Raw genomic sequence first — 280681 nt, forward strand, 5'->3', positions numbered from 1 at the left:
CCCCACTCTCTCCAGTGGTGAAGCAGGACTGTGGGACTGTGAGGAATTCCTTCTCTCGACCCCTAGATCCCAGGGCAGCAGCCTACGTCCAGCACCAACTACCAGGACCTCTGCGACCTCGGAGTCGGAGCTGCTCGGGAGAGGAGAGGAAGACCAGTCTTTTCTGGACACAACTAGAGAAAGCTCAGGACACTGCTTTCTGGGACAAGCTGGGGAGTCCGGGGACCCGCAACGAGCTTCCATCAAGTCTATTCCGATCCTACTTACCCTCCTCACACCCCCTACATTCCCCACCCCAACGTTGTTTTGGTCAGTTTCCCTTACCCTCTCCCCCGTGGGACCCCAAGACTCAACCAGGGTTTAAACCCTCCACCTACCTCCCCTGCCCTGGGTCCCCTCCCAGAGACTGGCCCCGACATCGCGACTTCTGCCTCACTGTCCCGTTCCCGGGAACCAGAGGAGACACACTCCCCGTTCCCTGCAGTCCTCCAGCGCTGAGCTTGCTTGGATTCACATATCTCTTTCCTCTCCCTTCTTATTTAAAAAAAAGAAGAAAGAAAAGAAAGGAAAGAAAACTTTGTCAATTTTCTCGTCTCCCCTATCCAAATTTTCCAAGAGGGTGGGGCTAGGACAGAGAAGGAAAGAGGAATTTTTCAACACAGACACAGTAAAAAAAAAAAAAAAAACTTTTTCAAGAGTTTGCTCTCGTTTTCCCTGAGCGTCCACATTAGCTTGAGCCAACAGTACCAGCACCCGGGAACCTAGACGGGGCTGGCTACGCGCTTGAGGCCCAGCAAGCCCTTGGGGGGGCGCCCAGCGACGGCACTATTTGACGTGGAGAAGACGGCTCATCCTAGCGCAGGAATACGAGACGCACCAATGGAGTTCAAATGTCAGGAAGTTTGAGGGAGGGGTGAGGCGGCTCCCGGGCCGGGAGTATCCCTCCGCCTCCAGCTCCAGCTCTAAACTGAGCGGCTCCTCGGGCGCACCATGGCACATTAATAGTGTGCAGAGCGCACCCGGGAGCCCAGCACCCCAGCTCCGCCCAGGACCCGACTGCGGGTCCTGCCCGGCACAGCCCGGCACAGCCTGGCATCCCCCACTTTCAGCCTTCGGGGGCCAGCTCTGTGGGGCCCCCTGGCCCGCCTCCTCCTTCTCCTCCTCTTTTCCTCCTCTGCTTTCTCGCCGCCTCCTCTTGCTGCTGCTGCCACCGCCGCAGCCGGGGAGCTTTGCTGACAAACAGGTGACAGAAGAGACGGGAGTGTGTGCATGTGTATGTGTGTGTGCATGTGTATTTGTGTGCGCGCGCGCGTGCGTGTGGGTGTGTGAGTGTGTGTACATACACCGGACAGATCCCGCGTCCCGGAACCACGGCCAGAACCCAGAGGAATAAGCCGCTCCTCTCGCCTCTTCTCCGGGGTCTGCGAAACGTTTTAAACGCTTAAAAAAGAAAGAAAAGAAACTGATCCCCATTCTCCAAGGGGAGTCTGGCTCGAGCCGCTGGGGTTCGCGTGTTGTCTCCTGGTCTCGGGGAACAGAGAAGCAGCCTACCAAGCCTCCTGGACCCCCGAGTTCACAGCTTGCCCCGTGTCGGCGCCCCATGGATATAGCAACAGGTCCCGAGTCTCTAGAGAGGTGCTTTCCCCGTGGACAGACCGATTGCACCAAGATGCTGGACGGCATCAAGATGGAAGAACACGCCCTGCGCCCCGGGCCCGCCACCTTGGGGGTGCTCCTGGGTGAGTGCGGAGGGAGGGGACGAGATGAGGGGAGAGGATGGAGAGGGACATCCCACAACCGCATCGATTGTTGGGCCGTTCCTTGACCTATTTCCTCCTAAAATCCGCATGGGTTGAAACTAGGGCTCTGGAACTGAAAGTTGTCCCTAGCTGCAAGGAAGGGGGCGGGCGGTAGGGGCGGCCCCCAAAGTTTCGTGTCATTGACTGGAGACAGAAGCCGAATGAGCCCTACTCTGAGCCGCTCCCGGAGAGGGACCCGACTGATGACACTGGTCCTAGTGTTGGAGTTTATAGGACCACAGAATGTTAGAGATGGAAGGAAACAGGCTCATTTTGTTCAATCTCCTGATTTTATAGTTGGAGAAACCGAGGCCCAGAGAGGGCAACTGACTTGCCCAGGGTCACTCAGCAAGTTAGTGGCAGAACTGGTATTAGAACCTAGGTCTCCTAACTCCTAATTATATTTCTAATGCTTTATGCTACCTATTCATTTCTTCTTTAGTGTGAGATTTTTCCTACTCCCACCCCCACCCCCCAAAAGTATTTCTTCTGAATAACTGGGACTGTGGGATTTTGACCCGTTTGATGTGCAGATACCTCCTCTTCATGTTGACTAGGGGCTGAGCCTGCTGGGCCAAGAGCACAGGGGTCAGGGTAGGGGACATCCCTGAAGAGTTCGCCGTGGCCCTGGTCCCTCAAGCCTGTGCTGGTCGGCTCTGCTCTAGCCGGGAAGCTCCTAGAGCCCCGAGTCTGGCACCCGCTGGCTGCACCGGGAAGGCCGTGTCTGGCCGCACCTCCCCTCCTTCAGTCCTTGCTCATGGAACCTCCTCCCCCCTGCCCCTATTCTTGTCTCCCTTCCTCAGGCTCGGACTGCCCGCATCCCGCCGTCTGCGAGGGCTGCCAGCGGCCCATCTCGGATCGTTTCCTGATGCGAGTGAACGAGTCGTCCTGGCACGAGGAGTGTTTGCAGTGCGCTGCGTGTCAGCAAGCTCTCACCACCAGCTGCTACTTCCGGGATCGGAAACTCTACTGCAAACAGGACTACCAACAGTAAGAGCCTCTCCTTCTCCTCCTTTCTTCTCTCTTTTTTAAATCTTCCTCCTTCTCATCTCCTCCTCTTCTCCCGTTTGCCACCACCAGGGCCGAGAGCACGCAGGGACAGAACACTCTAGGGTCAGTGTCCCCGGAGACCGGAGCTTTGAGCCCCAGCTCAGGGCACAGAGAGAACTGCCCTAAGCCCCCACGGAGGCAGTTCAGGCACACCGACTGTCTTCCAGCATCCTAGCCTAGAGTTCTACCCTCCCCGACACACCCTGCCTGGACTCAGGACTGAATACTAGTGGCCCTACATGCCTTATGGACCCTGCTTGCTCATCAGCAAAGATCCATGAGCGTTTGGTGGTCCCTCATTGCTTCCCTTAGGTGGGGTTTGAGAGCTGTGGGCTCTCGCACCCTAACTCCGCCAGGAACCCAATCGCTTCTCCAAGGTAGTCCCACAGTTCCGGACTCTCTCGTAGAGCTTCCTCTCCCTCCCTTCACAACCTTGAAGTTGTACGGAAAAGTTACCCTGGGCCTTCGTTCTACAGGGAGCTCACCTGCTCTGGCTACTCTAAGTCTCTGAAATTAAGGTTTGGCCCAGGCCAAAACAAGCCCTGCGCCTCTGGAGAGGATGCATAGGCCGTTCTTCATCCTTTGCTGTGCTCCATGGTGGCAACTTGGATCCCCTCTTGGCTATTTTCTCTGGTTCAGAGCCTAGGAATATCGGTGCTGGGCTCACTCGCTTTGCAGAGGCCCAGCTGCCCCATTTTCTTGATTCTCTGACTCTCGGGAGCTGGTTCAGTTTGGTTGGGTTTACTAAAGACCTGGCGCCCTTCGAAGCAGGGAGGCCGCCGGTCGCCCCCGCACCGACCTGGGGTCTTGTTTCCCTCCTCCTCCTTCCCCAACTCAGAGCTGCCCCCGGCCCGGCCCGAGACAAAGGGAAGGGCGGTTCGGCCCCTTTTGTCCCTCGGCTTCAGGGGCCGCTGCCGCTCGCCCGCCCTTTTCCGAGCCAGGCTTGCTCATAGCTGCAGTGGCTAGGCCGGTCTCCATGGGGACAGGCCCGGGGCTCCGGACCAAGGACTGCAGTGCCCAAGCGCTGTCCGTGGGAGGCTACCTCTTGCTCTGGACCCTGGGAGTGGATAGGACCCTAGCCCTGCGTTCCTGAAGTAGGGGACTTGAGCATTTCAGGTAGTCCTTCGGGGACTGCCCACGAAGGGACCCTCAGTCCTTCCTTTAAAAAATTTTCTTCATATGAAATTAAAAATAATCATAGTAACTAAACAGGATCCAGGCCGCCGTAACCGAATCCATGGGGTTTGGGTAAAGGGTGTTGCTGGCTGGCTCTAAGACAGGAATGGCTCCCGTGGCCCCAAAGATGCCGTACCCAAGAGTTCCGAGACCCAAGGTCCCAGAATAGTGAATGCTTCTGCGGGCCATCTTCCTTGCTTCCGAGATCTCTCCCGCGAAACTTGCGTCTTACCCGAGACTCTGACCCCAGCGGCTGAAGGAGTGAGTCAGAGCTCCAGGACAGGCAGCGGCAGGGGCAAGGAGGGGTGGGCTCTGGGAGTGTGCTTACTCCAGTTAGTGGAGTGATGTCTTCTTATTGCACTTTATGCTTGTCCAGCTTGGCTTTTAGCCCAGGTCCTGGCTTAGGCAGCGCTGAGGGGAGAGACCTGGATGAAAGAATCCTTCGCCCAGGGTCCCAGGCACCTCTTTAAATGGGACACCAGCCGGCTCCCAGTTTTTGTGCCTTAGTTTCGACGGGTGAAATTTTTTCTCTCCATCTCCCGGTTACTACATGTTTGCCTCTGTGCCCTAAAAACTGCTTTGGCTTTGGAGTGGTTCCTCAAAATTCAGGCCAGTCTTTCTCATTATTTCTCTTTCAATAACTTTCCCGGGGACCTGCGAGAGAGGAGGAAAGGAGTTATAGAGGAGGGAACATCCGTGTCTTTGGCATCTGCTCGGAACCTTTTGTACCATGCGGGGCCTTTTCTTTTTCCGGGAGAGGGCAGGGAGTTTCTGTCGGTTTATCAACTCGAAGCCACAGACAGCAGAAAAACTGCCTTGAGAGCAGACAGGGGAGGCATCACTCTAGGGGGAGATAATTCGCTTACTCAAAACAGCCTTTTTCAGAAGCAAATTTAAAATGACAGAAATCACCGAATACTTGCTTGCTTCTTTCCAACTGCACTCTTAGGAGGACCTGGCGCAGATAACTGAGGGGCAGGCAGGGAACTTTTTAAGATCCGGGTTTGAACTGTTCACCTAATGATTTGGTTTCTGGGCAGTTCAACTTAGTGAGAGCTGCTTTTATTGAAAGGCAGAGAGAAAGAAGGGGAGGTAGAGGAGAAGGGGAGAGAGGGAGAGAAAAGACTGGAAGAGAAGAGAGAAAGGGGGAGGGGAAAGAAAGAAAAGGGAAAAAGGAAAGGGCAGAAGAGAGGAAGAGCAAGAGAGATAAAGGGAGAAAGAGGGAAAGAAGGGGAAATCGGTGAAAGAAGAGAAGAATGGGAAAGAAAAGAGAAAGCAGAAGGGAATGAGAAAGCACCTGGAAACAAAAATACAAAAATGAATGATTTTCAAATACAAAGTATAGGGAATGGTAGTTTTTTTTTTTAATAGAGTAAATGCTAAGAGCACCTCTAGAACTTTTTATTGCAAATTCATTAAGATAAATTGGAGAAAGGCATGATTAGCATATAGAATACTGCACAGTCTCATGAACCTCAAAGTTTTATTTTGCTTTCTACATTCAAAAATTTCTCTTGAGGCAACCCAGCTGTATATAGGCAAGACTGAATAAGGCAACATTCCCTTACTCCCAAATCCTACCTGGTCAGAACCTCCTTCCATTGTCCTCCAAGCACAGGTGACAAACCTTCCTAGGCCCTCTTTGGCCAGCCAAGATAATGTGCTGGCTCACAATTGTTCTTTATTAATTTGCTTTATTTGTCTGCGGAGGAAGAGCCCGAAAGGCTTGGGTGGGTTGTGTGTGCCTGTTTTTGTCACTAGGCCCCATCCAGGTGCACATATTGAATTTTGTTGAGAGACCAGAAGAATATAAAATATGGAGGGCCATTGTCATTTACCGGAGAGACAGGTTGTAGAGCAGATTTTTGAAATGTAATGTGGCTGTTGTCACTGGAATTGGGCTTACTGTTGAGAAATGCTTGTTGTTTGTTCCTCTCACTGAATTCACAGAACTAGAGTCAGCAAGGAGTTTGCATTTTAGACCTTGTGTGATGATGGTATTCCACCAGGAAATAAAAGCCATTTTAAAAATAACGTTGTCTTGGAACCTCCCTGTAGTATTGTGTGTGTGAGCCCCTGCCCATCTATATTGCATCCTGTGTATGTCTATGTGTGTACATATATAGGTACATTTTAGTTTTTCTGTGTGTGGATCCCTGCTTCTGTTAGTATGGTATGTGGATATGTGCATAATATGCATTTGTGTATGTCTATTCTTATACGAATATTCCTTTGTACAAAAGTGTGAGTCCCTCTGCTCCTTTGTCTGTGGTACAAAGTGTATGGATATGTATGTGTGAATCTGTACCCTTTTGAATGTGGTATTCCGTTTGTACACATAAAGCCCTGGTCCTCTGGCTGTGGTATACACACACACAGTGTACACCCATACCCACAGTCACACACAGAGTGAATCCCTACTCCTCTATCTTGGTAGAGTGTGTGTGTGTGTGTGTGTGTGTGCAAGTGTGTGAATTCCTACCTGCCTATGGATGGGCACAGTGTATGTACCTCTGCCTTTCTCTGTGTCTGTGTCTCCCTGTCTCCCTGTGTTTGTGTGTGTGTGTGTGTGTTAATCCCTGGCCCTGGATTATGATACTGAGGTTTGATGGATTCTCTGTTTACCCAGGGATCTGGGCATCCACAGTCCTCGTGGGTTGTAGAGGTGGATCCTGAACTGAGTGGGGCAGGGCAGAGCAGGGCAGGGCAGCTTCTCTTTGATTTATTAAACAGAGTCAAACTACTTCAGCCACTGGGACAAAGATGGGGTGGAGGCCACCCACCTCCATATTCTCTTTTCACCAAAGGGACTTTTGGAAAGGAATCTAATCTTTGCTCAACCTTTCTGGCTGCTCTCATCATGTATGAGTTACTTTGAGGCAGGCAGGCATATGAGCAGTCAGGAGAAATCATTCCTATCTAAATTGAGGCAATCCAGTTAGTCCTCAAAATATGAAGGTCCACTGGAGCTTCAATGTCTTAGTTAGTCTCTCTCTATGTGCTAGCATTGAGTTGTGTGGCCATGGACCTTGCAAACCAGGCAGGACTAGGGATGGTGCTGCTAAGAGTTACTGACAATCACAACATGCATGTATTCTGTGTGCTTCTTCACTGGTCTGTGGTTTTGGAGTCCTTACAGTTCAATGGTCATTTGGAGGAGAAGTATAATGCCAAAAACAAAATGAGAGAAGAATAGTCTTTGGGCTTGGAGAGGTTGGTATTGCCTTGACTGATCACCAGAGAATAAATGTTATAAGAGACCATGACTGTAGTTTCCTCCTTCCTCCTAAGGCCTGCTCAGGCATATTGTGCCTATGATTTCAAGAGAGCTCATTGATTAGAAAGGACACAAACTCCTTTTTTACCATTGGACCCTTTAGCAGAACAATTTGGGTAGATGGGCTTGAGAGGGGGGGGCATGGTGTAAAATAATCATATATTAAATGTGAGACAAATAGCTGGCTAGTGTGGACTGTACTTGAAATTTCTGATTCCTTGCTAAATTTGTTTTTAGTTCATATTTTTTGTTGCACTAATTGAATTCCCATTTCCAAATTTGCTCCCAGGTCTCTTTTTAGCACATTATAGGTTTGTGTACAACCTGACATTGGTGGTAATTTTGGCCTCCCCCCCCCCCTTTCCAAGTACTATGCTGTTTTAGTGGAGCCTGTAAACTTCATGCCTTCTTAAAGATCTTATTCATTAAATAGCTACATCAGATATTGCTTGTAACCCTTATTTAAAATAGCACAGAGCGTGTTTGCCTTGAGAAAAAATTAGAGGGTCCAAGTCTCTCCCTACTTGTAGAAGCAATTGGAAAGCCGGATGCTAGACCTAGGTGTACCGGCAGATCAACAATGGCCAGCATGGGTGGGGGGGGCGGGGCGGGGAGGGAGAAAAACAAGACAAAAAATCGGTTCTTTTCTGTCTCACTTGGGTGGGAAGGGCAGCCTTTGAGGCAAACTTAAAATGGATCAGGGGGTTAAATGAGGAGGCTGCCTGAGTAGTAATGCAACAGAGAAAGCCAGACCTGACTCAGATCTGAATTGTGAGGCCCAGTGATTTATTTATTCCGTGAGCTCTCTGTCAGAAGGGCCCTCTTGGTGCGGTGGATTAAGATGGAATAGATCCCGGTCAGATCTCAGCATTCCAAGCCATCGGGAGCTAGAAGGCAGTAATTAACTTTGTAATATTGGCCGAGTGTCTGAGCCCTTGCACAGACGAACCTTATTATTGGCTTGAGCACGAAGGAGATGGGAATCTGTATGCATGTGATGTTACAGTACCAAGCTCTTTCTCGAACTTCCAGCCGTTACAATGGAAACGTATCGACATCTGTAAAAAGCGGGTGTGGGACTAGATAATCTCCCAAATCTCTTCCAACTCGAAAAATCCCAGGATCCTAACAATGATGGGGGGTGGGGGTGGAGAGTGGATGTTAGTACTGTGGCTGCTGGGGGTCCCTGGAAGGGATTTGGCACATTATTTAGCGAGGAGAACTATTTAAAAGACAAGAAAAGCCACAATAAAGGAGGACTCGAATTTGTCTCGGTTTCTGGGTTTCCTTTAGAAAAATATCAGCTTAGCCAGATGACACACTGCTGCTGAATGTGTGCCTGAGTTAGAAATCGCTTTGAGTTTTCGTGCCTCGGCAAACTTGTCTGGTGTCGACCTAAATTCATCCCTCCATCCTCCCACCAAGCACTACCAATGGACCAGCTTGTGAAAAGGGGCTTTGCATTAAATTGAGAGGTATATATGGGTGGAAGTGATAGGGTGATGCCACGAGACAAGTTTGTCTGCAAAAAATGAATAAATTGTATTGCAAAGAAAAGCTTTGCTCGAAAACCCTAACACAAAAGCAACGAGGCTGGGTGCGGGTGGGAGAGAGAGCTCTGCTGTTTAGCTAGTCAGAGTGGGTGTACCTGAGCTATAGCCCAAGAAGGAGGGCGCCGAACGCTGCAGCCATCGCCGCCACTGGGGTTCTTAACTTGAAAATTTCAGGACATATACTGATGCCTTAACCTACTATCTCTAACCTGAGGGGTTCACGGGTTCATTCTTGGGGAAAACAAACCCCCAAATTAGTGCGTTCCAGGGAGCTCACCCTGGGAAAAGAGGCAATAGGATAGGGAAAATATATTTTTCATTTGATGAATGTGTGTGCAGACGTATATGAAATTTTTAAAATTTCAGAGATAGATTTCTAAACTCCTTTTGGTTTTCCAAATGAAGTTAGATTGTGGATTTTCAACCTAAAAAAGTTGATTGAAATAGGGAATCTAAAAAGCATTTTTTTTTTGTCACGACATCATGGAATGAAGGAAAAAGATGATTCCTAGAACCTTTATTTGGTAGTGCTGAAAAAAGAAATTTTTTTTTTTACTTCGCTGTCCAGGGGGTGAAAACGTTTTACTTTATTTGATAAATAGTTGCCTCTTCGCTGTTTTCCAGGGCAAGTTTAGTATTTGTATGGATGTGGTGGAACCGGGATCTCTAGGGTTCCTTCCAACTAGTATTCTGGGCATTTGGTTCTGCGATGATTTTGTAATTCCTTGTACTTGTCTTGCTTCGGATCACGATGGTTTCCTTTTTCTTAAATGCTGCTTGGTGGTTATTTGCACGGAAGGGAGGGATGGAGAGGACAGACGACCGGAGGAATAAACGAAATGCCTGGCTAGCGGGTTCGAGGGCAGGGGGACCATGCTAGGGAGCTGGTGTGATTACCTTGCCGCCAACAAAGACAATCCCCAGGGACAGATACCCCCAGATGTTCTACAGCCGCGCATGGGAGGAAAAGAGGTCGAGAACTCAGCAGGTTCTCACGCACGATGGGAGAAATTTTTATTTTGCTAATTATCATTATTAGTACTATTGTCATTTTCCAGAAGGCAGAAGGAAAATGTATTGCTTCTCTTTAGCTGCCGCCTTTCTGTTGTTTAAACACCCATAGCTAAAGCGGAAAGCTATGACTGGTATCTCTGAGGAGCAACGGGGAATCTTTTGTAATAGTCCCTCTAATTTCTATAGGGCTTCCAAGTCCAGAGAGCGCTTTCCTCTCAACATTCCTGGATGAGAGGGAGATCATTTAAAAATCATTACCCACATGTTTCCAAATGTCCGGGAGGTGTACCCAGTCTGTCCTTAAAAGGAATTTTTATCCTGAGTTAACATATATTTGTCCCTGGGTCAAATTATGTCCTTTTCAAGGAAGCGAGCCATTCCCTCCACATCTAAGAATAAGTTCTTTCTTGTACCACTGGTATAAGCTGCCGAAGTCACCCTAACATTTTTATGCCGTTGAAGAAAATTCGGTCGGTGCATCCCAGAAATGCCTAGAAGTAGAGAGGCTGACTTAGCAGTATTTGGGCATTTTCACGCTTGACCCTAACAGGACAGGCTTCCTTCTGTCATTCAGAGGTTTTTCCACCTCTAAGTAAAGCAAGGAGAGGCTCTTTCTCTTGTGTCCGGAGGGGCTAGTCATTCATCAAATGCAAGCCGCTTTTCCATCAGAGACACCAGGAAAGAAAAAGAAAGAAAGGAAGGAAAGGAAAGGGAAAGAAAGAGAGGAAGAAAGGAAGGGAGGGAGGAAGAGGAAGGGAAGAAAGAGGAAGAAACAAAGAGAGGAAGAAAGGAAAAGAATGGAAGAAAGTGTAAGACAGAAGAAAAGAGCGAGTAAGAAAGTGAGAGGAGAAAGTAAGAGAAAGAAAATCAGAGAGAAAAAGAAAGAAGAAATCGGATAGGAAAAAAATCAGAAAAAGTAAGAAACAGAAGGAAAAAGCGAGAAAACGAAATAAAAAGAGAAAGTAAGAGGAAGAAAATCTGAGAAGAGAGAAGAAAATCAAAAGGAGAGAGAGAAAGTAGGGAGGGAAGGAGGACCCCACCTCAGTCAGTCAAAATGAGGGGTGCGTTAATACCCACTCCACACCAAGGGGGCATATTCAGGGAAAACAAATTCCCCCTTTTCTTCAGGGCTTATGGCAAGGAGAATTATGTAATTCTCCTTGCATTGCAGCCTTGTCTGTCGTCTGGAAAGGATTTTTATCCTGAGGAGGTGGCGAATTCCTGGAGGAGTCTTGGGGGAAAGAGTGTAGGTGGGGGTTCCAACAAGCTGTCACAAAATAGAGTATAATCGCTTGTAGTACAGCCCCAAGGTCTTGGGACCTGAGACGTGGGAGGGTGTGCGCTTTTAATGTGTGTGCCTATTGTGTTTTTGTATCTATGTGCACAGAAATGCTTGTGAGCTCTGGGTGTGATAGAAAAGATTGTAACCTATGTTCACATTGTGACTGCATTTACTCTTATTTGTTGTGTAACATAGGAAAAAGTCGTTTTGCCTCTCTTAGCCTCAGTTTCCCTCTCCATAAAATGGAAATAATGATAGCTTGCCTACCTCACAGAATTGTAAGGAAAGCACTTTATAAACTCTAAGGTACTAAAGAAATGTCAGCTATTATTATTTTTACTATTATTATTAGTTTACCCCTGGAGTTCAGATAGAAAAGGTCCTAGGACAAGTCTATCCTACTATTACTCTTTTGCAATATTATATTTAATGTTCTGAGAATTGTTTTCATTATCATTATCATTATATTTATGCATTGAATTAGCTACCTTTTCTCTAAATCCAGCCTTCTAAAAAATGCCGTCATGTCTGCCCTAGTTGGCGGGAGGGATCCCCTCTCCGATGCTGGTCAAGGGCTAAAAGTGAAGTTGTTCAGAAAGGGTTAATTGGGCCCAGTCTATATTACTGTGCATAGTTCCACTCCCTCACCCCCGGCCCCGCAGCCTTTTTGTCCAGGTAAGATGCACCCACCTCTGTCGATGGGGAAGGCAGAAGGCAATGTCGGGCGCTTTGATTTTTTTTAAGGTGAAAAAAAAAAGTGATTCTAGTCGTAGGGTGAATTTTTTCCAGATTGCCTGGCCTCGCGGCCGCGTTGCCTCCCCTCTGTGGCTGCCGTCTTATTGTGGCTCTAGAATGATGAAGGTGATTTGAAGTCACACATTCTCGGGGGCGTTTAGCGGCACATTCCTTTCCATGGAAGTGATTAGTACATGGAAAGCTTTCCTCTCCGCGTCCCCCACCGCACCTCCCCCCAGCCGCTCCTGCTCTGGGCTCCATGGCCTCCAGTTTCTTTTGTAAGGTCAAAACACCTTAGATACTAATTAAAAGTCAGTCTTGTGGACTGGCACCGAGGGCTAGGAATAGAGGGACGCCGACGCTTTCCCCTCCGCAGGGGAAGCCAGCATGACCCGATGTGGGCAGTTAGGTGGGTTGAATCCCACGTTAAAAAAAAAAAAAGCGTGACTTTTATCTTCCATCTGCGTGATGATGAAGATGGTCATAATAATATCTCCGTTTCTAAGCACTTAAAGGTTTACAATGTGTTTTCTTCACTGCTACATCAGAAGAGAGGGAATGTAAGGATTACAACCCTCTTTTAACCGAGGAGGTTTAGGCAGGGAAATTTCCTAGGACTAGAAATAGATGGAGACCTTACAGACTATCCCTTGCAATCCTCCCTCACCTATTATTTAACTGACAAGGAAATGGGAGCCCAGAGAGATCAAGTGATATTGCCCAAGGTAACACAGTAAGTTGCAGAGTCACGATTCAAACCCAGGTTCTTGGACTCCAAATGCAATGTCTGTTTTGGGACACCACAGTGTAGAATCCAATCACAGAATCCGAGGTGGAAGGGCAACTGGTCGGCCTCACAACTATGGAGGAATACTCTTCTGCAATGTCCTGACAAGTGTCCACCCAACCTCTGTTGGGAAACCTCTAATGATGCGGACCTCACTATCCAATGAGACAGTCCCTTCCACTTTGAACAGCTGTGGTCATTAGTATGTTTCCTTTCACAGACCCAGCAGCCTTTGCTTCTCTGGAACTCTCTCCTTCCAGTTGCTCTTATTTCCTCCAAGTCCAAAAAGGACAGTATTTCAAGTTTTGGAAAGGGAATGACCCTGCTCCTCTTAATTTTTTTCTCTTTCCAAGGCTAAACATTCCTAGTTCCTTCAAGTAATCCCTAAATGGCATGGTTTCTAGTCCTTTCTGTAACTGCCTAATGACTTGCTAAGGATCGTAGAGCTAAGAACTGACAGATTCTAGGATCCCAGAGCTAAGAACTGGCAGATTGTAGGATCCCAGAGCTAAGAACTGGCAGATATTAGGATCCCAAAGGGTAAGAACTGGCAGATTCTAGGATCCCAGAGCTAAAAACTGGCAGATATTAGGATCCCAGAGGTAAGAACTGGCAGATATTAGGATCCCAGAGCTAAGACCTGGCAGATTCTGGTCTCAAAAACAAGTCTGCTGACTCTAAGGGCACCACTCATAGGTAAAGATGGCCTTATTGACAACACACTTCGGGGTATGTTATCAATGATGGCCATCAGTGGCCTGACCATGGACATTATCTCTCCCTCTACAACTGATCCCCATTCCCTCATGCCCTGGTGGCTGTCTCTTTTCGCTTTAATTCAGAGTCTAATCCAAGGCTCTCCCATGTTCAAAGCTCTGACTTCCCAAACTAGGCAGAAATTAGTAGAAGTGAAGGAATGCATATCACTGGGGGCTCAATATCATAGTCCTCTCTCAGGAGAGACTGCTGTGTTTGGTGTTGCAGAGAGCACATGGAGAAGTCAGGGCTTGTAGCAAAGCGAGTGCCAGAAGGATGTGAGACTGAGGCCAGGGACATTGCTCAGCTCTTCCTGCCTTGGGCCAGGCAGATTCCTTAACCTGAAAGAAATCCAGAAAACAAGCTCCTTCTGGATCTCTAGATGCTAATTGACTTTCAAGAACCTTCCAGGGTCAACATTCCTGTAACCCCCAACACCTTGAGGTCCAGCTGGTTAGTAAAAGCACACACCCTCTCATTCCTGTTACTAGATATACAGCAATTCAGCATTATGGCCTCCTTAAACGTTAAATTGAATTTTCCTGAGGAAAAAGGTTATCTCTCTCCCCATCTATCTATCTCTCTGTCTATCATTTTTTATCTATCTACCCACATATACATACTTGTATTGTTTCTCTGGTCTTTCCTGGGGGACCATCCATGGAATTTTCCTCTGAAAATCCTCACCGTGTCTCATTCCACCTTCCCATGGTTCTGGGTACCCAGACTAGCTGAAAAGCATTATGGTACTCCTCAGACTGGATTTGAATTTTTGTCCTTGTTCTTCTACTTCCTGGCTCGATGATTTGGAACAAATCTCTGCTCCCACCCCTTTCTGAACTTGTTTCCTCCTCATCTGTAAAATAGGGATAATGAGACTTGTATTTTGCCTGATAGGCAAGTTATAAATTGTAAAGTACTATAGAAATATAAGATAGATAGATGGATAGACAGACAGACAGATAATCATGACCTATCCATGCTCAGAAAAAACATCCAAAAGGCCAACTATGAATTCCTGTGTCCTTGAGTACCAGCATCCTGCCTAACACTCCCACAGGACCTGGGGGACAAGTATTCAGGTAGTAATTTACAATATAAAAATTCTGGCTGTGTAGGATGAGTGGGTTGTGGGGACAAAGAGTAGCATAGGTCTGATGGGGGATCCTTCTAAAAGACCCCCCCCCCCCAGATAGAAATGGTAGAAAGAAAATTGAACTTGGCATAAGGACAGCTGGATTCCATTCTAGTTTCTGCTGCTTACTAGCCGTATGACTTTGAGCAAGGTATTTCCTCTGAAAGAGCATCAGTTTCTTCATCTGTAAAATAGGGATAATAATACACAGTCTTCCTCAGATGGTCATGATGAGGAGAGCACTAATAAATCTATAGAAATGTGAACTGTGGTTTTAATAGGGAAGTCCAGAGGAATCTATAGTTGGAGAGTATCTTTGAGTCAGCTCTTGCCTGAGAGTAACTTTCCAACCACCTTGACTCTTACTTCCGGCCCAAACACTATGTCAAGCTAGGCCAGTCCCCCAGTGGCTCTGAGCATCCTGTTCAGTAAGTGAAAGGGCAAATACAACTTAGCTCTGATTGTGGCTTGGGGTTTGGGGGCTTTGAAAAATTCAACTCCTCATTCGACCTTGGTTGGTCTGAGGGTTAGGAAGATACATTCAATGACAGGAGCCATAACTTTCAATTTGTAGGATGCCACAATGAGACCTTAGCTTTTGGAGGGTGCAGGGGGGAGGAGTCACCAAGCCATTTAAGAGCCAATTGTAAGTTGTCACTCAGGCAGGAACATACAAAAGCACTACAGGACAGTGGGGTTGATCATCAGCCTTCCAAGCCATTCTTAGAGCTGGAAGAAACTTTAGAATAAAGAATTCTGTGTGCTAGAACAAGTGATCGGAAAAGGTTAGAACCTTAAACAGTAAATGTTAGAACTGGAAGGTACCACAGGAAAAACAGAATTAGGGCAAATATATATGCAATGTTAGAGCCATTCCAATTACAAATGTGGAAATAACGTCGACAAGAAGAAAAACCTAAATTACATATATTTTATGGCTATTTTAGCAGGAAAAAAAGTGTTTTAAAAAGTTTATTCAGGAAATAGAGGAAGTTAAGTGGTAGACATTTGCCATCTCATCAGCCAGTTGGTGATCTCCATTCCTGTCATAAATGTCCTGTGTCATTTGATGCCAAAACCAACATGATTTTGTTCCCAAGTGGCTTATATGGTTTTTTTTTTTTTGCAGTAAATGTTTATTTGTTAATAATATCCTTTAAACAGCCTAGTCTTGACCTCAAGTCTCTTGAAGCATCCATCTTTCCCCAGAAAAATCTTTCAAAGTTTGTGTAATTTTTTTAGGAGAAGGTGTAATTGATGGGACAGTGAAGGGCCCTGTGTTTGCTTTAACTACTGCAGCTGCGTGGACTAGCTGTTTATAAGGGCCCACTGTGCTGTGAATAGTGACTTTCTTAGATTTCAAGTCTGGTTGACAGAACTTCCTAAGGGTTCTTTACATTTGCTAGTTCTGATCAGTAAAAATAAATTTTTGTGCTGGCTCTTCCTTTGGTCTTTCCTTTCGAAATATTGTATCAGTTTCTATTGAGCTTCCTGATTTTACAGTAATTCTCTGTTTATTAGCCCTTGGTTATTAACCAGGAAAGGCAGCAGTACTGGATCAACTATTTGATTCCTGCTGGTGATCAAGAGTTTGGATTGAATTTTTTTCCCCCTAAAATTAGAGCCCATAAATTGAAACCATAGAATCACAGAATCATAGACACAGAGGATGTTAGGGCAGGAAAGGATTTTAGAACAAATTCTATCAGAACAAAGAACATAAAATGCCATAGCTTAAAGGGACCATAGAACATAGAATATATTATAGCACACAGAATATTAAACCTGGAAAGAGCCTTAGAACACAAAATGTGAGCTGGAAGGAACCTTAGGATAAAAGATGTAAGAACATAGATTAGAGACTTCTAGAAAACTGAAAAAAAAAACAAAACAAAACTTAGATCATGGAACGTTACATCGTACACAGAATGTTAGAGCCGGAAGAGACCTTTAAAAATAAATTGTTAGCATTAGAAGGGAACTTAAAATACGGAATCTTAGATCATAGAAGATTGAAGGTCAAAGCTGGAAAGTCTCTTAAAACATAGATCATTGAATTTTAAAAGTAGAAGCAATCACCCAGTCCAACCTAAGCCTTTCATTTTAGAGGGAAAGCAACAGAATCAAGGAGAGAGCAAATGATTTGTCTAACATTACAGGGCCAATAATGATGGAATTACTCCAGAACAGACGTTGCTCTGGATTTTTAATGCGCTTCATGCTAATGCTCATATGAGGAATCCCTTAGCCTGCACCAGAACTAAGAAGGACGAACAATTAATTTTCAGAAAGGTGTTTCTGAAAAGAAAGTCAGAGGTCTGGAATTTGGCCTCCTGAAACAACAGTGACATTTGACCATTCCAACAATGAGGGTTTGTGAAGGTACTTGGGAGATGCTGAGAGCAGAGGTGATGAGCCGCTAAGCAGTGCCGCCCCCCTGGTAATCACAGTCCACTGCTCTGCTGACTTTGTGTTCAAGCTTCACTTTGCAGCAGTTTGGCTCCAACATGGGCCAGGCCTTTCCCGCCTTTAAGGGGTTTTGCCTTGAAAATCGATAGGCTGAATTTTGTGCAACAAGACTGCAGCCCTTGCAATGACTGGGAGTGGGTGAGGGGCTGGAGGAGGAGCAGGGGCTCTCACAGGACACGTTGCTGGGGGTTGCAGTTTTTCTTTCCCTACACAGTATTTCAGCTGTGACTCTAGGGTTGTCACATGATTCAGTGATTGCCATAGTTACTCTGGCCAGGGCATAAATGCTCTGGGAGCCAAGAGAGGCTTTGTAGATGTAGGAAGGAGCTCCCCTCCCAACCTTATAAGCTATTTGGGGCTGGGGGGTGGGGGGGAAGATTGCCTGGCCTTTCTGAGAGAAAGAAAACAATTGTTTATGGACACACCGATTCATAGAATTTTAGAGCTAGAAAGGGCTTTAGACTATGGACTGTCAGAATATGGAATAATTTCAGGGGGCGGGGGAGACCTAAGCACATAAAGTGTTAAAGAGTTAGAAGTGACTCGAGAACATAGAATGCTAAAACACGGAATGCAAAATGTCAGACTAGAACACAGAATTTTAGAATCTAGACCATGGAATGCCAGGACTGAAAGGGGCTTTAGAGTTCAACTATTCCAACACCTTCCTTTTGTAGAAAAGGAAGTTAGGCATCATACCCTGCCCAATCCAGAACCAAAATACTTCAGGTCTAAATATCCTTTAAGCAGACTAATTTTTTTCCTTGAAAAGGGATTGACAAACAGATCTAGATATATTATCATTCTGGGTGGTGCTTACTCTTTAATTCATTCACCAACCATTTATTAAGTGCCTAATATATTAAGTGCCTATGTATATATATATATATATATGTATATGTATAAATGCAATGTGTATTGCATTTATGTGTGTACATATACATACGTATACAGAGAAAGAGAGAGAGAAACCCTATGTCATGGAACTTACTGAGAATAGTTAGTTGTCCATTCTGGGAACCTAAGTGATGAAGGCTGCAGGGATGCTGCTCATATATGGGAATGCATATTCTTTGGCCTCATTTTACTTTTCCTGGCTTGTTTTGACATTACCTGAAAGCATTACCTGACATTACTTTTGACTTTGCTGACCTTAATGAAGATGGTGTCCAGTAAGTAGTAAGTTCTACCTTGGTTTCCTTGAAGTTCTAGCTATAGGACAGCAGGTAAGTGAGGAAGCAGGGCCAACACCTGCTGGGTTTGCCTACCAGTTTATGAAAGAGGCACCTGGCAATGGGGGGGTGGAAGTGGAGTGGGAAGTGGTGTGGTCAAGGAAGCCTGGAGGTTAGCACTGGGCTCCCTGGAGAGAAACTGCTTTAGAAAAGCTATAGTAGACAGAAAGGGAGCCAGGACCACTGGTAAGAATCAACCTCTGTCCTTTAAAGTGCCCCTTCAGTGGGGATAGGACCTTTGGGGAGATGTGAAAAGGTTAGAATAACTTCTACTCCCCTGGGGAACTAGTGCTTCCTGTGCTAGGGATCAGAGCAGAGGTCCAGAATCCTGCTGCTAATGGGGCAACCACAAGGCCCCATTTCTTCCCATCCTCCCCCTTCTTCCTTAGCTAAGACCTTCTCCTCTTCCCTTCCTCCCTCCCTGCCTGCTCCTGCCTCTTCTGTCGTTACCACACACTGCCCCCTCTCCACATACACACATACCCTCCTTTCTTCCTCCTTTTCTTTCCTTTCAGTCTGGATTCCCAGCTTAGGTTTAGAGTTTCAATAAACTCAGATGTGATTCAGGTGAATATTGAAGGCTATGTTCTCTTGGCTCCCCTTCCTAACTCCTGTAGCTTTAATGAACATTAGATTCCTCAGGGATTTTTGTTGTTGTGGTTATTGGTCTTTATTTCAGATTTTGAGACCTCAATTCTAATGCAGTCATATGGTCTCTAATTTTTCTTCAATGTGAACTTTTCATTCAGAATTTAATTTTATGAAAGGATTGGATTATCATCACAGGCCTTGTTGGGGTTCCAGTACTGGGCTTGGAATCAAAAGAGCTAGATTCAAATCTTAGCTCTGTTACTAGTTATATAAGCCTGGACAAGATATTTGCGTTCCTTGAAGGGGCTAGACTGAATTACCTCTAATCAGTCAATCAATCAATCAATTAACAAGGATCTACTATGATTCTATGATAACTGAGATTACAAATATAATAAATGAAACAATTCCTATTCATGAGGAACTTATATTCTAACAGGGTAGACAACAAAGACATACATATATCCAGAATAAATACAAAGAAAATTAATATAAATACATACAAAGAGGGTGAGCCTTCCAGTTCTGAAGCCTGTGCCCCTAAGAATTCCAGTTTGGGCACTACTGGGATCTTAGGCAATCACCTTCCCTCTCTGAATCTCAGTATCTTTCTTTGCAGAATGAGAGGGTAGACCCAATCACCTCTCAGGTCCCTTCCCAAGCCTAAATCCTTTTCTCTATCTGTAGCCTATAGACGATTTTCATATTTTGCAAAATGTCCATTTATTTCAGTTCCTTCCCCTGACTCTTGCCTGCTCTGACTTCAGTTTCCCTCTTTAAAAAATCTCTGAAGATTTCTCAATTGTTCATTTTATTCAGTTGTTTCCCCCCCAAAAAAAATATAACCAGTTTTTCCTAATACATTTATTAGGTCATCATAGAAAGGGATACTGTGTTCTCACCGTGAGATTAGCATTTTAATTCAGGATCTAAGCAAACTAATACTAAACCCTAGTCAACATTCAGATGGTTCATATTTCCAGGTCATTTCACAAAGTGGAAAGTGAGCTGAGGTTTGATTATTGGGCAAACAGAAGACGGACTTCAGATGGAATCCTCTGCAGAATCCTGTGGGTAATGAATCTGTGATGCATGGAGAATCTCACAGATTCCTAATGCTGGAAAGGATTGCATAACATAGACTACTAGAGGAGGAAGGGAATCTCAGAACCTTCAAGGTCACAACAAAATGTGAGAGCTGGAAAGGATCTTAGAACCTAAGAGTAGAAGCTGAGAGGGACTTAGAACCAAGAATGTTAATTCTGGAAGGGACCTTAGAAAAGACAATGTCAGAACTAGTCAAATCTTTAGAATGTAGAACTTTCTGAGCTAAAAAGGGCTGTCCAGCCCAGCTTACCCATAGCTTCTTAATCCTCTTTTTGTGCCATAGACCCCATTTGACAGAGTTTTGAAACCTATGAACCCCTTCTCAGAATAGCGGTGTTGTTTTTTAATCATAATGGAAAGAAATGCTTGATTCCAAGTAAAATTTATTGAAAATACATTTTTTTCACTATCCAAGTTTTGCAGATCTTGAATCCAAGTTAGGAACTCTTGATTTAACTCGACCACCTCCATTTATAGAGGTAGAAAGATTGCCTAAGTTCAAAAAAAATAGTAATTGGTAGAACAGGACTCAAATCCAGACCTTCTGACTGTAAGGTCATTTAGCTCCCAGTGTCCCTAGCTTTCTTCACTTTCTCCATTACTGCTTTTGGTTAAACTACTTATTCTCTTCCCACCATGCTCCACTCTTTTTTTGATACATCTAATTTTTTCAGGCTTGGTCATTCATGATTTTAGATTTATTAGCTATGTAGATTTCATTTGGGGGGGAGGAAGATAAGACACTGAACTGCAGTTTTTAAAAATGTATGTCAATTCATTCTAATACTCTTTTTAAAATTAAATTAAATTTATTTTTGTCACATTTTAAGTTCCAAGCTGCCTTCCTCCCTCCCTCCCCACCCTGCACTAGGGAAGGGAACTATTTGAACATATACAAACATACATACATATATATATATATACACACACGTTTATACATATATACATGCATATACACATATACATACACATACACACATATAATACATATATGGACACATATATGCATAAAACCATACTATATACATTTCTATTTATCAGTTTTTTCTCTGGAGGTAGATAGCATCTCTCTTCATAGGTCCTTTGAAGTTTATTTGAATATTTATAATACTCAAGATAGCCCAGTGGTTCACAGTTATTCTTCAAACAATATTGCTGTTATTGTATCCAGCATTCTCTAGGTTCTTTTCCTTTCATTCTTCATTTTTCATGCAGGTATTTCCATGTTTTTTCTAAAACCAACCTGATCATCACTTTTTACGGCACAGTAGTATTCCATCACTAATATTCTTAACAGACTTGTATGTGTGAAGATTCTAACAAAGACAGTTTAGAAGGATTAAAAAAACGCTAAAACCTGTTTCTATCCACTAGTTGGTCCTTAAATGCCTCTTAAACTTCAGCGTTATCCTACAGCAACAGAGTTAAATGGGCAGAAGAAAGGGGGAGGAGAAGAATAGTGTTGGGCAATTAAATGTAACTTTTCATTATCCAAAGGATTTTTGCTGGTTTTATCTTCTAATAAGATTATGTCAGGAACACAAGTACCTAGAAGCATGCTGACTGACAGGCTCCTGTACTTTCATCAGCCACTGTGACACTAAAACCTTGGGGTCTTTTGTCCGATAGAGTGAACTGACGGAAACTTGCCATCCTAATCCCCTCATTCATGTCAAGCATAGAAAAGAAGTCCTGCTTAGATGGTACCTTACAACAGTGTTCCCCTCCACCCCTTGGAGGCTCCGCTACAATGGACATCTTGTGCATCTGGGGCATGGCCAGACCCGGGCCCAGGCACCAGAGCCAGCCATGGGAGACAGTAGGGTGCAGTGGAGGATACTGAGTCTCTTGGAATTGGAACCTTAGAGCTTCAGGCTCAAGAGTGACCTGACTGGCTTTATCTCTGTGGGTTTCAGTTTTCTCATTTATAAAATGAGAATCATGTTTTCACTACCTATCTCATGAGCAAAAAGCACTTTGGAAAGTGCTATAGAAAAGGATTGGGTAGCTTGGTGACACAGTGGATAAAGCACTGGACCTGAAGTTAGAAGGATGTGGCTTCAAACCTGGCCTCAGATACTCACTAGCTGTGTGACCCTAGGCAAGTCACTTGACCTCATCTGCCTTGGTTTCCTCATCTGTAGAATGAGTGGGAGAAGGAAATGGCAAATCATTCCTGTCTCTTTGCCAAGAAAACCCCAAATGAGGTCATGAAGAGTCAGAAATGACTATAAAACAACTGAACAATGAAAATAACAAATAGAAAAGAAAGCTGATCATGCTATTAACTTGTCTCTCTCTCATTTCTTTGATGGAGTTCAGACAGAAGCTAGTCCTGGGACAAATCACTATTCTTCTTTTATATTTAATGTAATGTGGATTGTTACATTGGTGGGTAAATCAACTTTGTTTTGTAATTGGATAATAAAAGTATCTATGTCATTATATTTGTCATTACTAATTGTGTAAAATATGGGCAGCCTGTGCTTCAGCTATACCTTGTCTGAAAAACGGGAATTGAACAATTCTTCTATTATATACCTCACAAGACTCTTAGGACTATGCATACACCTTAAACATTATAGTGATAGCAGTAGTCATCATCACTGTTTATCCTTGGACAAATTACAGAGTATAAAACTGAAAAGGAACCTCAAAGATCATCTGGTCCAATCCTCTCATTTTATAGATGGAGAAACAGAGGCTGAGAGAGGAATGTGACTTGTTCAAGAATCATCGATCTAAAACCAGAAGGAACTTCAGGCTCCATCCTGCCTGGTCATATAACTATTAACTAGCAGATTTGAACCCAGGTCCTTCAACCTCAAATCTTCCCATTATACCACATTGTTGTTGTTGTGGAGTTATTTCAATACTGTCTAATTCATTATGACCCTATGTGAGATTTTCTTGGCAAAGATACTGGAGTGGTTTGACATTTCCTTGTCCAGCTCATTTTACAGATAAGGAAACTGAGGCAAAAAGAGTTAAGTGACTCACTCAGGGTCACATGGATAGAAAGTGTCTGATGTAATATTGAGCTCAAGTCTTTATGACTCCAGGCCCAGCATTTCATCCATTGCAACACCTAGCTGCCCCCTATACCACGTACACTCAGTTAACCAAAGCCATTTCTCTCTGATAGAAAATAGATCTAATACTTCTACTTCCTACCTTATAAGTTTGCTGAAAGAAAAGCATTGCAAACCTCAAAACAATATAGAATTCTGAGTTATTTGTTATTCTTGTTAAGAAAACAAACATTTCTAAGTCAGCTGACACCCTGCAATGCCTACGAGTCTCACCAGGTTCCTCTGATGTATGCGTTCCTGGGTATGAATGAGGCCTGGTCGGGGCAGTGACTCTTCTTTCCAACTGAAAATTTAGAGTAGTGCCTTGAGAAATCCTCTGAAAGCTGTCCCTGACACCTTAGAGTTCAATTGTATTTGTTTAGAAGGGAGAAAGTAGGGTAAACAAAGACAGAGTTCCCCCAATAGCCCAATTCCTTCTCACTTCCTTGTTCTCCTCTCTTCCTCCCCCCCCCCCCCAACAGATCTGATCCTTCCCTTTGATTACCAGAGAACCATTTTCTGGGAGAGCCAGCTCTGGAGGGCTTACACTCCTTAAGTTCCCACATTAAATGGATTTGACAAATGCATTTGGGTGGGTGGGGGAAATGGGAAGATGAAGGAGGATGTGGTCAGGAAAAAACCCCGAAACCCTACCAATCCAGAGTTTGCTTTAATTATTAATCGGGTTGTTCATTCTAGGGATTAAAAAGTGGACTTTCACATAACGGAGTTAAAAGAACTGATCTCCGTAGACTTTGAGGCTAGCATCATGGAAGTCACCATTTCATCCCAGTCGTGGGTCCTCTGCTTTCCTAGCTCCAGTCCCTTTCTGAGTAGCCTGAATTCCTTTGTGCATATCCCTGTGGTAACCCTTTCCAACTAGCGCTTCCCTGGGGCGATTTATTTACTTGTTCAACTGTTTGGAAGTCTGTTAGTCTAAAGATCAGATGCACTGAAACAAATCTTATTACTTGAACCAGCCCTTGCAAATTCTTCTCCCTTTTTTGACTACTCTTTATCTAGAACTGATGCACAGGGAGCAGGTGGGACATAGGGGAAGTTTCACCCCTCTGATGGACCTTGAGCAAGTCTAAATCTTTTTGTTTTTTTTTCCTTAAAGTGTGGGGAGCCACAGGTATTTGCAAAGCTGCTCCTTCTCCCCATCAGCATTTTGTCCGTTTTTTTAAAGTGTGTATAGGCAGGAGACAGAAGTAAGTCACCCTCTCCTTTTAAAAGAAATGGTATTTTTATTAAAGTCCAAACAGATTTCAGTTGGTGTCTGCAACTTAGGAAGCCATTTCTAAATAAAACTCGAAGCCAACAAACTTCCCATTCATAGTTGCTGTGGCTTCAATGGAAAGACTTAAAAGGCAGAGATAGAGTGCTGAGGTTGAGTGTGATTAAAAACAAAAGAGATTCAATAGCATGTTGGAAATTATTTGGAAGATTTTTCTCAATACAATATCCTGTTTGGGCTCTTGACTGCCTACATATCATCATCATCATCATCATCATCATCACCAATAATGATAATAACTATAATGATGATTTGCATTCCTAGTTTCTTGCATTTAAAGGGATTGTAGATGAATCCTTTAATTTCCTTCCCAGTGTTAACTTTTAAATGACTGGCTTCAGGGATGCTAGTTTTTATTTTGAAACACATCATTTGCAGATAGTTGGCCACTGCGGCACAATGCTAATGATGCACTGAAAGGTTTACAACTTATTCTCCTTACAACTATCCCCATTTTATAGATGGAGAAATCTGCCAGGAGAAAGGAAGTAACTTCCTCAGGGTCACGGCAAGTATCACAGTTCCTGTTTTGCTATTGAGGAGATTGAGATTCCCAGAGATAAAGTTGACTGTCCTATGGGTCATTAAACTAACAGGTATTGGAACTGCTCTTTTCATGAAGGTTCCCTGATCAGTACTGAAGAGGACTTCACAAACTTCATTTTATCACACTGCCAGCATTTCCAACCAATGTCCTACTGTATATAGGGTGGTTTAAATTTTTTTTTTATTTTACTGGATTTTTTTTCTGCTGCAGTCCTAACCCTATATGTCTGGAATATTCAATCCAATAGCCCGGTAGTCAATACAGAGGATATTTCATCCCATCAGTTTATTTGCTCATGGTTTTGAAAGAACAAGAGGCTTTGGCTCTTTCAGGCTGGGTTCCTTTAGGGAGACACTCAAGCCTGGCTGTTCCTCCTCCTTAAAACTCCTAGTGTTTGACATTTGAAACTTCTCTGCTCTCTGCTGTCCCCCCTTTCTGATGGAGAGGCAGTAATTCATGGGAAAAGGGGACTGTGAGCAGGATGTCACATAATAAAAACTAACAGGTCTGTTTTATTAGAAACTAGATGATGCAGTGTGTTCTGCATCTATCAAAGGCAACCAGAACCTAGACCCAGGGGACGGACCAAAGGCCTCTACACTGTAGCCCCATCTAGCCAAATTCTCTCTCCCCATCTGCCCTTCTGCAAACAGGAGACTTAGTAAACACAGAACATTACATGGGTGGAGGGAGAAAGAATGAGAGAGACTTTCCCCCCTAGGAACACTTGATACCAACTTTGTTTTTTTGGCAAAGAAAATAACTCTTGTTTGGAGAGGGAGGAGAAGGGGAAAAGAGAGCAAGAGAGAGAGAGACAGAAAGAGAGCAAGAAAAAAACTTTCAGGATTAAATTTCAGTGCCTCTATCCCAACCCCCCACCAAAACTGAAATGATTTGTGAGCAAGGGTCTGTGACCCAGTAAGGCATCAAAAAGAATCTCAGGGAAACATTTAGAGTTCAGAGGGACAGTGGGCAGAGATGGCCTGCGGAAGACAATGCAGATGTTTCAGATCAGGAAGGCCCTGGTGATGACAAGAAAGTGCTGTGGCAGAGATACAGCTACTTAGCTCTCATCTATTTTAATTCCCTTCTTCCCTCTAGGATCCCAGTTGGAACCAGAAGATCCCAGAAGATTTAGAAGTTTAAATCTGAAATGTGCTCCCCCCCCCTTCTTTCCCTCCCACAACCAGTCTGTCTGCCGAATTTAGGGAGGTTGATCACCCTTGTGTAGATGAACCTTGAAGGTTCATCTCTGTAACGCTCATAGGGATCAGCAGTGGGGGTGTAGTGGACACAGCAAGGGCTTTGGATTCATAAAAATAGGAGGCAAGAACTTTTTGTTTCAGTTCTGATACTTTCTCATTGCCTGTTTGACCTTAAGCAAGTCACCTCCTCAGGGTGGGTCCCGGTTTCCTAAAATCGAAAAAAAGAGGATCGGAGTATATGATCTCCAAGGTTCTTTCTAGTTCTGACATTGTATATTCGAAGATTCCTTCCAGCTCGGAACGCTGTGATCAATGGACTGAAAATATAGGAGAGGTGAATTTTTTTATGCGTTTTTGGGAGGTAGAGGGAAAGAGGTGTATGTACTTCGCTTCAGGAATCAGGACAGATAAACTTTGTCCCCACCCTGGCCTAGGGCTTACCACCGCAAGTGGTTTGGAAACCCTGCGTGGTGTGCTGCAACCGCGGGGGCGGGGGTAAAGGGGGAGACAAACTCAGCTGTGGAGAGCAGAAAATTGATTAGGGTCCAGGACGAGATGTTCATTGGGGAGGCGGCCCGAAAGGGCGGGTGCACAAGTTGCAGAGTGGGACACCCATTGAATGTCGGGGTGCCGGGACCTTTAATGGCCCTAAGCAGAATGAGCTGAATGAGCCGCTTGTCCCAAGCGGAGACTGAGTGCGCAGCCTGGACTTGAGTGGGGCAAGGCGGGTGTTGGAGCTGGGTCACTCCTCCAGTTAGTCAAGCCCGGGGGGCTGTGCCCTCCTGGAGACTCGTGGGGGAAGGGGGAGGGCAGGAGGGAGAGAAGGAGAGGGGAGCCGCAAAATCTCAGTCTGGAGTCGCCCTCTCCACAGCCCCTCGCCCCAACCTGGAGCCCAGGGCTGACTGGCCGGGGGATGGGGGTGCCTAGGTTTGCTTCTGCGTGTGAATCTGTGTGTGCACGGGGGAGGCAGAAGGGATGGCGTTTGTATTTACCAGTGAGTACCTATGTATCTCTATGCAGACGCAGCTCTCTGAATGAATGCGTGCCGTGTGTGTGTGTGTGTGTGTGGACACATGAATGTCCTTGTACCCGTGTGCGAAGGTGCGCCTATCCGAGTACACTTATCCCTGTGTGAGAGTTCGTGTGGATATGCGTCTTTGTGTTCTAATTGCCTGCGGAAGGTGCGTGCCTTTGTGTGTACCTGTGAGGGCGTGTGGCCGTGTAATCTTGTGTTCTGGTGTCCCTCTGCATGACCTTGGACGTCGAGGTGAGGTGGCCAGAATATTCCAAGACTGAATCAAGGTGGGTTAGGGCGCAGCTCCGATGTCCCGCAAGAGCGCCGGGCCATTTGGGCACGGAAAAGGCTGCCCCCAGTTTTGCTAGAACCGTCATCATTTTAAAACTGAAATCTAAATAGTTTGACTATTTCTGCCAGCTAACAAAGTGAGTTGATATAGGTTTCTCCTTCAGCGCTCAGTCCCAGAGGCAAACAAGGAATATCTTTCTCCTCCGCCTTCACCTCCTCTCTCTTTTTCTTTTCTCTCCTTCTTCACTTTTTCCTACTTTCATTTTCCCTCTTCTTCCTCTTAGTCTTTCCTTCCTTCTCTTCCTCTTACTTTGGGCAAACTTCCCTCCCTCCCCCATCGTCTTTCTCTTACAGAAGGTAAAGGGGAAACCCTGTGGACAAGAACCAGTACTTATAGCCTCCGAAAGTGAATTCCAAGGCAAGGCAAGGAAACCTTGGAAAGCTCTAGTCCTAGAGACCAGTCTCAAGAGGTTGAGGGTGGGAGGAAAGAAGGAAGGGAGCAGGCAAGAAGGAAATATAGACAACGAGGCATTGCCCCCAAATGGCTGATAATGGGCCCCACCCTGCAGGATGATCATAACTGAAGCAGGCTCCAAGAGCAGCAATCAGGTTTGCTGCCCCTTTCCGTTCCAAAATTACCCATCCCTGCCCTATTTGGAGCCTAGACTCTTGTCTAGGTCTCAGGACCATAGAGAAGGAACAGTATTGATTCTTCCCCACAAGCAATTAGATGAAGACCCCTGGGCTTCCTACCGCCCTCTGCTACTCCCACAACTCCATCAGTCTTTTGGGGGAGAAACCAAGACTCCTAGTTTCTAGGCCTTTCCCTCTATGACCCTGCATGACCAGGGATTAGTCACTCTCCTTGTCTGCTAAGTAGAGAGGAGGGAGAGTTCACTTTTCCTCACATGGAGCCCCAGCCTCCACATCCCCTCCCCAGATGCCAGGTTTTTAGGCTAAATGGGGACAGTCTCCTATACCACCTGCCTCCCTCCCCCCACCCCATCTGCAACCCAAGAGAAAAGGCTTTTGCCTCCTCTCATTCCTTCTCCTTTATCGAGGACCCTGGAACAATGAGGTAACGTGACTTACCCCCTCCCTCAGGAGCTTCCAGTGGGATTCCTGTGAGTGGTTGGGATGTCTCTGTGTATTTTTCTCCTGCCTTTTGGTGACTGTGCATTCCTTATGCCCAGATGGGACTGAAAGGCCTCTGGAGTCTCTTTCAACTCTGAGATTCTGTGCTTCTCTGTCATAAAATCATAAGCTGTCAAAGCAGGAAGGGACCTTTCAATGACAGGAGGATGTTAGAATATAGATCATCAAAGCTGGAAGTATAGAATAATAGAGCTGGAAGAGCTTTGAATACAGGGCGTTAAAATGGAAAGAGCCCTTAGAACACAAAATGTTTAAGCTAGAAGGGAATTGAGAACATAGAACATTATCATTCAGAGGATCCTTAGAAACTGGAATATAAGAACTGGAAATGATAGTGCTTATTATATAGGACACCAAACATCAAAGCCAAAAAGTCTCTTAGAACATAAAGTGTCAGAACTTAGAAGCATAGAATGTTGGTACAAAGAGGTACTTTAGATGTTATCTAATGCATTTCCATTTTACAGATGAGGACATTGAAGGACATAGAAATGAAATGAGTAGTCCAAGATCGTTCATCCATTTAGTGGCAAAGCATAGCTTTAAGCTGAAGTCTCTTGATTTCCAACCTTTTTTTAACACTGTACCACATCGTTCAATATGTTTTTGTGTACATGTGTGTGAGTATATGTGTGCATGGGAGGAGGGGTTGTGATGTTAACAACATCTTTGAACCAAATTCCCCAGGCCACAATAAGCTTTCTTTGGGAAGCTGAGTCCAGGGAACTGTTACCATTATAAAATTATACAAAAAAAATTGGTGGACCTTAAAGCTTAGACATCTACTAGTCCAACTCATTCATTTTACAAATGTGGAAACTGAGGCCCAGGAAGAAATCAAGTTTCCCAGGTAGTCAGTAGCAGATCCAGGAATAGAATGCAAGTTTCCTTCCTCCCATTCTACTATACTTTGATGCTTTCCAAGCCTCTTTTGTAGCTATATACTCAAAGCTCTTCTGGGTCTGTCCTCAATAAGGATACAGGGTCATGTGCTCTGATGAGGTATAGATTTAGAGCAGCAGCAGGGTTCAGTGAAAAGTTGATTAGACTTGCCTCATCCATGCAGCACCACAAACAATGATAGTTCATATTTCTGCAGGGCTTTAAGGTTTGCAAAGGATTTTCTATACAAGGACCCTCTTAGGTAGGTAGGTAGATAGGTAGACCATTTTACAGATGAGTAAGCTGAGGCTCAAAGCGGGGGAGAATGATGTGTTGGCGTCAATAAGCTGGCAAGTGGCAAAGCCAGGATTTCAACAAGATCCTTCCTGATCCCAGGTCCAGTGTACTTTTCACCAGCCCTCCTTGCCCCACTCTGTAATTCTGAAATTTTTTCTGAATACATGAGATAGTCTTGGTTGTTTTGTCAGTTAAGGTCATGGCACCTTCTTTTTCAAATGTTATATGACATTTTGTTGGCACCTCTCTATTATGTTTAAAGCTGGAAGGGACTTAAGAGGTCATCTAATCCATCCTTTTCATATTACAAATGAGAAACTGAGGGTCAGAGATGTCAGATGATTTGCCCAAGGTCACAGAACTAATAAGTAGCAGAGACAGGATTTGAACTTATGTCTTCTTATTTTAAATTATGTGTTCTTTCCACTACGTTTATCATATAACATTGCATATTCTAAATATCTATATTTGTGTTGGAGGATTATTGATTTAGAATTGGAAGGAAGCCCAGAGATTCAACCCCTTCATTTTATGAAGGAGGAAATTTAACTTAGGGTGATTCAATGACTTGTCTGAGGTCCTGCAGCTGGTAAGTAGCAAGGTCAGGATTTAAACCCAAGGCTTCTAAATCTGCTAATCTTACCACTGCACTTACTTCTAAAACTCTAGAGCAGAAGAAGTTTTATAAATATATTCCCTGAATAGAATAAAATTGAACAGAGCATCCCATGACCCATGTACCTCCTTGTGTGCCAAGATATCAAGAGAGACAGGTTTTACTGCTTCCCTGAGCTTAGTTGGGGGAAGTGGTGGGGGTGGGGTAGGGAGCACAGAGGGATGGTCTTTCAGGTCAGAGTCAGGGCAGCTGCTTCCTTTATAGGATCATAGGACTTAGAGCTGGAAGAACCCTTAGGGAACTTCTAATCTAACCTCATTTTACAGATGAGGAAACTGAGTCTCAGGAGAGGACATGACTTACGCAATGGCATACAGGTCAGTACACAGCAGCGTGGATATTTGAATCCAGGTCCTCTGGCTCAAAATCCAGAACTCTGGGTTTTAACCCCACATTTATCAAGAGATCCGAGCTCTCAGGCCCTGCCTGATGACTCCTCTCTAAGACCCTTACCTTAAGACCATCAGCTGGTTGACTGGGTCATATAAGCAGGAGAAACACATCTGCCCTCTATATGTTGGTGACCAAGCCCATATATTTTGTTGGGGTAGGAGTAGGCATTGTTGCCATACTTGCTCTGGAGTCAGTAGACTGACCTTACTTACTGCCTTCAGGACTGGTAACCTCCCTCTGCCTAAGTTTCTGAATCTGTGAAACGAGAGGCTTAGATTTGACAATCTCTAAGGTCTGTTCCAATTTTTTGATCTATGATTCCTATGATCGACCCCTCCTGAAGGATAGTTTTCTGCTGCAACAAATCTGAAAACATCCCCAAAGCTTTAACGAGGCTAAACATGCAGATTATAACCAGAATATGTATCTGGAAGCTGTAGGTCTGTATGTTCATCTCTCTGTTTCTCTGTCTCTCTCTCTTTTTTTCTCTCTCTCCTTCCCTCCTTCCTCCCTTCTTTTCTCTGTCTTTCTCTTCCTCTCTCTTCTCACATTTTTCTCTCTTAGTCTCTCTCTCTTTCCTTTTCTCACTCCCTTCTTCCTTTCTCCCATCTTTTCTCTTTTCCTCTCCTCATGTTTCTCTCTCTCTCTCTCTCTCTCTCTCTCTCTCTCTCTCTCTCTCTCTCTCTCTCTCTCTCTCTCTCTCTCTCTCCTCCTCCTTTGCCCCTTACAGAGATCTAAAGCAAAATTAATTACAATGGCTTGACTGATAGATCCTCTGTCAGAGCCCGCTTCTAATCCTTATTAACATTCTCTAAAGTCATGCGTGAAATATGACTTTTGCATCACACTTTATGGCATATGGTTCTTCTTTCCAGTGTCGTTCACGACCTCCCTCCAACTTGAGCTGCTCCTCGTTCTTCTGCTCTGGGTTTAAAGTTTGCCACTACCTCTAAAGCTAAGGCTGCTTCCAGTACAGTCAGGGATGGGGAGAGTGGTTGGGGGGGAGGGAAGGAGGGAGAGGGCAACATAAATGACACTTCTCCGTTCACAGACACAAATTGCTCCCGCTGATTTCACTTTGAATGGCTTCCCCATCATGTTTTTATTAAAAGGCCCAGCATATTTACTCTTGATAAGTGTCTTCAATTAAGTTTGAGAAGGGTCCCTTTTCTCTAGCGGTATGTAAAGAAAATAGTTGTTATGACCGCAGAATTATGGGCAAAACCTGGTTCTAGTAAAGTCCTTCTTCGGTGAAACCGCTAGAGCACGAAGGGTGCTTTTCCAAGTAAGCTTTCCAACTGCTAGATAAACAAACCCGAAGTCTTTGCTCCTGAACCGTCCCTCCCCCCTTGGTGTCTGGGCCAATTTCCCAACTTGTAGCAACTCCACTCCCCCCAACCCCCCCAACACTCCCCCTTGCTATCCTCACCCCTTTCACTCAGTACAGAGCTTCAACTTCCTGTAACTTCATGTTTAACATAATAACAAATGGTTTCATAGAATGTGAAATCAAGAGCTGGACAATTGGTCAAGTTGAAATTGTGCTGACATATCTGCCTAAATTGCTATGTAACCTTGGGCAAGTGATTTTTCTCTGGCCCTCAGTTTCCTCATCTGTAAAATTATGGGGGTTAGACTAAATCACTTCTAAGGCCCTTTCTAGCTCTAAATAAGATAATCTACAGAAAACACTTCATGCACCTCACACTATTATATGACTGTTAGCTATTATTGTTATTAGTCTAAGAGATGAGAAATCACCCCCCACTCCCAGAAGAAATGGATAAGAAATTGATTAGTCATGATGGTGGGGACTGTTCTCCACTGCCTTTGGTAAACTTGCCTGGCAGTGAAGATTATATGATTTAGAGATGCAAAAAGCCTTAGGGACCATTTTGTCCAGTACCCTCATTTTGTTTGTGACTCTCTATACTTGTGTAATGTTGTGTTTGTGTCTTAACTCACTTTTAGACTGTTATCTTTGTGAAGGTAGGGATCACATCTTACCCAAACTTCATATTTCTCCCAAGTGACCCATAGTGCTTTGCATACAGGAGAAAATTGATTTTCAATTTTTAAAAGTTTTTTTAATTTATTATTTATTTTTTAAATATTATCTTAAATTTTGAATTCCAAATTCTCTCCTTACCTTCAGTCCCTCACCTACTTATTAAGCAAGCAAGCAATATGATATGATGTGAAATCATGCAAAACATATTTCCATATTAGACAAGAGGAAATTAATAAAAGTTTGTTATGTTGTGCTGTAATTACTCATGAAGAAACTGAGGCTAGGAGAGGTTAAGTGGGACAAATATGCTAATAGAAATGTCTCCAAACACGCGTGTTAAATGGTATAATGTCCAGACCTAGCCCTTCCTGGAATGGGAGTTCTACCAAGAATTCTTCAGAAATGATAGATCAGGAGATGAAGATAACCATCATAGAGGCTAACTATTTAGTGCCTTAAGGTTTACAAAACCTTTCCTCACAAAAGTCCCATGAAGTAGGTAGTACAAGGATTAACGTTCTCATTTTACAGTAGAGCAAACAGGAGATCATATAAGCAAGCACAGTGCTCTGAGCCCTGTATAGCTTAATGAAGCTTGCCTAGCAATTGTGTGCTGCGTTTGTCCTTTGTTCTAGAAGAGGACTATGACATCAGGGAGATGATGACATGACTTGCAGTTGACTTTGATTTGAGTGAGGGAGGGCAGTACAAGGTCACCAGCCTCACTTTCTCCTGCAGAGCCATCTGGGTCCAGTAGCCAGATATTTATCAGGACAACTGGAGATGGCCCAGTATACAATGGGAGACCCTGGCCCTTTTAGGCTAAGCGGTTTTCAGGTTCTCACTTTGAGTGAGGGAACGCCCACTCAGTGAATAGGGTACCAATAATGTCAAAGTAAAAGACTCAGATCTTTGGACTCTAAGAGCAGGGCTGTTTCTACAGCAAATTAATCAGTGGAGACAAGATCAGTGCTTGAGTCTAAGAGTAATTCTGGAGTGAGAGAACCTGACCTTAAATCCCACCTCTAACACTTCAATGCATTATAATCTTTGGGACTCAGTTTCCTCACCTGTAAAATGACAGTTGGACTAGGTGAGCTCTGAGAACCCTTCCAACTCTAGAATGATCAATCAATAAACATTTATCAAGTACCTACTATGTCCTAGATACTATGCTAGGAGCTGAGTATAGAAAGAGCTTACAATCCAGTGGGGGAGATTCTCAGAGGTGTTATTCCAATGTCTGCTGCAAAGAAAAGTTGAGACAAACTGATAAATTTTCATAAGGACAAAGAATTGGGGAAAGGCTTCTGCTGAGTCTTGTTTTTTCAGATCCTAAAGAGTCATGCCCACCCCCACCCCCCATCACTCCCTATCCCTGTACCCTTTAGAGTGAAATGGTTTCTGGGAAAGAAGTTTATTGGCCTTCCCCTTTCTCTCCTCCCCCCATATCCTTTATAATATTGGGTCAGGTTGGATTGGGTCAGGTTGACACCAGGCCTCATCTTGGCTTTAGCAGCATCTGGTCAGGGTTGCTTACTCACCTGCTTTGGTCTGGATGGGATGGGAGAACTGGATCAAGCACTAACCCATAGAGAGCCAGGAAACTTCTGGTTCCAGAACACTAGGGGTGTTTTGTGGACTCTGTGGTTTGTAGGCAAACACATTTCTCATATATAAATTATTGTCATATTACAGCTCTCTGAGTTGGTGTCTGATTCCCCTACTAGATTGTGATCTTCATGAGGGCAGGGACTATGCTGAATTCTCTTTCTCCCTCCAGTCAAGCAGGGAGCTCCAAGCCTAGCATAGCCTATTAAAGGTTTAAGAATGAACAAGTGAGTGAGTGATGGAGGGTACTGAAGTATAAGTGAGGCAATCCACCTTGACCAGTAATTTGTTATTCCATCCTGAGCAAGTTGTTTTACAAAGTAAGTCAGTTTCACCTTGTATAAAATGAGAGTAGAGGGATGGCACAGTGGATAGAGTGCTGAATGTGGAGTCAGGAAGTCTCATCTAAGTGTGTTCAAATCTGGCCTCAGGCACTAGCTGTGTGATCCTGGCTAAGTCACTTAACCTTGTGTGCCTCAGTTTCCTCATCTGTAAAATGAGCTGGAGAAGGAAATGGCAAGCCACTCCAGTGTCGTGGCCAAGAAAACCCCAAATGGGGTCATGAAGAGTCAGAAATGATAAAAAAAAAACAAAACAACTTCTGAACAAGAAAAAATGGGTGGTAGGGAGGATAGACTCAATGAACACAAATTGGTATTTTCCAGCCCTGAAATTCTGTTTTAACAGAGACCTAACTCCCTTCTCTAGAGGGAAAAAACTACTTCTTTTGTGGCTTAGAACTGGGGAGGGAATCTTTTTTGCAAGACTTCAGGGTTCTTCATTGTGACACTGGGAAGGCTAGTTGCAAGAATTTAGTCAGAAGAGCTAGGCTTAGGTTCTAGCTGGCCATTTATTATCTGTGTGACTTTGAGTGTCCTTTGTCCTTGTTCAGTTGTATCTGACTCTTTGTTTTCTCTTGGCAAAGATACTGGAGTGGTTTGCCATTTCTCCAGATCATTTTAGAGATGAGGAAACTGAGGCACACATGGTTAAGTGACTTGCCCAGGGTCACACAGCTGATAAGTGTCTGAGGCCAAATTTGAAGTCAGGTCTTCCTGATTTCAGGCCCAGCACTCTATATACTGTGCCACCTAGCTGCCTGCCCTTTTTGCTTGCCTTACCTCACTTTCTTCTGTAAAATGAGGCCATTGTATTGTCTCTCTGGTCCTTTCCATCTCATTTATCCTCTAAGTTCTATACTACCCCTGATATATTCTAGCATCCGGTGTCCTAAAGTGCTTTCCAGGTCTAACATTCTATGTTCCAAGGTTGCTTCCAGCTCTATAATCCTATGATTCTATGCTCATCCTACTCCACTTTTCTCCTCTATTGAAGCCTTTGTTAGAATAGATAGAAGATCCTGGACTCAAGAAGACCTGAGTTCAGATCCCGACTCAGACACTTACTCGCTCTGTGACCTTGGGCAAGTGATTAAATCTTTGTTTGCCTCACTTTCCTCAACTATAAAATGAGGATAATAATAGTCCCTACCTACCAGGGTTGTTGTAAGGATAAAATGAGATAATATTTGTAAAGCACAGTGTCTGGTACATAGTAGGCGCTATATAAATGCTAGTTATTTATTTTGTCATTTTTATCATTATCATCTTTGTGTTGTTTGGGAGTACACTGGAAGAGATGGGAGATGGGGCTCTAAGGCCATATGAGGAGAAGAATCATTTGTCAGGAAGCTGAGGACCGGTCTTGCCCTAGAGCTAGCCACAGACCATACATAGCACACCAAGGGCCCAAACAGTTTGAAATGGGTAACAGTATTTTCTTTATTCAGACCCTTCCCCAACCTCCTGGCCTACCCCAGGGTGACTAGGGGCATGAAGCTGTCTGCTCTTTGAAGAGATCTGGGGGCAGAGGGCTGTCTGAAATGCGTCACTTTGAACTGCAACCAAGGGGGAGGATGGCCTGTGGAGATGGCCACTGTGCCCTGGCCCTCCCCCTCTGAGATCTGGTTCCAGTCAGCAGCCCCCCTGAGCCAGAGTGTGAGTCAGAGCAGGTCGCCTGCCCGACAGGCCCCTGGTGAGATGTCAGGCTGATAAGTGAGGGTACAGACTCACCGGGAGGATCAAGCACTGGGGGCCTGGCCCAAAACTTGCTTTTTCATTCCTGGTAGAAAGTTCAGGCCAACCACTAAAGGGCTTCTTCTTCCCAGAGAAACAGATGCTGCTGCAGTGTAGATCACAGAGGAGGCCTTTGGAAAGGCCACGTAGAGGCTGAGAGGAAACACTTCTCACCAAAGTTCAGAGACTTCTGAAAGAAAAAAAAGAGCAGAGAGAGGAGAAGAAAATCTTACTGAGGTTTCTGAGATGAGGGATGTTTGGGGCATTGACTAAAAGAGCAGCAAATTATGGAGGGGAATTCTAATGATGCCAGGGAGGTTGAAAATCTACACTGTTTCTGCTCTGATAGCAAGGTAAAATGGCAGGTCAACAAATTTCTTGTGGAAGAAAAAGTGCTAGATTTACCCAAGTGATGGGAACTTTTTCCTGTGAGGGAATTACTATTATTATCACCAACATTAATAATAATAATGGTCTCTCCTCGCTTGGTCTCACAATCTAGGCAAACGATCCTTTGGTCAATCAACCAACCACTCTGTGAACTGACAAATACTGATGAACTCCCACTGTGTTTGAGGCCCTGGTTCTTGAGTAGGATCATATAATCTTGTCAGGGCAACAACACACAGCAGAGGCCCATGTGTCTAACAGAGAGAGGAGGTGCTTGTGATCAGCTCAAGGAGGGATGAGATCGCTCTAACAATCCAAAAGAGGGTGGAGACTGTGATAGATGCAGCTATGACAGGCAGAGAGGGGAGGTGACTATTACAGAGATAGAAGAGGTAGCTGGGACAGAAAGGGAGGGGTGATAGGCAAAGAGAATGAGGACATAGTTGGAACAGGCAGAGTCAAGTTACTGTGGCAAATAGAGAGAGGGCGATCATAGGGACAGGCAGAGAGAAGAGGGTAGATAGCTGTAATAGGTAGAAAGAAGGGAGGGGACTGTGACAAGCAGAGAGAGGGTGAAGTGTGACAGACACAGAGGTGAGAGAGGGAGCCAAAACAGGGTGGAGGAGAGATGATTGTGAAAAGCAGAAGAGGTGGTTCCTCTAACAAGCAGAGAAGAAAAGAGATCTGTGACTGGCAACAAGAGGGAGTAGCTGTGGCAGATAGAGGGCTCACAATTCAAGCATGAGTTGAACTAGATGACATCCAGAGGTCCCTTCTACCTCTGAGCATCTGAGAGGATGTGATCTGATGTCTGATTCCCAGCTGGCCTATGGCGGATTTGTGTTTGTCATCCATGCTCCAGAATCTTTCTCTCTCCCCCTGTCTTTCTCTTCCTCTCCTTCTCTCTCCTGCTTCCCCTCTTTCTCTCCTTCCTCTCTCCCTTACCCTTCCTCCTTTCCTTTCTTTCTCCCCCTTTCCTCCTCCTCCTCCTTGTCCTTCTTTTCTTCTTCTTCTCCTTCTCTTCCTCCTCCTCCTCCTTCTTCTCCTTCTCCTGCTTCTTTTCTTTCTCCTCCTCCTCCTCCTTCTCTTTCTTCTGCTTTTTCTCCTTCTCTTCCTCCTCCTTTTACTCTTCCTTCTTTTTCTTCTTCCTCTCCCCTCCCTCATTTTCCCTCCTTTCCTTCCCCCCTTTCTATGAATGCATTTATCCATATTGACTTATCTATCTATATTTATCTATCTGTAGTTACCTATCTGAATTCAGAGGAAGGAGATTCTCTTATAGGCTGGGATGATTAAAGAAGACTTCCAGGAGGAGGAAGCTCTTTACCCATCACTGAAGGATGGGTAGAAAGCAGATACTCAGAAAGGAGGGGAAAGACAGTCCATGCAAGGGAGTGAGATAGGCAAAAGGAGGCAGAGGAACAGTGAGATGACAAATTTTACTCAAGCAGAGTTCAGTAAATAAGATAGACATGAGGAAGGTGGAAGTGTACATTGAGGTTATACTATAGAGGGCTTTGAAGGCCAAACTAGAGGATTCATGTTGTCTCCCCTGACTAATGAGGAGTCAAGACTTGAAGTTATTGGATCAGGGGAATGACAAGATCATACATGTGAAGAACTGGGATCAAAAGGACAGACGCTGACAAAGAAAAATGAGTTAGGAATCTATTACAACAATCCTTGGGAGAGGAAGGCCTGAACCAAGGTGGTACCAGTGGAAGAGCTTAATAAGGGTTTGTTGAATTGAATTGATATTGAATTGAATTGATAAATGAGAGAGACTTTAGGAAGAATCAAAGGACTTCCTGTAACTTTCTAGATGTGAGGTCCAGGAAGAGCAAAGTGTTGAAGAGGCTTGGGTGCCTGGAATCTTTCTTTCTGATACTTTGAGGACAGCTCAAGTGTGCTGAAAGAACCTCAGGCATCCCAGGAGCTCCACACTGTGTCCCAGTGGACTATCTTAGGAGTGGCATTTCTTTTTCCCAGCAGCCTCTGCATTAGGTTGACTCTGCTTAGTTTCTGAGCTACTGAGTTTTAAGTTTATTGATATTTGTTTATTTAAAAGACACCCTTTTGGGCAAATGAAGGATGGAAGGGACCTCAGGTCATCTAGTCCAACTCTCTTATTTTATACCTAAGGAAACTGAGGCCAAGAGAGGTTTAAGTGACTTGTCCAGGGTCATACAGCTAGTAAGGGGATCCAGGTGGCACAATGGATGGAGCACTGGGCCTAGCGTCAGAAAGACTTGAATTCAAATCCCACCTCTAATATGTAGTAGCTATGTGACCCTGGGCAAGTCCCTTAGCATTTGTTTAATTCAGTTACCTTATCGTAAAGTGGGGATCATAGTAGCATCTTCCTCTCTGGGTTGTTGTGGGAATCAAATGAGATCGTATTTGTAAAAAAATGCTCAGCACTATGTGCCTGGCACATAGTAGGTGTTATATAAATACTAGCTAGCTAGCTACTAGTAGTAGTAGTATCTGAGGCAGAATTCAAATACAGGTCTTCCTCATTCCAAATCCAGCTCTCTATCTCTCTTGCTCCTCTGCCCACACATCCCACCATTCTGAGCCACTATAACTTTGTCTGGAGCATAGTCACCTTCTTCCCTTGGGGATCTGCCATACAACCAAGAGCGTGGAATCACAGAATTTGAGTGCTGGAAGGGACCTCAGTGGCCATCTAATCCAATTCATATGTGAAAGACATCTCCTCTATATGATGCCTGAAAAGTGTTAGCTCATATTTCTGTAGGGTTTTAAGATTTATAAGCACTTTTCTCAAAATAACACAGTGAGATATATAGACCATATATATTATATCTATTTTGTAAATACAGAAACTGAGGCTCAGAGAAGTAGAGTGACTAACCCATCATCACCCAAGTATTAAAGTTAGGAGGCAAGATTTGAACCCAAGTCTCTCCTGCCCCCCAAGTCTAGGCTTTTCCTAGTATACCCTTTTGCCTTTGTGTCCGTACTTATAGACGGCCAACCCCAAAGCCATTCAAAAGTTTACCAAGATAGCCCAGTTCTCTTTATGGACACATTCTCTGAGCAGCTGCTCAGGGTGTCTAGAAAGCCTGGATTTGTTCCACTGTCTCTAATAAAATTTCACAACAAACTCAACAAACCCTTACCAAACATCTTCAGTGTACAGTGTTTCATACTGGTTACTGAGAGAGATCAAGTTTAAATCAGAAATGGTCCTGCCCTCATGGAGTGTAAGGCACACAGAAGCCCATAATATACACTGTAACATGGTAAGTATCTAAGAATCATAGGACTTAGAGTTTGAAAGGATCTCAGAAATCATCTAATGACACAGATGTAGAAACTGAGGCCTGGGGAGATTCAGTGACTTTCCTAATGCCTTTCCTAATGCCATAACATGTAGTAAATAGAAGAGCCAGATATTGAATCCACATCTTCTGACTCCAAATTCAATGTCCACTCCACTGTGGAGGTACAAAAGGGACCGCTATAGGAAGTCCAAGAAGGAAAATCATTATAATCAAGGCAGATAAAGCCTTCTTGGAGAAAGTGTCATTGATTGGGCTTTAAATATGAATAGGATTTCAGCAGGCAAAGAAAAAACATTGCAGGAATACAGAACAGTCTGAGCAAAAGCATGGAGACAGGAAACTTCAGGGCAGAGTTTCTTGTTCTGGATGGAACACAAAAAGCAAGGAGGTAGGACAAGAGAGTTATGGTGGTGCCACACTGTGGAGGGCCTTGGGTACCAGGTAGAATCTGAGCTTTACTCAGATGGCAGTAAAGAATCACTAAAAATCTCTGAACAATAAGATGATATGCATCTGTGTATGAGGAAAATTCTAAAAGTATGTGAAGGTTGGAATAGAATATGGAGAGAGAGGCTTTACTTCCCCATGGCAAATACAAAAGTCATTATCATGACCCTATGCTTGACCTCAGCTTTCTCTCTTCCTTTCTAGCCAAGAAATCACAGGAACAGTGGAGAAGGTCACAAGAGTGTAAGGTCATAGGATTTAGAACTGGAAGGGACCTCAGAAGTCATTAAGTTCAACCCCTTTATTTTACAGAGGAGCAATGAATCTGGAACCAGAGATCTGGGTCTTGGTTGAAATCCCATATCTACTTCTTACTGCCTATGTGTCCTTGAACAAGTCCACTTTACTTCTCTGGACTTCAGTTTCCTCATCTGTAAAATGGACTTCTATAGTCTCTTCCAGATCTCAATTTATAATAACATATATAAGATTGTGTGGAGTAAGAAGCAGATATAGCATTCCAACCAAGAGCCTGTAATTCTAGACCAGCTTAGGCCCTCTTTCATTCCAGAACCATGGGACTCCCTCCTCCGTTCCTGGGATATAGGATATATTTGTGTTTGAGAATTATTAGGATGAAGTTGTTAGGTTCAGAAAGGGCAGGGGAGAGGGTGATCATGTACTCTTGAGCCCTCTTTCAGTGATTGGGACCCTAGGTAGAGGCAAGAGTTCAAGTTTTATGACCTTCACTGCTATAGCCCCTCCGTTTCCTTCTGTCTTTCTCATTTCCTTTCTCCCTTTCTTCCTTTCTCTCTAGCATCTTCATTTTCAAATATATCTTTCCCATCTCCCCCTTCTATAGAGTCATCCTTTATGACAAAAAAAAATAGAAAAGAAAGAGAAGAGGAGGAGAAAGCACTTCAGCAAGACAACACATCAAAGGACTCTGACAACATATGCACTATTCCATACCCATAGACCACCCCCCCACCACCACCTTGAAAAGAAGTGTTTTCTTCTTTCTTCTTCAGGAGCAAGCTTGGTCATTTCAATTGCGCACCATTGTTTGTTTGTTTGTTTTTGCTGCTGTTTCCATTTACATTGTTGTAATCATTGTACGTATTGTTTTCCTGGTTCTACTTATTTTATTTTATATCAGTTCATATAAATCTTCCCATGCTTCTCAGAATTCCTAACATTCACCATTTCTTATGGCACAGTAATATTCTATTACATCCATGTTTCACAGTGGGTTAAGCCATTCCCTAACTGATGGGCTTTGATTCAACTTCTAATTCTTTGTAGCCATGGAAAATCCTGCTATAATAATACTAGCTAACATTTATATAGCACTTACTATATGCCAAACACTGCGCTAAGCCCTTTACAGTTATTATCTCATTTGATCCTAACAACAACTCTGAGAGGTACCTACCTATGAATATTCTAGTGTACATGGCTACATGGGACCTTCCCCCCCATCTTTAATATAGCTGGAGTATATGCCTAGCAGTGAAATCTCAAGAGTCAAAGGATATGGACATTTAAGTCACTTTCTTCACATAATCACAGATTTGCCACCAACCTTTCTAAAGAAGCTGATAAAAGAAACTGAATTGTGAGTGATCCCATGGGGACTGTGGGAAAATCAATGCATTAAATATAAATACTGGGTGGCTTTTAATAGCTATAATTAACATTTGTGGTTATTTTAATGGAGCAGGAGCTGGCAGGGTCATCTAATTTGAGGGGGAAATGAAGTTTTTGTTCAACTGCTCTGAGAACGTTGGCTTGCAAGTTGGATTTTTTATTCACTTGCTTAAAGAAAGTTGAGAACTCAAACTCTTTAGGCTTCATCAGGATGCTGGCAGGCATCAGGATTCCCATGACTATATTCTGAATAGAATCTGTGCCATGCTCATGAGGGAAGGAAGGAGGAGGTAAGATATTTCAAAATCACTGAACAATTGTTGGGAGAGACCTTATAGAAAACCCTTGTGCCCCTATGAACTAGCACAATTAGTCAAGGTCTGATCCAGTACTCCTTCTGTGAAGCCTTGGACAGGTCACTTCACTTAATAGGCTTCAGTTTCCTAATTTGTAAAGCAAAGGCCACGGCCTAGATCAGCTCCCTTCTTTATAGAAAAGGAAATGGAGAATCAGAAAAATTGAGTGACTTGCCCATGGTCGGAGAGTAAACAATAGAACTGGAACTAGAATCCTTTTAATTCAAAGTGAGGATTCTGCCATAATGTTACCCTTCTTTCCAGCAGTGGCCTTCTCACAGGAGTCAGTATTTGATCCACCCCATCTGATTAATTATGGTGAAAATCATTCCTGGCTGTTCCTGTCATTCAGTAAGATTTACTGGTAGCTTCTGGTGAACCCCAAGGTCTTGTGTTTGTCAGGTGACAGACAGACCCAGTAAGACCTATTTCTCCTGGGAAGGTAGCCTAGTTTTCCTTCATACCTAGGGGAATGAATAGAATGGGTAGGGAACTTGATGTAAGTTGGAGGTTCTAAGTACTAATCCTGTCTATGCTCCTTACTTCCTGTGTGACCTTGAGTAAGTCATTTGTCATCACTGGGCCTCAGTTTCCCTCCATAAATAACAAGGGATTAAACTAGATGCTCTTTAAGGTTTTTCAGTCCTTTCCAGTTCTAAATCCCAAGTGAGAGGGGAGGGTCCAGGAAAGGTGTCTTGGGAAGAAGTGAAGTGGGTATAATGTTAGAACTTAGTTCCTGAGAGAAGGAGGGATACACTATACTATGACAGCTAAAACAGGACTTATGTAATAAAGACCAGTCCTACTGGATCTGTTGGGCATTGGGAACATCAGGTCCCAGGACTCCACAGACCAAGGGGGTGGCTGGACCTCATGTCTTTGGGTGCTTCTTTGCTGCTTTTGGTGGTGGGTAACCAGGGACTAGCTTGGCTCAACCTCATTATGTGACTAATTCTGCTCACTGGAGTCTAATGCCCCAGGTAACTTTCTTGTCTCAGTACAGATAAAAAGAAAGAGAGACCAACCCTGGCACACAAAGCCACCCCCTTGTCACCTCCAAATTATGTACAGGGAACGTTCTAGGCCCAGCTTGGAAGAAGCCCTCCCAAGTACCCTGAATGGGGCTGCATGGAGATTGGAGGCTGAGAAGTACCAGCAGACTGGGTGTTGCCATGGTGAAGGAGAAGGATGGAGGAGGCTGAGCTCAGCTCTGCTCTGCACACCTGATTCTTCCTCCCCCCTTATCGGATTCTCTTATCTCCTTCTGTCTTCCCGTCCTTTTTCCCCTTATCTCTCTTCTACCTTCAACTCCCTTCATTTCCTTGTCTTCCCTTGCTTTCCTCTCCTCACCTCACCTCTCCTGTCTTCCTCTTTTCTGTCCTATCCTGTCCTGTTCTCACCTCTCCTGGCCTCCTCCATCCTGGTCCTGTGCTCTCCTCTCCAATTCAGTACAATGGAAGGATCTGGCTCTAGAGCCAGAGGACCTTACTCAACCCCTGTCTCTAATATGACTCTGGACAATTCATTTCTTGAAACCTCTCAGTTTCTCCATTTGTAAACCAAGGGGATTGTCCACAAATTGTCCACAGCTACAAATCTATGATTTTTTTCTTTCTTCACCCATTTATGAAGCTCAACTACTTATTATTCTCACAGGCTCCTCCTCTTTTCCCTTGCTTTCTCTTCCCTCATCTTCCCTTCTTTCCTCTTCCTTCTTCCCTTCTCTAATGAATAGATATCCCCATCAGTCACCAGCCCGGATTCATAGTTGCTCTTTCCTGAGTGGTGGTAGGTGAGGTATCTGCAGGTGACATGATCAATCTCTGCTTCATGGAGAGAGAGAAGTCCTCAAGACATTCTGAAGTCCTTCCTTCTTCTGTGATGGACTTTACCTTCCTTCCCCTTTCCTTACTCCTGGTCATCTGGCTGGGCAATGGAGCTGTGAAAATAGAAAACACCAGAGGAAGGGAAGTGGCTATTTATTAAATGCCATCATTCTGAAGCAACCCAGCAGTTCAGTGATGTTCAATATGGGGGATTTGTGAAGTTTTGACTCCGTAATGTCTCACTAGTGAGTTCAATCAATCCACAAACATTTATTAAGTACTTTCTATGTGCCTGGCCCTGAGCTACATACTGGGGATATAAAGAAAAATAAATTTTAAAAAAGTCTCTCCACCTTGAAGGATAATAGTGGAGAAGATAATATGTTCACAAATGGATATATACAAGATAAAATCATCTGTGTTGAGCTAGAAGGGAACTCAGATTCTCCCCACTCCAACCCCTTCATTTTAAAGATGAGAAGGTAACTGATTTGCCCAAGAGTGGATGGGTAGTAAGCATCAGAGGCAGAATTTAAATCTGAGTTCTTTGAAAGAAATACAAGATAACCTTGGAAGGCAAGGAATCAACCTAGAATCAGCCTAGAAAGGCTTCCTGGAGGAGGTGGGATTTGAGTTGAGTCTTAAAAGAAGTCAGAAGTTCTAAGAGTTTGGAGGATGAGGAGCCTCAGGGCAGCTAGGTGGTACAGTGGATAGAGTGCTGGAGTCAGGAAGATTCATCTTTCTGAGTTCAAATCCTGCCTCAAACACTTACTAGTTGTGCAATTCTGGGCAAGTCACTTATCCCTGTTTGCCTCAGTTTCCTCATCTGTAAAATGAGCTGGAGGAAGAAAGGACAAAACTACTCCAGTATCTCTGCCAAGAAAACATGAAGAGTCAGACACAACTGTACAGCAAGGACAAGAGTCTCTGGAACTATTATTGATGGAGCTAGTATACAGAATTTTGTTTAAAGACTTTTGAAAATCTGTGGGTCAGTAAAGATTACTAGTTTGCTTTAAGGCATGAAGATCCAGACTCCAAATTAGTGTGTATCGTATCTGAAGCTCGAGAAAGGAAGAAACTGAAGGTCTCCTCAAAGAAGAAGCAAGATGAGGCCATTCTCCAAATGCTCGAAATTCTGCTTCCTGCGTTCCTTATGCTCCTGCATAAGGCAGGTCAAATCTCTCCCCTGCTCAAAAATCTTAATTTTGAATACTAGTGAAATTCAACTCTCTTGCTTGGCATTCAAGGCCTCCATCATCTGGCCCCACTCATCAAGAGGCACCTTTTCTAGGCTTATCTCAAATTACTGCCACATGCTCCAAGCAAACTGGGCGAAGTTCCACATTTGTGGCATGTGCTTTGTGTTTCCATCCCTTCAAATACCCACCTTCCTCCTGTGCCCCTGCCAAGATGCTGCCCATTTTTTTTAGCCCCAAATGCTCTCTCTTCCAGGAAGTATACCCTGATTTTTCCCCTCCATAATGTACTTTCCCCTTGCACCTCACAGAGCCCTTTTCCTGCCCCTCTCAAGAGCACTTCTCATGTAATCTTGAAAATACTAATGCTAATAATACTAAGAATGGTAGTTATCATTTATGTAGGTCTGGACGAGGGGAGGGCCATTGTCTTAGCCAAACCTTTGTATCTCTCCTTCCTCCCTCCCCCGTCCCTAGCACAGGGCCCTGCACACAGTAGCCACTTAGTAAACATTTGTTGAATTTAATTGAATCTAGTATAAGACTAAGTATTATTAGACCAAGTGTTCTTCATGAGGCAAGAACCAGAAATTATCTCAGTGGTGAATCTCTCTCCTGCACTGCCTCTCATAAGTCTTTGTTGGGGAGAAGAGAATAGGACACAAAGCTTAGGAGGGACCAGCCAAAGAGAGGGCAGGAAGGGCGTCAAGCTGGGTTTCAGAGCTTTGAGTCAACTGCCTCAGGCCTGTGGGCTCTAGGAAAAGCTTCTTTCTCTGACCAGTGACCTGGGGAGGCGTTCCCTAGGATTAGCTCTGCTTTGTCACAGCTGAGGCATCCTCTTTAATACAGTGGGTCAGGCAGGATTAGGGGCCCATCTCCGCCCACCAGTTCCCCCCACCTACTCCCAACCCTGGGGTGGGAACTAAGCACTCAGCTCCTTCCTCTTTACCCCTCCATTCAGGGCCTCAGCTCCAGGTAGAACTCTGAAAGGAGGGTCTGCTCAGGCCTTGGGCTCCCAGGTCACTTAGTACTCAGCTTGATGCTTCCATAAGATTATAGATTTAGAGCTAGAAGTTACCATATAGACCATCCAAACCTCTCATTTTATGGTTGGGGAAACCAAGACAAGGAAACCAAGAGAAGTTGTGACTTACCCAGGGTCACACGGCTACTAGTTGAGGTGAGATATGAGTGCAGGTCTTTCTAATTCTCTAAATCTTAGACTTCATGTCCAGCAATTCACAATCTATCAGGACCTGCTCATGGCACCCAAGGCTGGGATTCAGGGGAAGAGAAGCCAGCTGGCTCTAAATGGGCCCGAGGGTCTAGATTTGCCAAGCAGTGTTGCTCCCTTCTCCATGGATTCCTGCAAGGATCTCAGCTCCTTCTCCAAGCCTCATTGCAGAGAGTGACATTTATCTTGCGTCTTTATCAAATTCGTTCAAGTCTCTATTATGGCAGGTAATAGATGTGTAACCTTGGGTAAGTCACTTGTCTCACTGAGTCACAGTTTCCTCATCGGTAAAATATGAACAAATAATAAAATAACTTTATTAAGCTTGAATTGTTAATAATAGCAAACTATTAAATAAGGATGATAGTGGGGGCAACTAGATGATGCAGTGGATAGAGCAGGAGTGGAGTCAGGAGAACCCAAGTTCAAATCCAACCTCAGACTTACCACCTGTGTGAGTCTGAGCAAGTCACTTAATCCCAACTGCTTACAAAAAAAAAAAAAAGAAAAAAAAAAGAATTAGTATGGTAGTGGTAAAGATAATGTCTTGCTGCCTGCCTCCTTAACGGAGATAAACTTCACACTGGTGCCTGCCCTCCTTTAACACTGACCGAGGCAGTTATCAGAGAGTTGCAGATTAGTAGCTTGGTGTGCAGAACTGGGCTTGGAGTACACAATCTTGGTTCAAGTCTAAACTCTGACAGTGATTCAGTGTGTGACCTTAAACAAGTTACTTCCTTTGTTTCAGCCTCTGTTTCCTCTTCTGTAAAATGAGGGTGATAGTAATCCTAACAGCATACCTCACAGGGGTGTTGTGAGGACAATATCTTTAGCCCCATGGCTAATCATTCAACATATATTTATCAAGTACCTACTATGTGTTTACTAAGGATCCAGTGACAAAGAAGGAGCAAAGGTGTGGTGGAAGATGTTTAACAATTAGTTCATTGGGAGGGAAAAGTGTACCTACAACACACTTTTAAATTTAATCTGCATCATTAACATTTTTCTCTATCAATTTCTTGAATCTAGACAATCAACTAAACCATAAATCAAGCCCTGACTCATAGCATTTGCCAAATTCCAAAGTATACATACTCAAAGGGAAAATTTAACAGACAAGGAAAAATTTGGCAAATAAAGAAACTGAGGTCCAGAGAGATAAAGCAAGGGACGTAAAGCTCCTGGGTCCTGCTTCATGGTTGGTTGGTGCTTAGGCACATTATGCCCCTGGAGGGAGGGCACTAGCAATTGAGGGAAATGGGGAAGAGGTGGGGAAATCAAGAAAGTTTTCATGGAGAAAATGGTGCTTGAACTTTACCTTAAAAGAAGAGAGGGACTTCATGAGGTGGAAGTAAGGAGGGAGTGTACTACAGGCATGTGGGACAGCCACAATAAGGCATGGAATGGGAGACAGGCTATAGTATATAGAGCACAGAGGGAAAGCCAATTGGACTGGATTACAGAGTGCGGATGGTAAGAGATATCTAATGAGACCAGGTTGTGAAGGGCTTTCGAAGTTAAACAGAGGACTTTATATTTTATCCAGGAGGATAAAATAGAAACAGGAATTATTATTACTCAATGAGTATAGTGGCCCTCAGCACCACAACTGAACTGTGTCTTAAAGGATCTAAGACCACTCCTAGAAACAGAAAGATTTAAAGGTGAAAAGGACCTTAAAAACCATTTAGTTCAACCCATTCATTTTACAGAGGAAGATACAGACCCCGTGACATATCCAGGGTCAAAGGCTGCATAAATACAAGGCTGATGAAGAAAGTAAGATAAAAAGAAATAAAATGGCAAATTCTCAGCACAGTCCATCCCACCCAGAGGAGGAAAGGGAGCCTACCTGAACTGCTCGAGCCTGGACCCTCAGGGGAGGTTCTCCATCCTCCTGCAGGCCTGCTCCCCGGCTTACCTGCCCACCTACCATTGCCCGAGGGTGCCCCTCCTTCCCTTCCCTTGGGGAGTCTGTCTTGCCTCTGCTTAACTTTAGCCAAGGGAGATGTCAGGGGAGTTATTGCGGTCGTAAATTTTCCCTCCTGAGCATTTTAATCGGTGTAATACCTGCTTTGCTCCTTTTAATCTCGAGGGCCTATGGTGTCGCAGAGAAAGAGCATCTGGTAAGGGAGGGGAGGCCAACCCGGGCCAGTCTAGGAGAGAGGAAGTTCCAATGTGAGTCAGATTCTGTCTACAGTCGGTATTCAGTGTCGCTGCCTGTTAGTGCAAACAGGAAAGAGGGAAGGGAAAAGCATTTATAGAGCATTTATTGTGTGCTAGGCACTATGCCACACACTTTTTACAAATATTATCTCATTTGATCTTAACAACAACCCTGGATGTAAGTTCTATTAGCATCCCCATTTTACAGTTGAAACTGAGGTAAATAGAGGTTAAGTGACTTGCCCAGGGGTAGCTAGGCAGCAAATGTATGGAGCACTGGTCCTGAAGACCTGAGTTCAAATGTGACCTCAGACATTTACTAGCTGTGTGACCCTGAGCAAGTCACATAACCCTGTTTGCCTCAGTTTCCTCATCTGTAAAATGAGCTGGAGAAGAAAATGGCAAACCCCTCTAGTATTTCTGCCAAGAAAACCCCCCCAACGGGGTCATGAAGAGTCAGATACAACTGAAACTAAGCTACAACATACAAAGACTTTCCAAAGGTCACATTGTTAGTGAGAATCTGAGGTGGGATTTGAACTCCTGACTCCAGGCTCAGTGCTCTGTTTATTTATACATGTATATCAGTACATATATGTCCAAGCACCTATATCAGTGCTTATTAGGATATATTCTGAATCCATATATGCATATGTGGACATTGTATCTCTGTTTGGATGAGTCTGCACAAATATGTCTGGCATGTGTGTATCAAGTTGTGTGCTCTTGTGTCTCTACATGGGTGTGCATGTAGGAATGAATGAATGAAAAAGCACTTATTAATCCCCTACAATGTGGCAGGCATTTTACTAGCTATTGGTGATAGACAGAAGTGAAATGGTGCCTGCTTATGTGGGGTTTGCATTTAAACAGGATGATACAACACATCAAGAGGAATAGTCGCCATGGAAAGGAATCTTGCTGCAGATAGACACAGGGATTGTGAGTGCAGCCAAAGGATGGTCGTGTTGATGTAAATACTATTCTGAGAGTAAAAGCAAGAGGGAGAAGGGAAGCCGGGAGTGGTATTCAAGCAGGAGCAGGGCATATAGTGAGATGGCGAATGTCTCTGTGGGATGGGAAGCATGGGCCAGAGCTGGCAAGATACAGTGGAATGACTATATGGATTTTCCTTCACTCACCAACTGATCAGGAAACTCAGCCCCTCGAGAGAGTTCCAAAGCTGAGGATTTGACGATTTTTCCCTGGGAAAGGGAGGTGGTAGCGATTTCTGGAAGTCTATCCTGGGGGGGGGAGGGTCACTATTCCAAACAGGAAGAAAGAGACAAGGACAGAGCAGATGAGAAGAGGCCTGATAGGCTCTGGTATCCTGGTATATGGCTAGATGGGAAGACACATTTAGCCATGTATATGTATGAATATGTCCTTGTATGCACATATCCATGTGTCAGAATGTGTACACAAGCTTGCATGGGTATCACTGAAGTTACACTTGAGATTTTTTGCAAGTAAAAATCCATTTTCATCTGTTTAAGAGCCCTGGGTCAGAAACTAGGACCCAAGAGTCCTGGATGCTGGTTCTGCCTCTAGCACCGACCAACCATGGAACTGGCCCTAGGTGAGTTACCTACCCTCGCTTTATCTCTCTTAGTTTGCTTATCTGTCAGGTGTGGAAAATTTAGGGTCACTTCCCCTGCCCTCTCCACCTGAGACTATAGGATTTAGGACTAGAAAAGGATCTTCCATATTAGGCAAACCCCTCATTTTACAGCCAAGGAAAGGAGTCAGAGAGCACAAAGGAGGTCATACAGCTAACAGTGATCAGAGCTGGGGCTTGAGCCAGAACCCTCTTACTCCAAACCTGACCCTCACTTTCTCCCACACACACACTTTGTGGCCTCCCTAATAATGGATGAGTAAAGGGCTTTGACAGTTACAAAGTGTCTACAAAGCACCCTTGCTGCCAGGTGTGAGGGAGATGATGAATGGACAAGTTGACTACATCCCCCCAGGGCTTCCATCCTCTCCTCTGTCTTCTAGGGACACTCCATGCTGGGGACAGCAGACTGAGGGAGCCCAGGGCAGAACACCGGGGCTACCTCCTCAGTAAAGAGACTTGAACATCCATTCTCCAGTGGCAACAGGCTATGTTCCCTGCCCCACCCCCCATTCCCTATTCTCCAGTCTACAATGAATTGTCTGGGCATTGAGAAAGGACATGAATGCTCAAGTCTCAGGTCACAGGGCAGTCCAGTCCCCTACAGATACAACGATCACAACAATAATGAACAATTCCTATTTCTATAGCACTCTAAGGTTTACAAGTCTTATTCTCCCATTTTGCATATAAGAAAACAGAATCAGAAACTATGACTTAGCAAGTCAGTTACTAAGAGATGTCCACATTGGAATTCAGTTTGGCTTTGCCTGACGCTATGTCCAAATGCACTACAATACATCTCTTCTCTATTCATAAAATTTAGAGCCAGATGTGACTTCAGAATTCTAGTCCAGCTTCCTCCTATTGCAGAAGAGGGAACAAAACCCATGTGGAGGAAATGGTTTACCTAGGGTCACACAGCTAGTCAGCAATAGCTTAGCTCCCAAAACCTGGTCACCAGCGGCCCTTTAACAGGTCCAAGAAATGTCATGGAAATAGAGCCACACACATGCCCAAATGGGTCAACAGGTTGCTAATAAGAGTGAATGCTTCCCTACCCTGTTTCTCACTACCACTACCACCCTGTGTGTGAAGTGAGGAGTTTGAGGAGAGGATTATGATTTCCGTTTTATAGATAAGGTAAAAAGGGCCTGAGGTGAAATGCCTCGGCAGAGGTTTCTCCACAGTTAAGTGGGCCGAGCTGGGATCCCAGCGGAGGCTGCCAGACAACAAATCCAGGGCGGGCTCTTTCCACAGCCCCACGGGCTGCACCAGGTGTGTGGGGGTGTGAGTGCATGTGTAGGGGGCAGGGCGGGATGGTGAGGCTGCTGTTACACAAACTGTCTACTTGACATACATTCCCTGAAGCCAGCACCGCCTTGGAAACCATCCTCTGGGTTTCAGTTGGGGTTTCCTTTTTGTATTTCTATTATGGGCAGGCAGGGCCTGCTGATGGATGACATGATCTGGTGTTGTCCCCTGAGGTGGATGGCAATTGACTGCTTTCTGGTCCTCCCCCTGGAGCAGGGCTGGGGAATAGGGAGGGGGTTGAGGGATGGCCTGGAGTAGTAGAGGGGGGGATTGGGAGGAGGAGGGACAGGTGGAAATCTCTCCTGTAGCTTTCAGAGACACTTAGGTCATAGGCAGAATTGGACTCAATCAGTCCAGTATTCCATAGGAGTGAGCGTGAGGGTAAGAAGTGGGGGAGATTATGTTGTATCCTCTGGACTGACTTAGGATCCCAACAGAGAACAGACTAGCCCCACTTTTCCCAATGAAATGGAAGTGTCTTCTCTGAATGAATCTCAGCCTTCCTCCTCCTCCCATCCCTTCCCTCCTATTTCCAGATACCTCAGTGCTGCAGCTTTTCCTAGTGTAAGACTGGAAAGATTCCCTGGTTACATTATCATAGTGTTAGAGGTGGCAGAGATCTTATAGATCACATGATCCAATTTCCTTTATTTTACAAATGGGGGAAACTGAAACCCAGAAACAGAAAGTGACTTGCCCAAGGTTTCACAATCAGTAGTAGAGACAGCACCCCAAACCCTGGTCTTCCATTTCCACATCCACTGCCTTTTCTTATATGCCATATACCCCCCATGGACTACTCATATGGGGTGGTCATTGGAAAAGCCATCAGCTTTATGCTGACTGACCTTCCTCTGGGAAATTCTGCTGCCCATGGTCAAAGCCCTTGGGGAGCCAAGAGTGGTAGAAGAGGCTTCTGGGTAGACTAAGGGAGGGGACTTGGCCTGAGAGGCAGCTCTGGACCTAGCAGCACCTACCTCCTTGCCTTGGGACTATAGACATGACTAAAGAGAGATGAGACATACATAAAGAGGTTTCTAGCCCCAAATGCTCCTTTCCTCCATCCTAATGTCAAAAAAAGAAAAGAAGAAGAAGAAGAAGACAGGGCATGTTCCTTTCTCTCTCCATATTTCAACAAAACATAAACCTCCTCTTGGAGTGCCATGGTGATATTCAGATGAGGATGGGGAAAAGAGAGCCAGACATTCAGGACTTTAGGCAGGTGACTTTCTCTCTGGACCTCAGTTTCCCCCGTACTAAAACTGAGGCTGAGGGTAAGTTGGATGATCTCAAAGGTCCTCTCAAACTGATATTCTATGCTTTCTCACCTTGTCATTTTACATACTGTGTTTTGATATTCTTTGGTCTATGTTCTAAGATCTCTTCCTGCTCAAACCTTCTATGCTCTCACATTCTACCCTTACATGATGCTTGAGAGGATGCCTCACTGTAAGGGATTCCCAGAGCAATGCATTAAGGGTATCTCCGGGATGTTGGGGTGCACTAAAATGTTCCGAGGGCACCGTTCAAAGCCAGGCTTTCCCCCGCCCCCATCTTCCTGCAGGAAACGACAAGGTTTGAGCCGATCAGTTCGGTGGAACCAGGCCCCCATAGATCTGGAGGAGTCGGAGTGCTTGAGCGTACATCAGCTCTCCCCAGCTCCAGAGGTCGAGTTCGTTTGTAGGAGGAGGAGACTTCCAGCAGGGTTAGGGTCCTCGGGAATCCCTGCTTAAGCTGGGGCCAGCTCTGCTCCCCGGCCCCGGGGCGCTGCGGTCTAAGGGGCAGCGCCCTCCCTCCCCGCCTCCTCCCCACGGCGCCTCTGGCCTCCTGCACATCCCTGCTCTCCAGCTCACAAAAGGAAAGGGGATGGCGAGGTGGGGGGCTGGGGGGAGGCATGGAAGAGAAAAATCACCGATATTTGTCTTGTCTTTGCTGACAGTAGAGCCTAGTGATTGCCAGGCCAATTTGGCAGTTTTTAATCATTTTATCTCTGTTCTCTCCTCTCCGGGGAGACAGCCAGTGTTTAGCAGTCTGCTCAGAAAGACCTCAGGGCGAGTTTCACCAGCAGTGGCTCTGAGCTGCGATTATTAGCTCTGCTCTTTGGAGAACACTGAGATGTATCCCAGGGGAGCGCTGTGAAAAATTAACACCGGCGGAGAGCGGCAGAGAAGCAGCGGCTCGGCAACTGTAATTACTCCATTGATATCCCTCACACAATAATACTGTCATCAGTCATTTACATAAACTTTCTCTCCATGAAGAGCCGATGAGGTGGCTAATCCTATTGGGTGCTTCCACAGCATGCATTATACATTGTCTTCCTTCTTAATTTCCCACTGCAGCCTGTAGGTACAGAGAGGGAGTGGGGAAGAGGGCTTGGTCCTTGGCCGGCTTGGCAGCGCCAACGCCGCCCCGTCACCCGCCGCCGCTGCTGGAGGCAACAGGGACACCTGGGCCTGAGCAGGCTGCGGGGCGGGCGTCGCGTCGGGCAAGCCCGGGGAGCGCCTGGGGACTTTGGCAAAGGTGGAAGGGGCCCCAGAGCTTCCACCGCAAAGCCTCCTGGAGGCTGGAAGAACATCAGAGGTCTAGAGGCTCTGAGCCTCCTGCTTAGGATGAGGGCCATGCATTAGGTGATCTCTAGGCTCCCAGACCCACGGTGTTCAAGTTCAGGATTCGGTGATTCTACATGTAAGGACTGGGGGCGGTGGAAGGAGCATTTTTGCATATGGGTACATGGGTAAGAAGGGTGCGTATGTGCATATTTGTGTATACAGGTCTGATGTATTAAGAAAGAGGTCTGTACGTAGAATCTCATAGAAACAATATGGTAAGACTATTGATCTGAGAGTGAAGAAGACCTGAGTTCAAATCCCGGCTCTGTGACTTGGTAGCTATGTATAAGTCGAACAAGTTACTTTTCCCTTTCGGAGTCTCAGTTTGCCTATCTGTGAAATGGGAATAGGCAGCTAGGCGGTGCAGTGGATAGAATCAGGAAGACCTGAGTTCACATCCAGCCTCAGATAATTGCTAAGTGAGCAAGTCACTTAACCCCATCTTGCCTTGGTTTCCTCATCTGTAAAATGAGCTAGAGAAGGAAATAGCAAACCATTCCAGAATCTCTGCCAAGAAAACCCCAAATGGGGTCATGAAGAGTCAGACTTCACCAATCGATAAAACAACAAAGTAGGGATAATGCTATCTCCACTACTTGTCCCTTAGTGGAAAATCGAATGATTTAACGTATGTAAAGTTCTCTAGCTGTGTATCCTTGGGCAAGGTACTTTTGTTTCCTGCTCTCCTAAAGGAGAGGGATTAGACTAGATGATTGCTACACTCCCTTCAGAGGTGTGCTGGTAAATATTTAACAACCAGCTCTCTGAAAAAATATACTTTTATGTTTAGTCTTCAGTATTAACATTCTCCCTATCACTTTCTTAAGTCTAGATAATCAACAAAACAATAAATCAAGCCCCGATTTGTAGTATTTGCCAGTCACGACGAAAATTTAGCAATGGTCTCTATTATGTGAGCTGGCTCCAGCATTGCTTTAACCCTAAATCCAAAGAGAGTCTCTAGGTCTCTCTCAGAGTTGGGACATAGACATACAGGATAAGCCAGAGTAAGGTCTGAAAGATCACTGGGTTCAAATGTGGTCTCCCTACAAACACCCCATGTTACAGGGGAGGAAACTGAGACCCAGAGATGAAGTCACTTTCTTGTCCAAAGTCACCTAGTCGTAGAGTTGGGATCCAAACCAAGGTCTGGGCTCCAAATCCAGGGCTCTTTCCTCTGCATTCACTGCCTCTCTGGTTCTGTGAGTTTGGTAACAGGAGTACATGTTAATTTGTGTGCTTGACAAGGGACTAGATAAAGGAACAAATGTGTGGCAGAAGTGGAAGAGCCTCAGATTGAGAGGGCAAGGGAAGGTGGAGAAGAGAGCCTGTTTCTCCTCTTGTTTGGGCACTTTCAAGACAGCAGACATTTTCTGGTGTTAAGTAAACCTCCTTCTGCCAGGAATTCAACCCCAATGAACCACCCCCACCATCCAGTCTGCTCATGCTGACATCTCTTTAACATTTCCACTAAGCCCTAGAGCCTGGGTTGGGGAACCTGCAGCTGGAGTGGGAGGAGATAGGGGAGAGGGCATGGGAAGCAGGTGGAAAACGGATGATTTGGGGGAGCAGGGCTGGGGGAGCTTCTTGTATCAATGAAGCCAAGGCCAGGATGGCTGCCCATGTCTTCTGGTTGGGCAGTGGTGGTGGAGAGGGAAGCAGCATTCTCATACATCTATCCATCTTGGAGGGCAAGGCTTCCTTCCTTTTTGTTTTGTTTTGTTTTTTTCTTAAGATGTAGTGTAAAGAAAAGATGATTGGTCTTGGAGTCAGAGTACCTGGGTTTAAATCCTGCCAGTGCTACTTCTACTCTGTGTGACCTTGGGCAAGTCACTTCCTCTCTTGAATTTACTTTCTATAAAAGGAGGGAAACTAGACTAGGTGATTTTTAAGGGGCCTTCTGGCTCTCCAGTGTTTGAAGTAATGGCACCATCCTTACCCATACATCGAGGCTGCAAAGACACAAAACTCAAACATTTCAGCTTCAGAGGAGTTAAAACTACAGTGGAAATTACCCTTTAATGACCTAATTAAAGACTTCAAAGTCAAATATTCCTGGGGCAAATGCTAATAATATATACAGAACAATAATAATCCTGTTTGAGGAGCTGGATATACATTGATGTTTTCTATGCTTGACAGAACCTGGCTATCCGTCCTTCCCTCCCTTCCTCCTTTCTTTTTCCCCTTCTTTCCCTCTCTTCCTTTTCGCCTCTTTTTACACTCCTTTTTTTGCCTTTCTCCCTTCTTTTCCTGCCTCCTTTCTCACCGTCCTTTTCTTCTTCCCTTGTCACTCCTCCCCTTTCTTCTCTTCTTTTCTCCTTCATTTCCCTCCTTCCCTTAAGCCCTCCTTTCTTCCCTTCCCTTTCTCCTTTCCTTCCTCCTTTTCTCTCTCTCTCCTTTCTTCCTCTCTGCCTTTCTAGCCTTCCTTCCTTCCCTCCTCCTCCTGCTCCTTTTCTCCACCCTTTCCTCTCTCCTCGCCTTCTTTTATTTCCTCCCTGCCTGCCTGCCTTTTTCATCCTTTTCTCCTCCCTCCCTCCCTGCCTGCTTCCCTCCTTCTTTTGCCCTGCCCCTCCCAGCAGCCCTGTCTCCTTCTTGTAGGGCTGGTGTGGTGGCTGACAGAGGCGTGTGTGTGTGTGTGTGCGTGTGTGTGTGTTGGGGGGAAGGTGGGGGCTCGATGAGGTGGCTTTATTACTGTCACCCTCACAATGCTGAGGCTGCAGCTGGAAGGGAGAAGAGGGGAGGGGAGTGGGGGAGGCCCCGGAGAGGGGAGGGGAGGGGAGGGGAGAGGCCCGGGATAGTCAAATTTCCGTTGCTGAATATTTAATGAAGCCTGCCGTGTTTATTTGGTTAGCCTGTCGATTTTTATCGTTCTGTCAATAGCTTCTCATATGCGGGGTGGTGATGATCTTTAGCAGCCTTTCCCCGGGGAGGCCCTGCGTTAAATGCAGTTATGGATTTTATACCTCAACGTGTTTGATATTTCCACTGATCTAATTTGCAGTCTGGTAGTTTATTGTTTGGCATTTTAATGGCGTTCAAATGCTATGGAAAATTTGATTTCTTTTTATAATTCTTCCTAACATTGTTAATGCGGGTGGCTGGGATTTTAGAACCAAATGTATAGAAAGAAAAAAATCCTCTTATTTATTTTTAAATATATACATACATATACTTTGGGAGAGTGACGTGGGAAGAACATTGAATACAGTCAGAAGACCTGAGTTCAAATATTAGCTTTGATTTTTATAGCCACGTGATTGAGGCCCTGTCATGTCTCCACCCTGGGCTTCCATTTCTATCTATCAAATGAAGAAAGTGTTGTAAATAATTTCCAAGGTCCCTCTCATCTCTCATAAGCTGTGTCCTAATATCTCTTCCAGCTCTGACATTCTGTGTCCTAAAGTGCCTTTAAATGCTAATCTTCTCTATTCTGAAGTGCCTTCTAAATGTTCTAACACTGTTTTAAGGTCCCTCCCAGATCTAAATCCTGTGATCTTGTATGTGGGTAAAGACAACACTGTGTAGGAGCTTCCTCATTCCCCCTTAGGCCACATTCCAAGAAGCGTTGGAGAGCTTGGAGTTAATAATGAGTGTACAATGATCCGCAACTCTTAAGTCTCGAGTGGGTCCAAAGCCTTCAGGGATTCAGATGAAAAGGAAAATTGAATTTGCAGAGACCTTTCCTTCCACTCTGGCCAGACAGGCAGTGGTCCTTTGCTGTAGCTGTGAGGTTTCACCCGAATACTTCCCGTGGTCCTAGACAGCACCTTCACCAAAGAGACATCCTACAAGTGAAACTCTCTCAGACTTAAGTTGCACAGGAAGTGACAACCTGCTTTGGTAGACAGAGAGTTTTCTCATTCAGATATTCTCTAGACAGATAAAAGGATAGGTCCAGTCCCTGACCCTGTCCCTAAAAATGACAAGAGGACAGTATTTAGAGTCAGAAGACCAAGGACCTGGGTTTAAATCCAACACCAGTTGATAAACTGTGTGACCTTCCCTGAACCCAGTTTCCTCATCTATAAACCCCAAATAATAATAGTATTTGCACTGACTTGTCTCGTAGAGTTACCTTAAACCTTTCTGGAATGATTAGCTCTTGTTTATAGATAAAGTGGAATGATGACTGGTTTGGAAAGTTCTAATCCTGTCTGTACTGCTTTGCAACAGTGTGGCTTTTAAAAAATTGCTCACCCTCTCTGAACCTCTCTTTCTAAAATCAGTCTGAAGAATGAAGGGGTTAGACTAGATTATCTCCAAGGATCCTTCTGCCAGTAAAATCCTCCTGGTGCACTTACTCTAGAGTCAAAGGAGCTGGATTCAAATCCCTCTTTTGATGTCTTTTTAAAAATTTCTTTTTATGCTTTATTTAGATTTCTTTTTCATCATCCAGCTTTATTTTTAGTAAATAGTATTTTATTTTTTTAATTACATGTAAAGATAGTTTTCAATATTCATTTTTGGGGGCAATGACCCTGGGCAGGTTATTTCACCTTCCTCTTCATCCTCACTTTCCTCATCCCTAAATGAGGAAGTTGACAAGATGATGCCAAAGTCCCTTTGAAATCTGGAGCAATCCTATTGTTAATTACCTCCATTTTCAAAATAGGAGTAATAATACTGTACACAGAGTTTTGTGGTAAAAAACTCTACAAAAGCTGTAAAGCTACATGATGTATTTTATTGTTGTGATTGTTGGAAAGCGAATTCCTCATTTTTGTCCGATTCCTGATCTATTGGAGGCTGACCTGGGGTTAGGATCCACTGGGTGCTAGGCAGGTGCTGAAGCCTTTGGGCCAGTGAGCTTGGGGGCTATTTTACACACCTCCAGCCATTTATTGTGCAGTTAACTCAGGAGTTATGGGGCCTCTGTCATTGCAAAATAAATCCTTTAATTAGTCACCTAGTCAGAAACAATTTAACCTCCTTAGTCTCTCTCATAAACTCTATCAGGTCTGGCTATATGTTGCAGTGTGGGCTAAGTGTGATCTATTTGCATCTAAAAGGATAGGCCTTCTTCCCTCCCCTCCTTCCCTCCATTCCTTCCATCTTTCCTTCCTTCTTCTCTCCCTCCTTTTCTTCCTTCCTTCCACCCTTCCTCCTTCCTTCTCTCCCCTCTCCTTTCCTTCTTTCCTTGCACACAAGAAAGCTTCGATGGTTTTATAGACTTACATCTCTTGTATTTTGTGTTTTAGTTGGACTTGTTTGGGTGAAAGCCAGCAGGCTCCTCCTCCTCCTGTTTCTTCCTCTTCCTCCTTTACCTCTCTACCACTGCCTGCCGGGTTGTCTTTCCTCTCCCTCTTCATTCTCCCTTTCTTCCTCTTCCAGCCCACCCTCTCTGCCTTCCTCCTCCCTCTGCAGCCTCCTGCCTGGGACTGGGTGTGTTCCGAGAGCAGTGCATGGCTAGGAGAGGAGGACACTGGAGTCTCCTGGGCTCCAGCTCCCTTGAGTCTGGGGCTGGGCAGTTTGGAGTTGGTCAGAAGCCTCCTCCTAAGGCTGCCCAGGGGACCAGAGGACTGTCAGGGAATGAATGGGAGGGGGCATCCTGTGAGCAAGAAGAGATTCCCCATCCTTGAAGGGCAAAGAATTTCCTCCCATCTTTCAGCAGAGGAGAGACTGAGCAGAGGGGCCAGCCAGGCTGGGCAGAGCTCCCAGACCCGGGCGGTGATAAATCTTTCCCAACACCAGCAACGGCGCATTCCTTGCGGTTGCCGAGTTCAGCCACCTTCATCGGAGCTGAGGGGAACTCCCTTGTTTCCTCTAGTAAAGTAGGCAAGCTGACAAAAAGGAGACTTCCAGAGGCAGCCCAGCCAGATCCCTCCCTCTCCTCTTTCCCTCTTCCTTCCTCCCTCCTTCCCTCCCGCTTCCCCTTCTTTCCTTCCTCCTCCTCTTTCCTCTCCTCCATACCTCCCCTTTCCCCTCCCACTTCTCTCTCTTTCCTTCCCTCCCTGTCCTTTGGCTAGAGCATAGCCTGGCAGAGAGAAAGGGAGGGAGGGAGGGAGGCAGGGAGGGAGGGAGGGAAGGAGCAGGAGAAACAACCCATCGCTCAGGGCCGGATGGCTCAATCGAGCCTGTCAGCATTCGCCCTGACTTTTTTGAAATTTGTTTTTAGATTAAGATAATCTAAAGATTCTCCAAATCGAATGCCAGGCTATTTAAAGGAGAAATGCATGTGTATTGCATGTGTGTATATTGCACACATGTGTGTATGTATACACATGTATGTGTATGTGCATGCAGTGTAAAGGTAAACTTCAAAGGTCATTGAGCTGAAGGTCACGGGCTATTTATTTAGGTAAGAGGAAGAAGGTAACCCAGCCAAACTCAGAGCCTGAGGTTGGAGAGCACTAGGGGCCTAACCAAACCACCTAGAGCTTGTGTGGCCTGTGAGTAAAAAGCTAGTTTTTTTTTGGAGGGGGGGGGGTTCCAGCTCTAGCTCTGCCACTTACTACCTGGGTGACTGGGCAAGCCTCAGTTTCTAAATCTGTAAAATCAGGGTCCAATCCAATCCAATTAACATTTATTAAGTGCCTACTATGTGCCAGACGCTAGCACTAGGAACACAACAAATGGAGGGATAGACAGTCTCTGACTTCAAGGAGCTTACAGCGTCTTGGAGGAGGACACACACGAGTCAGGAAAGGGGAAGGGGCCAAAGTGGTAACATTTGCATTATCTATTCAATAAGGAAGGTGAAGCATTCAATATAGCTTAAGGTGACACAAAAAAGGAGCAGTTATTTTTGTGACTGAATATCTCAAGCAACGTTGGCTTCTTCCGTGCTTGTGTTTCCTCTACTGCACAGATCTCAGCCCCCCATGTCTTAGTAGACTGCATTCTTGAGTGGCTGCACCCAGAAAAACATTCATCCCTTGGTGGTCAGTGCCGTTGGTGATAGTCTTTGAACTTAGGCTGATTACGTGTGGCATCCAGTCCAAGCTTTTGCAGATTGGTAGAACCTGCCAATTTTCAGTCAGTTGGAAGTCTTCTAGAGCCAGAGATACCAACATCACACTGCCATTATGAGGTATCTGAGGAGGCTGGCAGTGTAGATGGTTGCTGTTGGTGATGTTTTATTTATTCTCATCTTTATATTTAGTGGAGTTCAGATAAAAATGGTCCTCAGACAAGTCCTGCTATTATTCTTTTATGTTTATTGGTGGATAAAGTGATTGATCTTTGGGACAAGTCCAGTAATAAAGAAGGCAATAAGCATCTTCTCTTCCTTCCTTCTTTTTTCTTTCCTTCTTCTCTTCTTCTCCTCCTTCTTCTCCTTCTCCTCCTTCTTCTCCTTCTTATTCTTCATCTTCTCCTTCTTCTCCTTCTCCTTCTTCTTCTTCTTCTTTTTCTTCTTCTTCTTCTTCTTCTTCTTCTTCTTCTTCTTCTTCCTATTACTTCTCCTACTATTACATCATTAGTATTCTGGAGCTCCACTATCAGTTTTCATAGAGCAGGCCTCTGAATAAGTTGCTCCTCTGGGGGAGCTCATCCAAGATCATGGGGAGTGGAACTTCGGTACTGAACATGTTTTAAATGAAATTCCATCACCCCAAGGATCCTAAGAAAGTGTCCTAGGTATTGACCGTTCTATGAAGTCTGTGGCTCTGGCAAGATGAGCTCCAACAAGATGTGGCACTTCCCAAAGGAAGCTTCTCCTCTGTTCAAGTAGTTTGAGAAGACTAGAGGAGCAGCATTTCTCCTGGTATCCCAAGTGTCAGCACCAATCTGACTGTCTTGATTTCAGGCTCCTATAAGATATATGGAGAAGTCAAGCTTCCATATTTAGAAAGATATTGACAAATTCGAACATGTCCAAAAGATAGTCATCAGGATGATGAGGGCACTAGAAACCATGTCAACAAGGATCAGTTGAAAGAACTTGGGGTGAAAAAGAGAAGATTTGGAGAGGACAGGATAGATGTTTTCAAGCATTTGAAGGGCTTCCACATGACAGAAACTTTGGATCTGTTGTACTTGGCCCCAGAGGGAAGAATGAAGGACAGTAGGTGATAGTCACAGAGAGGCAAATAATCAACTCAGTGTAAGGAAAGACTGTTAAGAGTTAGAACTGTCCCAGAGTGGATTAGACTGCTGTGGGAGGTAGTGAGCTTTCTATACCTGGAAGTCTGGGAAGAAGCTGGATGACCCCCTGACAAGGATGTTATAGAGAAGATGCCAGCTTCAGGTCGAGGTTAAACTAAATGACCTCAAGTTTCAACTCTAGGAATTGACCCCTTAAGGAACAACTTTAAATTCAGTACTCACAGAAATAGCTAAGTACAGCCTTGACAGGTCTGAGACGCTGGAGTGTGAAACAGAGAGCATTCTATTTGAAATCAGAACTAGGTATGAATCCCAGCTCTACTTTGGTAACATTGCTAATAATAACATCAGTAACAGCTAGCATTTGTACAATGCTTTAAGGTTTTACAAATATTTTATCCTCACAACAACCCTGGGAGATAGGTACTATTGTTATTCCCCTACAGATAAGGAAACTGAGGCCAGGAGAGGTTAAATGACTTACCCAGGATCACACAGCTAGGAAATGTGTCTCAAACACTTCTTAGTCATGTGACCCTGAGTAAGTCACTTAACCCTGTATGCCTCAGTTTCCTCATCTGTAAAAATGATCTGGAGAAGGAAATGGCAAACCACTCCAGTATCTTTGCCAAGAAAACCCCAAATGAGGTCACAAAGAGTTGGACTTTCTGACTCTAGATTAATTGCTGTAACCACTGTGCCCTCTAGCTGCCTTTACAAGCCACTTTCCTTCTCCTAGCCTCAGTTTCCTCCAATATAAAATGAAGAAAGTTCAGACTAGACAATTTAAGGCTGCTTTTAGCTCTCTATCCTATGATCCAACTGCTACTAGGGTTCAGAAAGAGTTACGTATAGATATATACCCCGGATGGGTCAGGTAGAGTTACCATATTCTGGCTCTTGTACTCAGCTCAAGCATGTGTTCATGGAAAATCCTCCCTACAAGCTGAGTGCCTTGCTGGCCCCTATCTGTAGGTGCTGGCCAGGGAGGGGCTCAGCTTGAGAATCCAGATGTGTTTTCTGGGTCTAGTTCTAGCAGCTCATTCTTACAAAGACCTTGGCTCTTGTCATACAGTGGGACGAAGGCCAGCAGAGAGGCCTCAATACCTCCTCCTAGTTTCTGTCATTGAGTCAATCACCATCCCTGTTCCTTTTGCCTCCATGCATGACTAGTCAAGGAATGGGTAGTGGAGGCCTCCTTATCAGCTGTGGGGAGTACTTAAAGGAGCAGAGAAGGGTAACACTTTATGCAAACTTTCCAAGTCTTAGCTGTGCCCTCCCTACGTATCCCTGCCACCAAAGAGAGATAGCATGGTGTGATAGAAAGTGACCTGAACTTGGATCTGGAATTCCAGCTCTGCTGCTCACTCTAAACTGTGTGACTCTGAGCAACTCACTTAACCGCCTAAGTCTCTCGCATTCCTTCTCTGTTAAAGGAAGGGGGTGGACTAGATCGATGCTCTCAGCACTGGACTAGGAGCCAGGAGACCTGAGATGGGCTCCCAGACCCTGTCACTAATCACTTATGTGATATTTGGCTCCCTCTCTGAGCCTCAGTGTCCTCTCCTGTCAAAATGGAGGGGATGCCCTCATCTTTAAGGCCTCTTCTAGCTTTAACAATCTAGGGGCTAGGAGTGGGGGAGGGTTGACATTCCCAAGCCTTCTCTATAGTCACAAAGGGAGGCTTCCTGTGCTTTGCAGTCTGTCCAGAGAGAAAGGGGAAATTGGACAGAAACCTGGTTAGCTGGAGTTAGGGAAGCCACCAAGTTCTGGAAGGGGTCCACTAATGACATCAAGGTCTGGCCCTGCTGGTGATCTGTTAATGTATGATGGATGGGAGAGCAGGCCCTCGCTGCCACCAGGCTTGCTGTGTGTCAAGATGTTAAGTGGACGCCCCAATCAGCAGCGAAATCAGACCTGGGTAATCTGATGTTCCACTTAGGAAAGAAAACACAATTGTTACCACCTCAGATGAGTCTTGGGGGAGCGGGGGGAGCTGACCCAAGGAGCTCTCTCTGGGAGCCTGATAAAAATCTTCACAGCTCATTATCATCACTAATGCCCAGTTGTGTGTGCAGCTGTGTAACCACAAATAGCACACAACATTTTTTTTCACCTCATGGAGTTTTAATTCTCTCCCCATCCCTCTCTTCCTACTTCACTTTGCTTTCCACTAGCAGGGGTCTACCTGGAATCATAGCTCTAGAGTCACAAGAGAACTCAGAAGCTCTCTAGTCTATGTCCCACCCCTCATTTTAGAGCTGAGGAAATTGAGGCCCAGAGAGGTTTAACGGTTTTTCCTAGCATCACCCAGCTAGAACTCTTAAGAGGCAGGATTTGAACTGCCTCATACTCCCTCCTGCAAAAGGCAGGGGCCCTAGCAGAGCAAGAAGCCACAAGCCTAGAGATGATAATAATTGCTTTTCCTTCTATCATGCTACCAGGAGTACAAAGCATTTCTCTCACAAGTACAAGGATTATAATCCCCATTTTACAGATAAGACAGCTGAGGCTCAGAGAAGAGGACCTTGGCTAGGAATAGATGACAGTTTAGCTCAAGCACTGGTAATGCTTAGTCAGGTCTTTTCTCCAAGATCAATGTTCTTTCCGTGAAGATATATATGTGTTGTGAGGTTTGGGGGTGGGGGAATATCCTGAGGGCAGGGTGACTCTGCTAGAGCTCTGAATAAAGCTATTGTGTCAAGAAGGGGATCGTGGGATCATGTATCTAGAACTTAAAAGAATCTCAGAGGCTATTCTAACCCCCTTATTTTACAGATGAGGAAAGTAAGGCCCAGGTATATTAGATGTCTTGTTCATGGTTCCACGCCCAGTTCCTCTACCTAACTCCTGAAAACTGTTAAGTGTTGGAATCAGATCTGCAGGCCAGGTGTCCTGACTGCTCTTTTCACTATGTCAGTCTCTCTCAAATGTTTCTAGCTCCACTGTGTGATATCACACAGCTGTGAGTCTCAGTTTTTTCACCTGCAAAATGAGAATTAGACTAGATGATCTCTAAGGTCCCTTCCAGGACTGCACTCTTTGAATCTCAGGTGTTAATTAAACATTTATGAAGCACCTACTTAGAACAATGGTATGCAGATAAAAGAAGACATGATCTTTGCCTTCTGATGGTTTATGATGTATTGGGGGAATTTGACCTATGCATATAAATACAGGTGATGCAAGAGGCAAAGGACAGATGGGGCAAAATAAGAAAATGTGGAAAGAGAGAGCTTGCTTCTATCTGGGGGACTCATGGAAGGTTACCTGGAGAAAATGACATGTCTTAGCTTCCCCTCTCCAATTGTCTTGAGTATATCTTATATGTACACATATGCATGTTATCTCCCCCCCCCCATCAGAATGTGAGTTCCTGTTTTGTTTTGCCTCTGTATCCCCAGCAATTAGTGCAGTGACTGGCAGATATTAAGCATGCTTGTTGACTGACTGTTTGAGCAAAGCATTGAAAGAAAAAAGATTTCAGTAGGTGGGTAGGGGGAGGGAGTGCATTCCAGGTATTCGGGATGGCCTACATAAATGCCCTGAGGGAGGAAATGGCGAGTTGAGCGTGAGTAAGAGATTGTGTTCCAGTTTGGCTGGAAGCTATAGTTTACCAAGAGGAAGAGTGCGGAGATAAGACTGGAAAGATGGTTTAATGCCACTTTGGAAGTGAAGGGAGGTGACTTAAATGCTTGGCTAAGATATTTGCATTTTATCCTATAGATAACAGGGAACCACTCAGTGATTTTTGAGCTGGAGAGTGATGTAGTTAGCTGTGCATTAGGAAAATGAACACTGGCGGCTTGGGAGTGTTGGACTGCTGGAGAAACGGGAATGGGACCAGTTAGGAATCCACAGTTCCAAGTCTTCTAATCCTCTTCCCTGACAGATCTTAGAACATTGCTACCTAAATGCCAAGGGGCAGATCAGTAAACTGTCAGGAGAGGGGGGAGGTAGAAACAAGAGCCCAGAACTTCCTGCAGGCTCAGGCCCTTCACCAGTGTCACTAGCTACCTGAGAGGCCTCTTCTGTAAATGAAAAGAGAAAAGGCAAGATGGGCCAAGCGTCTGAATGGAGATCCTGGGTTGGCTGCCTTTTTAATCAAAAAGAATGCCGGAGGGGTAGTATCATGGAAAGAGCATTGGATTTGGTGCCTGAAGACACCAGGCTTGAAGCCTGGTTATTTTTCTTAAGGCCTTTTGTCACTGGACAAGTCATTTCCCTTTGCTGTACCTCAGTTTACTCTTCTATAAAATAAGGATAATAATAATGCCTCCACCACAGAGGTAGTATGAGGAGAAAATGTTATAATGCATATAGAGTGTGTTTTGTGGCCTTTAAGATGCTATATAAATGTGATGTGTTCTTTGCTCCAGCCCAGTATGAATCTAGGATTTAATTCGAATGGGTCCAACCTCCACCCACAAAGATCCTAACCAACCCATTCTCTAGTAGCAGCCAGTTCGAGCGTCTCCATTTTTAGTGAGGCTGGGTCCTTGCTCAAAGACTTTCCCAAATCAAAGGCTCTTGGCAGATCTTACCCCCTGGCACTGCATTTACAGCTATCCAGAGAGATACTTTCTAAGAGGGCAATACCACATGAGAGAGAGTTAATATTAAAATATTAGAACAAATATGTTCCTCGGATGATTGTCAAATTTCTGTGATATGTGTAAGTGTTGACTAAGTTCAGAAAAAGCAAAAACATGTAGTTGTATGATTAAAGTTCAGCTCCCTACAATGCACTTGTGTTTTGGGGGGTGCTCTATTTATTTTTAACTTTATGCATAAATGGAATGGACTGCTTCAGGAGACAGTGAGTTCTCCTTACTGGAAGTCTTCAAACAGAATATGAATAATATATAGGTGGGTACGTAGGAATGGAGATTCCTTCCATATGTTGCCTTTTGTTCATGTAGGAATTGGACTAGATAGCCATTGGGGTCCTGGAATTCAACCCTGGAATTCTGTGATGCAGTGGCATAGTCTTTTAGAGTCTGAGGACCCATCTATAACACCATGAGACATTTGAAGAAGGAGGGTTATTATGGGAATGTCTTCCTTGGGCAGAGGTCCAGTCCCCTGTGGTTAATAGTCTTACTGTCCCAAGAGTTAAGGGGGATCATCAGGGAAAATGATCCAAAAGGGGCTTCTTCCTCAAGATTTTGAAGGAAAGTCTATCAACCAGAGACCAGGGACCACATGGTCCATTGGAAGCTGGGTAAGAAGAGTGAGAGTCAGAGCTGAAAACCATGAAAAGATGCAGATGGGAGCTAATTCTGCCTAGAAACATAATAAGGTGGTTGGGAAGAGCTCATGAGTATCATTCATGTATTTAGAACTGGAAGGAACCCTTGATATAATCTAATCCAACCCTAGAATTTTACAGATAAGCAAACTGAGGCCCTGAGAGAAGTGATTTATTGAAGGTAACAAGGGAACAATAGTTAACATTTCTATTACACCTTAAAGTTTACAAAACCTTTTCCTTACAACAGTACTGTGAGCTAGTAAGGCAAGGATTATTATGCCCATTTTACAGATGAGGAAACTGAGGTTCAGAGAGGAAAAGAGAATTTCCCACGGTCACACAGTGGCAGAGATAGGACTTGAATCCAATTCCTTTGACTCCAAAGTCCAGTGCTTTTTCTATTAAACTTTGATGCCTTAATAATGACAAAGCTTCATGTCCCCATTGTTCCCTTAAAAGGGGGGTCTCTTCTCACGTGGTAAGGGTTATCTTGATTTTTTTTTTTTTTGCTGTTGTTTGTTTGTTTCCGAGGATGAAATGTAGTTCAGTAGCTGTCAAGATGAAAGAGATGAGATGAAGAGAGAAATCCATAAACTGTGGTTTAGAAAAACCTGTTTGTTTGGTAAGCTATTGATCGACTGGAATGTCTCCTTGCAAAGTCATCGTTTACACTAAACAGCTGAGGGTGGATCACAGGATCAATCATGGAAATTGGAGACAGAAAAAGCTGACCCAGAGCCTCCCCCACTTCCCCTGGGGCCAATCGGGCTCATTCCTTGGTATTTTCTAAGGTCCTTTGGCTACGGTCTCAGGGGGCTGCCCCTTCAGCCACCCCTCCGTCAGGATGCCTTCCCCAGTATGTGGCCGTGTTTTGATGAGGGTTTTTGTGTCTTCCTCATCAACCCCTCCTGCAGTGCCCCATCTGCTCTGTGGACTTCCTCTGGGAAAAGTTGGTCAATATGGATCCTCCTTTCCCCAGACTGGTCCTTGTCAGAGAGTGGTCTGTTTCATTCGACTCTTATTCATTGCAATTCTACAACCATTTAAGTGCTGACTATGTGAGGGTTCAGTGGGAGGAATACTGGTTTTAGAATCAGAAAATCCAGAACAAATTCCCGTTCTCCTACCTCATCTGTGTGACAAGGTTTGACAAACTTTGAGCAGGGTTTCTCTGGGTCTCAGTTTCTCCATCTGTATGGAGAGTGAGTGGGGAGATGACATGAGAATATATGACCTCCAAGGTCCCTTCCAGATCCATGGATCCTATGTTCAGGGCCTGCCTAGCCTCAGCCTATGCCCAGAGTTTCTATAGCTCTGATCTCTTGGTCCCTAGTAGGAAGCCAGCATCCCTAAGGACCTGGGGATGAAGGGTGGAGCAGACAGCAAGTAAACAGCAGTCAGAGGTGCCTTAGACTGATTTCCCTCTTCTTGTCATTCATCATCCAGACAGACCTGTGTGATGGGTTCACTTTTCTCCATCTGACAATAACAATTGATAACAGCTCATATTTACGACACTTTATAAACATTCGCCAGCTCTGAGAGTACAAGGGTAACAGCCTTGTCGCTCCCCTTAGACAGGAGAGGAAACTGAGGCCTAGAAAGAGAAAGGGATTTGCCCAGGATCATGTGATTTCTTGGTCATGTGACAGGGTAGGATCTTGAACCCAGGTCTCTTGACTCTAAGGGCTGGGAACTTTCTACTGCAGTACAGTTGCCCTATCTCTGGATGGCTCCTATGCTTACATTCAAATCTGGTTTATATTATTTTTTTCCCAGCAACTTATTTTCATTTTTTCATGTCTGATTTTATTTTGTCTTCTCATGTTTCTAAGCCCTTCTCTTCAAGTCCGTTCTTAATATGTCAGATTATAACGATTAAAAAATATAGCTAAATCCTTCACTTTTTTCAATCAAATGTTTATTAAGCACCTACTATGTGCCAAGCACTATGTTAAGCCTTCTGGAACTACTGAACAAAAGTCGACAAGCTTAAGATTCCCCCAGCACAGTGGAAAGCTCATTGGACTTGGAGTCTGAGGAACTGGGTTCTAGATCTTGGTTCTGCCTCCCACTAGCTCTATGATTTGGGGTGAGTGATATAACAAGGACAACTCCTATCTCTGTAGGTCTTTAAGGCCGGAAAGGAGCTTTCTCCGCAGTAACCTGCCAATACAGATTAATAGCAACTCACATGCAGATTAACATCTGAGAGAGTTGCTCTAAGGCATGGATGGAATGGTTAATGACTTGTACATGGTAGCTAGGACAGGCTTGAACCTAGCTCTTCCTTGAACCCAGCCACTCAGACTGGCCTTCTATCCATTATACCAGATTGCCTCTTGAAGGAATAAAACTGGAGGTAGATAATGGAGCCGTAGATGGAGTACTGGGCCTGAAGTCAGGAAGACTAATCATCCTGAGTTCAAATCTAGCCTTAGATACTTAGTCACTTAACTGTGTTTGCCTCAGTTTCCTCATCTTTAAAATGAGTAAAGAAATGGTAAACTGCTCCTTATTTTTGCCAAGAAAATCCGAAGTGGAGCCACAGAAAGTCAGACACAACTGATCATGCCAGTTAACACAAGTATTATTATATCCATTTAACAGAGATCACTGAGGCAGGTTAAAATGCTCCTGGTTGCATTAACCAGGATTGGCTACTAGACCGTATTACCTTTGGGCCTCAGTTTTCTCATTTATAAAATGAAAGAGAAGGGTTGAGATGACCTTAAAAGTACCTTCCAGCTCTAATATTTCATCCATGCAGCTCATCTTTTAGATGTTGCCTAGAGAACCAACATTATGCAGTAGGGTCATTGACCACCTCTGGGCCAAGGTTCTAACACTATAGGATCCTGGACAAATTTCCTTCCTCTTCCTGCTCCCATCTATTCGCCCCTCTGCAGCAGTGGGATAGAGGAAGTGAAAGTTTTGTTCTCTGCTCTGGTTAGACCACATCTAGAATGTCCATACCAGTTCTGGGCATCACAGGTTTAGGAAGGACATTGACAAATCTGAATATATTCAGGCAGAGGTGACCAGGATGGTGAGAAGACTGGAAACCAGTTCATACAGAGATTAGTAGAAGGCATTGGGGCTATTTAGCCTGGAAAGCAGAAAGAAGACTTAGTAGGAAAATTACATCCATAGTCAAGTATTTGGGAGGCTGTCTTTTGGGAAATGATTCTGACTGGCCCCAGGAGACAAAACTAGGAGGAATGGGGGGGGACAGTGGCTCTCAGGGTATAATTTGGAGGACCCCATCTGTTCTAGAACAGCTTGTTGCCTCCACTCTCGATTCCCCAATTCCCTCCTTCCCCCCTCATCCTTTGCATCCTGTCAAAATAATATTCCTTATGCACAAATCTGATCATGTTATTTCAGTCTTCAAAACTTTTCAATGGCTCCCTCGCGCCTACCCAATATAGTTCATCCTCCTTTGCCTGACATTCAGGGCCCTCCTAATTGGCATCCTAATTCTCCAACATTATTTTCTATGGCATATCTAAATATATTCTATGCTCCAGACAAGCTGGACTACTATCTGTCTCTCAAACACTCAGTCTGGACTTTCTCATTCTCTTGTCCCTCATGTTTCCTATTCTTGGAATATCCTTATAACCTTAGTTGTGTGATGGCTGCCTCAGAATGTAGTAAGTTCTCCATTATCAGAGGTATACAGGTGAAAGCTATTTTTTAGGGATATGATACAAGGAATTCCTATTCAGCTATAGATCAGATTGGGTGGTGTATGGGGCCTCTTCTGATCTGAGATTCTTTGATGCTGGAGAAGATCATGGTGAGCCTGACCCAGAATAGAATGAAGTGGCCAGGTTTGAGCTTCTGCAAAGGACAGGAGACAAATGGTCTGGTAACTGCCAGGAAGGAGGTAGCTACAGTTGCAGATTTCTTTCCCCTTTGTTTGGCTGTGGCTAGAGGTAGATGTACACTGACTAACTTTTCCCACATTGTGCACAAGCCAATGTACCCCCTCCTCCCTGGTTGCTTGGTTGTGCCGGCTGTACCACTGTTTGAGGCTTAGCCTCTCTTCCTCATTCCTGATGAAGTGGATTCAGACCCCATAGAATAGCCAGTCTCTCAATCCCAAACCACATACACCCTGCCAGAGATCCTGTAGGGATGGCCAGGTTTGAAATTCAAAACCTTATACATCTTTCCTTGACTAGAAAATGAGGGTATGGGCCAGGAGTGGGGGTGAAATTGGATGGATTCTGAGGTCCCTTCTGACTCTGGATAGATCTCTGATGGCACATCAGATAGAGTTCTGGGCCTAGAGTCAGGAAGATCTGAGTTCGCATCCAGCCTCAGATACTTACTAGCTCTGTGACCTTGGGCAAGTCACTGAGCCTTTGTTTGACTCAATAACTCCTACCTCCCAGGGTTATTGCCAGGATCAAATGAAATAACATTTGCAAATCTTACAAGTGCTATAGAAATGCTCATTATTATTGTACTTTCACCACCACTTCTACTCCTTCCAGGTGTCAGTTCATAGCACACCTGTGCCTCTGCCCCTTCTTCCCACCTGTTTCTACGTACTTGAGAATATGTGCCCTTTTTTCTAGAGTTCATTAACGAAGAAAGAAATATTCAGAAGGGTATGGTCATGAGACATAAATATAATTTAACTCAAGTTAAGTCAGGTTAACGCTGAAAAGCTGGTGCTTTTCTTATTTCAGATTCATCCACCTTATCTTTCTACACTCAGCTCAGTAATCTCAGGTTCATTCTCAACCAAACAAATTATATGAAGTATTCCACTCATCCTTAACTAACTTCCTTTCCCTCTCTCCACCAAGAGACAAACCAGGAAAATCCAACAGCTATATCATCGCAGATCCTAACTCACTAATCATAAGATAATAGCTTTGGAGCCTACTAGTCTCTCATTTTAGAGGTCAAAAAAGGGGTATGAGAAGTTAACTGACTAGTCCAGGGTCACCTGGTCAGTTGGTTGGACTTGAGCCTGATTTTTCCTGACATGAAGGTTGGCTTTGTATCTATTGGGGCATGTTACCATCATCATCAACATAACTTATGCATGATTAAAGTCATCAGTTGTCTCACCATGGCATGGAAGTCACCTGGTACTCTCAGAGTTTACAATTCTGACAAGCTCTGTCAAACTAGAGAGCCTTTGGACATGGACTAGTGGCAGATGAGAGTGTGCCAGATATCTGTGCCAGAGGACCAATCTTACTAATCCAGAGAGGCTACAGTCATAAATTCTTAAGTCACAACAACTTTTATTGACCATCTAAATTACAGAAGATTTTTGCATGGCAGGAGATTATTGCCTACCAAGGATTTCACTTAGAAATCATACCCTATTCATTTTACTACCAAGGAAAATTTAAAAGTGTTTCCCACAAAAAGTTAGGGACCTGACTAACATAGTTGTATGGAATTGGTCTCCATTATCTGTGTTAGATTTTTCAGTATCAGCCTGAAAAGGCACTTATATGTAGTGAAACTATTTTGTTTTTAAAAGTCACCTTTGCTTTGAAAACTTTATTTTAAAATGATGAACAGAGATGATTGTATACCTTCATTTCCAAATGTATTTGAGGGTGGGGTTTATCTGAGCAAATAAACATTGTACACCATTATCGATAAATGGAAGGACAGGTCTCTGAATAGGAAATAAAGCCAAATCAGAAAGATGGATATAAAAAAAATAGAATTGGAAAGCAACTGAGTCTTCCAATTCAAGGCTGAATGAGGGGCATCCTGGAAAAGCTGGATTGGAAAAGCTCAAGATTGGAGTCTAAAGAACTAGATTCTGTTCATTCCTTCACTTCTCTGAGCCTCAGTTTCCTCATTCACCTTAATTGAATAAGCAATTATTTAAGGATCTATTATGGACCAGGCACTAGGGGATATCAAGAGATAAGCAAAAATAGTTTCTGCCCTCAGGAAGCTTACATTCCAGGAGAGAAAACAACACAGACACAGATAATAAAACAAAGAAATTTGGTGGGAAGCACTAGAACTAGGGAGATCAGGGAAGGACTCTTTTGGGAGATAGCTCTTGAGCTGAGCTTTGAGTGGATGCTGGGATTCCAAGAGGCATATTTGAAGGGGAAGGACATTTACAAAATGAGGAGGGCAGAACAAGATGAACTCTAAAATCCCTTCCATCTCTAGATCATGTTGTGTCTATACTGATAAAATCACAGATCCTTCAAGGATTAATACTTACTAATGCTATTAAGTATATACCAGATCTACAGCAAGGACAAGTGGATTTGGGGTAAGAGGACATAGATCAAATTCCAGCCCTGATACTTACTAAATAAGTCCTTTTTCTTCTCTGTGTGTTAAACTAGGTCATCTCTGAGCTCCCTTCCAGTTCCAAATCTGATGACCTCTGACCTGAGCTAGCTGCTTGATAAATGTTTGTAGAATGGAATCAAAGTCAGTAACATAACCTCTTTTCCACCAAACTTAAGACTAGGCCTCCTTTCCACTTCTCCCTGAAGGTGTCACCCACTCAGAAAGGGCCAGCTCCCGCTATCCATGGTCCCTAATACTGTACCTCTCCCCTCACTCTAAACAACACTGATGTGAACTCAGGGCTAAGGTCATGCTTGGGAAGTACAGTCCTCAGGAAACTGAGGAAGCTGGAGCCTTCCTTTTCTCCTCATTAGGGATACTCAGTTTTCAGTTCCAGGATTCTCTAGAGGAGAATGGCTGGCAGATTAGCAGATGGCCATGGGGGCTAATAGCAGAGCTAGGAGCTGGCCATGGGGCCCACTGAACTCAGCTTGCCCCTTTGTACATTGGAGGTAATGCAACTGGGAAAGTGAGACCTAAACCAAGGAGTCATCTCCTATTGTTTCCCCTGCCAAAGAGGAATAATTATATGATGATGATGGTAGTGACAATAGTTTACTCTGCTATGGCATTTTACTGTTTTCAAAACACTTTCCCCTCAGAAGCCCTAGGAGTACAAACTTTATTATTCCCATTTGACAGATGAGAAATCTGAGGCATATAGTGATTTATACATTTTATAGTTTTTATACACAACTAATAATAATAGCAATTGATATTTATAGCACTTCCAAGTTTATAAAGCTCTTTACATATTAACTCATTTATTCCTCAAAGTAGTCTTTTAAGGTATTAATTAGTGTAAGAGGCAACCCAGTAGAGTGGAAATAATACTGGCTCTGAAGTTTGAGGACTTGGGGTTCAAATCCTTCCTCAGATACTACCTTTGTGATCTTATGCCCTGGGCCATACTCTCTTTTTCTACAAAATGATGGGGTTGAATTAGATGGCCTCTGGGACCCCTCCCACCTCTATATACAGCTATGATTTTAAGTTAAATTGACCTTCATGACAACCCTGTAGAATATTTAACAGATTAGAAAATTGAGACTCAGAGAGACAATGAGATTTGTCCATGGTCACACAGCTAGCTATCAGAAGTGGGATTTGAACTTGAGTCTTCCCTGTCTTTAGGTCCAGGACTCTGTACTTACCTGTTTGCCCCAGACAGTCTCTTTGGTGTCCATGGTATTGGCATGGGTGTAATGAAATGAAAAGGCATTATTAAATACTCTCCATGAGAGGCAGTGTGTTGTAACGGATAAAGGGCTGGCCTTGGAGCCAGGTAGACTGGCTTCTCAAGCCCTGCCTCTGATACATGTGGGCTGTGACCTTGGACAAGTCACTTAGGTGACTGTCTAAGACTATAAATTGCAGGGAAGGTGCCAACTTGCATAGGTAAAAGAATTTCCTCATCCAGGAAAGTCCCTGTATCAGTGAAACTCCAGTCCCCATCTCTATCCTTTTTTTGTATTATCTCAATACAGCAAAGTGGGTACTATAGGTATTAGTAGCCCCATTTTGAAACTGGAGAAACTGAGAGTCAATGAGGTAAAATCTTCCTAGAAGAAACGGGAAAATATCAACTCCATGATTTGAGCCTGTCTCCTCACTGCAAGTCCTCTACAGTGTGACACTCTGGGACTCTGGGTGTGGGCATCCCCCTTCTTTTCTGTAACACAGTCAAAGCAACTCAGAGAATAGGGAAGTCAGCCTTCTCACTTGTGGTATTGGCTTCATGAGGTATTCATTTTCATTTTTCAGCACATTGCGAAATTCATATTACACAGTAATGACTTCCTTACTGTACTGAATGTAAAAAAAAAAAAAAATCCTGGGAAAGAAGAAAAATGAGCCTTCGTGGCCTGCAGGCTGTGTCTGTAACAATATGGGAACAGATTGTTGATTCGGAGGAATATTTTGTAGGCTTGCGTGGCCCAGCTCTGCCCTATTGGAGGCTAATGGCTGTGAACATTAGCAAATCAAGACGATGAGTTACAAGCTCATTAATAAGGCCTGAGGCTTGGCTCCCTCACCCTTCTCTGCCAGGCCATGGAAGACTGGTCCTTCTCACCTCACCCCCACCCCAATCCCTACTCCATACCTAAGAACACTGGCTATCCTTATTGGTTATCCTCCTGGATGTGGAAGTGACCAGCTTTCGATTTTAATTTTTTAATTTGTCATATGGATCTGCCCGCCCCCAGTGTGTACATTGAAAACTCTCCATGCTCAAGTGAAAAAGGACTTGGTCTTCATGAGTTTCTGTGGTTTAAAAAAATCTGTCACTTGGTAAACGTAAGATTTAGACCTGGGAGGGTTCAATCTCCTCATTGCGTCATGGAATTAGAGCTGGAAAGAACCTTAAGAGTTCAATCTCTCCTCATATTATTGTATTATATATTATGTTATATTTATTTATCATCTTTCTTTTCTGTATCTATTCTCTCTCTGTCTGTCTCTCTTTGTCTCTCTCTGTCTCTGTCTTTCCATCTCTGTCTCTCTGTCTCTTTCTCTCTGTCTCTCTGTCTCTCTGTCTGTCTGTCTGTCTGTCTCTCTCTCTCTCTCTCTTTCTCTCGATGAAGGTGAGTCTCCTTATCTTGTCCAGACTGGAACAGCAGTCTTGGGTCCAATACCACTATTGGTGATCATGGATGCTTTGAACCCTAGGTGAGTTCACTGGCCTTCCCATTGCAATCTGCTGCACCCCTCTCTCCTATTTCTCAGGGCTCACCATATGATGCCAGACGGTGCAGATCCAAGATCAACCTTAGTCCTCCTGAAGCTCAGAACTCCCAAGCTCCACCTATCCACCAGCCTCAACCTCCCCAGTAGCAAGGATTATAGGTGTGTGCCTCTGTGCCTAGGTAACCACCTCACTTTACAGAGGAAGAAACTAAAGCTCAAGGAGGTTAGGTGATTTGCCTAGGCCACACAGGTGGTAAGTGACAGGGATAAGAATGAACCTTTTACTCCAAATCCAATGTTCTTTCTACCATATGACATTCACTTTCAGGATAATAGTGTAGAAACTGATGAAACTGAACCTTGGCAAGGGGAAGTGACTTGGATTCAAATGCCCAGCCTCTAAATCCACCACTTTCATATTAATAACGAACCTTCAGCACTTAAGTTGATACTAAGACCCTAGAGAACCCCAGAGCCACACCCTGAAGACCTTTGCAGCTTGTTACAACCACTTAGACCTGGGACTTCTATGGGAGAGCCGTGGAGATCCCAATGGCCACCTCTGTGTACAATGAAGCATCTGCGAAGGCCTTTGTAAAGAGGAGGAGGAGGAGAAGAAGGAAGAGGACGATTATGATGAGGAGGAGAGTATTCCAATACTCCAAAAATTCCTGATTTCATTGGTGTGGGTCTCTTGTTCCCATCTCCTGCCAACATGTATTCTAATCATAGAGATACCTTGGTTAGGAGATCATCTTTCTGTGTTATTTTGGCCAAAAAAGGGAAAAAACTTCCCCACCCACCACCATAGCCACCCTTCACTTGATAGTCCCATGTAGTAAAGCCACTTCTTGTCTGGAGGATCCATTCTATCACTGGACTCATTCTCACAGCTGTTAGAGTTTGGGAGAGATGCAGAGCGTAGGAGAGAGAGAGTATTGGACTTGGAGTCAGGAAACCAGGTACAAATCCTGTCCCAGATGTTTATTAGCTGTGTAATCATGGGCAAGACATTGAATTTCTCAGAAGCTTCCCTTTCTTCACCTTTAAAATAGGGGTGATCATACCTCCCAGGGTTAGTGTGAGGAGAGCCCTTAGTACTTCCAGTACTGTACAAATGAGAGTTTTCCTGGATAAGGCTTTCTAGAGCTTATTTCTAGAGCCCGGGATCTGCTCAGTGCCTCAGTGAGCACTTGGGGAGGGCTTCAGTAGAGAACTGAGTAGTAAGTTTAAAACAAAACAGAACGGAACAAAACAACAACAGACTTTCATTTTCCAAAAGATTCCATAATGAAGGCAGTGCCTTATGCATCACACCCTCCTGGGTGGGTACCCTTCTAGAAGGTCTTGTGCCCTACACTGACTTGAGCTTTTTATTCAGGACAACATTTATGTATAGAGCCCTGTACTCAATGTTGGAGGGGATAGGAAGTGTGAAAATCACTGAGATCCTGCCTTCATGGAACTTACAGTCTAACAGGAGAATAAAAGAGAATAACAGGAGAGTACAAGGTGATTACAATACTCTACTGCTTTAGACAGATATAAAACCAAGGGCTACGTGAAGGTCATTATCTGTTTGGGAAATGGAGGAGTTGGTATTTCCATTGGACCTTAAAAGATGGGTGGAAATTCTATTGGATAAGACAGGGAGGAAGAACATTCCAAGGATAGGAAGGATGCAGGAATAAAAGGCAAGGAGTAGGAAAATCCAGTTTGTTTGTTTAGGGAACAGAGAGTTCAGCTTACTTGGAACATAGAATGGGTGGAGGGAAGGAATAGGAGATAATTCTGGAGAAGTAGGGTTCCAAGTTGTGGAGAGCCTTGACTACCAGGAAAAAGATTGAATATTACTGGAGAGAAAGAGAGAGAAAGAGAGAAGAGAGAGAGAGAGAGAGAGAGAGAGAGAGAGAGAGAGAGAGAGAGAGAGAATACTGGTGAAGGAAGTCTCATTTTACAGATGAGGAAGCTAAATCTGAGAGAGTGACTTGCCCAGGGTCACCCAGCTAGTAAGTGTCTGAGGCAGGATTTGAATTCTGGTTTTTATAACTCCAATATACTACCTAGTATAGGGAACAACTAAAAGATTTTGAAGAAAAAGTGACATGACCCATTTGTACATTAAAAAGCTTATTTATGTTAGGGACAGGGGAAGAGGGTAGAGAAGAGGCAAGGAGTTGAGAATGGACACCACAGGCAGTTTTAGAACAGACCAGTCATGCAAATGGTAGCCCATGGGCCCCTGACCCACTCCATGCCCCTGCCTCTTATATTGTTTCCCTGAAAAAGTAGAGTTCTTTGAACCTCTGATGTAACACAGGCCTCCAGTCCCATCCTTCCACCAAACTACATATTCTCTTATTCTCCCCTTGTCCAGGACTCTGGTCTGAAAATGACAGCCAGGAATCAGAAAGGCCCAGCATCTGTGGCCCAGGGTAACCGGGGCAGACACAAGGGGCATCAGCAAAGTAGGCCAATAAAAGTCACAACAAACCAGGTAACAAGTCAGTGGCAGAGACATTTGGTCTGAAATTTGAGTAGACCAAGGATATGGCCAAGGAATCCGCTAGACAGTCAGACACAGCAGGGTGTCTGGCAGCAGGGCTCTCTGAAGCAGGTGGTCACAGCACCAAGAACAGAGTTCCTTGGGAACCTTAGCTCCAGTAGTTGCCTTGAGGGTTTCAGCTGTCTTTATGATGAACATTGTTCAAGCCTGTTCTGCCTAACCTGTGTCTCTCTCTTCCCATAACTTCATTAATAACTGTGGGGAAAGGAGTGATCATAGGAGAATAGGATTTAGAGTGCAAAAAGAATCTTAGGGATCATCTAGTAGTAGTCCAGTTATGTTGCTTTATAGGTGAAGAAACTGAAGTCTAGGGAGGTTAAGCTGAAGGTCTCACAAGTAGTATGGGCATCTAGGTAGCTCAGTGGATAGAGTACTCGCCCTGGAAGCAGAAAGACTTATCTTCATGAGTTCAAATCCTGACTCGGACACTTACTAGCTTCGTGACCCTGGGCAAATCATTTAATCCTGTTTGCCTCAGTTTCCTCATCTGTAAAATGAGCTGGAGAAGAAAATGGCAAACCACTCCAGTATCTTTGCCAAGAAAACCCCAAACAGGGTCATGAAGAGTCAGACACAGCTGAAAAATGAGTGACCAATAACTCACAAGTAGTAAATAATTGGCAGTATTCAAACTCAATTACCGGTGATCAATTCAGGGCTCTTCTCAAAATATCACATAGGTCCCAGCACATCAGAGTGTGGCCACAGATCCACATGTCAGAACTGCGCAAGGAGTGGGGGACACTTACTACCTCAATAAAAGGGTGGAACTTTAAGAGTCAGATTGCATCAAACAAACATTTCTCTAATATTTGTTGTAGCCAGGCTCCTTTCTGATCTCTGGACAGATCTCTCTGGCTTAAAACCCTCAGAATCATCCCCAGTTTCCCACTCTCATATCTTAACCTCTTGTTCTTAGAGTTTCCAAGAAACCACAGTTGCTGAGACCTGGCCTCTGGTTTGCCCTCTCTCTGGCATCCCAATTTATATTTTCATCCCCCAGAGCTGAAGCATTTCCTTGGGCTCAGAGATTGCTTTAATCACTAGCCAATGTCAGAGCCCTGTCGGCGATCTGACAATCAGCCTGTCTATATCTCAGGGATATCTGCCAGTTTCTAACTAGGTCTACTTACTGCTTGTATCAGAAGGCAGAGTAAAGCTAAAGAGTCAACAGGACCATCCAGTCTAACTCAGGTGGGTCATAGGAAGAGGAAGTATAGGATCAAATGGAGCTTTATCCCATGCATTCTCATTAGCATTCTCTCTGTCTCTGTCTCTCTCTGTCTCTCTCTTTGTCTCTGTCTGTCTCTGTCTGTCTGTCTCTCTATCTGTCTCTTTGTCTCTGTCTTTGTCTCTGTGTGTGTGTGTGTGTGTGTGTGTGTGTGTGTGTGTGTGTGTGTCTGTGTCTCTCTCATTTGAGCAGGGATTCTAACATTCCTTAACCCTCCTAACTCTCAGGACCCAGTTCTTAGCCACTGTCAAGTGCAACCCTGGGAAGGCTGGACTCCACCATGCCCCTCGCCTGAACTCTGGTTAAAGCACTTAGCCAGCAGAGTCAGCTAAAACTTGGGGTGGATGACCCCGTGGGCTGCAGAAGCCAGGAGGAGAGGTGCATCATCGGGAGAGCCCAGAGTGTTTTGTTTTAATCACTGCTGAGCCACTGGTGTTGGCCTCCCTAGGGGACTGGTGTGGAGGGGGAGGCCCTTTCCAAACATCAAGGAAGACCCAAGTCAGCAGCCAAGGGGAAAGGGGGCAGAAATGGGGGAGGATTCTGGACAGAGAAAATTAATTATGCCAGGCAGAGGAGGAGAGGAAGGCCTTTGGCTGGGGCTGTTGACACATCGTTTCTCACTGCCTGCCCCTCTGTTGGAGGCAGGGTTTCCCTATTCACTGCCCTTCTTCAGAACCTTGGTGTCCCCCATTATAGACAGGGCTCTGCTGGGGGCTCGGTGCATGCTAGTCACATAATCAGCCACCGCGTGGCCTGGGTACCATGGAAGCTCTTATCGCAACCCCAATTCTGCCGCATTTCAGAGCACTCTCCCGTGCTGGGGAAAGTGCTAGCTATACCTATTTTAAACACCAGTGTAATGCTTTATAGCCCATAGAGGGATAATTACAAAGTACAGACTTAGAGATTCTACAGCACAGCTTCCCCGGGGCGCAGTTAGGGAAACAGTATGTGTCATGTAGCCAATTTAGATAATGATTCTGATAAAGATAAACGGAATTGTTTATTATAAGTAATTGGGGCTGGAAAGGCCCAAATGACATAGATGAGGGTAGTAGTTGGGGCACCTGGCAAATAGGCAGAGCAGGGGTCTCTGGGTGCCAGACCAAGGGTGGGGTTGCACTGTGGAAGCCTTCTTTCTCTCTTTATGAGACTTAGATGGGTACCTGGGCAGGTGCCTCTGAAGAGTAGTGGAGGTTGGGCTGATGGGTCATGAGGCCTGGCAACAGGATAGCTGGGGCCATAAATAAATAATGGGGTTTCCTGTTTAGTCAGCTGAGCCGCTGGAACCCAGGAAAGGGGGAGAAGACTACAGGGAGAAGAGGGTAGAGACAACCCCCAGACCACTATTTTCAAAGGATGTCAGTCAGTGAAGCCTCAGAACCACCTTCTTCCCTACCTCCAACTCGCCCCCCCCACCCCGCCCCGACCCCAACATGGCCTAGGCAGCAGGGAAAGGGTCTTGTCTGCCCAGGCTAGCCAGGACTTGTACCACAACTCACTCCACCACTCCTTCACATAGTGTCTTATCTGGCCTAGTAGTGTGTGACAGTGTGAGCATTAGACCCAGGAAGCCTCAATCTATCATGATATGAAATGAAGCCCTAATTATCATGGAATTGCCACCTTCAGCTGGAGCAGGCCTCCTAGGGGGTCTCTGTGGGCAATTCAACCTCCCAAAGCTTCTGCTACATGGGAAGAGATGCCCAGCCTAATCCAGCCCAATGTGGGCAAATTGAGGGATTCTATCTGACTGTCCCTGGAAACCATCCTGGCACAGGACACAGGGAAAGCTAGGAGGCTCAGAGGGGCCACTCAGGTAACTACAAAGTAGGACTTGGGGCTCAGATTCCTTGGGTTATCCTCGTAGCTACAACAGGCCTTGCATCCATGTAATCTCAGGTTGATTTCTCTGTCTGCAGTGACAGAATGTTCCATATACTGTCATGCTGTCAGATAAAGTCGTGATATCTGGGGTTTTTGCTTTTCTTTTTCCTTTGTTTCAAGGGACAGTTCAGCAGGTTTAGCTGTGTGTGCATGTGGAATGAGGAAGGGTTATATATCCAGAAATGACAGCCCTGTAAAAATAAAAACATCAATAAATGGATTAAAAAAAGATTGTCCCCTTTCTTCCCCATCTCTTCTCCCCTGAGTCCTCCTCTCTCTATTTCCTCTACTATTATCCCTTCTCTTCCCCTCCCTTCTCTTTTCCCTAGTCTGTGAAGGGAAGGAGATCTCTCTAAAGCTATTTTGTCTTTTGTGAAGTTTAAATAAAAGGGAATCATTTTGTTTCATAGCTGGGACCAGAAGCTTCCATACTAAGGAATGCTGTACTTAGAACACTTTCTTCATATCTCTCTGTCTCTCTGTCTCTATCTCTCTCTGTCTCTGTCTGTCTCTCTCTCTCACTCTCACTCTCGCTCCCTCCTTCCTCTCTGCCTCTCCCTTTCTTCCCCTCCAATCCAATAGGCTTCCTAACAGAATAATCTCTTATAGGATCATTCATTCATACATTCATTCAACTAACATTTATTATATACCTACTGATTACAGTACATTATGTTTGCTATGGGAAATATCAAACCTTAGAGAAGACATAACCTCTGCTCATGTGGAGTTTATAATCTAGTGAGGGCATAAGACACTGACACAGATAACTATAACACACAATGTTCTATGATAAATGAATTTGAAAGGTAATGAAGGGAGGATTGAAGGAAGATGTTATTATTTGGGGGAGGGAAAGTGGTTTCCTGGAAGATATGACATTTGAGTTGGTCTTTAGAGTATGAAGAGGAATCCAACAGGCAAAAATAGGGCAGGAGGACATTCCAGTCATCTCGAACAATAAGCAACAGCACCCGGAGGAAGAACAGAGGCTGTGCTCCATGTGGGGCAGAGAGGTTGGCTCCAGATTGGCTAGTAGATGGAAGCCCTGGGGAAAGTAATATGAGATAAGCTTGGAAAGGTAATGGGGCACCAGGTTTTGGGGATCTTTGAATGCTAGGCAGGGTAGGTTGAATTTAACACGGTAGGTGATTAGAAGCTCCTGTAGGGTTTTGACCCGCAGATTGACATGGCAAGATCTACGTGAAAGAAAGATTATTCTGACACCAAATAAAGAATTAATTAGAGTGCTGGGGAGTGGAATTGGGACATCTGTTAGAAGGTGAAATCATAGGACGCAGAGCTGAAAGCCAATTTAGCATTTTTTTTCATAGATGAGGAAACTGAGACTCAGAGAGGGCAAATGACTGACCTGCCTAGTATGACAGAAAAAAGCATTGACTCTGGGATCAGAGGACCGGAGTTTAAATCCTACCTTTGAAGGTGACTACTTGTGTGACCTTGGGCAAGTCACAGAACTTTTCTGGGCTTCAGTTTCATCTGTAAATAGGTCCTCTGAGGTCCTTTCCAGCTGACCCTATTATGACTCACCCCAAGGTCAAGTAACAGAGCTAATGAACCCTGGTCTTCTGTTTACTACAAAGGAAGGAAAGAGCTCAGAGAAGCAAAGGTATAGCAAAAGGTTAGAACTCACAAGAGAAGGGGAGAAAGAGGAGGAATGTATGAGTAAGGAGGACTCTGGGAAGGAGGGAGAGGGAGAAGGAGAAGGGGAGAGAGAAGGGAGAACTCTGAGAAGGATGGATGGTGAGAGCTCAGGGAAGGAAAGGGGAAGCTGATGAGAGAGAACGAGGAGATTTGGGGGGAGGGAAGGAAGGGGAGAGTCCTGTGGTGTTCCTCTGAATCCATCTGAACTCCCCTATTGAGGGGCTGGCCTTTGGCTGCCTCAAGGAGCAAGAAAAAAAAATTCCTCTTTCTGGTGGGTATTTTCTCCAGTCCCTCCCCCTTCCTTATCGGGCTTATCTGCTCAGTAGAAAGGGTTAGGCAGAATCCGGGTGGGAAGCAGGCATTTCAAAGGCTGCTTATCAGTTGCAGGATTTCTCTCCCCCCCCCCCCCCACATTTGTTTGGGGTTTGATAACCCAACACCTGGTGCAAGGATTTCCTATTCCCCCCCCCCACTCCTTTTTTCTTTTTCTTTTTTGCTTGTTAAGACATGGGGGAGACAGGATTCAGATCAGAGCAGGTTGCAAAGGAGCCATTCCCTTCAACCACCTTTCTAGAGGCTGCCCTTATTCCTTCTGTAGTCCCTTCTGGATAGGAGGGGAAGGCTAGGGGCTCCCCATACAAGCCTCAACTCAGCCGGCCTCTGGGTGGGCCTTGGTCTCCCCTACAGTGGGGACCCAACAGGAAACTGGGCTTTCTCCAAGCACCTTTCCCATCCCTCATCTGCGCCTGCCCCAGGGTTGGTGCCACCCAGGTTGTACCCGTTACTGTCTGTTGTAATATCCTGGGCCAAATAAAGGGGGTGGGAGGAAGCGGGGTGGGGATACAGAGTTTGAAGCAAAAATCTGTGGAATCCTTGAACGAAGACCATCCCCCAAGTCCGGAATGTATTCCCTCCTAGTCTTTCCCTACTGAAATCTTCCTCTTCCATCACAGTCTAGAGTATACTGGTGCTTCCTCCTCCATGAAGCCTTCCTGGACACAATAGAGTGCGGAGATAAGACAACTAGATTCAGAACTCAAAAGACCTTGGTTCATATTCTGACTCTGACACTTATATGACCCTGAGCAAGTCTTTTTTCCCCCTTTCTGAGCAGCAGTTTACTCATTTGGGAAATGAAGGTGTTAACCTGTACTGTCTCATAAGTCCATGCTAGCTTGAATGTTTGATTATTTTAAGTCACTTCTTTCCAGGGCTCAGTTCCTTATCTCTGGAAAGAAAACTTTGGACTAGGTGCTCTTCAGGGTCACTTACACGTTCTAGGACCCTTTTGATGCTATGACTTTCCAGCTGAAAATGATCTGTCCATCCTCAAATTCCCCATCCTTCTGCCTAGAGTTCTTTTTAGTCTCCCATTTTAGTGCATATTACTGTATTGGGCCTAGTACATGTTTGTGGGACTGAATGGAGGGTCACTGCTGGTTCTGTATTACACTTGCCTCTATTTCAGCTCAACAAACATTCATTAAGTCCCTAAATCCTTATCCCTGTGATCATCACTGAGGCTGGAGAAATTCAGCACCAATATACTCCTATTCCTTGCCATACACCTGCACCTCCCCCTAGGATGCTTAAGAACATGCACAATGTGCCTGCAACTCAACCTCCCCTGCAAAGTGTTCCCCAGCTTTTCTTCTCATCCTAGCCAAATGGCTTGGGGATTCAGAGACCTGTGAACTGGAAGGAGAGAGGGCATGGGGGAGAGGGCGGTCCTTTGTCCTGAGTTAATGATAATAGTAGCTCCCATTTCTATAGTTATTGAAAGTTTAAAAAGAACTTCTCTCATGATAAGTTTGTGACTCAGGTAGTTCAAGGATTATTCTGCCCATGTTGCAGATAAAGACATGGAGGTTCAGAGAGGTCAAATGACTTGCCCAAGGTCACATAGCTAGAATGTATCTGAGACAAGATTGTTAATACAGGCATCCTGTCTAAGTCCAGCATAGGATGCACTCCACAACCCTGGCCATCTAATAACTCAATTTGACATAACACTTCGAGGTTTATAAAGTACTTTCCAGAAATTCATAGCTATACCCTCATGTTTTCAAGGTGCACTGGGAACATAGCAGTACCTGTTTAATAAATGATTTTCTTTTACTCACTCATTCTTTCATTCAGTCACTTACTCACAGAGATAACACCGAACCTTGGAGTCAAGAAGATGTAAGTTCAACTTTAGCCTCAGACAGTTGTAGCAGTGTGACCTTGAGCAAGTCACTTAATTTCTGTCTACCTCAGTCTTCCAATCTGTAAAATGATGATAATAATAATAACATCTACTTTCCAGGGTTGTTGTAAAGATCAAGTGATACTATATTTGAAAATTCTTTGCATACTTTAAAGTGTTTTAGAAAATGCTAGCTAGCTATTACTCCTAATCTCAGAGAGTCAAATAGACACTACAGCCCCATGAGGGCAGATGAGTGGGATGGGATGGGAAGAATGAGTGGATCTGCTAGGATATAAGTTCTAGGATCTGCAAAAGAAGAATTCATGTCTTATTTGTCTTTGTATCTCTGAAAAATAGCAGTGGACCCAGTAATAATAATAAAAGCTGAGATTATATAAAATGTCTTAAATACAACATTTTACTTGAACCCTAGAACAGCTCTCTAGGGTAAGCACTACTGGTATTACTTTCCCCTTTTTACTGATGGGAAAACTAAGGATGAATGAAATTAAATGACCTGTCTATAGACATAGTAAGTATCCAAGGTAGAATCTGAATCCAGGTCTTACTGACTTTAAGTCTAGTACTCTGACTACTACCTACATAATAAGCTTTATTTTGCTCCATGAATGAATAAATAAATAGGTAAGTAGGTGAATGGGTGGATAGATAAATGGATAAGTGGGTATATGAGTGAGTAGGTGGTTGGAAAGATAGATAGATGGATAAATGGTTTTATAGATTGATGGAAAGATAAGAAAATGGGTGGGGAATGGGTGGATGGCTAGGTGAATGGATAAGTGGGTGGATTAGGTAGATAAATCAGTAGGTGTGTGGCCTATTCTGCCTTGGTTCTGGCTTAACACTGAGTGTCTCCTCCTTAGTTCTTGCCTTCCTGTAAGGTAACAAAAGCATATTGAGGGGACAGGATTGCTCTGGGGAAATGTGTGTGGGGTGATAAGTGAGTTCAGAGATGCTGTGCTCTCACTCAAAGAGCAAATTTTGACTTCCTGCTCCATGTCTAGAAGGACATGTAGCTCCTCTACCTGGAAGAGGGATTTAAATGCCAGCCAGCCCTGATGGTAGCTTCAAGGTCAGCGCAGAGAAAACTTGAGCCTAAAGGAAAGGAGAAATGAAGAGGAAAGAGGGAAGGAAGGGAGGTAGGGGGGAAATAGAGGAAGAAAGAGGAGACAGACAAAAGAAGAGGAAAAAAGAAGAAGAGAAACAGAAAAAGAGGAAAAGAGAATGAGGGGAAGAGAAAAGGAAAGAAGAGAAAGAGAAGAGGAGGTTAGAAGGAGATGTGGAGAAAAGAAAACTAAGAAAAAGGAAAAGGAAGAGGAGAAAAGAAAAAGAGGCTAGAAGATGTAGAGAAGAGAAAAAGATGAAAAAAGAAGAGAAAGAGGAGGTTAGCAGATGTAGAGATGAGAAAAAGAGGGGAAAAAAGCAGAGTAAGTGGAGAAGAAAGAAAAGGAGGAAGAAGAGTCTGGTTCCTTCAGGACTGGCCATAGCCTGTTCTGAAGCCCCCAAATGCTGGATATTCTAGGAGATGGGGAGAAGGTCTGGTCTCCCTGGTGTCAAAGATAGAGGCTCAGTCTGCTGCCACTAAGCTCCAGACTGCACAGAGAAGTTGGTCCAAGGATGTCAACCTGGACTCTTGTTCCAGGAGCCAGCAGGTCCCTCTGAGGTCTCCTCATCTGTGACTGCAGCCAGTTAGCTTCAGCTCAGCCTGAACCCAGCTCCTAGGGAAAGTGGGCATGGCTCCTAACCTATACAGAAAGAAAGTAGTACTCATATATTCCTGGAGCCCTGGCCTCCCTGGATGGTCCTCAATGGGGATGGGAGATGAATACTTTCCTTGGGGATGGCAGGATGCCTCATTATGCTACAAAGAACCATCATGGACTTGGATAGACACGGCCTGAGTCAGAAAACTTGGATTCTAATCCTGGCTCTGCCACTAACTTCTTCTGTAACCTCAAACAAGTCTCATCCCCTCTCTAGATCTCTGTAAAATGAGGGACCAGACTCAATGATTTCTAGGTCCCCTTCTAGCTCTAATATTCTGTGATCCAAGGTCCCTTCCAGCTCAAATGACAGTCTATAATCTAATATCAATTGTTCTAACATTTTACATTCTAAGGCCCCTAAGTCTGGCCAAGGTTTGGGAGGAGGTAGTGAGTGAGGATTGGGAACACATCAGAGATTTCCCTTGTCTGTGGTCAAGAATCAGACATCCTGATGGGCAAGCAAGTGCTACCCCTTGGCAACTCCCAAAGGACAGCTGGAGGCCACTGCCATAGCAGAAATGCACACTGGAAATGAAAATTTCTTATCCTGGATTCTCTGTGGTGTAAAGGAGTGAGCACTGGACTAGGGATCCACAGCATAATATCTGTCCTGGGACTTGCAGGGAGAGAAGAATATTATATGGAAATGGATGATGGTTGGAGAAACCATGTTGAGTTTGGAAGGATAGCTAATGGTTCAATTTAGCTAGAATTGAGAGTACAGGAAGGGAAGCAGTGTGAAACAAGGCTGGAAAGGTTAGTTGGTGCCAAGGGTTTTAAGTGCCAGCAAACCTTCAGTGGACATTACTTAAACGTTTACTGTGTCCAAGCCTGAACTCTACCACTGTGCTAGCTGTGTGAGCTTCAGCAAATCACTTCAGTGTTTTGAGCCTCAGTTTCCTCATCTGTAAAATGAGGATGATAAATTCTTGCATACTCTACCTCTGAGGGTTGAGACGGTGAGAAAATGTGCTTTGTAAACTTTAAAGTTTTATGGAAATGTGACCGATTATTATTAATAATTCACAAGATGGCTTTTCGTTGCCATCATCTTGTGGTTTGGAGGATGGGGAGGAGGGAGTAATGGCCCCCTAGGGGAGACTGAAAAGAGAAAGGAAAGTATTGACTGTGATCAACCAGCTGTAGTGAAAAGAGCACTGGACCTGGAATCGGGAATGTGGATTGAATTCCCAGTTCTGCTACTTTCTAGCTGAGTGACCCTGGTTAAGTCATTGGCTCTCTCTAAATCTCAGTTTCCCTCTCTGGACAACATATGTCCTTTCAGTACCTACCTCACTGAACTGTTGTGAGGAATGTGCTTTGAAACTTGAAGGTGTTATGGAAATATGGGATTTTGATCTCACTAGTAGCAATATTATTATTATCTAGGTTTGGCTCAGCACTGATGAGTAGCAGCTCTGGGGTGGGGGATGGAGGGATGTCGTGTAGCTTCCCAGAGTGAGGGAGGGCCAGGGCAAAACAAAGGGAGACTGGGAGAGAGAGAAAGGAACCAGCCTCTCTCTTGTGTACCTTCACAAGCCATTCCACCGTACCACTCAATTCATTTCAACAATGTATTTAATACTTAGTATGTATTTAAATGTGTATTTAATGCTTAGTATGTGCCAGACATTGTATCTGGTGCTACAGTTACAAAGACACTGATAAAAGGAATCCCTACCCTGAAGGTGTTTGTGGTATGTGAGAAGAGATGCTACTTGCATATGCACTGATAAATAATCATAGGAGGTAGAATGTGATAAGGGGCAAAAAAAAAAATCCAGTCTAGATGCTTTGGGAAAATAATTGAAAAGGAAGAGCACTCTCAGCTGTAGTTGTCAGGGAAGACTTCATGGAAGAGACAGTGTCTTAGCTAAGTCCTCAAAGAGCAGAAAGATTTCAGCAGGCAAAAATGGGATTATATGTGTGCATGTATATATATGTGTGTGTATACATATATATCACAGCTTTTCATCATGAGTATCAAATTAGGTAACAGATATAAAGCACAATAGAAATGTGGTTTGTTTTTTATCATTATCCACCCCTGCCCATACACACACAACCTTGGGATCCTACTATTTAGTTCTTGATGGAAATATATATGTGTGTTCATATATATATACATATACACACATATATATTTGCTCTCTCCCACCTCCCCACATGCACAAGGACTATATCCTGTCAAGATATAGATATATTATATATAGAGAAATATGTATATGTAAACATACACATACACATACAGCACATACATATATATGTGTATATGTGTTCTATGCCAAGAGATAGATCTATCTAGCTATCTCTTGGCATAAGATATAGGCCTAGAGCACGTAGGAAGATGGCAGAAAGCAGGACACGGTATGAAGTAGTGAGTGAACCTGTTTAGCTAGAATTCTATTTCTTGAAGTCAAGAAGTGTTAGACAATGCTGGGAAGTATGTGGGAGGGGGGTTAAGGAGGCCCTTGAATGCCAGAGTAAGGAGTTTTTATTTCATCCTAAAGGGATCCCCTAAAGTCCTCTCGGGTTCCCAGAATATCATTGAAGGACCTCTGTTCTCTGACTTCTTCAGAGATCACCTAGCTCAGCCTCTCATTTGTCAGAAGAAGCTAGGTGCTAGAGAGAGGAAATGACTTAAGTTATCGACAACTAGGATCTGAACACAAGTCATCTGGCCCAGAATCCATTGCTTTTGTGGTCATGAATAGTTAATCAGTCAACAAACATTTATTAAACACCTGCTACGTGCCAAACACTGTACTAAAAGCTGGGTAGGGCAGTGGACTAAGAGTCAGGAAGATATAGACAATTTTCTAGCTCTGCGTCTCCAGGCAAATCACTTTAACCACTACTTTGGGGCTCAGTTTTCTCATCTGCAAAATGAAGGTGTTGGATATAATGACCTCAAGTTCTCTCTGAGCTCTAGTCCTATGACCCCAAGCTACCTCAGGTTCTTCTTACTTTACCTCCTCCCAAAAGAAATCTTGCTTAGCCCAGAGATGTTCAGAGCCACACTCCAGAGCTGGAAGTAGCTAAGGTGGCACTCATGGGGGTATATGCTCTTATTTTGTAAGGAGTCCAGAAATTGCTTATGTCTTTCTCCCTTCCCTCAACTCCAGCAGAAGTCAGATGATGAGGCCAGTTAGGGAAGAGGGGGGAACCACAAATGATTCCATTAAGAATAAACTTGGGGGGCACTCCTCAAATCCACCAATGAAAATCAAACTCCCAAAACAGGTGCATCAGCCAGGACCAGATGTCCACAAAGTCAGCCTCATCCCCTAGGGTTCCCAGGGCAGTCAGCCAGGCTGCCCCTCCTGACCCACAACCCCTCCCTTCTTCTCTCCCTCCTTTCCTTGGCTCACACCCTGCTAGGCTGCCAGCTCTCCCTGGTCAAAATTCCAATCTCCTGATTCGATTTGGGATCTACTAATTAGATATAATTCATTATCTGTAAAAATGAGATCAGAAATCAAGAGCTGCTCTTCAGAATAAGGTGATCTCTCCCCTCATCCATCATGGCTTTAAGTAACCAATTTAAAGTCAGGCGGATGCATACAACAGCATTATTGCCTTGTCATAACTAGTTAGGGGAGAAGGCCCTGGAATGAGCTGCATTATAAATGGTTTTTATCACATTAGTTTGTAGTCATTTGTCAGCCACTTTGCTTAAGATAAATGCTCAACAAATAACCCAATTAGGAAGCCAACACCTTGGAAATCATTTGCATTAATTGTGAACCACACCAGAATTGGGGAAGAATGGGGAGGACCCAAATGAGATTGGGAACTCTTCATTTTCCTGAGGGAACTATAAACCTATTATTAGCTTGAGGAAACAGCACCCAGTGTTAGGGGATGGTTTGGCTGAGAGAAAAGAGACCCCCTGAGCCTTGGGTTCCTGGTTGTATGGTAATGGAAGAAAACCATTAGAGTAGAGTTAGAGAACCTGGGTTTGAATAATAATCCCCCTTCTGCCATTTACTAGCTGTGTGAAGCTGGCAAGGCAAGGCAATGAGCCTTTATTAAGCGTTTACTATGTGCCAGGTACTGTCCTCAATGCTTGGGCAGTCACTCTGCCTTTCTGGGCCTCAGTTATTTTGCCTGTCCATGGATGAACCCAGCAAGCATTCACTAAGTGATTCCTATGCGCCAGCAAGCACCAGAAAATGCTGCAATCCCTGCCTTCAAGGAGCATACCTCCCATTGGAGGGAAACATTTACACAGAGAAGTAAATACAAAAATCTGCATAAATGAAAACAAAGCCTTGGGGAAGGGAGGGCACAATAATTAGGTAAATCAGAGGTGGTACCTGAGCTGAGCCTTGGACGACTGCAAAAGGTGAGGATGCGGAGAGAACATGTTCCACTTAAAGATGGCAACCTGAGCTGCCTGGCACATGAGCTGGAGATGGAATGTTGAATGTCTTGGGCAAAGACGGTCAGTAGTCTGATTTGACTAGACTGTAGAAGACATGAAGCTATTTCCAGCTCCCATGCGAACCCATGGACTGGACCCATGCCCACACTCACTGAGGGCTTTCTTCAGGAGATGACAGAGGAGGAGAAAAAGAGAGAGAGAGAGAGCCAGAAGGCTGGTTGGGCTTGATTGTGCAGAGGGAACTTCAGGCTATAAGCTTCAGAAGTAAGGATAGCGGTTTATCCGAGTTGAATTAAATAGTGAAGAGTATAAAATTTAAAAATCATCTTTATTGAAGGTCTGTATGTAAAATGTCTTCTCTTTTAGAATCACTCTATGAGGTAAGAAATTCAAGAATTATTATCCTTATTATAGAGGTGAGGAAACTAAGGCTGAGAACTAATAAAATGGGACATTTTAATAGAATTGTAAAGGTTGCAAAGTGCTTTTCCCCCCACAACCACCATGTGGATAGTGAAAGTATTATTATCACCTCCATTTCATGGGTGAGAAAACTGAGGTCCAAAGAGAAGTGACCCTGTCCAAGGTCACACAGTCAGTAATTGCCAGAGGACTGACCTATAGACTGGGTTTGATTCCCCATTCTGAGCATTTACTTGTGGGAACTTAGGAAAGTTCTATTTTTCTGAACCTCAGTTTCCTCCTCAGTAAAATGGAACTGATAGCAATTGTATCTATCTCACAGGTTTTCATCAGGAGAATCAAATTAAGTAACAGAGGTAAAACACAATAGAAATGTGGTTTGTTTTTATTTTTATCCGCTAACCCATGCATAGACACTCCTTGGGTCCTTGGGATTTAAATCTGGAAGCAAGCATAGACACCACTTAGTCCCAATCTTTTAAAGATGAAGAAACTAATCTCAGAGAAGGGAAGTGAGTTAAGGATTCAGGAGCAGTAAAAAGTAACTTAATAAATTTTTGTGAATTGATGAAGGAGGAGAGGTAGAATTTGAACCCAGGTTCTCAAACTCCAAATCCATTCCCCTTTCCATGACACCATGTGCTACTCGGGGTCCATGGCCTATTGTCCATGGCTAGGTTCAGTAATGGTAGAGTTGTTCCCAGATTATGCTAAGAAGGAGGTCTAATGATGGGCTGGGGCTCCCCCTTTCTTCCAAGGGAATGGGATGAGTATCTATGGTAGTGTATTTGGGGCTGGGGGTCAGATAAGGTGTGTTCCCTCTATGTTATTTCCACTGGGCAACTAAATGGCACAGTTGAACTTGGATTCAGGAAGACCTGAGTGCAAATCACATCTCAGACACTTCCTGCTGGGCAAGTTACTTCATCTCTTTCTGCTTCAGTTTCCTCAAGTATAAAAAGGGGATAATAATAGCATCTCCCTCGCAGACAAGATAATATTTATAAAAATGCTTTGTAAATCTTAACAGCTATATGAATACTAGCTTTTGTAATTACCATCTTTTCCTCAAAGGAGCTTGTCAAGATCTCCAGAAAAGGAATCAAGACAGGCCTTGTGGGAAGGGCCTTGGGACCCTCAGAGCCTTGCCTGGGCACAGATGGTACAGGGAGATCCAGGAGTGATATAGATGAAGGGGAGCCTCATGGTGGGGAGAGATATGACTTGTCTAGAAGAGAGATGAGGAAGAGGCAGTAAATAACCCCTGTGTGAAGCCATAAGTCTTGAAACGGAAAAAGTATTGATTGGATCCAGCACTGGAGACCCCATGTTCAAATGTCTACTAGGATACTTCTAACCTATTTGATTTTGGATGAGTCACTTAAAATGAGGTTAAACTTATCCAGCTCTAAATCTCATGAAGCTATGACGCCCCAAGAGTCTCAGGAAGTTTGGAAGGTTGTCCAGGTCTGTTCTGGAACCTCTGAGTCTATCCAAAAAAGAATCCCTTTCTCACCTCCTCACTATCCCCAAAGGGAGAGTTCTTCCCCCCCTTTCTGGTTCTTCCTCTCCTTCCTGGAGATAGCCCAGGAAAGGAAAGGGGGAGGGAGGGGAACTGCCTGACTCCCCAGCCTTCTATTGCTCTGCCTGAGGGAATTGGGGACCTGCCTTTCTTCTTGTTCTTTTCAACAAAGATGAAATGAGAATTTCATGCCTTCTATCAGAGAGGGCAGGTCAGGGAGGCCCAGCTCCCCAGCCGGGCAGATTGGACTGACCACTGAAAAGCCTGCCTGGCCCGGCCACACTGCCCTGTGGGCTCGGCCTCATTCCAGCGAGGTCACCTAATAGCCATGGTGTCTCTAACTCCCACAGTTCCCAGGGCCTAGTGAAGACCATCTCCACCTTTCCCAATTCAAATCCATTTCCCCCTGAACTCAGCTAGTAAGTTAGCACCACATTCTCTGGGATCTTAGCCAAAAATGTGCTGACTTTGACAGTCCGGACACTCCTGAGATTGTGTAAGCTCCCTGGGGCTGGTGTAGTAGAAATAATAGTTATTATCATATTCATTTTCTAGAACTTTAATTTCTTTACCAACAAAAAACCCCAACTTACTTCACTAAAGAGGATATAGGAGTATTATTCCCATTTTGCAGATGATGAAACTGCAACTCAGAGACTGGATAGTGAGTATTAAAGGCCAGAATCAGACCCAGGACTCCTGACTCTGAGACTAACCCACTTTCTACTACATCTGCTTTGGCCCAAAGTAGATATCATGGTGTCAGGAGTAGATGTCACGAGTGTGAACCCTCTGTGGCGTGTATATTACTAATGCACTTTAAAGTTTGGAAATGGATTCCTCATAACATACCTGTGAGTAGGTAGTCTGATTGTTATTGTTGATATAGTTAAGGGCTCTTTCTTAGGATCATGGATTAGGAGCTAATAGAGACTTTAGAGGTCATCTCACCCAATCCCTTTACTACATATTAGAAAACTGAGACTGAGGGTTAAATGGCTTGTCCAAGGTCACACAGGTATCAAAGGTCAGGACCAGGGATTTGAATTTATTTTGTTAGTCTAGACACGAAGGGACCATGTCACCTCCCTGTGATTAGTGTCATAACATTGATGAAGAGAAACCTTTCTCTAGTTCTTTAAAATCCCAGATCATCAGACTCTGAAGTCAACATTCCTCTCATTGTACCACACCACACAGCGCATCTCTCACCATCTCATTTAATTCACTTCAACATTTATTAATGACCAAACTGTACCAAATTTATTATTTACTAAGTGAACTGTGAAAGGTTATTAGGTTACCAAGCCAAAAAAAAAATATCCAAGTTCCCGACCTCAAGGAGATTATGTTTTGTAAGGATGGGCAAAGGAGAGATCAAAGTATTCTCTGAATACTTGAGAATAGAAAAAGTGCTAACACCTGGGGGAAATCAGGGGGTGCTCTTCTGCATCCTAGGCGAGATAATGGATAGCTTGTAGGAATTAGAATTTGGAAGTTGTTGTTTAGTCACGTCTGACTCCTTGTGACCTCATGTATCCTATCACACCAGGCCCTGTTGTCCTCCATACTGTCCAAGGGATTTTCTTGGCAAACATACTGGAGTGCTTTGCCATTTCCTTCTCCGGTGGATCATTTTTCTTTAGAATATTTTACTATGACCTGTCCATCTTGGATAACCCTGTGTGAAATAGCTCAGAGTTTCATTGAGTTACACAGGCTTCTCTGCCAAGACAAGGCAGTGATCCAGGAGGAGTGGAATCTGGATGAGCTGAGTTCAAATACTGCCTCAAACACACCATAGCTACTCCATCTTCACCCCCCAGGGCAAGTCTGTTTGCCTCAGTTTCCTCACCTGTAAAATGTAAATAATAACAGTACTTACCTCCCAGGATTGTTGTGAGGGTCAAATAGCACTTTGCAAATGTTAAAAGTGCCAAAAAAGTCTAGTTATTCTTAAAGGAAGTAGTAGCTGAGAAGAGCCATGAAGAAAGAAAAGAATTATAGAAGGCAGAGATGAATGAGGAGGGAGCGCATTCCAGGCATAGGGGAAGGTTTGTGGGGATACAAAGAGGTGGGAAATGGTATATTGAGTACCATGCAGGTCACCAGCAGGACAGAGTGCTCTCCCGGCAGCTATTGTAGACAACCCTGTGACCATGTGGCCTCTCTGAGAGGCTTTAAGCCACCATATTACTAAGTCCGTTCTTTTTCCTCTGAGGCTGATGGATGCTTTCAGTTTGAGGATGAGTGTTCCAGATCTTTAGTGGGATTTTTTTGACACAAAGAATTCCCTGTGAGGGAACTCCTTCCACCAGTGCAGATCTGTGACAATTCCATGTCTGATGAAGGGTTGCAAAGAACTCAGTGTCCTGGGCTTAGCACAGGCCCCAGCACATAGGAAGCTCTTCACTGCTTCTTGATTTGCTGACTTCAACAACTTGCAAGTGATTCTGAGGAGGAGTGAGGGAGTCATACCACCAGTGTGTGTCCAGATCACCCCCTCAAACCCAGGCCTTTCTGATTCTGTGGCCAGCTCTTTTATTTGTTAGACCACACTGTCCCTTTTTTTGAGAAAAGGGTTGGAGGCAACGCCAGGAAGGATTTGCCAGTGGGTTGTGGTGCGGCTCAGTGTTTGGTGGTCCCCTCCCCAGGATCAGGCAGGGAAATGGGGGAGGAGAGGACCTGGGGGTTATGAGTAATGACAGTCCAAGGTCCTTGTTTCTTTATTGGTCGATCAAGCTCTGTTTAATTGTAATGGCCCTCCCAGGAGCTATCCACAGAGGAGAAAGAGGAGGAAGAAAAAGACAGGGACGTAAGAGGTAGTGGAAGAGGAGATGAGGCCCTACCCCCATAGGCACTTCTGCAAGCCAGCTCCCCCCTGCCTTGTGCCACCGGGCTGCGTTGGCTGGCCTGGGGCTGGGCGCCTGTGGCCTAGCATTCAGCAGACACCTGGGGACTGGGCTGGTGGGAGGGAGGCAGGAGGGCGGCCACTGTGGTTCAGCCCAATAGAAGGTGACAGGCCATGCGGAGCTTTGGGAGATGTGACAGGCAGCGGCTGGTCCTCTGACACCTGGCCAGCTCCCCTGGGAGCCTAGGGGAGAGGAGGGAGGGAGGAGTGGGAACAGTGGCCGACCTTTACCCTCCAGCTCCAGGCAGGGCCCGGGGCAGCAGTCGTCCCTGCTGCCTCTGGTCTGTGCCCCTAAAGCACACTCGAAGCATCATCATTCATCCCGCCACCCTCCAAACAGCTGGTCTTCCAGGGAAATTACCTAATGAATCAACAATAAGCCCATTGTAGAGCCAGAACGGCTGATAAATTAATGCTTTCAGAAGCTTGACCCCCGTCTGAGAGCTAGGGGGACACCCTCCGGGCTGGAAACACCCTGCCCCTCCTCGCTTGGCCCATCCCTGGCCTTCCTCCTCCTCCTCTACCACCTCTCTCAGGCCTACCCTAAAAGGTCAGGGCCTGGGCATGGGAGCACCACTCCCCCTCCACCGAAAACTGGGGGGAGGGGGAAGGAACCCCGGGCTATTGCTCATTCTCCACAGCCAACCACAGCTCTTGGGGCCTGTCTAGAGGAGGGGTTCTCAAGAGTTGGGCCTGAAAGCTGGCTGCTGCAGAGCCAGGGCCCTAACGAAACAGCTATGTCGCCGCTGGTAACTAAGCATACTTGAGAGTGCCTTGGCAAAGAACTGAGGGACCGTAAGATCATAGATTTAGAAAAACAGTCAGTGGATAAATGTTTATTAAGCATCTTGCAGGTCTTGTGTTAAGCACTGGGGAATATAAAGACAGAAGAAAGTCCCTGGCTCTCAATGAGTTCAGAAGAGTTCACGGGGTGCAACATGATAACAACTGTGGTGTTGTTCAGGAGTGCCTGCTCCTTGTGACCCTGTATGGATCGCTCTTGGCCAATGTGCTGGAATGGTTTGTTATTCCTTCTCTAGTGGATTAAAGCAAACAGAAGTTAAGTGACTTGTCCAGGGTCACGCAGTTAGTGAGTTTCTGAGTCTGGATTTGAACTCAGGTTTTTCTGATTCTTGGTCCAGTGCTCTATCCACTGAACCACCTAACTGCCTCCAACAACACCCTATAAATAAGGTATATACAGAATAAATTGGGTGGGGGGGAATCAAGAGAGGATTGATACTAGATTGAGGGGGCTCTGGAAAGGCTTCCTCTAGAAGGTGGGATATTCGCCGGGACCTGAAGGAAGGCAGGGAAGCCAGGAGGCAGAGATGAGGAGGGAGAGTGTTCCAGGCACGAGGGACAGCCAGGGAAAATGCCCAGAGTCTGGAGGTGAAGTGTGTTGTGTGAGGAATGGTCAGCAGGCAGGTGTCCCTGGATACTGCAGTTTGTAAGGTGAGGAGAGGAAGCTAGAGAAGTCTGCTCTCCTAGGACTTTCAACTCAGACATTTTTCTATCTCTCCCTCACCTCAGCAGCAGAAAAGAGCTCTGAATTTGTAACCAGAAGACCCAAATGCCAGTCCTATCTCTTTGACTTCACTGTGGGACTGTGAGTGGGAGCCGTTTCCCCTCTCTGATCTCCAGTTTTCCCCTCCCTAGAATAATGGGGGTTGGAGTGCAGGTGGGCTAGATGTTCCCAAAGGGCCTTTCCAATTCTAAATAGTATCATTTTCTCCCATTCCTTTCTTTTCCTCCTCCCATTCCCTCTCTCTTCTCCTCCTTTCTCTTCCTCTTTCCTTCTACCCCCTTCCATTTAGATCTTACATCCCCCTTCCCCCTCTCCTCTCTCTTTTTTTCCCTCTCCCTATCCCTTCTTGTCATAGCCTGGCTCCCCAGGGAATTCAGTAGAACCAGTTCCTGGGTTTAATACTGTGACTCTTTTCATAGTCATCCAACTGGGAGGACAGCAGGCCCTGCTGTTGCCAGATGCCCAGAGGGCACATTGCCTCCTGGCAGAATAGGGCTGGGCATCAGGCTGGACTGGGACAGGCTAGGCTGGGGGGCCTGGCCCGGATGGAAGCCTGTGTGGCTGCAAGGCAGAACCTTGAGGATGGGGGTTGGAGTGGGGAGGCAGCGTGTTTAAGCAGGTCTCCCAGAGTCAGGAGACAGAGCCCCCATTGTTGGTAAAAGCCTTGCCGGGGTGCGGGCACTCCATTATATAAGCGTCTAGACAGGGTGCCCTCTCTCTGCACCAAAGCCACGGGAGCTACAGCCTTTGCCCAGCCCCTCCCAAGACCCCACCCACACCCACACCAAAAGCGGGGCTGGTCTGGGGACACCCAGGGGTTTCCCCTGAAGCCAGACAGAACTGTTGACCTTCTTGGTCAAATCCCCGAGAGAACAAAGCTTTGGGACCTTCCCCCAAATGCGGGCAGTCCTATGTCTGTGGACACAGAGAGATAGAATGGCAACCCGTAAGAACATTTGACCAAAAAACAATAAATGCTACATAGAACCGAATGGACCTTAGAACAAAATGTTCCAACATAGGATATCAGAGCTAGGAGAATCTCTAAATAGACTGCTACAACACAGAGGGACTTTAAAACATAGCATGATAGAACAGGGTATATGGAATGTTGGTGTGGAAAAAGACCTTAAAACAGACTGGTAGAAATGGAAAGTACCTTGGGCTTGGGAAGAAGTGAGAGGAAAAGGAGACAGACTGAACCTTGGGAGAAATTTCACCAGAGAAGCTGCTTGCTAAGAACTGTAGGCAGAGCCAGCCTGAGGTTTAGGACAGATAGCCAATGTCAGATAACAGGGGTAAGGAAAGGCAGTCCCTTCAGGTTGCTTGAAAAGCAAATAGAAGTGGAAAAAAACCCAGAAACCCACAAAGAGTTGGAATCAGAGCTGACTTTCAGGTGGTGACTCATGCCTAAGCTAGCTTTAGGCTCTCCCAGGTAGATTTCCTTCCGGGGCCAGGGGAGGTCTCCCTTTTCAAGTGCTCCCCAAATGGGGGCCAGCCCAGGTTCCAGAGGGCCATGGGTGCACTCTCCCAGTGGCCATATTTAATTCCTGGCCTTGGCAAAGATCTGCAGCCTCATGGAACCTCAGTTTCTTTGTCTCAAAATGGGAATTACACACCATAGTGGTGGATTTGGGGGGGAAAGGGGAGAAGCAGTGTCTGAGCATAGCTTTTCCTCCAGCCAGAATATCAAGTCTGTCAATGAATTAGTGGGTGGAGCCAGCCAGCCAGCTGCAGCCAGGGGAGTCTGAGTGGGGAAACCCCCTCCCTTTCCGGGCTTCCCAAACACATCCACATCTGGGCTATTTATAGTTCCTTCCTGTCTTCTCAATCCATATTGACTTAAGGCTGGAATAGGCGCTATCTTCTCTTATCTCCGAATATTTATAGAGCTGACTGATAGCACGCCCAGTAGGTCTTAGGTCAATTCTCCAGGTGCCAGCAACTAATTGGAGCTCCAAGCCGACCTTGCAGATATAAACAGACTGCAATGGGAAGGGTAGGGCAGGACCTTAGGCCCCCTCAATAGGAAGCCAGTAAGGATTGGGCAAGTAGCCCAGGTATGGTGTAGTGGAAAAAGTCAAATCTTCTAAGTACTATTAGCTCTGTGTGACTCTGGGTATATTGCTTAACTGTTCTGAGCCTCATCTGTAAAATGGAGAAAATATAACTTTCACTACTTACAGTGGTCACATTTAGTTTTTTTTTCAGCCCTGTCGGACACTTCGTGACCCCATTTGGGGTTTTCTCCGCAAAATTACTGGAGTGGCTTGCCATTTTCTTCTCCAACTCTTTTTACAGATGAGGAAACTGAGGCAAAAGGGCTAAGTGACTTGCCCAAGGTCACACAGCTAGTAAGTATCTGAGGCCAGATTTGAAATTGTCTTCCTGACTCTATCCACTGCACCACCTAGCTGCCCCCAACAGCAATCTCCCGTGGCAATAGAATGTTCCATTCAATTTAACAAGTACCTACTGCCACATACTGTTCTAGGCTCTGAGGAAGAAAAGGCAAAAATACGAAAGCAAGGTGGTCTTTGTCTTCAAGGAACTTACATTCTATGAGAGGGAAGGGAGGGAAATAATCGTTGATGTAGTACCTACTATGTGCCAGGAACTGTGCTAAGCCCCTTACAGATATCACCTTATTTGATCGTTACAACTCTTTGGGGCAGGTGCTGTTATTATCACTGTTCTACAATGGAAAAAACTGGAGTGCAATGACTTTCACAGCTAAATAAATGTGTGAGGCTGAATTTGAACTCAGGCTTTCCTGACTTCAGGTCCAGTGCTCTATCCACTAAAAGATGAGAGTGAGGAGAGAATGCATTATATATATGGAGGGATCAGAGTTTATGGAAAGGTCCTGAGATGAAAGGCTAAGTTCCTGGAATTGAAAATAGACCAGTTTGAATTAATGAGTTAATATTCCTGTAATCCTCTTTGTTCTTCCAGGTAAATTCCAGGTGACTTCCCCCAGGGACTTCACCAAGAGCGGCTGCTTCTCCTCCTTCTGGTCCCTCCAAAGATCCCCAGGTCTCTTTCCCCTGCTCAAACTTTGGCATGTGCCAAAAGTGTTTCCTCAGAGTGGCCCCCCTCATCCTGTGATTGGGTGCCCCAGGGCAGAAATGAAGTAGACCCTGAAGTACTGGAAAGATGAAATTCACAAATAAAACACTCTAAATCCTAAGGTCCTATCTAACCCCAAAAGTCATATATGGGAGCTACCTTAGATGGATTCTAGCCCTCTCATTTTACAAAGGAAGAAATGGAAGCCTTAAGGAAGTGACTTTCTCAAGGTCACACAACTAGTAAATGGTCTCAGGTCTCCTTTTTTCCCACTGTATCACACTTCCCTGACTACTTGGGGGAGGTGGTCTTTCCTAGTCCTGGGGTCTTAGCTCTCACCTCCTTGTAGAACACAGCCTCCTTACTTAAGCGGGCTAGTCCTCCAAGGACCCAACCCAGCCAGCAATCATCAATCAACAAGCATTTATTAAGCCCCTACTAAGTTCCAGGCACCATATTAAAACTTTGGTTTATACAGCTACAAAGAACTAAGCAGTCTCTGCTCTCAAGGGGCCTACATTCATAGGGGAGACCAAAAGGGCACATCTCAGTATATACAGAATAAATACAATCAGGGACTAAGTCTGGATTCCCTAGTCCTTAAGGTAGCTGGATGGCATTAGAGCTTTGAACCCAGAGTCAAAAACCCTGAGTTTGAATCCTTCCTCAGACACTTACTAGCTATGTGACCATGATCAAGTTACTTAATTTCTCTCAACCTAAATTTCCCCATCTGTAAAGAGGGGATAACAGCAAGACCTACCCAGGGTTGTTTTGAACAACAAATGAAATAACACGTAAAGTGCCTTTTAAGCCTTAAAGCAATCTACAAATGGTAGCTAGTACTATTTTACTTTACCTGAGATATTGGGGGAAGGGGAGAAGGAAGGAGGGTGCATCAGCCTTGATGTCAAGCCTCTGTCTCCCATCTTCAGCTTTAGCCAGGCCCACCTCTCCTTCCCCAAGCCAGCCGCTGTCCACCGCTGAAGGGCCTGTGGGGTTTCCATGGCGATGACCACGAATTCCTCCTGCTCTTCAAAGAGAAAGGCATATTTGTTTTGCCAGCATAACTTTGTAGCACAAAGTAACATGTCCTTAGGGGCCTTTGAAGCCCCCTTCTTTCCCTCCCCCCTCCTCAGGCGACATAGCTGCATGTTAATCTCAGCCACACTCAGACAGCCCCCAACTGGGCTGGGCTGTCACTGGCCCCTGATGCAGGAACCTGAGCAGGCCTCCCTAGCCAAGGAATGAATCCCATGGAGGCTGAGCTCCCAGGATACAGACACCAGCCAAACCTGCCCAGGCCTGGTCCCTCCCCGCTTACGAATAGAGAGGACATTTATTAGCTGTGGGCAAATCTTTTTTCCCCCCAACCTCTCTGAGCCTCAGTTTCCTCATGTGTAAATAGAGAAATAATATGACTTGTATTCTGTTCCTCCCAGGATCATTGTAAGGAAAGCATGTCATAAATGTGTCATTAGTATTGTTATTAACGGATCCTGCTTCTGAACTCTGCCCTGGATGGTGTGTATGTGTGTGTGTGTGTGTGTGTGTGTGTGTGTGTGTGTGTGTGTGTGTGTGTGTGTGTGTGTGTAACTAGACTGAACTAGGAGCCAAGAGAAATCAGTCTGCTGGTCTGTAAAAATGAAGCTGCCTCAGCCAGCAAGCTTGATAAAAACCTTACTCTCTTCTCCTTGTTCCTGGAGGAGGGAACTGGCATTTGTGACCTCTTGGTAAAAACAGTGCCCTATTGCTATGAAGTCTCCCCCTCTACCTCCCTTCTTCCAACCCTTGTAATGACTTTGTACATTGTGGGTAGGAGAGAAGCAAGACTTGAGGGGTAAGATTGGGGTCAAGAAGATTCAGCAAGCATGAGGTATAGCCTAGCTGCTCCCAAGCCCCCCAAAGTCTGAGGCTGGGGAACAAGTTTCCTTTCCCCTCCCTGGATCCTTCAGAGCCCAGTTCCCAATAATCACAGAAATCACCTTTTTTCTACCTGCTTTTCTTTCCTTCCCCAACCTTTGCACCCCCACCTTTCTTCTCCTCTCATGGGATGCTAGATTTAGAGATGTAGGGGACCTTATTAATTGGGGACTACCAATTAATCATTTGGTCAGTCAGCAGACAGTGCCTACTGTGTGTCAGGCACAATTCTAGGGAAGACAAAGAACAAAATGAAACAGCCCCTGCCCTCTAGCTCATCAAGTGAGACAAAGTGTATTTGTATAAAAGTGCAAATAAAGTCAATATGGGGTAATGGTGGGGAGGTGGGAGACTGCAACCCCTCCATTTTGGGATAGGGAGGGAGCTGAAATTGTGATTTCATTTGTGTGGGGAAAATCTCTAGGTGTGAGAATTCTTCTTAGCTGGGATACAATAGAAACAGGTGGAGATCTAGAGTCTGACTGACAGTCAAACTTCATTTATTGGGTCAGTCATGTCATCTAATAGAATGGAAACTTCTTGAGGACAGGGACTCTTACATCTTGTCTTTGTATCCAGTGCCTTGCACAGAATAAGTAATAGGTGCTTATTAAACACTGGTTGGATTAAATATCCTCTCTCAGTCTCAGCTTCCAGAAACTTGCTCTCCCTCCTTAGCAGGGCTTCTGCAAAGTTCACATGCTATAATGTGCTTAACAAATCCATAGAAATGTGAGCTTTTCCTTTTCTTTCTCTTCCCTGTCTTCTTCTATCCCCTTGTTTCTTCCCTTTCATTCCTGACCCCCTCAACATCTTCTGTAAAATGAGAGACTTGAGTTAAGTGCCCTCTAAGGTCCCTGCTAGCTCTGGAGTTCTGTTCTGTTTGAACATTCTATGTTCTAAGCTCCTGCCCAGGTCTGACCTTCTGTGTTCCAGCAGTCTGTTCTAGGGGCCTTTCAAGTTCTGAAGTTCTGTCTTTGAGGTCCTAAGGTTCCTCTGAACTCTAAACCTAAGATCCCATAATGCCCTCCCCTTTCCGATCTCTGTCCTCTCTCCTTTTCCCTCTTCCCACCTTCTCTCAGCCCCTTTCCTCCTTTGCCCTTCTTTCTTCCTCTCCTCTGCCCCAGGGGAGCACCTGGGAGGGTTGGGGGTGGGGTGGGGAAGGAGACCCCTGGGACTGAGTTGTGACCGGCTTTGGTGGGAGGGGAGAAATCAATGCCCTGGTTTGTTTTGACTTTACCTCGGTGACGGTGCTGGGAACCGCTTGGCGGGCCGGGGCCTGTGACATTACACAGCAGCTAACTGCCATTTATGACTCAGGCAGCTAAATTGAGTCTTGGTTTTCCTTAAAATGACTATTTATTGCTTTAATGCAGTATTTAGTATTTACTGAGTGTGGGAGAAAATGGGAACTCTCTTAGCTCGTGGCGCAAGCTGCTCTATGGTGACTCTCACAGCCTCCCCCGTCTGGCTGGGTTTCCTGCCAGGCAGGCGGTGGGTTTGAAGGGTTCCAAAGGTCCAGAGGCACCCCAAGCAGGGCCCCCAAAGAGCCTCCTCCCTCCCCTCCCCCAGGCTTCTCTGACAGAAAGCTGGGGGAGGGGGCCTGAACACCAGAGCCCAGGTCTGGGGACTCCCTCCCTCTCCATTCTCCTTAAGATGCTTATTTAATTTCCAGAGAAACAAAGAAGCCATACAATATTGCAGGGGAGAGACCCACGTGTCTCCGATATAAAACATCAGCCTCCCCTGATTTCTGTGTGGTCTGATTTTCAGGAGAGAGAATGTGTCTCCTGACAGTCTGAAAGGCAGGGGAAGGTGGGGGAGGGAGGAGGGCAGTTGAGAGGGGAAGCTGGTCTTCTCTACTTCCCCCACCCCACCTCCCTCTCCAGCCCATGGAGAATTGCAGTGATTTGGAACATAAAGGACCCCAGCTGGGCAACACCCTTTCCAGCCCTCTGGGTACACAACAGCACCTGCAGGGGCTGGCCCAGGGGTCCCCCTGTTCCTCAGCTGTGCTACTCCACACGAGGCCCCCCCACCCCAGGACACCGAGGGCAAGGAGGCCAAGAGGGACCTGAAAACTCTACTCTCATCCCCTGCCTCCTCTTTCCTCTCTCCTCAATAGAAATTGATTTTCCCCTTGTAGACAACCTTCCTCCAACACCCCCTTCCCCAAGTAACTACTAAGCCTATGATGAGGGTCTGCTCTTCCAGAACCTATTCATTGTATTTCTTTCATTCATTCATTCATTCATTCATTCATTCATTCATTCATTCATCCATCCATTCATTCATTCATTCATCTGTCCATCCATCTATCCATCTATCTACCCATCTCTCCATCTATCTACCCATCTCTCCATCTTTCCATCCAAGAATTTGAGCAAACTACTTCCCCCCTTTCAGTTCCCTCAGTTTCCCATTTGTAAATGAGAGAATTGAGCTAGCTGGTCTTTACATTTCTGTGAATGAATTATATTCTCAGATTCCTTCCAACATTAGCATTTTAAGTTCAAAGATTGTTTCAGGCTCTGCTACTTTATGAATATATGGTATTTGAAGGGTGCCCATGTGGAAGCCTTACTGGGGGATAGGTTCTTGCATTTCGAACTATCTTTGAGACCCTCCAATCTAACAACCTTACTTTACAGAAGAGAAAGCTGAAGTTCAAAGTTAAATGACTGCATAGGGTCACCCAGCAGGACACAGAAAGGGTGGAATTCAACCCCAAATTTCATTCCATATTCCAGCACCACTCTTTTTTACTATACCAACAAGAGGGGACCTCTACCTTCAAGGGGCTTAGCATTGAGTAGAGAAGTTAAGATGAGTATGCAAAGAACTGTAATCAGGGCAGTATGCGATAGAGGTGGACAGGGAGGGGAAAGGAGTAATGACATTGGGATCCTGGAGTGGGGAGTTTGAAGCTGAATGTCTTCACAAAAGAGATGGCATCAGCTCTGGACTCAGAAAAAATGCATTGAATTGCAATGAGCAAATACAGGAGGAGGGAACATTGCAAGCAGAGGAGACAGCATAGAGGCAAGGAGGCAGGGGAATGATGATGATCATAACAGTGATGATAATTCACATTTCTATAGTCCTTTCAAGTCTTTTCTCACCTCTACTCTCTGAGGTAGGTAGAGTAAATGTTATTTATTATCCTCATTTTTAAAATGAACAAACTAAGGATCAGAGAGGTGAAGTGATTTATCCAAGGTCACACAATTAGTGTGTAACCATGCTTTGAACGCAAGTCTCCTGATTCCAAATATAGCACTAATTTGGAGAATGAGATCCATCTAGTTTGGATAGAGCATATAAGTAGGAGAACATCAGAGGATAAAGCTGGAAATGTAAATTGGGACCAGAAGAGCTATATGGGTCAGATGGAGGAATCTGGTCTTTATTCAGCAGTCAGGAAATCATGGAAAGTTCTCATGCAGGAGACTGATGAGAATACTCCCTTGGAAGATTAATCTGGCAGAGGTGTGGAGCATTTGATGAGTGCAAAAGTAGGGATTGATTAGGAGATCATTAGGTGCTAGTAAAGAAATGCTAAGGAAAGTTGGTGGGAATATGAGTAGAGAGGAAGAGAGGATGGATGAAGAAGATATTAGAAAGGGAGAATCAGGAGGATGTAGCAGCCGATTATCTCCAGTTTATTTGAACATACCTTGTTCGTACGTAGGTAGTCATTTGCATGGTGTCTCACTTGTTAGAGCCTGAGCTCCTTGAAGGCTTTTGTCTTTGTATTTCCAGCAAGTAGCTGTGCAGTGTCTGGCACACAGTAAATGTTTCACACAGGGACAGGTAGGTGGCATTGTGGATAGAGCGCTGCCCTGTAGTACAGAAGATATGAATTCAAATTCAACCTCAGACACTTTACAAGTTCTTTGACCCTGGGCAAGTCCCTTAACCCTATTTGCCTCAGTTTCCTCATCTGTAAAATGAGATGGAGAAGGAAATGGCAAACCACTAGAGTATCTTTATCAAGAAAACCCCAAGTGGGGTCACAAAGGGTCTGACACAACTGAAATAACTAAACAACAACAAAGACATTTCATAAATGCTTGTTGAATGCCTTGTTGACTGTCAATTGGGTGGTGGATAGTAAGGGAAAATTTCAATAACACACCAGAGTTCTGAATCTGAGTGACTGAAAGAATGTGGCTGTTACTGAAAAGGATGAGGAAGTCAAGGCTTGGTCCTAGACCTGCTGAGCTTGAGGAGGTGACAAGACTTCCATTTAGTGACTCACATTTCCAAAGCATTTTAAGGTTTGCAAAGCACTTTCTTCACAACTGTGCAAGTGTTATCTTACCTGTTTATTAGATGAGTACACTGAGTTTTGGAGAAATGAAGGAACTTGCCCACAGTCACGGAGAAAGGGATCCCTTGGTGGTGCCAACAGCCTTGGTTTGGAATCAGAGGACTTGTTTGACCTTGGGCAGGTCATATCAAACTTTCTTTGCCTCAGTTTCCTCATTTTTAAAATGAGGCAGTTGGATTAGGTTGACCTCTGAAGGTCCCTTCAAGTTCTAAAACCATGACCCTATGACCTCATGAATTCCCACTTTTTCCTGACTCCCAGTTTTATCTACTATACCAATTTGCTTAGGGAGGGGGGTGAGAGAGTTCCAGGGTGGAGAGAAAAAGGCCCAGTTCTTGGTGTGGATGCAGTCTCCCTACTAGATACCACTAAGGGGAAGGAAATATATATTAAACTTTCATGGTGGAGTGCCAGGAAAGGAGACAGACCCAAAAATGACAGAGGCAGCAGCCTCAGACAGCCCTCAGGAGATGATGACGTTTGGAACGTATTGGAAATGTATCTCTACTAGGCAAAAAAAGGTTCCATTCTGCTTTCACTTTAGAGAAGGAGATTTGGGAGCAGGGAGACAAAGCCTAGAAGGGAGATACATCAAAGAGCTACCAGGACCTCAAGACATTTTGGCCAAGAGAGCTGTTGGTTTTTAATGCCCAGCTAGCATTTGGTCTCCTACTTCTGAATGAACACCTTACACTTGGAATCCTGGGCCTCAGTTTCCTTATCTGATGTTCCCTTCTAGATCTCAATCTCCAAGTATTTGATTCAGGCCCCTGAATTTTCTTTGGGAGATTATTTTAAATTACTTTTATAAAAATTATTGACTGCTAAAAAATCATAGAATGACTGATTAAAGGAACATCCTTAGTACTTTAGGAGGCAAATTGGGGGTTCATTATGTTGAGAAGGATAAATAAGTAGCCTGTATTAGATTCTCAGGACATCTCCACCAATCTCCTTCCTAAAATACTGTTGACCTTATTTCACAGACAAGGAAACTGAGGCTCTACTGTACTTTTCTTTTCACTAGAAAGGCCCCCTTCCTCCTAATTCTTCTTTTTCCTAGCAATGTAATCTTGCTAGGATTACATACAGAGCTAGTAAGTGTCTAAGACAGGATTTGAACCCAAATTTTCTTGTCTAGATGCCTCACTCTGTCTAAGGTGCTAGAGAGCCTGCCTGGAGCAAGTGTTAGAGCCAGAACTTAGAGGAAAGCACAATCCTTTTAAAACTGAACGGACCTTAGAGCATCCAAATCCTTCATGTTACAGAGGCCCAGACAGAAGAAGGGATTTGCCTAGAGGTTTTGGTGATGGTGGTGTTTTTGGCTAAAAGATTTTCTCTTCTAAGTACATGATGTGTGTTTCCAAGAGAATACAGCACTTTATCCCCACCATACAGTACATTGCTTTATTTCCCTCCAGGGGACAGAGAAACGTTGATTCTTTGGAGATTGCCGCATTCTGTGATTCACAGCCATTTTAGCATCAGTGGGAAAATTTGAGTGTTTAAAAGATGGATGTTTTTTTTTGTTTGTTTCAGGAGGAAGCATAGGGCTGTGCAAAGCACTGCACCATTTCCCAAAAGCAATTCATCATCCTTTCTTCCTTCTATCCATTTCTGAATCCAATTCATTGTTGAGGTACAACAGCCATCCAATACATATGGAGATGCATGGGTTGGAAGTGAAAGGGCCGTGGCATGTGACCAAAAATTAATTTTGTCCCAGAAGCAGAATGAGAAAGATTCTTAAAATGATGTAGTAGAAAAGGATATGGGCTGGTCATGGAAGAAGATTGAGAGATGATTAAAATATAACCCACCTACTGCACCAGCATCCTCCTAGTGTTAAGAGACCTAGGGGAAGGGTCCCAGTGTATTGAGTGGATCCCCTGTGGGTAGAGGATTATGGGAAAACTTGAACAAGAGTCACCAAGGATGAGAAGGCGTGGGGTGGGTCTGTGATGTAGCCTTTGAGGGAGAGCCTAGCCCCATAAATGAGATCGTTGCAATGTTAACAGAATATTTCCTAAAACATGAATGGATATCATATCGAGGTCAGTAGTACAAATTTGGCAATTGCATGCCACCCAAGAGGAAACTGAGACACAGAGAGAAGTGGCTTGTGTGGGGCCACAGAACTAACTGGGGGAGCTGAGATTTGAGTCCAGAGACTGTGGGTGTTCACTTAGAGAAGGGCACCTGGGTGATGCACTGGATAGAGTTCCAGACCTAGAGATAGGAAGATCTGAATTCAAATTCAACGTCAGACACTTACTAGCTGTGTGACCCTGGGCAAGTCTCTTAACCCTGTTTGCCTCAGTTTCCTCATCTGTAAAACAAGGATAATAATAGCACCTACTTTTCAGAGTTGCTGTGAAGATTCAATATGATAATGTCTTTAAAGTTCTTTGCACTATATAAATGCTAGCTATTATTAGTAATAAAATGGTTGGACTATATGACCTCTGAGGGTTCTAGATCTATTAGCTATACCATTTAGTTATCTGCTTTTTTATAGGTAAGGAAATTGAGGCTCAGGGAGATTAAATAACTTGTTCATGGTCACATAGTTAAAAAATGTTGGAAGTAGGTTTTGAACCTGGATCCTTTGATTTCTAGTCTAGGGATAAGGATTTAGGACTTGACTATAGAATTCTCATTATTTTTTCAGTCTTGAGTAGTTTTTGTTCTTAATAACTACGTGTCACCAAAAGTCAGCTACAAAACACTTTCCTTACAACAGCTTTATGAGGAAAATGGAGCATCCATGATTATCACCATTTTACAGGTGGAATAATTGAGGCTCAGAGCATTTAAATGCCTTACCTAGGACCCCACAGGTAATGTTGTTGAGTCATTTAGGTCATGTTCGACTCTTTGTGACCCCATTTGAGGTTTTGTTGTCAAAGACTCTGGAATGATTTGCCATTTCCTTCTCCAGCTCATTTTACATATGACGAAATGGAGGCAAACAGGGTTGAGTGACTTGCCCAGGGTCACACAGCTAGTAAATGTCTGAGGCAGGATTTGAGGTCGGGAAGAGGAGTCTTCCCAACTCCAGGCCTAACACCCTATCCACTGCACCACCTAGCTGCTGCATAGCAAGCAGCAATATATATGGGTGTATGTATGTGTATTAATGTATATGTATCGATGTATATCTGTGTGTACGTGTGTATATATTTCTTCATATACATTATTTGGTTTAATGTTAACAAATATCCTGTGAAGTGGATGCTGTTTTTAATTTCCTTTACCAAAAACTGAGACTTAGAGAAAGCTGAATGCCTCACTTTGCCAGGATTACATAAAGAGCTAGTAAGTGTCTAAAGACAGTTTCATAGCCCAGGTCTTCCCAAATCTGGATGCAGCACTATCTGTATTCTACTAGAGATCCTGCCTGGAGTGAGGGTCAGAGCCAAAACATACCTTTTAGAGCTTAGGGAGCATCCAATTCCCTCATGTTACAGATACCTAGACAGAAAAAGGGAATTACCTGAGGTTATGTAGCTCAATCAGTCAGTGGCCAAGGGGAAACTCAGACCCAAGCCTCCTGACTTCTGGCCCAGGGCCTGTTCCCCTATATTTCCTTGTCCCTTCTGAACTCAGACCTTGTGAGCCGGGTTCTCCCCTCTACCTCTCTGATGGCCTAGAAGACCTACTAATGGTAAACTTAAATCCCTTCCCAGATTTGAAAAAGCCATTCTCCCAATTGACTTGTCCCAAAGGACAAGAATCCATAGCATGGGTGAGTGGGATTCACCAGAAGCAGGCATCTCCCTTGAAGCAGTAACTTGGAGATATAGTGCCAGTGGTCAGATGAGGAATATTGAGGGTTAGAGTTCCACCCTGTAACTCATCAACTCTGTCCTCTGTAAATCATTTGCTTTTGTCTTTCCATCTGAAAACTCCAACTTTTATCCAGTGTGAGCAGAAGGAAAGAAGGGGTCATCCTATCCATGTTGTCATTGTTAAGAAGGGGTTGTTTTGATGCCTAGTCCAGGAGACTTGGGAACTCAAAGTTTCCCTGAAGAGGGCAGTAGGTGATGGTACAGGGAGAGAGGAGGACCTGTCACTTTCCTCCACAGCAGAAGATAGTAAGCTCCCCAGGAGAGGTTGTTTTCCCATGTAGACTAGTGCATCCAGGACTTAAAAACTAGAATTTCTACTCAGATAAGGACTAGGCTAGACATTGTATTGATTGCTTCATTCTTTATATTTCTGTTACCATAATGCATAGTAGGTACTTCATAAATGCCTGCCTAGTTGATTTTTGAATCCTCTCATTTTGAGATTTGGAACCTTAAAGTTTACACAACACTTTTCTCACAGTGACTTTAAGATGGGGCTAATGTAGGTATTATTATACTCAGATTCATTCATTCAACAAGCATTTATTAATATATTAATAGTGAACCTTTAGATAATAAGCTAAAGTTCAGAGAGAGAAGTGCTCAGAGTCACACAGCTAGTATGTGGAATTTGAACTCAGGTCTTTAGACTCTAAGTCCAAATTGTAACTTGTCAACATTAAATACAAACCAAAGGAGGCTGGTCTTTGAGGTATTTGTTAAGTTCGTTCTTCGTTGCCAAAGAAGACCATGCCATCTCAAAAATGATGACATGACTTGCACTTGACTTTGTTTTGAGTGAGGGAGGGCTGTGCAGGTCACCAGCCTCACTTCTTCTCCAGAGCCATCTGAATCCAGTGACCAGATATGCTTGGATAATCTGTGATTATGTGACTGGGTTAAGGAGACACTGTTGAGAATATATCAGCGTCTCCTTAACCCAGTGACATAATCACAGATTATCAGAGCAGGAAGAGGCCTCTGAGCCTGTCCAATGTAAGACTCTTTCTTTAAAGATGGAGAAGGGAGGTTCCAGCTGATCAATTGACTTGCTGAATTTGCAGCAGCTAGCTAATTGCTTTTGAGCTCAGGTAACACGATCTCTCTTTATAAAACCAGAGCCACGGACAGGGGCTGCCTAGAGCAGAGCCTAGGGGAAGGAATACCAAACAGATACCCCAGCTCTGTCTTTGCTTCCAGAGTGACCCTGGACAAATCACTTTTCTCCCTGCATCTCAGTTTTCTCATCTGTAAAATGAACAGGTTGAACTAAATGATCTCAGCGATCTCCTTTCTAGCTCAAAATATATGATCTTAAGATTTCCCAAGAGGGAGGAAAAGGAGTAGAAAATAGCCCTAAATATGGAAATAGAAGTCCATAGTTCTATAAACTTTTCTCTTGTGTGATTGATTTTAGTTATTTCCCATCTCTGGAATTGTTTCTTCATTTGTAAATGGAGGGGTTGATTAGGTAACCTCTAAATTCTTTTCTAGCTCTAAATTCTGTAAAAAAAAAAAAAAAAGCTACCTGGAGAGATGCCTTGAAAGGGGATGTTACACAGACTCCGCCAAGGAGGAAGTGGAGGCCAGTTGTATGGTGCGAATTCTTAACCTGCCATTCTTTTGTCATCTTGCTACCCCATGGAAGCCTCTGTTACCTCACTGTGCCAACTGGAATCCAGTCCCACCCAAGCAAATATCATTTTCCATTGGGTGTGGGGGGGGGGGGCAGAGAGGAGAAGAGGGGATAGAGGGTTCGGAAATTGGCTATAAATTTCTTGAGATATTTTAATTTTTTAAAAGCCCCAAGTAGATGTTTTTGCTTCCTAAAACCCACAAATATTGCCGCAACGAGCTGGGATAATGACCCATGCCCACTAATAATTAATGCTGTTTGCCGGGCTGTGAATGGGTTTGGCTGGCTTTTCTTTGGTTTCTATTTTTACCGCTTCTGCTCATTTTGGACCCATTATTCCATCTGAGAAATAAGGCCGGTCCCTCACACATCTTTGTATTCAGCCTCATTCTGAGCACAGGCCCAGATGGAGATTTGCTGAGTAAATAGTCTGCAATAATCTCAGCCTGATTCCAGCTAATTAAATCCTGCGCCAACATCTCGCTCCAGGCCAATATACTAAGGGGCAAGGAAAACACCAAGCCCCAGACAGAGCTTTGCTCCAGATTTCGTCCGGTCCTTTAATCCTGTATCTTTTGAAAGATAGTAACGTCCTGAGGATGAGGGGGTCACTGTTCTTGCCCTTAGCATCAAGTAGTGGAATTTTTCATTAATGAGCATCTGGGTCGCCCGCCACACAAAAGCTACTGCAATATCCTGTAGCTTACAGGGCCCAGGGAGCCCCTGGGGCAGCCCTTCTGCACAGAAGGGGACCAGCCCTCAGACAGGATCAGCCCTCTCCCTAGGCGCCATGGCCACCTCCTATCTGTGGAGCCACCCCCCATCCCCAACATACACATGCATTAATTCTCCCATAGAGGACCAGGACTCCATTTCCAGTTGATTAAAAGAGAGAGAAAGCATAACACAGTGCAGAGGAAACATATATAGTGGAAAGAGCAGTGGTCCTGGAGTCAAAGACCCCTGGGTTCAAATCCCAGCTATTGCCTCAGTTTCCTTATCTGTAAAACAAAGGAATTAGATTCGGTGATTTCTATGCTCCTTCCCAAACCCTAAATGCTTATGAGCTGTGTGACTCAGAATAAGCCGTGTTCACCTTTCTGAGCCTTACTTCTTTTTATATAAAATGAGGAGCATGGTATGTGTATTTCTCATCAAGTAGGGTTGTTGCTGAGTAAAGAAAGGACTTTGAAGTTTATAGGACAGGAAGCTATGGTTCTTATTTCCTCCATCTCTCTTCTCTGTCTTTCTCTCTGTGTCTCTCTCCTCTGTCTCTCTCCTCTCTCTGTGTCTGTCTCTCTGACTCTCTCTCTCTCTCTCTGTCTTTCTCTCTGTCTCTCCTCTCTGTCTTCTCCCTCTGTGTCTCTGTCTCTGACTCTGTTTCTGTCTGTCTCTTTCAACACAGGCTTTCTTGATTTATACATAAATTCATCTTGTGCATTAAAAACAAAATTCATCACTGGGGCTGTTGACTGGCCTCATGCAGGGCCACAGCTGTGCTCCTCCAGGGGCAGGCAGGACAGCTCTCTCTCTGCCTTATGATTATAATCATGGCAAACTTGGGGTGGTGCATCTGGGAACTCCTGAATCTGGCTGCCCAGGAGATAATCCCTCCCAATCATCTTTTATGCTTCTATCTGAAGAATTTCAAGATGGATGGGAGTCTGGAATATAGAAGCTTAGAGCATAGAACATAGAATATCAGCTCTTAGAATACAGAACAAAGACCAGAGGGATCTTAGAATTTGGTTCTGCTACTTACTTTGAAACTTTGCCTCTTTTGAGCCTCAGTTTCCACATCTGTAAAATGAGCACATTAGACTAAAATCCAGACACTAGATGATCTTGAAGGTAGGAGGAGCAACATCCAATACCCATGACAGCTACCCTCAAAGATTTATTTGTTTTTTGAAGGGTGGCAAAACAGAGGGGAGGTTATCTCTAAATCTTATCATCCTGTGAATATAAATTCTAGGATCCTTGAATGTTAGAACATAGACTGCAAAATGTTAGGTCAGGAAGAGACCTTAGAGTACAGAATATAAAGATTGAAAGAATTTTAGAATTCACCTAGTCCCACCCTCTCATTTTACAGAGGAAACTGAGGCCAAGAGAGGTCACTCAGCTTGCGCAAGACCACATGCATGAAACACAAGGACAGAATCAGGATTGGAATCTGGGTCTTCCTTCCCAGCTTAGAGCTCTTTTCACTATACTTTACTCCTTCCCAACGTTTGCATCAAGGAAGTTTCCACATGTGAGAGTGATTACACTGAGCTGTGATTAGATTTTTCCTAAAGAAACAATGGTTAACCCTATCTCCCTGAGTATGAAACACTTTATGCCCTGGGTCTGGTCCCCTTCATGTATATTGACTTTGATGGGGCAGACAACGCTAAGCCTTCACTAGTAGGTTATTAAGAATATAAAACTGGTACCCAGGAATTTACAATCCGTTATATGAGAGGGATCCTGCCTCCCCTCCTTCCCCCAGCGCACTCCTTCACTAAGCATGTGCTGTAAAGATGTCGCATTGACAGCAGGGGACAAGTTTAGGATGTTTCTTACAAACAGTGTTAAGTTACAGGGCTGTGGGAAAAAAAACAAAAACCAAGAACCATGTCTCACCCAATGGGTTCCGGCATCATTAGTGCCTGAGGGCTCTTGGGCATTCCTGCCCACACAATCCTGAGCCAACAGGGATAATTGAGAGTGGATTCTGAAAGCAGATAGGAAGCATGGGAGGTTTGATGGAAAGTGACATCAGGGCAAACATAAGCTATTTGAGCTCTGGGTTCCCCAGGCCTTTTGGCCTTTCCATGTCCAACCCCCTCTTGATGCTAAGAGACTTTGCCTTAGGTTACAGTGAACATAGGTTAGACCCAGAGTTTCCCCAGGTACCATCAGCACTGTAGCAAAAAGCAACGGTTTTGGATCCTGGAGAGTGGGACAGGAGGAGGGAAGAGAGAAAAAGGAAGGGGAAGGGGAAAGTGACTGAATAACTGTAAGAGAAACCTAAAAGCAGAGTTGAGTTCTGTTACCCCTTTGTATGTAAGAGGGATTAGTGGGAAAGAGACTTGTAGAATTTCAGAATTAGGACATTCCACCCCTTACTCAATGATACATCACTGAAAGATAGCCATCTAATCTCTGCTTTAATACTTCTGGTGTTAGGATGCTCATTTCCTCCCAAGGAAGCTCTTTCCATCCTTGGATAATTCCAAGTGTTACAAAAATCTGCCTCTCTACAACTTCTAACCTTTTTTCTCAAGTCTTCCCTCTGAAGCAAGACAGAATAAGTTTGATCCATTTTTCTACACAACAGTCTTTCAGATACTTATCATGTCCCTTATAAGTCTCCTATTTTCTAGAATAAACATTCCCAGATCTTTCAGCCAAACCTTGTATGTGGTATGCTTTCCAGCCACAGAATCATATGATTCAGAGCTGGAAGGATCCATGGAGACTGCATAAGACAGTGGCTCCCAAGCCTTTTGGTCTAAGGACCCCTTTACATTCTTGAAAATTATTGAGGATCCCAAAGTGCTTTGGTTTATATAGGTTATTTCCATCATCATCTACTGCATGAGAAATGAAAATGTATTAGTAGTATTATGAAATCAGTTTTGACTTCATGTATGCCCTGAAAAGATCTTGGGGATCCCCAGCAATCCCTGGACCACACTCTAAGAACCATTGATCTAGACCAGTCCCCTCTTTTTAAGGTGAGGGTACTAAGGCCACAAGAATAAAGACTTGGCAAATATTAAGCACTTAATAAGTGTGGAGTTTTTTTATTCATTCACTTATTCTTTCATTCGTTGGTCTAAGTCACGCAGGTAGAATATATCAGAGTTGTGATTCAAACCCAGGTCTTCTGGCTCCAAATACACTTTTTCTTCCCATACAAGTACACTGTCCCCCAACTTCCTAAGAATCGTAGAGTGCAAATTTGTTTTTACTAGGAAAGGATTTCAGCAGTCATTTAGTTTAGCCCCCTCATTTTATAAATGAAGAAACTGAGGGCAAGAGGATAAGTAAATTGACCAAGGTCATTGCAGGCCCTCTCCTCTGTGCACTTTGACCTGTCATCCTAAAATGTAGTACCTGGACCTGAACAAAATAAGATCTAACTAGTGGAGCCATCACCTTCCTTCTTTGGGACACTGATTCTGCCAGTGCAGCCTAAGATTGAGTTAGTGTGTGTTGTGCCTGACATATATACTGGTGATGCCTACTGAGCTTCTAGTCCACTAAGGACCCCCCTGCTCCCCAAGTCCTTTACACATGAGCTATTGTCTATCTACACATGCTCATCTGGTACCTGGGTAGTTAAGATTTTATATTTAATCAACTTTTACTGGACAAAAAATCAACAGATATGAAATCATCCGCAACTATAACATCCTTTAGGCTCTGCACATACTTTCCCCATCTGGCAGCGGTAATCAGCATCTATACACTGTGTAGACACTTGATATACTTTAGATTATTTCATACGGTCTTTTCATATTGTAGAATTGACCTCATATTCGTCATTCTCTATGGCAGTGTAGTATTCCATAGCATTCCTGGGCCCTAGTCTGCCCAGCCATCCCTCAGCCACTGGCTATTTGTATTGGTCTGCAGATTAATTTTGTTTTGCTATTCTGTAAAGCTATTCTGAACATTTCTGTAAAAATATGTCCTTTTCCCTTTTATATTATTTCCTTCCATCATTGGCATGATCCTCAACGTATCACAGACTTGGAGCTGAAAAGGACTTTGAAAATCATTAAGTCCAAAACCCTCCAGTTTTAGAGACTGAGGCAGACTGAGGTAAAGTAACTTGCCTAGCATCACCCAGCTAGTAGGTATGTGAATCAGGACTGAAACTCAAGGCTTCCTGATTCCAAACCCAGTGCTCTAATCACGGCACCACTTCTCTGCCTATTTATACCACCTCAGGAAAGGGAGGTGACCTTGAGCTCTTAGATGGTTTGCTGGTAAAGCACAAGTTTGGTCAGATTCTACGCTATTGGAAAGGTTTCAAGGATGGCTGCTGAACGCCCGTGATGAGGACCCTTTGAGGTCCTTAGGAGGACCAGGCTAGCTGAGTACTGAGAAGCTCATTGTCCAAGGTTTAGCCATAAGGGGATTTGAGGTCACTCGTGAAGACTTTCTGTTGAGGCAAAGCAGGAGTGAGTATGATCTGCATCTACAGAGGGAACACCCACCCAGGATCCTTAAAGCACTGAAGAAGTTATTTCCTTGGCATATATTGCTAGTAGCAGGATTACCAGGTCAAAGGTTATGGCTGGGTATGGTTTTTGTTGTGGATTTATGCAGTTAATTTTTTTTTAAACCCCAAGAGCATGAGTTTACATTTATCCCTCTTAGATTTTCATCTTATTAGTTCTGACCTATTGTTCCAGTCTGTCAAAATGTTTTTGGCACAGACCACAGGAGACCTTCAACAAAACTGTCTCCTACAGAGAGACTCCCTCTCTTCTGAGAATTAAGTGTCTAGCCACTGGTCTGACTGACAAATAGCTGGGTGTAACCAATTTATTTCTAGTGCCTTAGTTCTTTAGCAGTTGATGCAAGAGAAGTACATTCTTCTACCTTCCTCTTCTTCTCTATCTTCTCTATCCTCTCTTTTCCTTCCCCCAATGTCTTCCTTTTTTTCCCTTTACACTCTCCTCACTCTCCCTCCCCATCTTCTTTTTCCTTTATGCCCTCTCCTTCCATCCTTTCTCTCACTTATCTTTTTTCTAGCCTCTCCTTCCCTTTCCTCTTTTCTTTTCTCCCTCATTTTAATGCTGAGCCCAAGGAGATTCAATCCCTGAAATGTACAGAGTAGAAGAATAAGAGACAGACAGACAGTCAGAGACAGTGACAAACTGCTAAGTTCTAGGGATACAAAGAAGGACAACAGGAATTTATATTCTAACAGGGAAGAAAATACACATGCATATGTTGGTATCTACAAGCTGTGTATGAAGTAGACACAAGGAACTTTAGAGAGGAAGGCACAACAAGCATTTCATAAGTGCCTTCTATTTGCTGAACATTGGAATTAGTCCCTGTTCTTTCAAACCAAGAATAATAAACATCATTCATTCTCTTTCTGGTCACATTAGGAATACCCATGCTTGCACCCCATAGGCTGTGACTTCCAAGGCTGTAGTCTTTTTTTCCTCTGCTTGCCTCTTGGTTTGTAAGGTTTCCTTCTGTTCTAATATCTGAACATTTCATCTCCACCCACCAATCCCACTCTATAAGAAATTAATCTTCCAAGGTGGCTGCTGCAGATACATTTGGGAGCTATATTAGCTGATAGATCTGCCTTGGAACCCAGGGAAAAGTTGGCAAGGAGGGAACAGGACCTTCAAATTCTGAAGCATCTATCACTTTTTCCTATAGCCAGTTGGCACAACCTTCTAATACATGAGACTTTGGACAACAGAAATCTTCATAGGATGAGCTATTTATTGCCAGGATCTTCCTTCCAAAAAAAATTCTGAACTCTAATTAAGCCTCCTATATTACTAGCTGTGTGACCTTGGTCAAAAGACAACTTAGAAATTGCAGAGAGGCAAATTTCAACTTGGGTATAAGAAAGAACTTCCTAACAATCAAGAGCTGTCTAAAAATGAAATAAGTTGTCTTGTAAAGGTGAGAATTCCCTAACATAGAAGGTTCTCAAGAAAATGCTGGATGACCACCTTGAATGTTGTTGGGGGGATTTGAATTTAGGGAGGGTCTGAACTAGATGACCCCAGAGGTCCCTGCCAGATGTAAGATGTTATAATTCAAAGTTATGTCAACTCTTTGAGTCTCTATTTCCCTTTCTCTAAAATGAAGGGATTAGAATAGATGATCTCTAAACAACTTTCCAGTTTTGACATTCTGTGATTTTAATTTTTGAGGTTACTCCCCTTACTTTGAGGTGGTGCCAGCTAACCACAAGATAGGCAGCTGTAGAAAAATGGACTTCTCTTATTCAGCCCCCACCGTTCTGCTGGTTCCTCAGAGGTGATTGGCAAGTTCCACATGTCTTCTTCTGCCACATGAGCAGACATATCCCTTTGTGAGGTTTCTATCTCAACTCTTGTGGATAAGGAATTTTTTCCAGTCTCTCCTCCTTTTAGAATTTCTCTTCTATCTTTCCTTCCTTCTTTCCCTCCCTCTCTTCCTTCCTTCCTTCCTTCCTTTCTTCCTTCCTTTCTTCTTTCCTTCCTTTCTTCCTTCCTTCCTTCATTCCTACAAATAGTTATCAAGTGCTTAACGATTAGGCACTGGGGGGAAGATCTGGTTCCAAGGTCCCAGTCCTTTTATACTGTTAGTTTCATTTATCTTAAGCTGAGAATATGTGTGTGTGTGTGTGTGTGTGTGTGTGTGTGTGTGTGTGTGTGTGTAGGACACATCCAATACCCCTGCACTCCCCCACTTCTCACTTCTTTGTAGTAGCTTCTTTGATCTTGTGTCTTCCTCTTCTGATCCACAACTTCACCAGTTACCATCCTGACCATGTTCCCATGATTCTGATCCTCTCTGGCCCAATGGGTCTCAGTAATTGAGCATTTGTTCTCTGCCCCCTCATTGATTGTTCCAACAACTGTGCCCTCTTGACTGGGCTCTAGGTTTCCTAACTACATTATTCCTTCATACTGCCAGTATGGTGGGCCAGCTTACCCCTCTTGTGTACGTCCAGGCAGTATTGTGCTTGAACAGTCTTTCTCTGTTTCTCTCTGTCTCTGTATTTCTGGTTTTCTCTGTCTTTCCATCTCACCTCCCTTCTGTCTCTGTCTGTCTCGCTCCCTCTTTTCTCCCTTCTTCCTTTCTCCCTTCTCTCTGACTCTCTCCCTCCCCCTTTTCTCTTTCAGACATTTCCACACTAACCATGTTTACTCAGCCTGTCTTCAATTCTTTAGTGAACAAACAGTCCATACTATCTGCCCCCTTTGGCTGCTTCTGCTGTTCCCTTGGGGACACAAGCACATTTCAAGTGGTTTGGTTCCCACTGCTATTTCCACCTGGGAGATGATCACTATGTGGGGCAAAGTGGCAAGTATGAAGAGGGGAAACCAAAGTATATGAGAAGAGTGTGTATGGACAGACCAAAGGGTGTGGTACCAGTAGGCCTAGAACAGAGCATGTGGGCTAATCAGTACCACCCACTTTGAAGGGTGTGTTCTTACATCCTCAATATCCCTCTCTCCCCAGGATTCTCTCTAGCAACTGATTCCACAGACAGTAAGCACAAGTTACCTTTCCTAGCCAGTGGGAAGACCTGTCTCTGGTGCCAGGCCCAGATATGAAGTTAAAGAAAAAAAGCTTGTCCAAGAAATCCAAAACAACAGGAGTTCTGGGTTCAAGTTTCAGCTCTTCCATGCTTGCTGTGTGATACCTTCCCCTCAAAAGAAAAACAAAACCTTGATTTTAAAATTATTTTTATGTATTTTGTATATACTTATATATGTGCACATATTGTGAGCATAGAATGTAAACTCCCTGAGGTCAGGGGCTGTTTCATTTTGTCTTTGTATCCTCAGCATATAGTAAACACTTAACAAATATTTGGTGACTGATTGACCTTGGGTAAATCACCTCCCCTTTTCTCTGGGTCTGTTGCCTCTCCACCTTTCCAGATTTATTTCCCTCTATCCCTCTTCATGTTATCCGTATTTCAGTCATAGTGGAGTACTAGCCAACCCCTATACATGTCTTTTACTTTCCTATCTTTGCTTTCTATTTCTTTTCCCTGGAAGTTGCCTCTCCACCTATTGAATTCCTGACTGTTCTTTAAAGCCTAAATCAAATGCCTCCTTCAGGAAGCCTTCGCTGATTCTACCAGGAGATAATGAACTTCCTTTTCAGACCTCAATATGCAGTTTGCTTTTTGATACATATTATAATTATCTGTATTTTTTCCTTCCCCTACCCCAAAATGTGAGCTATGTAAAAACTCTACATCTTTTGTAAATCTGGTATTTCCTTAAGGATGTAGCAGGGGGGCCGTGCACACAGTAATCCCTTTGTTGAACAGAATTATTGAATTGAAGAATGGTCCACTGCATTTTTCTAATTGTCTTGATCTTAATTCAAACTTACCTGAAATCCAGCCAAGTGAGTAGTACAGACAGGTAGGGATATGAATTTAGAGGAGAGAGAAATCAAATCTAGAGTTATCAGGGAAATGTTTACAAAAAAATGAACAAAAGTTTTTTGCTTGATGTTGGATAGAATGTTGGATGGGGAGATGCTGGCAATGAAAACATTGAGGGAAAGTGTGGAGATGACCCTTAAGTGTCAAGGTAAGGAGGTAAGAATGTGCCAGGAACATTTGTTGTAGAGGCTGGTACAGGGGAAAGTGAGGATGTCCACTTGTCCAAGCAGAGGATTTGAGAGAGTAGTGCAAGTAAGATAAGACTTAAAAAGAAGTAAATGTCATATGTGGGCCTTGAATGCCAGACTAAGGAGCTTTTGCCTTATCCTTTAGATGGTGAGGAAGCCATTGAAAATTTCTGAGCAGGAGAGTGACTCCATCAGTCATATATTAGGAAGATTACTCTAGCAGGGTGTGAAGGATCATGACAAGAGTGGAGACTCTTGAAGCAGGAAAGATATTGCAGTAATCTGGGAGTAAGTCCCAGTTCTGATGTGTACTATCTGTGTGATCTTGGGCAAATAAAACACCCAACATCTTCTGTTTCGTCATGTGTGAAATGGATGTAATTCTTAAATTATCCAATTAAAAAGTAGTGAGGAAAGTGTTTTGCAAATCACAAAGTAATATAGAAATGAGTTGTCTTTTCACTGGACATGTTATTTTATTGGTGCGCAGGGCTCCTGGTGTGGAACCTCAGCTTAAAATGTAGATTGATACCTTCTCTGCCAGTTTTAGAGGGTTCTCTGCAGGTGGTGAGAGTCCACTTGCTCTGGGTCACAGAGACTAAATTTACCGAAGGTGAATCTTAAACTCAGGTCCTACTAATCCTGAAGCCAGCTTTCTATCCACTTGGTCATAAGTATTGTTTTTACTGTTGTTATTTTACTGTTTATACATGACTTGATTATCATTCACCTAGTCCTTAGGTAATAAGGACTTGAGAGAAGGGTATGGTAGTGGGAGAGGAGAAGAAGATGAGAGAAATAAATTGAGGAATGGAACTGGAGAAAGAATAAGTATCCTAAAATGCAAGGTTTTAAATGCCAGGCTAAGGAGATTTTTACCTTATTTTTTGGACAGGAGGGACTGAAAGTGGCTCTCTACAGCAATACATACCCTCCCTATTGAAAGGTATGTAAGATCTCAGGGCACAGGACAAGGGCATCATTGTTCCTAGTTTGCCCATAGAGCTGTAAAATGCAGCACCCTTCTCATCCCTGTTGGATGGCTGTGTCTTCCTTACGGGACACTGGGAGTCAGGAAGGAAAGTAAATGAGTGAGCATGTCAGAGCAATGAGGTCATAACCCCCTTCAATACTCTATGACTCACAGGTACCCTAGTCAGTGGTGGCGAAATGGAAAGAACATAAGATCTAAAATTGGAGGGTCTGGGTCTGAATCCCAGATCTGTCATTTAATAGCTACTATGTGACCATCCAATCAGTCAATCATCAAGTATTTATTAAGCACTTTCTGTATTCCAGGCACAGTGTTAGGTGCTAAGAACGCAGACGAAAAGTAAGACAATCCCTGCCTTGAGTGACTTACAGTCTAGCTGGAGGGAAGTACATAGAAAGGCATGTACAGAATAGACAGGGTAATTTGGGGAAGGAAGGCATCTCACCAACCTGAGCCACAGTTTCTTCATCTGTAAAATAAAGAGACTGTGCTAGTTAATCCCTTATGTCCCTTCCTGCTCTAGAGTCCATAATTCAGGGCTCTCTCAACCACAGCATGTGGGGAATTATTAGAGAGATTATTGTACAGCTCTGACTCCAAACCTTCCTCATCAAACAAGGGTGAATCTCCATGCTCAAAGACCATGTCCATGGATCACAGGCAGGAAAGGCTTTGACAGTGACAAGTGTTTGCAGTCTAAGAACCAGCTAAACTCAGTGTATGTAGCATCTCATTCTCGGTAGGATGAACACTAAGTGATGATGTCCTTGGTCATGGCAGCCTTAATTGTACAGCTCATTTGGAGAAACCTTCCACCTTACTGCTTGAGGTAGCCGATAGCCCTGTCAGCCTTGGCTGAGGGGCAGCTGCTGTCTCCAACTCCAAACGTCACTGACAAGTCAGTTGGACTATCCAAGTCACTTTCTTATTGGTGAGTTAAAGAGTTTCTAGGAAAACAAACAGGTGATGAGAGGATCGGGGAGGTGGGTGTCAAAGGGAAAAAACACAGTAACTGGAGTCAGGAGAGAGAGTTGGGTTCAGATCCTACAAACCTTCCACCTTCTAGCTTTGTGACCCCTGAGTAAGCCTCCTTAATGCTCTGTTTTCTCATTTGTAAGATTAAAAAGATTGGAGTAGATGACTTTTTAGACCCTTTTTAACTCTGCTCATCTGGGTTCTAAAAATCCTCAGGATCACACCTGTGATGATACAACCTACAAGCTCCAACCCGGGTGTGAACCCCTACCACCTAAACAAGGTATGTGATCAGACATGATCTCCTACACACACACACACACACACACACACACACAGACAGACACACACACACAGACACACACACACATACAACTTTGTGCCTCCATACTCATTATATGGACCTATCTATATACACACATACCTGTTATATATAAATACCTGACTCCTTCCCACACACATGTCTCCCCACACACCTATCCTCTTCCCTCACACCTGCCTCTTCCACACTCCTATTCCCCACAAACATATAGACCTGTCTGTATACAAACCTATCCCCAACACCTCTACTCTAAATGCCTTGTCCCTCACCACAAGCCATTCCCTTGTCCTTTATATACCTGCCCTCACATACTTACTTCCCTGTATATATACTCACCCTTCCCCCACAATCTACTGCCCTCCCCCCTACCCATGCCCCTTGAATATCAAAGGGGAAGATTCTATAGAGAAAAAACACCCCAGTGCTTTATAACTCCCCCCCCTCAAGTCTCCCTGGACCAATGGCATCCCTCCCCCAAACCACGCTCCCTTTCCCCAGGCTGATACCACTCCATGAAAGAAGCAGTTTGTAGGACTGCTGTGGTTGGTGTTTAGAAATCATCCCAGGTCTGAGTTTTCCTGGGCCCAAGGAGTTTGGGAAGGGGGATGGGGAGTGTTAGGAAGGGAGGACTATACAGTCTAGCAAGAGGTTGTACTGAGATCTTGCGTGTGTGTGTGTGTGTGTGTGTGTGTGTGTGTGTGTGTTGGGTGAGATGGGGATAAGGAGGCAGAGTAAACAGCTGCCCTCCTCCCCCTCCTCCATCTCTCCAGCCCAGGTACACAGCCCTGTTTGGACAGCTGCCTGCTCTGTCTGTCTGTTTGGGAGATGCCAGCTGATAGATGGGGGAAGGGAAGAGGGGTGGTGAACTGTGCCTGAGTCTGAACCTGCTTCTGGGCCTGGAGAGTGGGGCTGTTAACCCCTTGATACCTAATGGAGATGGGAGGTGGGAGGAGGGAATCAGGGGTCTGTTTGTGGATACAAGGCCTAAGGCCTTTCCAGTGTTCAGCATTTCCTTTAGGGCATATGAAGCCTGGACCAAACTTCCATCTTTGGCCCCCTCTTCACGTTGTCTGGCAATGCATGCATTAGGGTCCAGGGCTGGTGTGGACATTCCATGGTGGTACCATCATGAAGTAGAAAGGGCATTGTCTATGGTATCAAAAAACCTGGATTAAAGTCCCAAATCTGACATTATATGTCTTTGGGTAAATAACTTTCTTCCTTTGGGACTCATTTTTTTGTACGTGTAAAAATGAGAGAATTGGACTTGGTGACCTCTGAAAGGTCCCTTCTAGCTTCAAAGCCTAAGATTCCATGCTCCTCAGTCTTTCTGGAGGTCTCTTGCTCTGCTCTTAGGACCCATGTTCACCCCATCAAATGGGGTGGGAGATTAGGTCTCTTTAGCCCCTGTGGCTCATAACCTGTTACCTGCCTTGTTCTTTCTCCCCTGGCCCTGGGTATAAGACAGCTCCTTCTCTGAGCCTGGCCAGCTCCCCCTCACTGAGGAGGCTGAGTCCATGCAAAGTACAGAAGATCAAAGTGCCCTGGGCTCAAATAGGGCTGGTTATTAGCTGTGATGTAGACAAGTCACAGAACCCCTTTGACCCCAGTTTTCTCATCTCAAAAGGTAGCTAATAATAATTGTACTATCTCTTCTACAGGGTTGTTGTGGGGAAAGGACTTTGTAAACTTCAAAGTGTTAGAGAAACATGAATATACACGTACATATAGTTAATATACATACATATGTATTTAGTCATATACAATGGGCATACATACATCTAACCTTATGTAGTTAATTATATGTATTTAATCATCCATATATTTAAGTATTTTAAGTCAGTGAGCATTCATGAATTGCCTCCTATTTTCCAGGCTGAGTGATGGGGCTTCAAAGAAAGGCAAAAAAGATAGTCCCCCTCCCAAGGAGCTCACAGTCAAATAAAGGATGCAAACTAAGTGCAAACAAGACACATACAGATAATTACAGAGGGGCAGAAGGCACTGGCATTGAGGGGACTTCGAAAGGCTTCTTGTGGAAGGTAAGCTTTTAGCTGAGACAGGAAGGAAGTCAGGACTTCATGGGTGTTCAGACTCCTGGTGAGAAGTTCCCTGTACCTGTGCCAGTCAACACCTTCCTTACCAGTTACAGTCTTAGAGAAGCTGTGTGGGCACTGAGGGGTCATGTGATTGGCGTATGTATCACCATCAGAACCTGAACCTAGATCTCTCAAACTATTGCCCATGTCTCCCTGACTCCAAAGCCAACTTTCCTTCCACTATGCCATGCCAACTCTTATTAATATGTTAGTTATATAATATTTGTTATCTTAATGAATTATAACATAATATAGTAATAATAATGCAATGCTATTATTAATAAAATATGGCTTATTATCAAAAGGTGTCAGCAAAGCTAGGCTGGCATAAAGGCTACTTTGAGGATGGAAGGGGAAAGGGCAGGTGTTCAAGGTGTGGTAGAAACAGCTTTCATCTTGGAGGTAGCAAGAGCTTGGGTTTCTAGTCTGACTCCTGTGCTTTCTAGCTGTGTGACCTTGGGCAAATCACTTAACATCTCTGGTCTCATTTTCCAGTTAAAAAAAAGAAGCCCACAGAGATAATGATACCTGCACTACCTCCTTCCTTGGTCTCTTGTAAGAAAAGTACTTTGTAAACTTTCAGCCCTGCAACATGGGAGCTATTATTATTATCTTTGACACTTAATAGCTGTGTGACCTCCACAGGTCTTTGTTTCTCCAGCTGTTAAGTGGGAAGGGTAATCCTTCCATCAACCAGTTTGGAGAGTTGTATGAAAGTGATAACTATTATTATTACTATAATTAATATTAGACTTTTGCAGACTCTGTCTTTGGAGCACAAGCAAACTGCTGGGCAGTATTTCTGAGGGATTAATTGGAGGGCAAACTGACTCCTTTTCCTCTCTTAATCCCTCTCCCCCACCCCCAGATGATTCCTCCCTTCACTCATCTCTTGGAGACCTAGGCTTCAGGGATCTATGCTCACATCTGCAGGCAGTTGAAAGCCTCAGCCAGAGGTTCAGACACATAAGCAGGAAGTGACTTACCTATGTGACTTTGAGCAAGATATTTAACCTCTCTGGGTCTCAGTTTCCTCTTTTGTAAAATGAAGGAGTTGGACTAGTTGGCCTCTAAGGCCCCCTTTCAACTCTAAATCTATGATCTTATGATCTCATCATTTATACCAGGAAGAGTGGTGAGCTAGGTGGAGAAGGGAGAAAGATGAAGAGGAGCCTTCCCTGCTGGTGATTTAGGTGGGGATGGGGAGAGAGAAGCAAGGGCTTCGGTCCCTGGAGACTCTGAATTCCCCTCCTTCCCCCCACCCAATCTCTGGAAGCAGCTCTCTAGTTCCACTTGTGGGCCAAAGAGAGGGAACATCTTTGTAAAATGGAAAATAGTGACAGCAGCCAAAAAAGAAAAAACAAAAACAAAACCCAAAAACAAAAACCCTGTTACAACAGAAAAAGAGAGCTAGATCCCTTCTGACTCAGAATCTATGATCCTGGATTATCCTCCTTGGAGGCTGTTTCTGAAGGATGCTTTTGCCTAAGGGACAATTTGGAAAGTGTAATATGGGGAAGGAATTCAATGACCCCCCCACACCTTTGTGTTGTCTCAACTGTACAGACTTCTGAGACTGACTTTAGGATGGAACTACTTATGGGACATCAAGATAGAGATCAGATTTTTGGTCCCTTTACCTAAAAGGGACTCTGGAGATCATGTCATCTCTTGTTTTGTGATTTCTAGGGATATTAGCTAGAGATGTTTTAGAGGGTTTTATGGAAAGAGAAACTGAGGCCTAGTTCACCTAGCCTCTAAATGTAGTAGCAGAGCTGAGATTTGAACCCAGTTGTTTTTTTTCTGATGCCAAATCTAGCTCTCTTTTCTGTATGATGCTTTCTGTATGAAGATTTCCTTGGGCTGTGAGGTGTATGAGGTGGTGAGCCAGGCAGGAAGTAGCTTGGAATGTGCAATCCCTTACCCTGAGGCTGTTCCTAATCATTTTATTAAAAAATTGAACTTGTTCAGCTTCCTCCCTTGTCTGTAAACAGGGTTCCACGTGGTGATGATGATGATGATGGTGATGATGATGATGATGGTGTGTGTGCAGAGGGGGTGGCACTGGGTGGGCTATAGACTTGGAATACCTGGGCCCAGGGCTGGGGAGAGTAAACAGTTCAATCGTCCTCATGAGGAGAAGCTTTTGGCTCCAACTCTCTCCCTTCCTTTCCTCTCCCCGCAAGGTTTTCCCACTATAGGAAATATTCTGAAGTATTTGGGGGTCGGCAGCATCATCCTGCCTTCTCAGAGACAGCTCTGTGATGGCAAAAAGACTTCCAGCTTGATTCCAACTTAGTTCCTGACAATTTGTAAGAACCTCAACAAGTTATTTCAAATCTCTGAGCCTCAGCTTGCACTTCTGTAAAATGGAGGTGTTCATACTTGCAATACTTACCTCACAGGGATGTTGAGGAAGACACTCTGTAAATCCCAAAGTGTTCATTATTACTAGTTGGGTTTAGGGTGCTGGGGAGGTTTAGGGTGGGGGAGGGAGGCATCAGAGTGGCCTAGATTGGGAAGGGCATAGGGTTTCACATAACCTGAAATGCCAGAGTTGGAAGGAGCCTCAGAGTTCATCTCTCCCAATCTTCACCTATGCAGGTATGCCCTCTATGGCAAATGGTTATACAGCCCTTGCTTGAAGGATCTCCAGTAATAAGGAGCTCCCTTTTTCCTTTGAGGAGACTAATAGGAGAGATGGGAAAGGGCACAGTGGGGACTGGCAGTGGTAAGGAGTCCTTGGGAGGTGTCTTAATCCTCTAAAGCGGACGCCTACTTCCACAGCCTCTGGACTATACCTTTTGGGGACAATTTCTACCCCAGGCCCAATAGCTCCTTAGCTCTCAGCAGGGCCGCTAAGCTCCCCCTTGCCATTAGGGGTTCCTTCTATATAGTCTAGTCCCCATAAGAAGCTACCTGTCTCTCCCTTGACAAGTCTGTCAGCCTAAAGCTTCCAGGGGGCAGTTTCTCTGAGACCCTGAAGTCAGTAGAACAAACTCGGAGAGTGATGAAGCACAGGAATCCGCTGGCTCTACACCGAGTATGAGATTGACTGCAGAGCCCCCTGGCTGAGGCCCTCTCTTCCTCACCTCCACCCCATTCCAGGCTTGGTGGGAGCCTCAGCTCCTTCTGGAATCTGTTCCCTGCTCTTTTCTCTGGGGGTGGTCCCAGACTGGGAGACTCCTCTGCTTCCCCCTTCCTATAGCATATCCCCACCCTGACTTTCTTTGTCCCACCCACCAAATGCCCAGTTCCAATCTGAGGGAGGCCTCCACGTGTCAGCTCACATACAGAAAAGAGATAGGACAGACTCTGAGTGGCATACATGATCTCTTCCTCACACCCCACCCCATCCCAGGCCATCCCACCATGAGGATATCTTCTGATGACTTCTGAGCCCAAGGAAAGAGGCTTCAGGGGCTGCTTCTTTTTTAACTCCAAATATTTGAGACCTGCAAACCAAGTCAGTATGCATGCCCATGTGTGGTACCGTGCAGAACACTTAGCTTGGGGAGGGTCTTAGTGTCTGTCCTGCCCTGCTACTCATAACATGCTTCTGCCCCTTATAAATGAGTAAGTCAGTCAGTAAACATTTATTGAGCACTTACTACACATGAGGCCCTGTGCTTAGCACTGGGGATATGAAGAAAGGCAAAAGACAATCTCTGCCCTTGAGGATCTCACAAACTAATGGAAAATGTGTGCCTCAAAGTGTGTGTGTGTGTGTGTGTGTGTGTGTGTGTGTGTGTGTGTGTGTGTGTGTGTGTGTGTGTGTGACTTGCAGCACTGGATGACTTACAAGACAATTTCCAGTCCATTCTCTGAGTCCGCCTCCTTTTCTTTTTCCCACCCTCCCACTCCTTTCTCAGCTCCCTTTTTCCTTTCCTTCCCCTTTTCCTCTCCCTCCTTCCATTCATCCTTTCTTCCTCTCTCTCCACAGTTCAGTGGTATGAAACATATATTAAATACCTTCTAAGTGCAAAGTAAAGTGCTGGTCACTAGGTTCAAAAGGATTTGTTTTATTTGGGAGACACTCCCTGACCACAAAGAGTTTACATTTAGATAAGTTAGCACAGGGTAATTTTGAGAGCAAATTAATAGCTAGGGGATCAGAAGTTTCTCCAAGGAGGTATCGCCTGAGGCAAGCCTTCAAGGAACATAAGGATTTTCCTAAAAAAGCAAAAAACAGGAGGACATTTTAGGCATGGAATGGGAGAGGAGGTGGGGAAAGGGGTCAAATTGTGCACAAATACACTGAGATAGGGGGCTGAAATGTAGAGTGTGGGGAACAATTAGTAATCTGATTTGGTTGGAAATTTGAGTGCATGAAGGACAGTAGTATGAAATAAGACAAGATAGTAGGTTGGCACCAGATGGTGAGAGGTATTGAATGGCAGGAACATGAGAAGTTTGTATTTTATTCTCTGGGCACCTGGGAGCCATTGAAGGTTGTTGAGCTACAAGGTAGGGATGTGGTCAGACTTGTGACTTAGGAAAATTATTTTGGCTTTTCCCTTTTATTCCTTTTCTCTTTCTTTCCCTCCCCTTTATTATTTTTCTCTCTCTTTCCTCTCCCTCTCACTCCCCACTATTTCTTACTTCCCTCTCCTATGTACCTCCTCCTTTCCCTCCTCTCTGTTTGCTGTCCTTCCTTATTTCCCTTCTTTTTCTCTATTCTTCCTCCTCTCTATCTTCTGTCTCTCTCCTTTCCCCTTCCTTCTCTGTCCTCCCCCTCCCTATTATTCATCCTCCCTCCTTCTCCTCCCTCTCTGTATCCTTCCTTTTTCTCCCTGTCCCCTTTCACTCCTTTACTGCTCCACTCTCTTCCCTTACTTCTTTTCCTTCTTCCTCTTCCCCTCTCCCTCTCATCTCCCTCTCTACCTCCTTTCTCTCCCTCCTCTCTTTTTCCCTCCTTCTCTCTCTTCCATCCTTCCCCTTCCCCCTTTCCTACTTCTCCCTCCTCTCTCCCATCACTTTCCCTTCCCCTTGCTCCTGCTGGGCGCCCACCCTGGGCCTGGGGCGGATGCTCAGGGTGGGCAGGGGCCACACCCGGCCCAGCCAAGCGGCTAATTGTTAAGTGGGGGGCTTTAAAGGGTTAAAGCCGGGCTCTTTTTAATTGTCAAATGACTGCGGGCGATTAGCGTTGGCAGCTTCCTCAATAATCTGTTTTATTTTTACCTGCTGGGAGCTTAATTAAAAAACAAAGAGGCTCAATTTAAAGCCCATTACTATGCTAATTCGGCGCGGCCGGGCGGGCGGCAGCCGCAGCTCGGAGCGCGGGGCTGGCTCTGGGGAGGGGCGAGGCTTCATTAGGCCGCTCCAATTATTTACAAACTAAATGGGGATGCGGCTATTAAAGCGTAATGAAAAAACGGGGCCGGGCATTATTGAGAAGCAGAACTTTTTTTTTTTTAATTTAGATTTGAAATGTGCGGAGTCTTTATTGCCGCGAGCGCCCTGCCCGCATTGGCCCTCGAAGCTGTTAAATAGAAAAGGGGCTTCTGTACCCCGAGAAAGAGGGGGCTGAGGGCGGGGGGGTGGGAAAGGAGGAGGAGAGGGGCGGGGCTGGGGGCAAAGGGGCTGCGCTACTCCTAACACGCCTCTGCCCGCTTATAAAGCCCCCCGAACTGAGGTGTGAATGGCCCTGAGTACGGTATTTCACACCTGGAACCTAGAACCTAGAACAGTAGAGCAGGAAAGGGTGGTAGAACTTTAGGACTGAAGGGTTGGGAGGGTCCAAGAGTTAGAATATTAGAGCACAGACCATGGTAGCATGGTAGGACCGGAAGGGACCTTGGAGAGCAATTCATCTAATTTCTTACTATTTGATTTTTTGTTTTTTTATTAAAGGGGCCATCCCTTGAGCAACTACTTACCGAAGCCCATTCATTGAATGGGTGTATCTCATTCAAAGTGAGAATGTGATAAGACCTAAGGGCCAGGGTCTCACGTTCCCTCCTGGGCCATCTCCAGTGGTCCTGATGAGTATCTGACCACTGGACCCAGATGGCTCAGAAGAAGAAAGTGAGACTGGTGACCTTGCACAGCCCTCTCTCATTCAAATCAAAGTCAAGTGCAAATCATGTCATCACCTTGATGTCATGGTCCTCTCTGAAAACGAAGGACAAACACAACAACAACAAATCCAATTTCTTAGTTATACAGATGCAAAAACTGAGGCTCAGAGTGATGTGGTGATTCCTAACAGTCACAGATCCTCCATCTAGAGTTGGGAGACAGGATCGAGACCATCTAGTTTAATCATCTTGTTTTAAAGATGAAGAAAAGGAGGGGAAGTCAGGGAAGGGTTTATACAGATAGCAAGAGCTAGGACTAGAGCCCTAGATTTTATGTCAAATCTGGGACTTGCTGTTGGATCATACTTGGCTCTTTGACAAAGATTGAGAGTTCAATAATAATTATTACCACTTATTTTTATTATTTACAAAGTGTTTTCAAAGAGATTTTTATCATGTAACCATAACTGTCATTTCGATTGAAATTTATAGTTTACAAAATTTGCACTGTCCCTGTGAGGTAGATAATGTGATAGAAACTAGCCCCGAGATTTCATCTCCTTTACCACTGCAGGTTAACTCCTCTCCAATATAGTGTTTTGGAGAGTGGCTTAAAGCACTGACAGTTTGTTACTTGTCCTATGTCATTCAGTCAGGAGGTGTCAGAGTCAGTAGAATCTAGGTTTTCCTATCTTTAAGGCCAGCTCTCTTCTCTACTTCTCTCAAGATAGGTAATGGTGGTAATCCCGTTTTACAGATGAGAAAAGTAGGTGTTAGAGAGGTGAAGGAACTTGCTAAATTGCTGTGCTAGAAGGTGGGAAAGGATGGGTCTGATTCCAAATCCAGCCTTTTTGCAGCATATACATCCCTTTGATCCAGTCATCTTGTCTTCCCTATGATTCTATGATCCCAAAGGCCCCAAGGGTTTCTCCAGATTGGCGATGGGGTTCTCAAATAGTCCTGACCCTCTCATTACCGGATCAGCACAGATTGTATTATCTGATTATATGCCCCCACACTCTTTCTTAGGTGTAGGACCAGCTGCCTGGCCTGGGGGAATGAGCTGGGGGTGGTAGGAGGGTGGGGAAAGTCTTAGTAGATTTAGGAGTGTGTGTGTGTGTGTGTGTGTGTGTGTGTGTGTGTGTGTGTGTGTGTGTGTGTGTCTGCGCAGCAGAGTCCAGCTTGGACATGTCTTTTTCACAGTTTGGATAACCACAAGCCACAGACACATGTTCATTCACACAGATACCTGTATCCATTCACACAGAAACATGTACCCATTCACAAGATGCACATACCCCCTCTAGGACAAATGCAGTCACAAGCCCATGTGGACATTCAGAAAAATATATATTCTTTTACAAGGCAAGTGTCTATTTGGACATACACAATATGACCACTGCTGTGGTATCTGCCTTTTAAAAATGAGCAAAGTGAGTATGTTGTGCACATACACACACACAATGAGGACCAAGATTCTGGCCCTGTTATCCCTCCTTTATTGGAAATCCTGGAATTCCTTGTTAAGAAAGGACTACTGGTTGGGCGAGACTTCTTCCTCACTTGGACCTGGGATTTATCTTGTTGATTTCCCTTTCCCTGGGACACAGTAGAAGGAATGCTGAATTTAGAGTTAGGAGTCTGGAGTTCCTCTGGCTTCACCACTTTCTGTGTGACTCACAGGCAAATCACATCCCCTTTCTATGTTTCAGTTTCCTCATCTGGAAAATGGGACCATAATCTGTGATCCACCTACTTCAGAAAGTTATTTGGAGGAAAGGTTTTTGTAAACAGTAAAATGTTAAAGAAATAGGAGTTTTATTATTATTTAAAACATAATGCAGAACTCAAAATTTCTAAAAAACAAAACAAAACAAAACAGCCAAACCAAATGTTACACATTTTTACATGAAACTGGAAAAAAATAAAACAAATTTAATTTTAAAAATAGAGGAAAAAAATGAAAACAATGCAATACAAGAGTTAAATGGGATTTCTCAAAGCAGTGCACAATTAATTGGCAAATGACTAGCACAAATAAATGCCATGGAGATGGTCAATTGGAGAGAGATCCCTTTGGACTGCCTGGTCAAGGAAAGCTTCTGAAGGGAGATTCCTTTGGCAAGGAGAATCATTTCTGAACTGGAGTAGAATGAGCAAAAAAAAAAAAAAAATGGCTAATAGGCCATTGACATCCATGATAATAATAATAGCTACAGCTAACTATGTGGCAGGCATGTGCTGCTGTGCTAATGCTTAGCCCATTACAATTATTATCTCATTAGATCCTCACAACAACTTATCCCCATTTTATAGATTAAAAAACTGGGATAAACAGGTTCAAACAGGGTCACAGAGCTAGTGTCTGAAGCCAGATATGAAGTCAGGCAGGTAAGTCAGGAATCAATAAGGAAGCCTCTTTCTTCCCTTGTCGAGTCCCAATCACCAGATTCAGAAGGACTACATTCTAGGGTACTGAGAGAACAGGGAAGTATCATTGCTGAGCTGTCCATAAATGGTCTTTGAAAGATCATGAGATCACCAAGAACAGAAAATCACTGAAGGCTTAGGAAAGAAGGAGGAGTGCCCTAGTTTTCTTTAAAAAAAAAGGAGGGGGGTAGGGAGAAGGCACAGGAAAAGAGACTGAAAGCTATGTGTCAGTGACTTTAGACTATATTGTTAAAGGGACAGAATAGTGAAGCTGAGAAAAAGTGATAATTGCCAAGAACCAGCATGGTCTCATTAAGAACAGATCATACCAGATCTGTTCAGTTTTGATAAGTTACTAGGCTAGCACAACACGGTAATGCTGTAGCCATAGCTTACCTGGGTTTTAGCACACATTTGACAAAGTCTTTCATGCTATTCTTTTGGGAAGGATGCAGGATGGTACAGTAGGTACTATCTTAGATGATACACAACAATGAGGTGGATTGGGAAATCGCAAAAAGTGGGATCCAAAGACTAGCTGGATCTCCATTGTAAAGAGGTCTCTACTGGAGAGCCCCAGTGATCTATGCTTAGTTCTGAGCTGTTTAACATTTTTATCAGTGACTTGGATAATGACAAGTTTGTTGAATTTGCAGATGACACAGAACCAAGTGAGATAGCTAACATTTTAGATGTTTGGGTGAGAATTTAAAAAGATCTTGACAGGCTAAAAAGTTAGCCTCAATCTAAGATGAAATTTAATAGTCTTAAATGTAAAGTTTTAAATTTGAGTTCAAAAAAATCATTTTCACAAGTACAACATGGGGAGGCTTGGCTAATCAGCAGTTTACCTGAAAAAAGATATTTGGGTTTGAATGGATTGCAGGTTCAGAATGGGTCAATAGAGTAATGACCCTATCCAGCCCCCAACGTCAATTCAGTTGTAGATAGTATTAAAGAAAGCATAGTTTGAAGGACCAGGGAGGTGGTAGCCCCTCTGCTTTTTGCCTTCTACTCAGACCACATCAGGAGAACTGGTATTTTGGGCGCTACATTTTAGGAATGCATTCATAAATTAGAGAGTGTCCAGAGGAGGGATCATGGAAGGGTTCAACTCTCTATTTTTTACGAAACTGGAGCCCAGATAAGCTGCCTAACATCACCCAAGCAAAATTCCAACTCAGGCTCTGACTCCATATCTAGTCCTCTTTCCAATACATTTATGTTGCCTTGAGACCAGACCTCAAGATGATGAGCTATAAAGACTGATCGAAGGAACAAGGTATATTTAGTCTGAAAAAGAGGAAGACTGGGGAAGGAGGGTGGCATGGAGAGTATATGCTACCTGTCTTCAAGTATTTGCAAGACCGTCATGTGGAGGAATTTGATTTATTCATTTTAGCTGCAGAGAGTAGGCACAATGGGCAGATGTTGCGAGAGCCACCATCAGGTTTGATGCTAGGAAATGCTTCATAATAACAAAAGCTATCATCCCAAAGTGTAATGGGTCACTCTGGGAGGTAATGAGTTTCACAGTGTTTTGGAGGTCTTGAAGTAAAGGCCAGGTGACCACTTGTTGAGAATGTCATAGGGATGAATCTTTTTTAGATACAAGTTGGGTTCGGTGGCCTCTGAGGTATCTTCCACTGTGGAGATCCCATGATTCTGAGGTCAGCCTGTTGCTGGATAGGGTTTGGAGAATCAGCAGTGTGGGGTGGCAAGAATATGGTCCTTAGAATCAGAGGTTCAAGTCTTGCTTCTGTCAAATCCTGGAGGTGTGATCCTCCTTCAGTGAGTCTTAGATATTTGAGAAAAGTGTTTTATAAATCTTGAAGTGTTCTAGAAATAAAAGTTGGTGATGGTGTAAATAAAAGGAAGTAGGGCAGCCTGGACTGACAGAAAGGTATCAGCAAAGGCATATAAATGGATTGAAGCATAGCATTTTTGTGTAGAGGAGTAATGTGAAATAAAGTTGCAGATGGAGGTTTGGGCCATATTGGAAAGAGCCTTGAATGCCAGCCCAGAGTGATTGGATTTAATCCTGTAAATAAGGGAATAACTGAAAGTTCTTGTTCAGAGGAGTGCCATGGTCATGACTAGGCATTAAGAAGGTAAATCTGGCAGAGTGTGTACAGGGTGGATTTTTGAAGTACTGCAGTAGGTGAAAGGTAACTAGGATATGAGCTAGCGTGGTGGTAAGGTAGACATGAGAAATACTGCTAAGGTAAGGTAAGGTCAACAAGCATTTATTTTATTCCTACTATGTTCCAGGTGCTGGACTAGGCACTGAGATTACAAATACAGAAGTAAAACAATCCCTCAAGGAGAATATATTCTACCAGTGGGAGACAACCTGTTCACAAACAAATACAGGACGCCCACACACAAAAGAGGGGTAGCAGATAGACATATAGGCTCCATGATGGCAGAACTGTTGGCTCTTTGTTTTTGTTAGCCCTCTGTCTTTGCACAGCAGAGTGGTGTCTCATTGTGGGCACTTAATACGTACATGCTGGTTGAATTGAATCGAAAAAGGGAGCAAAGTCTGAGATTTGGGGCCGGGGGGGGGGGGGGGGGGTAGATCAGAGAGAATGAGCCAGTCCATGAATGAGGCAGAGAGAATAAGAGAGGATTCTTCTTTAGCTCCTGATTGGCTATAGGTAAAGCCTTAACTCATCATTCTGGCATTCAAGACACTCTTGCAGTCAGGCATCTCTTTCCACGTGCTCACTCATCATCACCCTCAGACCTGGGTTTGCAAGTCCTCTCACCCCACCCCCACCCTCTTCTCCTCCCCAGCCTGGGATCAAAGGCAGCCGGAGTCAGTGGCTGGGGGTGGCTGTAGATACGGGGCCGGCATGAGCCTCCTGGACATCTGTGTTCCTGGCGTCCGAAGGAAGTGGCAGGGTCAGCCCCTGCTGGGCAGCCAAAGCCCTCCTGGAGCCCGCCTGGAGGCGGCTGGTGACCGGAGCCCCTGCCCAGCGAGGCTCCAGCCAAACAAGGCCAAGCCTGGGCCTCCCCACCGCCAACCAGCTGCGCCCCCCCCCCCCTTACAGTGGGCTCCTATCAGGCCCACAGCCCATCGAAGAATCCAGGAGCTTTTTAAGTGTCCCCTGGCCCGGCCGCAGGCCTTGACCCTGCGCACACCTTACATTCCTGCCAACCTGATTGACAGCTGAGCCCAGGGAGGGCCATGCCTGCAGGCACCCGCCGGAGCCCCTTCAAAGCAGCTGTTTACAGCTGGTTTGAGTTGGGTCGCAATAAACAGTCTTCTTTTTGTCTCAAAATAAAAAACAGCTTAAGCCCAGAATGATAAGGATTCCTAGCCCTGTGGAAGGAAGATGTCAGCAAAGGCTCTCAGCCTGGCAGGCAGCCTGGCCCCCTCAGGGAGAAATGCAGTGCCTGTCAGCGCATCCTCAGAGAATTCATAGAAAAACTCATCTTCTCCAGCCCCCTCCTTTTACAGAAGAGAACTCAGCCCTTGAACGGTCATAAGAAAGTACAGGATCTTTAGTGGGAAGGATCCTCAAAACTCATCTAGTTCAACTCTTTCCTTTTACAAAGGAGGAAATTGAGGCCTAGAGAAATTAAATGACTTTTCCATAGCCATGGTGTTCGTAGTGATGGTAGATTTGAACCCAGTCCTTTGGAACTCCAAAGCTAATACGTTCTCTACCACAGTGAACTGCCTTGCACCCCTTAGTAATTGCAGGTGGAGGGAGCATCCCCCAGTTTCTCCACCCCCCCCCACCTGTGACAGAGAACATGCTTCAGGTCCCAGCCTGTCAAGCAAAGGATGTTGGTAAGTAGACTGTCCTACAAGCCTGTACCTCCCCCTGGAATTTCACCCCAGCCATTTTTAAATTTTGAATTGGATTTATGATATCATTGGTACAGAGAGTTTTCAGGTAAGGAAACTCCCTCTGCCAAAGCCCTGCTACTTCTATAGTCTTAGACCATTGCCTAGCATGCTGAGAGGTTGTGACTTGCCCAGGGTCACAGAGCAAACTTGTTTCAGGGGTAGGAATAGAACCCAGATTTCCTAATTGAGATTATGAGGCTCTCTATCTAGTAAGCCTGGCCGCCTCTCACCCCAGACAATGTGCAATTAATGATGCAGTTTAGTTTACAAAGCACTTTAATAGCTTGATTATTATTTACAGTTCCTAACAGCTTGATGATAAGGATAATTCCCATTTTATAGTTGGGAAAACTGAGACCTAGGGAATGGGAAGTGAATTGTCTATGATCACACAGCAGATCATAATAGTTATATAAATAATAGCTCCTTTTTCTTTAGTGCTTTGAAGTTTACAGAAACCCTCCCTGAGGAAGTGCCTGGTTATACAACCATTTACTAAGTATGAGTTCGAGCCAGAATGTGAATTGACACCAGGTCTAGTTCATTTTCTATTTTACTACACACCTGTCTACTCGTGTAGAAAAATGGAGCCTAGCGATCAGTGAGGCTCTGGGTTCACATTCTTAGTCTGGGAACGGTTTACGGAGCTGACCCCAGAAATGATAATCCTCCCTGCCAGATCCCACACCAGCCCAAAGGAAAGCTCCTTTTTCTCTCCCAAATAGGCCCAGGGATATTTTGGGTCACTCAAAGGAGATACGGTGTCTTCTTTTTCTTTCATTGCCCACAGTCCTTTGCCTGGCCTTCAGATGACTCTAATAAAGATAATTAACCATAATTAACATCTACTATGCATGTTTTGCTACACTAAGCATTTCACAAATATTATCTCTTTGTAAATTCACAGCAACGGGGGGGGGGGCGAGCAATAGATGTTATTATTATCTCCACTTTATAGATAAGGAACCTGAGGCAGATAGAGGTTAAGTGACTTGTCCAGGGTTACTAAGCTAGTGTGTGTCTGAGGCTGGATTTGAACTCAGGTCTTCCTGATTCCAGGCCCAAGGATCTGCTTCACTGTACCACCAGCTGCCATTCCCATAGCAACTGAAGTATGCAAAGTGCTACAATGACTCTGTGAAGTAGAGAGCTCATATGTTATTATCCCTATTTTACAAATGTGGAAACTGAGACTTATTATAGAGAAGTGATATGCCCCCACTTGTATAAATAATAATTATAGTTCACATTCTTCTGGTATTTTATGGTCAGAGATCTAGAGAGGGGTAGTAGTAATGATAGTGGTAGAATGTGATATGTATATAGATAAGAAAGACACAACATAGGGAATTCTGGGAGCAAAGGAGATATCCAGAACAATGCTGTAGAAATATTTAAGGAGAGAAAGATAGATAAATGGGAATTCAAAACCAGGCCTTCTGATCTCCCCCCCCCCCCCATAGGACTTTTCACACCACAATGGGTTACACTGTACAGTTTTTTCCCCAAGTGTTAAAAATTAAGTCATGTTACTAAAGAAAAAAATACCCCCACTCCCACTCCCCAGGTCTATGCCTATGGACCCTTTCCTTCCCCTGATTTCCACTAGCCAGAGACTGGTTCTCTCAAAAAGGGGACAGTGTAAAAGAAAGTATGCTGGACCTTTGTCAGGAAACTTGGGCTCATATTCCAGCTCTGGCCTCTACTATTGGTGTGACCTTTAGCAAATTTCTTCCCTGAAATTCCGTTTCCTTTTTTTGGCCAAATGGTGATGATAATCCTATCTCTTTTCCTGTTCTTCTTCAGTCTTGTCCGACTCTTCATGGCCCCACTGGGGGATGTTCTTAGCCAAGACATTGGAGTTGTTTGCCATGTCCTTCTCCAGCTCATTTTACAAATGAGGAAACTGAGGCAAAAAGGGTTAAATGACTTTCCCAGGGTCACAAAGCTGGTGTCTAAGGCTGGTTTTGAACTCAGGTCTTCTTGACTCTAGACTCAAGTGTGTCACTTAGCTGCCCCCTCTCTCTTTCTACCTGATCATAAATCTAGAGCTGAAGCAGACTTCAGAGGCCACATAGTTTAATTCTTCATTTTTCAGAGGAGAAAAAGGGGGCTGAGCTCACTGACATGACTTGTCCAGTGTCACACATTAGTAATCACTTACATATTTATTTTTTTCTTTTTTAATGCAGAGTCTAGAATTGGAGTGAACACTGATGTTTCCTCTAATATTTTAGAATTGTGGGTGAATGATCTAGGGGAGCTGTGAGCAGTCATGGGAACAGTGATTAGAACCTTGGGAGGTCTTCTTTAGGCTGTTTGTTACCTAGGGGACCAGACATCTCTGAGGCTGGGAGGATCCTCACTCATATGACACAGTACCTGATGATTTACAAAGCACTCAGACTCATAAATTCCTAGAACGTTAGAGCTGGTAGACATCTCAGAACATCGAATATCCTAATGTGGATGAATCTTGGAAACCAGCTAGGGAGTGGCAGCTAAGATGGTGCAATGCCCTCGTTTTATAGATGAGGAAACAGGTTCAGAGAGGAGACTGTAGGAACACAGCTCTAGAGCTCAAAGGAACTTTGGAGATCATTTAGTCCAATTGCCTCACAGATGGGCAAACTGAGATTCAGAGAGAAAGAGTTACTATGAGAAATCAGTGCTATTCTATTTGAATATTCTATTTTTTTTATTTTTTTAATGTTCTACAATCACTACCAAAAAGCTTAGAGTTTTACCCCCTCACCTGCCCCCTACCAACCCCCTCCCTCCCCAAGACGCCATACAATTCTATATAAGATCTACATATACTTTCCTATTGAATATGTTTTCACTATAGTCATGCTGTATAGATGAACTAAAATAAATGGAAGAAATCATATAACAAATCAAAACATAATACACACACACACATACACACACATATACAAACATGATCAGCTACATTCTGCAAATGAATTCCATAGTTCTTTCTCTGAGTGTGGAAGGCATTTTGCCTTAGAAAACCATTGGGAATTATTATTTTTTTTTAAGTTCTTGCGTTATTACAAAATTCCAAGTCTACCAGAAAAAACTCTCGCACACTGTGGTCGTTGCTGTGCATAAAGTTCTCCTGGTTCTGCTCCTTTCACTCAGCATCAGATCATATAAGTCCTTCCAGGCCTCTCTGAAGTCTTCTTGTTCATCATTTCTTATGGCACAATAGTACTCCATTACATTCATATACCACAGCTTATTCAGCCATTCCCCAACTGATGGGCATCCACTTGATTTCCAGTTTTGGCAACTACAAAGATTGCTGCTACGAATATTTTTGTACATGTGGGACCCTTTCCCATTTTTATGATCTCTTGGGGATACAGTCCTAGAAGTGGTATTGCTGGGTCAAAGGGTATGCACATTTTTGTAGTCCTTTGGCCATAGTTCCAAATTGCTCTCCAGAATGGTTGGATGAGCTCACAGCTCTACCAACAATGAATTAGTGTTCCAACTCTCCCACATCCTCTCCAACATTTATCATTTTCCTGTTCTGTCATGTTTGCCAATCTTATCTATTTGAATATTCTAGAACATATAATGTCAGAATTGGAGTAGGGGCTGTAGAATCTAGTACATTAAGGCTAGAAGGAACTTTCTGTTAATTCAAGGACCTGTTAGTCCGAGCCCTGCAGTTTTGACCTTAGGAAATAGAGCAGATTCAGTCAGAACCATACTTGAAAACCTAGAGGGCCACATGTGACCTCTAGGCCGCAGATTCCCCGCCACTGGAATAGAGTTTTCTTAGTAGCTAAAGAAGCATCAGCTGTGCCCAACTTCTCCATTCTTAAACTAGCTTCCCCCAATTCTAGCCCAGCTAGTCACAGCCCAGTCTACTTTCTTTCCTTTCCTCAATCTTCTCCCAGTATTATGCCATCTCTCCCCAATTCGAGCTTTCTCACCTCCTATTGCAACCCAAATCTATTAATAGCAATCCAGTCTTCCTGGATCCTGGCTATGCCTTGCTGATTTACACCTGGCTCTCTCAGTTCCAACTTTGATCTGCAACACTAGCTCAGATGCCCCCATCACAACCCACTGTTACCAGTTCGGTCCAACTCCTCTAATTTCAGTCCAGCTCTACCAATCCTAATCCAGATCCCCTAAAAGCCCAGTTTTCTCCATTCTGGTCTATCTCCTTCTATGCCCAGTCTGGCTTCCCCATTCTGCCCCAGATCTCCCCAAATCCCAGACCAATTCACCCATTTCTAACCTAGCTTCTCCCAGTCTCAACATATGAGGTAGTCTGATGGGTTAAGGGTTAGCTGAAGGTCAGGTCTGGACCCAGAGTTAGCTCTCTGGTCCAGAGCCTGGAAGGAAATATACTAAGGACCAATGTCATACTGATAGTCCTGGCTCAGTCCTCTGAATGATAGAAGCATAGGAAAAGGTTGAGGCCCGAAAAGGGAATCAAGGAAAGACTACAGGAATGGAGCCAAGAAGGCACAGAAAGGAGCTGGATCTGTACCTGGGGAGGATTCATGGCTATGTGAAGGCAGGGTCCCCCTGGACTGTGTGGTCCCTCACTATTGCAGGGTTGGGAAAAGTCCTAAAAGTGACTGCTAGGTCCTCAATGGCATGAAAAATCCCTTGTTAAGCACTTACCATGTACCAAACACTGTGCCAAGTTCTGGGAATATAGATAGAAAACCAAGACAACCTCTGCTTTGAGTCTGCATTCTGTCATTGGCAACACCACCACCCTTCCAGTACCCCTGGTTCATAATCTTGGTATTATCCTTAGCAACTAGTTGTCCCTCCCCCCACATTTTTAATCAGGTGCCAGATCTTGCCATTTCTACTTCCACATCTCTCACATGCAACCTCTTCTCTCTACTCACACAGTCACCACCCAAGTTCAGGCCCTCATCACCACTTGCATGCATTATTGCAGCTTATGTGACTTCACCTACATCCTCTACACAGCTTCCATAATGATTTTTTTTAAACATTAATCTGCCACTCTCCTACTCAGTAAACTCTAGTGACTCCCTATTTCCCCTAGAATAAAAACATAAAATTCTGTTTTACTTTGGAAGTCCTTCACAATCTGGCCCTGATCTATCTTTCTAGCCTTGTTGTACACTAAACCTCCTCCCACACTATTCCTCATATGTAACAGTTCTCCCATCACTTGCCTTTGTAATGGCTGTTTCCATGCTTGGAATTACTCTCTTCTCATCTCTGCCTCTTAAAATCCTTTGTTTTGTTCAAGATTTAACCTTTCATGATTATCTCAAGTACTAGTACTTTCCCTTACTACCTCATATTTAACTGCCTTGTATTTGTTTGTATTTATTCTTATACATGCATATTTTTATATTTGTATTCATATGTTATCATATATGTATGTATGTATGTATATGTGTGTATATATATGTGTGTATATGTGTGTGTGTGTGTACTTGTCTGTCCCATTAGAAGGTAAGCTCTTTGAGAATAGAGATGGTTTCACTTGTTGTATTTGTATACTCAGCCCTCAACACAATGCCTGTCACATACTAGGCACTTGATAAATGCTTGTTGATTGATTTTCTTTAAAGAAGACAACACATAGGAGTGTTCATTTGTAGGGCAGATGAAAAGACCCAATGGTCCTTACAATTCAGAAGCAGATGGCAAAGACCAGGGATCTTTAGATTATAAGGACAAGTCAGATGGCAATGTCCAGATGGAGTCTAGTATAGATGGTAAGGCCCAGTGGACCTTAGGAGTAATATCATGGCATGCTCAATAACATACCTCTTCCTCAAAGATTGTAATTGTTGACTCCTTCTTGATCATCTTTGTCCCAAACTATTGACTTTTGAGAAGGTAATAATGTTCTTGAGGGTGAGAGTAGAACAGAGCTCTGGATAACTTCAGATAGGGATGGGTATGGTGAGGCTGGGTGGAATCAGCATTAAGCTTGTGGGAACTGGGATATAGAAGCTGGGGAGCAGGAGGGCAAGGAGCTTCCCGCAGCTTATTTCTTCTAGACCTTTGGGGATCATTGGCAGCTGTTGTGAGGAGGATGGAATGGAAATGGGGAAGATTCCCTAGAGGCCTCTTATAGTATCTGATCTAACTGGTACCTCCAGTCACCATTTGGGATATTTGAACACAGTGATCACTAGAGGCTACTTTTCCCTCTATTTACTATCTATTGTTGTTAGGCAATTTGGTATTTGCTTTTGTGATCACATAGCCAATTAAAGCCTTAATACCAGAGAAAAAACTAAGAATATCCTTTTTATAGGTCTAAAGATCTATGATTACACCTGTACGCTCACGGTGTGGCTGTTCTCTTTACCAACCCAGTAACAACCCTTCCATGCTTTAGGCAATGATTTTATGACTTCTTCCAATAGAATGTAAGCTCCTTGAGGGCAAGGATTATTTTGTTTTAGTCTCTGACCCCAGCACCTAACAGTGTCTAGCATATAGTAAACATTTCATAAATACTTATTGACCGATTGAATTATTGTTGCCAAAAAAAGATGATGCTTTGGGTGCCAGCTCTCTGGTGTTGGGTCTCCCTGAGCTTAGCTACAATGAATGAGAGACTCACATTTTCTTTCCAAACGTCTTTGAAAGGTAGAACGTGCTAAAAAAGTGTAGAACACACTTTTAGCAGACATTGCTAGTGAACAATGACTTCAATTTTTATTTTGTTTTTTCCCTTAATTTCAGGTAAACAAAAAATTTTGATATTCTTTTTTAAAAATACTATGTTCCATATTCTCTCCTTCCTTCTTTCCTTCCTGCCTCTCCCTGAAATGGCAAGCAGTTTGATAGAGATTATACATGTGCAGTCATGCAAAACATTTCCAGATTAGCCATGTTGCAAAAGAAAATGCAGGCCAAAAATACAAGAATAATAAAGTAAGTTTTAAAAAAACCATGTTTCAATCTGCATTCAAATTCCATCAGTTCTTTCTCAGAAGGCAAATACATTTTTCATCGTAGGTCATTCAGAATTGTTTTAGATCATTATATTGCTGAAAATAGCTAAGTCATTCACCATTGATCATTGTACATCATTGTACAATATTGCTGATTCTCTTCTGGTTCTGCTAATTTCACATTGCAACAGTTCATGTAAGTCTTTCCAGATCTTTCTGAAAGCCTTCCGATCATTGCGTCTTATAGCACGATAGTATTCGGTCACAATCATATACCGCAACTTGTTTGGCCATTCCCCAGTTGGTGAGCATATTTCCAATTTCCAGTTCCTTGCCACCACAAAATGAGCTGCTATAAATATTTTTGTACATGTAGGTCTTTTTCCTTTTTATTTATTTATTTATTTTTTAAAAAATCTCTTTGGAGTATAGACCTCGTAGCAGTATTGCTAGGTCAAAGGGTATGCACAGTTTTATAGCTTTTCAGGCATAGTGACCAATGATTAAAAAGAAATAGAGAGAGGGCAATAATAGGTTAGAGGTAGAGACAAAAATTAAGTATCAGAAATGTTTTTTTTGTTTTGGTTTTTTGTATACCAGCTTTATTTTGATGATTGTCTTTAGCTCAGCTGATTTTAAATCATGTTCCAGGCACCACACTTTAGGAAGGACAATGAAAGTTAGAGGATGTCCCAAAGAGGGCAGATGAGATTAGAGACCTAAAGATTATGCCTGCAAGAATCACAAAAAGGAAATGGGAATATCTAACCTTGAGAAGAGCAGACTTGGGCTGGGAGGGAGGAGTGGTGCTGGCTGTCTTCAAATATCTAAAGTGCCATTAAGTGGAAGAAGGCTTATTATTCTTTGCCCCAGAGACATGCTTGGAGCAATGAGGAAGAGATCCCGGAAGATAAACTTCAGTTCAATAGAAGGAGGTACTAGCAATTATATCTGTTCAATCATGGAAGGAGCTGATTGGTTCAATGACTTGAGTTCCAAATCATTGGAGATTGTCTAGGTGAAATCACCTTGGAAGGATATTACGAAAGAAAATCCCTGCTCAGGTACAGGTTGAACTAGCTGACTTTTGAGATGGAGAATCTTTAGTCCTCTGATCATTCCACATCAATAGTGCCTTAGTGCTTAACGAAGGAAGAGAAACAAACATTTATTAAGTACCTACTGTGCTAAATACTTTACAGATATTATCTTACTTGATCCTAACAACAGCCCTGGGAGGCAGGTGATGATAACAAGGGCATATATGGACTCCAGTCTATCTACTGCACCACCTCACTGCCAGAGTCTTAAAAGAACACAAGATCTTACGTGCTTGGGCTCTGTGTTGTGTTTGAGTTTCAGAATTGCATTCTCTTTCTAGAACAGCCTGATACAATTCTTCCCCTTAAGCAAAAACTTCCTTTTCTGTCTGAAGCAGATTTTCTTTCCCTCTCTTTGAACCTTTCAAGTAGAGGGATTTCCCTCTATCCCCCACCCATCCCTTCTTCTGAATTCCCAAACAATAGACCAGAACCATCCCAGTGAGCACCATGATCTTCAGCATGGTCCCCTTAGGAGGCTTTTAATGTTGCTACAACATACAACACTCTTCTAGGGAATGGCCTTCTGTATCAGAAGCTCTTATCATCTGTGGGAATGACCCTGATCTTTCAAGATGGATTGGTTTTGGGAACCAGCCAAAAGTCATTTAGAGTTGAGTCCTGATAACACATAGGTGGTGAAAACACTGGATTTTGAGTTAGAGGAAGTGGATGTGAATCCAGACTCTGTTATTTAGTACCTATGTTATATTGGGCAAGTCCCCCCTACCCCTGACCAGCTTGCCCATCTATAAAATAATGGGATTGGATTTGGATGATCCCTAAGGTCCCTCCCACCACTAAATCCTCTGAACCTAAAATGTATAACCAGGGGAAAGTCACTTCAACTCTCTGAGTCTTAGTTTTCTCATCTGTAAAATGGGAATGAACATGCCTATGCTTGGCTACCTTTTCTAATACTGGTTGTATTTCCCTCCTTTTCTGCTGAATCATTCTTTACATAGGAGTACTGGTAATATATCTTATTTATTCTCCACAGTCACTTCTAGAGTCTCTCTTCACAACCATCTTTCATTCATCTCTCTTTTGACATTTTGTAGGGTTGTTGTGAGGTAAACCTTATACTGAAATACAAAAGAGGTTATTTTAACTGAATAGGGGAGTCTTCTCCCCAAAGATAAAACCACAGATGTTTTGAGCAGCAGCAACATTTTAACTGTGACTGCAGTGTATATTTCCAAGAATGGCAACCAGTAAGCATTGGGATGAACAAGTTAAGGTCTCTGAGTTAAACAAGCAGTCTCTCTGGTCTAGGTGTGTTCCCTTTGGTGTATATGAAATATTCAACAAGAACCAAGTAAAGAGACTTTTGTTCCAAGGGCAACAAGGGATGGTTATCATTGATTGGAGCTTGGAAAATCAAGGAAGGACATTAGGAGATATATGAGGGGATCTCTCGGGCATCAGTGATGGGAGCCTTTGGGAGGTCAGGTTGGGGTTCTTGAAGGGTTATTGAGCAAAGTTCTCATGGTTGGTCAACAAAGAACTTCAGGAGAGATCTTGAGAAGTTAGTGAGAAATTCAGGGACCCAGGGGTCAGTGAAGTGATACCAATAAAGGGATCAGAATCAAATAGAGAATCTTGGAAAATCTGTGAGAGGATTTCAGGGTATTCCGTGACAGTCTTGATTGGCCAATGAAGGAATTGCTAGGGTTTTTAATTAGGTGTAGGTGTAGGGGTGTGTGTGTGTGTGTGTGTGTGTGTGTGTGTGTGTGTGTGTGTGTGTGTGTGTGTGTAGAGGATTGTCAGGGAGTACAACCCTGCCTACTGATGCCCTAGCCCAAGTCCTGAGACTCAAAACAGGACAGTTTTGCTCTCAGACACAGGCCCCCCCAGGTGTACTCAAGATAGGACATAGGGTTACCCATCCATTATCTGGATCCAGAGCTCTAGCTTCCTGGGGACTAATTTATATCTGTATTCTTAGTGGTTTCACAAGTCCATTTAATGAGGACAAAGCTGCTCTCCCCTCAGGTATCTATTGAGATATGGCCTCAATGACAGGGCCTGAGTACCTTAGGGAAGCAGCATGATACAGAGGAAAGAGCATAGACCTAGAAGTCAGGAGACCGGAGTTCTACTCCACCCCTCTATCATTCCCTACTTGTGTAATCTTGGACAAGTCTCTACTTTGGGGACCTCACTGTTCTCATCTATAAAACAAGAAAGTTAAACTAGATGATCTTTACCTCCCCCTCAATGCTAATATTTTATGTTCCAAGGTCTTCCAGCTCTAACATTCAAGGAATCTATGTATCTAAGCTTCTTAACTAACAGATCTGGTCCTATACCCTCTAGCAATAGGGGTTTACAGGTAGGGTTTACCAGAATCACCCGCAGGCAGGGATATTACTTAAGACAAGCAAAGATGAGTGAGAAGGCAGTGTACCTTCCTGGAGAGAGACCAGGTTGGAGGTCTGGGGCCATATAACTCCCACCTCCTGCTTGGGGCTGAGCCATGAAAAATCTGTGTGGTACGGAGAGCAGGCTTGGAGTCAGATCCTGGCTCCAACACTTCCTAGCTATGTGATCATGGGCAAATCACTCCCCCTCTCCTAGTCTTTTTCTTCACCTGCAAAATATGGGGTATGGGAGTATCAGATCAGACAATCTTTAAGCCATCCTCCTGTTCTAATGGTCCATGTTTTAAAGACCCTTCCAGCACAAGTATTCTCTGATTCTGTGGCAGGGCTCTGGTGGGGTCTTGGGGGTTAAATTGCCATCTCAGAGTGCCTCCGCACTTGGAAAGGTATTAAAGTGGAATTAGCCCCCTGCACAATCCGGCTCTTGTGTCCTCCTGGGCGGTGGTGAGTGGGGTTTCATTGTTTGCAGCAGCAGGGTTCTGAGTGAGTGAGACTCTTTATAGAGAGGAGGGCCAGAGCTCAGTCTGCCGCAAGCGACCCCGATAATCCGCCTTGTTTCTTGAAGGAGGATTTACTGGGGGCAACTCCACTTGGGAGCGGCGTCCGGCTGGCCAGAGGAGATTGTGGGGCCACCCTGGGGAGGGCCCGTTGCTATAGCAGGGAGTCAGGCCTGCACATTCCCTCCCACCCCATGGAGAATAGGCCCCTTGGAAAGGAAAATCGGGGATTAATCCAGCCCACAATGGGAGACAGGAAGATGCACCCAGGAACAAATAGGAGTTACAGGCTCCCAAATAATGCCCACTGACCAAGGGAGGAAACAGAGAGTGAATGAGGAGTTGCTGAAGAGATGGTTTATTTTCAATTAACAAAAGGCCATGAGGGGGCTGGGAAGAAAGGCCAGAGTCTGGGAGGAGGATAGCCTTGTCTTTGGGTGACTACTGGCTCAATTCAATTCAGTTCAATAAACATTAAGTCAAATCACCAAGCATTTATTAAGTGAGTACTATGTGCAAATCTCAGTGCTTAGAAATGATATACAAAGTTTAGATAAGGCCCTTTTCCTCATAGGAGGGGTAACATAGCCCACTTCTCTATTGCTTTAAGGTAAACAAAATATTTTCCTCACAACCTTCCTCTAAGGCAAGTAATACAAAAATGGTTATCTCCTTTTATAAAGGAGAAAATTGAGGCCCAGGGAGGGGAAGGTCACAGGGACATTGAGTACCAAAGCTGGACTTGAGTCCAGGTCCTCAGTTCCAAATAACCGGTTCTTTCCACTGCGCCATGGTACCAGCAGACAAAAGGCAGCCCCCCTAACTTCAGACAATAGTTCATTACCTTCCTCAGCTCCCCTTCCCAGAACCCTCCCCCTCCCCCCTGCTGGGTTATACATGGGAGATGCTCCGAGACCAAACCAATGACACATTTTGTTTATAAAGTCTCCCCATTTTGTTTTATTCCCCATGTTTTTGCAATATAGATAACAGATGACACCCCGAGTATCTGCCACTGCACAGCAATAACCCAGCAGAGCCTTTCTAGAAGTATTAATAATAGATTGTGTTGATGAGTTTGGAGAAAGTAGCAATAGACCCCCCACTGCAAGGACATTAGCACCACACGCCTAACAGAGCTTCCTTTGCAAATCAGTTGTTAAATTGGCTGCACTGATGGGCTGGCCACAATTGTCTCAGCCCCCACCACTGAATGGACAAAGGCTGAAGAGTGCTTTACACTGGTCCCGAATAAGCCCCTCCCTCTTCACCCCCCACCCCCCACCAGGATGTTCTTGGTGACCAAGGACAGATGAACCTAGCCAATGAACTCTTGTCTAAGGAGAACTAATTTAACCTGAATCCCAGGGATATATAGGAATTAACCTATGAGTGGACTAGGATGGGGAGAAAGGGAGAATTTGATTTATTTTTCCCCACCTGAAGCCATATAGGCATAGAATGAATTGCCTTTAAAACCTAGAGTGTTAGGGAGGGACTTTAGAATACAGAATTTTCACATGGAGAATATAGCATATTAGATCTGGAAAGCACCTAATAGACATTCTAGTGCTTTGCTTTTTACAGAAAAGGAAACTGAGTAAAGGAGATGCCACAACATATTGTAGACTCCCCCTGCCCTGAGATCCCAGGGCTCCCAAGGCCCCTGGCCATGGCAACAGAAGTTTGATTCCAAAGGGAATCCCTTCTCAGAATAATGTTTTTAAATAATTGAAGGAAATGCTGAATTTCAGTGTGAAAATAAAGATGTAATTTTTTTCCCCATTCAAGTTTATAGATGCCCTGAAATCCATCTATTAGGAGTCCATGCACCCTGAGCTAACCCCTGATCTGAAGATTTCGGAAGAATTCCAGGGAAGAAAAAATAAGAGGGATAGATGCATTCCTAGGAAGGTTTGTGACTGACTGCTGGAGCAAAGGAGCCATGAACTGAGCCCCTAAGGAAGCCTCTCCCTTTCCATTTCCTATTTTCTATGGTAGAAAGAGCCTTGGATTTGGAAATCAAGAGACCTGGGTTCAAATCCCAGTTCTACCATTTACTACCTCTGTGACCTTAAGCAATTTCCTTTTTCTTCCTGGCTTCAGTTTCCTCAGTTGTAAAGTGAAGGGATTGAATTAGAATCCTTTTGTTAAGAGGATTTGTTCTGTGAAGTTTGGATTCATTCAAAGGACTGCACTTGAGGACCTAGAGGGCCACATGTGTGGCCTTGAAGGGTGCAGGTTCTTCCCCCTCCCATTAGATTAATCTCAAAAATCACTACCAATTGTAAATCCTGGGATTTAGACAGCAGGAACCCTCTCAGAATGTGTGTTTCTAATGTCTGGTGCAGGTGGATCTCCTTCCATTTCTTTCATGGCCCTATTCCTTGACCCCACTCCCTTCAGACATCCTAGGTGACAGCTTCCCCAGGGTTAGGACGCCTTTGTCCCCAGTTTTGTCACCCCTCTAGGCAAATACATACACTGTATCCTTGGCAGACATATCCTTTGCATTCCTGCCTACTGAGGGAGGGCACCCGGGTCCATGGCTACCAGTGCCTCACCCCTGGCCCCATTACCACCTCGAGCCCAGCCACACAGCTCTGGCTCAAATTACGACCTTGCCATTATGAATGCCATTGGAGCGCTTCACTTTGATGACAGTTTCTGGGCTCCAGAACAGATTAGGGGAAAATTACAGCCGTAATCTGTGCCGCACAATTGCGGGGCCATAAAGAGGGATGGGAGCGGGGAGGGAAGAGCGATGGCGTTCCCAAAGGTGGCGCACCGCCGAGCAGTGCCAGGGACTTGGTAAATGAAAAATTGTTTTAATTCTCTCCTAGCAGCAATAATTTGATTCTTCATAAATTTTTCCATCAAAATGTGGTGAGGAAGAGCGGCTGTAAAAACACAGACATGTGACAGTGATAAAAGATGGGGAGCAGAGTGGTCAGGTGAAGGGGGGGCAGGAAAGGTGGGGGAGGGATGGAGGGGTGGGATCCCACAGCCTAGCCACAGCCTGGGAGATTCCAGCACCAGCCAGCTTTCACTGTGTTATAGTTGTATAAGTCTTACAGCCGGAAGGGAGCTTGGGATAGATTGTTAGAGCGGGAAGAGACCTCCGAGATCATCTAGTTCAGTCCCCTTTGTTTGACAGAGGAAGAAACTCAGACTCAAAGGAAGAGAAGTGACTTACCTAAGGTCATATGGGTAGCATCAAAACCAGGATTCATTCCAAGATCTTCTGATTTCAAACCCGTACTATGCATATTCCCTGGCCTGTATTCTTAGAAATGGTATTATTTCCAAGAACAGAGATGGGTATTTCAAGTTCAGGGCTGATTTCTCACACCAACTAGTCAAGGCTGGTGTCCAGCAGGAATCATGAGTTGCCTCCCTGGTCCCTGGGTTTCAAGACTCTGCAAGGTGGGGACCCACTTCTCTGTTACATTAGATACTCTGAACTCTCACTCAACCCCTTGCTAAGTCAAGGAAGAGCCCTGGATTTACAATTAGGAGACCAAGGTTCTAATCCTGACTCTGACACTTCTTAGCAGTGCAACCATGGGCACAAGTCACTTCATCTTCTCTGGGCCTCAGTTTCCTCATCTGTAAAATAAGGGAGTTGGACCAGATAATCTCCATGGTCCCTTTCTTCTTTAAATTTTTAATCCTCCCCAGCCTCTGAGCTTCATTTAGGTCTACACCTTGAGCTGAGCTTTCTGTAGTATTGGACCTCCTTTGAATTTGATAAATCTTTCTTCTCCCTGCATCTGTCCTTGAGGTTTTAACATTCACTATTGCTACTTAGGGGGAGGACCCCAGAGAATATGGTGGGCATCTACTTATATAATTGGCTTTCTCTGAAACCACCCTGTCTCTTCCTCCCCAGGGGTATCCTAGGCCCCTTTGAGTCCCAAGCTACTCTTAGTTCAGGTGAGCAGCCCCCAGCCCTACTGCCCCACATAGTCACACAATGACACAGAAAAGCACATTTACACAGATATATGAATGGATATAGACACACCTCTGTGTGTGTCTTGCACATACAAATATATACACACATAGAGAGAGATAGGCATACACACATGCATGAATAAATACACATAGATACATATAGGCACACACATGCATGAATGCATGGCACATGACACTCAAAAACATAGTGTGCAGTGCACATATATGTTTCTATAAGTACAGAAGCACATGTGGACACACAAATATATACATACATGCATATTCATAGATAGAAGTATAGTTATGCACTAAGGTACCAACACATGCTACCATATATAACCCTAAGCCTCATCACTGACTCCACACAAGCATTCTGCCCAAATTCTACGTGGGCATGGCAGCTGGAAGCCCCAGTTGGTAGAAAAAGGCTAGCTTTGCTGAAGACTAGAAACTCAAGCTTTCTGGACAGGGAGGGGTGTGTGTGTGTGTGTGTGTGTGTGTGTGTGTGTGTGTGTGTGTGTGCACGCGTGCATGCGCGTTTGTGTGTGTGTATGTATGTGTGTAGAGACTTTCTCTCCCAAGCTCCAAGAGATAGGAAAGCCTACTTTTCCTTTGGAGAAAATGATTGCTGCCTGCCTGCCTTCCCTGCATTGGTCCAGCTTTGTCTCTGTATCTCTCCATCTTCTGCTCCTCCCTCCCTCTGCATAGGAGGTGCTGATAACCCCTAGAAATAGCCCCACAGTAACTCGGGAACAGGCTACCTTAGGGAAAGGAGGTGGTTAAGGCACCTGCCCCATGACTGAAAGCTGGCCAGGATAGGGCAAGGCTAAAGATTTTCCAAGGGCCAGTTGGCAAACAAGCAGTATCTGTCACCCAGCACGCTTTAAGCAGGGTACCTGCCCTCTTGCTGTCTGCCCCGAGACAAGCCTTCAGCAAACAAACCCACTGGGACCAGGTCTGCTCTTCTTAGAGCCAGCCTGTTGAGCAAATCCCTTGAACCGAACTTAACTCAAACAGCAAATTTCTCTGAGACAGCTTGGGTGCTTCCAGCTCGTAATAAATTAGTTGTAATAAAGCAATTACAAACTGTTTGCCCACAAAGAAGCGGAAGCAGAGGGCCCTTTGGCAGCAGGAGGCAGGCACAGGATGAGAAGAAGCTGATGTCCAAACAAACCGCTATTAAAGCCAGCCAGTGAAGAGAGCTGGGCACTCTTCAGAAGCCTGGGCCAGGGTCAGGGCAAGGGACATGGAGATAACTGTTCTGGGGTGGCAGTTAGTCACTGGGTGTCAAAGTCAATGCCAGATGTCACCCCTTAGGACAGGATGATATCCATCGCAGGGAGCTCAGAGACACTCATTGGACCATTTTCTAGCAATCATTGAAACCTGGCTCTCCCCTCCTCAAATATACAGCCTCCCTGGCCATGCGTTCCAGTTGCACCTTCATTGATTCCCCTCTTTTCATTGGTTGAGGGAGGGCAGTTAGAATACCTTTTGTTCCCCACTGCCACTTCCAGGTTCTCCACTTACTGCTATCACTCACTACCCCTTCTTTCTTTGAGGTTCATGCTATTCATATCTACTGCCCATTAAACATCCTGGTAGCTGTTGTTTACAAACCTCCAGGTCATTTCCCTTTCATCCTCAACAAGTCCATACTTGGCTCAAAATTTTTCTGTCCTCCCGAACTCTTGCCTTCTTTCTAGAGGACTTCAACCTACTTATTGACTCTTCCTCAAACACCCTCAATACCCAGTTTCTCAACACCCAGTTTCTCAACCCATTCACTTCCCATGAGCTCCGCTTCCACCCCACTTCAGCCAAACACAAAGATCATACCCTTGATCTTGCCATCACCCACAAATGCACCACTTCCATGTTGAAGAATTCTGAAATCTCCTTGTTTGACCATAACTTATTGGTTTCCCACCTCTCCCTCTGCCTTTCATCGCCAAGCCCTATTCGTTCATGACACCCTGCTCTTAAATCTCTTGATACTTCAGTTCTCTCCTAGGCCATCTCTTCTCTACTGGCCATTTTCTCCCATTTTCCCTGTCTTGACTCTTTGGTAAACCAGTTCAGCTCTACACTGTTCTCCTCTCTTGAGTTCCTGGCTTTCTTCTCATACCACTGATTACACCCTGCTAAGTTTCAGCCTTAGATCCCTCCTACCATTAGCTACCTTTGCTCCTAAACACATGTGCTGCTAAATGAAGATGCCAGTTATCTCCATGTCCCACACAACCATTCGGACTGAGCCCACTCCAAATTTGTGTTCCACAACCTCACCTGAGCCCTCACTGCTGCTTCTACCTCACATTTATCAATTCACTGCCATTCCTCCTCAAACTTGCCATAATTTCCCCTCCTTTTACTTTCTCAGCTGAGAACCTTGTCTCATATTTTACAGAAAAAATTGAGGTTATTCATTGTGAGCTCCCCCTGCTCCCCTCTTCCTCATTACTCAGCATTCGCTCTTTTGCCACTATCCCTTCTTTCACCCATCTCACATGATGAGGTGGCCTTATTCCTTACCAAGACTAATATCTCTCCCTGCACAAGTGATCTCATTCCATCCTGTCTCTTCCAACAGATTGGCCCCTCTGTAATCCTCATTCTATCATATATCTCCCTATCTACTGGCTCCTTCCCTAGTGCTTACAAACATGCCTTTGTCTCCCCCATCCTGAAAAAAACCCCTCATTTGATCCTTCCATGGCTTATATCTCCGCTGCCTTGTGGCTACTCTTTGAAAAGTCCACATTTTAATAGGTGCCTCCACTTTCTCTCCTCTCACTCATTTCCTGATCTGGTTTCTGACCATCATTTCACTGAAATTACTCTCTCCAAAGTTACCAATTATCTCTTAATTGACAACCCTAATGGCCTTTTCTCAATATTCTTTCTTCTTGACCTCTCTGCAACCTTTGACACTATTGATCTCACTCTCCTTGATGGTCTCTTTTCTCTAGGTTTTCAGAGCATCACTCTCTCTTCATTCTCTGCTTACGTATCTGACTATCCCTTCTCAATGTCCTTGGATGAATCCTCGTACAAGTCATGCTCTCAAAGGATAGGTGTCCCAGAGGATTCTCTTTTGGGTGGCTGTCTTTTCTCTCCCTCTATATTTCTTCACTTGGTGGTCTCATCAGCGAGCATGAATTTAATTACTATTTATATGCTGATGATTTTGAGATCTGCCCTAACATCTCTGCTGATCTCTGGTCTCACATCTCCAATATCCTTTCAGATATCTAGAACTAGATGTCCAGTAGACATTTTGAACTCAAAAAATGCAAAACTGAACTTCTTATCTTTCCCTCTAAACCCTTCCCTTCCCCTTCCTATTACTGTAGAGGGCAACACCATCCTCTCAGTCCCTCAGGCTCACAACTTATCTCTCAGCACCCCCACCCCCCACCATCAAATCCAAGCCGTTGCCAGGACTGCTGATTTCACCTTTTCAGCATCTCTTAATTATACCCCCTTCTCTCCTCTGACCCTACCCCCCCACTCTAGTGCAGGCCCTTATTACTTGATGCCTGCATTATTACCATAGCCTGTTAGTGGGTCTGACTGCCTCAAGTCTCTCCCCATTCCAATTCATCCTCCATTCAGTCACTAAAGTGATCATGTCATACCCCCTCACTCCCACTCAATATAACTTCAGTGACTCCCTATTGCCTCCAAGAGCAAATACAAAATGCTATTTTGGCATTCAAAGCCCCTCTCCTATCTTTCCTGTCTTCTTATACCTTACTCCCCAGTACATATTTCTCCATCCAGTGACACTGGCTTCCTGATTGCTCCACAAACAAGACTCTCTTACCTCTCAGCTTTCTGAGTTATCCCTGGCTGTTTGTTCCTCATGTCTGAAATAGTGTCTCTTCTCCACTCAGACTACTGAACTACTTGACTTCCTTTAAGTCCCAACTAAAGGCCTACCTCCTACAGGGAGCCTTCCCTAACCCTTCCTAATTCCAGTGCTTTCCTTCTTTTAATTATTTCCTGTTATCCTGTATAGAGCTTATTTTGTATATCTTTGTTTGCATGTCATCCCCTCCATTAGACAGTGAACTCCTTTAGGGCTTTTTGTCTCTTTATATCCCCATCAGTTAGTACAGAGCTTGGATAAAGAAGGTGTTTAATAAATGTTTCTTGACTGATTGCCTATCAAATTACTACTATGTAACAGGCACTGTGCTAAATGCTTTACAAAATTACCTTAACCTTCACAACAACCCTGGGAGTAGGTGCTATTATTATCCCTATTTTACAGTAGAAGAAACTGAGTCAGAGAGATGTTAAGTGACTTGCCCAAGGTCACACAGCTTGTAAGTGTCTGAGGCCACATTTGAACTCAAGTCTTCCTAACTCCAGGCTCAGTGCTCTATCCATTGTATCATGACATATGTGGGTGAAAGGGAAGGCTTTTCACACCCTGGGCTGAGGGGTTCCCCTAGCCTTGGGCCAGGTCTGTGAATCCCTGTCCCACTCTTGTAATGAAACAGTTTCCAAATAAATTTGCAATAAGCAGAAAAAAATAAACTTTGTTGATGCCTTTTGTTTTTATAGCACAGTCATTTTCAGAAATCTTTCCTCCCTCTTGTCTTCAAAATTTGACACGTCTTCCCCCTTGCGAAGAAAATGACTCTTCATAATAACTGCACCTGCCAGTGTATGCACCATCCTTCCCCAGTAGTTTCACATCTCTTCTCTAGGAAGGAGGAGGCACCAGCAGCTTCTTTATGGGCCTCTAGTGTCCTGGCTGTTTTCTTCCATGTCCTTTCTTCCATCAATCTTCTTAGCTTCTACATGAAGCTAAGGCAGGGCAATCTACCCACTCCTAGTGCTTCAGAGGTTTTAGGTGGCAGGGAATTCTTCTCACTTGTCTCTCAGCTCGAAGTGACCCTGAGGCAAGTCTCTAGGGGCCTCCCTGGGTCCCACTACCTAGTGAACAGAACAATTGAATGAGAGCCAGAAGACCTGGGTTCCAATCCTGGCCAAACCCTGCTTCCTAGAGAAGTAATTTTGGACAGTCCATTCCCATCCTTGGGCCTCAGTTTCCTCACCTGTTAAATGAGGAGTTTGGATTAGATAATCTCTAAAGTCACTTCCAACTCGAATAATAGGTGAGAAGGCCAGAGCTCAGGGAACAAAGGCCCTCCTACCTTGGATCAGGACCCAAGAAGCCCATGGGGCACACTTCTCATCTATCTATCTATCTATCTATCTATCTATCTATCTATCTATCTATCTATCTATCATCTATCTATCTATCTACCTAATTATATATATAGCTCCCTTTCTTCACAGAGTAGAAGGAAGAGGAAGGGAATGAGCAATGATTACATACCTACTGTGTGCTGGGCACTGTATTAAGTACCCAAGAAGACCATGGGACAGCTCCTCATATATATATATATATATCTTTATATGTATGTATATAATATATACCATATATATGTATATATAGCTATCTGAATATTTATTACCTACCTACTATGTGCCAGGCACTCTATTAAGTACTTTATAAATATTTTTTCATTTGAGGAAATGAGGTTCCTATTATAGGAAGCATAGATCAAGGTTCCAGTGTATATTAAGGGGTGACCTCTGTAGGGGTAGGGTTTGAGGGAGGGGGCCAAATGAGCAGACCCACTTTGGTCCCTTAGCAACCACTACAGCCAAGGGCTCTGTCCCACTTAACAGGGTGGAGAGATCCACCCTGTGTCTGAAGCCTTCCTATCCCCCCTACCCCCCAACAGACTTTTTGCAGCCAAGTGTAGCGGCTGCATGGAGAAGATTGCACCTACAGAGTTCGTGATGCGGGCCCTTGAATGTGTGTACCACCTCAGCTGCTTCTGCTGCTGCGTGTGTGAGAGGCAGCTTCGGAAAGGCGATGAATTTGTGCTCAAGGAGGGCCAGCTACTCTGCAAGAGTGACTACGAGAAAGAGAAAGACTTGCTCAGCTCTGTGAGCCCGGATGAGTCAGACTCTGGTGAGTCCCTAGCCTCCTACCTCTGGGAAGAGCCGTGGGCTGGTGGGGGTGGAGAGGATCAAGGGGCAGAGAGAGGGTCAGTCTTGGTAGGAGGGAGGACAGGCCTACCAACCTATGGTCCTCCATGACTCTCAAACCCAATGACTCAGTCTGTTCATAGGCCACATTCCTAGGAGAGCTACTCTGAGTCAGGAAGCACAAGCCTACCTACCCCCTTCAAATCACTAGGACCTGCCTTCCATGATATAACAGACTTGTTCTCCCTGAAAAACCCATTGTCAGATTCCTCACTCTCATGACCTCATAGTACCATAGGAGGGTAACATTCTCTCAATATAGCACACCAGGCTCTGTGGTCCAGTAGTTAATTCCTTATTGTTGTTGAGTCATTTTAATCTGACTCTGACCCTGTGGACCATAGCACATCAATACTGTCCATGAGGTTTTCTTGGCAAAGATACTGTTCTGGTTTGCCATTTCCTTCTCCAATTCCATACCTACTGGTGAGCTAATGATGGGCTTGGGAGAAAAAGGACTTCCCTCTCTTTTGGTTAGAGGCCCAACCATTCAGGGACCTGTCATTGGCCACAGAGCAGCAGAAAGCTGACTGCCTCTCAGGACAACTCACTGTAAGGCTAGTTCCCCTGACTTCTGCCTTGGTCAGATCAAATGGATCTGTGTCCATTTGGGGGCAATGCATTTTTGGAAGAGCAGTGACAAACTGATGCAGCAGTCAGGATATGGTTGCTCCAGCCTCTCCACTGGTTGAAAGAACTGGGAATGTTTGCCTAGGTAAGGAAAAATGTAGGAGAAACATGATTTTAAGTATTTTTTGAGAGAGTCAAGGAGATTAGCTCCTTTATAAGGAGAACGATTTCATTTCACATTAAGAACATTCTTATAACAAAAGCTCTCTGACATTAAAACTGATTTTATTGTGTGGTAGTGAGTTTCCTGTCAACAAAGATCTTTAAATTTCATTTCAGTGGCACAGTAGAGGGAACTTGTATCAGTTGGGAGGAGGGGTACTGAAGGGGCATTGGATAAGAGGCCCTGTGGAAGCCTACCACCCTGAGAGTCTGAGGCCTGTGGAGGGGACACACACGTACAATAGAAGGAGAATGACAGAACTGAACGAAGGGAAGTATGGAGCAGTGTGAGACACGCTGGCCAGCTTAGTTTTCCAGGAGCTAAGAGCATGTAAAGGAGTGACCAGAGGGAGGGCTAATCTAAGACTTCCTGAGAGAGGTAGACCTGCAGCTTTGATTTAAATCAGTTGATGGTTGTAATGTGCCAGGTTGCAGAAAGAAGGCTCCTCTCTACTAACATCAAAGGTTCATATGTGGACAGGTTAAGAATAGGAAATAGGAGACATTCTGAGCCATCTCTCAAAGAGATCAATTCTATATGTAAAAAGGGGGAGGGGAGCAGAAGCTGCCTGGGCATATGTTTCTCTCTAACATATCTACTCAAAAGAGCAAGAGTATTGACCCAAGACTCAGCCTGATGACTTACTTAGGTGGGTTATTTCTCTGGACTTGAGTCTTCTCATCTGTAAAATAAGTCAGACTATTTGACTATTTTATCGTTGTTTTTCAGTACCATCGGACTCTTTGTGACTCCATTTGGTGTTTCCTTAGCAAAGATACTGGAGTGGTTTGCCATTTCCCTCTCCAACTTATTTTACAGATGAGGAAACTGAGGACAATAGGGTTAAGTGACTTGCCCAGGTCACACAGCTAGTAAGTGTCTGAGGCCAGATCTGAACTCACAGTGTTGAGTCTTTCTGACTCCAGACCTGGTGCTCTATCCATTTCATCACCTAGCTACCCATAAGACCCCTAAGGTCATTGTCTAGTGAAAACTAAGACCTAAGTCTAGTCTCAGATCTACTGTTTACTATCTGTATGACTTCAGTTAAGGAGCTTAAGCTTCTTGAACTTTGGTTTCCTCTGTAAAATTGGGTTAATAACTTTGCCCTGCTAACCTCCCAGAGTTGTTGTGAAGATCAAGCGAGGTCATGGATGTGAAGCACTTTATAGATTGTTAAGTGCTACATAAATGTAAATGAGCATTATCATATTGATCATATTAATCCCTGCCTCCGGAACCTGATCAGGACAGACCTTTACTACTGCTAGCCCCCAGAAGGAACCCAGGAAGCAGATGTGCTGATTCTAATATCCAGCCCTTCTTTCCCTTCTCTACCCTCCAAAGTCTAGGTTCTATGCTCCTTAAAGGCTATTATACACACACACACACACGCACACACACATGCACACACACACACATATACACACACACACATATACATATATATAAATATATACACACATACATACATATACACATATACATACATACATGTACATATACAGACACACATATATGTATATATATAAAACACCATAGATGATCAAGAACAGGTTGTCTCTCCTTAAGGTTTTCACAGCACTTCCCTCCCAACAGCCTTGTGAGGTAGGCAGGCCTTTGCTTTACAGGAGCTTCAGAGAGAGCTTTATGACTTGTCAGCGGTCATTCAGCCAGGAAGTGTTGGAGCCAAGACTCAAACTCATATTTTCTGACACTGAGTCTAGTCTTCTATTAACTAAACCATGATTTGGAAAGAACATACATTATCTGTGTCCATGTCACATGTGCATGTGTATGAACATCCTTCTTCTAGACTATGGACTCCACATGGGTAAGAACAGTCTTTCATCTCTCTATTTTCCCCCATGAAGGAGCACAGGTTTCTGTATCTGTCAGTCATTTGTCAAGTCTCAATCATTCTACCCCTGGCATTGTCTCCTCTCACTTACACCGACACTACCCTAGCTTAGCCCCTTATCACCTCCTGCCTGAAATATTGTGACAGCCTCCTAACTGGTCTCTCTGCCTCTTTCACTCCTTTCTCACACAGCTGACAAAATAACTTTCTAAGATATGGGCAGAACATGTCAGTGATCTATTCAAAAGTCTTTAGTGGTTCCCTACTACTTCTAGTACAAAATATAAACTCTTCAACTTCATACCTAAAGCTTTCCACAGTCTGGCTCCTGCTTCCCTTTCCAGATCATTTCCTATTATTCTCCTTCACACATTCTGTGTTGCATTTAAACTGGCCTCAATATTTCCTAACTCAGTATTCCATTTCCCATCTCAATACTTTTGCACAGGCTGTGCCTGGAATGCAATTGATATTGCAGCTGAGTGTCCCTTGCTATCACCCCAACCCCCAAGAGAATGCATAATCCTTGAGGCAAGAATTATCGTTTTGTTTTTGTATCCCAGTGCCAAGCAAGTTTAATAAATATTAACTTAATTGCATGTGATGGGAGGGGAGGGATGAAGGACATATATTTTAAAGGGGTTTCTTGCCCAGGATGTCCCACATTTCTCAATTCACTTCAATTCCCTGCCCCACCCCCTCACCTTCAAAACCAAGCTATATTCTTCATTTTCTTCTTTTAAGCCACTCCCACATCTCTGTCTACTGGAAATTGGCTCCAGAGATGCTCTCCACTCTCATCATATACTAAAATAAACGTTAACTTCCCTATTCCAGTTGAGGGCATCACTAATACAAGCTCAAAAGTCTGGGATCTTCCATTACAATCCCTTTTCCCCACCCCTGTCAAGTCTTGTCAATTCTACCACCACAGTATGAGCCTCTTTCTATCACCTCACACTGCTACCACCTTAGTTCGGGCCCTCATCACTTCTCATCTGAGTTATTGCAGTCTATTCCTAACTGATAACCTAACCTCTAGTCTCTTCCTTCCAATGCACCTACAGATGTATTTCGTATTGTAAAGGCCTGAACACAGCTCTCTTCTGCTCACATATATTCAATGATTCCCTATTAGGATCACAGATATCTAAAGCTAGGACAGACCTGAGAGGTCATCTCATCTGATTCCTCATTATACAGATGAGGAGCCTGAGGTCCAGAGAAATGTGCCCATGGTTACACAGGTAGTAGATGACAGAATTCAGAACTCAGGACCTAGTTCAGCTGTCTTTCCATTAGAGAATAAAATGCAAATTCCTTAATTCAGAGTCTGTCATAATTTGCCCCTAAACCATGAGTCCCTCCTCCTACTGTTTGCCTCCACACACTCTCTGCTCTAGGCACATTGAACTGTTGGTTGTCCCCCTCATTTTCTGGCATCCTTGACCTTGCCCACATTTCTCTCTCTGCCCCAAATCTCTGTCTGTCCTATCATCCCTTCAATACACAACTCAAATATCGCTTCCTTCATGAAACACAATGTTTAGCACAGTGCCTGGCACATGATAAGTGCTTAATAAATATGTATTGATTAATGGAAACCTGCTCTGATGTCTTCAGCTATAAATTTATGTGTTTGAATATATGTGTGGGTTTCTGTATTGATGTGTGTTCAAATCTACATGTGTGTATATATATATACATACATATATATATATATATATATGAGTGAGGGATAGTCAGTCAATAAACATTTATTAAGCGTCTACTATGTGCCAGGCGGGGCATTTAGGTGGATAGCACACAGGGCCTGGAGTTAGGAAGACCTGAGTTCAAATCTGGCCTCAGACACTAGCTATGTGACCCTGAACAAGTCCCTTAACCCTATTTGCCTCAGTTTCCTCATCTGTCAAATGAGCTGGAGAAGGCATTGGCAAACCATTCCAGTATCTTTGCCAAGAAAACCCTAAATGGGATCACAAAGGGTTGGACATGACTGAAATGACCACAATAACTACAATGACATGTTCCAGGCAGTGTGATACAGATATGAAAAAACGAAAGACAGTTCCTGCCCTCAAGGAGCTTACTAATAGGGGGAAAAACTCACCAAAATGCTCCAAGTGGTGGGTTGGGAGAGGAGATGGCACCCAACCAATGGTGGATCTTGATGGAGAAGCCAACTAAAGAAGTCTCAAAATAGTTTAACCAGGTGAGAAATGAGGAGATGCCTGAACTGGGCTTTCACCTTCCCCCTCCAATCAGAGGCAGAAGATAATGGGGAGGTAGAGTAGCAAGGAGATGAGAGCTTGCAGGATGAGGAGGTTTTCCCAGTAATGGAGCTTCCTGGGGCAGGCTGGCAAATTTAGAGAAGTCCCAGAGTTGTGCAGCCAGGTGAGAAATGTATGACAATATAGATATGTACATGGATGTACATGGATGGATGGATGTACATGGATGTATGAATATACATTGTGTTATGAGATAGTAAGTTATAGATGATAGATAAAAACGTGATCTTATGAGGGGAGAGTTTCTGACATAATCACAGGTTCTTGATACAGTGACATTATTTGTGCAAATGAATTTATATGTTTATATCTATATGAATGTGTGTCTTCCCTGTCAGTTATCTACTCCTCTAGAGTTTTTACAGAAGCCCTTGTGACTTCCCTTTGGGTATCTTGGTCTCTGACCCTGATATTGGGGGTGGGGAGGGGTTGGGCTTAGCCCTTGGAGGTAAGGGGAGGCCATGATGAACTAGTGTAGTTGGAAGAGTTTAAGTCTTGAGTTTAAGTCCTGCCTCTGATGCATCATAACTGTATGACCATGGTCAAACCATTTCCTCTCTCAGAGTCTCAGTTTCCCATCTGTAAAATGTAGATAATAATGTTTTGTGCTATTCTCTTCCATGCAGTGGTGAGAAGGGTATTTTGTGAGGCACTGGAGAAATGGGAATTAGAGTTATTAATACTTTCTTCCACTCCCCATCTCAGATAGAGAAATAAACTCAAATAGTAGATTGACCAATTGGAGCCATGGTCTCAATGGACCAGGGAGTTGACTCTGAAGCTATATCTAGGACTGTGGTGGCTTGTTAGAATGGGCCTCTGCTTGGATCTGTCTTTTCCTACTCCTAGATGGCTTCAAAGGCTCCTAACTATGTGTCCAATGTGTTGTCCACAGTGAAAAGTGATGAGGAGGATGGTGACGTGAAGCCAGCCAAAGGCCAGGGCAGCCAGGGCAAAGGCAGTGATGATGGAAAGGATCCTAGGAGGCCAAAGCGGCCCCGGACCATTCTTACCACACAGCAGAGGAGAGCATTCAAGGCCTCTTTTGAGGTCTCCTCCAAGCCCTGTCGAAAGGTGAGTCCTCTCAGATACCTCTGCTCTTCCTTCCTGGTCATACTCCCTCCCATCCTGACCTGGGAGAATGTCCCCTCCTCTCCAAGTGACCCTCCAAGAATCCCTGTGTTCCTGGGGCTGAAGGAACCTAGAAGTCGGCTCTCTCTTTGTAAGTAATCAAGGTGAGGCAGTCCTGAACATGAGGTCAGGAGACCTGGGTTTGAATCCTGACTCACACGTAACAGTTGTGTGACCTTAATTAGGCAAGTCAAAAATAAAATAGACTGCCTGAGATAGGAACCTCCATGCTTAGAGGTTTTCAGACTGAGGCTGTAAGGAATATTGTAGAGAAGATTCATGCTGCGGTATGGACGAGATGCCCCCTGAGCAAGGATCTGGGAGTCTAAAAAAGAGGAGACAAGATCACTGCCTTCAAATATTTGAAAGATTGTTATGGGGAAGATGTATTAGATTTGTTTTGTTTGTTCCAAGAGGGCAGAAGATTCGCTCCTCCAACTAGAGGAATATCCCACTTGATAAGAGGAGTCAACTTCTGGAAGCCTTCCTGAGGCCATATTTCTAGATCTCTTTCTGGCTCTTTCCAGATGAAGGTTTATTTCTAGTGAGAGAGGCTGAGTCAACTTGGGGCCATTCTGGGAGGTAAAAGACAGCTTCGGGGTGGGGTATAGAGGGAGCTGACTGGGGCTTCCTCTCTCCCTGAGCAGGTCAGAGAGACACTTGCAGCTGAAACAGGGCTCAGCGTCCGTGTGGTCCAGGTGTGGTTCCAGAACCAGAGAGCCAAGGTGAGTAATCGACCATTTAATCTTTACTTCTCAGCTCCCCTCCCACTTCTCCCCTCTGGTTCAACCTGCTACCCCCCACCAGCAGCCAGGGCCAGTGGGGAGTTGGGTGGCAGCTTCATCTCCCCTGACATGGCCTGTCTTCCTTTTGTGCAGATGAAGAAGCTAGCAAGAAGGCACCAGCAGCAGCAGGAGCAGCAGAACTCACAGCGGCTGGGGCAAGGTGTGTGTGTGTATGTTGTATGTGTGTGCATGTGTATATGTGTGTATGTATGAACATATGTGTGTATGTGTGTATATATGTATGTGTGTATGTGTACACTGTGTGTGTGTGTGTGTGTGTGTGTGTGTGGTCTCTTGGTGCTGCAGGGATAAAGGGACCATGGTTTAAGGTCATGTCAAGCCAAGCAAAGGCCTTTCCTATTGGAAAAAGAACGGAGGCTGAGGGGCGACATGATCAGAATGTGTGCATTTATCAAGGGCCCTGTTTCTCTGAACCACAGTCCCTAGAATCAAGAAGATAAATTGCAGGTCAGTTCTATCCAGCTTCGAGTGTGCTCAGCAGCACCTCTCCAGAAATGTGGTATGCATTGAGAATATTAGGAAGCTTAAAAAGATAAGTAAGGCTTCTGAATAGGGTATGCAGTATCTGCCTATTAAAGTGTTAAGGGTGTTTGAGACCCAGCCCTGACTTCAGAAGTGAACATAATATTTAAGGACTTACTGCTGTAAGGAGTGCTAGAAATCATGTAATCCAGGAGCTCTTAACTCAGGGTTTCTGAACTTGTTTTAAAAAATATTTTTAAAATGATTTCAATATAATTTTTTTAAAATAATTCTATGTATTGTATTTTATGCATTTAAAAACACTATTAGAAGAGGGACCATAAGCTTTATCAGATTGTCAAAGGAGGGATCATACAAAACAGACTGAGTATCCATGATCCCATCTAACACCATTCTCCCATTTTATATTTGAAGAAAATGGGGCCCAGAGAAGGGAAAGAACTTGGCCATGGTCCCATAGCTAGTAAGTAGCAAAGCTAGAATTTGAACCCAGACCCTTAGGGTTCAAACCTGATGCTCTGTCCTTTCCTTCCTCTGGTATCCAGACTTGAGGCTAGGATGGATGTTTTGGTGTTCTCTGGTGGGAGGAGAGCAGAGGTCTGTAGAATGTCCGCACTATGAAGACTTGAAGGATAGATCTGATAAGGTGAATTTAATCAGGATAAATGTAAAATCCTACCCTTGGGTTCAAGTAATCAACTACCTAAGTATGGGACAGGATGGGTGGAGGAAGCCTAGTGGGTCAATATTTTCCTTGAAAAAGATCTGGGAGTTTTAATGAATTGCAAACTTACTAATAAGTTGATTAGTGTAACTCAGCAGCTAACAAAACTCCTTTAATAGATGCCTTAGCAGAGATGGGGGGAGGGGCAGGGGGGGGAATTAGTAATGTCCAAAAGGAGGGAAAGGAAAGTTTTCTGCCCCGGTTAGGCCATATATGGAGTATTGTGTTCCATGCTGGGTGTCACATTTTAGAAAGGACATTGACCATCTAGAGCAGGGGTCAGAGACCTGTAACCTTGAGGCTACATGTGACCTTCTAGGCTTGTGGGTGTGATCTTTTGATGGAGTCCAAGTTTTACAGAACAAATCCTTTTTATTAAAGGGATTTGTTCTGTGAAGCTTGGATTCAGTCAGAGGACTACACTTGAGGACCTAGTGGGTCACATGTAGCCTAGAGGCCTCAGGTTCTAGAACATGTCCAAAACAGGTTTAGGGAACTGGAGACTACCACATTATGAATTAGTTAATGGGAGATGTTTTGCCTGAAGAAGAGAAGATTTATAAGGAACATTATAGGTATCTTCAGTTAGCTGAAGGGCTTTCATAGGAAAGAGAGATTAGACTCCTGCTTGGTCCCAGAGAGCAGAACTAGGGCCAGTGGGCAGAAGTTGTAGAGATGGACTTAGGCTCCAAATAAGGAAAAATTACCAACTAGAATTATCCAAAGGATCCTTGAGAGCCAATGAGTCCTCCATATCTTGGAAATCTTCAAGCGAAGGCTAGATAGGTCCTTGTCAGAGATGATGTAGAAGGCATTTTTGTTTAGGAAGAGATTCGATTGATGGATACCTTCTCAGAGGCCTTTCACCTCTGAAATTCTGTGTCCCCAGGGTTGAGATTGTTAAACAGTTCTGGGAAAGGAGCTGAAGCAATGTTCTGTATCTCCAGAAGTGAGAGGCATGTTGGACTGCCTTCATGAGAATGACTACAAATGGGGGTATCTTTGTTCTCCCTGAATCAAACCCTCAAGACAGGGTCCAGAATCAGAATCTCATCAAAATCGATAAAAAAAATAATAAATTCTCATTATATGTCAGTCTTTATACTGGATGCTGGGAATGTGAAGACAGAAGTGAAATATACCTGCCCTCAATGAGCTTATAATCTATTTCATTGCCTAGTATTCTCCCCTGCTTTCTTGCTAACAGTGCGTTTCACTGTCTCTGGTCCTACTGGTTCTTGTATAGCTCTGGGCATATGTTCTGGGGAGGGGGAGACAATGAAGGACCTTCTCATGTCCCTACAGAGGTCCTATCTAATCGAATGGAAGGAATGATGGCATCATACACACCACTGGCCCCCCCCCAACAGCCCATTGTCGCCATGGAACAGAGTACCTACGGTAGCAGTGACCCTTTCCAGCAGGGCCTCACGCCTCCTCAAATGCCAGGTGACCACATGAACCCCTATGGTAAGCCACCAGCCCCACTGCCCTGTGGCCCCAGGGTACCCCGGCCCCTCCCAATTAGGTCCCAGGCCCCATGTCCCCTGTCCTCCATATCCTGGGATCCTGGTCCCCCACCAGGGCCCATGTTTCTGAGTGCCTTGGGGCCTCCTAGCCCCACCTCCTTTAATTTCCCATGATTCTGGCCTTACCACCAGGTTCCCTAGGAAAAGAATCCCTAACCCACCCCTGTCCTTCCCCCACCCCCAGTATCATACTTCATATGTTACCTGGGAGACCAGCCCACCCTCCCTTTACCCCTACCCCAAACCAGGCCACTCCACTTCAGCAGTAAATAAGTCAGAACTAGTCCATCTTCTCCTGATAGCAGTAAAAGAATCAGGACTGCCCCTCCCCCATTCTGTGCCGTAGCATGGGCTTTCCCTGGATCAGGCTCTGGGGGCTTCTTTGGGGCTGGAGGCTTGAACCTGGCACTTTGGAGGAATCTTGGGAGGGACCCTTGTTGGGAGGCAGGAGGGGCTCATTTCTTAGTACCACAGGTGTACCAGAGGTCACAAGAAGATAAGAGAGAGAAAAGGGATTCACCTGGGTGTGAGGAGGGCTCAGAACTTCTCTTGGGGAATGTACAGGAACATGGAGACCTCTCCTAGGTCTCCTGATGCCCCTGGACCAGTAGAAGAGATGTCACATGTTCAGGAACCTGTGGGATGGCAGGCCCTGGTCATCTAATCTTTTCCACTTCTACACAGTTGGGTGGCCAGGGGCCCATGTGGTTCTATACTTACTGGGGAGGGGTCCCTAGGGCCAAGGTCCAGGACTCTGACCCAGTGTCTGCTCCTTAGGAAACGACTCCATTTTCCACGACATTGACAGTGATACCTCCTTAACGAGTCTGAGCGACTGTTTCCTGGGCTCATCCGACGTGGGCTCCCTCCAGGCACGAGTAGGGAACCCCATCGACAGGCTCTACTCCATGCAGAGTTCCTACTTCGCATCCTGAGAGAGAATGGAGCCCCAGGGCTGGCCGGAGGGTAGAAGAGGTGGGCAGGCCAGCCGTGCTGCCGAGACAGACTCAACAGCCATATGGTGCCCAGCCCTCCCAGCCACTGTGGCTCCTGCAGCCGCTGGCCCAGCCCATGTGGCTCCCGAAGTTTCCAGCCCATTTTCTGTGGCTCCCAGCTGGGCTGTCCCGCACAGGGGCATGGAGGAGCCTGTGCCCAGGGGCTTTTCTGGCCGATAGAGACCTCTCACCTTAAAGGAGCCCCCAGGCAGGGCACATGGACAGACTGGCCACCTGCCCCTCTGCCTCCCCCCCAACACTCTCCTCTGGCCTCAGACCTCTCCCGGAGGGCTTCCTCTTCCTCATCCCAGTCGTCCTCATCCTCCTCTTCCCGGTCTTTTTTTGGAAGCTTAAATTCGATATATTTTTTTAAAACCCCTCCCCTCATGAACGACACCTGCTGTGGCCCTGCCCCCCAGCAAAGGCCCTGCCCCCAAGAGAACCCCCTTCCCTGGCAGAGGCCCCACCCTCACTGCATGCCCCAGAACTCTTAATTGTGGACAAGTTGCCAGTTAGCCTGTGAGAAGTGAACGTATCTGTGACGCGTGGCTTGGTTTCTTATCTCTCCTTCCTTCTCTTCCTCCCCCTGCCAGGGTCAGGCCTGGCCAGGGCAGAGGCTGGCATGCTGGGTCAGAGAAGTCTGGGCCTCCAGGCTTTCCATTTGAAGACATCACTGCCTCTGTATCCTGTAAAGTTGCCCCTTTAGGGCCAGAACAGAGATGGGAGATGGGGCAGGTTCCCGGCAGGGGCATTTCAGAGGTGCTTTCCCTCCCCTTCCCGTTCCTCTCCCCTACCCCCAACAAAGCCTCACCTTTGAAAAACCCTGCCTTGCTTCCAGAAGGCTACTGGGACATTGTGTGTGAGGACTGGTTCCCCTAGGCACTGGCACCCCTCTGCTCTAGGTCTAGAATGTTAGAGCTGAAAAGGACCTGAGTCATAGCCCAGTCCACTTCATTTTACAAAGGAGGAAACTGAGACCCAGAGATGAGAAGGAATTTGACCATATAGAGAGTGAGTGGCCCAGTAGGCCTCAAGTCCAGATATTCTTGACACCCTGTACCACATTGTCTCCCCTTCCTCAATCCACAGTCGGGAGGAGTGGTGGTGTCCCAGGGACTTATCAGTGTATGGGCAGCGTTAAAAGACAGGAAGCTGGAGGGAGGTCTGTGGGAGGAGAGGTAGACTTAGGCTACCTGAGGTCATTGGGGATAGGTGGTGGAGGATCTGGAGGGCTCACTCCAAAGGAGCACAGTTTTTTCTTTGCCTCCCCTTCTCCTTGCAACATCTCCTCCTTTTTCACAGCTCTGCCCCCACTTCCTCAGTTTACAAACGTGAAATAAAGTTCCTGGCCCCTAGGAAGGAATATCCCAGTGGAGAAGGACCCTGGGAGCTACAAAGACATGAGTGATAACCTCACACTCACAGCCCACCTTTGTCCAGCAAGGAGAAACTCAATTTAGAAACAGCAGGGAGGGGAATCCAAGATCTTTTTCAAGTAGAAGGGCTTATGAGGAGATTGAAACAGGTCTCCTTCCCATCAGCCTCTACCTGTCTGCCTGATATCTAAGAAGAGGAGCTCAGAATGGATGGGGCAGAGTCAGGAGACTGAGGAGGAAGGGAAGGGAAAGTGCAAGCCACAGCTCTGAGGAACGGGCAGTGACCTAGTATTCACATTTTTTTCACTGAATTCTTCCAGACTGGCATGGAGGGAGTGCTAGAAAAGGGAAAGGTACATCTTGTGGCTTGGGTACCGCAGGCTGCAAACTACCAGACAGTGACACAGAAGAATGAGCCAGCTTGGAGGACAAAGAAAGAGACACATTCTTCAGGAAGAAACCTGGGGGACAGGGAAAAACCTGGGACACAGAACCTCAGAACTGGAAGGGACTTCAAAGGACATCTAGTCCAACTCCTTTCTGAACTTCACTACCTCCTCCTTATTAGGAAATTTTTCTTTACATTTTCCTTTTTGTAATTTCCACCCACTGCTCCTAGTTCTGTTGCCAAACAGGAGAATTTAATTCCTCTTCCAATGAGAGCACTCGAAGTACTTGAAGATAGCTATTGTCTCGACTTTCCCCTCCCCTTTCCCAAATCTTCAGATTAAAAATCCCCTGTTCCTTCAGTGGATCTTTCCATGGCACGATCTCCAGTCCCCTCAGCATCCTGTTCACCATCCTTTGAATGTGCTTGTCAATGACTCTCCTAAAATGTGGTGTTCTGAACCTGATACAATACCCATGTGGAATCTGACCACAGCAGAGGGCTATGACCTCCCTCTTTTTTCAACACTGGGCTTCTTTTATTCAGCGTCAGGAGGAATTGGCCATGTTGTCTACTCTGTCACTGACTTATATCAAGATTGCAGTCCAGTAAACCCCAGCAATCTTTTTACACACACACACACACACACACACACACACACACACACACACACACACACACACACACACACACACAGCCAATGAACCACTTCTCCTTGTGCTGCACTTGGGAGGTTGATTTCTTTTTAACTCCAAAAGAAACTTTACATTTCTATTAAACTTCATCTTATTAGATTTGGATCAGTGTTCTAGGTTTTTCGAGGTCTTTTTTGGATACTCCCCTCTCCCTCCCAGCTCTGCCAGCTTCCAGTTTGATCATCTACTGATTCATTTAGATCACTGGTTCGCAGAGCTCAAGGGTATTCCACCAGGGACCTCTCTTCAAAGGGACATCCATTAATGATGATTCTCTGGCTTTTGTCATTCAACCAGTTTAAAATCTGAGGTGTACTGGCATCCAATCTTTTGTCAAAGGTTTTGGGGAAAATTCAGGAACACTGTTACTATGACATTGCCCTAACCCACTCATCTACTAATCCTATTAAAAAGAGAAAAGAAAATGAGGTAAATCAGATATGGCCTACTCTTAACGAATCCCTGCAGACTCCTTATCTAAAAACTCAATTCAACAAACATTTATTAAGCACCTATAGTATACTGTGCTAAGCACTGGGAATGCAAAGAGGAAAAAAAATGACCAACAGTTCTTGCCCTCATGGTGGTTACTTTCTAGTGACTCATAAACCAACCTTTTAATAAAATATTCTAAATTTTGCTAGCAATTAAATTTAATACTACTGCACTAGAGTTAACAAATCCTAACCTTTTCCCTTTAAAAAATAGAATATTTTCCTGTCTCCAGGCTTGCATAGCTTTCTCGTCTTCCCAGATCTTTTAAAAATCACCAACAGTGACTCAGTAATTCTATCCTACAGGTCTTTCAGCACCCCAAATGAAAGTCTTCTGGGCCTTGTAACTAGAATCCAAGGAGAGCAGTTAGATACTCTCTTAAAAAAATTAGTGGTATCTTTGTTTTTAAATCACTTTCATTTTTGAATATACCTCTTCCCATTCCCTTTACAGTAAACTAGACTTTAAAACAAGGAATTAAAAAGAAAGAGGGAAAAAGCAGTTCTGTAGAACTGATTTATCAATCTATTGACAGTATACACAAATTCTGAACCTGGAATCTGGACAACCTGAGTTCAAATCCAGCCTCAAATATGTAACTAGCTGTGTAAGCCTGGGCAAGTCACTTCACCTCTGTCTGCTTCCAGTTCCTCCACTGTAAAATGGGTATAATAACAGTGCCTGTCTCTCAGGGCTGTATTTGTAAAACACTTAGCACAGCTCCTGGCACATAGTAGGTGCTTAATAAGTGCTTGTGTCTTTCCTTCCAGTCTCCCAGGTCACCTAAGGATAGGAGGTACATTTGGCTCTTCTGTTTTTCTAGAGCTGCTAAGCTTGGTCATTGTTATTATACAGTATTTGTTTTGGCAGTTTTGTTCTTTAGCCAGGTACTCTCTGACCATCCTGCTCATCTTGAGTTCCAGCTCCCTGCTAACCATTTTTGTCACGTTCTTCTTAGATTATTGTTCTTGGTAGGAAAAAAAAAAATCAGTAAAGTAAGCTCTGTTCCCCCTTTGTTGTCCATTATCATCCATTCTTTCCTGAGTAGACTTGGATCCTATCCCATCCTGAATCATCTTCATGCTCCTAACAAAGCTTTTTAAAAAAGCCCTCATCCTTCTTTTGTGTCCTTTGCTTTCATCACCAGTTTTAGCTCATTTGGGATTTTAAAGCTTGTGACCCTATTTTTACCCAACTGTATTATTCTTTTGTATTCATACTCAGGTAGCTGTCCTTGCTTCTGAGAGTTATAGGATCATAGATCTTGTATATCCTATAATTGAAAGGGAACATAGAGGCCAACCCACTCATTCTACAAATTAGAAAACTGAGACCCAGATAGTTAAAGGGACTTGCCCAAAATCACCTAGGTGGTAAATGACAGGTCCCTTAATTCCTTAATTCTGTCTTCTATACAGGGTTTTTTAAGATGTAAGACAGTTTATGAGCTTCCTATGATCCACATTGGTCTCTAGACATTTCTTTTTTTCTCCTTCATCGGAATTATTTTTGGTTTTGTCTTCAAAATATTCTTAAGAGCTTCTCATTTCTCTAGGGATGACTTCCCTGGCCTGGGACATGGTGGCAGAAGTCACGAGGTGGCAGATCTAAAAGACAGAAAGAAAGGAGGGAGAGACTCAGGAAGAAATCTGGTGATTCGGAAAAGGAAGATACCAAGGGCTTGGGACAAAAGACCTGGGACACAATGCTTTCCTTGGCATGGACAGAGTTGCCTTGGCATATACTAATCAGCCAGGAATCCAACACAGCCTTGAGAGTCTGGCTCCAAATGAAGCAACATAACCTCTTTAACTATTTGCCCTGCCTCCAGACTTTGTCAGATCAGATCTGTCTTGGAGTCTGGAGTCACTTTCATATATCTTTTGAATGTAAGCTAGGTTTTGGGGGAGCTCAGCAGAGACACCAGTATGGCACTTGTTGTAAGCATCTCCCTAAAATCAGAGCATTTAAAGCTGGAAGGGACCCTAGAGGTTAATTAGTCCAATTCCCCCATGTTACAAATAAGCAAACAGGCTTAAAGGGTTCAATTTGGGTGAGGTCCCATAGGTAGTAATTAGCCAAGCCCAGGTCCTCTTTCTCCAAATGCTCTTTCCACTACATCATATTCCTAGTTCTAGTCCCATTTAGGCTAGGAACCCACTCTTTCCTCAGTGTCTGCTGAGAGATACAACCAAAGAATGACCTCAGCCAGAATGAGGTGGCAGAACCCATGTGCTATGGAGTTGGGGTCACATCTTTCCCTATTCTGAGTCTTGTTCTTGCCCAGGCCTGGGCCTCAGCCCTGCTCCCTGAGGATAGACCTGTGGAAGAGAGAATCAGATTGCTGTTAGGCTAAGAGACCCTTCAGGTCTCCTAGTTTAATATTGTCCTTTTATAGAGGAAGATGTTGAATACAACAAGAGGATGGATTTCCCAAAGGTCAAATACCTAGACAGTAGTAAGTAGATCCATGTCTTCTGACTCAAACTCCAGTGCCCTTTCCACTAGTAATTATGCTAGTAACTGGAACTAGTAATTGGACCTAATATAGGTCCAAGCATTTCCATCAGTATTTCAGGGAATGGGGCATCATTTTTGCCCTTACGGATCTATGACCCAGTTGGGAAAGCAAGACCATCCTCTGTGAAACCATTTGCAAGTATTTCAAGACAAAAGCCTTGATGAACTGTGCAATGCAGAAACTAAGTACTGTATAGGGGAGGATGTGAATGGTCAGGAAAGACTTCATGTAGGCAGGGAGGTGGGAATTAAATTAGGCCTTGAAAGTGGAGGAAGAACAAGGACAAGTGAGGTGCAAAGGGAACTGAGAAGTGCTGAGAGACAAATGAACATGACCAGTGTGTGTGACAATGGGGAAATCAGCTTGACTGGAGCCAGGAATTTGCACCAAGGAGTGGTGGGAGTCACTGAGCCTTCTGAGGAGTGGATGCTGAGCTACACCAGGGAAGCAGGGGGAGTGGAGTCTACTGGCCTAGCCTCATTCTATCTATCTCAAGAACTTTGGTACAGACATGGAAATATGTGGGAAAAGCCACTTCCTATTTCTTCCTCCTTCTTGTCTCACCATTAATAGGAGGAGTCTAAGAACTAGATGAGAGGACCTTAGCAAGGACAATATAGAAACCCTGTGTCTGGATGGTGGTACTAGAATCTGCTACCCACAACACCAGAAAGCTGATGGTGCCCTAGGGCATCTACTTTGTACATTAGCTCACAGCTGGTCATCTGAGTCCTGCCCTGTGGGGATTAGGGTGGTCAATGTCCATTCCCAGAAGAACCTTCCCCTAGGGAGGAAGAGGAACAGGAGTTAAAGAGAGCTTGAGCCCTCTTGTTTTGCCATACCATCCCCTTACCTGCCTCTGACCCTCAGACCAAGGTACTTCTCCATACCTCCCTGACCATTCCCACCAACAAAGTTCTGCCTCTTTTTCTCCAGCCCAGACTCAGTCTCTCCACTTCCCCTTCCACTCCTGCCAGACCAGAGAAAGGGTAGCAGCCTAGTTTCTTCCTGAGCTGACTGGGGGTGGGGGTCTGAGATTCCTCCTAGACAGGAGTAGCCACTGAAATAACTGAATGAGAGGGCAGAAACACCAAGGGCTATGAAGGGCATGAACTCTCACACATACATAGCACATTCATGAGCACACATGCACATATTTAAACATCACCACAAACTCTCATCCATTCCCATCTACAGACACCACACATACACAGACATGGGGTTAAATAGTGACTGCAAAGGACTCACAGTTATTTAGGACTTTGGAAACTTTGATTTTTAAGAGACTATCTTTGCTCTGGCCTCTGGTCTGCAGCTGTGCCCATCTCTTTCCTGTCTTTGGCTCTCATTATTCTTCTCTTTCTCTGTCTCTTTTTTCTGTGTCTGTCTCCATCTCTGTCACTCTCTCTCTTTCCCGTATATCCATCTGTTCCATCTCCCTCTGTCCTTCTGTCTCTGTGTCTCAGGTGTTCCTGTATACCCTGTAGCTGAGGTGACGCTGTTGTTTAACTTGTACAGAATCTCACTGCCCAAACCCCCTACCCTTAAGCCTTGCTCCCCAACCCCCTCTCTGGTGTGCATAGGCTGACATTTTTATTTAATAACTCGTCATTGTTAAGTTATTTATTAGAGTTTACAACATCCTTTTGCCACTCTCTCCCTCCATCTCCCCTTCCTTCTCCCACTCCAATCCCCGGCCCTCCCAGTCCAGCCGGGTAACAGTGTCTGGGCCTCCTGGCCCTCAAGCTCATAACCTCTCGCTTCTCCCCACAAAAAGAAAAAAAAGAAAATGGAAAAAAGCAACACTTCAGTATATTTGTAAATAAACCAACCTGTACACGCATCTTGTACTTCTGCTTGAGAAGTTGGGGTGGGGACCAAGAAAGAGGGTCTGAGTCAGGAGAGAGAGATCAACTCTTCATCATGGAGGACAAGAACAACTCTCTATCATCATGTTGTGGGGGTGGGAGTGGGAGTGGGAATGGGAGTGGGGGAGAGGACAATACAACCCTCCATCATGAAGAAACAAAAGAAATCTCCAAAATGGTGATGGGAGAGGGGATGTGGAAAGGTCAGAAAAAATTCTTACCACATATGAGGGAAGTGAACAGAGCAATTCTCTATCATGGAGGTTGTGGAAGACAGAAGAACTCTCCATCCTGAGGAAAGGGCATATAACAGATCTCCATTATGGAAGAAAAAGAGGAAAAAATTTTCCATAATGCTAGGAGGGGGTGGTGAGTGGGGAGAAGGCTAAAACAACTTTCCATTATGGGAGACTGGAACACCTCATTGTCACTGGGGAAAGGTGGATGTGGATAGAACAGCTCCATTATGGAATAGGGTAAGACAGAACAACCTTCCATCATAGGGGTAGGACAACTTCTATAAGAGGGGTAGAAGGATGGTACATTTCATCATAAGGATGTGGTGAAAGAACAAAACAGCTCCCTATCTTGGGTGAGGGAGAAGGGTAGGACAACTCTCCATTACGGAATGGGGAGAGGGAACAGGAAAAAAAAGTCTCCATCATGGAGGTGGAGGAAAGAAAGGCAAAACAACTCTCCATCATGGGGGACCAGCACAACTTCTCCACCGTGAGGATTTGGAGGAGAAAAACTCTTGTCATCAAAGGTGGAAAGACATAACTCTTAAATACTGGAGGAGAGGAAGAGAGAAAATAAGTCTCCATCATGGGGAGGGAAAAACAGTGATTATAGAATTATAGAATTTAAGAGCTAGAAATGATCACAGTCATCCAGTGTAATCCAGGCACAAAGGGAATCTCTACAGTAAGACACCTGACACATGGTGATCCTGCCAAGTAGACCCCTTCACTCCTCCCCACACTTCAGTCTTCCATCACTGCTGCTTCAAGTCAATCAAAAGACACACATTAAGTAGCTGTTATGTGTAATCCTTTTTGCATCACTTTGAGAATAAGGGAAAAATAGTACAATTCTTGGTCTCAAGGAGCTTACGTTTGGTTGGAGGGGATGTGGTCTACATTTGCAAAAGACAGGAAAATGAAGAGGGCAAAGGGAAGATCCAGATAAAACTCTTGAAGGGAAATTTGGAGAGAGAACATTTTTAACTGGGGGTTCAGGGAGGGCTTCATGGTAGAGGTGGCACCTGAAAGATATGGATTATGAAAGGCAGAGGTGACAAGGGAATGCATTCCAGATATGTGGGGAATAGACTGTGCTAAAGCAGCAATAGAAGACAATATGTCAAGATCAGGGTAATAGCCAGTGGTGTCCAGTTTGGTGGGAACACATAGTGTATGAAAGGGAGTAATGTAAAAGAAGGCAAGATGGCTTTATCAGGGGTAGGGAACTTGCGACCTTGAGGCCACATGTGGCCCTCTAGGTCCTCAAGTGCAGCCCTTTGACTGAATCCACACTTCATAGAACAAATCCCTTTGACAAAAGGATTTGTTCTGTAAAACTTGGGCTCAATCAAAAGGATACACACAAGGACACATAAGGCCACATGTGGCCTTGAGGTTACAAGTTTCTCATCCCTGCAACTGGATTGCAGAGGGCCTTAAATGTCAGGTCAAAGGAGATTATATTTTATGCTAGAAGCAATAAGGGGGCACTGTTGGATTTTGAGCAGAGGAGTGAATGATGTCTGGAAGGATTATTTGGGCAGCTTTTTAAAGAGTGGATTGAAGACAGGGAGAGGCTGGAGGCAGAGAGATTGGTTAGACTGATGGTTCAGGTGGATAAGGATCTAACTTGAGGAGCTGGTGGCTTGAGGAGAAAGGAAGCAAGAGATATTGGGAAGGTAGAATTGATAGGATTTGCCAACTCTTTAAATCTGGAAAGTGAGGAGAGGGAATTATCAAAGAGAACTCAGGTTGATGAGTCTGGGGCTCTGGAAGGTGGGCATAGACATCACCAAAACAAGGGAGTTTAGAAGATGGGCAGTTTGAGGAGGAAGATAATGGTTTTGGTTTTAGACATGCTGAGTTTGAGGTGGCAGCAGGACATTGGAGACAGCATGGAACAATGGAATGAGAATTGGCCCTAGAGGAACATGACCTAGGTTCAGTTCCCACCTCTGATGATAACTACCTCTGCTACCTTGGACAAGTCCCTTAACTGCTCTTGGACTCGGTTTCTCAATATCTAAGATGAGGGAATTGGATTTAGATAACTTCCAAGGACTCTTTCAATTCTAGAATTATGATCCACTTATCCAGATGGAAATGTCCATCAAACATCTGGAAATTCAAGACAGAAGTTGGAGAGGATAGGGCTGGAAAAATAGATTGGGAGGCAGATGATAATTGAACCCATAGGACTGGAGAAGAGATAAGAGAAAAATCATAGAAAGAAAATAGGAAAGTGGGTATAGGCTTAGAAGACAGAAGATGGATGATAAACCAACAAAGAAAAGTAAGAGAAGTGGTCAGACAATCAGTACTTTCTAGGTCTGGTCATCATTCAGTCAGTTCCAAATCCACCTTACTGTGATATCTAGACATCAATATTAAGTCAACTTGTTCGCCAGGAAAGCATGAAAGACCATCAAATGCTTTTCAGAAATTTCAGTATACTATGTCTATAGGATTCCCCTGAGCTACCAATCTAGTTACTCTGTTAAAAAGGCAAATGACTGACTATTGTAAAGCTGTGGTAGCTTTTAGAGATCCTTGCTTCTGTTTCTAAATACTCCTAAACTGTCGCTTTAGTAATAAATCCTAGAATTTAAAAAAAAAACAACTCATGATCTATAGTTCATAGTTTGCTCCAGTTCTATGATATCTCTTTCAATATTCAAGATCTTTCAAAATTCACTAACAATACCCTGGCGAATCACATCCTCCAATTCTTTCAGTATCCTGGAATGCAGGTCCTCTGGGTCTCGTGACCTGAATCATTGGGAGTACTTGGACATTTTCTAACTACCTCATTTATCTTCAATTTTAACTCTGCTAATCTTTGAGGTCAGTTGTACAATGGAAAGATTTTTGGATTTGGAGTCAGAGGACCTGAATTCAAATCCCACCTCTGACACTTCCTACCTGTGTTGGACAAATCAGTTAACCTCTCTAGGCCTCAGTTTCCTCATCTATAAAATGAGTGGTGGGCTAGATTCATCTCTAAATTATCTTCCAGATTTAGATCTACGCTTTTGCTCCCTTTCCCAGTCTAAAGACCATTTTATTAGCTGAAAAAAACTGGAAGAAAATGAGAGATGGGTGGTACAGTCTTCTCCTTGTATTAGTTATATATCACCATCTACCCCAAGCAACAGCCTTCTGACCCTTCTCTTGTTTTGGTTGCCTCCACTCTTCCTGAGCTTCAGGGGTCCTGACACTATTATTATAGAACTGATTATCAGCATAGTCTTCAATATTCATCTTCAGTTAATGGTCTCTTCTTCCCTCTTTTATACTTGTATTTTTGAAATATAAGTTCATCGATGTGCAACATAGTGCAGCAATATCCATCTCTTTAGGCAGCTCTACCCTTTTCCTCTTCCTCAGTATAGTTTTTGCTTGTACCTTCAGAATTCCATGCTTGAGTATTTCCCATCTCACCCTAGTCAACTTCCCCTATAGAATATTAAGCTAATGGATTCTATCGGTTTTCTCTCTGAACCTTCTGAAGTTTTCTCTTCTAAAATCTAGGGAACACATCAGTCTACGCCCAGCTTTTCTGTTCACTATCACAAATTCAATAATAGAATAATCACTTCCCACAAAGTTTCTATCATTTTCATGTTTGTTTTTGTTGGGGAGAATCAAATTCAGAATGAAAACTCCCTTGTCTAATTCTTCACCTTTTTAAGGATAAAATTATCATTTATACATATGTAGCAAGGAATCTGGATTCATTCTCCCATCTCAAACTCTCACTGGAATTTGGGTATTCCACAGGGTATTTGCCTTCTATTCTTCTTCAAGATTTTAGGGGTAACTGAGGGTTATGGGGTTTTCTAGTACTGTCACTCATGACTCCCACCAGTGTGCTTCCCAATGATAATCCATCAAATCTCATTAGTTTATGGAAAGAGTATTTTATTTTTAAATTAAATTTCACTTTTATTAGCAAAAATAGATTTTATTTCCCCTCCTTTCCTCCCCCTCACACTGAAAAAGTTTTTAAAAAGCTCACGTAATCAAACAAAAGAAATTCCCATGTTGTCCATATTTTTAAAAAAAGTCATTCTCTACTCTGGGTCTATAATCTCTATCAGGAGATGGGCAATATGTTTCATCACTGGTTCTCTGGAATCATGGTTGGTCATTTCATTGATCAGAGTCCTTAAGGCTTTCAAACTTGTTTTTTTTTTTTAACAGCACTGCTATTTTATAAATTATTTCCTGTTTTATTCACTTCACCCTGCATCAGTTCACCTCAGTCTTTTCAGGTTTCAGTTTCACTGAAATCATCTAGAAAGGGTAGTTTCTAAGCAGGTGTAACCAGGAAGATTTTTCACAGAAACAATCCCCGCCCCCCCCCCCCCAAAATGTATGTACAGAAAGTCCCTGGGGTGATGGGACTCAAACTTAAAGCAAACTAGTAATCAGGCATGCACATAGATAATCTTTGTGCCAGCCTGTCAATAAAAGTTATATACAAGATAAATAGGAATCAATGAAGAGGGAAGTCTCTAGAATTAAGAGGTTGGAAAAGGCGTCCTGTAGAAGATTAGATCTTAGTTGGAACTTAAAGGAAGTCAGGGAAGCCACTCAGTAGAGATGAGGAGGGTGATCATTCCAGGCATGAGTGACAGCTGGTGAAAATGCCCAGAGCAAGAGAGAGAGTTTTTTGTTCATGGAATAGTAAAAAAGCCAGTGTCATGGGGAAGAGGAGGAATAAGGTAGATAGGGAGTAAGAGATAAGAAAGCTGGAAAGGTAGGAGGGGGCTGGGTTATGAAAGACTTTGGACACCTAATGGTAGATTTTATATTTGATCCTGGAGGCAAGAGAGAACCTCTGGAGTTTTTTGAGTAAAGCAATGACATGAATTAACTTACACTTCAGGAAAATCACTTTGGTGGTTGGATGAAGTATGGATTAGAGAGAAGAGACTTGAGGCAGGCAGACCCACCAGCAATAGTCCAAGTATTAAGAGATAAGGGCCTACATCAGAGTTGTAGTAATATCAGAGAATAGAAGAAGTTACATTTAAAAGATGTTGAAAAAGGTAAAATTTACAGGTCTTGGCAATAGATTGGATATGATGGTGATGGGGGTGGTGGTGGTAGTGGTGATGAGAGATAGTAAGGAGTCAAAGATGGCACCTAGAGTGTAAACCTGAGGCACAGGAAGGATGGTGTTGCCCTCTATGGTAATAGGGAAGGTGGGGGTAGGGAGGATTGGGGGAAACATAATGAGTTCAGTCTGGGGGCATGTTGAGTTTAAAATGTCTACTGGACACTTGGTTTGAGATGAATGAAAGGCAGTTGGAAACAAAAGTTTGGAGATGCAAAGAGAGGTTAGGAAAGGATAGGTAAATTTGAGAATCATCAGCAGAGAGATGGTAATTAAATGCTTGGAAGTTAATGTGACCACCAAGTGAAGTAGTATAGAGGATATGACCTGGAAGAGGATCCAGCAAAGGAGACAGAGAAGGAGCAGCTGGGTAGGAGGAGATCCAACAAATAGTGATGTCCCAAAAACCTAGAGAGAAGTGAGTATCAAGAAAGTGATCAGCAGTGTCAAAGAGTGCAGAGAAGTCAATGAGAATGAGGACTGAGAAAAGGCCATTGTATTTGGCAACTAAGAGATCAACAGTAGCTTTGGAGAGAGAAGTTTTGATGGAATGATAATGTCAGAAGCTAGATTGTTAGGGGTTAAGAAGAAAGGGAGAGGAGAAAGAGTGGAGGCACCTATTGTAGATGGCCTTTTCAAGGAGTTTGGCTACAAAGGGCAGAAGAGATAGAGGATGATATTTAGAGAGCATACTAGGATCACATGATTATTTTTTAGGATGGGGGAGACACGGGTATATTTGTACATGGTAGGAAATGAGCCTGTAGATGGGGAGAAAATAAAAAAGAAGTGAAAGAGCAGGGATGCCAGAAGGGGGTAATCTGTTAGAGGACGTGGAATGGAATGGGATCACTTGAACAATAGAGAGGTTAGCTACTTGTAAGGAGTAGGGCTACTTCATCAGGTGAGATGGGGTGAAGGAGAAGATAGTGGCAGAAGGCATCTGAGTGATAGGAGATGAGCAAGAGGGAGCCCATGACAAATGGTCTCAATTTTTTCTGTAAAATATGAGGCAAGTGTCTCAGCTGAAGGAGTGGTAGGAGGGATGCCCTAGAATGTTTGAGGAGGGATGAAAAGGTTTGGAAGAGTTTCTATGGAGAATGGGAAAGTGAGTTGATAAGAGAAATATAGTAGGATTGCCTAGCAGCAGTGAGGGCCCAGTTGAAGCTGTGCAGCATAAATTTGTAGTGAACCCAGTCAAAATGGTTGTATTATTTTTCTTCACTTTTGTTCAGGAGCACACAGATAGAAAAAAATGAGGGGAGTAATCCAAAGCAGAAGTATGGCAGAGTGCAATCAGTGATATGATAAAGGCTACAGGGACTCAAGAGACATGGACAGTTGAGAGCTGAACTGGTTCACCAAGGGGTGAAGATAGGGAAAAGGAGAGAGAATGGCTAGTGCAGGGGCACCTGTGAGAGAATTGAAGGGTTGAGGGATCAAGGTCACAGTGTGGATGAACAGTAGAGTTTGGTGAGGGATGAAAAGCCAATAAATTATGGTCAGATAAGGGAATTTCAGAATTCTTGAACATGGAGGTGATACATTTGTGGGTGATGGCAAGATTGAGGATATGACCATATTTGTGTATGATTGAGGTGGAGTGAAAGAGAAAGTGAATAGTTTGAGGAACTGAGTCAGTAAGGGTGTGTGAGCAAGGGTCAATATGTACAGTCAAGTTCTCTAGTGTGAGGGCAGGAGTTGGGGAGGAGAAAAAAATTGCAAGCCACACACCAAACTTACTGAAGAAGTAAGGGAAGTGACCTGAAGATCAGTAGACAATAGAACCAGGATTTTGATTGGATGGTAGATATGAATAGCATGAACCTCAATGGAGGAGAGGTTACCATGTGATGGAAGCTAGGAAAAAACCTAGAAGTGGCATTAGAGAGCAAGGAGTACCAAAGAGGTACAGTCACTTCTCATTATTCTCAGTGGTTATGTTCTAGAAAGTCACCAAGAATACTGAACTAACAAACACTGAACTATTGCTGCTAGGGGAAATATAGGGTTAGGTTTCTGAGAACCTTTGGTCACATTTACTTTAGCACTTTCCAGGGCAGCATTACATTGGTACACTTTCTCTTCCTTTTTCTGGATGGACCGTACACATTAATATTGAACTCACAGTCAATAGCACCATAACTCATGTCTGAATGAAGCTTATCAAGCACATGTATTTTCTTTTTAAGGCACTTGTGCTAAAGATTACTAGATAGCACTTTAAAATTATGTTTGGGAGTCATCTTGAATAGCAAAATCACCAGTGAAAAACACAAAAATGTGGAAAATGTGGGGCTAAATGGGGGAAGTAGGATATTTGTTTCTGATATGAGAACTGAAACAAGAAGACAGAGCATCATCTTGTTTGACCTACATGCATGTTGGGCAACTCAAATTTTTTGCCACTCTACATGTTAATGACTGCAAAAGAGCCTTGTTGATTTGGAGGTTACTTATACATTTTAAGGAGTAAGTGAATTCAGAAATACAGAATCTGTGAATAATGAAGATTGACTGTCACTTGTACCTTCTAGTTCCTGAAAGTCCTTTTCTTCCTTTGTATAATATGCCAGATGTTCATCTTAGGTAGAACTAATGGGCTCCAAGTCTCAGTGTCTTTGTAGAGTAATGGAGCTGCCTTTCCTTGTTCTGTGTGATTGTCTTCAGTGTCTCTCAGCTAATGATACAAATACTGCTATCAGACACTATTGCTCCAAGGACACCACTACAGGTTCTGGTGGACACTGCTACTAATGTAGAAGGAGCTCCTAGCTCTTCTGACCTTTCAAAGTTCATTAACCCATTGCCTAGTCAATGAAGGTTGGGCAAGTGGGATGGAGAGAAATTCATTTCTCTCTTCCTCCTTTCCAAGGTCAATTCCCTCTCAGGAGTTCTTTCTTGCTAGATTCAACCATCACTTAACTGGCTAGCTCCAGTCTAGCTTGCTGGGTTTTTTTTATTTTGATTCTTTTAGCAAATCACGAGGTATTTCCTGTGTCATCTCATCTGTCTTGATTCAATGACCTTCTGAGCACTTTTTCCTTCTCACATTGATTAAGGATTTATTCATGGGTAATTTTGATTGTTTCAGTTGAGCTATTTGGACCTTCAATTAAAGGAGTAGTGTGGAATCCCACCTTTATGAAAGTTGAGTTTATCAATTGCTTTATTTTGGGAAGATAAAACTCCAGCATCCATTTGGATATTTGAAGCTTCTCATTCTTCTGATATTGTATCTCTGTGCCAGTTTGGAGATCTCTCCCCAACTTCTTGTCTACTACCTCCTTCCATCCAGGCAGTCTGGACCAGTGGTGTCAAACTCAAATAGAAATGGAAGCAGCTAAACTATACACATAAAACCACATATTAACATTATCTGTATTCTACTTTATTTCTAGTTTATTTTGTTAAATATTAGATGTTTCTCAATTACATTTTAATCTGGTTTGGGGTTCTGCTGGAGAGTGTTCCCAGCAACATGCAACTCTGACACCTCTGACTATATCTACTATGATAATAGGGTTACTAATGTTTTTCCCTCTGTTGATCCATACTTAAACACTTTTCACCATGCATCCTGCTCAAACTGTTGCTGGATTTACTCAGTTACAGCTTCTTAATAACCAATGATTCTCCAAAGTCTCTTTTACCTATTCTGTTCCTTTTGAGTGAGCATGGGTTGGGGTAACTGAAAGAAATACATCAATGAGATCACAGAGCTATTTTAATATTTGAGTATTTATACCTTTGGAGCAGCTAGGTGGTGAAGTAGACAGAGTGCTGGACCTGAAGTAGGAAAGACTCATTTTCCTGAGTTCAAATATGACCTCAGACACTAGTTATGTGACCCTGGGCAAGTCACTTAATCTTAACCCCATTTGCCTCTTTTTTATCTGTAAAATGAACTGGAGAAGGAAATGGCAAACCATTCCGGTATCTTTGCCAATAAAACCCCAAATAGGGTCATGAAGAGTTGGACGTGACTGAACAACATTTCTGTCCTTCCACAGGCATAACAATATTTTGACATTTCTAAAGTCCAAGAATAGCATTTATTCCTCTCCTTTGCTATTTCCTTTTCAAATTTGCCTCTTCCTTCAATCAATGCTGTCCTCTCATCATTATTGTCCTCAATACTCCCATTCCCAATATTTCTGTTCCTGTTCCTGCCACCCACCACCATTTCTGCCACCATTGCTGTTTTGGTCCTCTCTCCTGGACCCCTGAGTCACTGCTATTGCGTTAGGAGGATCAAGGAATTCTTGGGTTAAGGTCACCTAAAACCTTGTATTGGGACATGGATATGGGTCAGGGACTACCCTTTATCTTTATGTATACTGCAAAGGTACTTCTCCCACATCTGGGCAATCCAGAGTGAGAGAAGAACATGTAAAAATGGACAAAGGAACAAATGGTAGATGTGATTGCCTAAGAAAGCAGATTTTGACATGGCAGTAGGATGAAAATGGCAAATATGAGATTTCAAACTGGGGAACAATAACCCTGGAAAGCAAATAAAAAGAAGAATAAGTCTTTCTATCTCTAGAATCATCCTCTAATTGTTAAGAAGCTTTCCCTTTAATAGAACTGAAATTGATTATAGTTCTTTGCTCTGGGGTCAAGGTCTAATTCCATTTCCGATGACTGCACTGTATTTTGAGGCTGCAGATACACAGGAGTTATTTCCAGGAACAGTTCCATATGGTATTTTTTTAAAGTGTGGAATTAGGAGTTTGAAGACATGGATTTAAATTCCAATTCTACTATTTACTGTGTGACCTTGAGCAAATCATTCTACATCTACTAGTCTCAGTTTCCTCATCTGGAAAATAAGGGGGTTGAAGTGGTCTAATATTCTATATTCTAAGGTACTGACCAGCTCTAGAGTACTGGGCCTGGAGCCAGAAAGACTCATCTTCCTGAATTCAAATATGACCTCAGACACTTACTAGCTGTGTGACTTAAAAAAAAAAACAAAACTTTTATTATAAACTGGGCAATAAACACTGAAAATGCCAGTATACAAAGAATGGAAAAATGTTTCTATATGAAAACATAAACTCCTTACATAGTTTGTTTTAAAAGTATGTTTAATGAAGTAATAACAAAGTTATCATATATGCTCCCTTCTGAAATTCTTATTTTCTTCTGTGTACTTTTAAATGTTTTATTGATTTTCTCTTTTCTGTCACTCCTCACTAACACACTATCCCCAAATAGAAGCCCTCCTTTCTACCATATTATTGGTCATCATTGAAAATAAATGTCTTATCTTGGCCTTTTTTGTCAAGAAGTGGGAGGCATACTTCACCATCACTCTTCTGAGATCATGAAGGACACTATGATAATCAGAGACTTGTAGTTTTGCAAATTTATTTTTCTTTATATATTGTGGCTATCTAATATAGTTCAAGAGGCAGCTGGTGGCACAGTGGATAGAGTACAGGCTATACTTGGAGTCAGGAAGACCTGAATTCAAATTCTGACTTAAACGCTTACTAGCTAAGTGACCCTAGCTTAGTCACTTAACCTCTGCTTGACTCTGTTTTCTTGACAGTAAAACAGGGATAATAATAGCACCTACCTTGCAGCATTGTTGTGAGGAACAAATGAGATAACATGTAAAAAGCACTTGGCATAATGTCTAGTACATGACAGACACTGTTTAAAAATGTTTGTTTCTTTGCCTTTCTTGGATCTGCGAATTTCATCCTTCATCTGTTCACACAAATCTTCCCAAATTTCTCTGAATTTGTCATTTATATGCTTTCTTATGGTACAATAATATCCAACTACTTTTCATCTTCTCATGTATTTTATGGTGTAAACTTCTATGATTCCTACAACATCTTTCCTAGTTTCTGGAACACAACAAGCTGGGTCTGGAGTCCACTGATCCATTGTACAAACTAGTGCTAATTCTCATCCTTTCAAATACACCTTCCTAGAAAACCACTCATTATCTCTGGGCTTCCTTTAGGCAAAAGGGAGAAACATTAGTGCAAAAGGCTTTTTTGCCACCTTAGAAGTACCCAAAGTACCCAATGACAAACACCCCACTTATTATCGTCAAACCCCAGATATTTAAGTCCAAGCCTACCTTTGAACCCTGGGGGTTTCTTAGCTACTTAATTGCTGTTAAATCCTATGCTTTTCAGCTCCCCAGGAATTGGTGTTGGGTTTTGGGGTGTGTTGGTTAGGTTTATTGTTCTCTCTGATGCCTTATCATAGTATGGAGAGGATCCTGAGCTAGCCAAGTCTACCATCTAAGCTCTGGTCCATCCTATCAAGCTGGAAAAACTTCTAATCAGGCTTGGCAATTACCTGTCTGCTTTTAGAGGCTCACTATAGGTAAATGTGGAAAATCTCATCCAAAGAGTATTGAAGTTTGGTTGTTTTTTTTTTGATTTTTTTTTCTTTTTTTTTTTTGGATTTTTGACCACATGAAGCTGTTTATTAAGACTGACAGAACTGGAGATCTGTGTCAGTGGAGAAAGCAAATTGGCTTAAAGTCCATAGAGCTTTGGGAGCTGTAAGGTATCCCCAATCCCTTTCAAACAATCTCAAGTAGATGTGGGAGCAGCTGTGAAGTAAGGGGACACAATGACAAATCCATTCTTCTATCCAGCATGGGGGAATCTGTGGCTCAAAAAGATTGTCACTGGCCCAGAATCACAAAGAAAAGTCAGATGTGAACCAGCAGAGTCACATTCAAGTGCTAGAGCAGCAGACCCTGTTCCCCTCCAAGAGAGCCAGAGGTAGGGAGAAAGCTTTAGGAGGTAGAAATAGAGTGCTCTGGTGTACCTTTTGTGGCTCTTGGGAGACTGGAAGTTGCTCCTCTGGCCCTGTTGCTTTCTTCGGACCCCTGTGGTCCTGAGGAGATAAGGGAATCTTTCTGTGGCCTTAGGAGATGGGGGTTTCTCCGGTGATCCCACCAGGGATAGGGTGGAAGTGGAATCTGCTTCTATGACTTGGGAAAACATGTGATTCTTGGGAGCTGAAGAGGCCACAAGAAGGATAGTTTGGGACTCTAGTAATAGGAACCTAGCAAGTTTTCTTGAAATTACAGATCTAAACACATCCTAATGTTCAATGTAGACAGATCTGGCTGCCTAGCATTCAGTATGGCCATGTTTGGGTGCACATAGTAGACAGATCTGGGAATCAGTTTAGATGCCCTGTCACACAGAGCAGTCATTTAGGTACTCAATGTAAGATCTAAGAGTCTAGTATAAACATGTAAGTACCCAAGATAGATAGACCTGAGTTCACAATTCCCACTGGATGTGACAAGGAAACTACTGAAGAACACTGGGTCTCGGCACCTTGGGAGACAAGGACTCTGTTCCCAGATCCTGGCCCCGAGGTCTTGTTGTCAGCGTTTAGGCTGAGGACCTAGTTCCCTAGCCACTCCCATCCCCCTGCCCTGCTTCAAAGAGCTCCCCGCATTCCTGAACCATGTTCCCGGCTTGCCTCGCCCGGGCCAGAGGGGCTGGAGCAGCTGGGGGGCCGGGGGCGCCGCTCCTGACAGGAAAAGGGTTTGAGATCCCGTCACTGAAAAATGTGGCAGCGGAGGCAGGGGGGTGAGTAAGGAGGAGGACACAGAAAGAAAAGGGGAAGAGTGTCACTGACCAGGGAAGGGTCTTTCTGGAGAGGAGGGAATGTGAGGGACCAGAGAAGGGGTCGAAATCAGGATTCCATTGGTGTGGGGGAGGCGAGATGAAAGGGAAAGGAGTGTCTCCTCAAAGGCTGCTGACCCCTCTGGCCACCAATAAGGGGTGGTTCTTGGCTCTTTTTGAATCCTCTTCTAGCCAGAAGACCATGAATCTGTGACTGTTTTTCAGAACTGCTGTGCCTCTGTAAGAAGCAGTCACATAACCTCAAGAAAGCCCTGCGGGAAAGGCTTCCACAGCATCCTGGAGAACCAGTCCAGGAGCCCTGAAGGTGTTCTTGGGCAAATCCTCACACTGCTTCTTTAGAGACTTCAAAGAAGGGAGACTGAGCTGAGCCGGAGTGAGTTGGAAGTAGCCACTGCTTAGCTTCCCCCTGTCCACTGCGTTTGGAAGTCAGTCCTGGCTCAAGTTGAGTGCTGCATGGGGTGAGCTGGCTGGGTCTCAGCCCTTCTGATGGCTGTTGTTTGTCATATCTGGCTGTGCCTGAAGCTGTCTCCAGTGTTTGATCTTGGGCAAGTAGTTCATCCTCTGTGGTCCTCAGTTTCCTGAGGAAAATGACTGTTATAGACCTTGCCCTACCTCTCTTATAGAGTAGGAATCTCTTGAGGATGAAATGAGGTAAATGATTTGTATGCACAGCATAATAATAACTTTCATTTTTATAGTCTTTCAAGGTTATTAGCAATACACTTTCCTCACAAATCTGTCAGCTAGAGAGTGTAAGAATTATTCCCCCACCCCCCACCCCATACATACTTTACAGATTAGGAAATTGAAGCTCTGAGGTTAAATGACTGCCCTACTATCAATACTTACTATTCGTGTGACCTTGGGCAAGTCACCTAACTGCCTTGGGTTTCAGTTTCCCCATCTGTAAAATGAAGGTAGTGAACTAGATGTTCTCTGAGGCCTCTTCGAGATCTAGATCCTAGGCTTTGTCAGAAGAAAGATCTTCCAGTATCTTAAGCAGTACGCTGTCCCGTAAGTATTATAATGGAGCCTAGTGGACAAATGGCGGGGCGGGGGCCCTCCTCCCTGTCCAGAGCAGAGCTCCCAGGCCCCGCCCAGCAAGCTCAAGCTTGGACTCCCAGTTGAGGAGGCGTAAACACTCCTTCCCCCTTCCCTATACCCCCAATCCTTTGAAGGGACAAGTTCTCTCGTGTCTGCCCCGAGGTGGGAGAGGGGAGCCGGTACCTAATTCCTCCGAGGAGTGTGAGGGGGGCTGATGCTAATCCTTTTCTCACTCCTCTCGGAATCCTTTGCCAAACCTCAGATTAAGTGAGACTCGCCCCTCTCACCAGTGCACGTGCCTGGTCTTTAGTCACTCCCTGCTACCCTTGTCCTAGACTGAACTCCAACAAGTGTGTGGATAAAGATCCCAGGGACAGCTCCGAAGCTGGGGACCTAGTCCAGGGTTCCACTGCTCTTCCCAGCTCCTCTCCAGACTTGGGAAGTGGATCGAAGGAAGTGATGGCACCGGCCAGTCCCAGCGGTGTACGAAAGCTTTACCATCTTTGAGGAAGCCTTGCAGACAGCTATGGTCGCCTGCTCAGCAGCTCGAGGCGAGGCTTCCGCGCCAACCAGGGGGCCGGTAATGACACCGATACGAGGAAGCCTGACCCAAGCTAAGACTCCAGCTGAAGCCTTGGCCCTTATTCTCTCTTTTTCTCCCATTTATTTCTCCTTTGCTCTGGGTTATCACTTATCACTGTAAGAGATCTTATCACTTTAAGCCTTCCCTCAAAAACCTGAGAGACTGGTCATACAAAGATTATTCCCATTCTAGAGAGAACGCAATTGCGCCTCAGAGGTTAAATGATTTATACGTGATTACACAGCTAGTAAGGAACAGAACTGGAATCTGAACGTTCACCTAGGTCTCCTGACTCCAAATGCTTCGCCCTTTAGATCAGGCTTAATAAATGGGGAATGATTCCAGGCAAAGTTTTTGTTTTTATTTTGTAAAGCAGGCCTCCTAAATGAGGATTAGTAGGAAGCCACCCGAGAGCGGAGAGCAACCGATTACCATTTACCAGTACCATTACCACGGCAACCTCAGCTGCCTGCGGTTCGGACTTGCCTGAATCCTGCATGGCCGCTCTGCCAGGGAAGGGAAGCCTTCTGCCACTCCCGAGGGATCCCACTCTCGTGCGTGCGCGTGTTTGTGTGCGTGTATGGGTGTGTGTGTATGTGTGTTTGTGTGTATGTAGTGGAGGTCCTCGTGGCTATGAGCCTCTCGTCCCTCCGCAGAGAAGGCGGTGGGCAAGGCACCTGCCCGCAAGTGCCTAAGGGACGCCCCAGTAACATCTTCGTCTGCCTAGATCGGCTGTGGTCCAGGATCCTCACTTAATGCAGGGTGAAGGACCTTTCCAGTCACTCTCCCTACCTCTGCCACCTCCGCCCGACCTTCGGTTTCGGGGTAACTGCCCGAAGGAGTTAGAGCCTAGGCCTCAGAGGCAGGAGCCTAGACTGTCCTACCCCAAAGCCTCACAATTCCGCATCAGCGGCTACAGCAGGGCAAAGCCGAGGAGAGGGCACTGGGTTAGACTAGAGGACCTAGACGGAGGGCTGTGGGGCAGGGCCCGAGTTGCGGCCGCCACCTGCTCGGTTTTGTTCGATGCTGGTAGGCGAAAAAGGAAAGGCACCAACCATACGGATTTCGCGCCCTTCTCCTCTCTTTCAGTTAGAGATCCGCTCCCTGGGGCTCCTGGCTCCTCCACGTCCCTTACACTGGCCTAAGTGTAGGGAAGGAAGGGACAATCCCATCGGATCTCAGCTAGAGGAGTTAGTATCAAAAGGCTCCGGCCCCACCTCTCATCCTTGTCCCAGCCTCAGTCTCAACTCATAACCCCGCGCAGACCCCAGGTTTTTAATTCATCCCCAGCCCACACCCCCTCCCTAGGCTCTGGAGGCTGCTCCAGCCCTTCCTCCATCCGCAGCAAGGAAATCGGCTGGATTAGGGTGTGTTTGCTAACAAACAGCGCAGTACAGCCGCAAGGAGGGAGGCTGGGATACCCTCTCCCACCTACCTCTAACTCCTTTGGGTCCCTGTCCCTCCCCACCCTCTTCGGGACCACAGCCCTGGCCCCACCCACGCTTCGGTTTCTCCTGTCTCGGCCTCTCCCACAGTGCACTTGTCATTTCCCCCTTCTTTTATCCCCCCTCCCCCAGCCTCCTATCCCCTCTACTGGCCCCCCAATCTCTTCCGGGTTTCCTGACTTGGTAGATACTCCACGCCCACTGATGGAAATGGGGTTTCAAAGGTGAGATGATATGGCCCTTACAAAGGCTGAGATCAACTCCGTGGTATATCCTCCGGGATGCCTAGTTTATGCCGTTCAGCCCAGTCCAGAAACTCCCACACCCCCTAGATCACTTTGGTTTCCAATTTCCTTAGAGTTTCTTTCAGCTCCAACATTGATGTTCTGAAGTCTCCTCCACTGTTATTATGTACAATTATATTCTATCAGTCATCTCCCTGGCACAGAGACCTCTCCAGTCTGATACTTTACAGAGAGCCCCATAGGCCTGGCTTCCAGTGGGCCATGGGATATGAGAAGTGTTCAGGGGGTGTCAGTGCCTGGGACAAAGTTGGTTCTTCTACGCAGCACCGTCGCACTTCATGCTTAAAAGATGACTCCTCCCTTGTTTTCAGGCGTGAGTCAAAGGATCACAGTCCCTACCAGATGACCAATGACTGAGAAGCATCAGTCAAGGAATTAAAGAGACAGAACACAATCAACCTCCCTGCTCTCCTGTACCATTTATTAAACACCTATTCTGTATAGAGTCCTGTCCTTGATGCCAGGGTACTTAGAAAGCATTATTGAAATGATCTTGAATTTAAGTAGTTTTCTTCTTGTAAACACCACCAGAGAATTATTTGCTTGTTTATGCCAGACTTGCAACTGCAGAGAGCTCTAAGTGTTGAACTTCCTCTACCAAAGCAGATCAATACCTTCAAGGCTCAAAGAATTGTCAAGGTCACTGAAAAGGTTTGCAAAGCATTTTATGAATATTACTTCATTTTATCTTCACAGAATCTCTGGGAGGTAAGTGCTATTGTGGTCTCCATTTCTTAAAGGAGATAACATTAATCTGCAGATTGAGAGATGGGCACACAGGTTATGAGATTTGCTTCCCTGTCACACAGCAATGAGCTTACTTTACATGATTTGCTCAGTGTCCCAGAATCAGTATGTGTCAGAAAGAAGATCTGAACCCAGGTCTTTTCAAATCTGAGACCAACTTTCTATCCACTATACTACTCCGTCTTGCATAGATACCTGATTCAAATGTTTTCATGATAATGCATGGGAGAAATGAAAATAAAATGTTATTGAGATCCAAAGGAGGCAGGTCACTGAAGACTAAACAGATCAGTCTGCAGCTTTCTGGAGAAGGCACCATTTCATAGGAGATTCATAATATGAATTGGAAAGAAACTTATACATTCATCCAGTTCAGTTCCCTTGGGATAGGGAGGACATTTTGGGTGGAGAAAACTAGATGCACAAAAAACCTGGAGTTGGCATATGGCCTTGAAGGTTGGAAGACAAAGAGCTGTCTAATTTGGTTTTAACCTTGAGTGCTCAGAGGAGACTAATATTAGATAAGGCTGGAAAAGTAGGGTGCTACCAGATTGTGGAAGGCCTTGAATGCTGAACAGAGGAGTTTAAGCTTGATTCAATAAGTAATAGGGAGCCACTGAAATGTTTAAGCAGAAGAGTGACATGATCAGATCCATGCATGAGCGAGATCACAGGATCAAAGCTGGAAGAGGTCTCAGAAACCATCTTATTCAACCCTAGAATTTTACAGATAAGAACCTGAGACCAAGAGAATTTGTGACTTATGCAAGGTCACAGAGATAGAGTCATATTTGAACCCAGGGGCTCTTACTTTGAGCCAATACAGATCATTCTGGCAGCAGTATGAAGACTAGACTTGAGGGAGGGAAGAGTAGGGGAGGCAAGAAAGCCTCTAAGGAGGCTTTGTAACAGTATAAGAAAGTTCTACAGAGGGCTTGTACTAGCATCACAGCAGTGGAAAAAGAGTGAGGGATGAATGTGAAAGATATTGCTGAGATAAAATGCATAGGGCTTGGTAATTAATTGAATATGAGAAGTGATGTTGAATTGCTTGCCTTCTCAATGAAGGGAGATGGGGAAGGAGGGAGAGAATTTGGAACTCAAAATTTGATAAAAGAATGTTAAAACTGTTTTTATATGTAAATGGAATAAAATATTTTTTAAAAGAATATGAGAAGTGAGTGATAGGGAAGAAACAAATATGGCCCCAACATTCCAGCAATGAGAGAGTGAGTGACTGAGACAAGAGGTTTAGGAGAAAAGATGAAGAGCTTATTTTATAATGTGCTGAGTTTGAGTTGTGACATAATGGATAGAGTGCTGGAGTTGGAGTTAGGAAGACCTGAGTTTAGTCATTTCTGAGTTGTATCTGAGTCTCTGTGACCCCATTTGGGGTTTCCTTGGCAAAGATACTGGAGTGGTTTGTCTTTTCCTTTTCCAGCTCATTTTACAGATAAGAAAACTGAGGCAAACAGGGTTGAATTACTTGCTCAGAGTCACACGGATAGAAAGTGTCTCAGATCAAATTTGAACTGAGGTCTTCCTGACTCCAGACCTAGCACTCTATCAGCTGTGCCACCTAGCTGCTCATGGAGGCAGGAAGGCCTGAATTCAAATCCTTTGCTTGTCATATAGCTTTGTGACCATAGACAAATCACTTAACCCACCTGAGATTCAGTTCCTCATCTGTAAAATGGAGAAAATATTTGTAACTGCTATCTCAATATAATACATGTAATGTGCTTTGTAAACTTTAGATTGTTATAAAATATCAGATATTATTATTTTAAAATTCCAGCCTCAGACACTTTCTGGCTATTTGACTCCGGGCAAATCTCCTAACCCCTGTCTGCCTCAGTCTCCTTATATGTAAAATGAAGCTAATAATAGCATCTATTTCTTAGAACTGTTGTATCATATCAAACGAGTTAACAAATGTACAGCACTTTCCAGACCTCTTAGCACCATATAAATATTAGAAATTATTACTGTTGCTATTAATATTCATGCAGCATCTTATACTCAAACTAAGGTCTTATGATCCTAAATACAGTAGCCCTCTGCCAGGCAGACTTTTGGCTTCTGCCCTCACAATGCCACTTGAGCACTAGTAAGTGCATTCATCACTTACTCATTAATTCATTAATTCAATAAACATTCATTAAGCAACTTCTTGGGCAGCTAGGTGGCATTGTGGACAGAGTACCAGGCCTGAAATCAGGAAGACTCATCTTCCTGAGTTCAAATCCAAGTTTAGACGCTAGCTGTGTGACCCTGGATAAGTCACTTAACCCTGTTTGCCTCAGTTTCCTCATCTGTAAAATGAGCTGGAGAAGGAAATTGGAAAACCATTCTAGTTTTCTTTGCCAAGAAATGGGTTCACAAAGAGTCAGACAAGACTACAAAGACTGAACAACAATCCCCTTCTGGGTGCTAGGCACCCTGTTCAATATTAGGAAAACAAAGAGAAAAAAAGTAAACAGTCCCTGTCCTCAAAAAGCTTACACTTATCCCTTTCCTTGGGGCAGAAAAAAGAGCAATATGTCATGAATATTACAGACATGCTTCCCTTTACTTCAAGACACCAACAAAACTCAGAGAGACACCCCCCTCCTATTCATTTTTATCTCTTGGCTGTGCAAGTGCCCATCTCCCCCCAAGAGGGTAACCCTAGGGACACTCTTGGCAGAGCAAAGCTTCTGCCAAAATCATTTCCCCTGTCTCTTTTCATCCCTGACTAATTCTTTCATAAAGATTAGGTTCAAAAATGTCTTCAAACTTCTAAATGGTTATCACTCTGGACTCCTTCCTAGTAATTGTTCCTCCCAGGCCTCCAGCAATTGACTCCTGGAGATTCATTAAGACTTTGTTGCTTCTCCTGCTTCATTACTGCAGCCATTCCAGGGAACAGCTCAGCTCTGAGCACCGGCTCCTCCAGCTGGCCAACCAATGACCTCTGGCAGACCACCAAGGCTGCACCTCCACCCAGACCCCCAGAAGACCACTGCTTGACCTCCCGGGCCTGGACTCTGCCCAGTCATGCTGCCCCAGCTGCAGAGTGGCCTAAGTTAAAAGACAAACATTAGGGGGGGAAATCCTGCCAAGGGGTCAGCAGGCTCCTACCTCACCTGGTCAAGGGAAAAGGAAAAATGAATTAGAATTAGAGCCCTTTTCCCAGCTAGGTGTCAGGCCAAGTTGCAGGGGGTGTTGGTTCCTGCTGACTAAGGCTCAGTTAAACTTCCTGGAACAGCCCAGCCTTGCCCAGGGGAGTAGGAGAGCTGTTGGGTTTCATTTGTAGCAATACTAATAGTACTCATTTCTACAGCAATGGCAAAGAGAGGTAGTAGGACCAGCACTGGTGCTGGAGTCAGAGAACTTGAGTTCACATCCTACCTCTGACATATACTACCTGAGTAACCTTGGACAAGTTATTTAATCTTTACGGGTCTCAGTGTCCTCATCTGTGAGTGAGAGGTTCGGCCTAGATGCTTACTTTTAGCTAGCTCAGGATCTAGGATCTAACAACTTTACAAAGCTCTTTCCTCTCAACCCTGAGAGGTGGGTTATAAAAAAGATTATCAATATTCTTATTTTTACAGATGAGGAAACTGAGGCATGGAGATGTTCACAAAGCAAAGATGCAGAAAGATCAAGGACTTTTATGTAGTCCTGCTGACTCCAAGTTCACTCCATTTTCAGCTAGCTGCCTTTCAAGTCAGGTCCCTATAATTATTGAAGATTGGGTATTGCAGCAGAAAGAACTAAAGGGCAGGAATGGGTTCTAGGCAGAAGGAAGATCTGGATTAGTAGCTGACTCTTTGGCTATTTCTAGAGCAGGAAAGTAGTTCTGAGGTCACCCTCGGCTAGGCAAGGCATTCTTAGTAATGGAGCCTGGTAATGGAAAGTGATCTAGTTTAAGAATCAGGAAACATGTTATTTTCTAATCTGTAGTTTTAGAGCTGTGTAATTTGGGTGCTAGTCATTTAACCTTTCTGAGCCTCAGTTTCTCCATCTGAAAAATAGGGATGATATTTATACCACCCCACCTACCTTAGAATCCTAAAGAGATGTGTGTGTTCATCCTTTGTTGCCGAAGACCATGCTATCAGAGAAATAATGACATGACTTGCATTTGACTTTTGTTTTTTGAGTGAGGTCACCAGCCTCACTTCTCCTCCAGAGCCATCTGAATCCAGTGACCAGATATACATCAGGATGACTGGAGATGACCCAGGATGAGGCAATTGGGGTTAAGTGACTTGCCCAAGGTCACACAGTTCGTGAGTGTCAAGTGTCTAAGGTGAGATTTGAACTCAGGTCCTCCTGACTGCTGCACTGGTGCTCTATCCACCTCACCACCTAGCTGCCCACCTTAGAATCCTATTTCAGAGCTGAAAGAAACTTCAACTCTAAAAAGGTCTGTATTGGAATCTCAATGTGAACAAAGGTCTCCTCTATAACATCACATGGATGTGGTCATACAACCTGGGTTTATTATGGAGAACTCCCTACAGAAGCAGTTCACTTTCACTTTTGGACAGCTCTAATTTTTAGAAAGGTGTTCCTTCTATCAAACTGAAATTTACATCAGCCTTAACTCACTGTCTATTGTAAGAATGAAATAAGATAATGTAAAGGACTTTATATATTTTAAAGCAATAAACATCAGTTATTAATAACTAGTAATAACACGCTGCTGGCTGAGGAGACAGTGAAGATATCAGCTCAGTTCAGCTTTGCTGAGATGCTTCCAAACTGCTTTTCTTGTAGCAAGGTCTCTCTAGATAGCATATTTCCCCTTCTTACTATTTCTCTGGGTCAGTTGCCTAGGCCTCTCTCAGAAGGGTTCTTATCTCTTCAGAAACACCTATTCCACTTGCATGCCTAAGGGTAGGGAAAATGACTAGTTCTGGAGGAAAGATAATAATGATGAGTTGAATGTGACCTTTCACCTGCCCCTCACCTTCCCCACACCTGAACCTGAAAATAACTACTTTCTGAACTGCAAATAGCTGAGTTTAGGGCTGGAGACTTCCCAAAGACAATTGGAGATGTGGGGTTAGAACTTAAAAGTGAGGTGAGGATTGGAGATATCAATTTGGCAATTGTTTCCATAGAGATGGTAGCTGACACATTAGGAGGAAATGACATTGGCAAGGGAGAGAGTACAGAGAAAGAAGAGAGGCCCAGATCAACAGCCCCATTGGACTTCAATATTGTGGGTGTTTGTCCCGAGCTGTCTATTTGTATTCAGTTGCCTGTACGAGGTACTGGAGTATAGGGCTGCCTAAGGTTCAGCTTCAAAGAATACTGCCCTCTGGGATCTGGGTCGGGGTCGGGAGCTGGGTCTGTGTGGGGAGCTAGAGTGGTGAGGGCAGCCCTTATAGAGGAGACGGTTGCCCACCACTTACAGAACTGTAACGACTGTCATCCTAACCAATACGTCTTTTCGACTGGCCCCTGCATGTACCTAGCCCCACTCCGTCCCCGTCCAATTTTTAAACCTTCGCTCCAATTGCTCCCTAATCATGCCTCGGTGGAGAAGGAGATGGCAAACCACTCCAATACCTTTGCCAACTCATAGACCGTATGGTCCACGGGTTCACGAAGGGTTGGACGAGACTCAATGAACAATCCTGCCTCAATCTTACCTCCCCATCCTTTCTGTCTAACCAAAGCCTGGCCCACTTTCCGGGCTCGGCTTTATTCTCGTAAATAGGAGCCTTCTCAGGCCCATGGCAGCTCCGATCCAGCCGCTCCTCCTCCCAGGTAGTTACCTCCTCCATCCATTCTCCTATCCCTTCCTTGCCTTGACCTCGGCAGCTTTGAAAGGCTGGGCACACTCCGAGCCACCCCAAGTCCCGGCTCTCGGGCAGCAGCCTGGGCTGGGTTCTAGGGGTCCAGATCCCGCGGTGAGCCGGCCCTGGGCACGGCGGACCGGAGCGCAGTGGCGGCAGCGGCGGCGACTCCTGACCCCGCGGCCCATCAAACAGGCGGCGGCGGCTCCTTCGCTTCTCCGCAGGGTCAGGAAGCGAGACCTGCCCTGACCTCGCCTTACCCGGGAAACTGTTAGGAGAAAATCGAGGAAAAAAACCGAAACAAGTCCCGGCGCCCCTGGGGACAAAGGGCTGCCCTGGGCGGGGGCGGGAGCCTGCCCTTCTTGTCTCTCCTCTACCTCGGTGTTCTCCTTACCCTGGCCCGAAGGAGCGGCTACCCGCCCCACAGCCAGCTCAAGAGGAATGGGAAGGGGAGGACAGGGGATCGGGAAGAGGGAGAGAGAATCTAGAGAGACAGAGACAGAGAGAAGGGAAAGAGACAGAGGGAGTGAGAGAGATTGACAGAGAACTAAACAAAAACAGAGAGGGAGAGAGAGAGAGAGAGAGAGAGAGAGAGAGAGAGAGAGAGAGAGAGAGAGAGAGAGAGAGAGAGAGGAGAGAGGGAGGGAGGGAGGGAGGGAGGGAAACACAGAGAGACACAGAGACACAGAGACAGAGACACAGAGACAGAGAGAGAGACAGAGAGAAGGGAGAGAGGGAATGAGAGAGATTGACAGAGAGCCAGACAAAAAGAAAGACAGACAGAGACAGACAGAGACAGACAGAGGGGCAGGACAGACACGGAGACAGATGAGGAACAGAGTGACAGAACTAGGGAGAGGGACCGGCAGAAAGAAAGAGGGTGGGGGTGGGGAGGAGAGATAGAGAAAAAGTAATGTGGTGGAGTAGAAGGTGTGATTTGTAATCTATTTTAGGATCTGGATTTGAATTCTGGCTACTTAACTAATGGGCAAATCACTACCTCTCTCTGGTCCTTAGTTTCCTCATCTGTAAAATGAGATTAACCCAGGTGACTTTTAAGCTGTCTGCTACCATCTAAATCTATGATCTATGATGCTGAGGCAGCTGAGAGACATTTTGAACTAATGCCAGTTAGGGCTCATTTAAATCTGGCCTGATGGACTTAGAAACCAAGTTAAGTTCCTCCTCCTCTCAGAAATATCTGCTTGCCTTTTACCCAGATATTCTGGAGATGTCTTTAAGCCAGAGATGCAGTAGAAAGTTTGGCTGGTTTTTGAACAGTCATAGAACTTTCTGAGACCTTAGTAAATAAAATATCCGAACGGCAAAGGAATTCAGCTTGTAGAATGTTAGAGCTAGCAGAAACCTTGGAAGACAGAAACCATCTAGTACAATACCATTATTTTTCAGATTATGAAGGTATGACTCAGGGAAGGGAATGTGACTTGCCATAACTTACACAAATAACTACTTTCTAAACTCCATATAGCTGAGTATGAGGCTAGAGATGCCCTACAGACCAGTGGTGTCAAACTCAAATAAAAATAGGGGCCACTAATCTATACATAAGGATCCCTGTGGACTACAATATTGACTCCATATCAAAATTAATATTATCTACGCTTGATTGCATTTTATTTATTTTGTTAAACATTTCCTAATATTTCCTGGGCAGGGTTACCATGTGACCTGTAGTTCATGTGTTTGACCCCTCTGCTGTAGGAGAGTTGAAGAAATAAGGTTAGAACTTGGAATCAAGGTTTAGACCAGAGATAGGATTAGAACTCTGGCCAGTGTGGTTCCCTGACACTGATCTTTCTACTATGTCATATTTCCTCTTTATCACACTGCCCACACCATCCTCCCTTTCAACAAAGGATCTGATTTCATACTTTTCTTAATAAATTGAGGCCATCAGCCAAGAGCACCTTCTCTTCTTCAGTTCCACACTTCAAATCACCTCAATATCATCCACCACCACCATGACCTTCCATTCTCTCATCCTTTCCTTCCAGTTTTGGAGAATCAATTGACCTTCCTCTTGAGAATGCCAACTGCATTATTTGTGCCCTGGATCTCAATCCCTCCTGTTTCCTCCAGGAGCTTGCCCTTTCATTTTTCCCTTTATCTCCCTAATCTTCAACCTTACCTTAATCCTTTCTTCTTCCCTTTTGCCTAGGAAAAAAAATGCCCAGATCTTTCCACCCTTAAAAAAAAGAAAAACAACTTTACTTGACCCTAAAATAATTCCCTCAAGCTATCATCCTATGTGTTTCCTCAAATGCCTTGCAAAACCTACCTACGCTGGTAGCCTTCTTTCTTACCTCCCACTCACAATCTGAATTCTATTCCCACATCTCTACTGAAACTGCTCTCTTCCAAGGTCACTAACAGTCTTTTTTATTGCTTAATCTAATGGCCTTTTGTCAATCCTCATCCTCTGTGACCTCTGCAGCATTTGACACTGATGACCATTCTCCTGACCTTTCTGGACATTCTGTATTTTTGAGTTCTCATGGCACTCTCTTTCCTGGGGTTTCTTCCTATCTATTGGACAGATTCTTTAAAGACTTCTTTAAAGGAAGATCATCATCTAAAGTCTATGTGCTATACACAGGGTGGGAGTGGGGTGGGCTCTATTCTGGCTCCTCTTTTCGATCTACACATTGTCTCTTGCTGGTCTTATCAGCACTTTGTGAATTTAGTGGATTGAACAACCATCTCTCTGTTGACCATCCTCAGATTTAGACGTCTATCCTTTATTTTCTTCCTGAGCTCTAGAGAGTCCCTGTTGGACTCCAGCTACCTGCTGGACGTTTCAAACTAGATGTCCTGTAGCTGCCTCAAACTCAACATGTCCTAACTGGAACTCACTGCCTTTCCCTCTAAACCTATACCCACTCCCTAACTCCTTTTGTCTTTTGAAAGTGACACCATTCTTTGAAATCCAAGATTTTCAATCTCAGAGACATCTTCATATACTGAACCTCATTTACCATCACATCAGATGAAATCAGGTGCCAATTGTACCTTTTTCTCAAGGACATTTCTTGTATCCCTAAATCCGTTCTCTTTTTTCTACTCAGAACCATGGTTCAAGCCCTTATAACCTCTCAACTAGATTGTTTCAATAGTCTACAAATTGTGCTGCTTGCCTCAAGTCTCACCACCCATTCATCCTTCACATAGCTGTCCAACTGGTATTCCTAAAACCTGGGTCTGACCATGTCACTCCCCTGCTCAAAAACCTGCACTGGTTCCCTACTGCCTCTAGGATTAAAATACAAATGTCACTGCTTAGCATTTAAAACTCTTGACCATGCAGTAATCTTTCAAGGCCTATTCCCCATAACTCCCCCTCATACACACTACATTCCAGACAAACTGCCCTATTTACTGTTTCCTATACATGACATTCCATCTCTTGCCCCCATGCCTAAGAACAACAACAAAAATTTTTAAAAAGGAACATTTACTTCAAAGATATATTAAGAACAGAAAAACAAATCTTCCCCTCCCTCACCTCTGGGAGCATGCTGTCCCATTACTGGAAAAAGTCCTCCATGCCTCTGAATCCTTCATACCTCTCTCCTCTCCTCTGCCTCTTGGAAGCCCTAGCTTCCCTCAAGTCTCTGTTCTAGGGTTACTTCCTTCAAGAGTCCTTTCGTGATTCTCCAGCTCTTCATATCCCATCCCTTGACCCAAATCATCTTTATTGTATTATATATATATATATGTACATACATATGTATGCATGTATATATATACACACATGTATGTATATATCTTGTATTTATTTGTGAACACATATCTCCCCATAGAATATATGTTCCTTGAGTTGATGACAATCGCCCTTTTTCTTTGTATCCCTGGCACCCAGCAAAGTGCCTGTGGTATATAGTAGGAACTTAAGAAATGCTTGTTAATTGATCAATTGGTTGGTTGCCTTGAACATTTGCCAAGGAGTTGACTACTTCTTCCAGAGACCTACTAGCTTGATGAAATTATGGGAGGTTTGTGACACTGATCAGACTTTGAAAGAGAAATAAGAGGGTAAAGGGATCCAGAGGCTGTTATGAGTGGTCATCACGTCCTCTCATCTCCCCTCCCTTTCCCCCTTCTTTTTCCTGAAGGAGGCATTATCTTGCAAATCATTATTCTGCAAATTTAGGAGACTGTCTTATAACTGTAGTGTTGTTATGTTGTTCATTGTTGGAAGTCTGAAATCCCTCAGATCAAGAGCAACTAGTGCATCTGCTTCTAGTTTTCCCAGGGAGTGAATTTTGGGGGGGACAGGATTTAGAGCTATAAGGGACCTAAGAGATAATCTACATCAACCTCCACATTTTGTAGGTGAGGAAACTGAGGTCCCAAGAGGGAAAGTGATTCATCCAAGGTCACATATGCAGAGGATAACAAAAAGGGGGATTTGAACCCAAATCCTCTGACTTCAAAACCAGTGTGATTATCTACTACACTATGAGTCATGTGTATCTTTATGCAAATATGTCCATGGGTAATTTAACGTGTAGGTACAGATATATGTATACACACACACATATATCTGTGTGGGTGCATGTGCATGAACATGTATATGTATGTCTTTTTGTGTGTATATTGATACATGCCTACAGTGTATGTGACATGTCCACATGTGTGGACAAAATTCTGACATTTTAAGGCTCTAAGCCCTAAGACTGCAAGACAGTGTTCCCAGAATAAGAGATAAGCAGCTCTCCCGCCTACCCTTGGGGCTGCTTGTCATTTCAAGGATCTGGGCGCCCTCTCTCGATAACTTGTAGCTCTAGACCAACTGAGACCAAAAGCTCTGGGGCTTTGGTCGCAGGGGGAGGGCTGGGGCTGAGGCTGAGGCTTCAACCGATAAACCCCAGAACCACAATTCTCACCACCCAGGAGTCCCCATCTTCCCCCTCTACCCCTACAATTCCACCCCCCCCCACCTACCTCTGCCATATCCATAGCCCTGACAAATGGTGAGCATGACAACTACCCATCTCATCCCTTTCTCCTCTTTCTAAGCTCTAATGTTTGCCCTTCTCCCCACTGCTTCTTTTTCCCTGTTCTTAGAATGTGGTCAGTCCTGTAAGTGACTCCCTATCCTGCAGAATCTCCTCATACCTCTGATAATAGGATTTACAGCTGGAAAAGAACTGAGAGATCATCCAATTCAATCCCTTACCTTACAATTGAGGAAACAAATGCCCTGAGGGGTCAAGTTATTTTGCCCAGGACCGCAGAGGATATCAGAAGCAGAGCCAATTACTGTCCTTTCCAGTACAACTGCTGCCCTGGTCTCTTTTCTGAGTCTCACTTGGGAATTCACGAGTGTAGGGAACTGCTCATGAGGGAATTCCCTCTAACCCATGTACATCTGCAAGTGTCTGAAACTTAGTCTTAGAGAATTCTTTCTCAGAGGCACTGAGAGGTTAAGAGACTTCCCAGGTCATATAGTCAGCAGATGTGTGAGTCCAGGTCTTCTTGATTCCAAGAGTCATGAAGCTCCTTATATCTTAGTCATCAGAAATAACTTTAGGCACTGAAAGAGACTCTGTCTATACAGGCCAGGCTGTCCCAGTATGATTTTATATCTTCAGGCTCAATTCCTCTCCAGAGATTCAGTCTAACATGTCCAGCTCCCAGAAGGCCCTCTCCACTTGGATGTCATCCTGACACCTCACCTCAAAGTCAAAAGTCCAAAGTGAAGTCATCGCCTTCCTTCCCCAAATCTGGCTTCTCTTCCAGCCTTCTCTACGTCTACCTATACTGTACATGTATAACTCTCTCTACCACTGACTCTACATGTGTAACCCTCTCTACTTCCAACTCTACGTGCATAACCCTCTTTACCCCTCTCTACCTCTGACTGTACATGTGTAACCCTCTCTACCTCTGACTCTACATATGTAACCCTCTCTACCTCTGATTCTACATGTACAACCCTCTCCACTTCTGACTCTGTGTGTGTAACCCTCTCTACCTCTGATTCTACATATGTAACCCTCTCTACCTCTGACTCTACATGTACAACCCTCTCCACTTCTGACTCTGTGTGTGTAACCCTCTCTACCTCTGATTCTACATATGTAACCCTCTCTACCTCTGACTGTACATGTGTAACCCTCTCTACCTCTGACTCTACATATGTAACCCTCTCTACCTCTGATTCTACATGTACAACCCTCTCCACTTCTGACTCTGTGTGTGTAACCCTCTCTACCTCTGATTCTACATATGTAACCCTCTCTACCTCTGACTCTACATGTGTAACCCTCTCTACCTCTAACTCTACATGCGTAACCTTCAGCAAGCCTCACCCCTTCCTTTGGCTTCAGTTTCCTAATCTATAAAATGAGGGGATAGAACTAGATAGCTGCTGACATTTTCCTGTCCAAGAACTGGGATCTAGGATCCTATGTGAAGGACATCATCATCTTCTCTCCCAATCTCCTACGCTTGAAATCTCAGTTATCTTCAACTCTTCTGTCTTTCCCTTATCCCTAATAGCCAAGATTATTGCTAAGTCCTGTCAACTTTATTTCCACAATGTCTCTTACATCACCTCCCACAGTAACCACCTTATAGTTGAGGCCCTAGACCTCTTATCTGGACTTTTGTAATAATCTTCCTCATTGATCTTCCAATTCTCTCCCTTATCCAATCTATCCATAATCTGAATCCAATCTACTTTTGCAGCTTTATTTCATTCTACTTTCCTTTCGATACTCTACTTTCTAGCCAAATTGGACTATTCATTCACTGTTTCTTAGTGGCTAGTCCCATCCCTTGTGTCTGGAATGCATTACCTCTCCCTAACCTCTTACTTTAAGGTCCAACTTCCTTTAAGGTCCAACTCAGGTGCCACTTTCTTCAAAACCCCAGCCTTACTTTGTCTAAAAGTTATCTCTCCGTCTCCAAATTTCTTCCACTTTTCTATTTGACTTCTTGGGCACTTATTAGATTCTGGCTTGTGTCTTAGTTATTTGTGTACAACTCTTATTGTCTCATCTTCGTTAGACTGTAAGCTCCTTGAAGGCAGATACTGTGTTGCAGCTACCTTTGCATTTTGTGCCCCCACAGGACCCTGCACACTTTAGATGTTGGATCAATTGCTGAATGCAACAGAATTGAATCAAATTAACATTTTCACTGCAACTGGTTCTTGGAAACCTCAGAGCAAAGCAGGAGAGCCTCATTGGGTTGGGGAAAAGGTCCTAAAACTACTGGCACAATGAGGGTCCTGAACTAGAACATCTCTATGGCTTCTTCCAAATACAACTTCTAGGAGTTTGCCTCAATAAAATTTTGGTGCAGTATAAACCTGCAGCTACCTATTGTGACCACCAGATGGCAAATATGTACCAATAAGTCAAATTGCTGACTTAGTCCAGATATTCAGATATTTGTTCTTAACTTTTTTATGCGTATGTCATGGATCTCTTTGGCAATCTGGTGAAATCTATGGATTCTTTTTCAGAAAAATTTTTTAAGTACATAAACCAAAATATGTAAGACTATAAAGGAAACCAAGTATATTGACATAGTTTATCTATCTATGTTAAAAACAAGTTCATGCACCCAAGATTAAGAAATGACTTGGGGATATGGCTTGGGTTCGGAATGGAAGACGCTAACAAAATGGAGAAATAAAATATAAATATTTGTGGGGAATGGATCATCTGAAGTAATTAAGCCCAAGGAGTGTTAGTCTCTTCATATACATGGTTGTTTTTTTGAAGTTTTTACATAGTTTCTTTATGCTCTGATGAAACGTTATCATCAAGGATAAACATCCTCCATTAAGCTTTCCCTTCCTTCTTTTTGCCACCATCGACATTTGCCTTTGCAGAATCCCTGACCTCCTTGATTTTGTTCTTGCATTCCTTTCGCTGCTTTCTTGATGTCTTTTTCTTCTCATATAGGTCGTGCCTTGCAAGTTTGTGCTTTGGTTCATTTTTCTTTGCATAGTCAAGGGAATCATAAATCACGCCAAAGCCTGTTATTTTGCCACCACCAAAATGGGCTCTGAATCCAAAGACAGAAATGATGTCTGGGGTTATCTTGTACATCTTGGTCCATTTTTCTCGAATTTCAACGTTGGGCACTGTGGTCTTTCCAGGATGAAGGACATCCATAACCAAGTCTGCGTCATGAACTTCCTGGTTCTGATGGATACAGTGTCATTTGTTCTGGGAGCAAGGTTTCTGGCTGGTTTCAACATGGGAGCAGACAAGAGGCCTCCAGGAGACAGGCTGAGAAGATTGAAGATCTGAGCCAAAGATCTGATGCTAAACGGATAGTGTCTAAACCCTAAGAAGACTCACCATAGTGGTGGCCAGCTCCTTGAGCAGCAGGAGAGGGAAAGCCAATATACATATTTTGAAACAGACCACTATCATTTGAGGCTCACTCGGGAGTCTGAAAACCAGAGGCCAGTGCAGACTCTTGCTAGATGTGTGACTTTGGGCAAGCCCCTTGACGTCTCTGAGCCTCAGTTTCTTAATATGCCAACAGAGAGGGTTAAACTTGTTGGTCTCCTGGGGTCCCTTCAAGCTGAAGTCTAAATATCAGAAAACTGATCTTTCTTTCCTGGTCATGAATCTTTGGCTCTCTGAAAATTCCTGCTTGACCTCTTCCTGGACCCAGAACCTGACTAGCTTAAAGGAGGCCAGGGACTGTCTTCCAAGACTTTTTGTTACCAACTACATGATTTTGGTCAAGTAATTTTACCTTCTTTAGATGCAGTTTCATCATCTGTATAATGAAGCGGTAGATGAGATGACCTCAAGTTCCCTTTAAGCTCTCGATCTATGACTCTAATCTCATCTGGCCATTCACAGCTCATGTTTCTAGAGGGCCTCACAGTTTATAAAGTGGTTTGCTTGAAACAGTCCTCTGAAACAGTTCTCCCCATTTTACACATGAGTACCATAAAGTTCAGAAATTATTAATGACCAGTGAATGTTGGAGCCATTCATCCAAATATGAAATGGAGTCTTCTTATTCCCAGTTCGATGCCATTTCTTTTTCATTCTAAAGAAAATTTTTATTATATATTTAATGACCCACAAGCACAAATTTCCCAATATACAAAGATGAACAAGTTGTATACAAAACCATGGATATTTATTATGTACAATTTGGTTTTTTTAATGTATATTGAATAATTAGAGAGACAGTATGGTATGGAAGATTGAACCCAGAAAATCTAGGTTCAAAACTTGCCTCTGAGACATATTGACTTTGTGACCCTAGGGAAGTCATTTACCTTCTCTTCTGAGGAAACTCTCTAAGACTCTAATTTATAGAGAAAGTACCAGTCTACATTGAAAGAGAAAGTTTTTCAGTAGAAAGTCCTTTTGTCCATGAAGTTACAGGTAAAGTCTCTCATCCCTTGTTAAACTTAACATGGTAGTAATAAGATTGCTCTATTTTTGTGCCTTTCTGAACTTTTTTCCTTATGTGTATTGTTTTAAAATATTTTATTGATGTCCATTTTTTCTTTTTTGTCATCTTTGTTACTTCCCAGTAACATATTCCCTACCTCCACTCCCCCTCATGCCAACAAGAAGGTTTACCTTACAATAAAAAAGTATCAAGCAAAACAGATCAACATGGCATGTCTTATTCTGCACATGTAGTCCATTACCTGTGTGCTAAAAGGTGGGGGCATACTTCATCATCTGAACTGAAAGACCTGAGTTCAAATATAGCTTCAGACACTTAGTAGCTGTGTGACCCTGGGCAAGTCACTTAATCTCAGTTTTCTCATCTACAAAATGGTGATAATACCTATCTTCCAGGATTGTTGTAAGAATCAAATGAGGTATCATTTGTCAAGTACTTTGTAAACCTTAAAGTGCTGTTTAAATGCTAGCTATCATCATCATGTGTTTCCAATGCCCATTTTACTGTGTCTTGGTACTTCTCAATGTTAAACACATCATTCATCAGATGATGAATCACAGTACCATAGCATCCAAGGGCTAGAAGAGAGCTCAGAGATCACCCATTTCAAACCCCATCTTCCTAACAATGAGGCTTATTACCAATAGAATATTCTTTCTTAGAAAGTTCCTTGGCATACAAGGTATTTGGGTAGGAGGATGGATGGATGAGTAGTGTCTTTCAAGGAATGTTGTAGAGGATAATCTACCTTGGGTATGGGTTGAGATAGGCCTCTAAGGTTTCTTCCAACTCTGATATTCTAGGATTCTTGTTTGAGTGGATTTCAATCATCTGAAACATGCATCCTTTCCGTAACAGCCCCTAGATGAAGGGAGTCACCTTATGCATTTTTAGGTTTATAGCTTTAGAGACCTCAAGTACCATTTAGTCCAACTCCCTTGTTTTTCAGATAAGGAAACAGACACCCTGAGAAATTAAGTGACTTGCCCAAGGTCACACAAGTGGTAAGCATCAGAGGTAGGAAGTGATTCTGCTAACTCTAGAGTTAGCATTCTTTCTGCTTCCCATTCTCCATAAATTCGGCCTCAGCCAATTGCTTACCTACACATCTTTGTTTGCCCTTTTTCTCTCCTCTAGAATATTCTCCCTGTCTTCAAGGAGTACCCATCCAGTCAATAAGTACTACCTTGATATGATGAAATGAACCTGCCTAGGTTTATTTTTTTTAAACATGGGAAGGGAGGTAAAATGGATCACAATATGCTACTATATGTCCAGGAAATTTTTTATTATTTTAAATTAACAGTCAATCGACAAGCATTTATTTAGTACCTGTAATGTGCCAATCCCTGTGCTAAGTACTGGAGATAAAAGTTGCTCATCTTTCATTTTTGAAGAGGACCAATGCCATCACAAGTGATGACTTGGTTTGCTTATGAGTTGGATAAGTGAGAGAGGCAGTCATCACCCTTGCTCTCTCTTCCAAAGTCATCAAAATCCAATGGCAAGACAAAAGTCAAGAAGACTTGACGATGGCCCAGGGTGCAGTGGATGACCTTGGCATCTTCAATGTCTGACCAAGCTCTAAGTGTTCCACAGAGCTGCTTCAGCTGCCTTCATGGCTATTGGAACAAACTGTTTTCATCTGTCCATTTTGCTGGGGGAAGTTTTCACATGCTTAGGGTAGGAGATATCCTCCTATCTCACTGAAGGGTTTGTGGTCTGTTGGTTACCCTTAACCTGCTTTAGCCCATCTTCCAAGACGGTTCACCAGGGTGTAGCCATATGTTACAGCTTTATGAGTAAAAGGTGGACATCAAAGGGAGACAAGCAGTTCTGAAAAGGCTTGGCAAACCCTCACACTAAAAGTGCTAATAAATCCTCCCTGCACACCCCATACACCATGGAGGTAATGGTACAAAATGTAAGGGTAAAAAATAATGCTTATTCACAAGGAGACTATATTCTTTTGAGGGAGACAGCATATAGACACATAAGCAAATGCAGAACATATACAAGGTGGTTTGGGAGGGAGGACATTGGCATTTGAAGGCATCAGGAGAGGCTTGTGCAGATGTTGCTTGAATTAAATTTTGTTTGTTTTGAGGCAATGGCGTTAAGTGACTTGATCGAAGTTCTGAAGCTAATAAGTAGTTGAGGTTGGATTTGAACTCAGGTCATCCTGACTCCAGGCCAGGTGCTCTATTCACTGTGCCGCCTAGCTGTCCCTATTGACCAGCATTTTGAAGAAAGAGACATTCTATGAGTTGGCAGTGAGAAAGGAGAATAATCAAGGTATGGGGCATTGAATGCAAAGCCACCAGAAACGAGTGATAATGTATCAAGTTTGAGGAGCAGAAGGAAAGCCAGTCTGGGTGGCTCATGGGGTGAAGGAAGAAGAGTAATAGATAGTAAAGGGTAAGATACATTTGGTCCACGTTGTGAAGGGCTTTAAAAGTCAAACAGTTTTTGTTGCATCATAAAGTTAATAGGGAGACATTAGAGTTACTGGGTAGAGGAGTGACATGGTTAGATCTGCAATGAAGGAAAATAGGGTTGCAGCTATATGGAGGATGAATTAGAATGGAGAAGAGATTTGAGACACCAATTAAGAGGCCATTGTAATAATTTAGGCAAGGAGTAACAAAGGTCTAAACTAATGTGGACCGCATTATGAGGTCATCCATGCTTGCTAATGCCCTCAAGGCTTTTCTTTTGACTCAACTTTCTGGTTTAGGGGTTTAGGGCAACCACACCTTATCACTGAAATAGCCCTATTTTACAGATGAGTACACTGAACTCAGAAAAGGTCCCATGGCCACTGGAGCCATCAATCCAAATGTAGTCTTCTTATTTGCAGTTTAGTGCCATTTCTTTTCATTTTAAAGAAATTTTTCATTATAAACTTAATTACCAACGTGCATAAACTTTCCAATATACAAAGATAAACAAGTTGTATATGAAACCATGGACTTCTTTCAGGAATGATTATTTGCCCTATAACTAACAAATAGCTGTGGAATTTAGGATTCTAAACCTCAAACCTTCTTCCAGTCTCCCATGTAGATGATTAGGCAAAGGCACAGAGATAAGTTAAATGTCAAGGTCAATGTCATTTTCTCTTCTCTTGATTTCACCATATTCATGGTCCTTTTATACTACCAATCTAAAGCCTCGTAGAAAGCATATGGCATACTCCTATATGAGATTTGTAACTAAATATTATCGTTGGGAGCATCTTGGTGTTGGCAGTGCAGGAGAGGAAGTGGGAATTGGCTATCATGGAATCAAACAATTTGAAATCACTGGAAACACTATACAGTCTCCCCAGTTCAATCCAGCCTACTCTCCTACTCCCATCCTCCTATTCATTTTTTAGTTGGCTCATTGACCCTGTGCAATGCAAGGGATTGTTACTCCAGGTATATGGTGGAATCTATGCAAGATGTGTTTTTCATCCACTTTGTTTTTTCTGCATGAATGATTAGGTGACTGTCTTTCAAAGCCATAAAGGTTTAATGGACAATTACATTCATTCATGCATGCATTGATAAGTGTAAATTCATGTAATTTTAAGGGACTGTCTTTTCATGAGGAACAAATTATCACTGAATTAAGTCTGCTTTCACAGATCATTTGTGTGAGTGACAGATTTTCTCAGAACTCCAAGAGAAATAGTGACTGAAGTGAGTGCTCCGACTCGAATTTCTGACGTAGTTATTGCTCTTTTTGAATGTGAATAACTGTAGTGGACTGAAGCAATACAGATACAAGAACAATTGTTGTATGATATATGATGAACATAATTTACCCTGATCATAAACAGAAAATGAGGATTTGGTTACTAACCTTAAGTTAAGCTGAGATAATTTGAAGAGAATACTCGGCATCTGAACCCAGAACGACAAAAGGAGAGAGAGAAGTGAAAGGAAAGATTTCAGAACTTTGTCAATTAAGTTTGAATCAGAGAATGAATGATACAATAGCTATTGAAGAACAAGTCCAGCTAAGTAGAGGAACCACTTGGAAGCAGAGAATCAGAGAAGTCACTCAGCACATCAACTAGTTGGGCCGAGACATTGTGACTAACAGGGAAAATCAATTCCTCTTAGCAGGAAAGCATCTGTTCCACATGGAAGCCATATTGATAAAGTCCCTTTTATGGATGGTGCCTGAAACAGAAAGAGATTGCTGAAGTTAAGTTCCTGAGATTTAAGTTCCTCCAGGCTCGTGGGTAAGCTGCCTTGTCAGCTGTCTGAGTGTGTCCATTCTTTTTCACAGATACTGAGTGTACTGGTAGGAGAATGACTAAGCTTTATGTATAGGTTGTGATATATTTATTATTTCTGCTTTTGCATTAATAAAGGAGAACTTGTGATTCCATTATTATTCATTTTGCCTTGTTGCTAAGTAAATGGTTATGTTTGGCGTCTGAAAGCATCATTATTGTGAGTGGCTGGGCTCTTACCTTAAAGTGGTGAGTAGGGGAGTATATTTCCCCACAACAGGGTTGCCCCTAGGAGAGTTTCAGTTTAATTGTATGATATTGGTTGTCTCTGATACCTGAGACCTGACAGTTTGAGGGCAGGTTTAAATGAGCAAGCCGGCTTAGAGAGTGAGTAGCTATCCATACATCCAGGTGGCAGAGTGTGGTGCTCTAGCCAGTAATGTGCCTGTTACATAGGGAACTAGGCCTTCTTCTCCTTAGTCCAAAAATTGACAATGAAAGAAGGGAGGGAGGGAAGGAAGGAAGGAAGGAAGCATTTAAACCTTACTACACATCAGGCATTGTACTGGGGGCTGGAGATACACATACAAAATAGAGACAGGCTTTTAGTTTGTTTGTTTGTCTCTCTCACGAGGATCATAGCCTAATTGGAGAAAACAATACTTAGAAGGAAATGGCAGTCAGGGAAGTGAGTGTTGTTCTGGAGAGGTATAGGGATGGTGAGTGGAGCTACAAAACTAGTCAATTATCATGCCCTTTCCAGTTGGTTGGTGGGCTGTTGTCCTCCTTTCTCGCAGAGAACCAAAATGACATCACCATGATAAAGTGAAGTTGCAATGTGTACGACTGTGGCTGATCAGATCAACATGAGCTCAGAATTCTCTATCACAGATTGGACCCAGATAGCCCACATGAACATTTGGGGTCATCACTCCAAATCTGCACATCCTACATTTCCTTTGCTCTGTTTCAATTCTGCTTTACTCAAAGAGCACAGTACTTTTTCTGATGTGGGCATGCCATGCTGAGCGTTCCTTTGCCAGTGTTTCCCATGTCGCACAATCAAATCCAAAGTTCTTGAGAGAGACCCTGAAAATGTCCTTGTATTGTTTCTTCTGACCGCCATGTGATCGCCTGTCCCATGTAAGTTCTCCATGAAATAGTCTTTTTGGCAAGCATACATTTTGCATTCTAACAACATGACCAGCCCATAAGAGTTGCGCTCTCTGAAGCATAGTTTGAATAGCAGTTTAGTTTGAGCAAGGACCTCAGTGTCTGGTACCTCATCCTGCCAGGTGTTTTTCAGAATCTTCCTAAAACAGTTCAAATGGAAACGATTCAGTTTTTTGTCATGGTGCTGGTAGGCTGCATACAACAATAAGGTCAGCACAACGGCTCTGTAGACCTACAGTTTGGTAGTCATTCTAATACCTTTTCTCTCCCAAACTTTTCTTTGGAGCCTCCTAAACACCGAGCTAGCTCTGGCAATGCGTGTGTCAACCTCATCGTCAATGTGTACATCCCTGGAAAGTACACTACCACGGTAAGTGAAATTCTCCACAGCATTCAAAACTTCTCCATTTGTTGTAACTAATGGTTCCATGTATGGATGGTGTGGTGGTGGCTGATGGAGCACCTGTGTTTTCTTGGTGTTAATCATTAGGCCAAAATTAGCACAGGCAATAGAGAATTGATCCATACTTTGTTGCATCTCAGCTTCAGAGGCTGCATTGAGTGCACAATCATCTGCAAACAGAAAATCATGCACCAACACTCCTCCACTTTGGCCTTGGCTTGTAGCCTTTTCAAATTGAAGAACTTATCATCAGCATGGTAGTTGACCTTGATGCCGTGTTTATCCTTATTGGAAGCATTGGACAACATGTCTGAAAACATGCTAAAAATCATGGAAGCAAGCACAGAACCCTGTTTCACTCCATTAATGACTGGGAAGGCACAAGAGCATCATCCACTATCTAGAACCTCGGTGAACATGCCATCATGACTGACCTACAATGCTGATGAACTTCTCTGGGCAACCAAATTTGGCATAATTTTCCATAAGCCCTCATGTCTGACAGCATCAAAGACCTTGGTTAGATCTACAGACCTCTTTTCTGCTCCTGGCATTTCTCCTGAAGTTGTCGGGCAGCAAACACCATACTGACTGTTCCTCAGGCCTTTTTGAAGCCACATTGGCTCTCAGATAGATGACCCTCTTCCCGGTGAGAGATCAGCCTATTAAGGAGAACTCTAGCAAGAATCTTGCCAGCAATGACTAAGAAAGAGACCCCCTCCCCATGATTGTCACAGGACAATCTATTCCCTTTACCTTTACAGAGCAAGGCAAGGCAAATAGCAAGGTATTTACCCCAATTTGTATTTGTGCAGTTTTTTTAACCTGGGTGTAGATTTATTAAAGATTTATTTCTATTAAGCTTAGCCTGATCAGATTCAACCCATCGATCTAGCCCCTTGAGAACTTTTTTAATTCTGACCATGTCATTCAGTAGGTTGGATGATACTCAGTCCTTCTCAGCTTCAGGTCATCTGTAAATTTTATAAGCAAATCATCTCTGTCCTCACTGGAGCCATTGATTAAAATGTTGAACAACACAGGGCCCAGGAGAGCTCGAAGAAGCCCACCACTAGAACACTCCCTGGAAGGTGACATTGACTTGTTAGTGACTCTTCCTTGGATTTGGCCATTCAACCAGTTTCCCATGTGCCTAACTGCATTATTGTGTAGCTCACATGTCTCCATCTCCTCTACAAGAATAGTGTGAGACATTTTTTTCAAAAATCTAAGTTAATTATGTTTGTGGCATACCCCTGATGTCCCAGTCTAGTAATACTGTAAAAATAGGTAAAGAGATTTATTTGAAATGACCAGCTCTTGCTGAAACCATACTGAATTTCAAGTGCTTACAAATAATCCTCTTAAATTCTAAATCCTGGCTTTAGAATTTTTACCAATGAAGTCAGTATTTCTGACCCATCTTTTGAAGGCTTCATCTTTTTTTAAAACCTATTATCTGTATAACTATGCATATATAATTACATGTAAGTAATAAATAATTATACGTAAATATCATGCTATGTTACCTTCATAATTCTCTTAAGATTTTAAAGAAAGTAGCTGTTAGTAAATCAGAAATGACATCATATCATAGTGTACTGTTTACCTGAGACTAACGGCTCAGACTTTGTGATGACATCTAGGTGTTCTCTGTCCCTGACACTGTGTCTGTGTTTGTGCCTGTCTCTCTTTCTCTGCCTCTCTTTGTGAATCTGTCTCTCTTTTCTGTTTTTGTCTGTCTCTTTCTTTCTCTGTGTCTGTCTCTCTGGGACTCTGTTACTGTCTCCTTGTTTTTCTGACTGTCTCTCTGTGCCTCTCTATTTCTGAACCCCTTCTCCATGTAAGAAGCTCCTAGAAAGGAAAAGACCCTCCCTCCCCCGCAGGAAAGCAGATCTGCAACTATTTTGGAATTTATAGTATAGACCAGAATTTCTTAATCATTTGGGGATCAGGGACACCTTTGGCAGTCTGGTGAAGTCTATGGACTCATTCTCAGAATAATGGTTTTAATTGCATTAAATAAAACACACACAATGACAAAAATTAATTGTATTGAAATACTGTTATCTAAATGTTAAAAAAAAAAAAGGGTAATAGCCCCAAGTTCAAATGCCCTGGTCTAGAGAATTACCATGAGGTTAAGGAACTTGCAAAATTATGTAGGTAATATATGTGTGAGAGTAAGGATTTGAATCCAGGTCCTCTTGACTCCAAGGCTGACCCTCTATCCACCACACTTTGCTATTTCTCAGATATTCTTTTACTACGTTCTTACTTATTCATCTCAGTTTTCAAGTTCCTGTTGTTCTAATATGTCAGATGCCCTACTTTTACAAGATTTTGTCCATGAGTTAAGTCCATCCTACCTGGCCCCAGAGGTTAGATTTATCCTTAGTTTCAAGTCCGTGGATTTGGTAAGCAAAAATCTATAGCTTTCTCAGTTTTCTGGAATCCATTGACCCCAAACCTTAGCCCTAGCTGTGAGAACCCTAGGACTTGGCAGGAACCCCCCTTTTTATACACTTTCCCTACCCATCCTCCAGACTTATCCTTCCCTATCTCCCCATGGAACCTAGAATCACCCTTGTGCCTATGCCCTGGCTCCTTGGAGGAGAAAGATGCTCCCTTCTTTAACCTTTTGAAGAAGTCCGTCCCCTTAAGCAGCAGTGGTTTACAGTCTGCTTCTTTGACCTTTTTTTCAGAGATCTGGAGATCTGACCTTGGAGACTCTCATCTCTGGCTTATATCCAGCCTAACTTGGTGGAATGCTACAGTTGTTTATGATGGCTGGTCCTGCCTTGATCTATGAAATTGCTTTCTTTGTCTTTCCCTTCCTTCCCCCCATTCCAAGCTGACAGTTGGGAACCCTCTTAGTATCATAGCATTTTAGAGCTGGATAAAACCTTAGGGATCATCTAAGTCAAATATTCTTATGGGGAAACTGAGGCCCAGAGAGATGAGACAACTTGACCATAGACCTACAGCTAGTTCTTGGCACACTCACTGCAATTCCTTTATTGAGGGCGTGTGACTCTAGTTCACCATGACTTCCTCCCCATCTCCAGGGCCACACTAAGAACGGAGTCTTCTTTTGCTGTTCAAACTGGTTCATCTGTCACTCGTGGGATAGTGATGGAACTTCCAGCAGATTCCTTTTTCTGAGCCTCTCTTTGTTCATTGGTGGGACAACTATAACATTATCCCAGTAGATAATGGGAACATTTTCTTGGTTTATTTTCTTCTTCCATTCACCTCTAAAACCCAGATCACTGTGACATGGCTTTAGCCACTCTCCTAGGAGTGAGAATTGGTTAGAGGGATGATGTTAATGTTTTCTATATTTTAGACTTCAAAGCAAGAAAAAAAATAGGCTCCCACATCACATAATATGAACTAATGTCTCCAGTTTTCCCCACTCTAACCCCAAACCCCCAAATTGGTAGACCAGAGAATCTTAACACTAGAAGGGACTTTAGGGATCAATCCAAACAAATTAACTAAATGGGAATCCCCTCTTACAGTATCCTTGACAAGTGGCACTTCCACCTCAGTGTGAGCACTTAGAGCGAGTAGGAATATACCATCTCATGAGGCAACCCAATCAACTTTTGGAGAGCTCTAAACTATTTTTTCCCTAAAAGGATAGAATTTACATTTTATTGCCACTTACAGTCAAATGTTATTTGGATACATACCCTTATTACACTTGATCTTTGGGGGGAAATAGAAAAACTCAGAAGCTCTCCTTTTGACAGTTGACAGTTGTTCACACTGTTCAGAGGACCCAGAATAACCGCAAGTCATTAATGGTGGATTCATGCTTTTCTTTATTGGCTCTAGAAAATTTAAACACCTTTTTTCCATTTTTATAGAACTGAAATTTTGGCATGCATCTCACTCCACACTGTGAAGCAGCATCTTGGCAGTCATCTACATCCACTATGAAGATCATATCTGGGTTTCTTTCACCAAGTGAAAGAAGGAAAGGCTCCATCATTTTGCATAATCTATACCATGCGGCCAAGAAATTGATTACTGACTATGCATTTTCCTTTGGCCTTTTTCAACTTGGAGTCAAAGCTTTCCTTTATCTCTCTTTCCTCTTTTTCACCATTTTTTTTTGTAAGTGGCAGAGCTGTGTGTGCCTGGGGAGATGGCATGGGAACTAATGAGACAGAGTTTCTCCAGATCTGGTTCTGCTTTAACTAAAGAAAATGAAAGTATTGGACACTTTGCCTCATGGAATAAGGAGAGACAAGACTAGGGTAGCCAGGAAAGGAAGAATGGAATAGCTCTAAACTTGAAACAATCATGTCCCCTCCCAAGTCTTTTCTTCAAGATAAACAAGTAAATTGGCAATCAACACATATGTTTATTAAGCACCCCCAAGTGTCAAGTTCTGTGCTAGGTGCTTCAGATACAAAGACAAAAAGTAAAGTAGTACTTGCCCTTTAGTTGCTAACAGTCTTAGGAGAGACAACACATACAAACACAGAAATATGCAAAATAGATAATCAGGTGATTTGGAGACAATAATAGTTTGATCAGGAAAAGTTTCATGTTGAAAGTGGCATTTGAGCTGAGTCTTCAAAAAATGACAGATTTTAGTTGGTGGAGATGAGAAGGGCTTAATAACAGATACAAGGAACAGTGCAAAGCCACAGAGACAGGTGATGGAGAGCTTTGTATGAGAAAGAGAGGGGAGTTTGACCAGACCACAGGGACGATGAAGATGAACAATGCCTTCAACCAATCCTTTTAAGGCTTTCGTCTCTTCATTATCCACTCTTCCTCCTTTGGATTCCAGCTTGCCAATGTCTTTATTAAAACATAGTACCTAGAAATAAAAACAGTGATCCAGATATGGTCTGATCAAGGCAGAGAACCACATGATGATAATTTCCCTCATTTTGTACTTGTGTTGTTCAGTTGTGTCCGACTCTCCCTGATCCCGTTTGGGATTTTCTTGGTAGAAATACTGGAGTGGTCTGCCATTTCTTTCTCTAACTCATTATACAGATGAGGAAATGGAGGAAAACAGGGTTAAGTGACTTACCGAAGGTTAAGGTTAAGTGACTTGCTCAGGGTCACACAGCTACTAAGTGTCTGAGGTCGCCTTTGAACTCAGTCTGTCCTGACTTCAGTCCCTGCACTCTATCCACTACATCCCCTAGTTGCCCACATCATGCTGTACACTATTTCTCTAATAATGAAGTATAAGATATAATTAGCTTTTCTTGACAGCCATGTTGCATTGCTGAATCATATTAACTTGAGTTCATTAACTACCACTACTCTCAAATCACCCAGATTGCTTTTGTCCAACCACACCATCACCATCCTATAAGTGTACAGTAATATTTTGAACCCAAGGGTAGGACTTTACATTTATCCTAATTAAATTTCAGCTTATTAAATTTGGTTTATCATCCTAGCCTGACCAAATATTTTTGTATCCTAGTTTCATTATCCAACATGTTAATTATCCCTGACAACTTTGCCCCATCTGTTAATATGATAAACATGCTGGGTTCCCCAGAAAAGGACAACTATTCCAAGTTGGGGCTCCAAGGAATCTTGCTGGATAAGCAAGATTACTCGGTAGGATTTTGTTAAACTGTCCATGCTCTGTGAAGAGGGAACCAAGGGCTGGGATATGGTTGCTGGTCCCCAATGGGGAAGGACTTGAAGGAGTTTACCTGCAACTGTAACCCAAACAATAGCCCTGACCTCTGGAGGATGTGCCAGCAAAAACCAGTGCTCGCAAGGGCTTTGACCTGTGTTTGTGTAACAACAGCAACAGTAGCAGTAATCGTTCACCCCCTTACTCTTGGGCTTTAGTGTTTATGAAACACTTCACTTACAACAACCATAGTGGAATTATGGATCATTAGGCATGTTTTACAGATGAAGAAATGTAGAAGGAAGGGCTCAGAACTTGCAGCCAGGGGCCTCAGATTCCCTCACCCTTACCAGCCATGTCACCTTGGAAAAATCCCTCAGACTGTAACAGAAAGAGAACAGGGTTTGGAGTCCAGGCCAAAGTCTGAATCCAGGCTTAGATACTTACTATGTGACCTTGGTCAAATCACTCAGACTTCGTGGGACCCAATGTCCTCCCCTTTAAAATGGTGAGGTTTTTTTTTTTTTTACCTCTGAGACTCAGTTTCCTCATCTGTATAGTTAGAGGTTGGACTAGATGACTTTTAAGAATCCTTTCAAGGGGCAGTTAGGTCCTGGAGTCAGGAGGGCCTGAGTTCAAATCTAGCCTCAGGCACTTGATGGTTACTAATTATGTGACCCTGGGCAAGTCGCTTAATCCCAATTACCACGACAAAAAGAAAAAATAATCCTTCTAGTCCTAAATCTATGACCTTATGTCTTTAATAGGCTAGACTAAGTAATCTCTATGTTACCCTTCTAGTTCCAAATATGTAATCTAGTCAGTTATTCAATATTTATTGAATGCCTACTATGTGCCAGGTACTGTTCTAGGCACTAGAGATATAAGTACAAAGAGTGGAACAGTCCCTATTTTAAGTAAGCTTGTATTAAGTGAGTATATGTTAGGAAGACAATAAGTGAATATACTTATATTACGTACGTATTATATGCACATATGCAGCACAAATATGAAGTTCATAAATAGAAAACAGTCAAAATACAAGATATTTTGGAAAGGATGGCCCCAGCAGTTGGGGGATCAGGAAAGGCTTCATGTAGAAGACTATGCTTGGACTAAATCTTAAAGAAAGAGCGGGATTCCATTTGGTTGAGGAGAAGAGGAAGTACATTCCTGGCACGAGGAATGAAATAGTACAAAGGCACAGAGACGAGAGCTGGAGTGAAGAAAAGAGAGGAGGCCAGTTTGGTTGGATGGCAGAATAAGAAAAGGAGTGTGGCTGAAAAGGAAGGTTGGGTTAGGACTGTATAGGGCTTTGAAAGCTAAACTGAGGCTATCCACCTCCAGAGAAAGAGCTGAGGGAATTTGAATATTGATTGAAGCATACTTTTAAAAATCTTTCTTTATTATTCTTGGTTCGTTGTTCTTTTAACCTGAGTTTTCTTTTGCAACATGGCTAATATGGAAATGTTTTTCATGACTGCACATGTCTAATCTATATCAAATTGTTTTGCCTTTTCAGAGGGGAGAGGGGAGGCAAGGAAGGAGAGAACATGGAACTCAAAGTTTTAAAAAACGTTTAAAATTTTTTTTGTTTATATGTAATTGAGAAAAAAAGAAAATTAAAAAAAGTTTAAAAACTGAACCGAAGAGTTTATAATTTACCCTAAAGGCAATAGGAAGCCTCTAGAGTAGGTCAAGGTCTCAGAGCTTACAAAATGTTCTATCATGAGTCTTCAGACTCCAAGTCAATACTCTTTCTATTGTTTTGGGATGTTTCTCATAATATGGGGCCAGAGTGCTCCCAGAGGAAGACATAAGTGGCTGTGGAGAGAGAAGGAAACAGCAGGGGAAGCTACAGGGTCTCTGTGTGCTACATTAACATCACGGTTCCCCAAAATATAAATGGGTTTTATGAGAAAACCTGTGAACAGATTCTAATCCAAATATAGAGAAATCTGTAAGTGCAAAAATAAATAAATAAATAAATAATTCTGGCTTCTTTGTACTGTCACTATTTCAAGCAAGCTGGTTTCCATGACAACAGATCAAACCTCAGGTCACAGGAAGGAGCTAAGTCAAATGTTCTTGAATTTTTTATTCTACATCTTTGAATAATTTTCATAATCTTAAATCCTCATCCCACACACTCATCCTCTCCCTCTTCCTGGAACACGCAATTGCTAAGGTGAAGGGGGAATTTGGAGAAAGACCCTAGGGGAGAGGGCAAGATTCCTGGGCTCTAGCCTGTGACTAGGACAGTGAGATTTTCCTTAGCCCTGTCCTCATGGTTCTGAGTGACCTGGACTCTGATATGGTGGGGGCTCAGGACTGGGAGGGCAGAAGCTATTTTCTCCCTGGGAGATGTGTCCTCCAGAAACATAGACTCACCCAATGTGGGGCAGTCTCTCCCTGGGTAGGAATCCTCTCCCCAACATTCCCTGACAAGTGGTCAACTTACCTTTTCTTGAAGATCTCCAAAGGAGCGGCATCAAGCCCTCCCACAGCAGCACACTCCACATTGAAACAACTCTAATTGCTTCGTTGTTGTTGTTTGGTCACATCCAACTCTTCAAGACTCCTCCTGAGCAGCTATTCAGGGTCTTATAGATGCTTCTCCAAAAGTTGCTGCAGCAAAACAGAGTCCTTGGAGGTCAGAAGATGAGCCTCTCTGACTTTAGCTAAGCTGCTTCTCAGATAATAGGTGCATCCTATTATCCTAACCCAGGAGTACTCAGATGTTTTGGTATCAGGGTCCCTTTATGCTCAAAAATTTTTGAGGATTCCAAAGAGTTTTTGTTTATATTGGTTATACCTATCAACAGTTACCATATTATAAATTAAAACCACTTAAAATATATTTACTAGTTAATTAAAACTAACAATGAACCCATTGCATACTGACATAAATATTTTAACAAAAATAACTATATTTTCAAAATAAAAAATTAGTGAAAAGAATGACAATGCTTAATATATTTTTTGCACATCTCTTTAATGTCTGGCTTACTAGAAGACAGCTAGATTCTCATACTTACTTCTGAATTCAGTCAGTTGAGATATGTTGTTTTGATTGAAATACATGAAGAAAATCTCTCTTTATACAGATATGTAGTGGGAAATGGAAGGAATGTTTTAATAGGCAAATATCTTAGTAATCACCCCTATTACCTTTGTGCTTTGGTACTTATAGTGCTTTTAATGTGAACTTGAAAATTATTTTGACCTTGTGTGCCTCCTGAAAGGGTCTCAGGGACTTCCAGGAGTCCAAGGTCCACATATTGCTTCAAGACTTTCGGCTGTTCATTCATGTCCCTGACTCTGTGTCCCACAGCATGCCAATACTGTCTGTAGGGCTTTCTTAACAGATAGTGAAATGGTTTGCCATTTCCTTTGCCAGTTTCCAGCTTGGTAGTACTTACCAAAGTTTGGGCTCCGGTGACATAGCCTATGGGAATGCAATATTCCCCTCCATGCCATAGTAAGATGTTAGAATAATATCTCTATCGTCACTACCTCTACCACAATCATAACCACATCATCATCACCACCACCACCACCACCACCATCATCATCGATCATCAGCGTCTTCACCATGACCACCACCACCATCACCATCATCATCATCATTGTCTTCACCATCACCATCACCATCATCACTCTCTCTCTTAGAAGCAGTTTGATGGAAAGAGAACTGGACTTGAAGTGAAGAGATGACTGGATTTGAATCCAGTTTAGTTGGCATTATGTCCATGGCCAAGTCATTTATTCTGTCTGAGCCTCAGTTACCATAATAATAACACCTGCCTCACAGGATGGTTATGAGGCTCAAATGAGATAATATTTGTAAAAAAGCTTAGTGATGCCTGGTGCATGGTAGGTATTTAATAAATGCCCGTTCCAGTCTATTTCCCATTTCATTGCATTCCATTATCTTTTAAATGGGGGCAATATAGTGGCATACTCAGAAGTCATGAGCACCAAAGTCATATCTGTGAAATGCAGTGCAAATCTTAAAGTGCTACATTAATGTCAGCTAAGAGCTTTTCTACTTACCAAGAAATTCCAGTTACAAGGCATTTAAAAATACATTGCCTCCACTTCCTCATCTTCTTTCTCAACCCTTTGCAGTCTTGTTTCCCACCCAATAAGCTGATTGAAACTGTTCTCACAAAGGTTACCAATGATGGCTTAATTGCTAAACTCAATGACTATTTTTTTAAACAAAATAATGCAAAAGGAAGAAAGGCAGAACTAGAACAGCACACTAATTGCCCAACATGATAGAAAACATGGCAATGCAACTTTATATGAAAGCAGATGGAAAAGTACAAATAGAGAGATGAGAAGGAAATGTGAAATATTTGTTTAAAATATTTGTGGTACAATGCCATTTTTATTGTAAATATGGTTGTATTGGGCAGAGTCTTGGGATCATTTTTATCATAGCTTGTAAAGGCTGAAAGGGGAGATCTTATCCAATAAGCTTCCTTTGGCATAGGAGACAGACCTAGAAAGAGGATATGACTTGACCACAGTAACAAAAGCAGACCTTGAACAGAGTTTTTTTGATCCAGACTCACACTATCAGTGTGACTTCTCTTTGAAATCCCAATACTGAGAACCAAGCACTTATTAATCCCTTTTTAAAAATGGAATTCCTCCTTTTCATTCAAACACTAATTCAGATGGTTTCTCACCCAGGAAGCCTCCTCTGATCTCCAGACCTGTCTTCCTTCATTACCCTTTTCCCAAGTCCTTCACTTTATATGGGGGATTGTATGCTACCTCCTCCAGGTAGTCTTTCTTGGCACACAACCTACCCCACAAAGCTCTCCCATCTTTACCCCAACGTGAAAGTGATCTTTCTCTCTGCAATTGTTTTTTTGTCAGGACTCCCCTTTGCACAGTTAATTATCTACATGTCATACCCCTTTTGATAATGTAAATTCCTTGTGATATCTGGGACTAGGTCTTATTTTATTCCTGTTTCCCCATTGCCCAGCATGGGGCCTACCTTGAACATGTTGAGTGCCAGGGCCGTAACTAGGAATTTTTGAACTGGGGGCAAGAACCACACTCCACACCCAGGGCAAGTGTCACAAAAGGCCCCTCATGTGTGTGTGTGTGTGTGTGTGTGTGTGTGTGTGTGTGTGTGTGTGTGTGTGTGTAGTAGTAGTAGTAGTAGTAGTAGTAGTAGTGTATGGATCAGGAAGACATCAGCAGTTAAGGGTGATAAAGACACCAGAAGGAATCTAATGGGGAGGTTGCATCCAATGGTATACTGTAACTGCTTAACAACTGATTCTTGGGAAAGAGGGGACAGAGACTGTATACACAACATAATTTTAAATTAAATGTGTGCTGTTAACATTTTTCTTCATCACTTTCTTAAGTGTAGACAATGAACAGAATAATAAATCAAGCTTTGATTTGTAGTATTTGCTGATTTCCAAGGTGTAAATACTTGCAATGGAAATTCAACAATGGGTTCTCATGATCCTGCAGGAACCAGTTCCAGCACAGATCCCTGGCACAGATCCCTGATGTGTCAGAGGTAGATTGAGCACTGGACTGTTTTGGGTGCCATGGCTTCTTGGCAGTTGTTCAGTGTCTGACTGACCCCCTCCTCACAGCTGTTCTGATGGTTTACCCTACATACCTCCCCAATTTGTGACCTCAAGTGTTCTTCAGACTTTGACTGCTGCCACTGTATCAGGTGAGAGAAGTATAAGAAGGAAGTACATCAGTGTCCCTGGGGAGAAGGGTTCTAGTGAGAGGAGTTAATTTCTTGAGTTAATACGAATTGGATCTAGCACATCCCCTATTATATCTCCCTTCCTTCCCCAACCAGAGGAAGAGGGCTGCTACCTAGCTACCCATTTAAACTAACTTTATTGTCTAGCTTTCAAAAATAATTATTAGTTGTTTCTTCAAGCTTGGCATCCAAGAAACCTGTTTACTGAGAATTTGGAAGTGGTAATTCTTATAGAAAACAGAAGGATGTTTCGGGGAAAGAGGATGAGACCGAGCTTGAAGTCTCAAGAAATCATATTAGAACTGAAAGGGATATTAGGAATCATCTATTCCAACTCCATGATTTTACAAAGGAGGAAACTGAGGGGCCCCCTGTGGGTCACAAAGGAAGGCTCATTCACCTCTTACTGAAACTAAGGCTGAGCTGCAGTGGAGCCCAAATGTCCTAAGCTCACAGAGAGTTAGAGCTGAAAGGGACCTTAGAGACCACCTCATCCTACATTCTCCTTTTACAGAAGATGAACCAAGGCCCCAAATGAGAGTCAGAGTAGGGACTAGGCTCTTGTGCTCTGGACTCCAGGTCAAAGTTCTTTCAGCCAAGATGTTGAACTTTTGCCTCCCCTAGAGGCACAGAAAGTAGGGGATGGATGGAATCCTTAGTTCAAATCATGTCTCTGACTCATACTGGCTTCAGGGTTTGGCAAAAGTCACAACCTTTCAGTGCCCTCAGAAGCAGATGCTAATCTTCATGGATAGAGGAAATTGCATCCCTACATTAGTGATGACTACACTAGATGACTACACATGACTGTACTAGTCAAGTCACTAATCTAGACTCCTCTCCACTCCACACCCTCCATAGAAGTTGTGTGAAGTGATTGGGGAGCAAGGAAGGAATGAGAATAAAGTCAATCCTCACACTCATCCCAGAGGAATGATGGCAATCAGAAAGAGTGCTGACCAAGGAGACTCAGCCTTAAATTCCATCTACCTTAATTCTACCCTTGAAACCTTGAGCAATGAATCAGGAAATCTTAAATTTAAATCCATCCTCGGACACTTACCAGCTGTATGATCCTGGGCAGGTCACTTAACTTCTGTTTGCCTTAGTTTCCTCATCTTTAAAATAAGGAAAATAATAGCCTTCCTCCGAGGGTTGTTATGAGGATCAAATGTGATAATCACTATAAAAGGTCTTGTAGATCTCCAAGCAGTATATAAATGCACTGTTCTATTACTTACCTCTTCGGGTCTTGGGTTCTTCATTTGCAAAATGAGGTTAGTCTGGATGAGCCTCTCAGGTTCCTTTGAACTTTAAATCCATGATACTATGATCTGAAGCCTATGAGATCTAGGGAGCCCAGAAGCTAGGAGCCATGCATCCAGCTTGATGTCTGAAAGGGGCATTAGTAAGTCTAGACATTGTGGAAACAATAATCATCTTTCTGCTTTTCTCACAACGACCTTGTGAGAGTGAATAGTGCAAGTGCTGCCATTAATCTTTTACAGATAAGGAAACTGAGGCTCAGGGAGTGGTTTTTCCAACTCATACATTTAGTGTCAAAGTTGAGATCTGAACTTCAATTTTCTGACTTCAAGTCAAGTGTTCTTTCTATTCTATCACATGAAGTTACAAAAACTATGCAGGAAGACTGTCACATGATAGCAGATTTATCAAATTTACACATGACTGGCCTGGGAAGAAAATTTATTATGTAAGATGTCAAAATTTAAATCCAAGTAGATCTCAGCAGGCTACAACAAAGGGATATATTCAAATAAATCAAATTTAACAGATAAAAATAGAAAACTCAGGATAAAGATATTAGAGGCAAAGGTCAATGGTTTTCCTGAAAAAATATTTGAGGAATTTGTTGCAATGGATGCAGCAAGGACAGGGGTAGGGGTGGCATGGGATTACAGGGATATTGATTTTTATTTAATGTAGTAAGAACTTCCTACAAATTAGAACTGTCCCACACTGGGATGTACTGCCTTGAATACCCCATCATTGGTGGTGTCTAAACAAGCATTGGATAACCATTGGTAATATTAAAAAGAGGATGTCTTCATTGGTTGGCAGCTTGGATGTCTTTCAAATTCCCTTCAGTTCTAAGATCCTATGACTCTAGGTCATAGCCTATAGTCTTTCTAGCTAGATGCCATGTGGTTTAGGGACAGAACTAAATTCACTTGGGAGGACTTGGTTAGAATATTGGCTGTGACAGTTAATAACTGTGTGAACATGTATACATCATCTGAAAAGAAGGGTTAGAGCTAGGCTGGCCCACCACTTCTTGGGAAGGTTATAGAAGGTATTCTAAGTCAGATACAGGTTGAACTACAGTGCATCCGAGGCCCCTTCCAATGGTTTGGATTCTGTAATTCTGTGGTTCCTTGGCTTAATAGAGTAAGGCTGAAATTAGGGACACTCTGATCTCTGTTCATGCACACCCAGTCCCTTCTTGGTGGGGTAGTGGGAACTTGGGAACCATTATCTGTTAGGGAATGCGATGGAAGCTGTGGGAGACAGTTGTGAGCTAATGGTTGAATTAACTGCTGAGCAAGCAAATGACATTGGTACCTAATGGCTGTGGGAACTAATCACTAAGGTAACTGATAGCTTTGGGAGTCACAGCTAGTAAGTGTCTGCGATAAGATTTGAACTTTGATTTGCCCGACTCCAAGTCCAGCATTCCATCCACTTTGCCACTAGTTACCTCAGTTGTGACTTGGGCAAAATAGTATTCTGTTACACTCACATATCACAGTTTGTTCATCCATTTCCCAATTGATGGGCATCCATTTTGTTTCCATCCCTTTGCTGCAACAGGAAATGCTGCTATAAATATTTTTGTATATGTAGGGCTTTTCCCCCTCTCTTTTATGACACCCATGGCTGTTTGGAGACCTCCAGTGATCAGACATTCCCTAAGATCCAAGTCACCCTCTTCTAAGGATATGAAACCTGCCCCTGTAACTCCTGCTCATTGCTCCTTTAGAGTCAGATAGAAAGTGTGAATATTGACTCTAACATTCAGCGTCAAGGACAGATTTTTGGCATTCCAATAGAAACCTGTATCCAGGCTGACCTCAATTCATTAATCACCACTGAATGGGGGAAGGTGAAAGGTGGGAGCTAAGAACAAGAGAGGTACCTCCTGTAAGGGCAGGGCAGTTTGGTCTAGGGCAGGAATGAAGTGGAGGTTTGGCTGATATATACATATATATGTATGTATAGATAGATATAGATATATGTATATATACATATACATATGCGCAATACACACATGTATATATGTATGTATGTACATACACACACACCCATACAAGAATGGTAGTGACCTGGGTTGTGAGGAGGGGAGAGTTTGACAGATATAGAGGGGAGTGATCTGAAAAAGGAGAAGGAGAAAGAGCTGAGGGTGACTTGTGAGAGGGTCTATGGGACAAAAGAAGTGAGGAGGACTGAGGGAGAGGGAGGCGGCCTGGGGCAGAAGGGAGGCTGTGACCTGGGCTGAGGCTAAGTACAATTCAGACCCCAGTGAGAACTTACTGGCGTTCAGACTGCTGCTAACTCCCTCCCATCCCTGCTCTGACACCTGGCACCCAGCCTGGAGGCACAGAGATGGGGAGAGGGCTGTCTCCCACCTTTCAGACACCCAAAAAAGTGCCCCCCCCCCCACTGGGGGAACACATAGACTGGGGACTAAAGCCTCCCGCCAGAAGGTACTTAAGAGTCCTTCCTCTCTCTTTTATCCCTGCAGTCCTTCCCAGCCCAGCCCTGCCCGCTGGCTTCCTGGGGAGGAGGAGGGCGCAGGCCGCTGGCCAAGGGCAGTAAAATTTAAAGACGTGCGAGAGAAACTTCCCAGAGCAAAGTAGCATTGCAGAGAAATGATATAAGGCTTCCCTTCTGGGCACCGCCCTCCTCTCCACCCCCTGCGTACCTCTCCTGCCACAGCCTGAGCCCCAAAGCAGGGAGGACAGAGGACACAGAAAGTCAAGGTCCCTCCTTCTATCCCCATCGCCCTCCCTCCCCCCCCCCCCCCCCAGTCACCGCTCAGTAGCAGAAACCTGACCCACCCTCCAAAGAAGCAAGTGGGAAAGCCAGGAATCAACTTGTCTGCCCTTCTCTCCCTTTGAAGGTACTTTAAGGACCCAGAAGCCCCCACATCCATCCCCTCTGGACCTTTACATCCTTCTAAGAAGGAAGATGCACCCCTCCCCCACTGTCCATCCTCTCTCCCTCACCCCCTCTAGGCAGCGCAGGGATGATGGATGGAGTCATCAGGGAGCAGACACATCTCTGGGAAGGGGAGGAAATGAAGAGGATAAGATCAGGACGCTGGGGTGATGCTATGATATCCGCTCTGAGCTCCGAGCCACCCCCATTGATTGATGGTGGGATATGTGGCCTCCCAAGTGTTCTGAGGTCATAAGCTTCAGCTCAGGCCTCCCAGAGTCATACAGTGACAGAGCTAGAAGGGCCCTTAAAAAACAGAATGTTAGGACTAGAAAAGACCTTAGATAATAAAATATTAGATCATAGAATATCAGCACTATAAGAGACTCTCTAATAGAGAATGTTAGACTTTGCAACATGGAATATCAAAACATAGAATGTTAGAGCTGAAAAAAGACCTTAGAATGTCAGAACATAGAATGACATACCTGGAAAATGCACCCACAACTTCATTTTACAGGTGAGTAAATAGATCTAAGGAGGAGAAATGATTTGCCCGTGGTTACACAGCAAGGTGAGGCCAGAGGATATAATGAAGATATATGAAGACCTGAGTTCAAATCCCACCTCTGAGGCTTCCTAGCTATGTGAATTTGACCAAGTCACTTAACCTTTCCAAGCCTCAATTTGCTCATCTGAAAAATGGGATGAGGTATCTGTGAGCAGCTGGCTACCTTCTGCCTCTGCTCCTGGAAAACTCTAGGGATATAACTCCGTTTCATGGGGTTGCTGTAAGATTCAAATGAGATAATGTATTGTAATGCTGTCAACAAAATGATAACTCATAGAATATATAGGTAAAGTATTTTGTGAACTTTAAATATATAAAATACATATGTTCTCAAATAACTTCTCTCTGGGTTTTCATGGCACTGCTCTCTTCTGGTTCTCCTCCTCCCTAAGTACACTTTCTCAATCTCTGCTCATTCATTATTTTTAACAATTTATTGAGATCTCTTATTTTGATTTTTGTAAATTTTTATTGATGACTTCCATTTCTTGCACCATCGTAATTATCTCCAATATACTGGTTGTTTTTTCCATTTATGTTATAGAATTTACTATGGATGTTGTTTTCTTGACTACTTCACTCTACCTCCATTCATATAGATCTTTCCATACTTCTCTGTATTCATCAAACACATCATTTCTTATAGCACAGTAATATCTCATTGTATTCATATTCCATTTGTTTAACCATTCCCCAATTAATAGGAATTTACTTTATTTCCAATTCTTTGCTATCACAATTCTTTTCTATCTTTGCTGCTATAAATATTTTATTGTATATGGATACTTTTTATTGATAAGTTCCTTGGGGTATAAGCCCCATAAAGAAGCTTGATTTTTTTTTTTTTTGATGTGTGGTTCCACTTACATTGTTATCTTTACTGTGTATATTGTTTTCTTGGCTCTGCTTTTTTGTCCTTGGATCCTGCTGCTTTCTTGAGATATTGAATGTTGTGTTATTGCAGGATCTTAAGGACAGCTCAGGTTGCTGACCTATTATAAGCTCTCAGTGTATCCAAAGTGGCCTGATTCAGGGAAAAATCATCACTGCCTTGCTGGTCTGAGCTTTGCAAATTCATGAGCTGGCTTCTGGTCTATGCAACATTCCTGTTGACTTGCCCCTGGTTGGAAGTCCCAGTAGACTGCTGCTGGATTCAGACACTATCAGACAGCTGGAAGAGCCACAGAACTTCAGGCTTCCCTTTGGTGTGAAATTCCTGCCCTCATGTATTCCATTCCTGGAATTCACTGTCTCCTAACCTTGATCTCTTAGAATCCTTGGTTTTCTTTGAGACAAAGCTCACACACCACCTTCCAACCTGTCTTTCCCTACTACTTCCCCTTTGCCCCCAGTTGCTCGGGCACCCCCTCCCCCAAGCCATCTTGCATTCATTTTGTGTGTGTTATGCATATACTTAATTGCCTCTCCCATTAGAATGTAAATTTCTTGAGTGCAGGTCCTGTTCATTTTTGGCTAGATAGCCAGTGCTTAACCTAGTGGCTTAGCAGACACATAGCAAATGCTTTTTGATCGATAGACCCAAGGCTTCTGATTCTCTGGCTTCTTTTCAGTACATCCAAGATGCCTCTTGGCTCATGTAGTCTAAGTTGAGAATGCTTGATCCAAATAATCAACTTCATTCCAAAGGAGATACAGACAAGCAGGACAGTGTTGGTATCTGCTTAATTATTAAATAATACCATATCAACATGTCATATTTAATATAATGTTGATAGATTTTATTATAACATTAAGTAATATACTAGATAGAATACATTATTGTAATTTAATATATGAAATGAGGGACTGGGGAGCAGGCATACTTGGCTGATGCAATCCCACCACATGGAAGAGGTTGGAGAGTCTGCAGAGGCATGATGACGTGTACTGGAAATGCCTTGGAGAAATGCGGAGTATGTGCAGATATTTTGAAACTGGTTCCAGGCTGCTAGACACATGATGAAGAAGAGCCTTTTTAGCTGGCTTCAGAGCCAGACCTGGGGTGTATTCAAAAAGCACTAGTTAACCAGAGCCAAGTCTTTTTGGTCTCCCACCCACCTTTCTAACTATGGTTTGGTAAGAGAAGAAAGACAATGTTGGAAGGAGAAAGAGCATGCACCTTCCACATCCAAGACCAGCAGGCAACCTGTGGACATGGGCCTTGGGTTCTTTACCTTGGCATTTTTTTCTTCTGTTTTAAGTGAAGGAGAATGAAGGTGACAGTGGTCTTGTGAGTTTCAAAAGGGCAGAAGAGCAAGCTACTAGGTAGTCTGGGTGCAGAGTCCATGCCCTATCCAGCATCTTAGGCCCTGAGAAGTCATAGATGAGATGTGGATTCATCTAATGGTGGCACCATAGCTCTTTAGAAATTTCATTAAATCTGAGCCTACCCTCCTCAGGGACCAAGATGTTATATAGAGAGAGTACATTACTTGACTGTTAGAGAGGGAATAGGATGGTACTGAATCTTCTAGGTAGCAAAGTGGATACAGCACCAGCCCTGGAGTCAGGAGGATCTAAGTTCAAATTTGACTTCAAACACTTACTAGCTGTGTGACCCTGAGCAAGTCACTTAACCCTGTTTGCCTCAGTTTCCTCATCTGTAAAAATGTGCTGGAGAAAGAAATGGAAAACCACTCCAGTATTTCTGTCAAGAAACCCCCAATGGGATCATGAAGAGTCAGACATGACTGAAACATCTCAACAACACAAGAACTAATCAACATTAATTAGCTAAATGCAATCGGGGTGTCACCAACTGGCTGTTTACTGAAACGGGGTTTTTGAATTGACAGCACTGGAGAAACTCCAACCCCTCCATTGGTACCCTAGAATCCTGAGGAGGAGATGTATCTGGCCTTGCTCTGGGGAGAGGCCAAAGCAGTCACTACATATACACTACATATACATTTTAAATAAAAAAGCTGACTGTTAACAGATGTCCACATTTTCATATACAGTTCTCTTTTTGTTTTTCTTTGGAAATCTTATTTGTTAAACTCATAATATAAAAAGAAAAAATTTAGATAAAAAAATCAACTTCATAGATAGACTTATCTATATAGTTAGTGTCCTATATAATTACACTATATATATTATCTCATAGATGAACTTGTCTTTGTAGTAGGAGATTCCTAAATAGATAAGAGTTCATCTGCAAATAGAATCTTACAGTTTTAGTGGACTGCAAGCTCAATACGAGTCGACATTGTGATGGCAATCAAGAATGCAATTGAAGCATGGTTTCTAGAACTATGGTGGTGACAGCCCTGCTTTAGTTTGTGTTGATCAGGCCACGTCTACAGTACCAAGTTCTGTTCTGGGTACTACAGTTTAGAAAGGAATCACAAAAGCACAGAACTTGAAAGTTAAGACCACAATAGTCATTTGGTTCAACATGTACGTCACTATAACTTACTCCGCAAGTCATGGTACAGTCTCTGACTAAAATGTCCAAAGAGGTAGAACCCCCTCACCCAGAGGCAACTATTCCACTTTTAAAGAACTCTAGCCATTAGGATGTGTCTCCTGATATCAAGCATAAATTTACATTTTTATAGTTCTTTCCTTTTTTGCAGACAATTGGAGTTAAATGACTTGCCCAGGGTCACACAGCTAGTAAGTGTCTGAGGTCAAATTTGAACTCAGATCCTCCTGATTCCAGGGCTGGTGCCACCTAGCGGCCCCTCCTTTTTAAAGTTCTTACCCATTGCATCTACTTCTGCCCTTAGAAGCAAAACAGGACAAACTGAATCTCTCCTACACAAGGCAGCCCTTCAAAAATACTTAGAGAAGCTATGTTGCACCTGAATCTGTTCCTCTTCAAGTTAAACATTCCCAATTCCTTCAACCAATTCTCGTATGACATGGACTCAAGACCATCTACTATCTTAGTTTCTCCACTTTGGATGCTCTCCTGTTTGTCAGTGTCTTTCTTGAACTGTGCTGACACTGATAAACAGGAAGACTGTTCAAAGAAAAGCAATTAAGGTGGTAGATGGAAGGAACTAGTCATTTGTAACCTTGCCAAGAGATACTGAATAGTTAGAAGTGATGCAAGGCCTTGAGATTTTCAAAGTGCTTTACAAATATTATCTCATTTTGTCGTATCAGTCCTGGGAGGTAGGTGTATTATTATCCCCATTGTACCGCTGAGGAAACTGAGGTACAAAGGCTAAGTGACTTGTCTAGGGTCACACAGCTAGACTGTCTAAGACTGGATTTGAACTCAGGTTTCTCTGACTCCAGGTGCTGTACTCTATTTGCTGCACCATTTTATTGCCTCTAGGCACTATAGTAGGATGACTTCAGGGCATTATGCTAATTGTCTTCACATATTTGAAGGACTGTCATTTTGAATAGAGTTAGATCTGTTCTGCCTTGTCCCAGAGGTCAGAGCTGAGTGGGAAAATGTGACAGACAAGTAGATTAGGTTTAATCTAAGGAAAAGACTGCCCAATAATTAGAGCCATCCCAAAGGGGCTGTCTTGGGAGGTGGTGGGTTCCTCCTCACTGCAAGCCTTCAGTCAAAAGTGGAATGGCTACTTACCAGTTGTGTTATAGAGAGGAATTTCATGGAGGTGTGGGTTGGATTCAACGGCCTCTGACATCCTTTCCAATTCTGAGATTCTCTAGTTTTCAAAGGGAGAGAAATAAAGCTTGGCTAGATTCTAGACCCTCTCCTCTAGCTCTTGTAGCAGAGATGGGAGCACTGGGAAGGGGACAGAGAATTCGTTCCTTCTACTCTCTAGACCTTAGTTACCCTCCATGTAAAATGAAAGTGGTGAGATTAGCTGGATGATCTCAAAGATCCCTTCTAGCCTCCATCTCTACTGATCCAGAAAGTCTGGAGAGGAAGGGTTCATGACTGCCTATCTTTTCTTGATTGAAAGTCTCTTCTATCTCTAAATCCTCCTTTGGTTTCTCTGAACCTCAGAGCTGCTCATCCTTGGGTTCTGTCTCATGACAGACTTCGGGTAGAGAGAGTGATAGGGAAAGAACACCAACTGATTTTGGACTCTTAAGTTTGAGACCTGATGGCCACAGATATCAGTTGTACTTCTTTGGGCATCATCTCTCTGTGTCTCAGTTTCCTTACCTGTAAAATGGAGACAATATTCATAATAATACCTCATGCACAGGACTTCTATAAGGAAAGTATTCCATATACCTTTAAGTCTTATAAAGTTATTATATTCTGGCTTATCTATCCCATTGGAAGTCCAGGTCTGTGTCCAAGGCCAGATGCCTTCTTCAGGAGGCCAAGCCACAGAGAAGAGCTTCCAGGGACTTAGGCGTCCCTTGGTTGTTCACTAGAAGGACAGATTTTTAAATATATATATATATGTATATATATATATATATATATATATATACATACATACATATATATATGCATGTATATATATGTGTGTGTGTGTGTATATATGTAAAATTTTACCTCTAGTTTTATGTTAAAACAATTTTTTAGTAGTTGAGTTTCTTTAAAGTTTTGAGTTCTAAATTCTATTCCTCCCTCCCTTTCTGAGAAAAGCAACAAGATATAGGTTATAAAGATGTGCAATCATGTAAAACATTTTCATATTGGTCATTTTATACATGAAGACAAATGAACGAAAAAGAATCAAAATATAAAAGTGAAAAGGAGCATGCTTCAGTCTGTATTCAAACAATATCATTTGTTTCTGTGGAGGAGGATAGTATGCTCCATCATTAGTCCTTTGAGATTGTCTTGGATCATTGCATCTCTGAGAATAGCTAAGTCATTCACAATTTTTCGTTGAACAGTATTGCTGTTACCGTGTACAAGGTTATCCTGGTTCCAGTCACTCCATGATGCATCAGTTCATGTAAGTCTTTTCAGATTTTTCTGAAGTCATCCTGCCTACAGTGCAATCATATCCCATTACAATCATATACCACAGCTTGGTTAGCCATTCCCCAACTGAGGGGCTTCCCTTCAATTCCCAATTCTTAGCCATCACAAAAGAACTGCTATAAATATTTTTGTGCATATGTCTTTTTCTTTTTCTTTTTTTGATGTGTTTGGGATATGAGCCTAGCAGTGACATTGCTGAATCAAAGGGTATGCATAGTTTTATAGCCCTTTGGGCATAGTTCCAACAGGACAGGTTTTCTTAGTAGGCTTTTACTCAGGCTTCCCTATAGGTCGCCTCTTCCTACGCTAGACAACTTCAGGACACAGGCCCCATTGACTTTTGGGAGATACCATTTTTGGTCTTCAAACCTTCCAGAATTTCACCCTAAAATGTTCCTCCCTTCCATCCTGTGCCCTCCAGGAGACCTGGGTAACTTTTGCCCTTGGGCTTGGAAAACTCTAGGTAAAGAGAATAGGAGATCAGAATGGGGAAGACAAAGGAAGAAGGAGGAGGCAAAAGAGACAGTAGTTTGTTGTGTTGTGGGGGAGCCCAAAGTGAGGTGCAAATCCAAACTCTGCAATTACTAGCTGTGTCAATCCTGAATACATCCCAGAGCTTCTCTGGAACTTGGTTTCCTCCTCTGTGAAATAAGTGGGTTGAACTAGTTGATCTATAAGGTCCTTTCCAGTTGTACTGTCTTTTAACATTTGATGTTCTAGGCTCCCTGCTGGTTCTAAGATTCTATGTCTTAAAGCTCCCTCCAGCTCTAACATGCTATTCTGTGGTTGCTTCCCTTTCTGACATGCTATCATCTAACATTCATTCCAGCTACAAAATTCTATTCCATGAAATCCTTCCTAACTGTAATAGCTTCTAAAATTCTATGTTCTAAAAACTCTTTCAACTCTGAGTGTTATATTCCAACAGTCTAGATTGAAAGTTTTCTCCTAGCTCTAAAATTCCACATTTTAAGGTCTTTTCTGACTAAATTCTAACATTCTATGTTTGTTGGGTAATAGAAACAGAGCTAGAAGGATCCCTATAGGTCAGCTAGTCCAAACTTCATTTCACAGATGACTAAAATAAGCCTATAGAGGGTAATGACTTACCCAAGTTCTTACAGGTAGTAATTAATAGAGCTAGTAGTTGAAGTCAGGTCATCCAGCTCTCCTTCCATTGCCCCACCTCCTAGTATCTTCCAACATTGTATTCTCAGATTCTTTGAGCTATAACTATGTTCTAGCCTTCTATATTTTAAGAGCCCTTCCAACTCATACATCTTATGGTTTAAAATACCTTCTAGTTCTAACTGAATATATTCTTGGGTCCCTCAACTTTGAATTTCTGCTTGATGCTTCCAGATCTCTTCCTGCTAAAGATATTTTGTGATTCCAATTGGTATAGAGGAAGGAAAGAGACAAGGAAAGGGGCTCAGGCATTCTGAGAGAGATAGGAACAAGAGATGAGAAAGGACCTGAAGATGGTTGAACTGGAATAGGTTGAACTGGAGAGGCAGGCAGATAGACAGACAGTGATGGCCATCCCTTTCTCATGGAGCAGAGACCTTCATGCAGCTTCGGAGTGGTTAGCATGTATATATTGCTGGCAACTGAATTTACACAGAGCAAATTTTTAAAAAAGGCATTAAAAATGCAATGAACTGTCTGAACTGTGGCTAGTCTAGAAATTAAAACAAAGCTAGTTGCTTGCTGCAGCTTCTGTTGCCAACAGAAGACTTGTTTGGTGTAGGGATTCCCACCACTCTAGCCCTGCTCTTCCTCATAAAACTCCCCTGCTAATGGGTCCCCTGGGAGCTCTGAAAATAACAAGATCTGTAATAAAAAAATTAATAATCTGGAGAGCAAGCTGGGGTTAGCAAGCCTGTTTAGAATGCATTAAAGGGGCTCCTTTGAAAGAGAAATATTTGCACCAAAAAATTATCCCTGTTTGATTTTCTACTTAGTTTAGTATGCAGGGAAGTCTCCCAGAGGGTGAAAGAAAGCTTGGGGGGAAGGGGAGGGTGGAAGAGGCCCTTCCTCATGCAAAGGAGACATTGGGAAAGATCACGTTTAAGGAATAACTTGTATCCTCTGTGAGGGGAAGTGTCTATCACCCATGAGAATGAATTATATTTCACCTGTAAGAGAAGAGCCGTGGCACTTGTGAAGAAAAGAGACCTACAGACATAGCAGTAGATATAACATGTGAAAAAGGAAGGGTGATCATTCAGGGTCTAACTTGTTAGGTGATGAACTGAATTGAATTGAATGAGGAGGACTCTTTTAATCTGTGAGGAAGAAACCTGTGTCACCTATAAGGGGATGATTTGTCACTTCTGTGAGACAGAGTGCTGTTATTACTTATAAGCAAGAGTTAAGTCATTTGTGGGAGAAGGAGGTATTCATGTCCCCTATGAGGGAGAAGAGACCTGTGTCCTCTGTTAGGGAAGGGTCAGTGTCATCCATGAAGGTGGGAGGGGCCCATGTTCTCAGTAAGATGAGAGACTTCTGAGTTATTGCTTCATCTCTCTGTCTAGATCCTCTCACTAAGTTTCCTCAGTCACTGAAACCATTTCCTCCCTTGGCTTCTTTCACCCCATCCCAGATGCCTCATATTTCCCATGTAGCCCAACACTCCCTGACCACTCAGTGAGGCTTTTGTTTCCAGATCTTATGCCAATTCCATTCTATTCCTTAGTGTGAACTTTTCCCTTCACCCAGGCTGACCCAGGAATAAAGGTAAAGTAGACACAGTCTCTCTTTGGTCACAATAGCTCTTGTCCTTAGACATATTTTAAAGGAGTAGCCATGTGAAAAAGCTTCAATTGTCGTGCATTCAGTAGTTTGACTTATAAGAAATGCATAAAGAGATTACCATTTTCTTGAGCGGAATTCTGTTGACGCCACTGTTAATCTATCTATCAATCTACTAATCACCACTTTAGGAGTCATAGGATGAAAGGATTTAGAACTGGAAGGGACTTTAAGTCCTTATAGGACAATCTGCTCAGAATTCACTTCATTGCAATGTGGTCCACCCCCATCTGTTTATCTTAGAATCAAGGAATCTCAGAACTAGAAGGCATATTAGTATTCATCTAGTTTAAGTTATGTCTGAATGGCAATCTTCTCTAAAATATCCTCAGCATTTCAAATGAATCCTCCACTTGAAGACTCATAATAATGGGAACTCACTCCCTCAAGGGGCAGCCTATTCCAATTTTGCAAAGCTCTAATTGTTTGGAAGGATTCTCTTACATCAAGTCAAAATCCATCACTCTTCACCTTCCATCCACCACTGCTTCTCCCCTCTAGAACTACACAAAACAAGCTTAATTCTACTTAGACACAACAATGCTTAAAAAACTGAAAGTAAGTGATCACATTCACCCACTCTGCTATCAAGATTTTCTAGCCTCCATACACCATAGGAAGTAGCAGAGATGAGGCTACGTAGACTTGAAGAAGCTAAATAGCTGAAGCCCAATAGATGAGAGTGGCTCTTGAGAACGACCTTGAGAACAGTAAAGATGGAAAGGTAAACTGGGAGACCCCAAAGTCCAGCAGAAAAGACAGGAATGCCTTAAGCATCTCTGCACTGTTCGAGGCTGGAGTTACTCTGGTCCCACGCTCATCTGGAATCCAGGATCCTATAGGTATATCCTCTATAGCCCCTGGCCACATAAGTTAATGGCAGGAATCTCTTTATGCTTATTCTCTTACCATGTGTCCTCTCTATGTATGTCCTTCATGTACATTTTTTGACCATGGGTGTTCTCAGTATGTGTGCCCAACTCAGCATGTGTGCATTCACTATGACCACACCCATCCCTACATGTAGGCTTTCCATCTGCATGTCCTAGCTGCCTGCATTCCCAGGATGTGCACTTATGTTTCCTGGTCACAAATGTTCTCTCCATGTGAATCCTCTATGCCACTGGTAGTATTGGAATCTATGGGAAATCCCAAAGATTCCCTGGGGGAAATCTTTTCTCATGACCTTATTTTCTCTGATACTTGATTTTTCCCCCTTATGAACTAATGCATTCTTTGCTTGGATGGTAAAAATTCACACATAAATTTCTGAGTTATTATTTGGAATATGTGCTTATCAACAGAATGCATGGAACATGAGATGTTTGTGTGTATGTTTGTGAGTGAGTGTGTGTGTGTGTGTGTGTGTGTGTGTGTGCGTGCAAGGAGGCTTTCAGATGCTACACAAAAGTATGTAAGTTAAATTTCACCAAGGCATTATTAAACTTATCCTATTTTGATATGGCCCCCTTTTCCTCTTTTCTTTCTATATATATTTCCAATTTTGTTATGATGAATGTAGTATACTCAGATAAACACTGAATATATTATTATTTTTATTCTATTTTCTTCAGTCTGTATGAATTTGCCTGTTTTTCTGTTTCCATAGAGTTATTCCATATAGTAATATTTAATTGCATTCATATATGGTAATTTGTTTAACTACTGGACAAGTGGGTTACTACCGATTGTTTTCAACTACAATGATGATAGGAATATTTTTGTGTAAATAATTTTTCTGTTAATAGAATTATTAGGTATAGTCTCAATAACAGGGTAACTAGACTAAAGCACATGAAGTGATTATGTAACTCAGATCTATAACATTATATACTTTCCCAAAACCACATACTACAAAGCCGTGTAGTTGCATGAGTATTTTTCCATAGCAAATCAACACTGAATTTTTGAAAATGTCTTTGTCAATTTATTGAGTCTAATATGTTTCAGAATTGTTTTGATTTGCATTTTATCTAATTATTAAAAATTTCAAACACTTTTTCATGTAGTTACTGTTCTTTTGAAAGCTGCCTGATCTTATCCCTTATCTCTTACCTACTGGGGCATAGGTTTTACTCTCCTAATACAGCATCAATTTCTAATAGTTTTTGTTATCAAACATTTTACAAAGATACTTATCTCAAAGATTTTTCTCCAATCTATTTATTTCCATTTTACTTTAGGCGGATTACTTATGTTGTAAAAAAAAAAAACAAAAAAAACAAAAACAAAAACCATAGCTTCTTCCTTTCCTTTTTACATAATGAAATTCATCTATTTTGTCTAGTATGGTCTCTTCTATTTCTCAGATAACTAAAATGTTGACACCTCACTCTGTGATATATGCAGCATTCCATATTCATCTTATTTTAATGATTTGGTGGGGTGGTATTTAAATCAATGATTTATTTAGAATTTCTTTTAGTGTATAGTATGAGATATGGTTTTAAGCCCTTGTTGGTCATATTACTATCCAATTTGCCCAACAACTTTTATTAGATAATGTATTTTTCCCCCAGTATTATGTACTATTAAATTTATCAAACACTTTTTTATTACATGCCCTTGGTTCCAATTTTGGATTATCTGCTTGTCCTATTGAGCTATTTTTGGGATTTTTTTTATTGCACACTAGAGAGTTTGATAATTATTGCTTTATAATATCATTTAAAATCTGAAATCATTTTTCCTTATGTTTTTCTCATTTTTTCTTCCATATAAGTTGTTATTATTCAAGCAAATTCTGTGAAGTATCCCATTGATATTTTAATTGGATTTGTGTTAAATGTATAGATTAATTTAGGTAATATTGCCACATGAAGCCATTTTATGAAGCCATTATGGCTCTTAGTGATCACCACTTCTTCCATTTACAAATGTTCACAAACCATCTCCTTAATAAAACATTCTTGAATTTTTCCAGGAATTAAAGTCAAGCTCACTGGCCTGTAGTTGAAGAATCTTCCTTTTCCCTTAAAAAACAAAGACAAAAAACAGGAACATTTATCTCCCTCCTATTTGGACACCTCTCCAATTTTCTATAATATTTCAAAGATCACCAGTGGAAGCAGCAACCACATTCACCAATTTTGTCCATATCCTCAGGTGTGAATCCTATAATTCCGGGAACAAATATCCATGTAAATCACTAGGTGGTCTCTATCTCCTTACCTATTTCAAGTTTAAATTTTTTTGGCTTTATTTGTTGCATTTTTTACATGAAATTTTATTTTTTATATTAAGATAAATCTATTTTCTCTTCCTCTGATCCCCCACCCCATGGCAGGAAAAAAAGAAGAAGTTCTTTGTAACAAATATGTATAGTCAAGCAGAATATTTTCTTGTTGGCTATGTTCAAAAATTATATGTCTCATCCTGCACCCTGAATCCATTACCTCTCCATCAAGGGGTGACTAGACTATTGCATCATCAGTCTTCAAGAATAATGAATGGTCATTGTACTAATCAGAGTTCCTATAGCTTTCCAAATTGTTTGTCTTCACAATATTGTTGCAGTTGTGTAAATTGTTCTACTGGTTGTGTATTTAATTTTTCATCAGTTTGTCAAAATCTTCAAAAATGTTTTTATAATATTGATGTTCTAGTATAAATTCTACTCGTGGTTCTGCTCAATTCAGTCTGCATCAGTTTATACAAGTCTTTCCAAGTCTCTTTGAAATGACCTACTTCCTCATTTCTTACAACACGTTAGAATTCGATCCTGTTTATATAGCACAATTTATTCAACTATTTCCAAACTGATGAATTATCCTGCCCTTTCTTGGCTGAACATCAGTGAAGCTCAGAGGGACCTTAGATACCATTTAACCCAATTTCCTCATTTTTGTGGATGAAGGAATTGGGCTAAGGTCATAAAGATGACATGTTTCACTCAAGGTCACACAGAGAGTAAATAATAGAACCAGCATTTGAGCCTGGATCTTCTGAGTGTCATTCTTTTTCAATGACACCATGATTGTACACATTATTCTCTTTGAATGAGAAGGCAACATCTTGTCTCTTCTCTCCTCTTCCTCCCTCCCATCCCCCAATCAGTCTCTGGAAAAATCAGGTTAAAGTATGGAAGTTTCTGGGCCTCTGAATTCCCCCAAAAAGATCTCTACTATGCCTACTCAACAGAAGACATACAAACAAATACCACCACAGCATTTTAAAAATTTATCAGTTTAAGAATATACTAACATATTCAAGTAGAGTTTAATAAAAGGAAAAAATAAGGGCATGGAAACTTTAATGCCATCCTCAATTATTTAAGTTACTGACCCCAAATCCACCCAAACCTTAAAATCACATAGCCACACTAAATGCAAATTAGAGAAACTCACAACCATCAGACAGACAAAGTAGAAAAAAATGGAAAGTTACCAATGCTGGAAAGGCTATGGAAAAACCTCCATAAATAGAGGAGTCTGCCTCCTGAAACAGCTCATTCCATTTTTGAATAGAGCTGATTGTTAGGAAATTATCTCGGAAAAAGGTTTCACTTTCTCACTTCCACCTCCCATTCCTCCTTCACTACTTCCTCTTTCTTCTTTTAGTTGCCAGTTATCACCAAAAGATGCAAGAAAGTACTTGGAAGGGTCCAGTAGATTAGGCTGAAGGGACAAATCCTTCCTCAAAGTATTTTCCTCCCCAGAGATCCTCTCCACAACATCCCTGACAAGTGGTTGTCCAGACTTTGGAAAGGGAAAGAATGAAGGAAAAGTGGGGTGAAGAAGTGAAAGAAATGAGAGGAAGGGTGAGATAAAACTGAGGATGAAAGGAAGATGAGCATTTATTAAGTATCTACTATGTGAGTCCCTGTGCTAAGCACTTTTTACAAATATTTGATCCTCACCACAACCTTAGCAGATGAGTATTATTATGAGTGCCATTTTACAGCTGAGGAAACTAAGGCAGACAGAAGTTCAGTGATTTTCCCAGAGTCACACAGAGAGCAAATGTCTGAGGACACATCTGAACTCAAGTCTTCCTGACTCCAGACTCAGTGCTCTGTTCACTGGACCACCTCAGGCAAGGAGGGAAAGAGTGGGAAAGAAAAATGAAAGAGAAGAAATGAAGTGGAAAGGAAAACAAGGTAAAGGAGAGAAGGAAATGAGTACTCTCCGACTGGATGTCTACAAGCAGAAGCTAGATGTTTTAGAGAGGATTCTTTCTCAAGTATCATTGCATTATATTCCTGCTGAGGTTTCTTCCATCTCAGAGATTTTAGAATACTGTGAATGGGGAAGAGGGGAGAAAGAGGTGAGGATGGAAGGGACAAAAAAGAGGGAAAGAAATAAGAAATAGAGGAAAAGAAAGGTGAAAGTCAAAAGAAGAAATAGGAAGCCTATGGGGTCCTTACTTAAGCTATATTCCATAAACTATTTCTGATGGTTCAGAGCTAGACAGAATGCTGCCTGGGCTAGTATTTCCCTAGGATGGACTCTCCAGGGATAATCTATCTAGCTCCATGGTTGCAAGAACTGGAAATCCTTTTTACAAATTTTATTTATGAGCAGAGCAGGATTCGTAAATTCTGCCAAAATAAAGCTTAGTGATTTGAGCTAGAATTTCTGGACCCTTACCTCAATTTCATTAAATTCAGAAAGCACTCAGACAGTATATGTGACCTGAACATAAATGATCACGCTTAGAAAAGAAATTACCTGAGAACAAGATCAGGTGTCTTTCACAGCTACAGCTAGGGGAAAGAGATGAGAATTCTTATCTAAAAAGCAAAGAGAGGAAATTCAAAAGAAAATATCATTTTGTTTACATAAAATTGAAAAATTTTTGCATGCATGGAATCAGTGTAGCTAAGATAAGAGGGAAAAGCATCTACTAGGAAAATCTTTGCATCAAATATTTCATATGAGAGTGTGATATCTAAGGTACACAGGGAATTAACACAGCTACATAAGACCAAAAGTCTTTTCCCCCTTGGAAAAATGATCAAAAGATGCAATCTTTTTCGGTTCAGTCATGTCCGACTCTTCATGACCCTATTCTGGGGTTTTCTTGGCAAAGATCCTGAAGTGGTTTGCTATTTCTTTCTCCAGCTCATTTTTACGGATGCTGAGGCAAACAGGGCTAAGTGACTTGCCCAGCATCACACAGTTAGTAAGTGTCTGAGGCCAGATTTGAACACAGGAAGATGAGTCTTTCTGACTTTCAGGCCTGGCACGCTAACCGCTGTGCCAACTAGTTGCCCCAAGGATGTGACCAAATAACTCTCAAAAGGCCTGAAAAAGGATAAATATCATATGAAAGACTGTTCCAATCATTAAAGTAAGAGAAATGCATATCAAAAAACTCTAAGGTTTTACTTCAAACTTAATAAATTGACAAAGATGGCAGAGTGAGAATAGTCAATGTTGAAAGGGCTGCAGAAACATGGGTACACACATGAGTACAGTTTACGAAGCTATGAATTGGTCTGACTTTTTGGGAAGGCAATTTTTAGAATCTTGCTAAAAGAGACTCAAATGTCCATACTCTTTTACCAAGATAAACTGATCCCAGAAGATAAAAAATAGAAATACTTTTTTGGGGTCTTTTTTATTCTTTTCTAACAAGGGATGACTTGACGAGTAACAATATTTTAAAAGTTTAACAAGTATTTATTAAGTATCTATTCTGTGCAAAGCCTTGTAACCACAAGTGGGAAAAGGTAAAATTGACCCTAACTCAAGGAGCTTTCAGTGTAATAGGGAGATAAGACAGGATGGTATAAAGTAGAATGTTGTAGTATAAAATAGAATCAGATATTTAATAGCTGTGTGACCCTGGGGAAGTCACTTAACTCTGTTTGCCTCAATTTCCTCATCTGTAAAATGAGCTGGAGAAGGAAATGGCAAACTACTCCAGTACCTTTGCCAAGAAAACCCCAAATGGGTTCATGAAGAACTGCAAGTGACTGAACTACAAAGTGGAATGTGATAGGAGGGATCCCCAAAGGAGAGATCAAGACAAAGGACTTAAGAAAAATTTTAGAAGGAATAATTTCAGATAGGAAATAAGGATGAGTGTTGAGGGAATCAAGGAAGACTTTGTGCAGGAGGGGTAAGCTGAACTAGGTCTTGAAAAAGAGAAGGATTTTTACAAAGGAAGATGAGGAGGCAGTACATTCCAGGAATAAGGACTTGTGTGCCAGAAATGGTGGGAGACATTAGCACAGAATAGCTGATAGAATGCTGAACTGGTAGCCAACAATTTTTAGAATTATGCTAAAAGAGACTCAAATGTCCATACATTTTGACCAAGATATCCTTCTGCTTAGCCCCCAAAAGACAAAAAATAGAAATGCTTTTTTGGGGGAGAGGGTCTTTTTTATTTCTTTTAACAAGGGATGACTTGATGAGTAGTGCGTGGGAAAGGGAATATACTTTTAAACAAAAATAATGTCAAAAATACAATATGTTAAAAGTTCAACCAGATTCACATCTCACCTCACACATATACTGGTCATGTGACCCTTGGCAAATCACTTAACCTCTCTGTGCCTCAGTTTCCTCATCTGAAAAGTAAGGGAATTAGAATCAATAGCCTCCAAGGTCTTTTCCATTACCAAATCTATGAGTCTATAAGGATATAAGATTTATAAGACAAGATCAGGGAATGGCTAATGTTCTAATTAGGACAGAATATAAACTGTGAAGATGAGTAAAATGAGACAGTCTAGAAAGTGCATCTCAGTTGTGGAGGACTTTGAATGCCAATTTAAGAAGTTCATTCTTTACCTTATAGGCAACGATGATCTCCTACATTTTGTTGAGCAGGGGCAGTGTTATTGTCAGAGTTTTGCATTAGGAAGATTATTTTGTTGGCTGTGTAAATCCAAGGACAAGTTTCAGAAGTAGCTTCATACCTAATCTGAATTACAAAGGACACAGGTCTTTAGGCCCCTACTAGTGGACAGGGTATTTTAGTCCCTCCAAATTAAAAATCTCAGAGGTCTCAGTCTCTTTCACTCAAACCAGTCCATTTGTGTTGTATGTAAATGTGAAAGACACTATGCTGCAGTACGATGTTTGTGAATCTAATGGTAGGAACTGCTGACATTTTTCAGAAACTGCTAGGTAGGGAGCCTTGCTATTACACCATTGTTAAAAAATAATATTTTTTCTAATGACACGTAAGAACTATTTTTAACATTCTTTTTTTAAAATTTAGAGTTTCAAATTCTCTCCCTTCCTCTCTTCCGATCCCTGAAGGGGCAAGCAATTTGATACAGGTTATAAATGAACAGTTATGCAAAACATATTTCCATATTAGTCATGTTAGGAAAGAAAACATGGACAAAAAACAACTCCATGAAAAAAACAAAGTAAAAAAGAGCATGCTTCAATCTGCATTCAGATGCCACCAGTTCTTTTTCTGGAGGTGGATAGCATTTTTTATCATTAGTCCCTCAGAATTGTCTTGGATCTTTATCCTGATGAAAATAGTTGTCATTCACAGTTGAGCATCTTAGAGTATTCCTTGCCATTATTCTTTTTTTTTTTTTTTTTTTTTTTTTTTTTAATTAATTTTTTTATTTTTTTAATGTTTAACAATCACTGCCATACAATTGCGATTTTATCCCTCCCCACCCACCCCCCACTACCTCCCTCCCTCCCCACGACTGCATACAATTCTGTATAGATTCTACATATACTTTCCTATTGAGTATATTTTCACTATAGTCATGCTATGTAGTCAGACTAAGATAAATGAAAGAATCCGTATAACAAATCAGAACATGATACACAAACAGGTACACATACACAAACATGATCTGCTACATTATGTGAGTGACTTCCATATTTCTCTCTCTGAGTGTGGAAGGCATTTTGCCTTGAGGTCCACCATTGGGATTTTTTTTTTTTTTTCAGAAGTTCTTGTGTTATTACAAAAATCTAAGTCTACCAGAAAAAACTCTCACACACTGTGGTTGTTGCTGTGCATAAAGTTCTCCTGGTTCTGCTCCTTTCACTCAGCATCAGGTCATATAAGTCCTTCCAGGCCTCTCTGAAGTCTTCTTGTTCATCATTTCTTATGGCACAATAGTACTCCATTACATTCATATACCATAATTTATTCAGCCATTCCCCAATTGATGGACATCCCCTTGACTTCCAGTTTTTGGCAACTACATAGAGTGCTGCTATAAATATTTTTGTACATGTGGGACCCTTTCCCATTTTTATGATCTCTTGGGGATATAGTCCTAGTAGCGATATTGCTGGGTCAAAGGGTATGCACATTTTTGTAGCCCTTTGGGCATAGTTCCAAATTGCTCTCCAGAATGGTTGGATGCGCTCACAGCTCCACCAACAATGAATTAGTGTTCCAACTCTCCCACATCCTCTCCAGCATTTATCATTATCTTGTTCTGTCATGTTTGCCAATCTTATAGGTGTGATGTGGTACCTCAGAGTTGTTTTGATTTGCATCTCTCTAACCAATAGTGATTTAGAGCATTTTTTCATATGATTATAGATAGCTTTAATTTCTTCCTCTGAAAATTGCCTGTTCATATCCTTTGACCATTTATCAATTGGGGAATGACTTGTATGATTATACATTTGGGTCAGTTCTCTATATATTCTAGAAATGAGGCCTTTATCCCCGAGCTTAGCTGTAAAAATTTTTTCCCAATTTACTACATCCCTCCGGATTTTGGTTGCATTGGGTTTGGTTGTGCAAAAACTTCTCAGTTTAATGTACTCAAAGTTATCCATTTTGCATTTCATAATGCATTCTATCTCTCCTTTAGTAAAGAATTCTTCCCTTCTCCATAGATCTGATAAATACACTATTCCTTGCTTCTCCAGTTTATTCATGGTATCAATCTTTATACCTAAATCATGTACCCATTTGGACTTTATTCTTGTGTACGGTGTCAGGTATGGGTCTATGCCTAATTTCCGCCACACTGTTATCCAGTTTTCCCAGCAATTTTTGTCAAACAATGAGTTCTTATCCCAGAAGCTGGGGTCCTTGGGTTTATCAAACAGAAGGTTGCTATATTCCTTGCCTACTGCATCTTGAGTGCCAAGTCTATTCCACTTGTCTACCTCTCTGTTTCTTAGCCAATACCAAGTGGTTTTGATAATTGCTGCTTTATAGTACAGTTTAAGGTCTGGTAGCGCTAGGCCACCTTCCCATGCATTTCTTTTCATTAGTCCCTTTGATATTCTGGACCTTTTGTTTTTCCAAATGAATTTTGATATTATTTTATCCAGCTCTAGAAAGTAATTGTCTGATAGTTTAATTGGTATGGCACTAAATAAGTATATTAATTTGGGTAGAATTGTCATTTTTATTATATTAGCACGGCCTACCCATGAGCAACTAATGTTTTTCCACTTACTTAAATCTGAGTTTATTTGTGCAAAAAGTGTCTTGTAATTGTGTTCATATAGTCCCTGGGTTTGTTTTGGCAGGTAGACTCCTAAGTATTTTATACTGTCTACCCTAACTTTAAATGGGATTTCTCTTTCTATCTCTTGCTGTTGAACTTTGTTGCTAATATATAGGAATGCAGAGGATTTGTGTGGGTTTATTTTGTACCCTGCAACTTTGCCAAAGTTGTTTATTAATTCAAGTAATTTTTTACTTGAATCTCTGGGATTCTCTAGGTAAATCATCATATCATCTGCAAAGAGTGATAACTTAGTTTCTTCTTTGGCTATTCTAATTCCTTGAATATCTTTATCTTGTCTAATTGCTACAGCTAACATTTCTAGTACCATATTGAATAATAGTGGTGATAATGGACAACCTTGTTTCACCCCTGATCTTATTGGGAATGCATCTAGCTTATCCCCATTGCATATAATGCTTGCTGAAGGTTTTAGATAGATACTGCTTATTATTTTATGGAAAGTTCCCTTTATTCCTACGTTCTCCAATGTTTTTAGTAGGAATGGATGTTGTATTTTGTCAAAAGCTTTTTCTGCATCTATTGAGATAATCATGTGGTTTCTGTTAGCTTTGTTGTTGATGTGGTCGATAATGCTAATAGTTTTCCTAATATTGAACCAGCCCTGTAGTCCTGGTATGAATCCTACCTGATCATAATGTATTAATCTCATGATAAGATGCTGTATTCGTTTTGCTAAAATCTTATTTAAAATTTTTGCATCTATATTCATTAGGGAAATTGGTCTATAATTTTCTTTCTCTGTTTTGTCTCTTCCTGGTTTGGGTATCAAAACCATATTTGTATCATAGAAAGAATTTGGGAGGACTCCTTCTTCCCCAATTTTCAAGAATAGTGTATGTAGTATTGGAATTAACTGTTCTTTAAATGTTTGATAGAATTCACTTGTGAATCCATCTGGCCCTGGAGATTTTTTCCTAGGGAGTTCATTGATGGCTTGTTCAATTTCTTTTTCTGAGATGGGGTTGTTTAAGTATTCAACTTCCTCTTCTGTTAATCTGGGCAATTTGTATTTTTTAAAATATTCATCCATCTCGTTTAGATTATCGAATTTGTGGGCATAAAGTTGGGCAAAGTAGTTTCTAATTATTGTTTTAATTTCCTCCTCATTGGAGGTGAGTTCACCCCTTTTATTTTTAATGTTAGTAATTTGGTTTTCTTCTTTCTTTTTTTTGATCAGATTAACCAAAGGTTTATCAATTTTATTAGTTTTTTCATAAAACCAACTATTGGTTTTATTTATTAATTCAATAGTTTTCTTTATTTCAATTTTATTAATCTCTCCTTTGGTTTTCAGTATTTCTAATTTGGTATTTACTTGGGGGTTTTCAATTTGTTCTTTTTCTAGCTTTTTCAACTGCAAGCCTAAGTCATTGATCTCCTCTTTCTCTATTTTATTTATGTAAGCATTCAGAGATATAAAACTTCCCCTAATAACTGCTTTTGCAGTGTCCCATAAGTTTTGGTACGTTGTCTCACTATTGTCATTCTCTTGAATGAAGTTGTTGATTGTTTCTATGATTTCTTCTTTAACCCAATCCTTCTTTAGAATTAGATTATTTAGTTTCCAATTGATTTTTGGTTTCTCTTTCCATGGCCTTTTATTACATGTAATTTTTAATGCATTATGATCTGAAAAGGATGCATTGATTATCTCTACCTTTCTGCACTGGATTGTGAGATTTTTATGTCCTAGTACATGGTCAATTTTTGTAAATGTTCCATGTACCGCTGAGAAAAAGGTATATTCCTTTCTATTCCCATTTAATTTTCTCCAAAGATCTATCATATCTACCTTATCCAGAGTTTTATTTACCTCCTTAACCTCTTTCTTGTTTATTTTAAGGTTGGATTTATCGAGTTCAGAGAGGGGGAGGTTGAGGTCCCCCACTAGTATAGTTTTGCTATCAATTTCTTCCTTCAACTCCCCCAACCTCTCCTCTAAGAATCTGGATGCTATACCACTTGGAGCATACATGTTTAGTAATGATATTGCTTCATTGTCTATGGTGCCTTTTAGTAGGATATAGTTTCCATCCTTATCCCTTTTGATTAGATCTATTTCTGCTTTTGCTTTGTCTGAGATTAGGATTGCTACTCCTGCCTTTCTTACATGAGCTGAAGCACAATATATTCTGCTCCATCCTTTGACCTTTATCCTATGTGTATCCCCCCGTTTCAAATGTGTTTCTTGTAAGCAGCATATTGTTGGATTATGGCTTTTAATCCATTCTGCTATCCGTCTCCGTTTTATGGGAGAGTTCATCCCATTCACATTCACAGTTATGATTACAATCTGTGTATTTCCCTCCACCCTCTTTCCCACCATTTGTGCTTTTAACTCTCCCGTCTCCCTTCCCCTCCTCAATAGTATTCACTTTTCTCCCCCTCCTCCTGCAGCCTTCCCCTCCTTCTTTTAGCCCCCCTCCCTTTTAGTCCCCTTTACTCTTATTGCTTCTTTCCTCCCTTTTAGCCACCCTCCCCTTTCTTCCCCCTTCCCCTCCTACTACCTATAGAGCTAGTTAGGATTATCTGGTTAAGGTTATTGTTCCCTCCTTTGAACAAATCAGATGAGAGTACCTCTCAAACAATGCTCATCTCCCTCCCCTCCTTCCCTCTACTATGGTTTTGTACTTCTTCCTGTGATATAATTTGCCATTTTCTGCTTCCCCCTTTCCACACCTCCTATTACATTCCCTTCTCATACTTAAATCATATTTTTGCCATGACATCATTTACTTTATGCCCGTTCCCTCTACATATATCCCTTTTATCATAATAGCTGCACAGTTCTCAAGATTAACAGGTATCACCTTCCCTTACAGGGAGGTAAACAGATTGCCCTAATTGAGTTGCAAGTTTTTGTTTTTGTTTTTTCCCCTCTGTTTACCTTTTTATGATTCTCTGGAGACCTGCATTTGAAGATCAAATTGTCTATTGAGTTCTGGTGTTTTGGTCAGGAAGCTCTGGAAATCCCTTATTTCGTTGAATGACTTTCTCCTTGCCTGAAATGTTATGCTGAACTTTGCTGGGTAGTTGATCCTCGGTTGGAGTCCCAACTCCTTTGCCTTACGGAATATTGGGTTCCAATTCTTTCGATCTTTTAATGTAGAAGCTGCAAGGTCCTGTGTGATCCTGACTGTGTGACCTTGATATTTAAATTGTTTCTTTCTGGCTGCTTGTAGTATTTTCTCCTTCACTTGATAGCTCTGGAATTTGGCAACTATATTTCTTGGGGTTTTGAGTTTGGGATCCCTTTCCGGTGGGGAACGGTGGATTCTTTCGATGACTATTTTGCCCTCTGAGTCTAGTACTTCTGGGCAGTTTTCCTTGATGATTTCCTGGAAGATATTGTCCAGACTCTTTTCTTCATCATGGGTTTCTGGCAGGCCAATAATCCTTAGATTTTCTCTCCTGGATCTATTTTCCAGGTCAGTTGTTTTTCCAATTAAATATTTTAGATTTTCTTCTATCTTTTCATTCTTTAGATTTTGTTTGACTGATTCTTGTTGCCTCATTGAGTCATTAGTTTCTACTTGCCCAATTCTAATCTTGATCGTATTGTTTTCTTCAGTTAGCTTTCGCATCTCCTTTTCCATCTGGCCAATTTTTCCCTTTAAGGAGCTATTTTCTCCATTTAATTTTTGTACTTCTTTTTCCATTCGACCAATTTTCCCAGTTAGGTTTTGGGTTTCCTTTTCCATCTGATCAATTTTCCCTATTAGGTTTTGAGTTTCCTTTTCCGTTTGATTAACTCTTCCTTTTAGGGAATTATTCTCTCCAGTTAATTTTTGAACTTCCTTTTCCATTTCTTCAATTTTCTTTTTCAAATTGATGTTCTCATCAGTGAATTCTTTTTTTATGGTTTTAAAATCATTGGCCAGTTTTTCTTTTATATCCTTCTTCAGACGTTCCAGGTAATCTAGTTGTGCTTGCGAGAAATTCATAGTCCCTTCTGAGGTTTCAGATGGAAGTACAGTCTCAGCTCTGACCTCTTTGGTGTTTGTGTTTTGGTCCTTATCCCCATAGAAAGATTCTATGGTTTTTTCACTTTTCGTCTGCTTTTTCCGATTCATGATGTTGGCTGAGTGTTGTAGCTTTTGGTTCTTTCAGTCAGAAGGTACAGATCTTTTAAGTTGAGTTGATGTTTGTCTAGGCTAAAAGCAGGCTTTTGTTGTTGTTGTTGTTGTTGTTGTTGTTGTTTCCCAGATCAACCCTGGGTTTAGCTTGATAGGTGTGTGGGAGGGGTGGTCTGGTCTCAGGATATCTCCTCAGCTGGCCTGAGGCAAAGGCAAGGTCTGGGGGATGGTGATCCCAGCTTCCCTATTGTCTTCCCTTTCCCCTGGAGGGCTGGGGCACGCCTAGAGGCTAATGCGTGTTCCCGCCCCTCCTGGGGCTCGTCTCCCGGGCTGAGGCTTGCTTGGGTCTCAGTGCGAATTTTTCTCTGCCCTGGGTCGTCTGTCCCTCCAGATAGCCTCCGCCACGGTAGAAAGAATCCCCCTTTGCCACCTCTCCAGCCTCTGGTGTTATGAGACCACCCGCCCCCTTCTGCTGCTCCCACTGATCCAGGATCAATCTGGGGAAGAATTTTATGGTTCCCTCACGGTCATCGGGGGGGAGGGGAGAGCACTTACTGATCACTCCGGCATCCCAGCTTCTGGATGTTCAAGTAGTGACCCACTGAAGTCCCGTCTTTAGGCTGAAGATTTCAAAGGCTGTTGCGCTGATATCGTTGGCTCGGCCTGGCTTATCTCCTGCTCCGCTTGTCTCGCCCGCCACTCTTGGGCCCCTCGGGTCGCCTCCGCCCTGCCGCGCCGACCGCGCTGCGCTGTGCGCCGGGGTCTTACCCCCGCGGAACAGATCCCTCCCGTGGACCTTCCAGTCTAGCCTGGGCTCCGAATCTGTCAAAGTCCGTCTCCCACTGGATTCTACACCTCCAAAGTCTGGTCAGACTCTCCCCCCAGAGATATCCAAAAAAAAGCCCTTGCCATTATTCTTAAACCAAATCACTTGGGTGGTTGCATACTTTGTCCTACATACTCATTGAACACCCTTTTCAATGCTTCAGTGAGAAAAACAGCTTCCTTCCTCAAGGATTTCTTCCTGGGTTCCACCCTTGGTTCCCCACTGAAATGGCTCTTTTCCAAACCACTGAATTTCAACTCAGGGGCTATATATATGGTAAAATATAGACTCCTTTCTCTCTGCCTGGAGGAATTCCCCCTAATGACTAGTCTGCTAACTTGCTATCATCACTTGATTTACTCCCTTTCTGTGCTCCAATTTGCATCAATACTTTTTAAATTCTTATGTAGCTGCCTGACCTGTCAAGGATGGTGATGGTGGAGGGTGGAAAACCAGCTTCAATAATCTATTTCTTTCCTGTCTCCCATATCCTTTCACCACCAGGTCATCTTCAACATTTTCTGACTGATTATCAATGTGAAAGGTGTATTTAAAACATCTCCAAACTCCAGATTTCAGTGAGGGAATTGGGAAATGGCAAACAAAAGCTATTGACGTATTATTACTATTTCCTAAGGAAATTTAACCAATGTCATGTAATTGTCATGCTGGATGGACCACAAAAGCCTAAAACCCCCCCATAGATAGCAAAGGCTTGATATCCTTGCCAGGTATACAACAACTTACCTAATAACCAGAAATTCAAGCAATTCAACTTCTAAAAGTTAAAATGATGTATAACACTATTCTCCAATTCCATAGATACCACAGTAACCATCCATAGCAGATCAAGAAAGTGTGCCTTAATATGTTTTATATGACTTCATAGATGTGATGAGAATTGTGTTTCTTGTCTTCTCAATAGGTGAGGGAGGGGAAGAATTTGGAATTGAAAATTAAAATTAAAAATTAAAAAAAGAAAGTATTCCCTGTAGGCACTAAGATTTCTGATAAAACTTCTGACACCAATTCTCCCCCACTAAGCTGGATGCTTTATATTTTAAGCAGCAAGGAAGCCTAAAGACCTCCTTTGTTCTTCTTAAAGGACCAGACCAGAACATACTGTTAAATATGGCACCTGGTGTGTAGGATACTAGACCTAGTTGCCAAAGAGAAAGAGGAAGAGTGAATGTTGGGGGAAGACGAAAGCAACAGGAGGAGAAGGTGATTCTGGTCACTGGAGTGTAGTAGACACTCCCAAAACATGTAGGGCTAATCACTCTTCCTAAAAACTGCCTCAGTGCCCCTAGCAAAGCCCACATTTTCAGCATGGTCAGTGGAAGAATTGTCAGCAATACAGGCATGGAAAAAATGGTGTAAAACACATGTTGGTTCTACTACATGGATTGTTTTTAAACATTGATTTAGTGGAGTGAAACGTTGCCTTAAAGACTCTCTTCCAGTGAAGTGTCTCCCATGTTTATGTTCAAATTATACAATATCTCTTGAAAGATGCAATAGCAAAGGTAACTCTATTTAGCAAGCTTCTAATTATAATTTCTTAGCCATAAAATAGGAAGATAGATGCTTGACAAAGCTATTTGGCATTATTAGGAGGAATTCTAGCAGAGTGCAAATGGAAGACGGATTTCTTGTAGGTGGGAGAGGCTTCTAGATCCCCTGGTTCGTTAAAAAAAAACAACATTGTGCGGGTTGCATTATACCTGCCAATATTTACAAAGCCTCCTAAATGATATCCCTAATCACTCAAAAGAATTTGACATACTTAGCATAATACAGTAAAAAGAGTAATGCATAAAGAGTAAGATAACCTGGGATCAAATCCTACCTCTAATATTTACTCTGTCTGTGACTTTAGGTCACAATTTCTTTATCTGTAAAATGAAAGAGTTGGGCTAGATGGCTTATAAATTTCATTTCTAAACCTATGGTCTTCTAATCCATACAGGAAAAAAAAAAGTGGATAAAGCATGAGTACTATTCAGACTATACTATGCAGTTCCATGGACAGCCCATAGGACTGCTTCTTTGACACATGTATCTTGGGTAGACAATGAACTGGGCCCGGAATTGAATAGGAGGAAACAAATGGATTGGATCGTGTTTGGGAAATTGTGTAGCACTTTCAATGACCCCAAGCTTCTCCCTGAAAGAAAGGCCCATCTTTTTTAACATTCATTTTCTTCCATTGCTGCAAAACATGGGATGTCACAGTGCCCACAGAATTAAAATTGCAGGTCACCCAAAAGGCAATAGGGAGACACATGGTGGATGTGAGTCAACTGCAGCAAATTACCAGCAAAGGAGTATATAGGAGAAGTGGCAAAAAAGACATTATTTGAGAAAACGCTTTGACTTGGAAAAAGAAAAAGAGGAAAGGTGATGGGAAACTGCATAGCAGTCATGCTGTGAGGTAGAAAGAGCACTGGACCTGGAGTCAGAAGACCTGGGCTCAAATCATAGCTTTGCTTCATATCAACTGTGTGAATTTAGGTAAATCATTTAACCTGCCTGGGTATTTGTTTGCTCAAATGAGAAATTAATTTGAAAATGAATTTAAAGAAAGCATTTGGACTAAATGACTTTCAAAGTTCCTTCACCTCTAAATCTATGAAGCACGTGGTGATGGAGAGGTTGGCCAATCGTGATGTCTAAAGTGAGGTAGAACAGATGAATTACTACTCTGTAGGTCAAGAGATCCATAGGAACGTCTATAGCATATTGGACAGGTCTGCTTCCCTCCCAAGATTAATGAGAGGCCATTCATGGACAAGAGTCACATTAAATAAGAGTGTTGTGAGCCATTGGAGTGTATTCAACCCCATTATTATATTGAAGCCCTGAAGTACCTTTGTGTACAACAAAGCAGTGGATGATAGTACTATCCACAATAGTTTGGGGAGGGTGTTTTTGGTGTAGCACCCATTGTAGCCAAAAGCTCCTTTATTCCCATGGTTTCAACCATGTCCTTTTCTAGGTTAGTAACATTTCTAGGTTACTAATTTCCAAGTGTCCATATTTGGCTTCAGTCTTTCAGCTATACTTGGACTATTGCAATATTCTTTTATATCAAGTCTCTTCCCATCCAATCCATTCTTCCCACCCTTGCCAGAGCAAGGCCCCCCCCCCCCAATACAACTCTGATCACATTGTCAAGTGTAAATTTTGCTGGTTTCAGAAGCCCTTCATGAATTGAACATTCCTCTATGCTTTTGATCAATATAATCTCTCAGGAACTACCATTCCATTCTATTCCACTTCTGTTATGTGTCTGTACTATCTGTTTATCTCTATCTATCCATTCATCCATCCACTCATTCATCCATCTCTTATCTGCTGAATAATCTTAGCTCACATTGAATTTATATGGTGCTTTAAAGTTTTCATAGAACTTTTTATACATGAGAACATTTGATTCTCACAGTAATCTAGTTATTCCCATTTTACAGATGAAGAAAATGAGATTCAGAGAGGTGAAGCAATTTTCTCAGAATGACACAATTTATAAGGTTTTCATTCAAGATTCTATGCCAGGTCTTCCTGACTCCACATCCAGCATTCTATCTAACATGCTGCCTCTCAATGGAGGATTAAGGCTGTTTAGCCTAGAGCAGTGATTTGCAAAATAGGGTCCTCATACCCCTGAGCATCCTCAAGACCCTTTCCAGGGACTGCAAGGTCAAAACTATTTTCCTAATGTGCCTTTTTCTCTCTCTTTTCATGCGTGCACAGTAGAGTTTTCCAGAAGCTCCATGACTTGTGAATTAAAGATTTGGCTGAAAAAAAGTGAAGACTGAGTTAATATCTTGTCTTGAGAATTATACTTTTACTTTATGAATGGATGAATTGGCAGCTATGTCTGGACTTGCTGTTCTGCTTGTATTTGTCCAGTATCAGCCTTAGCTAAATCAGTGAATATTGTTTAAGTAAATACTTGGCAACAAATGCAAGTGGTGCTGAAATACTCAGAATGATGAAGAACTTTTTGAAATCCCGTAGTTTATGGTGGAACAACTGTGTTGACAGTTACTCCTATAATGCAAAACCAATGGTAGGTAAAACCGCCTGGTACTTCAGAACAGATCAAGACAGCATTCTAGTGCTACTAACTGTACTTTTGGTTACTATAGTCCTCACTGCCATGCATTTTCAGCAAAAGAAAGAAAGAAGTAAAGAAAGAAGGAAAGAAAAGAAGGAAGGAAGGAAGGAAGGAAAGAAGGAAAGGAGGGAGGGAGGGAGGGAGGAAGGAAACAAGTTTCAGTTTTCCTTAAGAATTCCTTGATGATATGATAAAATTATTAATTTTATTAAATCCTGATGCTCTAGTAAATGTCTTTTTTAATATTCTGTGGGACAAAATGGGAAGTGTACATAAATCACTTCTACTGCATCCTAAAGCAGAGGATGTCTTTAGTTGTCTTTAGGGAAAGCACTTGGGCAATTGAGTTGTGAACTAATTAGCCACTTTTTTCATGAAATATTGTTTTCAGTTGAAAGAACAACTGACAAACTATAGTTACTTAGATTAGGGTATCTGGCAGGCATTTTCTCAAATATGAACGAAGTGAGACTGTCACTTCAAGGGAAACAACTGATGGTATTTGCTGCCAATGAAGAGTTCTACTTTCAAGTGAAAATTAGAATTTTGGAAAACATGTTATCTGCCACTGTGAGCTTGACAACTTCCCAAAAAAGATTTTCTGATGAGATCATGGATGATATTAATGAATGTGATTTTTTGTTATTATATAATGAAATGTGTTAACATTTGGAAGATCTACATAAGTGGACCAATATTTTCCAAGTGACCAATGTTATAAAAATCACATACGGGTAACAGATCCATTCAAATCATAAAATAGATCAATGAATTTTAATGTAACATAAAGCTTATGGATATGATTTCAAATTTTACATTGCAGCTAACCTTTAAGAAATTAACACTTGTCGAGTTTTGGTGCAGTATCAAAGAAGAATATCCACAATTATCTGAAAATGCTATCAAAATACTCTTCCCTTTTCCAACTACATATCACTTCAAGGCCAGATTTTCTTCATATACTTCAACCAAAACAACATATCACAACAGATTGAATGCAGAAGCAGATATGAGAATCCAGCTGTCTTCTATTAAGTTAGACATTAAAGAGAGTGGCAAAAAATGTGAAACAATGCCACTTTTCTCACTAATTTTTTTTTGTTTTGGAAAATGTACTTATTTTTCATAAAAATATCTTATTTATGTTAACAGATAATGGGTTTATTAGCTATTTTAAGTGCATTAATGAATATTTTAAAGCATAGTTTCAATTTCTAACACAGCAAATTTCAATAGATTTAACCATATGAACAAAAGTTCATTGAGATTCTTAATAAGTTTTAAGAGGGTGAAGGGATTCTGAGACCACAAATTTTGAGAATCAGTAGCCTAGAGAAAAGAGGAAGGAGAAAGGGATGGAAAAAGGAGATAGTTGCTGAATTCAGATATTTAAAGGATTGTTATGTGAAAGAAGACTTAGACTTGGTCCAAAAATAGGAGCAATTGGGGAAACTACCTAAAAGCAGATTTGGTTTAATGTAAAGAAAAATTTCCTTTCTTGTGGAGCTGTCCAAAGATGGAATTAGTTGCCTAAAATGGTAATGTGGACATCCTTGAATGTCCTCTAGTGGAGTCTGGATTGAATTTGCCAGGAATGATGTAGGGGGTTATCTCATCTTTGTAGGGGTTGGACTTGATGATCTTTGAAGCCCTTTCCAGTAATAAGATTCTGAGATCTATACTACACCCAGATCCTGGAAGTCTGAGATCTCTAAATTGGAGTGGGGCTACTGGAGGAACCTGCAAAAGAAGAGAAAACAGTATAGGCAAATCGAAAGCTGCAGTCAGAAAAGGGAACAGATTGGGGTTGCGGGGAAGGACAGAGTGGAATCCTGATGACCCTAGAGCCAAAATGAAGATGCCAGGCTTCCCCAAAGAGGTTTCTAGACCTCCATGTTGGCCACTGAGAGTGTGCTTAGAGGGATGGGGGCCAGACTACTCATCAGTTAAGGGAAATTCTCCCTTTCTTCCATGTATGTCTCCCTTTTTGGTTTCTATCCCAGGAAAGTGTGGGGGATGCAATGATGAACCAATTTATGATATCTGAGGGATCCAACTTATGCTCTCATGGAGCATAGTATGGAGGAGTATGATGTAAGAAAGACAGCATTGGACATAGACTTTTGAATTTTGCCTCTGATACTAGCTGCTTTTGTTATTGTTTGTTGTTTGTTCTCAGACAAGAGCAATGACATCAAGAGGGTGATGACTTGACTTGCAAGTGATCTGGATTGTAAACGGGGCAGAGCTATGCAGTCATCAGCCTCACTCTCTCATCCAGTGTCATTGGAGTCCAGTGGAAAGACATAGGTCAAGATTACTGGAGATGATCCCAGATGCAATGGGAGACCTTGGCCTTTTTAAGCTAACATCTTTCCCAGGTCTCAGTTTATCTGAGGATACCACCCATTCAGTAATTAAAGACTAGGTAAGGACTTTGCTCTCACAAAAGAATCAAGCTGGGAGGGGAAGACCCTCAGAGTTTCTAGTTGTGTGCCTTTCAGCAAGTCATGTCCCCTCCCCTGTGGGTGTCTCAGCTTCTTATCTGTAAAATGGAGTTAATCCTTTCATAATCTGCCTCATAAGATTGATGTGAGGAAAATACTTTGTGAACTTTTAAATACTATGGAAATATTAACTATTGTTATGCTGATCAGGGATTGCCTCTACTCTTAACAAGAAAACTCTGGTGCTCCACCAGCCACCATCACACCATACATCCGTGGAACCATAGGTTACAGCAAATAGAGTTTTGAACGCTGTGGATAAGTACACTTACCTTGAGAGTGTACTTTCCAGGCATGTGCCCTTTAATAATGGAATCTTCATAAGACAATTCAAATGGAAGTGATTCAATTACCTTTAGAGTCTCCTGAACATTGAGCTAGGAAACTAGACTGAAGGTCTACAGAGCTGTTGTGCTGACCTCATTGTTGTATGCCTGTGAAACATGGACAGTCTACCAGCGCCATGCCAGGAAATGGATTCGCTTCCATTTGAATTGTCTTAGGAAGATTCTGAAGATCACCTGGCAGACAAGGTACCAGACGCTGAGGTCCTTACTTGAACTAAACTGCCAAGCATTCAAACTACTCCTCAGAGAGCGCAACTCTGATTGGCTGGCCACGCTGTTCAAATGCAAAATGTACACTTGCCAAAAAGACTATGTCAGGAAACACTCACACAGGGCAGGAGATCACATGGTGGTCAGAAGAAGCAATACAAGGACATGCTAAGATCTCTCTCAGGAACTTTGGAATTGATTGTGTGACGTAGGAGACAATGACACAGGACCGCTCATCTTGGCATGCCCACATTAGAGAAGGTGTTGTGCTCTATGAGCAAAGCAGAATTGAACAGCTCAAAGGAAACACAGGATGTGCAAATTTGGAATATCTGCCCTAAATATTCACATGGACTATTTGTGCCCAACCTGTGGTGGAACATTCTGAGCTCATATTGGTCTGATCAGCCACAGTCAGACACATTGAAATTTGACTTTATCATGGTGATGTCATTTTGGTCCTCTTCGAGAATGGAGGACAACAAACCACTACCACCACCACCACTACCAACAGGAGCTCTCCAATGTGATTTCTATAGCCCACAATAATGAGGCAAAGGAACCACTGCTATTCATCAAAAAAAACCTCCAGTGTGCCAAACTCCTATGGGACCTTGTGCCTGAATGAATGATACACACAGAAAGGGTGGACTTGGAAAAGGAACAAAAGAAAAGGGGAAAGACAAACTCAGAAGGTACAAAATACAGGAAAAAACAATGGATTTGGAGTCAGAAAACCTGGGTTTGAATCCAAATTTTGTCACTCATCAACTGTGTGATTTTGGACAAGTCACTTAACCTCAATAGATATTAATTTCATTATCTGTATGAATTAAATGCCCTTTAAGGTCCCTTCCAACTGTAAAGCTACGATCCTTTGAAGCACGAGACATGGAGAAGTGACTGGGTTCATTACCTGAGGGTTCCATGCTGTTTCTGAGTAGCCCTGAGCACAGAAAGCTAAACTGAGGTGGTACTGCTAGAGGGACCTGCAAAAGAAGAAAAAAACAATAGACGCAAACCAAGGGCTGTAGTCAGAGAAGGGAACAGAGTGAGGGGAGCATGGGTTAGTATCCTGATGATCCCAGAGCCAAGAAAAGGATGCTAGGTTGCCCCAAAGAGGTTTATAGATCTCTAGGCTGGCTACTGAGAATGTACTTAGAGGGATGAGAGACACATTATGTGCTTATCAAGTGAAGAACATTTTCCTTTGTCTCCATGTGTGTTTTCCCCCTTATGTTTCTCTCCCATTTCTGACCTAGAGAGGTATAGATTCTATAGGGTAGATAATAAATCCACTAGTATATTTCCCTTTGCTGTTTATATTCTTAGGTCAATTAAATGCTTGTTATTAATTTATGAGTCTTGTATAGTCTGGTAATAGAGCTGAATTTGATCAAGGCTAAGCCTGTGATTTGCATAATTGATTACTCAGAACAGCCACATAAATATGGAAAAAGTAGGAAAGAGTGTCAAAGTCAAAACTCTGAGATTTCAGGGGCCCTGGATTATAATTACCTGAGTAGGTCTAGCAGGGAGATTACAATCAACGCCCAAACTTATATTACTAGAGAATAATTGTAGAGCAAAAAAGAACAAGACAAGATCCCTTTCCTCTCTGTCTACCAAATTCTTGAAGCCCATCTCAAGGTTCACCTCTTCTAGGAAGACATCCCTAGATACACCCATCTACCTTGATCTCCCCCTTTTCCCACTGCTACCGATTTTAATGCTTGCTTCTAACTGCTTAGCAACTGGTCACGTTGCTCCCTACTAGTCAGTTTTATGTATAGAACTTTTCTCACGCCCCAGGATTGTGGGCCTATTTGTCCTGGCATCCCCCACCTACCTCTACTGAGGGCATAGGACTGGGTACATAATAGATGTTTTATAAATACTTGTTTGTTAATTGATTAAAGTTCTCCTTCCAGACCCTAGAACCACAGAATGTGAAAGTTAAAAGGGACCTTAAAACATAGAATGTTAGTGAACAGAATTTCAGAGTTGGAAGGGACCTTAGGGATCATTTAGTCCAACCCTTTACATTTAAAGGTAAGGAAACTGAGGCCCAGAGAAGGAGTGTGGTTTGCCCAAGGCCACTCAGCAATGTTGTAGCAAAAGGAGGACTAGAATCTCAGGGCTTCTGAAGTAAAAATCCCCACTCCCCACTCCCACTTTGGAGACTTTTCCTCCTTCTGGACTCGAAAGACAAGTTCAAATCCTAGCTCGAATATTCAATTTGCTATGTGACCCCACCTCAGTTTTCTCTTCTGTGAAATGGAGAAAACAACACGGTGACACTTCACATGGGGTATTGTGAAAAACACGCTTTGTAAACTTTAAAGTTATAGCTTTATATGAGTTGCTATTAATAATGATAGCAGCGATGATGATGAAGATGGTAATGAGTGTACCACACTATGATGCTGGGTAATATGTCACAGGAGAGGTTAGGCACCTGAGTGCTAAACTTACCTGTTTATTTATGCAGCAATCTCCAGGTTCTGCTTTGTAGTATGTGGAAATAAAGGGGCCCTTTCCAATGAAACAAAGACATGGGGAAGGGCAGTGACTCATGTGAGGTGGTCCCCTGAGACCAGTCCAGGAGCAAGTTCCAGCCCTTCTGGGCACCACGGGTCACACAATCTGAGGAGAGGTCATTTCTATAAGGGATCAGTGGGCACTACTGGGTGAGATCAAGCTCTTTCACATGCATCATCCTGGATAAGCGTTCACTGGGAGCCCTGGTGTCCCAGGAAGCTACTTGCCTTTAGGAACAAATACAAAATGCTCTGTCTGACTTTCAAAGACCTTCATACCTTAGCCTCTCTCCTAACTTTCCAGTCTTCTGACACTTTCCTCCTCAACATGTTGCCTTCATTCCAGTGACACTCTTGACTCAGAATTTTCTCTGGTTGCTTACCATGCCTGGAACATCTTCCCTCCTCCTTCCACCTACTGACCTCTCTGGCTTTCTTTAAGTCGCCACTAAAATTCTACCTCCTTTTGCAAGGACCTGTGTTGTCCAATCCACTTAATAGTTGTTTTGGAGCCCTCCTGGCTCACAGTGAATGTAAATAGGAACTGTTTCTCTTTTGACCAGCAACCCTAAGGGTCATCCTCTCCCAACTTGATTTTTTTTTTAATTAAAAGGACCATTCCTTAACTCATTTTTTTAAAAGGACCATTCACTGAATGAGCATTGCCTCACTCAAAGTGAGAACCCGAAAAAACCTTAGCCTAAAAGGACCAGGGTCTCCCACTGCATCCTGGGCCATCTCTAGTTGTCCTGATCGATATCTGGTCATTGGACCTAGATGGCTGTGGAGGAGAAAGTGAGACTGGTGACGTTGCACAGACCTCCCTCACTCAAATCCAAGTCAATTGCAAGTCATGTCATCATCTCCCTGATGTCACAGTCCTCTTTGAGAGCACAGGACATATCACACAACCTACTTCCTACAGGAAGCCTTCCCTAACCCCTCTTAATTCTTTTAATCATTTCCCATTTAATCCTGTATGTAGCTTGCTTTGTATTTATTTTTTTGTATTCTCCATAGGTTGTAAGCTCCTTGAGAGCAGGGATTGTCTTTTGTCTCTTTTTGCATCCTTAGCACTTAGCACTGTGGGTGGCACATAGTAGGCACTTAATAAATGGTTATTGATTGATTGATTGGATCAGAGAGGTCTAAGCCCAGAACTGGAGTCTGACCCTTCATGCTTTGTGAAAACCTAGAGTCATTTGTGAGCCTTAGGTTGTGGGGGAGGGGCAGCAGGAGGAACAGCCCTACACAAAATCATCCTCCAAGCACCATCTTCTCTAAAGCGTTGCCTTAGTTGTTGTGGAGTATACAAAGGATGGGATGGAATAATAACAACAAAGCAACAGTGACAGTAAAAGCTAGTATCTATGTAATGCTTTAAGGTTTGCAAAGCATTTTAAATTTTTTATTTCCTTTGATCCTCACAGCAATCCTATTATTATCCCAGTTTTATAGATAAGGAAACTGAGGCTGGGAGACCAAGTAACTTGCCCTGATTCAAGTCATTAGAAAGTGTTTGAAGAAGAATTTGAACTCAGGTCTTCTTAAAACCAAGTCCAGCACTCTATCCCCTATACCCCCTGGCTATCCTTCCAGAAGCTGGGTGACTGAACCTTTGGTGGTCACTGTGGGGACCAAATCCTTCTCTCATATTTCCAGACTGAGAACTGGTATGAGACCACCTGCAGCAGGCAGGATAGAAAACTGAGGTGGAGTCAGACTCATCTTCCTGAGTTCAAATCCAGCCTCTGATACTAGCTGTGTGACCCTGGGCAAGTCACTTAACCTTGTTTGCCTCAGTAAACAAGGTTTTACTCATCTGTAAAATAAGCTGGAGAAGGAAATGACAGACCACTCCAGTATTTTTGCCAAGAAAACCCCAAATAGGATCATGAAGAGTCAGAAATGACTGCACAACAAAGGAAGCCACTCCACAGGGGTAAGGTATCGGCCCCCAGACCTGGGTCCACTAGTGTAGAAGGAGGGGTTTGACTAGGAACAAAGGAAAGTTCCTTGTTTCAGGCACAGCTCACTCCAGAGGACCCCAGTGGGGCAAAGTAGGCTTAAGCCAAAGGTCTGTAGCCACAATCCTACATACACATCTGATTCTCTATGGGCTCTGGGGTCTCCTGGCCCAGGCATCTTCCTAAAAACAAGTCTGAATATTGATGAAAGACAAGTCAGAGCTCCCTCCTGAGACATATTCCCCACTCCAGGGCCCACAGAGCAAAGCCATATCATAGGATCCGAGAAAGTTAGAACTGGAGGTCTTAGACACCCCAGAGATCATCTAATCCAATCCCCTTATTTAACAGATGTGGAAACTGAGACCCAGTCAGGGTTAAGTTACATACCTGAAGTCAGGATATCTGGTGAATCACAGGATTCAAACCCGGGTTTCACAGGGTCATAGATCTAACACTGGAGGGGACTTCAGAGGCCATGCAATACCACCCCTCACTTTATATATAAAGAAACCAAATTCTAAGGAGATTAACTGTCATATCCAAGCTCACACAAGTACTAAGTGTTCAGGTAGGATTTGAACCTGAGGGTTCTGACTTCAAAACCAGGATTCTTCACCACTCCACACTACCTTGCACCTCTCCTATCCCCAACTCTTCCTATCCCTCCCAGAGAGCTGGGGAGACGGGAAAGACAGTTCACCAAAAAGTTCAATTTGGGGAAGCAATATATCCAAGTGCCCTGAAGCGGGGCAAAAGTTGGGGAAGGAGATCTGGGGGGTCAAGAAAGCGGGGGGGGGCATTAGTGATAAGAAAAGGAGGGGGGAAAATGAGGAAGTCAGGAGGAAGGGGAATTGGGAGCCAGGGAGAAAGGTGGAGTTGGGGAGTAAGAATGGTGGAGGGGAGAGGTGGGGGGGGGGGAGTGGAATTGCAGCTGGCCCTTCCTGCTTCACTGGGGTGGAGAGAAGGGAAACTTTGCCAGGATTATCTCACATGTCACAGCCGCTGCCCCCATCATTTAGCACCAGCTCGGGGCAATGCTCTAAAATATGGGCGATAATAGCAGGTCTGTCAGTTACCGAGGGGCTCCCTGAGCCCCCTTAACTGCCTGAAACTGGACCCCGCGCTGCTGCAAAGCTGCCGAGAACACATTGACAAAACGGCCAATTTTCTGTCATTTCCCTGCCTGTCTGTCAGCGCTGGAGGCCGAAGATAAGAACCCATCTGACCCTAGCCCGCCCAAGGTTCCCCACCCGGTTGCCCAACAGAGGGGCTTTTCAGCTCTTCCACCCCACCCCCATGTTCCTTGAGGAATCAGAAATGGAATCGAGAGCCTAAGAGGCTCCGTCCCCCAGGCCTAGGTCAGGGGAGGGGGAAAGGGGGCACCCCGATGACAGAGTGAGAGCCCTAGCCCAGAGCGAGAAGGGAGAGGTTGGTCCTGAGCAGCTCCATCTGTCTGTTTGGGGTGGACAAGCAGACTCACCTCCTCCCACATTCAGTTTGCTTGTGTGTGTGTGTGTGTGTGTGTGTGTGTGTGTGTGTGTGTGTGTGTGTGTATGTATGTCCCTTTGTGAGTCATTGTATCCCTTCCAGCATCACCATTTTGCCTACCACCCAATGACACTGAACCCAGAAGGAACTCCTCTGAAGAAAGGAAAGGGAAGGACAGAGCAAGGCACAAAGTACTGGGGTGGAGAAGAGATTGAACCGGGCCTAGCAGGATGAATACCAGCCCTGACCCAAAGAAACAACATATGGTATTTCCAAGAACCCAAGAAGCTTCCTCAGCATTTATGTGGGCATACATCAAGGATCTAGGACCTATTTATTTCTTGGGAACAGTCAGACTATGGGATAGGGTTGCTATTACATCCAGAAGAATTTAGGAGAGACATTTAAGTTCTTGTGACAAATAGCCGCTAAGTTTCCAAGCTTAGAGGTAACCTTTCCCAGAGCACCACGTTCCCATATGGGCTAGGCTAAGACACTCCAAGTCACTGAGGGAAGCAAATACAGGCCCTTCTCTGTGGGGCTGAGGATCTCTGCTGGGTCAGATCTTCTTTGTGGGATCAGAATTCTCTCTCTAGAGAGAATTCGCAGAGAGTCAGGATCCCATTCTGAGGATCAAGGTCTTTCGGTAGGGCCACAGTCTCTTTGTGAGGTTAAGGTCTCTAAGGGATGTCAGACCCTCTTTGTAGGGTCAAAATATCTCAGTGAGGTCAAGTTCCGTCTTTGAAGTCATGGCCCCCCAACCTCACTGCTCTCTGGTTCATCTGTTCTCATCTCCATTCTTACCCCTCTTCCACACAAAGAATCTTTAACTCCAAAGAGAGAATTCTCACATCACAGAAACTCCCTAAAATCTTAAGTTGAATTAAGAAGAGGCATAGTGTCTAGAATAAAGTGGCAAACCACTATTCTCTGGCCAGACCACACCTGGAATGCTGTGTTTCATTTGGAGTAGCAAATTTTAGGAAGGACATTGACAAGGTGGAGAAAGGAGGAACCAGGATGATAAAAGGACCAACAACCATGCTATAGGAGGATCACCTATGAAGGAACCAGGGCTGTTTAGTCTAGTGAAGGAAAGACTTAGGAGAGAAGTGATCATTGCCATGTGAGAGAAAGATTCCATTTATTCTACTTGGTCCCGAAAAGCAGAACTAAGATCAGTGAGTGGAAGTTAAAGAAGCAGATTTTGACTCAACAGACAAGAGACTTGCCAACAATTAGAGCTAACCCAAAATGAAATGGGTTTCCTCTGAAGGTAGTGGGTTCTCTCTCACTAGAAATCTTCCAAGAAGACTGGGTGTCTACAGACATGAGTTGGATTAAGGTGCCCTCTGAGATTCCTTCAAGTTCTGAGGCTCTGTGATTTCACAGAAAGGACCATGCCCACCCCAAGGGACCCTGACCCCGCAGAGAGGTCCCTGAGTTCAGAGATCCCTTGATCTCACTGAGGCTGTTTTGGCTGTTCATGGGGAGGGTTCTGAGCTGTTCTGTTCTGCTGGTCCCAGCCCCAGGTAGGAAGCTCCCTCATCCTCCCCTGCCCTAACCCCAGTCTTGGTGGACCCCTGCACTGGGGCAGTGGGTGGGGAATAGGGGGGAAGGACAAGAAGGAGGGGGATGCTTGACCCAGCCACTGCCCCGGGGCCGTCCCATGATCACCGATTCCCCTTTCATGCAGGACTTTTACGATCGATCTCATATCCAGCACAATTAGATTTATTGCTCCTGCATCTTATGAAATTACCCAGATGTTGCTGTTCGGCTCCCTCCGCTCCTCTCCAGGACAGTAAAAAGCAATAAGGTTCTTGCAGATTTCGACAGCAGGCAATTCAATAAAAAGCCATGTATATTTTATAAGCACAATAAAGACAAGTCTGTGGCTGCCTCGTAAATGTTTGTTTGCCCCCCCAACCCCCTTTCCCCATTCTGTTCCCCTTCTCTTTTCCCCCTTCTTGCCCTGCCCCCTTCATTTACTCCTGCTTCCCCATTCCTCTTCTCTGGGTGCACTGCTCCCAGCCCCAACCCTGGGTTTCCCCCTCTGTTTCCTGTCCCCCTGTTCAGGGCAGGGTAGGGTAGGGCAGGACAGGACAGGGGCTGTGTCGATCAGGCTTCTTCCACTCTCCCCCTACCCCCCATGTCACACACTCTGGGGAGTGACAATGAGATTTATCCCTTTTCTGATTCATTATTTAAGTTTGACTCCAGGGACCTTGCAGTGGGGACTGTTTAAAATTTAAAGGTGTTGGCGGAACTCAATACTTCCTTGCTCTTGATTTGCACTATAAAATTTTATATGTGTTTTTGTTACCCTGTAAAAACTTTTCTATCTTATCATTGTGACTTTTCTTTTTATAGGCAAACCATCAATATCTAATAGGGGAGGGAATAAAACTCCCCACATTTTCCACTCCACTGGGATGAAGGAAAAAGCTCCCCCACTCTGAGTCACCCCAATCCTGCCCAATTCTGTCAGAAATGGCTTGGAAGCACAAAGTCCTGAATTACCCTGGACCTAAAGGGTTCACCCAAACCCCGAAGAGACATCCATTCATTCAGAATCCTATAATGGTAAAGGTAGAAGGGAGAACAAAACATAGAATGCAGTAGCCAGAAAGGACCTTCAAACAGAATGTGAGAATTAGAAAGGACTTTAGAACATAGAATGTGAGAACTGGAAAGAACCTTAGACCATAAAATGTGATATCTAGAAAGGACCTTAGAACATAGAATACGAGAGCTAGAAAAAAATCTTAGAACCTAGAATGTGAGAAGGTATGAGGAAAATCAGACCTTAGAATGTGAGAAATAAATTAATTAATAAAAAAAAAAAAAGAATGTGAGAGCTAGAAAGGACCTTAAAATGTAGAACATTAGAAGTAAAAGGGAATTTTAGAACACAAGAAGTTAGTGCTGGAAGGAACCTTAGGGGTGATTTGATCCTGCTCTGAACATTTTTCAAATAATGAAAGTGACGTTCATGGAGGTTAGGTGATTTGCCAGGAAGGGAACAGGTAGTACATTAGCAGAACCAGAATTCAGAGCCAGATCATATGATCCTAAATCTATCTCTGTGCAATATACTACATGTACACCCAATATATTCAGAGGTGAGCTTCTGGTTACTGGTAGAGGAACCAAGCCATTTGCAAAAAATAAGAGTCTATACCTACTATCCACATACCCTCCATCTCCAGCCCCAATTCTTGGTGTCTAGGGACTCCCTTAGGCGTGGTTTTTTAATTCAAAGGAAGAAAGCATATAAAAGTCCTACTATGTGTGAAGCATGGTGTTTGGTATATATCGCACATGACCTCTGCTTTCATGGAGTTCATGTTCTAATGGTACCACAATACACAACATTACATGCAAATTCTTTAGAGGGATTCAGACAAAGGTTAGATCAGGTCCAAGGAGAAAGGTGACCACTGACTGAGAAGATCAAGGAACAAACAGGAGGACTAAAGGTATGGAGACAATAGAACAAAGGAAATTATTGGAAGAGAGAGATTAGTCTAGCTAGGTAGAACATATAGAATACAATAATGCAAATAAAGGGCAGCTAGGTGGTACAGTGGATAGAATGCTGAGCCTGAAGTCAGGAAGACTCATCTGGCCTCAGACACTTCCTAGCTGTGTGAGCCTAGGTAAGTCACTTAACCTATTTGCCTCAGTTTCCTCATCTGTAAAATAAACTGGAGAAGGAAATGGCAAATCAGTCCAGCATCTTTTCCAAGAAAATCCCAAATGGGATCATGGATTGGGACATGACTGAAACAACTGAGCAACAACAATACTAGATAAGAGTGGAAAGTAGAGTTTTGCCAGATATTGGAAGACCTTGAATGACTTGTCAAGGAGTTTAAATTTTCCTCAGTAGAAAGTAGTAAGCTAACTGTGAGTAACAAATGAGATCAAATATGTGAAACCATACTTTAAAGTTACAAGCACTGAGATTCATTCGCTTGTTTTCAGTCATGTCTGATTCTTTGTGACCCTTTTTGGGGTTTTCCTGGCAGGGATACTGGAATGATTTGCCATGTCCTTCTTCATATCATTTTATATATGGGGAAACTGAGACAAACAGGGTTAAGTGACTTGTTCAGGGTCATCACGCAGCTCGTAAGGTCTGAGGCCAAATTTGAACTCAGGAAAATGAGTCTTCCTGACTCCAGGACTAGCATTGTGTTCATTAGGCTGCCTAGCTGCACTAAAAACTGATAACAAAATTGGAAAAAAAACCTAAGTGTTGGACATTCTTTTGCCAGAGTGAGTGGCACTCCTGACAGAGAAGTGATGACCAGTTCTTCCATAATCCCAGGTTTTAGGGCTAGAAGGGACCTTAGAAATCTTCTAGTCCAACATTCTCAGTAGGTTTAAGTGACTTGTCCAGGGTACCTCCCAGGTTCTCTGACTCCTAATCCAGTACCCTTTCAGTTGCCCTACACTGCTTTCCAGAGTGCCATGTTTTTCCAGCACTTAGCACATAGTAGGCACGTAATAAATGCTTATTGACTGACTGACTGTTTACTCTTCTGTCTCATTTCAGTGCCACATATTGAGTGTCAGGAGTGTTTTTCAGTCTTCCCTAAATTCCTCCTACTGCAATTTGTCAAGTTCTTTTATCTGTTCCTGGTGAACTAAACCTATATGTTGACCCCCCCCCCCCCCCCCCCCTCAGCCTAGTACTGTCCATTGCCTCCAAGGATCTGGTTCTTTCTTGCCTCCCAGAAGAATTGGAGAAGCGAAGGAAATGAGTGATAGCCAGGACCATCTCTAGACCTTTTCCTCCCCAACACCAGCCAAGCTGTCAATTAATCCAATGCCCAGTCATATTTCCTGTACTCAGATAAGATAAGGAACCACCTGCAGCTGTCTGGCCCCCCAGTATAGGCATCATCAGCTGCAGTCTTTTATCTGGACTGACTGAGCAACTCTCCCCCAGGGGGCCAAGCTCCCAGCTCAGGCCTCCTTATTGTCCCAGTGACAATGGTTGAGCTCCAGCTGCCCCTTCCCATCCCCATCCCCCCACTTTGCTGACAAGCAGCCCAGGTGGCTGGGACAAGAGGACTGCCAAATCTCACCTCCCCAAATTAAAGGCTACTTGGGGGAAGGGGGTGATGGAAGGACTGGCCCTAATTTATTTTTCCTCTGGCCTGAGCTGAGGTTCCAGTTTGAATTGGGTCTGAGACTGATGCTAAGGCCAGGGCAAGGGGTTGGAGAAGTGGAAAGAAACTGAGAAGTTCTAGAGCTTTTGCAGGGAGAATAAGAGAGGACTGGGCACAGGAGGAGCTAGCAAGACAATTTCCCCTTCAGCTTTCTTAGTTAAGATTAATTCCGGCCCACTGAGACCCAGGGGACTGTTCTCTGTCCTTGAGTCTCAGTCTCTGAGTAACTTAATCCTTCAGGACCCCTACCTATTCAGAACTCTTAGCCTCCTCAGCCTCCTCAGCTCCCTCAGGCCTCTCAATTCCTTTAGTCCATCTGCTAAACCCCATCTTCCCCTCACCTTCCTTAGTTCTTCAGATACTTAACCTCCTCACTATCTCAGGCCTTCAGCCTCTCTGCCTTTCAGAACTCTTCAACCTCTTTGGTCCCAAACTGTCTCCAAAGATCCCCCAGAAGAGAAAAGGACATAGGTCTTTTCTTTTGTAACATCTAATAAATACTTGTTATTTCATTTGTTCATTCATTCATTCATTCATTCATTCATTCATTCATTCATACATACATACATACATACATACATACATACATACATACATACATACATTCTCGTCCTCAGAGAAAGACAGGGGAGAGAAAGGGAGGTGAGACTCTTAGAGAGACAGGAAAGAGAGCAAGACAGACAGTAAATTTGGTTCATTAGAAACTGAGGTCTGAGGGCAGAGGAGATCTGTTTGGTTGACCAAGTTCTCTTCTTCTGTTTGGAATTGTGAGCAGATAACCCTGCTACCTAAAAATCAAACTCTGGAATTAGGTACCTCCTCCCATTGCCCACCCCCTGGACACACAGTTTGGAGGCTAATCCAAGGCAACCTGAAGTGAAGTGAATCTGACATATTTCATAATTCAAAGAATCCTCCTTAGGCTGTTTGGGAATTGGGTATAACTAGAGACAGTTCCTTCTTGATAGTGACCATAATCATTATGACTCTTACAGCCCAACCAAGGTTTTAGAAAGTCTCCATTCTAACTTTGAATGCTCTCCAGTATTTGCTAATGTTCAGTGAGGTTTAATCTTTATTACATGCCCACACACACTAGCGAAACACACATAGTCATGTACATGCACTCATATTGAGAATACTGATACTGAGAATCTGAGTTGAAAGAAATTTCCAAGGTCAATCCTAACCGACTAAGCATTCTCTCCACTACCTACCCAACACCACCACCATCATCATCATCATCATTGCCATCACCATCATCAACAGCAGCAACGAAAACAACAAACTAGTCTTTTCTTGAAGTCCTATAAAGTGAGAACACCCAACTGTTTACAGTACAATCCCTACCATTTAGGGCTTCCACTAATTGTTAGGAAGTTTTTCCTTGGATTAAACCTAAACCTGCTTTCTGAAAGTGTCCCTCATTGTTCCTAGTTTTTCCCTATTGAGTGAAGCTGAACAGACCTAAATGCTTAAAGATAGTTTATCTGTATTGCCTCCTCAATCTTTTTTCCTGTTTAGACTGATATCCTCAGTTTCTTCAGTTGATTTTCCTGAGACAGATTCTCCAGTTCTCTCATCATCTTGGTTTCTCTCTTTTCAATGAAATCTATTTTTTCCTAGTACTGGAAAGAGTATTCCAGATGTGTCCTGAACAGATTAGAGTGTAGCATGATGACAACCTACTCAATTCTGGAAAATATGGAATGTTATATTAATGAAGTTTAAGATGACTTTAGTGTATTTTTTTAGCTGCCACATCCCAACAAGGGTGTCCTCCAATGTTCTGTCCTGGCTCTTCTTTTCTTTTCTCCCTAAACTCTGTCTCTGTGATCTCATCAGTTCCCATGAGTTGAATTAGCATCTCTGTGCAGAAGGATATCACATCTTTATATTTAACTAGGTGAGAATTTGAATGGATAAAGCACTGAACCTGTAGTCAAGATAGCATGAGTTCAAATCTGGACTCAGATATTCACTAACTGTGTGACTCTAAGCAAATTATTGAACCAGTTTGCCTCAGTTTCCCCATCTGTAAAAAGGGGATAATAATAGCACCTACCTCCCAGGGTTGTTGTGAAGAGCGAATGATATATTATTTCTAAAGTGCTTCGGAAACCTCATGTAGATTAAAGAGTTAAACAAGTATTTGTTCTAATTAGTTATTCAATCTGACATTCATTAGGATGTGCCAGGCATTGTGCTAAGATGGAGATACAATGAAAGCAAAAAATAATTCCTGCCTTAAAGGAACTCCCATTCTGAGGAGACAGCATGCAAATAATTATGTACGCACAAGATACATATAGGGTAAACTGAAAGTAATGTCAGAGGGAAGAAGTTAGCATTTGAAGGGGTGGGACAGGACAGAGAATGGCCTTCTAAAAGAGCTGGGATCTAAGTGGTGAAGGATCTTGAAGGATCTGAGTCTTGAAGGAAACACAATCAAAAGGTAGGGGCGAGGGGAGAGAGCATTCTAGGCATAGGTATAGTAAAAAAAGTATGGATTTGGAGATGGAATGTCAGGTGTGGGGAGCAGCATGTCATGTGTGAGGCCAGTGTAGCTGGATGATTCAATACACAAAGTGGGTAAACCATAAGAGAAGTGGAAAGTAGTAGAAGGTAAGATTATGAAGCACTTTTAATGCCCAACAGAGGATTTTGTTTTTGATACTGGAGGTAATGGGGAGCTGCTGGAGTTTAATGAGTGGGGAGTAAGGAATAACATAGACAGATCTATGCTTTAGGAAAATCTCTTTGACAGCTAAGTGGAGGGTGGATTAGGATGGAGAGAGACTTGAGGCAGGGAGATCTTTTAAAAAAGGCTATTATAGTAGTCCAAGCCTGAAGTGATAAGAGCTTGCACCAGGAAACTGACTGTGTGAATGGGGAAAAAATATTATTGAGAGATTTTGTGAAGGTAGAAATGATAAGACTTGGCAATAGATTGTATATGTAGAGGGAGTATGAAAGGAAACTCTCTCCTGAGCTCTAGTCTTACATCACCAACTGCCTATTGGGTATTTCCAATAGGTATTTCTAGATGTCCTCTAGGCATCTTCAACTCAATATGTTAAAAACAGAACTCCTTACTTCTCTCCTCTTCCCCTAAACACACCCTTCTTCCTAACTTTCGTATTTCCGTTGAGGATACCATCCATTCACCTAGATTCACAACCTCATAACCTAGACTCACATTTCTAGACTCTTCATTTTCCCTCTCCACCACCACACCATATGCAATCAATGGCCAAGCCTTGTCAATCCTTACTCCACAATATCTCTTCAATCCATCCTCTCTTCTCCACTTGAAACAACGAACTTTTATCCCCATGTGTGTCTATACAACCAGGATGGCCATGTATATAAAAGGGAGCTTTATAAACACTCATGTATAACAGATTAGGAGTAGAATGATAAATAGCATGACATGATAAAATTGGACACCTGAATAAAACTCTATCCTTTTGTAGTTCCCCATTGCCTATATAGTAAAACCTAGACTCCTTAACCTGACATTCAAGGCCCTCCAAAATATTGTCTCAACCAACCTCTTGGTTCCCCAACACAAAGTCTCTGCTCCAATTAGATTGATCTTGTCTCTGTCTACCCAACACATCACACACATTTTCCAACTTTATGCCTTTGCTGACACTATATGCCCTTTTCCTAGCAAGCTCTTTCACTCCCTGTTCCCCTTCAAACTCTGGTTCATGTGCAAGGCCTTGATGATCCTCTCCTGAGCTCCCATATTTCCAGACCAAAAGACAAAGACCCCTCCTTCCTCTGAACTTCTGTAGCCCAAACACATTAAAAAAGGCAGGCATCATGATAGATAGAATCTGGTCTTAATTTTTCCCATCTCCAGGCATCCAGAAGCTCATCTTGGGTTCATTGATTATTTCTTTCTTTATCTGAGAGAAAACAATCTGTTGAAGGGAAGAGATCTCCTTTAGAGCTTGTGAACTTGGGTAGCAGCATAACTCTTTAGTGAATTTGATTGTTTTTCTAAATAATATTTTTTCTCTAGTTACATGTAAAAATAATTTTTAATATTCATTTAAAAATTTGAGATCCTAATTTTCTCTCTCTCCCCCTTACTTTCCCACTCCCTGAAACAGTAAGCAACTTGATATAGGTTATATACGTTCGATCTTTATCCTATTAGTCATATTGTAAAAGAAGACACAAATCCAAAGAGGAAAAAAAAAATACAGAAAGTGAAAAATAGTGTGCTTTGATCTGCATTCAGACTCCATCACTTCTTTCTCTAGAGGTAGATAGTATTTTTTTGTCATGAGTCCTTTGGAATCGTCCTTGATCATTGTATTGCCAAGAGTAACCAGGTCATTCACAGTTGATTACTGTATAAAATTGCTGTTACTATATACAATGTTCTCTTTCTGCTCATTTCACTTTGCGTTACTATTTAAGTCTTTTCAGGCTTTCTTAAAGCATCCTGCTCATCATTTCTTACAACACAATAATGTTCCATTATGATCACATACCACAACTTGTTCAGCCATTCCACAACTGATGGACTTCCCCTCAATTTCCACTTCTTTGCCACCATAAAAAGAGTTCCTATAAATATTCTCGTACAAATAGATTATTTCCCCCACTTATTTTTATTTCTTTGGTTTATGGGTCTAGGAGTGGTATTGCTGGATCAAAAGGGTATGAACAGTTTAATAGCCCTTTGGGTATGGTTCCAAATTGCTCTTCAGAATAGTTGGATCAGTTCACAACTCCACCAACAGTATATTAGTGTTCCAATTTTTTCCATATCCCTTCCAAAATATGTTTTTTTCCTCTTCTGTCATATTAGACAATTTGATAGGTGTGAAGTGGTACCTCAGAGTGACTTTAATTTGCATTTCTCTAATCAATAGCAATTTAGAGCATTTTTATATGCCTATAGATAACTTTGATTTCTTCATCTGAAAACTGCCTTTTCATATCTTTTGACCTTTTATCAATTGGGGAATGACTTGTATTCTTATAAATTTAACTCAGTTCTCTATGTATTTGAATAATTAGGCCTTTATCAGAGATATTTGTTGTAAAAAATTATTTCCCATCTTTCTGCTTTCTTTCTAATCTTAGTTGCATCGATTTTGTGTGTGCAAAACCTTTTTCATTTAATATAATGAAAATTGTCCATTTTACATCT

General features: G+C 43.3%; 1 protein-coding gene, 2 long non-coding RNA genes and 1 pseudogene across 5 annotated transcripts; 1 reads left to right on the forward strand and 3 right to left on the reverse strand.

The window, feature by feature from the left end:
• The first annotated feature begins 960 nt into the window (after nucleotides 1-960).
• On the forward strand, nucleotides 961-178796 carry LMX1B (LIM homeobox transcription factor 1 beta). Of its 2 annotated transcripts, none has more exons than XM_072631945.1 (8): nucleotides 961-1739; nucleotides 2603-2789; nucleotides 160553-160785; nucleotides 166706-166884; nucleotides 167589-167666; nucleotides 167820-167886; nucleotides 170260-170424; nucleotides 171261-178796. In XM_072631945.1, the coding sequence occupies exons 1-8, from the start codon at nucleotides 1601-1603 to the stop codon at nucleotides 171416-171418; spliced, it is 1206 nt and encodes a 401-aa protein (XP_072488046.1). In that variant the 5' UTR covers nucleotides 961-1600; the 3' UTR covers nucleotides 171419-178796. The 2 variants fall into 2 exon arrangements, with proteins under 2 accessions (XP_072488046.1, XP_072488047.1); XM_072631946.1 differs by having other exon boundaries at nucleotides 170260-170403.
• LOC140519167 (uncharacterized) lies at nucleotides 98358-107895 on the reverse strand. The gene is made up of 3 exons (XR_011972113.1): nucleotides 107733-107895; nucleotides 102993-103161; nucleotides 98358-98572 (listed from the first exon to the last, which is right to left on the reverse strand). It is a non-coding gene; the product is annotated as an uncharacterized lncRNA (long non-coding RNA).
• On the reverse strand, nucleotides 159344-161024 carry LOC140519169 (uncharacterized). 2 transcript variants are annotated; one of them, XR_011972115.1, is made up of 3 exons: nucleotides 160898-161024; nucleotides 160597-160729; nucleotides 159344-159730 (listed from the first exon to the last, which is right to left on the reverse strand). It is a non-coding gene; the product is annotated as an uncharacterized lncRNA (long non-coding RNA). The 2 variants fall into 2 exon arrangements; XR_011972114.1 differs by having other exon boundaries at nucleotides 160806-161024.
• Nucleotides 178797-209567: 30771 nt separating the features above from the next.
• LOC140518316 (small ribosomal subunit protein eS24 pseudogene) lies at nucleotides 209568-209989 on the reverse strand (annotated as a pseudogene).
• Nucleotides 209990-280681: the final 70692 nt, after the last annotated feature.

Source organism: Notamacropus eugenii, chromosome 1, assembly GCF_028372415.1.
Source record: "Notamacropus eugenii isolate mMacEug1 chromosome 1, mMacEug1.pri_v2, whole genome shotgun sequence".
Lineage (NCBI taxonomy): Eukaryota > Metazoa > Chordata > Mammalia > Diprotodontia > Macropodidae > Notamacropus > Notamacropus eugenii.

Excerpts from the sequence above, each read along its gene's own strand:
- LMX1B (XM_072631945.1), top strand. The coding sequence starts at position 1,601 with ATGGATATAGCAACAGGTCCCGAGTCTCTAGAGAGGTGCTTTCCCCGT. Across the intron at positions 2,790-160,552 it reads TGCAAACAGGACTACCAACA|ACTTTTTGCAGCCAAGTGTA; the intron begins GTAAGAGCCTCT and ends ACCCCCCAACAG. Across the intron at positions 167,667-167,819 it reads TCCAGAACCAGAGAGCCAAG|ATGAAGAAGCTAGCAAGAAG; the intron begins GTGAGTAATCGA and ends CCTTTTGTGCAG.